Source organism: Hemitrygon akajei, chromosome 1 (genome assembly GCF_048418815.1).
Source record: "Hemitrygon akajei chromosome 1, sHemAka1.3, whole genome shotgun sequence".
In the NCBI taxonomy this organism is placed as follows: Eukaryota; Metazoa; Chordata; class Chondrichthyes; order Myliobatiformes; family Dasyatidae; genus Hemitrygon; species Hemitrygon akajei.
The window spans coordinates 99477694-99766051 of record NC_133124.1 but is presented as its reverse complement, the minus strand read 5'-3'; the positions used below and the strand labels follow the sequence as shown (position 1 = coordinate 99766051).

Genomic DNA, 288358 nt, shown 5'->3' with positions numbered 1-288358 from the left:
ATGCCATAACTAAAAATAAATTATCTGGGTATTATCACATTGCTGTTTGTTGGAAATGCAGAATTTTGATAATTCAATGTTCAGGGAGACAAAATGATTCATTCATCCTTCCATTATTTAATGCCCTTGAACACTATGTATTGTTTGGATTCTTGCAAACATAGAATATCTAATACTGCAGTGGTAGCAAATGTTGAAGAAAATGACAACCATTGATGTAAAGAAACATGATAATGGGAAACATACTCAAATGAAAGGAAATCTTGCATTTATATACAGTAATCAGTTTTGTTTGTAACCATCTTTTCCATGTAGTCATTGCAATGATATAGGAAATACAGATGCTAATTGTACACGGCCAGATTAACTTGATCCAGTGCCCAAGCTCTAAAGCTAGAACTCTAAGAGAAGTTATTAGCTCCCTCTCTGAATGATTTTGCTTCTGTGTCAGTTGTAAATAATGGAGCTGCCCAAATAATTGTGACATTACCTACATGCCTTATAGAAGACGGGCCATCAGACTGATGGCCCTGCAAAAGTTCTCTGTTAATACCATACATGAACATGTGATCATGACCTCAGTGGAACAGACATTTTGCAACCACTGGTAGAAAGTTTCTCACACACAAAGAAGGAATCTTGAAAGAGACTTCCAGTGAAGAAAGCTTGTGAAATAAATGCAAAGTCATGTTTAGACTCATAGAGCGATAGAACAACAAAGCACAGATAAAGGCCCTTTAGCCCAGCAATTCCACGCCAACCATGATGTCCAAGCACTTTGTCCCAATATCTTGCATTCAGCCCATCTCACTCTAGGCCTCACACTTACATGTACCTGTCCTAAATAATACTATTGTACTCTCTCAACCACTCCACTGCATTTTGCTCCATCTACTCATCACTCTCTGCTTGAAAAAACTATCCCTCAAGTCCTTTTTAAATCTATGCCCCTGGTTTTGGATTCTATGTCCCTCATGATTTTACATACACTCCAAGGAATAAATAACTATGTTGGCCAACGTCTCCTTATAACTCATCCTCTTAAATCTTAGAACATAGAACATTACTGCACAGGAACAGGCCATTCAGCCCACAATATTGTGCTGAACCAGCCAAAAAGCAAATCAAAAACACCCAAAACCTAATCCCTCCTGCTGACACCATGTCCATATCCCTCTATCTTCCTCACATTCAAAGGTTTCAGAGGTTTCACAGGTGCATTTAATGTCAGAGAAATGTATACAGTATACATCCTGAAATGCTTTTTCTTCACAACCATCCACGAAAGCAGAGGAGTGCCCCAAAGAATGAACGACAGTTAAATGTTAGAACCTCAAAGTCCCCCACCCAGCTCCCCCCCCCCTCCTGCACGTAAGCTGCAGCAAGCAACAACCCCCCTCCCCACACCGGCAAAAAAAAAGCATCGGCACCCACCACCGAGCACTCAAACGTGAGCAAGGCAACAGCATAGACACAGACTGGCAGTACTCCAGAGACTACATTGTTCACCTGGCATTCAACATACCACAGGTTCTCAATCTCCCTAATAAGGAAGAAAGAGGTGTTTCCGTTTTACAGCAAGAGGGGATCCTGTACCTATCTAAGTATCTCTTAAAAGCCTCAAATGTATTTGCCTCTACCACCATACCAGGCAGTGTATTCCAGGCATCCATGACCCTCTGAGTCAAAAACTTACCTCTCACATCCCTTTTGAACTGACCCCCTCTCAACTTCAATGTACCTTCTCTGGTATAAGACATTTCTACCCTGGGAAACAGATACTCCCTGTCTACTTTATCTATGCATCTCATAATCTTATAAACCTCTATCTAATCTCCCCTCAAAAGAAAACAACCCATTTGTCGAGCCTCTCATGAAAGCACATGCCCTCTAAATCAAGCATGTGCTATGATAAACTTATTCTGCACCATCTCCAAAGCCTCAACATCCTTCCTATAGAGAGGTGACCAGAACTGTACACAGTACTCCAGATATGGTATAACCAGAGTTTTATAAAGTTAGAACATAAGAACATAAGAGATAGGAGCAGGAGTAGGCCAATCAGCCCCTCAAGCCTGCTCCGCCATTCAACAAGATCATGGCTGATCCAATCTTAACTTTAGATTTCACCGAATCCCACAAGGCAACAGTGCCAACCAACAGGGCACCATGCCGCCCATTTTATTTTATTATTCATCCCGCCCAAACCCATGTGATCACCCGGGGAAAAAAAACCGAGTTGCCAATTGAGGAGAAAAAAAACCTCTTGCAGCAAAACCTCTTGACTTTTGAACTAAATACCTCAACTAATAAAAGCAAGCATTTCATAAGCCTTCTTAACCACCCTATTGATCTGTGTAGCCACTTTCAAGCAGCTATGAACTTGGATCCCAAGATCTCTCTGCTCAGCAACACTTTTAATGATCTTGCCCTTAACCGTGTACCGTCTCTTTGCATTTGCCCTACCAAGGTGCAACACCTCACAGTTATCAGGGTTAAACTGCCATTTCTCAGCCCATCTGCAACTAATCTATATCACACTGTATTCATTGCCAGACCTCTACACTACTCACAACTCCACCAATCGTGGTATCATCTGCAGATTTGTAAACTCCCCCCTCCAGTCTACATTTTCATCCAGGCCATTTATATATAACACAAACAGCAGAGATCCCAGCACAGATCCCTGCAGAACACCACTAATTACAGACCTCCACCTCAAACAAGTCCCTTCAATCACTACTCTCTGTCTTCTATGCACAATCCAGTCCTGAATCCAAACAGCCAAATCAACGTGGATCACATGCATCATAATCATCTGGATTCGCCCCCCCATGGGGGACATTTTTAATTGCCTTGCTAAAATCCATGTAGACAACATCCACTGCCCTACCTTCATCCCCTTGTCAAAAAATTAAATCAATTGATAACACACAACATACTGGCTCTCACTAATTCTACAAAGTGTTTCCAAATGCTCATATATCCTATCCTTAAGAATTTTTATGCAACCATTTCCCTACAACTGACATGAGACTCGCCAATTTATTGTTCCCAGGATTTCCCCTTGTCCCCTTCATACATAGTTCCACCAGGAACTTGCCAGTGGCTAGAGAGGACTCAATGATCCTGGTCAAGGCCCCAGCACTTCTGTCTCTTGCCTCCTTCAATAACCTGGGGTAAATCCCATCAGGCCCTGGGGATATCCACCTTACTACTCATTAGGAGGCCCAAGACTTCCTACTCTTTGACTTCTAAATATGCTAACATATTTATACACACAGCACTGATTTTCTGGTCTTCCATATACTTTTCCTTGGTAAATACTGAAGCAAAGTATTCATTAAGTAACTCTCTCATATTCTCTGCACCCAAGTAAATGCTCCCCTCCCCATTTATCCTTGAGTGGTCCCACCCTCTCCCTCGTTATCCTTTTACACTTGATTTATGTATAGAATGCCTTGGATTCACCTTAATCCTACTTGCCAAGAACTTTTCATGGCCCCTCCTGACTTTCCTAATTCCTTTCTTTACTTCTGTTCTGGCTTCTTTTTACTCCTTATGTGACGTTAACTTCTGAAGCTTTGCATACTTTTCCTTGTTCTTCTTGATTAAATTCGCCACCTCTCTGGATATGCAAGGTTCACTTATCTTTCCATCCCCATCCTTCCTTCTAACAAGAGCATATCTTTCTTGTACTATGTGCAATTGATTACTAACCACCGTCCAGATTTTGATGTGGACTTGTCTGAATAAAGGTGTTCCAATTTACTCTTCTTCGTTCCTGCCTAATGCCCTTGTAATTTGACCTACTCCAATTTAAGACTCTCCCACAAGGACCATACCTATCCTTATCTATAGCTGAAAGTTAGCGAGTTGTGGTCACTGTTCCCTAACTGCTCATCCTCTGAAAGGTAGTCATCCGGACAGGCTCATTACCGAACACCAGGTCCAGTCCAGCCCCTTCTCTCATTGGACCATCCAAATATTGATTTAAGAAACCTTCCCGAATACACTTAACAAATTCTGCCCATCCAAACCCCTTGCACATAAAAGTTTCCAATTTATATTAGGGAAGTTGAAATCTCCCAAGCCAACAGCCCTATTATTTTTTCACATTTCGTTAATCAGATTACATGCAGTATCTGTTCCTCAATGTCCCAGATGCTATTGGGGACTTGTACAATCCTACTCGTGTAATTGCAGTCTTCATATTCTTGAGTTCTACCCAAATAGACTCAGTGTATGAACCCTCCATCATGTTTCCCCTGAGTGCATCTGTGATATTGACCCTGATTAGTTGTGCAACTCCCCCCCCCCCTTACCCTCTCCTCTATCTTTTCGAGAACTATAAAAACCTGATACATTAATCGTGCATTTCTGCCCTTCTCTCAACCAAATTTCAGTAATGGCCACATCATAGTCCATGTACTGATCCATGCACTAAGTTCATCACCTTTATCTATAATAATCCATAAGACCATAAGGTATAGAAGCAGAATTGGGCCATTTGGCCCATCAAGTCTGCTCCACAATTTCATCATGGCTGATCCATTTTCCCTCTCGGCTGCAATCTCCTGCCTTTTCCCCGTATCCTTTCATGCCTGACCAATCAAGAGTTATCAACCTCTGCCTTAAATATACATAAAGACTTGGCCTCCACAGCAGCCTGCAGCAAAGAATAGCCTGCAGCATAGACTCACCACTCTCAGGCCTAAGAAATTCCTCCTCATCTCTATTCTAAAAGGATGCCCCTCTATTTTGAGGCTGTGTCCTCTGGTCTTAGACACTCCCACCATAGGAAACATCTTCTCCACATCCACTCTATCAAAGCCTTTCACCTTTCAATACATTTCAGTTAGGTCACCCCTCATTCATCTAAATTCCAGTGAATACAGGCCCAGAGCCATGAAACACACTTCATATGACAAACCATTCAATCCTGGAATCATCTTTGTGAACTTCCTCTGAGCCCTCTCCAATTTCTGCACATCCTTTCTAAGATAGGGACTTTGATTTGGTTTGGAATGTTGCGCTCACTTCTACTGTTTGCATAATCTGTGTGTTCTTTTTATTTTTCTTTGTGCAGTGGGTGTTGATCTTTATCTTTTTTTAAATTGGGTTCTTTCTGGTTTCTTGCTTTGTGGTTGCCTGTAAGCAGAAAAATCTCAAGGTTGTATAATTTATACATTCTTCCATAATAAATTTACTTGAATCTTGATTACTACCTTGGAGGTCCTTCTCTCCAGCCTCTTTCCTAACTCTATATACTCTCTGCATAAGACCTCTTCCCTTTTTCTGTCTATATCAATTGTGCCAATATGCACCATACCCTCTGGCTGTTCATCCTCCCCCTTGAGAAGATCATGCAGCCGCTCCAATATATCCTGAACCCTTGCACCCGGGATGCATCACACCATTTTGGTGTCTCTTTTGTGGCCATAGAATCTCCCCCAAACTATCGAGTCTCCTATAACTACCATGTGGCGCTACCATCCAGGTACCTATCTTAAATGTTGAAGTCGAACTTCATTCCACACTCTCACAACCTTGAGTGAGGAAGTTTCTCGTCATGTTCCCCTTAAACCTTTCACCTTTCACCTTCAACCTATAACCTCTGGTTGTAGTCCCAACCAGCCTCAGTGGAAAAAGGCTGCTTGCATTTACCCTATTGTAATCCTCAGCCTCGTGTTCGTCTAGGGGAAAACAACTCCTGGCCCCGCCAGACTGAGAAATCTCGTTTGTGTGGATGCTGCGTGATGTGTTGCCTGGTTACAAATCCGCACCACAAAATATCAGACAGTACACAATATGCGATTAAACAATTGATCTTTATAATTCTTAATCTGACTATATGGTTATTAAAGAAACAGAAAAAGAAAAGGGCCCATCGTATGAAACAGTCTATTGCATATCGTTGGAGCTCACTGTCGTTCATTTGTTCCTGTCAACCTCCGAGCATAGCCGGCCCTCAGACCCTCGCTCCTCAGTCCCTTCCATCCAGTGATCTACCAACTCTCTCCATTTGTGTCCTCTTTCTCCATCGCTCCCCGAAGAAAGACTGTGTGAAACCCAGCTCCCAGACACACAAGAAAGAACAACATTTCTCCCATTGGATAGCCTCTGCATTCCAAAGCCCCATTATCTCTAGTTATAACCTAAAATTTGCTGCTATAGAGAAACCATTACCTTAGCAGTGGAACCTAACATAGAAGCCATTACATTAGCCTTAGCAATGAAACATTACAGTGTGTTGCACTGTATAAAACCCTCATAATTTTGTATACCTCTATCAAATCTCTTCTCAATATTTTAATATTCAATCTTTCCTTATAACTCAGGTCCTCCAGACCCAGCAACATCCTTGTAAATTTTCTCTGTACTCTTTCAATCTTATTTACTTCTTTCCTGTAAGTAGGTGATCAAAACTGCACACAATACTCCAAATTAGTCCTCACCAATGTCTAATGCAACTTCAACATAACATCCCATCTCCTGTACTCAATACATTGCTTTTTGAAGGCCAATGTACCAAAAGCCTTTTTTACAACCCTACCTACCTGTGGCATGACTTTCAATGAATTATGGATTTGCACTCACTGTGTGAGACCTACCCTGGCTGATCCCACTGATGTGCAACACCTCACACTTGTCTGCATTGAATTCCATCTGCCATTTTCTACCCATTTGTCCAACTGATGCAAATGCCTATGCAAGCTGTGATAGCCTACCTCACTGTCCACTACAACCCCAGTCTTAGTGTCATCTGCAAAGTTGCTGATCCAGTTAACCATATTATCATCAAGGTCGTTGACGTAGATGACAAACAACAATGGATGCAGCACCAATCCCTGCAGCACACCACTAGTCACAGGCCTCCAGTCAGAAAGGCAACCATCTACTACTACTCTCTGGCTTCTCCCCCAAAGCCAATGTCTAATCCAATTTACCACCTTACTTTGGATACCAAGCGAATGTACCTTCTTGGCCAACCTCCCATGTGGGACCTAGTGATATGCCTTGCTAAAACCCATGTCCACTGCCTTGCCTTCATCCACTTTCCTGGTAACTTCCTCAAGATAATCTATAAAATTGGCTAGACATGACCTACCATCCACAAAGCCATGCTGACTATCAATTAATCATTCTCTGTTTATCCAAATGCTTATACATCTGATCCCTTAGTGTATCTTCCAATAACTTTCCCACAATTGATGTTAAACTCACCAGCCTATAATTTCCTGGATTATGCTTACAGAGTTTCTTAAACAATGGAACACCATTGACTATCCTCCAATCCTTTGGTAGCTGTCCTGTCACTAAGAATGACTTAAATATCTCTGCTACAGCACCGGCAATTTCTTTACTTGCCTCCAGTAGGGTCTGAGGGAACACCTTGTCAGGCCCTGGGGATTTATCCACCACGTTTTGCCTCAGGACAGCAAAGACCTCCTCCTCTGTAATCTGTACAGCATCCATGAAGTTGATGCTGGTTTGCCTTACTTCTATCAACTCTGTGTCTGTTTACTGAGTAAATACAGACAAAAAAGATTTATTGAAGATCTCACCCATCTTTTCTGGCTCCACACATGGATTAACATTCTGATCTTCCTGAGAAACAATTTTGCTCTTTCCAATCCTTCTGCACTGAAAATATTTGTAGAAACCCTTAGAATTCTCCTTAATCTTGTCTGCCAGAGCAACTTCATGCCTTCTTTTAGTCTTTCTGATTTCTTTCTTAAGTGGTCTCTTGCATTTCTTATACACCATAAACCCTTCATTTGTTCCTACCTGCCTGTATCTACTATGTACCTCCTTTTTTTCTTTTAACCAGGGCCTCAATATCTCCGAAAACCAAAGTTCCCTATACTTGTTATCTTTATCTTTTATTCTGACAGGCACATACAAGCTTTGTACTCGCAAAATCTTGCTTTTGAAGGCCTCCTATTTACCAAGTACATATTTGCCAGAAAGCAGCACTTGTCAGATCATTTCTGATACCATCAAAATTTGACTTTCTCCAATTAAGACTTACAACTCCTGGACCAGACCTATCTTTTTACATATTTACTTTGGACTAATGGCATTATAATCACTAGATGCAAAGTGTTCCCCTACACAAACTTCTGTCACCTGCCCTGTCTCATTCCCCAATAGCAGATCAAATATCACACACTCTCTCACTGGAACTTCTATGTACTGATTAAGGAAACTTTCCTGAACACATTTGACAAACTCTATCCCATTTAGTCCTTTTACATGGGAGTACCAGTCAATATATGGAAAGTTAAAATCACCTACTATAACAACCTAATGTTCCTTGAAACATTCTGCAGTCTCCCTACAAATTTGTTCCTCTAAATCCCGTGGACTGTTGGGTTGTCTGTAATATAACCCCATTAGTGTGGTCATACCATTCTTATTTCTCAGTTCCATCCATAACACCTTACTAGACAAGTTCTCCAGTCTGTCCTGACTGAGCACTACTGTGACATTTTCCCTAACTAGTAACGCACCCCTCCCAATCTGTCACATCTAAAACACCTGGAATAGTGCCCTGCCTGTCCTGCCTGTCCTGCCACCAAGTCTCACTAATGGCACCAATGTCATAATTTCAGATGCGATCCATGCCCTGAGCTCAACTGCCTTTCCTACAATACTTCTTTCATTGAAATTATGCAGCTGAGCACACTAGCCGCACCATGCCCAACCTTTTGATTCCTGACTTTGTCAACATCTGTCTCCACTAACTGTTCTGGCTCTCTGGTTCCCATCCCCCTGTGCTTTAGCTTCAACTCCCTGTGCAACGTTAGTAAACCTTCCCGCTACGATATTAGGCCCCTTCCAGTTCAGGTGCAAACTGTCACTTCTGTACAGTTCCCATCTTCCCTGGAAAAGAGTCCAATGATCCAAACATCTTATGTCCTCCCTCCGAAACAAACTCCTTAACCACGTGTTAAACTGTATAATCTTCCCATTTCTGGCTTCATTAGCACGTGGCATGAGTAGCAATCGAGATCATAACCCTGGAGGTCCTGCCCTTTAACTTAGCACCTAACTGCCTTTACTCCATTTGCAGAAGCTCATCGGTCATCCTACCCATGTCATTGGTATCCACATGGATCATGACCTCTGGCCATTCACCCTCCCACTTAGGAATGCTGGGGACCCAATCCGTGATGTCCCAGACATTGGCACCTGGGAGGCAACATACCATCTGGATATCTCGTTCTTGACCTCTCTATTTATCCTATATACTTCTCTATGTATCCTCTCTATCGTGCTGTCAGTCTCCTGAACGATCCAGAGTTCATCCAGTTCCAGTTCTAACTCCTTAACACAGTTTGTTAGAAGCTGAAGCTGGATGCACTTCTCTTAGATGTAGTATTTAGGGACACTGGAGGTCTCTCTGCCTTCCCATATCCCACAGGAGGAGCATTCCACTATCCTGCCTTCATCTCTACTGTTCTAACAGAGCAAATGTAAAGAAGGGGGAAAAACTCTAATTAGAGCTTCTTGTTTTGTCTTCTCTGACTGAAACCTCGAAGAGCTAAAGCCTCAAAATATTCACTCAACTCTGTACACTCCGAAAATGACCGCTCATCTTGCCCCTGCCTTACTTGAATTTGTTCTTGCTAATCAATCCCAAACGCCGATTGGCCACTGCTCAAAGCACCAAAAACTGCCTTTAATACTTAATCAGTGAACCTGAATGAATTTCATCTTGTCAAGCTTCTGATCTCTCCAATTGGTTGCTGCTCAAAGATAAAAAAAAACTGTAGTGAGTCATTGCTTTTAATACTTGATTAATGAACCTGTGTGAATTCTGTCCTCTCAAACTTCTGATCTCTCCAACTGGCTGCTGCTCAAAGTTCCTTTATCTTTTGAGCAACCATGATTTTCCCTCAGCAAACATGAAAGTGAAATATTTGAAAAAATCCCATCTTTCTCCTGCAGCTCTACACATAGGTGGCCCTATTGATCTCTAAGGGGTCCGAGTCTCTCCCTAGCCACCTTTTATTCTTAATGTAGCTATATTGGGGATTTTCTTTAACCTTAACTGCCAGATCTATCTCATACCCTCCCTTGGCCCTCCTGGTCTTTCTCTTTATTTTTTATTAATTAATTCTCTTAATTCTCTTAATCTTCTTAATTAATTCTTATTTTTAATATATGTTCATCAAGGGATTCACTCATCCCTGGCCTTCTGAAGCCAACTTATGCTTCCTTTTTTTTTTGAGCAGATCCTCTATATCTCTCGTCAGCCAAGGATTCACAATCTTGCCAAGTTTACTCTTCATCCAAACAGGAACATGCTGTTGCTAGGCTCATGAAATCACACTCTGAAAAACCTCCCACTTGCCATTTATTCTTTTGCCTTCAAGCAAGCAAACTCATCAACTTCTGTTAGATCCTGCCTAATTCCTCCAATATTAACCCTGTTCCAGTTTAGTACCCTAAATCAACAACGTTCCTTTCCATCATTATCTTGAAACTCATGGAATTATGGTCACTAGAGCCAAAGCATTCCTTGACTGCCACCTCAGTACTTGCCTGCCTTGTTTTCTAAGAGAAGATTAGTATTGCACCCTCCTATTCCAAATTCTGATTTGATGGAGACAGACATGAGAGCGTGGAGGAACATCTGGAGAAACTTCTGAAATGCCTGCTTCGCTGCCGCTGCTACTGTGCGGTCCAGAATCTCCGGAGGAGAAGGCCTCCGAGACCTCGGCTTTGCTTTTTTCGGCGGCCGGGACGAGGTCGAAGGCGCTCAGCAGAGGATGGCGCTCGGGAGGCTGTATCGGAGGGGCTGGTCAGAGGCTCGAAGTTTTCGGACTGACTCAGAGTCTGCTATGGTCGGGTGCTTCCAATGCATCAGTTGTCAGTGCCTGGAAGTTTATGGCAGGGAGAGTTTCTCCCTTTCTGCTGCCTGGTATCGGGACTATCGGAGTCGATCGGGACTTGAGACTTTTTTTTAACCGTGCCCATGGACTGTTCTTTATCAAATTATGGTATTTCCTTGCACTGATGTAACTATATGTCATAATTATGTGGTTTTGTCAGTGTTAGTCTTTGGTTTGTCCTTTTTTTTGTGATATCACTCTGGAGGAACATTGTATCATTTCTTAATGCATGCATGAGAAATAAGTGACAATAAACGAGGACTGAGTGTCCTCATAATCTAATCTAAAAAATCTAAGGAGGGCACTCTATGGATTAATTCAGGAAACATTCCTGAACACATTTCATTAATTACACCCCATTCAGTCCCTTAACACTCTGGGGAGTCCAATCAGTACTGGGGCCATTAAAATCCTCCGTTAACGTATCTTTATTATTCTTATGACAATGAGCAATTTTTCTACCTCAAGTTCCCACTGACTACTGGGGATCTGTAACACAGTTCTACTAGAGGGACCTTCCCCTTCTTGTTTCTAAGTTCTAATCATATGGTCCCACTGGATGATCCCGCAAGAAAGTCATCTTTAAGTACTGCTATATCAAAAAGGCAACATCCCCTCCTTGCTTATCTGTCAGATCTGGAATGCTGAGCTGCCAGTCCTGTCCTTTTCTCAGCTATGTTCCTGTTATTGCTATAACATCCCAGTCCTCAGAGCCAATCTACATTCTGAGTCCATCTGCTTGAATCCATTAAACCTCCTGCACTGTTGAACTAAGAGCAGTTTAACTAATGATTCTGTTCCCTGCCTTTACGAGAGCAGAGGACGGGCGGTGTTCAGTGCTGCCTGCCTCCGTTTTAGCTGATGTTGGAGGAAGGTGCAGGAGCCTTGGGTTCTATGCTGCAAGGATGGATTGGTGAGGCTCTGGACTCATTTTGGGGGTCATTGAGGTTGATATTTCTGGATTCTGGTTACTCTATTTTTGCTGATTTTAAGCGGTTTGATCGGGACTATTGAAATGGACTAGGGAGGGATGTGCCCATGATGTGTCCACTACTCTGCATGTTCTTACACTGCAGCAAATTTGAATTCCCATACCAGACCATAATGCAACCAGTGAGCTTCATCCCTCTCTCACTGTCTCTACAATTCAAAACAAAATTATTTCCTTACTTACCCAGTTCTAATGATGGGGGTTTATTATTAAATAGTAACTCTTGTTCTATATCCATATATGCATTTGTCCAGCAGAGTGCTTTCAGCATTCCCACATTTTTATTATAATTGGCATTACATCTCAGAAGTGACATTGGACACAAAACAGACAGTAACTGGTGTGTCATAATTGAGGTTGAAGGAACTACAAGCAAACTAACTGTCTTAAACATAATACTAAAAACAACACGTAAAATTACCTTTTCAATCATCAAATTCACAAGCATTTTAATGGAGTGTACTGTTTACTCCTTCATTAAAAGGTTGCTCCCCCCCACAAAGAAACCAAACTCTACAATGATTTTCTGTAATGCAAACCCATGCAAAAATTGACATAAGTTGTTGATCTGTTCACACTGTCTTTATCTAGTTATTGTTTTCTCTCTCACAAAATCCACAAGAGCAATTTTTTGTTCTGTATATCAAAGCCTTCTCGTGTGATAAGTCGATTTTGTAAGAGTGAATTTCCATTATCTGAACTGCTGCAACAACAGGTACATTGTACCACAAATATGGAGCAAATTCTTACAGTCAATATTATTCAAAGCCAACAGGCTCTTTTTCAACTTACAAAGAAGTTCGGTGTACTGTGCTGAATCTGGGAACTTTACTAAATTGAAAACGGTTCATTTTCAGTCAAAGGTGCAGACTCAAGAGAAGAGAGAGGAATAAACAGACATCTAAAAAATAAGTAAATCTTTGAAGGTGCCTCCCATAGTGAACCAGCAGCCTGTAATTTTAAACAGTCAATGGTATCCGTTTGATTACTGCAGGAAGGTCACATGTAAACATTTCTTTTTAAGGCTGCTCCTTGTTTGAATTATCTAGCTGTTTCCCTACCCCATGGCTCCTGACAATGTTCCAAGTAATATAGATACCGCAACTAATTAAAGCAGTTACATTACAGCAATTGCCCAAGGATGGATGAAAAGAGACATCTAGATCATTTGTTACTGTTCACTATTCACTGCCCCTTTCTAAACTATAGTCATTGCTAGATATTATGGCCTAATCATGCTCTGACATTACTTTCACATGGAAACAATGTCAGAATGAGCTGCTTGAAACAAATTACCGTTGTGCAAATTTAAAAAGCCTTTGAGATGTTGTGAGGAGAGAAAGGGATGCCTTGGTCGGATTGGGGTTGAAGTTAATTGTAAGGGGTCCCCAAAATGACCAAGAACATTAATCAAGAGTTTGAAAAAAATTACACGCTTTATGGTGGGAATTATTTGATTTATGTGAACTGAATATGTTCAGGTACCTGCTGACAATATACTCCTGGGACTGTTATCCTTTCTACCTGGAAACCTAGGGAGAGAAAAACAAAAATAAATATGTGTTCAGCCAGACAGCTCTTAAAGACTAATGGGGATCCTGTGACCTTGAGGTTAAAGTGAAGATGCAAAAGGTCAAATACAGAGGTCAGGGATGGTCTTTGATAAAGGTAATTGTATCAACAAGAAAGGCAGCCCCCAAAAGGAACAGAAAATGTGTTTTGAAAAATTTAATTCCCTCAGTCTTGCTAAGAAGGTAAATATAACTGATTAAAGTAAGTGTGTGTCATGGACGACTAGTGCTCCTGCCTGTAAAATAAAGCAGTACAATGACTCATATTGAAGGTACTTTCCATCTGCTGACTGCAAGATTGTGAAATCATATTTGCAGGCATAAAATGATTTCAAATTATAAAGAAATTCCATTGTTGCACCCTCAGTTCTTTTTTCGGTTGTAATTAGATATAAGAAGTAAGAACAAAAGCCAGAAGGTAAAATCATTCTTACTAACTCAAAGGAATCCGGAGCATAAATAATACAAAATGATGCAATCTCCCAAGATCATAAAGCATCAAATATTGAAGGTCTTACTTTGCATACTTACTTCCATAACCTATTGAAATTTCCTTAAGGTTGTTATAGTAGGATGGTAGTGGGGTTAAGCCCCCAATTCCTTTAAAATGCTCTCAATGGCCTGTGCTTCATATAGCCTCTGACAACCAAGTTCAGCTCCTGTTATTCACATATGGTTTAGCTATTAAGCCCAGCTGTACTGTTTCTACTGACAGGAGAAGGGGCAAAAGCTGGTTACTGACACATTAAAAGCAATAGCTTTGGGCAGACGGGGCTCGTCAGACATAGTTGGCCAGTCATCTAGAAGAAGAAAAGCACTGATCTCAAATCTCTGCTGTCTTGCAGCTGTACCCATTCATGGGAAAAGCTTTGGGAATAAACCCCAAGGAAAATTCCAGAGCTGGAGACCCTAGGCCAGTCCTACGTTGAGTTCAATGCTGACTGGCAACTCTTGCGATGTGACTGGTCCTAAACTGTATTGGTCTCTGCACAGAGAGGAGGAACCTGCTACTTGGGCAATAGTTTGCTCTTCATATCGTACTGCTCTGGTTTGCGTATCACGTAGACAGCTGGAGCACTACATCCATGGTTAACCCTGACCAAAGAAGAGCCTCAACCTATCTAATTTTTAACTTCCTTGCAGTCCTACACTCACTGAATTTAGAATTATCAGATTATATAATCAAACAGCATAGGTAGTCTCAGCATAATTAATGCACAAGAAGACTTCAGTTGGCTAATTGAGTCAACTCTCATTCCCATTCTCTCACTCTGTCCTCATAATCTGTTTATTTTATCAAGTTGCTATCAAAATCTATTTGAGATCGTTCATTGTCTCTACTCCTTTCACCTTCATACATGATGAATTCCAGGTCAAAACCACCCTTGTTTCTCACATTTCTCTGTATCTCAAAAGCAGAAACCGGCATCCCCTACTCCTCGCACCAACAAACAATGGTGAAAGTTCTGTTTGTCTCCTTCTCTAAATACATCATGAACTTGATTGATTTAATCTGCACTTAACTTTCCTTGTTCCAAGGAGAACAATAACCGAGCCTTGTAGCTAAAACTTTTCATTCTTGCCAAATCTCCCCTGTACTCTCTCAAAGATTTTCAAGGCTTCCTAAAATGTGAATAGAAGTGAATGCAATGTGCTAAATGTGGCCTAACTGAGCCTAATCAATGTTCAGCATCATTTCAATACTTTTATGAACAGCATTTCTTCAATAAATCTAATACACTTTGCTAATATTTTTCCCTGCCTTCTTCAAAGATCTATACATACATATCTCTAGCTCTCACTATTTCTGTACATTGTTTAGAAGCAAGCTAATGTCTTTATTTCTGCTTCCCAACCAAACAATTAAAGTGCATTACCTATCACGTCACTGCATTAATTTTCATCTTCCACTTGCAGTTGGTTATTATCATGTCCACTGTTTTGCCACAACCCAAATTCAGCATCAACAACAAACTTTGCAATTTTCAAATGTATTTCAATATCCAAACTTTATTATTCACCTGTATCTTTCTTTGCATTCCTTATAATGTCTCCTTTTCTACCCCTATTCTATATGTTACTATTTCATTCACTATTACTATTCAACATGCTTGCTCATTAATACGCCTTTCAGCTTACTTGACCCATAGCGATTCTTTGAAAGAGCTATAAAATTAGTCTCAATCACCTATAATTTCCTAATTCCCCTTCAAACATTAACTTAACTTGCAAACTATATATACTTTTAAAAGCTACTATTGAATCTTGTGGTTTCTATCATGCAAGTGGCACATTCCATTTCATAATAACTTGCTGAGCAAAAATCTCAGCTGTCCTTTGATTCTGGAGGCAGTAACTTAAAATCTGTGTCCATTCATTACTAACTTTCATACCACTAATTTTAGTTCTAACTCTACCAAAGACCATTATCATTTTGAAAATCTAAACAAAATTAACAATATCGGATAATTAAAAGTAATAAATAAATAGAAGATGCAGGAAGTACAAAGATCCTTTTGTGTTGGTATTAGTGCAGGAATAAATGTTGGTTAAGGTTGCAAGTGTTTTCTGTTATTTCAAATAACTCCACATGATAGGTAACTTCAATTGTAGCTCCATTTTTTGTTCCCTTAAAAAACAGAGACAAGGATTCTCTCAACAATACACTAAAATAACATTTCAGGTTGATCAAACATGAGGAAATCTGCAGATGCTGGAAATTCAAACAACACACACAAAATGCTGGTGGAACACAGCAGGCCAGGCAGCATCTATAGGGAGAAGCACTGTCAACGTTTCGGGCCGAGACCCTTCGTCAGGACTAACTGAAAGGAAAGATACTAAGAGATTTGAAAGTAGTGGGGGGAGGGGAAAATGCAAACTGATAGGAGAAGACCGGAGGGGGTGGGATGAAGCTAAGAGCTGGAAAGGTGATTGGCGAAAGTGATACAGAGCTGGAGAAGGGAAAGGATCATGGGACGGGAGGCCTCGGGAGAAAGAAGGGGGGGGGGGGGGGAAGCACCAGAGGGAGATGGAGAACAGGCAGAGTAATGGGCAGAGAGAGAGAAAAAAAACAACAAAATATGTCAGGGATGGGGTAAGCAGGGGAGGAGGGGTTGATGTTGATCAAGGGATTTTAATGGAAGCCACTCAGTCAGATTCCATTGTTTAAGTCATAACCATATTAAGGATCCACATGGGTGAGGACTATATGCATTGTTTAAAAAAGCATCATTACCATTAATTACTAAAATATCTATGTGAAATGGGCATAGAAAGGCATATGTAAGAACATAAGTAATAGGACATCTGATATGTCTATGTAAATGATCATAGTCCAAAAAAAAACACCAAATGTACATTACCATGTTTCTTCTTTGAATCTTAAAAAGATGTTTTTCTACTTAATTGGAACAGTCAACATGGATTTGTGCATGGAAGGTCATGTTTGACAAATCTTATTGATTTTTTGAAGAGGTTACGAGGAAAGTTACGAGGGTAAAGCAGTGGATGTTGTCTATATGGACTTCAGTAAGGCCTTTGATAAGGTTCCGCACGGAAGGTTAGTTAGGAATCGTTAGGTATTAATATTGAAGTAGTAAAATGGATTCAACAGTGGCTGGATGGGAGATGCCAGAGAGTAGTGGTGGATAACTGTTGGAGGCCGGTGATGTACCTTAGGGATCTGTACTGGGTCCAATATACATTAATGATCTGGATGATGGGGTGGTAAATTGGATTAGTAAGTATGCAGATGATACTAAGGTAGGTGGCGTTGTGGATAATGAAGTAGGTTTTCAAAGCTTGCAGAGAGATTTAGGCCAGTTAGAAGAGTGGGCTGAGCGATGACAGATGGAGTTTAATGCTGATAAGTGCGAGGTGCTACATTTTAGTAGGAATAATCCAAATAGGACATACATGGTAAATGGTAGGACATTGAAGAATGCAGTAGAACAGAGTGATCTAGGAATAATGGTGCCTAGTTCCCTGAAGGTGGAATCTCATGTGGATAGGGTGGTGAAGAAAGCTTTTGGTATGTTGGCCTTTATAAATCAGAGCATTGAGTATAGGAGTTGGGATTTAATGTTAAAATTGTACAAGGCATTGGTAAGGCCAAATTTGGAGTATTGTGTACAGTTCTGGTTACCGAATTATAGGAAAGATGTCAACAAAATAGAGTACAGAGAAGATTTACTAGAATGTTACCTGGGTTTCAGCACCTAAGTTACAGGGAAAGATTGAACAAGTTAGGTCTTTATTCTTTGGAGCATAGAAGGTTGAGGGGGGAATTGATAGAGGTATTTAAAATTATGAGGGGGATAGATAGAGTTGACGTGGATAGGCTTTTTCCATTGAGAGTAGGGGAGATTCAAACAGAGGACATAAGTTGAGACTTAGGGGGCAAAAAGTTTAAGGGTAACATGAGGGGGAATTTCTTTACTCAGAGAGTGGTAGCTGTGTGGAATGAGCTTCCAGTAGAAGTGGTAGAGGCAGGTTCGGTATTGTCATTTAAAGTAAAATTGGATAGGTATATGGACAGGAAAGGAATGGAGGGTTATGGGCTGAGTGTGGGTCAGTGGGATTAGGTGAGAGTAAGCATTCGGCACGGACTAGAAGGGCCGAGATAGCCTGTTTCCGTGCTGTAATGTTTATATGGTTATATGGTTATTTAGTCATGGTTTATGTTTATTTGGTATTTCAGGTATAAGAATCTTTAAAAAGAGAAAGTTTTCAATTTTTAATGTAGTTCATACTTTGTCATTAAAATTAATTCTTAGACATGGTTAGGAATATGCATGGAGAGACTGTAAGTTAAACTGCGTCCTTTCGGAGGCATGGTAGATTTGTGGCTAGCACAATGCTACAACAGCACCAGCAACCAAGGTTCAATTCTGTAACTGCCTGCAAGGAGTCTGTGCATTCTCCCTGTGACCATGTGGGTTTCCTCCCACATTTCAAAGATGTATGGGTTAGTAGGTTATCTGGTCACACAGGTGTAATTAGGCAGCATGGGCTTAGTGGGCAAGAAGGGCCTGTTGCCTTGCTGTAAAAAAACAATCAAATTTTTAAAAAACAGGATTTTCAAGGAATTGTAAGTGAAAATATAGGATAAAATAGTTGTTATCTACTACACACGTGGTTGCAGTCTCAAGTGTTGACGCGTAGCCAAGTGGTTAAGGCATTCATCTGAAGGTTGCTAGTTTGAGCCTTGGCTGAGGCTGCATGTGTGTCCTTGAGCAAGGCACTTAACCACACATTGCTCTGCGATGGCACCGGTGCCAAGCTGTATGGGTTCTAATGCCCTTGGACGACTTCGGTGGCGTGGACAGGGGAGACTTGCAGCTTGGGCAACTGCAGGTCTTCCATTAAAAAAACCTTTCCAAGGCGCAAATCCATGGTCCATCAAGTCTAACGGAGGCCTACACTACGCTACTACTACAGTCTCAAACAAATGCATTTGTAGGAACTTCCACTTTAAAGTCAACAGCATAGCCAGTTTGTACTGGGGAGCAGTTTGCTGGGAGAGTTTGATGTATGAGCACAAAATTTCAATGAATCTTGGGAGAACTTGATTAATACAAAACACCACCATCATTTATGAAACGTAATTAGTTAACACCCAGATTTTAATGTGCATCTAGGCACAAATGAGGTTGTACTTCCATTGTATCATTCAAACTATTATTTTTGAAACTGGGTATACTTCAGCAATGAGAACATGTCAAAATCAGTTTACAAATATTTCAGTTTTATGAAAGTATTTTCCTGTTATTGTTACTTGTCCAACTGTCACAGATAACTTCTTCAGTATTACTCCCAGTACACTGCTTCATCTGGCCAATTTAGTTTATCAGGAAATCTTCCTGCTTCCTCACATCAGACACAGCACACTGTCACAAATGTTTCCTGTCAACAAACCAGCTTTGAAGATGTGAGGCAGATGAAGGAGAAAAAAAAATCAATGCTCATCGAGAAATGTCATTGACAGAGTGTCATGCAAAACCTGCAGCTGTTTCAAGATCACAATGTTTAAGTATCGTGTTGACAATGTAATTGGTATTGCATTGCATCTAAACAGTGTTTCTGTGAGAAAACAAGAGAGATTACTGTTTTGTACATGCTGAATCCTCTCCATGAAGAAACTGATAAATCTGACAATGTTAAAGAATGCTATATTTAACCAAGAACTTGGACTGTCTTGAAGGTAGTGTCTGTGATAATGAGAAAATATTAGCTTATATTTTGGATTAAAGTCACTTCCTTAAGAGCAGGAAATGTTATGAAGCTGAACAAGTGCATCCGTCTTATCACACATAATGATCTTATCATTCTATTGCTTATCTTACCTACTCAGAAATATATCTAATTGCAGTTTGCCTTGCTCACAGAGGCCAACTTCATTCATTTTTGACTATCTGTCTTACCTTTTCACTATGTCCTAAGCTTTGATTTTTGTAGGTGACATTCCTAGTAAGGGGAAGATGTGGGGTCACTTGCAATTTTGTAAAGCATTATTTTATCTTTTGTGTAAATGAAACAAAATCTCATTGAATAAATCTCATTCCATGGAATATCCTAAAACAGGCTCAGACTAGAATGTTTAATTTGGAGTCGTTAGTATGTGGAGTTACTAATAATCATGTAACATATGTCACATTGCTGACTCAACTGTAGAAAAAATCTACTAAATATCCATATAAATAACACTCACATCTACAATCCCATCAAGTCCAAATAAATAACTTTGCTTTTGGAGACAGAAGAAACTGCAAATGCTGGAATTAGGAGCTAAAAGTACAAGCTGCTGGAAAAGCTCAACAGGTGAATTAATATCTTTGCAGGGAAAGGGTGGCCATTGTTTTGGGTCAAGAACCTGGTTCAGGACTGAAAATTCAATGGGAAGAAAGCCAGTATGAAGAAGTGAGAAGGAGGGGTGAGATAATGGCTGGTAGGTGACAGGTGAAACTGTGCAAGGTGGGAAATGATGATCAGCTGGTGTCAGGTGGAGGAGAGAGAGAAGGCATTTTGAGATGGAGCTGTAAGTGACATGTGGAAACAGATTTTTAAAAAAATTTAGACAGATTAGGCTGGAAGCTGACGTAACATCATATGACCATAAGATGCAGGAGCCCAATTAGGCAATTTAGCCCTTCAATGTGAAACCAGATAGAGAAGGGATTATGCATGAATGGAACCAATGGGAGAGTGTATCAAAAAGGTGACATGGGAGGTGGGCATATCAAATCAAGTGGGGACAGTAATAAATCTAGTTAATGGGGATGGGAAAATAGAAAAGATGAACAAAGGGAGAGAGAACCTAGGTGACCCAATATGAATGGGAAAGGAACACGGAAGGAACATAGGGAATGTGAATGACCTGAAACTATAGGCTAGCAATGTAGAATATCACATGCTGTTCTTCTAGTTGGGAGAAGGCTGACGATAGGCAGGTTAGTGTCGGAAATAGAAGGGTTACTAAAATGACAGGCAAACAGAATTCAAGGGAGCCATTGAATAGAATGCAGGTTATCTGCAGAATAGTCGCCCAGTCCATGCTTGCTTGCAGATGTAAAGGAGACTCACAATAAAAGAGGTTGAAGGAGGTGCACATGAACCATTGCTACAACTAAAAATGTTGTTTAGTTCCCTGGATGAGATGAAACAGGAGGTGTAGGGACAAGTGTTGCACCTTCTACAGTGGCAGGGAAAAGTACCAGGAGATGGGATGGAATGAGTGGGAAGAGTTCAGTGGACCAAGGGATGATGCAGAAAATGGTTCCTGTGGAAAGCAGAAACTGGGGCACTGATGGTAGGACTCCTTTGAGGCTGGTGAAACTGATAAACTGATGAAGGTGAACACTGGTGTTTGCTTTGGAGGAAGGTGAGGTGACAGCAGGCATCCAGGGGAAATGAATGAAATGTAAGTGAGACCTCCACCAAATCTGCTGGAGGCAAAGATACTCTTCCTGAAAGAGGAGGACACCTGATGTGTTCTGGAGCGGAAGTCTTGATTTGAGAACAAATGTAGTAGAGACAGGGAATCTAAGAGTAAAGGATTATGTCTTTACAGGTGGCTGGGTGGGAGGAAGTGTAGCTGAGATAGCTAAGTGGGGTGGAGTGTTTAATGAATAGTTAATCTTCTGAGATGGAAACCAAGAGATCTACAAAAGGAAAGGTGTCAGAAATGGTCTATGAATTTGAGGATAAGGTGGAAGTTAGCAGCAAAGGTGACAACATTGACAAGATGTCCACAAGTGTAGGGAGTAGCACTAATTCAATTGTTGATATGCCGGAGAAAGAGTTGGGGAAGGGTACCGGAATAGGTCTGGAACAAGGGCTGTTCCACATTGCCAAAGAAAAGACAGGGTTATTCAGTGGCCTATAAGAGTGCTACTCTTTCAGTTTGTAAGATATGGGGGAAACTGAAAGAGAGAAAGACAATTTGTCTTTCTGTCTTTGTTGGTAAAAATTGTAGAGGATCGATCGGGTTTGATTGTTCTGGTGTAAGAGAGGGATGGGTTTTAGTGAATCTCTGCCCATCAAGGAAATGCGTTCAGAAGAAACTTAAAAAGTAGGTGCCTTTTCACTATTAGAAAGATTTTCAGAACTATGGATAATATTTTCACCGGTGAGCTGACTTCAAAGGAATCAAATGTGTGCAAATAAGCACAACTATTACCTGACATTCTCACAACCATTTTTGTGACAGTATTCCAAGATGTTTCTCCCACAGTGGCTTAAGATTACCTCTAGCAAAATGACAATCAAAATAGAAATTTGAGAAAGAGAAAAGAAATGGGCCTTACATATTTTCAAATTTCTTTAAAAGTCGTAACTAGAAAAACAAGGATGATCTATTTGAGGATTTTGACAGAAACTGATAGATGAAAAGAAAGATTTTCTGCAGACTAAGTGACTTTGGACAAGAAGACATTATTTTAAAACTAACTAGAACATATTAGAGAGAAGCTAAAAATACTTCCTAAGAAAATCAGGGGATGCGCATTTAATTAGCTATTTTAAATCTAAAAATTATCGATTTTTACCCACAATGGGTATGGTTAAGGTTATAAAACCAACACAAGTCATTGAGTTAGATCTTTGGAATACCATACCAGGTTTGAAAGGACTATTTATTTATTTGTCTTACTGCTGGTAATACATTCTTAAGCAAAGTGATGAGAAGAGGCTTTCAACACATTTAATTATCATTCCAGAATACTCAGTGTAATTAAGATCATTTTTATCAAATCCAGTTCCTTGTCTGAACCACCTTAATATTTTCAGTATTCTTCATCCTATTCTTATACTTGTTTATTTTTATTAATTGACATGTTTATGGCATGTCAACATTTATTGTCCATTCCTAACTACATGGAACTGAGGAATTAGTTAAGTGCTAAATACAGTACTGTACTACCAGGAAGTTCTACAATTAAACCCAGCACCCCTGAGTCAGAAACTGAAGTCAACTGAAGTCAATAAAAGTGTATGTATTTCCTATCTACTTTTGTCTACTTGAACAAGTGTGGATGGACAAAAGCCACTTAACAAAAGCACATATGGGAAGAAGAAAGATAATTAATTGCTTTCAGAGCAAAGAAGGATGTTAAAAGGAAAAGAAAATGGATAAATTATTGATGATATGAAAAAGAAACATTCACTCCATTAATTTTGATTACTCTATGGTTCAATTGCCATTGACCTTGTCAACAGTTCTCCCGAAGCACTCAGTTTCCCAAATGAGATTAACTTAAAATCTTCCAAAAAATGCAGAATTTCTCTAGAAACCAAAATGAAATGTATTTTATGTTGTGATTTGTTTAGACCTAACTATTGAGCAGCAGGCTTTCTAGAACATGGGATGTCTTTATGAATTCCATCATCTAATCACTCAATCCAGCAATAAATGGATGGTCTTCAAATGAGAGTGTCCTTCATAGCGTGGGAATTTTTTACAGCATGTCACATTGATCACTGGCAAAATGTGACTGTCCCAAGGAATAGCAAGATAAATGTGGAAAGGATTTGCCAATACAGTGGTAGAGGTCATGGGATGGATCCTCTCTGAAGAAAGTAATTATGTACTTTGGGCTTCTCAAGCTCTATCCCCTTTTAGGTTTTAATAGTTCTTGTTAAACTGGATTTGAAAGACTGACAACATGTCTCATACCATTCTGAAGCTACAGCACCACTGTTAATGCCAAGAGTTACAAATCAATATTGATCTTGCAAGTAACAAGCAATCTGCTAGAAGAACTCAGCAGCATCTGCAGGAGGAATGGAACTGTTGATGTTTGAGGTTCAAACCCTGCATCTGTTAATCTAAAAGTATTGTCCTATACAGAGCACATGAATACCCCAGCTTATTCTCATTTTAATTACCAAACCAATTTCCAGATTTTATTTTAAGTTGACTTTGTAAGTCAGTCAGTCAACAACCAATCCAAACACCACTCTCTTGCCCCTGACCTCTGTGCATACCCTTTGAGTCCCTTGAGTTCAAATGTCTGTTGACTTGTACCATGACTGTTCTCAGAGGACAAAGAAGAGTATTCTAATTTCTATTTGAGAATTAATGTTAGTCCCATGCCATTTCATTCTTTCCTCACAGCCAACCTTAAATGATCTGGTTACATCTGCATAATTCATGCCTTTCATCACTGAAGTCGTTAATATAAGTTGACATTCCAGAGAGCAGATCTCATGGTGCTTTAGAGATAGATAAAATGTTTTTTTCTGTTTCTTAGTATTTCAATGAATTCACATCACAAGGATAGTAATGCAAATGTTGAATGCATTCTGTGGCCACAATTGGTAAAAATCTGCTTCTTGAGTTACATAAAATGACTTTGAATGCATACAAGTGCTCTCAAATGCAAAACCACAAGACTAAATTTAGCTTTATTTGATCATAGGCATACTGAATGAAAAAAGTAGTCATGTTTCCACAAACTATCAGAAAACAGCACATAATGATTTTCATATGACTCTTATCGCCATTGCTGTGTAGGAAAATACAGCAATCATTTATACTCATTTAGGTCTTACAAGATTAAACTTTGGTATTTTTCATATCATTCACCAAGTGAGGAACTTTGGCCAAAGCAGAAGGGAAGTCCATGTTTTTCTATGAATAGCTGCAGTGGAATCTCTAAGCTACCAGAGCTAAAAGGCTTCAGCTTAACATTACTTTTAGTTTATTTTCTCTAAGTGTATTCCACTTAGAACAGCATTTTTTTTATATCTATCCTTAGAAATAGAATGGAATAATATGCCTCTTCAAATCAACCTGCTCAGGCCAATATAAATGTTCAATCTTACAGAATCATTTAGATTCTTGCAACAATCCAACAGTTCTGCTGTTATTTTAGCAATGTTTATTTGCATTTTATTTTCAAATATATCTAAAATTCTCAAATTGCCTTGAGAGGATTGAAGTCACACTTACAGTAAGTTAAGCCCAGAGATGTGGACTACAGGTCCATCTATTGCACTACTGTTTAAGCCAATATTTAAATTACATCGCACACACAAGTGCAACTCACACAGGGAAATTTCTAGTAATTTTTCAGAGGGATAAAAGTTGATCCAGAAATAATCCTTATCATTTTTCACTTGAGGATAACATGAGATGTTAAAACAAACACTACTGCAGAATCAAATTGCTAAACATCTGGCTTTTTGCAATAATTTTAAAAAATGTATTCACGGTAGAAGTCAAGGCGTATGAATGTGTGACATTAATCAACATTGTGATTGTTAAGGAAACAAATTTTCTAAATAACTCCGAAATAAATGTTATCAAAATGATCACAGCTTCTGCTTAATGACACCCCAGGTTATAGAGGAGAGAGTATTAGCTCCTGATTTAGGCAGCCACCTGGCAAACAACCTGGACATTATTACATACTCTTCAGAAGAATGAAAGGAAGATTGGTGGAAGACAGTGATAAATAGTGCATCTGCCTGTTTCTAAAGAGGGTCATTAGTGTCTTATGGGTATATGCAAGTGTGTGCCAAAATGTTCAGCTTTGTTTTGGGCCTCAGTTAGCTGTCCAAAGCTACCTACTGCAAGTTATTCCTCATTTCATGGATTCAGTTTGCATTTGGGATATCAGAGCAAGATATATACCAAAGATCTTGGATCTTTAGGTAACCCCAATCTACCATTTAAAGAACTCGGTACACAATTTTTCAATATAACTAATGACAGGGCAATTCTCAGCAAGCGTATTGCTTTGTATTCACATATTTTGTATCCACCAGAAGCTGGTTTTGGTGAGAAAAAAGAAAACAGACTCCATCTATTTGAATTCTGATTTAGCTTTTGGTTACTGTCTAGAGCAGTGGTTCTTAACCTGGGGTCCATTGCCCACTTGGGGGTCCATGAATATATTCCAAGGGGTCCATGAACATGGATAGGAAAAAAACTACATCTTTATTTTCACTAACCTTGAACTGAAATTGAGCATTTCCTTCAGTTATGAATGTAGGCAACAAACCACAGTCGTATTAGCAGTACCTGGGACTTTACATTACAGTTGTTACAAATATCTCAAAATATCATTCACAGCAGGTTCATCACTACTTCAAAATTATGGTAGTTATTAGACCCATTATTAGATTGAATGTGATCACAGTCTTCCTGTCTGCAGATGCTCATGCGATGCAACAGACCAACTATCAGGCAGCCCTGCATCTCGTTGTCGTTCAGCCACCAAATGGTGAGGTCATGCGTTCTTACATTTGTGACCCAGATATCTAAGTTGCTCTCCATTATTCCCTATCAATAATTGCCTGTTGATCAACGCATGGAAGGAGATGAGTCATTTTTATAATTTGCTAACATCTTGTAAAACTGGCCAGATCAAATAAGAATTCTTAATTCTCCATAAGTCTGTGCGGCCTTTTATAACACAGATAGGTGTGCAAGGTACACGTGTAGACCAGGTAAATTCAAACACATCTGATGGTTGGTTAACTGTTGGATAACTGTTGAAATGTGTTATTTAAAGTAACATCTTATTATTGCCAACAGATTGCGAAGTGAATCAAGTTATGCACAGTGTTGTAAGTGATGTGAGTAGCAGAAGTTCATTCTTTTTTTTTGTTTTACTCTTCGTTCTTCTCTTATCTACAATGTACTGTATGTCTTATGAGGTAAAGAAGTACTCATGCTGTATGTTTTACAAGTGGTGTCCGTGTACTATTATTCTGTGAAAATAATGTACATCTTAAAAACAACAATGCAAAAATACTGTGAACTAAATCAGAAATGAGAACTATTACTTCTAGGAAGTCACAGAAAGCCATGTGACTCCATGCGCATCAATAGCCAAATTCCAGGAAGGACATGATATCGGAGCTACTGCTGTAATCCTTGTGTCTATCTGAGCATCTAAAAGCCATTAAAAGTGTTAAAACTTTGGATAGAATGTAAAACCTGCCTCGGTTTACTTACTTTGCAGACAAAAATATTGAGTTTCAATAGATGTCAATTGGATCAAATATTTAATTTTAGCTTTATTTATTTTATATTGTTTTGCAGACCCAATTTAAGTTGAAATGTTGAAGGAAGTACGATGAAAAAGTTGGGACATTTCCAAGACTTGGATTTGCCATTTCACAAAAACCTTTTCTTGAAGCATCCTACAAAGTTGCTTACTGGATTACCAAACAAAAGAAGCCCCACTCAACTGGAGAGACTTTACTAAAGTCCTGTGCGCTGGAAATGATTGAGCTGTTTTGTGGACTGGAACAGAGGAAAAAACTGAAGCAGTTCCCTTATTAAATAATGTGATAGGTTCTAGAATAGTTGATATTACTTTTAACATTTTGAAGCTGGTCATTGAGGTATTGGCAGCCTCGCAATTCCCAATCAGTATGCAAATAGATGCAACTGCAGACATCTCTCAATATAGTCAGCTCCTTGTTTTCGTTTGTTTTGTGTATCATAATAACATCAAAGAAGAATTTTTATTTTGTGAATCCCTTCTGGAAACTACAAAAGCCATTGATGTTTTGGAAATGGTAAAATGTTTTTTTAGCCAAACAGAACTTTAATTAGAAAGAAAACCTTCATATTCTTTGCACAGATGGAGCTCCAGCAAAGCTTGATATTACATCTACTTTAGTAAAAAAGGAAGAGACTAGTAGTTTACATCTTTGAAAACTTTCAAATGCTGAAGGAAGTGCTTTACCAAGATGGAGTTGAGATACAAAATTCTCTGTCAATTTCTTTGAAGAAAGCCATTTGCGAACACTTGGAAATACTTCATAACTCTTTCAAAAGTTATTTCCATCTTGATGGCATTAAAGTTGAACCATGGATCCACAATCCTTTCTGATATAAACTCTAACAGAGATGTTGATATAGCCAAATCTGAATACATTGATCTTCGGACAATAAACTTACAACAATTGGAGTTTAGCTCAAAAAGCCTTGGAAAATTCTGGTGTTCTTTGAACGAAGCCTAACCTTGTCAAGTAAGGTGAGCTCTGGAAGCTTTAATTCCATTTGCAAAAACATATCTTTGGAATCGGGAATTTCAGCACTTGTAATCATTAAAACAAAAAATCAAAATTGATTGGATGTCCCACATGACAAGTGTGTTGCATTGTCAATAACCACCCCACAGATCTTTTTCAAGCTAAGCAATGATAAACTTTGTGCTGATGTCTTTAAAAGTAAAATTTAATTTTAACTTCCCTATATTTTAAATATATAGTCTTGTTATTTAATGTGTTAATGAAGAAGCACACATATTACTATATCACTAATTTGTTTTTTTAATATTTTGATAACTATATTTCAATATAAGCCCATAAGATATAGAAGCAGAAATAGGTCATTTGGCCCATCGAATCTGTTCTGTCATTTCATCATTGCTGATCCAATTTTCTTCTTGGCCCCAATCTCCTGCCTTCTCCCTGTATCCCTTCATACCCTGACCAATCATGAATCTATCAACCTCTGCCTGAAATATACATAGACTTGGCCTCCACAGTTGCCTGTGGCAACAGATTCCACAGATTCACCACTCTGGCTAAAGAGCTGCCTCCAATTTCCATTGTAAACAGATGCCCCTGTATACTGAGACTGTGTCCTTTGGCCTTAGACTCTCCCACCATAGGAAACATCCTCTCCACATCCACTCTATCAAGGCCTTTCATGCAATAGGCTTCAATGAGGTCACCTCTCATACTTCTAAATTCTATTCAATATAGGCCCCAAGGCACCAAGCACTCTTCATATGACAAGCCATTCAATCCTGGAAGCATTTTTGTGAACCTCCTTTAAACTCTTTCCAGTTTCAGCACTTCCTTTCTAAGATAAGGGGAACAAAACTGCTCACAATACTCCAAGTAAGTCCTCACCAGGGCTTTATAAAATCTCAGCATTACATTCTTGCTTTTATATTCTAGTCCCCTTGAAATGAATGCCAACATTGCATTTGTCTTCCTCACCACAGACTCAACCTACAAATTAACCTTTAGGGAATCCTGCACAAGGACTTCCAAGTCCCTTTGCACCTCAGTTTTTGTATTGTTTCTCCATTTAGAAAATAGTCAGCTCTTTCATTTCTTCTACCAAAGTGTACAGCCATACACTTCCCAACTCTGTAGTCTACCTGCCACTTCTTTGTCCATTCTCCTATCTGTCTAAATCCTTCCGTAGCCTCTCTACTTCCTCAAAACTTCCTGCCCCTCCAACTATCTGTATATCGTTTGCAAACTTTGCAACAAAGCTATCAATTCCATCATCCAAATCATTGGCATATAACATACAAATAAAAATGGCCCCAACACTGACCCCAATTGGAACACAGATGTCACCGGCAGCAAACTATTAAATGCTCTCTTTATTCCAAACCTTTGCCTCCTGCCAATCAACCACTGCTTTATCCATGTAAGAATCTTTCCTGTAATACCATAGATTCATAATTTGTTAAGCAGCCTCATGAGTGACACCTTGTCAAAGGCCTTCTGAAAATCCAAGTACAAAACATCAGCTGATTCTCCTTTGTATATCTTGCTTGTTATTTCTTCAAAGAATTCCAACAGATTTGTCAGGCAAGATTTCCCTTGAGGAAACCAAGCTGACTATGGTCTATTTTATCATGTGCCTCCAAGTACCCTGAGACTCATCCTTAATAATTAATTCCAAGATCTTCCCAACCTCTGAGGTCAGGCTAATTGGCTTATAATTTCCTTTCTTCTGCCTCTCTCCCTTCTTGAAGAGTGGAGTGACATTTGCAATGTTCCGGTCTTCTGGAACCTTTCTAAAATCTATTGATTCTTGAAAGATCATTAATAATGCCTCCTCAGTCTCTTCAGCTACCTCTTTCAAAACCCTGGGGTGTAGTCCATCGGGTCCATGTGACTTACCTAGCTGCAGAACTTTCAGATCCGCAAGAACCTTTGCTCTAGTAATGGTAACTTCACTCACTTCACGCCCCCGACACCTGGAACTTCCACCATACTGCCAGTGTCTGCCACAGCGAAGACTGATACAAAATACTTATTCAGTTTATCCACCATTTTCTTGTCCCCCATTACTACCTCTCCAGCATCATTTTCCAATGGTCCGACATCCACTATCCACAAAATAAATCAATATAATTAGTTTGTTTTGTAATCCTTTTATTTTATTCTATATATTTAAAACAATATTCTTAGAAGGGATCCATAGGCTTCACCAGACTGTCAAGAGGGTCCATGGCATTAAAAGGGTGAAGAGCCCCTTGTCTAGAGACTCACAATAGATATTGCCTTCAATGGTGTTGATGTTTAACTCCCTTTCACTTTTCCACATCCCTGCTTGGAAAGGAATCGGATGACCAAAAATACCATGAAGGTATTCAGGGCAATCACTATCACTTGACTTCTACATTAACATGTATTTCTTGTGAATCAATCTAGAATTCCATCATCTCTTTGTTAACAACTATTGTGATCTGAGACATACTTTAATGTCCTATAATCCTGCATTCAAAATCCATTTGCTCTTTCAAGGATCAACCGGTTCTGTTCATAATGTGTATACCAGCATAAACCTGCTATTTTGCTCGAATGAGTCTTCTGCCCTGGTGGTAAGTCAATGAAGCTCAGAAAAGGTAGGTGGTGGATAAATTGAACTCATCTCTAGCAGAGCAGTGGGTGAACTGATTCATAGAAATTGATTGGACAAGACTAATGAGCTGATGAATGACAAAGCCAAATATAGAAGCTTCAAATCAAAATGTCTGTTTTGTTGGTAAAGGAAATGAAGGAGAAATGAAGTTTGTTGTCATTTCAGAGATGGAATTGATGATTTTTCAAAATTGACTTTTGAGATCTAGTCGTCACTAACAAGGCCGAAGTTTGTTGCTCTTCCCTAAATACCCCTGATTAAGTGTTGGTGGTAAGTTGCCTTCTTCAGCTGTTGCAGATGATCTTTTCAAGATGTACCAGAGATGCCATGGAGTTCCAGGATGATGGAGACGTATCAAGCCAGGATTCATGCATCTTAGTGGGGCTCTTGCCCATCATGATAGTTGAGTTTTACAAGGTGTTGTCAGATTAGCCAGAGTATGGGTGGTTGATGGGTTGCCAAATCAAATGGGCTGCCCTGTGGTGGATAGCTTTGAAGCTCTTTGACAACTAAAGGTGCTGCATTCATCAGGCAAGCAGAGTATTCCATGATACTCCTGACAGACCTTACAGATGGTGAAAAGGACTGAGGTGACAAGAAGCAAGTTATTTATTTGAGAATACTCTGTGCGACATCTGTAGCCACTTTGTGGCTGTTCTAGCAGAGTTTCTGATCAATGGTATTCCCCAGGATGTTGATGGTGGAGAGTCAGCAATGATGAGGCCATTGAATGTGCTAAGGCTCATTATTTGGGAATGGTCATAGCTTGGAATTTTTGTGCTTAAACAATATTTGTCATTACAACCCATGCCTGAATATTGTCTGGGTCTTGTTGCAAGCAGGTATAGACTGCTTCATTTGCTGATGAACTGTGAATTGAATGAAATATCATACAATCATTAGCAACTTTCCCATACATGAGCTACTGATGGAAATAAGGCCATCGATGAAACATTTGAAGGTGTTTGCACCTGATCATAGCCCTAATGAACTTCTGTGGTGATTTCCTGGAGCTACAAACATTAACCTTGAATAATCTCTGGAACAACATTACAGACTTACCCCCCCCCCCCCCCCAAAAGTACTTCAGTTATAAAATTTTCAAACATACAATATTGTACATCAATGCATTACCATCCAGTGTAAAACTCATAAAGCAATTGGATGTATCACTCCAAGAGAGATGTTTGTGGACTTCCTACACAGGTTCCTGCCACTTGTCCTGCTGTTATGGAGGGCTGTAAATTGCTGCATTTCCCTCTATAGTTTTTATACTAGCAACACCAATTTCAGCATGGTTATCAGCACATTGACATAAATGATGGAACGTGCCAGAATGCAACTCGTTGCAATGGAAGACCAACACATCTTGGGCAGGTTGCCTCAGAATATGCCCCCAGGATAGCCAGCAGCGCATAGAGTCCGGTGTCCTGGCATTGCTTATAATGAATTGACTACCTCCTCTACTTTGAAAGATCACTCATGTTATCTTCCCAATGGACTTGACAAAAGGTTTGAAACAGTACACAAACAAGATGTAGGAGAGAGAGTAGATTTACTCAGAAAGCATTTCATTTCTCACTCATTAATTAGATCAGTGCTACTGAAGTCTGTGTAAAGATATAGCCCCTGAGCCTTCATGATTGGAATGATTTGATTCCCTGATGAATGAGCTTGTCTTAATCTTTAATAATGTAACTTAAATAAATGGAGAGTTATTCAACAGAGTAAAATTCACCATAGATCATCCACAGAGTAGTTAATTGAAAAAACAAATTATCTCATTTAGTGGGGCCAGTGTGTCCTGCACTGATCTAGTGATATAATTTTCATTAAATTTTCACTGCTTTCACTCTTTCCCCCTTAATCCCTGACCTTTACTTTTGTATTGAATGCTGGGGTCTGTCAGAGAAGTTTGGCCTTACCCAGTTATTTCTGTGGAATCTCTGTCACTGTTACTATTTTAATCTGTCACAGAGCAGTCTGAATGTGCTTACAAAATCCTTAAGATAGGAAATGTTCTGAAGCAGAGGTGGTTCCATTTATTATTCACCGCTTTTTTATTCCATGTTAGAAAGTGCACTTGCCATTTAATAATCAATTACCGTATACATTAACTGCAAATAATATCACATTACGATTCCAATGATTTTAAGATGGCGTTTTTGATCTGCATTTTATAATCTTGTAAAAATGCATCAAATATAAAGAGGAATGTTTTGTTCCTTTACTCTGATATAAGTTCTTACGGGCGCATAAAACATGAATAGTAACCAATCTCAGGCAACTTGTTAGTGCACACACTCCCTTGAGTTAGAGCGGACCCTTGGTTACTTGTATAGATTTCCCAGGATGGATTATTACACAGTGATCAGTGGAAGCAGGATTTGGTTACTCTTCTCTGCCAAACTTAGGTGGGTCCTCAACTTTAGTAAAGGGCTGATAACGCAATCACAGTTCAACGTTAAAAAAATAGTAACGGCCTAATCCAAATACTACACTGAGTTCCAATAAACTATGAACATACTTTGCAGTTAATACTTCAGCTGAAAGATACTGACCCTTATGGAATTTTATCAATGCATTCTGTTCAGATGCATAATGCTGTGTACGGTAACTGCTCTGCATATGATTTCAAAAACTGTAGAGAGTTGTGGACACAGCTAAACCATATCACAGAAACCAGCCTTCCCTCTATGGACTCTGTCTATACTTCTTACTGCCTTGGTAAAGCAGCCAGCACAGTCAAAGGCCCCTCCACTGCAGATGCTGTTTTTGCCTCTCTCCCATTGAGCAGATGATACAAAAGCCTGAAAGCACGTACCACAAGATTCAAGGACAGCTTCTGTTCCTCTGTTATTTGACTCTTGAATGGGCCTCTTGTATAATAAGGTGGACTCTTGAACTCACAGTCTACCTTGTTATGATCATGCACTTTACCGTTTACATGAGTCAGACTTTTCCTGTAGCTTTTGCATTTTATTCTGCATTGTTATTAGTTTGCCTTATTCTAGCTCAGTGCACGGTGCAATGATTTGATCTGTATAAACAGTATGCAGGACAAGCTTTTCACTGTACTTTGAAACATGTGGCAAAAACAAACCAAAATTAATACCACTACCAATTCTCTGGCAATGTTGGGCTTCTTTGGTACTGCACAGAACTGACCACCCTCTAACTCTGATGCAATAGTTGAACCATACTTCAGATTTGCAATGAACATTTAATGAAAAAAATATGAAAATTCAGTTTAAATTCAGGGGGGTAAAAAAAGCCAAACTTCCTTCACATCATCACTGCTTTAACTGCAGATAAACATGTGGAAAATGTCACTGTGCAAAAGAGTATACTGCTCTGAAATTAGAGTGCTTAGAAAAACTAAAAATGACAACCTATTACTTCTAAGCACAATAACAAACATTAGGTTTTCTCCTGGATCTTCCACCTTAAATTCAGAACCTTATGTAAATACATCTCCAAACATATGATTATAAGCCTCCCATTTCATCGATGATTTACTCAATATCTTTGTATGAATACATAAGACTGGCCCATCCAGCATTTACTTATTGGCAATGTGAGTTGGAAAACTGATACACGTGATGTTAATGCAAGACAAAGGACATTTGTGGGAAGAAATGTTGCAAATGCTTTGAACAGTTCAACATAAGTTCAGCAGATCATGTTTTTAGCCTGAGCTTGGATTCCATGATTGCAGGGCGATAGACGAAAAACTAGATGAAGGCCTTTCATGAGTGAAATGCGGAAAAGCATTCAAACATATTCTGTACACCCTTCTGCAAGTGGCAAGTGAACTTTTATTTCTTCCTCATTCCTGTACTATTCTTCCTTGCATCATCTAATCTTCCATGAGTTCCATGAGTTGCACCAAAAGAGAGAGGAGACATTGTAGTCAAATTAGCAGTATGTAGCTGGTGATAATCTACAATGATCTGTTTTTGAATTTTAACTATTCACTATTTTTATGAGCACACACACAAAGTGTTGGAGGAACGCAGCAGGTCAGGTTCAATGACCTGTTGGAATCAATGGTTCCTGTTACGGTTTGTAATTCCAGAAACTAATTGAAAGGGTAACACAGAAGCCAGGACATTTGTCTACTTAGTTTTTCTTACCCTTTGTTAGTGAGGTGATCATATATTACATGATGGCATAATAATGTGTGCTATTCCCATACTTCTTACGTATAACCCATAAGGAACAAAAAATAATCTTTAATCAGGCAATATATTTACAATATTACTCAAATATCACTGAAATATTCTGCTAGCTCTCTCATCCCTTCTCCTCCCTTCCCTGGTTTCCTGACCTACCCATCTCCTTCCTCTGGTACCCCACCTCTCTCGCTTTATTCCATGGTCCACCATCCTCTCCCTTCAGATTCCTTCTGCTTGAGTCCTTTAACTCTTCCACCTATCATCCTCCAGCTTCTTACATCATCCCTTCCCGAACCCACACACACATTTCCCTCATGCTTCAGCTGCCGGGTGGTACCACTCCCCTCCCCTCACCTTCTTGTTCTGTCTTCTGCCCCTTTCCTTCCCAATCCAGATGAAGGGTCTCTGCTGAGAATGTTGGCTGTTTATTCCCCCATAGATTCTGCTGGGTTTGCTGAGTACTTCCAGTGTGTGTTGCTCAAGATTTCCAGCTTCTGCATATTTCCTATGTCACTATTTTTATGAACTATGTAGTGAATGAGATAGAAAGTCACCTACTTAAGTTATCCATTGTCATTAAAAAAACATAGGTGAACACTGATGGTAGCACTAAATGTAAAATAAATACCCACAGTTTTTGCTAATTGATATCTGTTTGACAATTTTCTGTCCATGCAGGCAAATGTGAAGTCACCCATTTAAAAGAACAGAACACTTTCTGCCTGCTGAAAAGCTAGAAGCTGGAGAAGATCAATGTAATTAAGATTGTTAAAATAGTAGAGAAAGGACTGAAAATAATCAAAAGAGCTAATGGATTTAACAGGAGACACAAGAGACTGCAAATTTTGGAATCCGGAGCAAAACATGGACTGTGAGAGAAATTCAATAGCTCAAGCGGCATTTATGGGGAGAGGGAAACGGTCAGTGTTTTGGGTCAAGGCCCTGGAACAGGACTGAGGGTGAAGAGGGTATAATAGTATAAAGAGGAGAGGGAACGTGTAAGACAAGGACAATGAACTGAGAAGAAGTGAAGTGGAGTGGGCAGATGGAGCCAAGTGGGGAGGAATAGGAGTAAGGAATTGGGAGACAGAGGCATGTGGAAGCAAACAAGAAAAGGAAAAAGACAGATGGAGCCAGCTGATGGAGAAAGGGTTAAATTGGAGACAGCCTGAAGCATGATAAGTTTGGATATGAAGGCTATAGGTGCTGGAAATTGATAAGTGAGAAAGGTAATCATGGGAACCATTAGGAAAAAGAAAGAATAGGTGGAACCAGACGGGGAAGGAGATATGGTGGGTGAAGTGTGTGGATAGTAGGTGGATAGAACCAGGAGAAAGAGAGATGATATGGAAAAAGGAAAAAAAATAGGATCACAGGTTGATTGGAGTGACAGAAAAGAGAAACACAGGGGTTACACATGATTGAGTTGTACACAACTGAAGCAGAATATAAAGTAATACACACAAAATGCTGGAGGAACTCAGCAAGCCAGGCAGCATCTATGGAAAAGAGTACAGTCGACTTTTTGGGCTGAGACCCCTCATCAGGGCTGGAAAAAAGAGAAGAGGTCAGAGAAAGAGGTGGGGAAGAGGTAGAAGTATAAGATAGTAGGTGATAGGTGAAATCAGGAATGGGGGAGAACTAATGTAAGGAGCTGGAAGTCAATTGGTGAAAGAGGTAAAGGGCTGAGAAAGGAGAGGACAGAAGGCCATGGAAGAAAGGGAAGGTGTAGTACAAAAGAGAGGTGATGGGCAAGTAAGGAGATAAGGTGAGAGAGAGAGAAATTGGAATGAAGAATAGTGAAGGGAGGGAGAGGCAGCAATCACCAGAAGTTTGAGAAACCCAGTTGGAATATAAGGTGTTGCTCCTCCCACCTGAATGTGGCCTCATCATGAAAGTGGACTGATGTGTCAGAATGGGAATGGGAAGCAGAATTAAAATGGGTGGACACTGGGAGATCCCGCTTTTTCTGGCAGACGGAGGGCAGATGCTCGGCGAAGTGGTCTGACAATCTATGTCAGGTCTCACCGATATACAAGAGGCCACACTGGGAGCACCGGATACAGTAGGTGACCTCAACAGACTCGCAGGTGAAGTGTCGCCTCACCTGGAAGGACTGTCTGGGGCCCTGAATAGTAGTGAGGGAGGAGGTGTATTGCAGGTGTGTGACTTGTTCTGCTTGCAAGGATAAGTCCCAGGAGGGAGATCAGTGGGGAAGGACAAGTGGACAAGAGATTCACATAGGGAGCAATCACTGCAAAAAGCAGTAAGAGTTGAGTGAGGAAAGTATGTGCTTGCTGGTGGGATCCCTTTGGAAATGGTGGAAGTTACGCGAAATGGAAGAGATGCGGGTGAGAGCAGTGTTGACAGTGGAGAAAGGAGACCGTCTCCTTTGAAAAAGGAGGACATTTCACCAGGTTTCTTTCCTCTATCATCAATGCTGCCTTCAGCCATATTTCTTCCATTTCACACACCTCTGCCCTCACCCCATCCACTCGCCACCTCACCAGAGATAGGGTTCCTCTTGTCCTCACCTACCAATCCGCCGGCCTCCGCATCCAGCACATAACTCTCAGTAACTTCCACCATCTTCAACAGAATCCCACCACTAAGCACATCTTCCGCTCCCAACCCCCCATTTTCCGCTTTCTGCAGTAATTGCTTCCTAAGCGACTCCTTTGTGCACTTGTCCCTCCCCACTGATCTCCCTCCTGGTACTTATCCTTGCCATCAGAACTGGTGCCACACTTGCTTCTACATCTCCTCCTTCACTACCACTCAAGGCCACAAACAGTCTTTCTAGGTGAGATGACACTTCACCTGTGAGTCTATTGGGGTCATCTACTGTATCTGGTGCTCCTGTTGTGGTCTTCTGAATATCGGTGAGACACAATGTTAAGCACCTACGCTCTGTCCACCAGAAAAAACAGGATCTCCCAGTGGCCACCCATTTCATTTCTACTTCCCATTCCCATTCCAACATGTCAGTCCATGGCCTCCTCTACTGTCGGGATGAGGCCACATTCAGGTTGGGGGAGCAACAATTTATATTCCATCTGGGTAGCCTCCAACCTAATGTCATGAACATTGATTTCTCGAACTTCCAGTAATTGTCACCCCCATTCACCATTCCCCATTCCCATTTCCCTCTCTCTCTTTATCTCCTTATTTGCCCATCATCTCCTTCTGGTGCTCTTCCCCTTTCCTTTTCTTCTACGGTCTTCTGTCCTCTCCTATCAGATGACTGAATGCTGATGAGATGTCGGTCTATAGATTCTGGAACACAAGCAAGTAGAGGCTATGCTACAGCAAATCAAATCCAATCTAGACTCCACATTGTGACCAATTCTGGGAACCACATTTTAAGAGTACACTATGGAAGGCATAAATTTACCAAAGTAATACATAGACTCCAGGAGTTGAAATATAAGAAAGGCCTATGTGATGCGGTTAGCATTTCCTGCAATTTAAAGGTTGCAAAGTTATTAAAGGATAATTTTTTTTAAAATGCATATTCTGCAACATATGGATTCCTGGGACAAGGGCTCATGGCATAAAATCTGGAACTAGGCCTTTCAAGAATGAAATGATGAAATTCTTCTGCGGACATGCTCCCTTGTGTAAACTCCTGTTGAAGCACGATCAATTGTTATTATTTAACCTGAAATTGATAGTTTGTTAAGAACCATGAGATGTACAGTAGGTGTAATGTGGACACAGAGCAGCCATAATCTGATTGATCAAAGCTGATATCCCCGTAGTTCAATATCTATCTTGCATTATAGAAAAGACCACATAAGTATTCAACTCTGTGTGGCTGATGCAATATAAAGCATCTTCAGGAGAGAAAGGAAGAAAATATCAAGAAATAGAGTTTTACAACATTAATGAATATTTGTAAATAATACCTTAATGCTTTGTCTAATTAATTCTACAATAATTCTAGCTGCACGAAGATAAAACTATCTTCAAAGTTCAAAGTAAATGTATTTCAAAGTACTTACAGTATACAACCCTGAGATTCATTTTCTTGTGGACAAGCTCAATAAATCCAATAAATAAATAAAAATATTGTAAAGAAGTAAAGGGGCAAGTGAAGTTATCCTTCTGGTTCAAGAGCCTAATAGTTGAAGGGTAATATTTGTTCCTGAACATGGTGGTGTGAGTCCTGAAGGTCCTTTACCACATTCCTAATGGCAACAGCAAGAAGAGAGCATGACCTGGATGGTGGTGGTGGTGAGGGGGGGGGGGGGGTCCCTGATGATGGAAACTGCTCTTCTCTGACAATACTTTATGTAAATGTGCTCAATGGTGGGGAAGGCTTTACCCATGCCGTACTGGGCCATATCCACCAATTTTTGCAGCATTTTCCATTCAAAGGGAATTGGTGTTTCCATGCCAGGCTGTGAAACAGCCAGTCCATATGCTCTGCAACACACATCTACAGAAATTAGTCGAAGTTTTAGATGTCATGCTGAATCTTCACAAACTTCTAAAGAAGAAGGGGCACTGCCATGCTTTCTTCATAATTGCACTTAAGTGCTGGCCCAGGATAGATCCTCTGAAATGATAACTGAGGAATTTAAATTCAATGACCCTCTCCACTTCTGATCCTCCGATGAGGACTGGCTCATGGATCACCAGTTTCCACCTCCTGAAGTCAACAATCAGCTCCTTGACTTTGCTGACATTGAGTAAGAGGTTGTTGCTATGGCATCACTCAGCCGGGTTTTCAATTTCCCTCCTATATGTTGATTCGTCACCACACACATTCGAGTTGTGTTTAGCCACACTGTCATAAGTGTAAAGTGAGTAGAGCAGGGGACTAAGCACACAGCCTTGTGGTACTTTTGTGCTCATGGAGATTGTGGAGGAGATGTTGTTGCCAATCCAAACTAACTGGGTTCTGCAAATGAGGAAATCGAGGATCCAGCCAAGGTCTTGAAGCTTATTTATTAGATTTGAGGGGATAATAATATTGAATGCTGAGCTGTAGACAATAAAGAGCATCCTGATGTACGCACCTTTGCTGTCCAGATGTTCCAGGGTGGAGTGGCGAGCCAATGAAATGACATCTGCTGTGGACCTGTTGTTGCTAGTAGGAAAATTGGAGCGGATCCAAGTCGTTGATCAGGCAAGAGTTGATGTGTTTCATCAACAACCTCTCAAAACACTTCATCACTGTGAATGTACCTGCTACTCATTGAGGCAGGTTATTATGTTCTTCCTAGGCACTGGCAAAATTGAAACCTACTTGAAGCAGGAGGGTACCTCAGACCCCCAAAGTGAGAGGTTAAAGATCTCAGTAAAAGCTCCAGCAAGTTGATCAGCACTGATCTTTAGTATTCGGTAAGATCCCTATCTGGGTCAGATGCTTTCCATGATTTCACTCTCCTGAAGAATGCTCTTAAGTCAGCCTCAGAGGCTGAGATCACAGGCTGCGCTGTCCTTGTAGTATTACTGACACAGTATATAGTATATATAGTATATATGGGACAACTCTTAAAAAGCAAAAACTAATTGAGAAAATAGATGTCTTTCCCTTCAGTTATTTGCAACACTCTGCACTTTAATTGAGACAGGAGACTGCTACTGAGAAGTTTCTAACCAGTGTCAGATGCATGCACTTGTGTGGCCATTGGACACTATATCATTCTGAAAGCAAGCAGTTTTTACATAGCATCAGCTGCATGTGCTTGTGTTCAAAAAACACAGATTTTTGTCAGTGAACATTGTGGAGAAATAGGCAGAAGCATTTAGGCTTGGAGATGCTAGAAATGGCCAGGAGTAAAAATGAAATTATTTCACTATTTCAACAAGTTAGGAACTACGATGAATTTGAAATTATCAACAATCATCTTGAATGTTCTAATAAAAATTAAGATGTGGAGGATGCAGTTGTCAAAAGCATTGCATGAAAGCAGATCATACCTACACTTAGAACCATAGAAACATAGAAAATCCACAGCACATTACAGGCCCACAATGTTGTGCTGTCCATGTAACCTACTCTAGAAGCTGCCTAGAATCTCTCTACTGCATATTTCTCTATTTTTCTAAGCTCCATGTACCTATCCAAGAGTCTCTTAAAAGGCTCTTAAAAGACCCTATTGTATCCACCTCTACCACCTTTACTGGCAGTGCATTCCACCTCTCTGTGTGTGAAAAACTTACCTCTGACATTCCCCGTGTATCATGTGCCTTAAAGCTATGTCCCTTCGTGTTAGCCATTTCAGCACTGAGAAAAAGCCTTTGGCTATCCACATGATCAATGCCTCTTGGTGTCTGCACTGATTTTGTTCATTTACAGTCAATCAAAAGAACACAGCAGCCTAGACTGGACGAACTGTTAGGAGCAAATAGACAGTTTTATAGTACTGTAGTAGTATTTGTAGTGTTCTAATTTGTTCTGTATTTCACTTAAATGCATAATTTGTTCTGCAGTTAAACAGTAGTTTGTCTTTTTTATACCTTTTTTACAATTTCCACGAAACCAACTAATTGGGGCAACTGCTTAATTGATGTATCCAGTTAACTGGAATTCACTGTATTGCCGATAATCATTAATACTTACATATCAATAGGGATGAATGGGGCACCAGGGAGGAGTAGAATATCTGATGGGGTGGGGACATCGAGTTCCCTCAGGAGAAGCTCATCCACCATTGGTCCCCACTTGGCATTCATCTCACACCCGTGGCTCCAATCAGCTGTTTGCCCGTGACAGTGGTCACACTCTGGTAAACTGCTTCGACGAGCGGGCTAAACCAGGAGAGGGAAACCAGTGGCTCTTAAACCCTTGGGGAGTTTGGGATTGGCTAGTCAAGCTAGCAAAGACTGGACCCAGCAGAAGGTACAGAGGTAGCCACTAGTTTGGCTCTATAGACAGGTAGGTAAACCCAGCAAGGCATTGTGGAGCACTTAGAGCATGATGTGGCACCAAAGATGTCAGAGTCCTCCTCTACATCTGTGGGTACGTTGGCAGACCTGCGGTCTGATGGCTCAGGTCATAGGGTTGTTATCCACTGACATGGAGCAGTAGTGGCTTTCAGCTGCCACCTGAGTGACTGGGCAGCGCTTTACAGGAACGCACTGCTCACCTCCATGGTAGAGGAAGGAGCTAGAAAAAGTGCCCTAAACATTGCCTGCTCCATTCATTCCCTGACCAGTTTACTGCACCTGACAGGAACCCTATCTTAGCGGTCAAAATACATTAAAGAGAAAATTAAGGACTACTCCTCTCACCCTTGGGGCGTGGCACACTGTTGGACAGAGTTGATGTTAGCAGACCTCAAAGAGAACTGCTCTAATAGTTAGCCCGATATAGCTTCATTATCACAGCCCTGAGTGAGACCCAGCTTGCAGGAGAGGGCGAACTTTGTGAAGGGGGCACGGGATATACATTCATTTTGAGTGGAAGAACGAATCAAGACCGATATGAGGCTGGGGTTGGATTTGCAGTGAAGACAGTGATCACTGGCAAGCTTGCTGGGCCTGCAAAGGGTGTGAATGATAAGCTGATGACTATGAAACTCCCATGTCGCATTGTGGGAAGCATGTCACCATCGTCAACGCTTATGCCACAACTATAACCAGCCCAGCTGATATCAAGGACAAGTTCTATGAAGAACTGCACTCTAATTCCAAAGGCTTATCGTCCCTGCTCAAACACAGGGTAGACTCTGGCAACCCTCCTGGGATGGGGTCATTGGGAAACATGTCTTTGGCCATTCCAGCAGCAGCGACTTTCTATCATGTGCCGAACATGAATTGTTGAACACCAACAATGTTTTCTGCCTTCCCACCTTTGTGGATGCATCGTCTGGACAATCAAGAGTGTGAAAATTGCTTGGTCAAACCTTTGAAAGCTGATCGACAACACTGCTATAGAGATTCTGGGACCTGTTACCAGAAAACACAAGGACTTGTTCTAAAGAAAACTGTGTCAACATCAAACAACTGCTGGGTGAGAAACATTGTCTCCATAAAGCTTTCCCCAGCGACCCTAAGTCCATCTCATAGAAGGATGCCTTCAATAAGATATGAAGGACCATACAACACAAACTGTGCCAGACACTGGATTTCTGGCTGAGCAATAAAAATCCAGGTGTATGCAGATAGGTATGCACCAAAAGAAGTCCATGGCACCACATCATCGGGATCGTCTCCTCTCCTTAGTACTGATGGGAACACGCTGATCATAGACAAAGAGAAAATTCATCGTTGGTTGGCTGAGCTCTTTAACAGTTATGTATCGTCCTTCGACCATAAATGATGAAGCCAACCCCATATACATGTCAATGAAGTACTGCGTGTTGCACCAACCTTAGCCAAGACCCAGAAAGCGATACATCAACTCTCCAGCAGCAAAGTACCTGGATCAGATTTAAACCAGCTGAGGCCCACAAAGAAGGTGGTGCAGTGCCAATAGAAGAGCTCTATTAGCTCTTCCAACTCATGTGGCAGCAAGAGATGATTCTACAGGAATTTAAACCGACAGTCCTGCGACAGCTGTTGGAAAATAACCTTGCTGTTTATCACAGGCAAGATCTTGGTCAGGTTTCTTCTCAACTGTCTCACATCACACCTCGACTGGGAACACCTACCAGAGGGTCAGTGTGGATTCCAGAAAGAGCGTGTGACCATCGAAATGGTGTTTGCTGTAAGGGAAACGTCAGTAGCAAAATGCTGACCTGTTCTCCTGATGTGTTGATCACACAAAGGTGTTTGGCACTCTTAGCAGAGAGGATCTGTGTAAGATCATGGCAAAGAATGGATGTCCAAGGAAATTCATCAGCATGGTGCAGCTATTCCATATTAGCATGCAAGCTGGAGCTCAGGACAATGGTGAGACATCCAAGCCCTTTCCTGTCTCAAATGGGGACAATCAGGGCTGCATCTTGCCACCAAAACTATTCATCCTGCTGTTTTCTGCCATGTTAACTGATGCCTTCATAGATAGTGAGGTAGGCATCAGCATCAGATTCGGCACTGATTCAACTGTTCAATCTATGGAGGCTCCAAGCAAAAATGAAGGTTATGATAGACATCATCAGAGTCTTCCTTTCTGCTAATGACTGTGCCCTCAATGCTGGATCAAAAGATGATATTGTCAGGGTCCGGTCCGGTCCGGAATCCGAGTTCCGGGTCTCAATCCGGTCCGAGGGCTCCGGACTCCGGGTCCTGCAGTTGTCCCTCCCGTCACCCGTGAACTAGTTAGGGCCCTCCTGGCTCAAGGAGGCACACCTGTGACTCATTGAGCTGCAGGTGTTTATAAGGGGCCTTGGGACAGGGACGAGGCGGGGGGATGTTTTGTTCTGCTTCCTGTTCTCCGCCGGCTCCGAACTCTTCTCTGCATTCTGTTATCCTGCCCGGGCTCAGATCTACTCCTCATCATGCTTCTCTGCCCCGTACCAGTACTGCCAGGTTGGTCCTCTCCCCCACCTTTCTTCCCATGCGCTGGTCCCGCTTCTCCGCTCGTTTGTTTTGTTCGCGCGGTCGCGCTGTCTGCTGGCTTTTCACGATTTTCCTGTTATCATGGTTGTTATGTTGGTCACCCTGGACCTATGCCCGTTCCTACCCCTTGCCTCCTTCGGGCAGGCCCGGATGGTCTGCCGCTGCCCGGCAGGGGTTCTGCCCCGTCCTCCTCTTCCGCCCAAACCCTGGGATAGTGCCCCGCACCCGCCTAGGGGTCCGCGTCGTGCCCAGGCCTCTGGTGTTTCCGCCTGGGAGGCGGCCCTACCCAGGACATATGCAGCCCGCCCAGGGAGGGCTATCCTCTGCCCCGTCCTCCTTTTCCGCCCGAACCCTGGGATTGTGCCTCGCACCCACCTAGGGGTCCACATTGTGCCCAAGCCTCCGGTGTTTCTGCCTGGGAGGCAGCCCTACCTGGGACATATGCAGCCCACCCAGGGAGGGCTCTCCTCCAGCCTATCTAGCCACCTAGACCTGTCTACCTGCCTGCCTGAACCCCGGGAGCCCGCTCCGCTCTGCCTGCCTGCCTGAACCCCGGGAGCCCGCTCCGCTCTGCCTGCCTGCCTGAACCCCGGGAGCCCGCTCCGCTCTGCCTGCCTGCCTGAACCCCGGGAGCCCGCTCCGCTCTGCCTGCCTGCCTGAACCCCGGGAGCCCGCTCCGCTCTGCCTGCCTGCCTGAACCCCGGGAGCCCGCTCCGCTCTGCCTGCCTGAACCCCGGGAGCCCGCTCCGCTCTGCCTGCCTGCCTGGACCCCGGGACCCCGCTCCGCTCTGCCGGCCTGGACCCCGGGACCCCGCTCCGCTCTGCCGGCCTGAACCCCGGGAGCCCGCTCCACTCTGCCTGCCTGAACCCCGGGAGCCCGCTCCGCTCTGCCTGCCTGAACCCCGGGAGCCCGCACTGCCTGCCTGCCTGAACCCCGGGAGCCCGCTCCGCTCTGCCTGCCTGAACCCCGGGAGCCCGCTCCGCTCTGCCTGCCTGAACCCCGGGAGCCCGCTCCGCTCTGCCTGCCTGAACTCCGGGAGCCCGCTCCGCTCTGCCTGCCTGAACCCCGGGAGCCCGCTCCGCTCTGCCTGCCTGAACCCCGGGAGCCCGCTCCGCTCTGCCTGCCTGAACCCCGGGAGCCCGCTCCGCTCTGCCTGCCTGAACCCCGGGAGCCCGCTCCGCTCTGCCTGCCTGAACCCCGGGAGCCCGCTCCGCTCTGCCTGCCTGAACCCCGGGAGCCCGCACTGCCTGCCTGCCTGAACCCCGGGAGCCCGCTCCGCTCTGCCTGCCTGAACCCCGGGAGCCCGCTCCGCTCTGCCTGCCTGAACCCCGGGAGCCCGCTCCGCTCTGCCTGCCTGAACTCCGGGAGCCCGATCCGCTCTGCCTGCTCGAACTCCGGGAGCCCGCTCCGCTCTGCCTGCTCGAACTCAGGGAGCCCGCTCCGCTCTGCCTGCTCGAACCCCGGGAGCCCGCTCCGCTCTGCCTGCTCGAACTCTGGGAGCCCACTCCGCTCTGCCTGCCTGCCTGAACTCCGGGAGCCCGCTCCGCTCTGCCTGCCTGGACACCGGGAGCCCGCTCCGCTCTGCCTGCCTGAACCCCGGGAGCCCGCTCCGCTCTGCCTGCCTGAACCCCGGGAGCCCGCTCCGCTCTGCCTGCCTGAACCCCGGGAGCCCGCTCCGCTCTGCCTGCCTGAACTCCGGGAGCCCGCTCCGCTCTGCCTGCTCGAACTCTGGGAGCCCGCTCCGCTCTGCCTGCCTGCCTGAACTCCGGGAGCCCGCTCCGCTCTGCCTGCTCGAACTCTGGGAGCCCGCTCCGCTCTGCCTGCCTGCCTGAACTCCGGGAGCCCGCTCCGCTCTGCTTGCCTGGACACCGGGAGCCCGCTCCGCTCTGCCTGCCTGCCTGAACCCCGGCAGCCCGCTCCGCTCAGCCTTCCTGAACCCCGGGAGCCCGCTCCGCTCTGCCTGCCTGCCTGAACCCCGGGAGCCCGCTCCGCTCTGCCGGCCTGAACTCCGGGAGCCCGCTCCGCTCTGCCTGCCTGCCTGAACCCTGGGAGCCCGCTCCGCTCTGCCTGCCTGAACTCTGGGAGCCCGCTCCGCTCTGCCTGCCTGAACTCCGGGAGCCCGCTCCGCTCTGCCTGCCAGAACCCCGGGAGCCCGCTCCGCTCTGACTGCCTGAACTCCGGGAGCCCGCTCCGCTCTGCCGGCCCGAACTCCGGGAGCCCGCTCCGCTCTGCCTGCCTGAACTCCGGGAGCCCGCTCCGCTCTGCCTGCCTGAACCCCGGGAGCCCGCTCCGCTCTGCCTGCCTGCCTGAACTCCGGGAGCCCGCTCCGCTCTGCCTGCCTGCCTGAACCCTGGGAGCCCGCTCCGCTCTGCCTGCCTGAACTCTGGGAGCCCGCTCCGCTCCGCCTGCCTGAACCCCGGGAGCCCGCTCCGCTCTGCCTGCCTGAACTCCGGGAGCCCGCTCCGCTCTGCCTGCCAGAACCCCGGGAGCCCGCTCCGCTCTGCCTGCCTGAACCCCGGGAGCCTGCTCCGCTCTGCCTGCCTGCCTGAACCCCGGGAGCCCGCTCCGCTCTGCCTGCCTGAACTCCGGGAGCCCGCTCCGCTCTGCCTGCCTGAACCCCGGGAGCCCTCTCCGCTCTGCCTGCCTGAACCCCGGGAGCCCGCTCCGCTCTGCCTGCCTGAACCCCGGGAGCCCGCTCCGCTCTGCTTGCCTGCCTGAACCCCGGGAGCCCGCTCCGCTCTGCCTGAACTCCGGGAGCCCGCTCCGCTCCGCCTGCATGAACTCCGGGAGCCCGCTCCGCTCCGCCTGCATGAACTCCGGGAGCCCGCTCCGCTCTGCCTGCCTGGACCCCGGGACCCCGCTCCGCTCTGCCGGCCTGGACCCTGGGACCCCGCTCCGCTCTGCCGGCCTGAACCCCGGGAGCCCGCTCCGTTCTGCCTGCCTGAACCCCGGGAGCCCGCTCCGCTCTGCCTGCCTGAACCCCGGGAGCCCGCTCCGCTCTGCCTGCCTGAACTCCGGGAGCCCGCTCCGCTCTGCCTGCTCGAACTCAGGGAGCCCGCTCCGCTCTGCCTGCTCGAACCCCGGGAGCCCGCTCCGCTCTGCCTGCTCGAACTCTGGGAGCCCGCTCCGCTCTGCCTGCTCGAACTCTAGGAGCCCGCTCCGCTCTGCCTGCCTGCCTGAACTCCGGGAGCCCGCTCCGCTCTGCCTGCCTGGACACCGGGAGCCCGCTCCGCTCTGCCTGCTCGAACTCTGGGAGCCCGCTCTGCCTGCCTGCCTGAACTCCGGGAGCCCGCTCTGCCTGCCTGCCTGAACTCCGGGAGCCCGCTCCGCTCTGCCTGCTCGAACTCTGGGAGCCCGCTCCGCTCTGCCTGCCTGCCTGAACTCCGGGAGCCCGCTCCGCTCTGCCTGCCTGGACACCGGGAGCCCGCTCCGCTCTGCCTGCCTGAACTCTATCTACCTGAACCCCAGCTCTATCCTTAAATGCCATGGCATCCCCATCCTGTCCTCCCCCTAGTACTTCAGTGTCTGCGTCCTGCATTTGGGTCCATCCGGCCGTGTTCCTGACAGATATGTAGTGCTGTGCTGACAAATTCTCTGATGCATGTGCAGCTGTGGGCTTACCATCAACACCAAGAAGGCTGAAGTAATGCACCAAACACTTCCAGGGAAATCATGCATTGAGCCAAACATCACAATCAACTGTCAAAGACTCAATCCAGTGAACAGGTTCACGTGTCTTGGCAGCATACTGTCCCAGAACGTCTCATTGATGTTGAAGTAAACGGCAGGATCACCACAGTAAATGTAACCTTCGGCAGGCTTGATACCAATATCTGCAACAGAAGAGGCATAAGTCTACAGACGAAACTGAAGGTGTATAGGGCTATACTTCCCCCACTCTGCTTTACACCTGTGAAACATGGTCAGTGCACCAACAGCACGCCATGAAACTGGACCATTTCCACATAGTCTGCCACAAAAAGCTCCTTAACATTAAGAGGCAAGATAGAATCCCTGACACTGAGGTACCTACTAAGGTTGACCTGCCCAATATCTACACCATCCTGATGCAGTCCCAGTTACACTGGGAAGGCCATGTAGTTCCTAAACCAGAGCACTGGCTGCCTAAGGGACTGCTTTACCATAAACTACAGAAACAAAACTGTTCCTTTGGACGCCAAAGGTAACATTGAAAACTCCACTAGAAGCCTTCGGCATCAACACAGACACATGGGAACTGGTTCTGGTTGAGTGGCGGTCCTCCCTCCATTGTAAGTAACAAATGAGGCAGAAAAGACAATTGCAGCAGAGAGGCATAGAATAGCCCGAGGCAGTGATCCCCAACCCAATATCTTTTGAACACACTGCCAGAGGACTTTTCAAGCGTGGATCGACTTCTCTAGCCATCCGCAACTCACAGGCCCGTCCAGCCCCAATCACGGATGACTGGAGTGGTTCTCATCGTTGCCCGATGGACGGACGATCGAACGAACGTATCAATAAATGCTGTAGTTGATTAGGGAAGCTGTATGTAAGAAATAAACCACAGGGAGGCAGTATTGCCTCTTTCCAGAAAGAAACTTTATTTAAGTGCTGTATGACTTCTTGCAGTCAATCTGCCGCAAATAATGTCCATCCATCCCTAAACCATTACATTAACTACAGCTGGAGTTCATTCTTAGTGAGATTCACTGTCACCTCATATTCTTCTGCCCCTTTTTATCAAAAATAATCAATAAAATTCATTGCAATAGATTCCTGTATATTCCGACTGTAAGCAAACATCATATGTTTTAATAAATTGAATGCATAAAACGAATACAAAGTTACATTGCATAAAATGTTATAAATATTTTGAAACTATGTTCATAATGAAACAAACACGATTTATTTACAGTTATTGAATTATTTTACTCCGCGGAAATATATGGTGCCCCTCCACTGAGTGAGCGGTGCTACAATCTTGATTGACGGGCACAAAGCCCATTCAGGAAAGAAAGCAGGATAGGGGGGCGGGGACTAACCGGTGATGGACCTTTGACGAAGCTCGGAGCTGGGAAGCACTTGCCGCCTCCGAAGCTGGCTCGGCTCTTTCGCAGGGTGCGAAAAATTCGCGCGGCGATAGGTCGAACCACGTTTGCGAAAAGGTGCAGGGGTGTCCAATAGCAGCAGGGGCAGACTTTTGAGTGACACGAACAGGACCAATCAGTAGGCTGGGGGCGGGCTGGCACGGAGGCAGCGGACGGTTATTTTTGATTTCGTTTCCTCTCTTTATAATCTGCGTTGTCGCCTGAAGCGGAGAAAGGGGGGAAGGAAAGGGGGGAGATAGAGAGAAAACGAATGAGTGAGTGAGAAAATAAAGTAATAGAGGGGTTCGGGGCAGCGGTTACCTCACAGCCGTGTCTTCGGGACTGCCTTTCTGTCCTGTATTTTGCGGATTTGTGTTAATTTAAACAGCTGAGCCGCGGCATTTCACCGCCCGAGTTGGACGCTTTGGCTGATTTTTTTTGTATGTGAGGTTGGGGTGGTGGGTGGATTTTAAGTAATTATTCATTACTGTGCTAACAATTTTTAAAAAATGACCCAAGTCGCCCTTTGCTGCAGGATGGAGGATGAGAAGTATTTACCCGAGCTGATGGCCGAGAAGGACAGCCTGGACCCTTCTTTCGTCCACGCCACCAGGCTAGTGACAGCAGGTACCTTCACTGTATTTATAGACCTGGATAAAACTTTGTAATTATTCTCTTTTGGCCCCAGCTAAACTCTCAACTTGTGTTATTTATTGCAGAAAATATTGCTTGACTTAAAATATTTTTTTTCTGAAAACGATTTTTGTTTTATTCGATTCTAATGCAAAAAAGTTGCAAAACGAAATAGATTTTTGATTTTTTTTCCATTCATTTTAATGATGACTGAAGTCATTTTTTTGTTTGCATTTCCCGTCGATTCTATTGTTCTCATTGATTTGTGGACATTACTCATAATCCGTTACACAGGTTGTCTCTCTGAAATACGGGTTAACGTTTCTTTTTTTTTGGAGGTTATTTTGTTTCAGCAGTTCAGGTGATTGCGATTCATAGAATGCAGTTTTAAAATACTGCAAAACATACTTCAATTGGAAAGTCCTTCCCTATCACTTGTGTTTGTAGACTCTGTGCTCCCATCGAATCATTCTTCAGCTCATTTGCAGTGTTTTCATCCAACGATCGGCGTTTCTGTCATCGTCTTAAAGTTTTATTAAACACGTCTGTACGCACCTTTCAAAATTCAAATTGTTTAAGGAGAATAGTTACTCTTCCGAGTTCTATTTATGTCTAATATATAATACATTCCTGGCTAAGTTTCAAATTCGGAAAGAATACAGCATCGATGTTCTAATTAAAAAATCATTTTGGGCATTGCTTCTGTCACAGGTTTGTCTTGAAAGATACCTTTAAAAATGAACTGATTCATTCTTTGGTATTTTCAATGAAGGCATCTGAAGGATGGATAAAACATCTTGTACGCCAATGTCAAAAATTGTGAAGCAAAATAATTTATAATTGATGGGAAACAAATTAATAACAGAGAAATTTATAACTTCAGATATTTTAGATGACATTTTTAATGTCAGCGTTAATATTATATGTACTGACAAATTAACTACCTTCCATGCATTTCTAGACTTCACATATCCAGTGTTTGTGAAGTACACTGTTCAGCTTCAAGTTTTCATTGTCCTAAAGTATGCAGTATGATTATTAGCTTGAGATTCTACAGATGCTCTAGGTCTTGAGCAGCACACAGAAAATGCTCAAGAAACTCAGTAAGTCAAGCAGCATCTGTGGAGGGAATAAACAGTTGACATTTTGTGCCAAGACCTACCTTTTCCAATTGTGGTGAAGTTCTCTTGGAAGCGTTGACTGTTTAGTCCTCTCCTTAGATGCTCCCTGACTTGCTGAGTTCCTCCAGTATTTAGAGTGAATTGCACAATATGATTATGTAGCTTACTGATGTCACAGAACTATAAGTTATTCTTAATCTGCAAATTTAGAACAACTACTTTGCTAGAGTGGATAGATTGGCTACACTGAGTTTTTTGGGTGGGTAGAAGTATAACTTCTCAATATGCATAGTCACATTTTCTGGTAATAGTAATACCCACTTTTTTTTACACTATATCATGCAAAGCCGCTGATCTCCACTTCGCGCCATTGCATTGTGGCAGTTTTCAGAAGCTGTAATACTAGGGAGGTAACTGAGCAGCTGAATTGTTCAAAAGTTCTGCACTTAAACTTCAAAAGCTGTAGGTATTCTGACCATCTATTCTCTAAAACAGATTAATGACCTATTTGCATTCAATTTTAGATGCTTTTTGTAACTAATTATGTAAACAGGAAAGTTTGTGGTTAGCAAAAAATCTGTAATTTTCTGTTAAAAGCAATTTTATAGTATTTTGCACTGCTTTCTCCTAGATTTTTTGAACTATGTTGTGAACATGTATCATGGTTAAAATTACTATTTAACAACTTTATTTGCTGATGTTCTTGTGAAACTTGTACTTGAATTAATTTTTAAATTAATGGGTTTGGTTTGAAAGTTGGATATTTGCATTTGAAGTGATGTTGCATTTTGATATTCTGACTCCGCATACCACAGTGGTGCTTGTCTGTATGTTCGTGGTATTGGGATAAGATTGTTTTTATCTGGGGAAAAATAGACTAACTTCAAGGGAATTGTGATGATCAAATGACACATTTGCCATTAACAGTATTCCATCAAATTTTTGCAGTGTTGGATTGACAGGAGTAATAAAAAGAATTTTTAAAATGCAATTATCATTCACATTTCAATTTATTTTGATAATTTCAGTACCTGTTGACTTTTCTATGTTGAATGCGTGCTTATCTTAACCCAATTTTAGTAGAAGGAAAGGGAATTGTATCCAATCTAAACTAACACACACAAAATGCTGGAGGAACTCAGCAGGCCAGGACAGTATTTGTGGAAAAGAGTAAACAGTCGACATTTCGGGTCGAGACACTTATCCAGTCCTGATGACTCTTTTTCCATTGATGCTGCCTGACCTGCTGAGTTCCTCCAGCATTTTGTGTGTATTGCTTTGGATTTGCAGCATCTGCAGATTTTCAGGTGTTTATATCCAATCTACCAATCTAATTTTGAGCACAAAAATTACTTTTATCTATTATTTATGGAGCTGACTGAAATTGACAAGTGGTCCTTCAAGAACTTGTATGCTTTCCTGAACAGTAGATGGTATTTTGTAAGCATGTGTCAAAATAGTGTATTTAATGCTAAGAGGATCCACAATATTTGTTTTGTTGACTAATTAACAAATGATCTGTAAATCAAAGTTTATAGTGATAAGTTGTATCATGTTTTTGGCAATTGTATATTGTAATTTTGGGAGAGACTAGAAATTCCCATAAAGTGAAAACCCAACGATAAACTTATGAATGTCATTGTGCAGTCAATTGTTGATGAATGTAGAGTGAGAAATCTCTATTGTGCTTCTGATACAAACAGGAATTTTGCACTGGAGTTTAGTGCTTAAATTTGCACTGATTTAGCACTGATTATTTACTAAATTGTGCTGAATTTAGATGATGCAAATATGACTTGATATTCCTGTTGAGTGACTTGTAACGCTCTTTAAAGGCCTGAATAGTTGAAGCAGCAGTTTCAGGGTTATTGGTTTTTTTTAAGGCTTCAAAGATTTTTTGTTGACAAAAAAAGAAAAAAATTCTTCTCCCTCAATTGCTAAAATTTTCAAACATTTCATAAGCTACACAGAAAAGGTTCAGTTCATCCTGATTTTAAGTTAGTTACCCACTATTTGAACCTCTTCTAATTTAATTAAACTGTTTCATGTGGCAAACGTGTTAAGTTAAAATTTATTTCCTAAAATACTGTTTTAATTTTTTGCTTTACTTTTCAACAGATCTTTTGTTCCAAGTTTAATCCTTGTGAACACATTTTTCAGGATGCAAGTGTACTGTAAGCTTTAATATGATAAATTGGAATTGGTGCATTTCGTGCAAGAAATTCAAGTTGAATATTGCTGAAAACTGTAGGTCTAGTAATAAATGACAATGGCAGCAAGAATTGTACTTTCATGAGCAACAAACATTGTTGGAAGAACTCTGTTGTCCTTTCAGGAGCTCCATCCCGAATGCAAATAAACTGAATTATCTCTTAAATGAGAAAATGAATATGCAATGTAGGAATATACAGTGCCTTGTTTAATGGATCATGGAATGCTTGTGATCTCTCTCAAAGATTTGATAAATCCTGGAAAGATTTTGCATTTATTAGCAAGATTCTATAACATTAACTGAATTTAGGGTATTTAATTGCAGACTTTTGTTTTGACTTGAGTGAAGTGTTCCTTTTTTGAATTCCACCGTAAAATTAAATTGGATGTTCCATGTAACTGCAAAGGTATATAAACAAGAGATTCTACAAATGCTGGAAATCCAAAGCAATATAAACAATGCAGTTTTGTACCTCCAATCTGAGAGTGGGCTCATCTTTGAGAAGAAGAGATCGTAGACTGGTATGTTGGAGTGGGGATAGGAATTGAAGTGGTTGGCCACTGGGAAGTCCTGCTTTTTGCGGATGGAGTGAAGGTGCTTGACAAAGTGGTTCCCCAATTTATGTCGGGTGTCGCTAAAGCAGATAAAGCCACATTGGGAGCACCAGATGCAGTGGATTGCCCCAACAGATTTGCAGATGAAGTGATACTGGTCATCTGGAAGAATTGTTTGGACCCAACGGATTCTCAGGTAAAGTACTCATTTCCATAGATGCTGCCTGACCTGCTGGGTTCCACCAGCACTTTTTGCGTATTACTCCAAAATAAAATTGTCATTGATCTAATAGTCAATAGAAAATGAAAAATACAGGCTTAATAATTCTGAAGGCAGTCATAACGTTTATGCTATGAAGAATATAAGCAGGTTAAATGCTACAGATTTGCAACTGATTATGTGAATTGCTTTAGGATCTCAAGTGGTTTAATATTGTCCTTGTTGATCAGCCATTGTAATTCAGTCTGTTACTACAGTGAGCTCCATTTAATTGAGGCAAGTACGCTTTGGCCCAATTAAGTGGCTGCCCCAGTTAGCTGAAGTTTTGAGGAAATGGCTAGAAAGGTATAAAAAAGATAAATTGCCATATAACTGAGTGACAAATGATGTATTTAAATGCAAATTGGAAAGCTATCAAATCACAAAGAAGAGAAAATCTGCAGATGCTGGAAGTCCAAGCAACACACACAAAATGCTAGAGGAACTCAGCAGGCCAGGCAGTATCTATGGGGGAAAAAGTATAGTTCCCCCCCCCCCCCTTCACCATTCCCCATCCCCTTGTCCCTCTCTCATGTTATCTCCTTGCCCGCCCATCACCTCCCTCTGGTGCTCCTCTCCTTCCCACCCCACCCCCCTTTTCTTTCTTCCTTCCATGGCCTTCTGTCTGTCTCTTTCACCAATCAACTTCCTAGCTCTTTGCTTCATTCCTCCCCCTCCAAGTTTCACCTATCGCCTAGTGTTTTTCCCTCCCCTTCCCCCGCCTTTCAAATCTCCTCAGCTTTTTTTCTCCAGTCCTGCCGAAGGGTTTCAGCTTAAAACATTGACTCTACTTTTTTCCATTGATGCTAACTGGCCTGCTGAGTTCCTCCAGCATTGTGTGTTGCTAGAACACTATTGATACTATAGCACTATTAAACTTCATTCCTAAAAGTTGCTGATGGAGGAATTCAACCCGTGTACGCTGCCGTATTCTTTTGATTGATAGTAAATGGAACAAAATTAGCACGGACACCTAGAACAGATAATAGACTGCCTTCATACAATGTTTTTGACAATTGCATCCTTCAGATCTTCATTTCTATTGTAACATTCAAGATAATTGTTGATACTTTCAAATTCTTCATAGTTCCTAACTTGCTGAAATAATGAAATTGTTTCATTTTCACTCCTGGATGTTTCTGGCACCTTCAAGCCTGAATGCTTGAAACCACATTGAGCAAAACAATTCTGAATTGTCTTACTGCTTATTTCTTGTCACCTATCAGTGACAAAAAACAATGCTTTTTGAATACAAATACACAACTGACAGTATTTTAAAAACTTTGCTCTAAGCACTGTGTAGTGTCAAATGGCCACCCGTGTATGCAACTGATACTAGTTGGAAACTGTTCAGTAACGGTTTCCTGACCCAATTAAGAGGCATAGTATCCCAAATAACCAAAGGAAATCCTAGCTATTTTCTTAATTAGTTTTTGTTCTTTGAGTTGTCCCAAATAAGTGGCTGCCGAGGAACCAAATAACTGGAATCCACTATATTTTCTTTAAAGCTTTGACTGTAAGATGACAGTTTTAATACTTACTGGACAAATTTTATGTGAAGTTAGATTAAAAGGTTTTGCATAATTATTATGCCTAAGTTTGTGCTTGCTCAACACCTGCTGCGCAGATAAAAGTATAATGCGGCCAATTGTGGGTGCGGAATGTGGTGTATAATACAATGAGTTTACCATTGCTACAGAAATCATAGCTTTTCAAAGGTTTTGATATAGTTTATCTATTTTCAATATGTTAAGATGTTGATCTGCAAATCAAGAAAAATTATAGCTATACTAAATAAGAATATAGGGAGCATGAATTTTTATAAGCACTTCAGGATCTTGAAAGCTAATTTTAGATCTTTGCTGTGCAATTTGGAAATTGAGAGTTTGCTATGAAAATTAAAAGGTAGTATTGGGTTAAAATATACATGGCTGAAACTGAACAGTAGAATTAAATTGTTTGGCATTTGGCTTGTATATTTACTTTTGAAGTTTGGCTTTTGGTGCCAATAAGTAGAGATATTGCAGCTGTGAAATTCATTAGGAATAAACCCTTTAAATTGCCTTGTGGTTCTGCAGTAAGTTCATTTAAGCGTAAGATTGCCATTTGGTTTCAGTAGGCATATCATGGTTTTTTTTTCCTCCTGCAGCATTTCTCAAATGTACATTTTTTTGTTAGGGCACTGCTTTTAGTTTTGAAGATTGTTTTCTTCGCATATAGTCTAAATGAACTCGAGCTTACCTTTTTAATTAATTGTTACTTTTACATTTTGGTACAGGTTTGAGAAGCACCTGCTCTAAATATAGACTTGTCTATTCAGTGGCTAGAAAGTTAATTCAAATATGTTTCTTAAGAGAATGGAGTTAGTTTTGAGCACAAAAATTAACGATCCCAAATTGATGGGAAATTATGATAGGGTACATTTTTAAGAAAAATAAATCCCTATGCTCTATCGATCATTTCATAATCAATAAAATAGATTTTGACCACCCAGCCATAGCCTGATATATATTGAATATCTGCATTAAGGATGGATATGCTTGCAAATTGCTCAGTTGAAGATTAGGTTTGACAGGGCAATAATTGTTGGGTCTGAATGTGAAAACATCTTGATCTTAATTTAATACTTGACCATACTGCAGTCGTTAATGCTTAACTTAATTTTGCATAGACAGGCTATGTTTAATTGGTATTTTGTGCATGATTGTGTACTTTTGGAGGTTTTACTCTGAGGGCTGAGGTAGAATCATTGCAATGACACTTTGCAGCTTTTCCCCCCTTCTATTTGTATTATACAATGCCATTTCTTAGATTGAGAATATAGACTAACAAGGCATTATGTTAAAGCACAGAATACTGGAAAATCTCAGTATCATAAGGCAGCATCTTTAGAAAGAGAAACTACATGATGGGAAGTTTCGACGAGTACATGAAGAGTAAGAGGATCTATATGTGAAGAAGAAGAGGATAAGATGTGAGAGAATACGACCAATCAAGTGTGACAGTGGAAAAGTGTGCATAGAACTGGAGGAGATAGCAGAGGTATTTGATGACTACTTCAGTATTCACTACGGAAAAGGATCTTGGTGATTGTAGGAATGACTTGCAGTGGACTGAAAAACTTGAGCATGTAGATGTTAAGAAAGAGGATGTACTGGAGCTTTCAGAAAGCATCAAGTTGGATAAGTTACTGGGACGGGATGAGATGTACCCAGGCTACTGTGGGAGGTGAGGGAGGAGATTGCTGAGCCTCTGATGATGATCTTTGCATCATTAATGGGGACAGGAGAGGTTCCAGAAGATTGGAGGGTTGAAGACGTTGTTCTACTATTCAAGAAAGGGAGTAGAGATAGCCAAGGAAATTATAGACCAGTGAGTCTTACTTCAGTGGTTGGTAGGTTGATAGAGAAGATCCTGAGAGGCAAGATTTATGAACATTTGGAGGGGCATAACATGATGAGGCTTTGTCAAAGGCATATTGTGCCTTACGAGCCTGACTGAATTTTTTGAGGATGTGACTAAACACATTGATGAAGGTAGAGCGGTAGATGTAGTATATATGGATTTCAGCAAGGCATTTTACAAGGTACCCCATGCAAGGCTTATTGAGAAGGTAAGGAGGCATGGGATCCAAGGGGACTTTGTTTTTGTGGATTCAGAACTGGTTTGCCCACAGAAGGCAAAATGTGATTGTAGAGGGGGGTCATATTCTGCATGGAGGTCGGTCACCAGTGGTGTTCCTCAGAGATCTGTTCTGGGACCCCTACTCTTTGTGATTTTTATAAATGACTTGGATGAGGAAGTGGAAGGATGGGTTAGTAAATTTGCTGATGACACAAAGGTTGGAGGTGTTGTAGATAGTGTGGAGGGCTGTCAGAGGTTACAACGGGACATTGATAGGATGCAAAACTGGGCTGAGAAGTGGAAGATGGAGTTCAACCCAGATAAGTGTTTCATTTTGGTAGGTCAAATATGATGGCAGAATGTAGTATTAAGGGTAACACTCTTGGCAGTGTGGAGGACCAGAGTGATCGTGGGGTCCAGGTCCATAGGACACTCAAAGCAGCACGCAGGTTGACTCTGTGGTTAAGAAAGCATACAGTGCATTGGCCTTCATCAATCGTGGGATTGAGTTTAGGAGCTGAGAGATGATGTTGCAGCTATGTAGGACCCTGGTCAGCCCCCACTTGGAGTACTGTGCTCAGTTTTGGTCGCCTCACTGTAGGAAGGATGGGGAAACCACAGAAAGGGTGCTCAGTATAAAGCCTTCTGTTGAAACTATTGACAGTCCTACTTTAGGTATTTTTAAATGATCATATGAAGAAAGACACATTTGTCCTCTTGACCATCCAGTGCTAAGATCAAGTATTTATACAACATGTTTATAACTGGCAAACTTATCTTTTCTCAGTAAAACTCTGATAATCTAGTATCTTTGTTCAAGTAGTGGAATTTATCAGTTGTTTATTGGAATCATTAGATGCACTGAGAAATGTTGTAAGGGTACAACTAATATTAAGAACTTCACATTGGCAATACTGACTCAGATATTTCATGCTTTTGAAATTTACTGTTAAGATTTGTAATGGAGATGAACTTCCACCACCCCTCAAACTTTCTGTGAACTCCACTTACCGGTAACTGCCAAATTACAGTTGTCTGTTTGGCAATTTGGACCTGGGTTTAGAATGTAAAACTCCTTTAGGAATTCTTGTGGTCAGTTATGTAGGGTTAATGGAGATTTCAGTTACAGACATAGTGGGAGTGACAATCACCTAATAACCAGATGCAACAGTATTGACACTTATCCAGTTTAAGACTTTGGGAAATATGGTATAGGTTGACCTTCACTAATCCAGTACCATTGGGACCTGTGGAGTGCTGGATTAGTGAAAATGCTGAATTACAGAAGGATCACATTAAGCAATAGCTAACCGCCTCATCGTACCTTTAAAATATCATGTAAATCAGTACAAGTTAGATAATAACAAAACAAGTATTAAATGAGTAGCAAGTGAAATTTTAATAAAGTGATGTATAGGCACAGATAAAATAAAGGGTAGAGGTAAATGTACAGGAATTAACTTATACAGAACAGTTGAGCATTTCTGTTTCTCAAATGAGATGTTTAATATACCTTCAGGCAAAGTTACATGTTTGCAAGTATGGGTTGTCAGGATCATCAGCGTCTTCATCTTGAAAAATGAGTGAAGCATCAGGAACTGGTGCTGAAACTGGCACAACAGTTTCTTCAAAAACTGTTGATGTTGGTGGAGCACATCTGGGTGAGCAGAAGTTGAAGAAAGGAGGTCTTCGATACGCCAGATTTCACGCGACCACCAGGCGGCTGGGGATTCGGCGCTGGGCTCTTCTTCATTGTCAGTTACTGAGGGAATCCTCATTAGTTTCTTTTCCTCCACTTAGTAATATGCTTAAATTCAGCGGATTGCCATGTCTGATCTGAGGCCATAGGCAGAAGAGAACAGAGCGCCGGCCTGGCAACGCTGGAGGGCAGTGCGTGACTGTCGTCAGGCAGGTGAGAAGGTGAATCGACCCAGCCTACGCCAGCTCCCCCACCGCTGGCGGGTGCCAGGCGGCCGCACCTCACATAAATGATATTAATAAATACAGGAAAACAAGCAGGAATCGCCTGTCTGTGCTTACAAGATTGCGCCAACACGTGAACAGATCTAGTGCAACCAAAACAATGCGCAGCAGAATGGTATGGTGGCCCAGGAAATTTGAATTTACAGTTGCGCGGAAAATTTGAAATCAGTGCCGGATTATCGAAGGAACTGGATTACAGGTAGTCGGATTAGTGAAGGTGGACTGTATTTTCATTAGGACTAAAGTACCATGTATAGTCATTTTTTAAAATTATGACTGATATTTATGCCCACCTGTGTGAACTAAAAATAAATCAATTCTTCCATCATTCTTCCTGAATGATTATTGTCATCTGATAAGCTTGACCTCTTTGATTTTTAGCATTGCTCTCAGTTGTGCTGCTGTTATTGAATTTATCCATATTTCTTGTGTGTAGTAATTGTTCAGTACTGACCTAAATCTGATGTGATAGCAGTAGAAGGTGAATTAAATTCTCTTGATTTTCTTACAAATGTTTGGCTGCTTCAGGAGCAAGATGCTGCCATGTGACTAACCCTTTAGTAAGACTGGTTCACAATTACCAGATGTGACAAGTGAGGTGAATTGAAAACATTTACTACTAAGGAAACGGAGACTCCATTGAAACTTCAATTTTAGAAGATAGATGTTTACAACATGATGGAAAGTAACATGCTTGAGGTGAAGGAAGGGAAGTTGTAGTTTGTTGGAAATGCTTTGTGGGTTTTCTTTTAGTACAGTTCAGTTGTAGTAATTCTGTATGTATAGATAAATTTAAAGTAAAGGGGTGACTAGGGAAAGTGTCGGTCTCCTTAGAGTTCAGCAAGGCCACTTGCCACAGGAAAGGGGTGACAAATAGTTTTCCTTTGTTTACTGAGGAGAAAATCATGCCTGCTCAAGAGATAATGAAATAAGTAGAGATGTTTTGGAGGACATCCATATTACCAGGTAGGAAGTGTTTCCTGCATTTAAGTAGATAAATCTGCAGGGCCTTGGATTTTGCAGGAGGCCAGAGAAGAAATTGCAGGGGCTCTTACAAGATGGTTGCTTCATCACTAGGCATTAGTGAAGTTCCCAAAGTAGCTAATGTTCTGTTTAAGAATGGTAGCTAGTTAATTACAGTTTGACATCAGTAGTGGGGAAGCTACTGGAGGAAATTCTGAGGGACAGGATCTGCCAGCATTTGGATAAAGAGTCTAATTTAAGAGCAGTTGGCTTGACTTATTGCGTGGGAATTCATGTTTGACAAAGGTTTTCAAATTATTTTTAAGAGGTAAGCAGAAAGGTTGATGAGGCTGTGAATGTTGTCCATTAGGAACTTAGCAAGGCTTTTGACGAGGTCTTTCGTGGCTGGCTGGTCAGAAAGGTGAGATCCCATGAAATCCAGGGACAGCAATTTGAGTGGATTGAAAATTGGTTTGGTGTTGGGGGGGGAAAAAGAGGGTGCCTGAAGGTTGTTTTTAGGAATGGAAGCCAGTGTTATTGATGTGCTTCAGAAGTTGGTGTTGGAATCAGAATCAGGTTTATTATCACCGGCATGTGTTGTGAAATTTGTTAACTTGGTAGCAGTGCAATGCAAGAGATGATAATATAGAAAAATAAAAAATAAATCACTTACAGTAAGTATATACATGTATATTGAATAGATTAAAATAGTGCAAAAACAAATAATTATTTAGTAAAAAGTGAGGTAGTGTTCATAGTTCAATGTCAATTTACGAATCATTTGACAGGGGAAGAAGCTGTTACTGAATTGCTGAGTGTGTGCCTTCGGGCTTCTATACCTCTTGCCTGACAGTAACAAAGAGAATAGTGTATGCCCTGGGTGATGGGGGTCCTTAATAATGCACACTGCCTTTTTGAGGCACCAGTCCTTGAAGATATCTTGGGTACTGTAGAGGCTAGTACCCAAGATGGAGCTGACTAATTTTACAACTTTCTGTAGCTGCTTTTGGGCTTGTCTGGTAGCACCCCCCCCCCCCCCCCCAAATACCACAGTGATGCAGTGTGTCGGAATGCTCTCCATGGTACATTGACAGAAGTTTTCAAGTGTGTTAGTTGACAAACCAAATCTCATCAAAGTCCTCTCTCTTTGCTCTTAAAATAGCCATCTGCAAATCTTACCTGCGTTTCTTGTACAGACTTGAGTCACGAGACTTAAATGCCACAGATCTAGCCCTTAACAGATGACATAACCTTCTGGTTCATCCACAGCTTTTGTTTTGGGAATGTACAGCCACACATCCACATAGAACCCTTGTTATTCATTATTTATATAAATGATTTGGATGTGAATGCACAAAGTGTGATCAGTAAGTTTGAAGATGACAAAATGATGACATGCTGATGGGGAGGTTGTCGTAGATCAGAGGAAATCTTCATTAGGGGAATGGGCTGAGGAATGGCTAATAGAATTTAATACAGATAAGTGTGAGATGATGCATTTTAAAAAGTCAAACCAGCATACTATGAATGGTAGGGCACTAGGGAGCGTAAAGGAACAGAGGGACCCAGGAGTAAAAACACATAGTTAATTGAAAGTGCAATGAACTATACATTTCATAATCAGTGAAGAAGGTATTTAGCATACTGGCCTTCATCAGTCCGGGCTGTCACTGTATGAGTTGGAACGTTATGTTGCATTGTATAACTCTATGGTGAAGTCGCACTTAGAGAACTGTGCACAGTTTTGGTCACCCTGTTATAGAAAAAAATGTATAATTAGAAAGAGTGCAGAAAAGATTTGTGAAGATGTTGTTGCCAGAGTTCTGAGTTGTAGGGAGAGATTGGAGAGGCTAGGTGTTTATTTGGAAAGTAGGACAGTGAGGGGTAGAAATGTTTGAAAAAAGGTGGATGGTAAGAGTTTTCCTCAAGATAGAGGAGTCCAAAACTAGGGGCATAAGTTTATGTGAGGGGAGAAAAACTTTACAAGGGACTTGGCAAATTTTCATGCAGAGGGTGGTGAGGACCTAGAACAATCTGCCAGAGGAGATGGTTGAGACGGGTACAAAAATATCATTTAGGAAGCGCTTGTATGGATATGGGCTAAAAGCAGGAAGTTGGGACTAGCTGGGTAGGCAGCGTGATTGGCATTGACAAGTTGAGCCAAAGGGTCTGTATTCATGCTTTGTTGCTCTATGATCCTACCACTAATGTAAGAGATGCATTCCTTACAATAGGTTAAGTTTTGGTATTAATATGAATTTTTTTTTATTGGCATTTGCTTTTTGATATAAATATCTGCCATTGTGCTGAATTGTTAGAACGTGAATCATATAACATTTAAAAAGTGGCATTTGTATTTCTGAAAGTTATTTGGTAAATATCATTGGCAGTTATGCTTTAATCTCAGATGTATTTATGTGACCACTATTTGGAGTTTTTCTCTATTTAAAGGTGCAGAACAGATGCATTGTAACTGTCTTGAGGATTTGGCCATACATTACTAAAATCAACATTTTCCCTGAATGAAATGCATAGATTGGTTTTGCCATTGATGAAGTTTGACTGGTACTCCTGCCATGGTTCATGTTTATGATGGAGAGTGCTGTTTGCTGTAGTGGATCTAGGTGTTAATGTCATCTGGAGTGCAAAGCTAATATCAAGTACCGTTTTGAGGAAGGTAATGTTGATGCTCTGATGTAGCCTTGTCATCAGGCACTCTCATCTGGGTTTTATAAAGTGCCAATTGTCCTGTAGTGGTATAATTTAAAGGATGCTTCCAAGGATACCCTGCTTGGGTAAGTCCTGTGTTTCAGTCCTCTATCTCATTTTCAATTACCCCATCTATGAACTTGCATTTGTCCTTAATATTGATTGCTGTCCTATCCACTTTGTTACCACCACCACCCGCGTTACCTCATTTAGGTCTCTGGCTACTACCCCTCTTTCCCCATCAGACTGGTTTGGAGTGGAAATGAAGTTTAATGTCTATGGGATCACTGGTAAGATTTTGTCCAATATATGAGCATTACTATCTCGTTACTATAGAGCATGGAATTCCATTATTTTGAAATGGTTTTGAATAACACCACTATAAAAAATCATGAAACCAAGAATTATAAATGTAAACTCTGTACTTGTTCCTGCATTGTTTTGAAATGCAGTGGCAGAAATTTAATCCTCGGGTGAGTTATTAATCTTAAGATTTCTGTATAGAGGCCTAAATATGTATAGTAAAGACATTTTCTGGTGTTTATTAAATAGGACACTTGGAAGGAATCCTTTTGCTAAAGAGGTGAAGGGATATTTTAAGTTCATAGGTGTTAACAGAAATTTGTATGTTGCAGTTTGTTCCAGATCTGTCGTTTTTGAGGTGATTGTGACCATTGCTAGACCACAACAGGTCAATGGGGAAGAGCTTGAAGATGATGAATTTGGGAGGTAGTGCACTTTGAAAGATGATGCCTCAGAAAGGTGTCATTCATCATTAAAAAATCTCAAGCATACAGGACATCCCCTCTTAACACTACTATCAAGAGCCTGAAAACACATACTCTAGTGTTTTAGGAACAGCTTCTTCCCTTCTGTCATCAGATTTCTCATGGGCCATGAATGATACCTCATTTTTTTTTTGTACTCTTTATGCACTACTTTTTATTGTAAATTGTATATTTTTAATGTATTAGTTTACTGCTGTTGTGAAGCAACAAATCACAGCATTTTACTGATAATGAACCTGATTCTAGTTCAATACTGGTTTTGTTTACCTTCTGTGTATTCTCAGTACAGTCGCAAATGTCTTTTCCCATCACAGGCAGGTTTTGAGAATGTGGCATGAATTTTATTTTGTCGTATTCATCAGATAATGCTGAGCATGCAAAAGATACGGTCTGCCTATTAGAATAAACTAATTATATTTGGATCTCTGCCTTTTGGGTTGAGGATAATATTGTGGTTTGCTTAACCTGCCTGGCTAGTGGTATCTTTCCAGTGCTTTGTGGAGTTTGCTGTTGGTAACCATGTCCCAGGAGTGTATAGGGGAGAGGGATTTGTTCAAACAAATGCAGTCCTGTCTGTAGAAGGCGATGGTGTATTCTGTGATCAAGACTGCTTTCGCTGAGAGGTGGCTCCTGAGAAGTGTATAGTGGTCCTTGTTTTCCAGTATCTCAGCCAGTGCCTTTTGTTGTTGGAGGGTAGTGATATGGAGTGGGTCAGATTGGTTTGCAGATATTAAATAGAAGGCCCATTCACTAAAGTGTTTGGGTGAACAAATCAATAATGACTTGGAGCATGAATGTCTATCTACATAAACATTACCTGTGTACATAATGCAGCTCTGACTAAACTTTGATGACCTTGGTTTGTGACTAGATGCGATGTAAGTAGATCCCCATCTATCTCGTAGATTAGTTCCACTGTTGTGGAAGCCACTATGCAGCATTGATGTGAGAAAGGCTTGAAGTATTGCAGCACTGACACAGTTTGCACTTAGACTGTTATAGATCCAGAATGTTGATTATAGGTTTGTGGTTTGTACGTCAATTTTATTGAGGGACGATAATTAAGTTCCACAAGGATTTTGCTGCTCTGGGAGAAAGAACCCTTTGGAATATTTGCCTCTTCGAAAGATCATTTTACAATTCAATCCCAAAGTATTGCACTAGTTTGGTTCCACATTATGTACCTAAAGCTGTCATGTATCTGGGAAGGACTTGCTTTTAAGATGACTAACTCAGTACACCCTATCCTTGTTTTACGTGGGGATACATTCCTCGTAGTCGATGCATAATGTGAAAACGCATTATGTGAGTAATTTAAAAGGAGAAAATAGGGATGCATTCCAGAGGGCTTCCTAAATATGTTTTATCTGTAATTTATTCACATTTTCATACCAATACGACACAAAAGCAGTACCACAAGGCAACATTCTTATTATATTTCATCAATTTAAGGTAATATTCAATGTAATAAATCATAGAAAGTTAATATACTAGGGTGTATAGTACTCACCAACAATGGCAGGTGTGTTCGCTCCGGGAGATGAGTGGTTGTTGTGGTGTTGGGCAGCTTTGCATGGATAAGGTGGATGGTTGTGGGTCATCAGGATCATCGAGCACAGCAAGGAGTGAAGGAAGACTCACAGAGCTCTTAGAACTGCTGGCAGCAGGAGATGACACCAGTTTGAAGAAAGTGGTGAGGGTTGTTTGCTTGGCAGCATTTTGTTTTTCAGCATAAATTTGCTTGTAGGGAAGAAGGGTTGACGGCAGGGAACGACTGAAATGCTGACTCCGTTCTAAACTTGGGTCCATGTCCATCGCCATTTGTGCCAAGTGTTCTGACTTCCACCATTCCTTCACCGTTGGTAAAATCCCGGGATTTTCAAAATCGTCTGTTGCTTGCAGCATCTAAGAGATAGTTTGCCGTTTTTTAAAAAAGCCTTGAATGTGGATCACACCTTGGTCGAGTGGTTGAATTAGCGATGTTGTGTTAGGCAGCAGGAAACGCACTGTTACATTACGATAAATGCTGTCAAAATGTTGAGGATGGGCTGGTGCATTGTCAAGCAACAAAAGAACTTTAAAGGCAAGATTCTGTTCCCGGCAGTAGCGTCCTAGAGCTGTGTTACCTTAACCTGATGCCACTGTTTATAATTTCCAACTTTTTTTCAAATGTTAAAGCGGTTCTCTGCCACTCAGCTGATGACATCAGACGCTTAGGAGACACAGTTAAATATTTCAAGCACAAAATCACTGCACTGTAGGTAAAACCAACAAAAGTTTAAGAGTGCAAGATCGCACATCCACACCTTGCCAAAATCAATGCAAGTCTGGCAGGAATGAGACTGAGGTGCGTGCACCTGACGTGTTGGCGGGAAAGCGGTGCTTCTCATCTGAACGGTAAGGTATATGTAGGAGACTTGTATTGGCAGGAAAGCAGGGCTCTTCGCGTAACTGTGACATTTGGGCGCACATGAGATGTTGGTAGAAATAGGTTCCTCGCATAATTGAATCCGCATAGTCAGAAGACGCATATAACGAGGATAGGGTGTATAAGGATCATCACTAAGCCAGTAAGCAAGATAGGCTGTGATTGTAAGTGGTCAAATATTAAAGAATGAATTTGTGCTTTATTTGGAATATGGCCTTCATTATATGTTAAATAAAAAATTTTCTCCTCTTCCCTTTCCCACTCCAAGCTTAAATAATTTTTGGACTTAAAGCTTAATTCTAAGTGTTTGGGATTTTGTTTCAATTTTAGAATTGTGATTTTCTTCTAGATTTTCCACAAGTTTGAGCCAAAGGTTGCTTTTATTTCAAGGCTTTTTTTATTTAAGAAGTTGGACAGAAGCATGAGTCTTTTTCTTTTCAAGCTTTGCTCTCAATTGTCTTTTAGTGATTTGCTTGTTTTTTTTGGTTTTAGATTTTCCTCTGCATCCATATTTTAAAGTTCCTTTTAAGCATCAAATTAATTTAGGGAAGAAAGAAGGAAAGAATATTGGAGTGATATTATTGGAAAATATTGCAATACACAATGGCAAAAGGCTAACGAACCTAGTAACTCTATATGCAGATTGCATTGCAGCTATATTTTGAATATTGGATTAAAAGAAATGGTGCTCATCTTTTTAATTATATTTGCATTTTCATGTAAAACACAAAACTTCAAAAAAATGTTTGAGCTTGTTATTGCCGCTAATACCTTTGTAGTCATTTTAGCAATACTTAATACATATTCCTGTGCTGAAGTCAGCAGAATCTTAAGATTTATCCACAATCATTTAAGGAATGAAGTAAATGACTTGCCTGATATAGGAGATACAGAACAAACTCTGCATTCTCTCTTACAACATAATGCAAGAGTATAGTGCTTTGCTCTTTCACTACAGAATGACCTAGTTAATATAATGCATAGATTGAGAATGAGGTGGAGTGAATTTGCAGAATGGATTTGGTTTGAGATTTGCCCAGGTAGTGATGAAATATGTAAAATCAAGAAACTGCTCCCAACAACTTGCATTTGTTCATATGATACTTAGCATTAAAGAATCTCCCTATGCTTTATTGAGGTGGAAGATGGGCAGGGGGAATTAAACAGGAACACAAATAAGGCAAGTCCTCAGATTAGATGAATGGAATTTTGAAAGGTTTATTTCAAAAGGATTGACATTGACATGGGTTCAGATTGTCTAACTCATATATGTCAAACTCAAGGCCCGCGGGCCAAATCCGGCCCGCGGTGGAATTATCTTTGGCCCGCGAGATAATATCTAATTACTATTAAAGCTGGCCCCAGTAATCGAAGCGCCTATGGCGTATGATATGGCTAATGCTGAGTTTATTCAGGTACCAGGTTTTCAGGGTTTTTAGTGTTTATTCGGCAGTCTTGCTCGGCAGTCTTCTTCATAAGAAATGGAATTTGTAAAGTGAAACACTTTGTAGTTATAGCAGAGACTGAGACACATGAGAGCAGGCTGAAAAAACGGAGGCAACGAAAGCTGCGTTCGCACGCGTCCGACTGATCCGGCCCGCATGAAGCTGCATTTTGCTCAATCCGGCCCGTGACCTAAAATGAGTTTGACACCCCTGGGCATCCCTGTGTATGAGAAATATAGACCAATATGATATTACACAAGATCTGTTGAACTGTTTGGAGAGCATTAATTTATAAAAAGGCATGATGTGGCCTCCAATTAATTCACAACAATTTTAATGAAAGTTGTTCAAATTACAAAAAGTTTTTTTAAAAAGTAATCACAAAATGCAAATGTTTTATCTGGTAGAATAGAGAAAAGAGCACATTCTACAATAATCTACTTGTATTTACTGAAAGCTTGGTGCATTGATGAGCCCTAAAATAGTCCATTTTCTAAATGGAATACTCAAAGAATTCACTGCTTTGAAGAGTACAGTTAATACTGTACCTGTGAGAAATTGTTAAGTGACCAGATCTATATAAAGATTCTCATCATGTTAACCATATAGTGGGTCAAATGACTAAAATTCTTCATACTTGATCTGTGAGAGTATGTTTGAAGTCTTGCTTACAGTTTCCACTAATGTTTTATATTGTGGAAGAGTCAAATGAAAACCTATGCAGTCCTTGCAAAACCAGAAGCTCAGGATGGATTTAGCTGGAGTGTGTAGTTCTAGAGCTATATAGATGGGGACTAAGCCTTCCAATCTCTAGCAGGCATGGATCTGAAATAAAATAAAAGCATATGTCTAATTCACTGTTTGCCTCTACTTTGTATAATTTTGATTATACTGGTTTAAAATGTTAACTTGTAACCCTTCAGTAGTATTTTTGTTCTTCAAATGTTTTATGAGCCTGATGCAATATACCTAAGTTATTGAACAAGGCAACAGATGAGATAGTTTGATTTCTTGGCCAAGGTGTTTGTGTCCTCACTAGCAACAGATAAGGTCTCGGAGGACTGGAAAGTAGCTATTATTATACTTTTATTCAAATAAAGAAATGGGATAATCCTGGAAACTATAAGTCAGTGATTCTATGTGAGTGGTAGGGGAGCTATTGGATTGGGTTTTTGGGGATAAGCTTTATGAAAAGTTAGAAAAGCTTGGCCTGATTGGGGAATTTGAGCATGGCTTTGTCTGGTACAGGCATGTCTTACTAACTTGTTCTGAGGAGATGACCAAGGTGATAAGTGAAAGTAGAGCAGTGTATATTGTCTATATGGATGTTAGTAAGCCATTTAAGAAGACCCCTCATGGTGGGCTCATCCAGAAAATTAAGAATCATGGGGTCCATGGTGAGTTGGCTATTTAGATACAGAATTAGCTTCTTCATTGAAGATGGACAGTTGATGGCTCTTTTTCAAGCTGGAGGTCTTACTAGGAGTGCTTTGCAGAAAGCTGAACTGGTTTCACTGATGTGATATGAATTGGATGAAAACATGGATGGATGGGGTTAATGTTTGCAGATGACACAAATATTAGTATAATTGTGGATAGTATAGAAGGTCGCTAAAGGATACAACAGGCCATATCTCATTTACAGATATAGTTAGAGAGATGGCTGATGGGAGATCAATCTGGGCAAGTATGTGGTGTTACATTTTGGGAGGTCAAATGTAAAGGAAGAATACACATTTGATAGAAGCCTTAACAATTTTGAAGTACAGTCGTCCCTCCTTATCCGCGGGTTCCGCATACGTGGATTCAACCAACCGCGGATTGGGAAAACCCGGAAGTTCTCTCTGCAGCACTTGTTATTTGAGCATGTACAGACTTTTTTCTTGTCATTATTCCCTAAACAATACAGTATGACAACGATTTACATACATTTACATTGTATTAGGTACTATAAGTAATCTAGAGATGATTTAAAAGTACAGGCAGTCCATGGATTATGAACGAGTTCCATTCCTGAGTCTGCAAGTCGGATTTGAAGTCGGAACAGGTACATCCGGTATTATTTAGCGTCAGTTAGTCAAACGTTTGTCTTAGTGTATAGTATACATTTTACCTTTCTAGGCATATAAAACACTGAAGAAACGTATGTATTTTAATAATTAAACATTTGCATTGCTTAGTAATAATTGTAGCTTTCATTGGGGCAGGGCCTTTCACATGCTCCATTAAAATTGTTCCCATCGTTGACTGACTGTAGCCTAACACTTTTCCAATGACCGATGGCATTTTGCCTCTTTCCGATCACTTTACTACTTCCACGATATTTTCAATCGTGATCATGATTATTTTCGTGAACAGAAACACTGCGGATTCAGAGCTGCACCTGCTCCTAAAGTCCACCGCACTGGTCAGGCTAAAGAAGGGACTTGAGCATCCACTTTTTTAGGTATCCGCGGGGGATCCCGGAACCAATCCCCCGTGGATAAGGAGGGCCGACTGTATAGAGGGATCTTGAGGTCCAAGTCCAAACCTGCCTGAAAGTGGCTGCACAGGTTGACAAGATAATGAAGAAGGCTTTGTAGTATGCTTCTCTTAGTTGAGGCATTGAATTCAAGAACAGGAAGTTGTATTGCAACTTTATAAAGCTCTGGCCGCATCTGGACTTTTCCATTCTATTTGGCCACCCTGTTATAGGAAGGATTGAGAAGGTTTACAACATTAACCAGCGTACTGCCTGACACTGGCCATGAGCTATATGGAGAGGTTGGGAAAACTAGTGGCTTTCTCTGGCGTGGCAGAGGCAGAGAGGAAATCTGATGAATTACATTTTTTTTAAAAAAATAATTAAGACAGCTGGCGTCTGTTTTTATGTTTGAAATATCTAATACCACAGGGTATAAGTTCAAAGGAAGATGTGCAGGGCAAGCTTTTTGAGTTGTGGGTGTCTGGAATGTTATTCCAGTGGTGGGAATGGTGGTAGAAGAAAATACAATTAAGGAATTTCAGAGGCTCTTAGAAAAGCACATGAATATGCAGATAATGGAAGGATAAGTGCCATGTGAACACGGAAGGGCAGAAAGGATGAGGGCTCATTGGCTTAATTAGCTTGCACAACATCATGGGCCAAAGGGCCTGTTCTTGTACTGTACTGTTCTGTTTGAATAACCAGCTTAATTCAAGGGGTAATGAGACTTGTTTTTTAATAGCTGGTAGAATGGTGATAGGTCTTTCAAGGTAGTTAAGCAATCAGATCTCGTCCAAAGCAACAGGAGATCATTGATCTGTCACCCAGTTGACTCATTAAATTCTGTAGAGGCCTTCAGGTTGGACGTTGTAAATGGTGTTTCACATTCACAGTCCAGCTATAAGTATCCTATTGTGGCGACCCACTTCCACTTCAGACCTGTTGCCTTGACGTCGCACGTGATGAAGACCATGGAGCGGCTGATAATACAGAATCTGAGGCCACAAACCAGGCACGCCCAGGATCCTCTTCAGTTTGCGTATAAGGAGAAGGTGGGAGTGGAGGATGCTATCACGTATTTGCTGCACAAATCACTCTCTCACCTAGATGGGGTCAGTTGTGCTGTGAGGATTACATTCCTTGACTTCTCTAGTGCCTTTAACACCATCCAGCCCAAGATCTTAAGGCACAAACTAACGGAGATGGGAGTAGACTCTCACATGGTGGATTGGATAGTGGACTACTTGACAGATAGACCTCAATATGTGCGGTTGGGAGACTGTAGGTCTGACACGGTGGTCAGCAGCACAGGAGCGCCGCAGGGAACCGTACTCTCTCCGGTCCTGTTCACCCTGTACACATCAGACTTCCAATATAACTCGGAGTCCTGCCATGTGCAGAAGTTCGCTGATGACACGGCCATAGTGGGGTGTGTCAGGAATGGACAGGAGGAGGAGTATAGGAAACTGATACAGGACTTTGTGATATGGTGCAACTCAAACTACCTGCGTCTCAATATCACCAAGACCAAGGAGATGGTGGTGGACTTTAGGAGATCTAGGCCTCATATGGAGCCAGTGATCATTAATGGAGAATGTGTGGAGCAGTTTAAGACCTACAAGTATCTGGGAGTACAATTAGACGAGAAGCTAGACTGGACTGCCAACACAGATGCCTTGTGCAGGAAGGCACAGAGTCGACTGTACTTCCTTAGAAGGTTGGCGTCATTCAATGTCTGTAGTGAGATGCTGAAGATGTTCTATAGGTCAGTTGTGGAGAGCGCCCTCTTCTTTGTGGTGGCGTGTTGGGGAGGAAGCATTAAGAAGAGGGACGCCTCACGTCTTAATAAGCTGGTAAGGAAGGCGGGCTCTGTCGTGGGCAAAGTACTGGAGAGTTTAACATCGGTAGCTGAGCGAAGGGCGCTGAGTAGGCTACGGTCAATTATGGAAAACTCTGAACATCCTCTACATAGCACCATCCAGAGACAGAGAAGCAGTTTCAGCGACAGGTTACTGTCGATGCAATGCTCCTCAGACAGGATGAAGAGGTCAATACTTCCCAATGCCATTAGATAGATAGATAGATACTTTATTCATCCCCATGGGGAAATTCAACTTTTTTCCAATGTCCCATACACTTGTTGTAGCAAAACTAATTACATACAATACTTAACTCAGTAAAAAATATGATATGCATCTAAATCACTATCTCAAAAAGCATTAATAATAGCTTTTAAAAAGTTCTTAAGTCCTGGCAGTAGAATTGTAAAGCCTAATGGCATTGGGGAGTATTGACCTCTTCATCCTGTCTGAGGAGCATTGCATCGATAGTAACCTGTCACTGAAACTGCTTCTCTGTCTCTGGATGGTGCTATGTAGAGGATGTTCAGAGTTATGCAGGTTGTAACAAATAATATCCATGTTACTGTTAGTGGAATTTTGCAAAAAAAGGTTAGCTACAGAACTTTGTAGCAGAGGCACCCTGTGGCTGCCGTGGAATTTGGAGTTCAATTCTGACATCCTCTCTAATCAAGTTTGCACGTTTCTTCCTAAGTGCATGTGGGTTTACTCTGGGTGCGACAGTTTCCTCTCACAGTCTAGAGGTGTTCTGATTAGTAGGTTAATTGGTCATTGTACATTGTCCCTTGATTAAGGTACGGTTAAATCAGTAAGTTGCTGTGGCTTGAAGGACTGGAAGTGGGATGAGGGAGGCTTTAAAGCAAGGCTGTGAAGTTCAAATAAAATCATCTTTAATTGCAGTTTACCGACTCCGTGTCGTTATTTTAGCGCCGCGTGTAGCACACCGCTACAATTGGTGACCCCGACGGTCCAAACGATTTTTGGACCGGAGATGACTGACGCTGCATTTGTTCATGCGGTTTCGTTGAAACTGCCAAACTTCTGGACACTGCGATCTCACCTATGGTTCCAGCAAGCAGAAGCCCAATTCCACGTTCGGCAGATAACCTCCAAGGACACACGTTACTACTACGTGGTGAGCTCCCTCGACCAGGACACAGCGGCCCAGGTTGCGGAGTTCGTACAGTCCCCCCCCCGGCGGACGGCAAGTACACGGAATTCAAAGCCCTGCTCCTAAGGACTTTAGGACTCTCATGGCGCGAGCGGGCTGCCCGTTTACTGCACCTGGATGGCTTGGGAGACAGACCTCCATCGGCTTTAATGAATGAGATGTTGTCTTTGGCCGGCGGACACACACCCTGCCTCACGTTTGAGCAGGCGTTCCTGGAGCAGCTGCCCGAGGACATACGCCTGCTGCTGTCCGACGCGGATTTCAGCGACCCCCGGAAGGTGGCAACCCGGGCGGACTTGCTGTGGAACGCCAAGAAGGTGAGTAGGGCGTCCATCGCACAGATCAACAGGCCATGCTCCCAGCAGCAAACCAATCCAGGCCCGGCCGCAGAGCCCGCTAGCCCCAGAGGCAGGGGTGGGGAGCCCAACGAACACTGGTGTTTCTACCACCAGCGGTGGGGCACAGAAGCCCACCGTTGTCGCCCGCCCTGCCAGTTCCCGGGAAACGCCAGGGCCAGCTGCCGCTGATGGCTGCGGCGGCTGGTCGTCGGGATAGCCTCCTGTATGTCTGGGACATGAGGTCGGGACGCCGTTTTTTGGTCGACACCGGTGCCGAGATCAGCGTCTTACCTCCGACGAGTTACGACACCCGTAACAGGGCACCGGGTCCCCCCTTGAGGGCCGTGAACGGCAGCACGGTAAGGACCTACGGCACCCGTACGGTGCAGCTACAATTCAGCTCCAGCCGGTTCACGTGGGACTTCACACTGGCCGCCGTAGCCCAACCGCTTCTGGGCACGGATATTTTGCGGGCTCACAGCCTGCTGGTCGACCTGCCGAGGCAGAGGCTGGTCCACGCCGAGACCTTTCAGACGTTCTCCCTGGGAGAAGCCCAGTTGCCAGCCCCACACCTCGGCTCCATCACGCTGTCCGACAACGACTTCACCAGAGTCCTGGCGGATTTCCCAACGGTTCTGGCACTGCAGTTCACGGCAGCCATGCCCCGACACGGCGTACAGTACCACATCCCGGCCCAGGGACCACCCCTCCACGCCCGTGCTCGGCAGCTTCCCCTGGACAAGCTCCGACTGGCGATGGAGGAGTTCAAGAGGATGGAGGAATTGGGGATCATCCGGCGGTCCGACAGCCCATGGGCCTCCCCCCTGCACATGGTGCTCAAAGCGACAGGGGGCTGGAGACCGTGCGGCGACTACCGCAGGCTGAACGAGGCTACCACACCGGACCGCTACCCTGTGCCGCACATTCAGGACTTTGCAGCAAACCTGCATGGCGCACGGATCTTCTCCAAGGTAGACCTCGTCCGAGGATACCATCAAATCCCGATGCATCCGGACGACGTCCCCAAAACGGCTCTCATCACCCCGTTCGGCCTTTTCGAGTTCTTCCGCATGCCGTTCGGCCTGAAGAATGCCGCACAGACGTTCCAGTGGTTAATGGACATGGTGGGACGCGACCTGGACTTCGTATTCATCTATTTGGACGACATCCTCATAGCCAGCAGCAGTCGTCAGGAGCATCTGTCCCACTTCCGTCAACTCTACGCCCGACTGAGTGAATACGGTCTAACAATCAACCCGGCCAAATGCCAGTTCGGGCTCGACACCATTGACTTCCTGGGCCACAGGATTACTAAAGACGGGGCAACCCCTCTGCCCGCTAAGGTAGACGCAGTCCGCCATTTCCCACGACCCACCACGATCAAAGGCCTTCAGGAGTTCGTAGGTATGGTCAATTTCTACCACCGCTTCCTCCCTTCAGCTGCCCGAATCATGCGCCCCCTGTTTGCCCTGCTGTCAGGTCCGGGCAAGGACATTGTCTGGGACGAGGAGTCCGCCGCCGCTTTCATTCAAACGAAGGAAGCCTTGGCGAACGCCGCGATGCTAGTGCACCCCAGAATGGACGTCCCTACTGCCCTCACAGTGGACGCATCTAACACGGCAGTCGGTGGGGTGCTGGAACAACTCATCGAGGGGCACTGGCAACCCCTGGCGTTTTTCAGCAAACACCTGCGGCCACCCGAGCTCAAATACAGTGCTTTCGACCGGGAACTGTTGGCGCTATACCTGGCAATCCGGCATTTCAGGTACTTAGAAGGTAGGTCCTTCACCGCGTTCACAGACCACAAGCCGCTTACCTTTATGTTTACGAAGGTGTCCGATCCCTGGTCGTCCCGCCAGCAGCGCCATCTGTCCTACATCTCTGAATATGCGACGGATGTCCGGCACGTCTCGGGTAAGGACAATGTCGTGGCGGACGCGCTCTCTTGCCCTAACATTCATGCCCTTTCCCAAGGGGTAGACTTTGAGGCGCTGGCAGAGGCGCAGCAGGCAGACGAGGAGATCCCGAGTTACAGAACCGCAGTCTCTGGCTTGCAGATCCAGGACCTCCCCGTAGGCCCAGGTGAGAGGACCCTACTCTGACGTCGCCACCGGCCAGCCCAGTCCCGTCGTCCCGGCAAACTGGCGGTGCCTTGTTTTCGACTCCATTCATAACTTAGCGCACCCCTCCATCGGGACAACTGTCCGGCTGGTAGCCAACCGGTTTGTTTGGCACGGACTCCGCAAGCAGGTCAGTGAATGGGCCAGAACATGCATGCACTGCCTAGGTGCCAAGGTGCAGCGGCACACCAAAGCTCTGCCACAGCAGTTCCACCCCACCCACTGGCGTTTCGACCACATTCACGTGGATATCGTGGGCCCCTGCGGTACCTCCTAACTATTGTGGACCGGTTCACCAGATGGCCAGAGGCGATCCTGCTCACGGACACCACCTCCGAATCTTGCGCCCGGGCACTGATCGCCACCTGGGTGTCCCACTTTGGTGTACCGACCCACATTACCTCCGACAGAGGCGTCCAGTTCACCTCCAGCCTGTGGTCAGCTATGGCCAGCCTCTTGGGGACACAGCTGCACCACACCACTGCCTACCACCCATAGTCGAACGGACTGGTGGAGCGTTTCCACCGTCACCTAAAGTCGGCTCTCATGGCCCGCCTGCGTGGAGCTAACTGGGCGGACGAGATTCCCTGGGTCCTACTCGGCATCCGCACGGCGCCCAAAGACGATCTGCATGCCTCGTCGGCCGAGTTGGTGTACAGCACACCCCTGGTCGTCCCCGGGGAGTTCATACCAGCCCCAAGGGGGCAAGAGGAAGAACCCGCAGCAGTCCTGGGCAGACTACGCGAGAGGCTCGGTGCCCTGGTTCCCATACCCACTTTGCAGCATGGGCAGAACCTGACCTGCGTACCCAAGACCTGCAGAACTGTACGTTTGTGTTTGTATGAAAGGGCGGGCATCGGCCACCGCTGCAACGGCCCTACGAGGGGCCGTTCACAGTGCTCAGGAACAACGGGTCCACGTTCGTGCTGGACGTTGGGGGGGGAGAGGAGGTTTTCACGGTGGACCAACTCAAACCGGCCCATGTGGACCTGGCGCAACTGGTCGAGTTTCCGGCACCGCGGCGCAGAGGCCGACCTCCCAAACAGGGTCCGGCCCAGACTGTGGACATTGGGGGGGTGTATCGCCAGTTCTGGGGGGGGGGGGGGGGTTATGTGGCGACCCACTTCCTAGCGCACTCGAACCGGCTCACAAATAGCCAGTGCGCAGGCACAAAGACCAGGTCCGCAACAAAGGGAGACAAGCCTGCGGGGGTTTGTGAGTACGTGTCACACCGCTACACTATTACATTTTATGATCTTCCTTATCCATGCTCTCATCTAGCTCTAGCTGCTCACCATCTCTCTCTTATTTGGTTCTACCTGTCATCTACCAGTCTCCGTTTTGCCCTTCTTTCACAGTATACATATAGGCATTCTCTGGGTTATATAAGGGTTTTGTTTCTGGGAATTATTCATGTGCCAATCCCCCCCCCCCCCCCCCATATAAGTTGGAAACATACATTTCCAATAGCAAGTCAAATCGTAATGCTGTAAAACACTTCGTATAATTCCATTTCATTCAATAATCACTGTACTTATAATTAAACTAATGAAATGCATAGTTTTGACCTACCAGATTGAACCACTTTACACTTACCTGGGTTGAACTCCATCTGCTACTTCTCAGCCCAGTTTTGCATCATATCAGTGTCCCACTGTAACCTCTGACAGCCCTCCACACTATCCACAACACGTCCAACCTTTGTGTCATCAGCAAATTTACTAACCCATCCCTCCACTTCCTCATCCAGGTCATTCATAAAAATCACGAAGAGTGAGGGTCCCAGAACGGATCCCTGAGGCACTCCACTGGTGACTGACCTCCACACAGAATATGACCTGTCTGCAACCACTCTTTGCCTTCTGTGGGCAAGGCAGTTCTGGATCCACAAAGCAATGTCCCTTTGGATCCCATGCCTCCTTACTTTCTCAGTAAGCCTCGCATGGGGTACCTTATCAGATACCTTGCTGAAATCCATATATACTACATCATCTGCTCTACCTTCATCAATGTGTTTCGTCACATACTCAAAAAATTCAATCAGGCTCATAAGGCATGGCCTGTGCTTGACAAAGCCATGCTGACTATTCCTAATCGTATTATGCCTCTCCAAATGTTCATAAATCCTGCCTCTCAGGATCTTCTCCATCAACTTAACAACCAATGAGGTAAGACTCACTGGTCTGTAATTTCCAGGACTATCTACTCACTTTCTTGAATAAAAGAACAACATCTGCAACCCTCCAATTGTCTGAAATCTCTCCCGTCCCCATTGATGATGCAAAGATCATCGCCAGAGGCTCAGCAATCTCCTCCCTCGCCTCCCACAGTAGCCTGGGTACATCTCATCTGGTCCCAGCGACTTATCCAACTGGATGCTTTCCAAAAGCTCCAGCACATCCTCTTTCTAAATATCTACATGCTCAAGCTTTTCAGTCTGCTGCAAGTCATCACTACAATCACTAAGATACTTCTCCATAGTGAATGCTGAAGTAAAGTATTCATTAAGTACCTCTGCTATTTCCTCCGGTTCCATACACACATTCCCACTGTCATACTTGATAGGTCCTATTTTGCGTCTTATCCTCTTGCTCTTCACATACTTGTAGAATGCCTTGGGGTTTTCTTTGATCCTGCCCGCCAAGGCCTTCTCATGGCCCCTTCTGGCTTACCTAATTATCTTCTTAAGCTCCTTCCTGTTGGCCTTATAATCTTCTAGATCTTTAACATTACCTAGCTCTCTGAACCTTTTGTAGGCTTTTCTTCTTGACTAAATTTATAACAGCCTTTGTACACCATGGTTCCTGTACCCTACCATAACTTCCTTGTCTCATTGGAACATACCCATACAGAACTTCACACAAATATTCCCTGAACATTTGCCACATTTTCTCTGTACTTTTCCTTGAACATCTGTTTCCAATTTAAGCTTCCAATTTCCTGCCTGATAGCCTCATAATTCCCCTTACTCCAATTAAACGCTTTTCTAACTTGTCTGTTCCTATCTTTCTCCAATGCTATTGTAAAGGAGATAGACTTATGATAGAAAAATGCTCTCCCAGTGGGAGATCTGACACCTGACCAGGTTCATTTCCCAATACCAGATCAAGTACAGTCTTGTAGGCTTATCTACATACTATTTCGAGAAACCTTCTTGAACACACCTAACAAACTCCACCCCATCTAAACCCCTTGCTCTAGGGAGATGCCAATCGATATTTGGGAAATTAAAATCTCCCATCATGACAACTCTTATTATTACACCTTTCCAGGATCTGTTTCCCTATCTGCTCCTCTATCCCTGCTACCTATAAAATATATGGCGACCTATAAAAAAACACCCAGTAAAATTAGTAGAACCCTAAAAAGTGTTGTAGAATAGAGGGACCTGGAGGTATAGGTAATTTTTCCAAAAAAATGAGCAGCTGGTCAAACAAGTTTGTAATGTTACGTTGTTTGTCTGAATATTGAAAACTATCTGCAAATTTTCTGCTCGGCAACATGGTGAGTTAAAATCTCTATGACTGAACAACTTGATCAGTTCTGAAGGGTTACAAGATTATTTTGCTACCTGGCATGCTATGTTCCTGGTTAAACCAAAACCCCTGATTACTAAAGAATGCATATTCATCAGATTCCTTCCACTTTTCGATCGAGAACTAAGTTGCAATTCACCAAAGAATTGATCAGTACTTTCTGTTGGGTGCAAAACCTCTGTTATATTCCCAGAACTCAACATTTGTGGAGATCTTCAAGCTTTGTTTTTTTTCCTCTCCCCCTCAGTATTTGCCAAAAAGTAAGTAACAATTGGTTGTTATTGTTCCTTTTCCATGTTTCATCAAGTGCAAAGTCCTCTACATAATTAGAAATCGCTTTCCTAAAGATTGCAATTTAATCATCTATTTTGCTTTCAGAGAAAATGTAAAACAGAATTTATACTACTTCAGCTTTTATTCATGGATGTTAAAGCACTAGTATTTTGGTAAGAACAGCTTAGATTATGTAGAATTGAAATAATATGTGGGGTCGGGGTGTATTTTTCTTCAATTCCCGTAACCCTGGAGAAATAAATATCAGCATTTGCATGATTTGTATTACTTGGTATTGTTTTTTCTGTCACATTTTTCCATTTGCTGCTCAATCTGTATATATTCCTTTTGCAGCTTTTTGCATGAGATCACTGCTCACCTACCTGTTTATCATTAATGCGTTACTACTGTCATCAAATTCATATTTTTTCAACATGAATCTTTTGTATGAATTCATCAGTAAAGCTGACATTGATGTTTTGGTTCAGATCTTTTACTTGTGCTTCAACTCATCAGAATAGGGTTTATTGTCTATGCCTTGTATGATGTGAAATTTGTTGTGCAGCAGCAAACATTGCAAGGCCATAAAACTACCATAAATTACAAAATAGTGCAAAAAAGTGGAGCAATCAGCATTCACGGACCATTCAGAAACCTGATAGCAGAGGGGAAGAAGTTGTCTCTGAATTGTGTGTGAGTCTTCCGGCTCCTTAAACTGTTAGTTTGTGTATAGTTTCACTGTACAAGTTGTCAGGAGGGGACGGAGTGAAATAACTAGCTTTTTCAATTCATTATCTGTATTTTTAGGGGAGGATGGAAATGTAATTATCAGTATGAATTTGGGCTCTGTGACATAGCTCATTAGTGGAACTGATCATTGAAATTGAAATCCCAATGATTTGACAATACAATAAACTCAGCGTACTAATATTCCTGTCAGAATGAGGAAAAAATAGTGTATATTTGTAAAAAAAAAAAAAAAAATCTCGTGTACTGCATTGACTCAGAATTCATACAAGGGTGATCCTTAGTATGTGTTTGAGCTAGTTCTGAAAATGTTGCATTTGGCACCAATGCCTTGGTTAAGGAAAGCAAAATTTAATCTAGCAGTCCTTGTTGGACACATATCTGTGGTGTATGAGATGAACGGTTAGTCTTAAATGCTTGCTTCAGTATATTAAGGTTGCTATTAAAAAGGCAGAATAGTAAGCTCAAAACATGAAATCTGCGAGGACAGTGGACTGGAATAAGAACTGGGGAACTAGAGGGAGGTGATGAGGGGAGTAATGGGTGAGAGGAGATGGGGTGAGGGGGTTACCATAATGGGGAAGAACTGATAAGAACAGGGTGGAAAAACAAGGAAGTGGTTACCAGAAGTCAGATAAATCAATATTCATGTCATCTGATTGGAGACTACCTGGACAGAATATGAGGCATTTGGCTTTATGGTAGTAGATAATCCCCAGAGCCTGATCAAGTGTATTGTCGGATGCTAGGTTTCAGAAGGGTGGCCTAGGAGCATCAGGGTAGGGGAGTCCAAAACTAAATTTAAAATGAAAAGGGAAATAATTAAAGGAGGCCTGAGGAGAATTTTTCCCATACAGGGCGGTGAATGAATAGACCAGGCTACCAGAGGAAATGGTAGAGGCAAATACAATTATGGCACTTTAAGAGGCAGATTCAAATTCTTAGTTTAAATTGCATAATCATAAGCGAGAAATCTGAACAACACACACAAAATGCTAGAGGAACTCAGAGTGCCAGGCAGCCTCTTTGAAAAGAGTACAGTTGACTTTTCAGCCCTAAACGTCGACTGTACTCTTTTTCATAGATGCTGTCTGCCCTGCTGAGTACTGTGGCATTTTGTGTGTTGCTTAACTTGTTTCTTAATAAATTTTCCAATGATAGAAATGTTTTTAGGTCAGTTTTCCATAGTCAAAATCATCAATTTAACTATACGGAATTGTAACTTTGCATTTTTCATAAGGACAATTGAAATTTAATTTCAGGGATTGTATTTTAGCCTTGGTCAACGTGGTTACTTAAAATAATATTTTACATATTACTCCAATTTCATGTAAAGAATATTTCATTCTAAATTGAGTACAGTAATAATCATTCCGAGTTCAATTTCCTATCAGTCACCAGGTAGCCCTTATGTTCAGTACTTGTCAAAAGAAGATTTTTGCTTAGCATTTGGCTTGGATTTTTAAGGTACCGTAGATTCCGGATTATAAGCCGCTACTTTTTTCCCACGCTTTGAACAGTTTTGAACACTGCGGCCTTTACTACGGTGCGGTTAATGCATGGTTTTTTTTCATGCCGCCAAAAACATTTTGCCTCGTAACAGTAGACCAATAAAATTGATGAGTAGTTCACAGAGGTCCAATGAAATTGTACGATAAATCAAGCGCACTTTCACAATTAAATTATTGTAAATCAGTCATTTGTACTCACCCTCATCAACATGGAAAACACTCGAAGAAAAGCATATGATGCAGCTTTTAAGTTAAAGGCGATCAATCTGGCGGTTGAAGAAGGAAATCGAGCTGCTGCACGTAATCTTGGCATAAATGAATCGATGTTGAGACGGTGGAGACGCCAGCGTGAAGAACTGAGTCAATGCAAAAAGACGACAAAAGCTTTCAGAGGTAATCATAGCAGATGGCCTGAACTTGAAAACTTTCTTGAAGACTGGGTTAACACACAGAGAGCAGGCGGCCGCGGTGTTTCTACCGTGCAGATCAGACTGAAGGCTAAAGCAATCGCCACCAAAATGAAAATCGAAGATTTTAGAGGTGGGCCATCGTGGTGTTTTAGATTTATGAGACGAAAAGGCCTGTCCGTCAGGGTACGCACGACTCTGTGTCAGCAGCTCCCTCCCGACCACGAGGAAAAACTTGCTAACTTCCGCACATTCACTCAAACAAAGATAGCGGAGAATTCCATCGGGCCAGATGAAATCATAAATATGGATGAAGTACCTTTGACGTTTGACCTGCCTCTCACTCGGACTGTTAATAAAAAAGGTGACTCGTCCATCATATTGAAAACAAGTGGCCATGAGAGAACGCATTTTACTTGTGTTCTGAGCTGCACAGCATCCGGACTAAAGCTTCCACCGATGGTGATTTTTAAGCGGCTGACAATGCCAAAGGAAAAATTCCCAAAAGAAATCATGGTGAAAGTCAATAAGAAAGGTTGGATGATGGAGAGTCTAATTAAGGATTGGCTGAGAGAGTGCTACGCCAAGCGACCGGGGGGATTTTTTCACAGAAAAAAAGCATTGCTCGTTATGGACAGCATGAGGGCCCATATAACATTCAGTGAAAGCTGCCATCAAGAGTACAAACTCAGTTCCAGCTGTGATTCCTGGGGGCACCACGAAGTATTTGCAGCCACTGGACATCAGCGTGAACCGGGCATTTAAAGTGGCGCTGCGCGTTGAGTGGGAGACTTGGATGACAAGCGACGAGAAATCCTTTACCAAAACAGGCCACATGCGAAGAGCATCTTTAACTCAAGTCTGCCAGTGGATCCTAAATGCGTGGAGCCGTGTCACAACATCCACCATCACCAACGGGTTTCGAAAGGCTGGACTGCTGCGTGATGAAGAGGATCGCGTGCGCTCAAGTGAGAGCGACAATGAAGAGACTGAAGTGAGTGACGAGATCCTGAGGTTGTTCAATTCGGACACTGAAGAAGAGGACTTTGATGGTTTTAGTGCGCAGGAGGAAGATGAAGAAGGCGATCAATAACTTTTCCTGGTAGGCTGCAGTATATATATTTTTTTTACCAGTCGTTAGGAGATGTTGGAATGTTGTTTGTGCACTGTTCAGTAAAAAAGTATACGCAACGTAATTTGTGTGTTACCGATACGTATGTATATTTAAAAGTAGCCGTGTTACAGGCACGGTTCAAAAAAAAGCATTTGCAATATGTATTTGTTTATGTTACCATACGGATTTAATTAAAAGTTAAAAAATCCTCACGTGTAATATCTTTCTGTGTAAATATCTCATATTACAACGTGGGACACCTGCGGCTTAAAATCCGGTGCGGCTTGTACAAGTACAAAATTGATTTTCTTTCTAAAATTAGAGCCTGCGGCTTTTAATCAGGTGCGCTCTGAAGTGCGGAATCTACGGTACATTTTTCAGTTGGTGGCTGGCAGGCGAATGAAAGTTAAAAGACTATTGCTTGAGGCAATGTATGTCTCTAAACAGACCTTGCATAATGCACCCTGTTGAGCATCTGTATCGTGAACTGCACAAAGATCATCAGTAAAGATTATTTGCACCCCTACTCCTGGGGATATGGGCCCAAAAGTTGGTATGAGAGGATCGTAATTGTTCAGTGGGTGGAGTGCTACCTGAAGATTAAGCATTTGAACTCCTGGAATAATCGGTGTCGGGTAGATAGCTCTTGGATTGGTTAGTTGAAGAGAGGTTGAGGTTGGAGAGAGAGGTGCTGCTTACTCTCAGATATTGGGTAGATATTATATTTGGGTGGCCAGCCTTAAAGGGTTTATACCTGAGCCAGGTTTCCAGCATTGACCTTTTAAGCCTGGGTCCTGCACAAGCCATCTCTTCAGTTACATTGTTGCAGGCTTCTTGAACATTGTAAAATCCTGCTTTTATCTGAAGGGATAGCAAATCATGCAGGCTACACACAAACTTCTGTTTGAAATTAGAAGTGCACTTGAGCCTCTGCTATTTGTGGATTGGCTTGCTCTGGTTCTCCCTCCCTTCCCTCCACAACACGATTGAAATCCTTCCAAGTAGAGCTCACAAACCTCCCCAACATTTTGAATGCAAATACTTTTTATGTAGATTCCACGTTCCCTGGAAGAGATCCCAGTGATCCAGATATTTGAAGCCCTTCTCCCTACATGAGTTATTTAACTACACATTCAACTATATTGTCTTTCTATTTCAGGCCTCAGTAGGTTGTGGCAGTAGAAGTAATCCTGAGATCAGAGCCCTTGAGGTCCTGCTTTTTAACTTCTAGCATATGTTCTATATCGGAGCACATCTGTTTTCTTGCCTTTTCATGAATACAAATATAGCACAAGATCTTTGGCTACTTGCCTTCCCTTTTTCAAAATGTGCCTAATCTGTTTAGGGACGTATTTGACTCTGGCACTGGGGAGACAGCATACCATTCTAGAATTCTGCTCGTGACCAGAAAACCTTATCTGTTCCTTAAGTATAGAGTATCCTCTCATTGTAACTGGCTTAGACCTGACAGCACACCTGACTGCAGGAAGATCAGTAATGTGGCTGCTGTTGTTGCTTTCTCCCGAGAGGCCACTTATTTTGATGGTTTCCAAGATGTTATACTTGTTAAAGAGAGGAATAGCCGTGAGGCCTTTGTACAACCTTCCTGCCTCTCTTCAGTCATCCATCTCTCTGGCTGAACCTACCGTGTGACCACATCCCTGAAATTTATCTGTGATACTTTCTACCCCCTGTATACATCCCAGTAAGTCCAACTATCACTCCAATTTAATAATGCAATCAGATAGGATCTGCAGCTGGACATACTTCCTGCTTTATCGACAGTATGGAAAATCTGCTCATTTGGTACCACAGGTCCCAAGTATGCAGATTGACTTATGCTGTACTTTGCACTTCGCATTATGATAGGAGAGAAAAAAATAAAGATGAGACATTCAAAAGAAAAATATTTATTTGGGAAGTGCTATCAAATGAATGTACAAAACTGCTCATAAATTCCTGTTAAGAACTAACTTTTATCCCCAAAAGAGAATTAAATGTCGTTTGTATAATTGCAAAGGTGTCTTAATTACAAACTGCCTTCAATATATGGGGTATGTAATTGGACAGAAAAGCTAAACCGGGTTGGGGGACCAATTCTTAATTAATCTGTTTCAAATGATTTTAATGGAAAAAATAGCTGAAATATTTCTGTGAAAATACAGATGAAACGGGTGGTAAAAAATTTCAGTTAAAAACATTGATTAAAGAGCTTAAGGTAAAAGAACCCTTCAGGGAAAATGATCATAATATGACTGAAATCACCTTGAAATTTGACAAGGAGAAGCTTTAGTCAGGTGTGTCAGTATTACAGTGGAGTAAAAGGAATTACTGAGGCATGAGAGAGGAGTTGGCCAGAATTGACTGGAAAAGAACATGGGCAGGGATAATGGCAGAGTGGCAGTGGCTGGAATTTTCAGAACCAATTCAGAAGGCACAGGCATCCCAACGAGGGAGAAGTATTCTAAAGCCAAGATGACACAATCGTAGCTAACAAGGGAAGGCAAAGCCAAAGAGAGAGCATATAATAGAGCAAAGGTTAGTGGGAAGTTAGAGGATTGGGAAGCTTTTAAAAACCAGCAGAAGGCAACTAAAAAAAGTCATTAAGAAGGTAAAGATGGAATATGAAAGTAAGCTAGCCAATAATATTAAAGAGGATATCAAAGGTTTCTTCAGATACATAGTTTTTTTTAAAAAAGTCTCAGTAGAAGAAATGAAATGGTTTACTATTTTCTAAATGGAAAGAAAATATAAAAATCTGAGGCACAAAGGGACTTGGGAGTCCTTGTGCAGGATTCCCTAAAGGTTAATTTACAGTTTGAATCTATGGTGAGGAATGCAATGGCATCAACACAGGTGATATGACTTTCTGTCCCTCTCTCCTCCTGGGAGAAGGTTCAGGAGCTTTAAGATTCATACAGCCAGATTTGGGAACAGCTTCTTTCCAACTGTGATAAGACTGCTGAATGGATCCTGACCCGGATCTGGACCGTACCTTCCAAATATGGTCCTGACTTGCACTACCTTAATTTCCCTTTTCTATTTTGTAATTATGATTTATAGTTAAAATTTTTATTATATTTACTTCGATTTGTACTTCAGGGAGCGTGAAGCACAGAATCAAATATCGCTGTGATGATTGTACGCTCTAGTATCAATTGTTTGGTGACAATAAAGGTAAAGTAATGCGTTGTTGGCATTCATTTCAAGAAGACTAGAATATAAAGGCAAGGATGGAATGTTGAGACTTTATAAAGCACATTTGAGGCCTTGCTTGGAATATTGTGAGTAGGTTTGGACCCCTTGTCTTAGAAAGTATGTGCTGAAACTTGAAGGTTCAAAGGAGGTTCACTAAAATTATTGCTGGATTGAATGGCTTGTCAAATGAAGAACGTTTGATGGCTCTGGGCCTTTATTCACTAGAATTCAGAAGAATGAGGGGTGACCTCATTGACACATTGAATGGTGAAAGGCTTTGATAGAGTGGATGTGATAGAGAGAATATTTCCTATGGTGGGAGAATCTAGGATCAGAGGATACAGCCTCAGAATAGAGGGACATCATTTTAGAATGGAGATGAGGAATTTATTTGGCCAGAGAGTGGCGAATCTGTGGAATTACTTGTCACATGCAGCTGTGGAGGACAAATCTTTACAAATATTTAAGGCAGAGGTTGATAATTCTTGATTGGTCAAGGCATGAAGGGATACAGGGAGAAGGCAGAAGATTGGGGCTGAGAGGGTATGTCATAATGAGATGACGGAGCAGACTCGAGGGGCCGAATGGCCAGGTTCTGCTCCTATGTCTTATGGTCAAATCAAATACAGATCGTTTTGCAATTCATTATATTCTTGTAGTTGCACTGATCACCAAATAGTTGGTAGCTCCAAAATTTTGATAGATACTTTATTGATTCCAAAGGAAATTGCAGTGTCACAGTAGCATTATAAGTGCACAGATATAAATATTAGAAGAGAAGTAGAAAGAATAAAAAATAAGTTACCACAAACAATCTAACAGGAGGGGATCATCACTTCACCTGGTTATAGGTTGACACATTATAAAACTTGAAGGCCGAGGGTGAGAATGACCTCATGTGGTGCTATTTGGAGCAGTGCAGTTGATTCAGTCTTTTGCTAGAAGTGCTTCTCTGTTCAGCCAAGGTAGGTTGCAGAGAGTGAGAAACAATTATCCAGGATTTTCTGTAGGGTCCTTTTGTTCTACCACAGCCTCCAGTATATCCAGTTTGATTCCTATAAGAGATCGAGCCTTTCTCATCAGTTTATTAAGCCTGTTGGTGTCACCTGTGTTGATGCCATTGCCCCTGCACACACCGCATGGAAGATTGTACTGGCAACAGTGGACTAGTAGAACATGTGAAGGAGAGGCCTGCATACTCCAAAGAACCTCAGTTTCCCCAGGAAGCAGAGGCGACTCTGGCCCTTGTGCACATCCTGTGTGGTGTTCCACTAAAGTCTGTTATCCAGGTGCACCCCCAGGTACTTGTAGGTCCTCACCGTATTCACATCCTACCATCAATAGTAGCAGGGAGCAGTGCAGGCTTAGCCTTCCTAACGTTTGTCTTACTAATGTTGAGCTGCAGATGATTCAGTTTGCATAATTTGTCAAAGTCCTCCACCAAGGCCCTGTATTCATCCTCCTGTCCTCCCTTTATATACCCAACTATTGCTGAGCCATCAGAGAATTTCTGCAGATGACATTCTCAGTGTTGTATCTAAAGTCCGAGGTATACAGGGTAAAGAGGAAGTTGGTTCTATAATTGAAGATTTGCTGTGAGCTAGCCTCTCGTATTGCATGTCTAAGATTTAATTAATTCACTATACGATGGATTGTTGTTAATTGAGCCATCAGCTAAATGGGGCAGTTGCTTAATTGGGACAACTCTCAATGAACAAAGACTAATCGAAACTCGCTCCCTTTGTTTATTTGGGATGCAGTTTCTAATTAACGTATGTCTCATGCACTTGTGTGGCTGTTAGATGTCTCTGTTCTTAGGGCAAATGGCATCAGTTGTGAGAGTTTGTGTTCAAAAAGCAGTGATTTTTACCACTGATAGTTGGCGAGAAACAAGTGGTAAGACCATTCAGAACTGTTTTGCTCAATGAGGTTTCAAGCATTTAGGCTTGGAGATGCCAGAAATGGTCAGGAGTGAAAATGAAACTACTTCAAGGAATAATTAAGGTATTGACGATCACCTTGAATGTTACAAAGAAAATGGAAATTTGGAGAATGCAGTTGTCTAAAGCATTGTATTAAGGCATCCATTATCTGCACTAGGTGTCTATGCTGATTTTGTTCATTTGCAGTCAATAAAAAAAGAAAAGCAGATCAACAGATGAATTAATAACTTGGGAATTAATATGCTGTTTTATAGTAATGTAGTGGTATCAGTAGTGTTCTAATTTGTTCTGTATTTCAGTTAAGTACAGAAATTGTTACTTAGTTAAACTTTAGTTTGTCTTTTTTATGTTAACTATTTCCATGAAACTTCGGCTAATTGGGCCAAAATGTTCTGGTCGCGATGTGTCTCAATTACCTGGAATCCAGTATAGTTGAATGACAATTTATTGCACAAATTGAACAATAAAACAAGTTTTAATTAGTATTTATAGTTTATTCAATTGTTTTGTTGCAGTGAAGAGAAATGTTTGGATCACCAAGTCTCAAAGTAATGGATTTTAATTTTTAAAATTTCTGTTTGCAATATCTTGGGTTGTACACTGATTTTTTTTTTGTGGTAATTTATTTATTTTTATTGAAGTTCATCAAACAAACATTTCCATAAGATGTATTTCAGACATTGTACATATATATCATATAATCATATATATCACAAAATCTCCACAAAGTATTTATCTGGGGTATACACTTATAGAAAAAAGTGGAAAGAAAAAACAAGCAAAAGGAAAGAACTATGTACAAGTAGGGAGTGATCTTTTTTTTTACAACAGATTCATTGATTTGTGAGAATGAAATCAGGCCTATGAGGCATTATGTAGTTAAACCATTTTTCCCAGTATGAATCAAATTGTTCCAGCTTGTGATTAACAGATGCTGTTATCTTCTCCATTTTGTAAATGTCCATTGTAATTTCCATCCATGTATTAAAAGTTGGGCTCTCCTGTGATAACCATTTCCTAGTAAGAGTCTTTTTACCAACCACCAACAGTATATTCATTAAATATTTATCTCTTTTCAACCATTCTTGAGGTATATATCCAAAATATATGGTCTTATTCTCCAAGAGTATTTCACATTTAAAGATATCTTGTAGGGCATTGTGTATCCCCCTCCAATAGTTTTTGATAATAGGGCAGTCCCAAAAAATAAGATAATGATTTGCATTTTGATTTCCACAATTCCTCCAGCAAACAGGGAGGTTACCATCATAATGGGATTTCTGACAGGGTGTAATAAAATATCTTATCAAGTTTTTCCATCCAAACTCCCTCCATTTCTGTGAACTGGTACACTTCCATTGATATCTCCATATTGTTGTCCATTCTTCCTCAGATATAATTATCCCTCCTTCTCCCATTTTGTTTTAATTTATGAAGTCGAATGTGTTTTAAGATTTGACAACCCCTTATACATGCTTGAAATTATTCTACTACCATTATCTGAATGATATGCTTTTCTGAAGAGCTCTATCAAGCATGTATTTGCCTTGGTTACATTTTTAAGCGTCTTATTAACATATTGTCGCATCTGTAAATACCGATTTTTTTTTTTTTTTTTTTTTAAATCTTGTTTTTCTAATAAGTGTTTCTCTTTAAGCATTTCAAAACTGAACAGTGTTCCTTCTTTCATTATGTTGCAAAGAACTGTTACTGCTTTAGCTGTCCAGTCCTTAAATCTAGCATCCAATTTATTTGGTGTAAAATCAGAGTCATATGCACACCATTTAAGAATTGCAATATCTCCCTCCAGATTATATTCTTTTATAGTGTTTTCCCATATTTTAAGAGTCCATTTCACCCATGAGTTAGCGATAGTATTTATGTACCTTTGCAGGTTGTTATCAGCCAAAATTGCTTGTCTGGGGATGGGAAGTACTCGCTCCTCAATGTTTTTCCATTGAGCGTCATATGATGGGTTGCACCAACATATCACAGCTCTCAACTGTGCTGCAAAATAATAATCTCTAAGAGAAGGCAAGACCCATACCCCCCTTTTCCTTCGCTAATTGCAAAGTTTTGAGACGAACTCTAGGCCTTTTACCTTGCCAAATATACCTTGATAGCATCTTGTTACATTCATTGAATTGATTTTGATTAATCTCTATTGGTAGGGTCTGAAAGAGATATAACAGTCTGTGCAGTATATTCATTTTAATAGACTCAATCCATGAACTGAGACTGAAAAAAGGAATCAGGTTCCATCTTGCCACATCTTCCTTAACTTTTTTATATAGAAGCTGATAATTACATTCTGATAATTTTGCCAAATCTTTTGGCATAATGATGCCCAAATATTTGAATGACTGTGCCATGCCCAGGGGTATCGACTTTCAATTTCTCTTGGTGGGCTATAGTAATATGAAAGTAATTGGGTTTTATCTATGTTGATCTTGTATCCTGATAATTGACCATATTGTTCAAAGGATTGCATCAATTTAGGTAAAGAGTAGGTTGGTTGCCCTAGATAGATCAAAATGTCATCCGCATAACAAGCCAATTTATGCTCTGTCCCTTTAATAGTAATTCCCCTGATATCTTCATTTTGTCTGATGTATTGAGCTAATGGTTCCAGATATAGCGCTAAGAGTAGTGGTGACCATGCACAACCCTGTCTCGTGCCCCTTTCTAGGGTAAGACTATTTGATAAATATCCATTGATTTTAATCCTAGCAGGAGGATTGTCATATAGTGTCTGTAAAGTTTTAATAATTGTGTCTTGGAAACCAAATCTATGTAAAACTCTGTAAAGAAAATTCCAATTAATCGAATCAAATTCCTTTTCAGCGTATACACTGATTTCAAGTAACTAAAACTTTGAAACCCAGCTCTGTCCTTTCAGGGAACTGCTAATTCAGCGTCAGCTCATTTTCAGTAATAGTAGTAAGTTCTGACTGAATTGTGAGGTTAAGTTCCCTTTTTGAGTATATGATCTACTCTGATACATTGAATTACTCTATTCCAAAAAGTTAAATTAACCTCATCTGTTTTAATGGACATAAATGTTCTTCTCACTGCAATATTTAATGAAGAGAATGTAACCAACATTAACTCTTTGCTTTCTTTTAACAAAATAGTAAATATTTCTGTTGGTATGGGGACTTGTTTCCTGTAATTGGCTTCTGTTTGTTTTGAAGGATTAAGGGTACTGCAAAATTAGGTTTTAATTTATTCTTCAAAGAAATAGGCAAACTTTGAACAAATGAAAGTTTGGAATCGGTATATTGGTCTATTTTTGGAATTTGTAGCAGCTGTAGGGAATGACAAATATTATAAGATACAATACAAAAATAGGGCAAGAGAGGAGCAATGAGGAAGTGTTATTGATTTTATGACAATTCAGAAATCTGATGGCAGAATGGAAGAAGTTCTTGTACCACTAGCCTGTTGGATGATGTGGTACAGGAGCCAGAAGCATAATGAGAAGAGATGTGTCCCATACGGTGAGGGTCTTAACGATGGATGCGGTCTTCTTAAGTCGCTATATTTTACAGATGTCCTGGATGGTGGGGAGGCTTGTACCTGTGAAGAAGCTAACTAACTCTCTGCAGCCTTTAGCAATCCTGTGCATTAGAGCCTCCTTGCCTGGGAGTGATGCAACCAGTCAAAATACTTTCCACTGTATCTAGAGAAATTTTAGTCTTTGACATACCAAATCTCTGCCGTGCTGCTTTGCTAATCATTTCAATATGTTGACCCCAGGATGCATCCTGAGGTTTTGACGCCTAGGAACTTGAAATTGCTCACCCTTTTCACTGCTGTTCCCTCCGCGGGGTCTGGTATGTATTAAGACTTATCCCACCTGAAGTCCATAATTAATTCCTTGGTCTTTCTGATGTTGAGTGCAAAGTTGTTGTGACAGCACTCAACCAGCTGATCTGTCTCACTCCTGTATCCTCCTTGTTGCCATTTGAGATTTTGCCAACAACGGTGATAATTGGTGAAATTATAGATGGTGTTTGAACTTTGCCTAGCCACAGTCATGAGTGTAGGAAGAGTAGAGAATTGGGCTAAGCATGCTAATGCGAGGAGCTGATGTTATAACTGATCCACACTGACTATGGCCTCACAGTGAGAAAGTCAGATAGTGGCGCAAAGGCCCAGAATTTGAAGCTCACTGGATTAGTACTGAAGGGATGCAGCCTGACATAGGTGTTGCTGTTATCCAGGTGGTCAAGGGCCTAGTGGAGAGCGATTGAGATTGCTGTTGTGTTGGTAGCCAAATTGCAATGGGCCCAGGTCCTTGCTTAGGCAGGAATTAATTCTGGTCATGACCAACCTCTCAGTACTTCACAGATGTGAGTTCTACCAGGCGATTAATTGCCAAGACAGCTCACCTTTTTGGGCATTGGTGATTTCATATCCTTTTGAAGCAGGTGAGAACCAGCAGTGAGAGGTTGAAAATGTCCTTAAATGCTCTACCAGTTGGTTGGCATAGGTTTTCATTAATCTGTCAGGTAAGCCTTTAGGGCATAATGCCTTGAAGGATGTTCTGACATCGGCTTAGTGAGACATAGATCACAGGGTCATCTAATGCTGTGTGTGATCTTATTCTTCTTTTCAATGTGTGCATAAAAAGAAATTGAGCTCAGGAGAATGGAATATCGCAACCATTTATGCTGTTTTAGGCTTATAGGAATTAATGACATGCCAACCCTACCACAGCTGTCATGCATCTGAGTGTGTTTTGAACTTCACCAGGAATAGCTTTTCACTTTCCTTGGTCTAATACTGAACATTGGCTATATACAGCCTTTATAAGTTGGTATATTCGTTTATTATTGCCACATTTACCAAAGTACATTGGAAAATCTTGCATGCCACCCATACAGATCATTTCACCTTGGGCAGTATTTTTCAAAACATATAAATATTATTAACCACTGATTATTTATATACCTGTTAGCTTGATAGTTATAGCATCTGATATCTTTGATAACAAAATAAGAGGACCCTGGTTATTCCAAGTTGGCTTGTGAAGTTTAACCTGAATATTAGTGGTATAAATACAACACACTAACCAACCTCCCTGAATAAAGGAAAGGATAATAGACCACTCAGATTACAAAAGAATGATTCCTAATAGGAAGTAATATGTTAGCAATGTGGCTAAGATTCATGTGGGTTCAAGAGATACAGTTGTTAGCCATACAAGTTGTTTAATCTGCCTGTACAGCATATAGTGACTCTGAGACAGAGAAGTTGGAGCCAGACATAGTTCTGAGAAACCAGCCATAAGGATTACTGAGAGAGGCTATAGAAAAAGCAACAATAGTTGCAGAAAAGCAAAACACATAGAACATTTTCAAGATGGGCAGGTAATTACCGCAGGTAATGACACAGCAGTAATGTTAAGTCATCATTTCACTTCAGTATTTACTAGAGGATGCAACAAGTGGATGTGACATTTGATGAATAGATATCCCATTTATCTAAAATGGGAAAAGAGGATATATTAAATAAACAAATCAAACTTGGAAAGTAAAAGCTCCGATTCAGATGAATTGCATCCATGCAGAGACATTACTGCGCGTGCCTAGTAATTTGTTGGGTATAGGTCTCAGAAGACCAGTGAATAGTTTATATTTTTTTAAATATTGAAAATGAAGGTAAAAACATGTCCTCAGAACTACAGACCATTTATAGATTCCAACATTGGTAGTAGAAAACAGTAATAGAATACCAAACACGAGGAAATTTGCAGTTGCTGGAAATTCAAGCAACACACACAAAATGCTGGTGGAATGCAGCAGGCCAGGCAGCATTTTGTATGTGTTGCATAGAATACCAAAGAAAGGAGAGAGTGGAAGAATAGATTATCTAGAGACCAACAGATATAATAATGCATTGTTAGTTTGGGCTTAAAGGGTTATTTGAGTGATGTTTCTGTAACTACTTCCAAAAAATACCAACTTGTGGACAGTGGCAAAGCAATACCTGCAGGAATGTACAACACAGAAACAGGCCCCATTGCTCATCCATGCTGGTGATCAGGTACTAATCCTATACACCAGCATGTGGTCTGTGGTTTATTATGGTTTGGCAATTCAGGTACTGCTCCAGATGCCTCTTAGATGTTGCAAGTGTGCCTACTTGTCTCCACCACATTTTCTAACAGACGTCAAATATCCTCTGAGTGCATAGAAAATCAGAATATCTCTCTAATCCTCCCACTTAAATTGTGCCTCAGAGGACCAGTGAATAGTTGTGAACTCCTCTGCCGTAGAGAAATTGTTGTTAGTATCTACTTTTGTATATTCCTTATAATTTTTGTACCTCATGTAATCCCTCAGCCTTAACTGGTTCTTGTAATCAGAATGTATCCTGTCTCCTCATAACTACAATGCTTAATCCTGTGAATCTCCTCTTCATCCCTTCCAGTGCGATAACACTTTATAGTGTGATGTTCAAAAAGGATGCTAGGGAAACTTACAAGGATGATACCAGAAATATGATTGCATGTATATGAGGAAAGGATGAATATACTGGGATACCTTCTGAGAAAAGGGAACATCATGACTGAGCAGCAGTCTTTAAAATTATAAAGTTTAGATAGCATAGAAATAATGTTTCAGCGTGCAGGGAAGAGCACAACCATTAAAATAAGACAGTTGCCAGGTAATCCCAACAGGAAACCAAACATATCTCCTCCTTTACCCCTCCCCACCTTGAAATTACCTTTCATCTGTTCTTTATCTCTTTGCCTCTTTTTCTGTCCCAATTGACCAATCCAGTTTGTCAATTTCCTAGGTACCTGCAAGAAACGTTGTTCCTGTTGTTTTACCTTTTTTCTTCCATTCAACAATCCAAGCATTTCTCGAAGTGAAGTAACGATTCACTTGGATGTCTTCAGAATCAGGTTTATTATCACCCGCATGTCTCATGAAATTTGTTAAATTAGCAGCTGTTCAGTGCAATATATAGAAGAAAAAAAAATTACAGTATACATATACTGGTGGCCCCCTGTTTTTCGAATGTTCGCTTTACGACAGCTTGCTGTTACGAAAGAACTACATGAGTACCTGTTTTCACTATCCATAGAGGATTTTCGCTTTTATGAAAAAAAGACACCTGCTTTAAACGTGTGTTTACTCTGAGAAAGACTATCGTGACCGTGAAGCCTTGTGCGGGCAGTTGTGTGCGCATGTGTGTACGTGCCGATTTCCCCACCCACCCCAAATGGATTTTGGCTCGCTGGCTTCCCCATTCTGATAAGTGAAACTAACCATACATACAATATTTCTACTTTATATAGGCTGTATATTTATCATATCATTCCTGCATTTACTATATGTTCATGTTATTTTAGGTTTTATGTGTTATTTGGTATGATTTGGTAGGTTTTTTTTGGGTCTGGGAATGCTCAAAAATTTTTCCCATATAAATTAATGATAATTGCTTCTTCGCTTTATGACATTTTGGCTTACAAACAGTTTCATAGGAACGCTCTACCTTCGGATAGCAGGGGAAACCTGTATTGAATAGATTAAAAATTGTGCAAAAACAAAAATAATATATATTTTAAAAAGTGAGTTGGTGTTCAAGGGTTCAATGTCCATTTAGGAATCGGATGGCAGAGGGGAAGAAACTGTTCCTGAATCGCTGAGTGTGTGCCTTCAGGCTTCTGTACCTCCTACCTGATGGTAATGGTGAGAAAAGGGCATGCCCTGGGTGCTTAGTAATGGATGCTGCCTTTCTAGGACACCGCTCCTTGAAGATGTCCTGGGTACTTTGTAGGCTAGTACCCAACATGGAGCCAACTAAATTTACAACCCTTCTGCAGCTTCTTTCGGTCCTGTGTAGTAGCTTTCCATACCAGACAGTGATGCAGCTTGTCAGAATGCTTTCCACGGTACATCTATAGAAGTTTTTGAGTGTATTTTTTGCATTATCTTCAAACTCATAATGAAGTATAGACATTCTCTTGGTGCCTTTATAACTGCATCAGTATGTTGGGGCTAGGTTAGGTCCTCAGAGATCCTGACATCCAGGAACTTTGAATTGCTTCCTCTCTCCACTTCTGATCCCTCTGAGGATTGGTATGTGTTCCTTCATCTTGCTCTTCCTGAAGCAACAATCAGCTCTTTCACCCTACTGCGTTGTGCCAGGTTGTTGCTGTGACACCACTCCACTAGTTGGTATATCTCGCTCCTGTACACCCTCTCGTCACCATCTGAGATGCTACCAACAATGTTTATATCATCAGCAAATTTATAGATGGTATTTGAGCTATGTCTGGCCACATAGTCAATGGGTATAGAGAGAGTAGAGCAATGGGCTGAGCACACACCCCTACCAATTTAGTATACTGTTGTACAGTGTTCGGTGTGATTCAGGAAACTTGAATACCTTGCACTCTGCTCCCTCCTCCAGGTCATTTAACATAAATTGTAAATATCTGAGAGCCAAGAACTTGCTGTGGAATTATGTATGTGTAATGCCCTGGTTAATTTTTTTTACTGCTATGCTGTAGGTATTTCATTTCAGCAGTTCTGTAAGAGCAGTCTTTTCTGCTTTTAGCATGTTTGGGTTTGAGCGAAAGATAAGGGGCTATGCTGTTCAGCTTAGGAATGTCAGGTCAGCCAATCAGGATGGTCGAATTGGGAGAAGGTTCTAGAGAATCGTGGGTGGAGTGGATTTTGTGATGGACACTGGTTTGGGTCGAGGTATTTTTGGTGGGAGCCTGGTGAAGACGAGGGAAGATGGCTCAGGATGTTGTCCCTGTTGCACAAGGTGCTGTGTGAAGATGAATGGTCCTTACTCCTTGAAGCCAATACTCCTGTGGGGAAGCCCATTTGTTTATGATGGATTTTGAGTGACATTCAGAAGGTGGTGTTCAGACCATGGGTCCAGCATGCGAATTAAAGATGAGCTGCAATTTATGTGCACATTTGGACTGAGTTAACTGTAATGGTCCATTTTTCTCTTCTGTTTCCTATTAACCATTTGATAAAGCTAAAACTTGTAACTATACTTTATTAATAATTGTATGCCATGTAGGATCTGTTATTTCTTGCCGATGGCTAATTGCATGGGGGCAATATTTACATAGTATTTTCACAGAATGGGGTTCATATGGTTGAGACATTCCAACTTCCCAGTTTTGGTGGAACCCAAGTCATACTGACCCTAGACGTACGAAGTTTTTCTCACGTGCAGCAGATTTATCACCACTGAGTCCAGTGGCTGTTGGCCAGGGACTAATGAGCTGCATCTCTAAAGACACCTGGTAAAGGGACTTCACATGTTTTGTTCTAGCCACTTGCATCTAATTCATGATCCCAATTCTACAACAGTTGACTTGCTACTGCCAATTAAATGGAGCATAGAGCAGTGCAGTTCAGTAACATGCTGTTTGTCAGTGCAAGCCATGATGCCATTTTAAACTAATCCTAACTATGTCATGCCATTCTTCAAGAATAAAGAGGGCAGAAGAAAGGAAACTATAAGTCAGTTAGTCTGACCTGTGTGGTTGGGAAAATGTTGAAGTTGATTATTAAGGATGAGGTTTCTAGGTTCTTGCAGGCACAAGATAAAATAGGCTGTAGTTAGCATGGTTTCTGCAAGGAAAGATCTTGCCTGACAGATCTGTTGGAATTCTTTGAAGAAATAACAAGCAGGATAGACAAAGGAGAATCTGTTGATGTTGCATACTTGGATTTTCAGAAGACCTTTGACAAGGTGCCACACCAGGCTGCTTAACAAGCTATGAGTCCATGGTATTACAGGAAAGATTCTTGCATGGATAAAGCAGTGGCTGATTGGCAGGAGGCAGTGTGGGAATAAAGGGGGCCTTTTCTGGTTGGCTACCCGTGACTAGTGGGATTCCAAGGGTGTCTGTTGGGACTGATTGTCTTTGCGTTATGATTTGGATAATGGAATTGATGGCTTTGTTGCAAAGTTTGCAGGCAATATGGAGAAAGGTGGAGGGACAGGTAGTTTTAAGACAGTGGATTAGCTGGAGAAGGTCTTAGTCAGATTAGGAGACTGGGAGGGGAATGGCAGGTGGAATACAGTGTTGGGAAATGTATGGCCATGCACTTCGTTAGATGAAATGAAAGGATTGACTACTTTCTAAATGGAAAGAAAATATTAAAAAAAAAAGAGAGACACAGAGGGACTTGGGAGTCCTTGTGCAGGATTCCCTGAAGATTAATTTGCAAGTTAAATCTGTGATAAGGAAAGCAAATGTGATGTTAGCATTCATTTCGAGAGAACTGGAATATAAAAGCAAGGATATTAAGTTGAAACTTTATAAAGCATGGGTGAGGCTTCGTTTTTTGGACCCCTTATCTTAGAAAGGATCTGATGAAACTGGAGAGGGTTCAAAGGAGGGTCACGAAAATGATTCCAGGATTGAATGGCTTATCATATGAAAAGTATTCGATGGCTCTTGGCCTGAATTCACTAGATTTCAGAAGAATGAGCAGTTATCTCATTGAAACTTGTCCAATAGTGAAAGTCCTTGATTGAGTGGATGTGAAGAGGATATTTCTTACGGCGGGAGAGTCTTTGGAATGTGGGAGGAAACCAGAGCACCCAGAGGAAACCTATGGGTTATGGGGAAAACCCTACAAGATCTTTACAGGCAGCTGGAAGAATTGAACCTGGGTCACTAGAACTGTAAAACATTGTGCTAACCACTATGTTATCCTGTTGCCTTGAAGCCCAATTTATTTCATGAGGTTACTAACTTCTTAGTGCAACTAAACTTGCATTTTGTGTATATTCTAGTAAACCTGTTTCTTGAGAGGGTCATATTAAAATGAAGTAATCTTCTGTGCTCCCTTTTATTCTGATGAATTTGACACATTCATTTGCATTGCCGCTTTGGTAGCACAGCAGTTAGCATGATGCTGTTAAGCTGTGGGTGTTCTGTAGATCTGTATGTCCTTCCTGTGGAATGCATGGGTTTTCTCTGGTTTTCTCCCACAGTCCAAAGACTACTGGGTAGTTAATTGGTCTTTGTAAATTGTCCAGTGATTCAGTTAGGGATAATCAGCTTACAATGTTATGTTTTTAACCTACTCCAAGATTAATGCTTCCTTCCCACATAGCTCTCCATTTTTCTTCATCCTAATCAAAGGCCATATAAGGGTCTATTAAATGTCCCTTGTGCTGCCTCTACCATCATCTTTGGCAGTGTGTGTGCCAAACGCCCATCAAACATTCAAGGTACGTTTATTAAAGAAGTATGCATACAGTATACAACCCTGTATTCCTGCAGGCAGGCACAAAACAAAGAAACACCATGGAACCTGTTCAAAGAAAACACTAAACACCAAATGTGCAAATGGCAAAAAGTGAGCGACTAACACAAAATTTTAAACAACAAACTGCAGAGTTCTTGAAGTAGTCTAGGAATGTTCTCTATCCTCAACCACACTGAATTCCTGGAGACAGCAAAAGCACCAGATCACTCTGTTGGTCCAAAAACACATTACCAAAATGTAAATTACAGGTTCTAACTGCACATAAATTAATAGAAGTATATTTAAAAGAAGAAAAAGTAGTTTCGTGAATGCTTGCATGACATCTCTGTGGTTGCTGGAGTGATCAGTTTGTGGGGGGGGGGGGGGGGGAGCAGCTACCTCTGAAATTCCTCTCCTATACGTTCCTCCAAACATATTTAAAATCATGTCTTCTCATATGAGCTATTTTTGCCCTGGGGGAAAAATCAAGTCACCTCTCATCCTTCTTTGCTTCAAAGAGAAAAGCCCTAGCTTGTTTAACCTTTCCTCATAAGACATGCTCTTCAGTCAAAGCAGCATCCTGATAAATCTTGTCTGTACTCTCTCTATAAGATTATACATCCATGCTATAATGAGTGAATAGAACTGAACACAATACTCAAGTGTAGACTATAGAGCTGCAAAACTTCGTAGCTTTTGAACGCAATCCCCCATCTAATGAATGCCAAAACATGTCATATGCCACCTTATCTACCTTTTTAATTTGCATGGCAGTTCCGTAGACATGGATACCAAGATCCCCGTCCTGCACATTGCTACGAATCTTGTCATTAACCCGTATTCTTCCTTCAAGTTTAATCTTCCAAAGTATATCACTTCACATTTTTGGATTGAATTCTGCTCTTAATTTACTAAAAGTCTGCTTTCAATAACTTGAATGGAACAAATGTTGTGAGTTCAAAGGTAATAATAGTTCATTTTCAAAGAGTATTACAATTTTAAGCTACATATTATGGAGGCATAAAATTGAGATCAGTGTTGCCAGAACATAATAAAATGTACATTTGTCTTCAGGCAATGCTTGCCAGGCTTTGCTGTGGAGTTCTGTATTACTTGCTATCAAAATTTTTTGTCAAATGGTTGTATATGTCTCCATGGAAGAACATCTGTTGACAACCCTCACCACCCCCCCCCCCCCCAATTGCTGTTATAAACTTTTATCCGTTTGTTAACTTCAATATTTGGACTACTATTAAAATTTGTTTCAAGATTTCTCCATCATTAAATGATGGGCATGAAAGTATTAAATTTCTGCAAACAGATTTTAGATTAAGGAGCAGATTACTTTATGTTGGTATTGCTGTTTCTTTGAATGCCACATGCAGGTACAATCGATGATGAAAAATGTTTGAAAGATGGATGTGATGGTAGCATAGCAGTTAGTATGGCGCTATTACAGCTTGGGGTGTCTGAGTTCAGAGTTCAATTCTGACATCATCTATAAAGGCTCTGTACATGCTTCCTGTGGAATATGTGGATTTTCTCCTCCAGGTTCTCCGGTTTCCTCCCATTGCCCAAAGATGTAATGGTTAGCATGTTAATTGGTCTTTGCAAATTGTCCTGGAGTTAGGCTAGAGTTAATTCGGGGATTGCTGGACAGTGTACAGATTCCGTGCTGTATCTCAATAGACTAATAAAATGTTTCTGTTTTATAGGGGTTTGGCCACCACTTGGACCATAAGATAGGAGCAGAATTGACCTATTTGACCCATTGAGTCTGCTTCTATCATGGCTGATTAATTAGCCCACTCAACCCCATTTTTCGGTCTTCACCCTGTAACCTTTGATACCCTGACTAATCAAGAACCTACCAATCTCCATTTCAACTATACCCACTGACTTGGCCTCTAAAGCCATCCGTGGCAATGAATTCCACAGATTTGCCACTCTCTGCCTAAAGAAATTTCTTCTCGTCTCTGTTCTAAATAGATGTCCCTCAATATTGAGGTGTGCCCTCAGGTCCTTGACTTACCCCACTATAGGAAACATCCACCCCACTTCTTGCAGCCAAGAATATCTCTATACCAATCAGTGGGCTTTGACCTGGGGAATCTTCCTCATGGAGGAGAAAAAGGATAAGTAAAGCACCACTTGATTAACTTCTGCCTTCTTCCCTTCAGTGGGTCATGTGAATTGTTAGAAATCATTTTGAAAATCAAAAAAGCAAGTCACAAAATAAAACAAAAAAAATTGTTAGAAATCATTTTGAAAATCAAAAAAGCAAGTCACAAAATAAAACAAAAAAAAAAAACTGGAAGCACTTCAGCTTTTATTCAGCATTTTTGGAAAAAGAATGAATGTTTTGGGTTGGAGTTCTGACAATTTGCCCTGAGTGTCTTTGATCTGAAAACAACATTGTTTTTCTTTCCACAGAAACAGCTTGACTTACTGAATTTTTCAAGTATTTTCTGTTATTAGGTTGTTCAGTTCCTAATGTAATTAGGACCTCCTAAATTAAAGTGAGATTAAATGTTTTTGGAGCTGCCTGATTGTTCAAGTCAAAGTATGTATACATCAACATTACATCTTTAGGTTTATTTTCTTGCATTTACAGGAAAAAGAAATACAATAACATATATGAAAACCACATATAAACAAAGACTGATAAGTGGCCACTGTACAAAACATGACATTGTGCAAATAAGTAGATAAGATTGTTATGAGTTGTTGAGTCCTTGATGAGTCTACAGGTTTTGGAATCATTTCAACGTTGAAGTGAGTGAAGTTAACCCAGTTGCTTCGGGAGCATGATGGTTGCAGGGTAATGTTCTTGAACCTGGTGTGGGAGGCAATGCTCCTGTACCCTCCTACCCAGTGATATTTGTGGAGAAGAGTGCATCGTCTAAATGATGGCAGACTTTGATGATGGATGCTCAATGGTGAGTGTTTTACCAATGATCAACTGGGCTGGATCTACCACTTACTGGAAACATTTTTGTTCCTGTGATGCAGCCTGTCAGGATACTCTCCACTTTGTATTGATGGAAGTTTGTCAAAGTTTTAGATATCTTGCTGAATCTTTGCAAACTTATAAGAAAGTAGAGGTGCTGCTGTGCCTTCTTTGTAATGGTACTTGTATACTGTTTTCAGGCCAGATCCTCTGAAATTATGATGACAAGGAATTTAAAGTTACTGACCCTCTCTATGTCTGATTCCCTGATGAAAATTGGCTCACGGACCTTGGGTTTCCTCCTCCTGTAGTTAATTATCAGCTCTTCGATTTTTCTGATGTTGAGCAAGAGGTTGTTATTCTGGCACTGTTCAGCAAGATTTTCAATCTCCCTGCTAAAAGCAGATTTGTCACCACCTATGATTTGACCAACAACAATGGTATCATCAGCAAACTTAAATATGGAATTACAGCTGTATTTAGCCTCAGTCATAAGTATTACGAGTAGAGCAGATGTTTGGACGAGATGTTTTTGTGAATCTGTATTGAATGGGGTCAACAAGTGAGGTCTTGAATGATTATGTTGCACAGAGATGTATTGAGGACTAGGTCTTGGAGCTTAGTGAATTGTTTTGAGGGGATGATAGTGTTGAATGCTGAGCTGGAGTCAATGAAAAGCATTGTAATGTATACACCTTCACCGTCCAGGGATTCCAGAGCTGAATGATGAGCCAATGAAATGGCATTTGCTGTTGACCTTATGTGATGGGAGGAAAATTGGAGTAGATGCAGGTCACTTCTCAGGCAGGGGTAGATATGCTTCTGGCCAACCTCTCAAAGCACTTAAGTGGATGTAAGTGCTAGTGTTGATAGTGACTACATTGGCTTAAAGAATGCTAGTGGTCGTTCCCTGTCACTTCAATCTGGCTTGAGATCGCTGTCCTCACTTCTTATTGCGAACATTTGTTCACAATCAGGTGCTGTATATGTATTCTTGAGTCCTTCAGAAGATTGAATCACTAGTGCATTTAGATGGTTCAAGGTGTTTCATAAAGGGAAATTGTGGGCTGCTGATTGCAGCGATAATAGTTCAGCAGGGCACCATGGTAGTGTAGCGGTTAGAGCAACATTATTATGGCTTGGTGCATCAAAGTTCAATCCAGGTGTCCTCTAAGAGTTTGTCTGTCATCCCCTTGGAATGCATGGGTTTCCTCTGGGTGCTCAGGTTTCCTCCTATAGTCCAAAGACATACCAAATAGTAGGTTAATTGGTCATTGTAAATTATCCCATGATTAGGCTAAGGTTAAATTGGTGGGTTGCTAGCAGCACAGCTTGAAGGTCCAGAAGAGTTTATTCCATGCTGTATTTCTAAATAAAACCTATAGCTGGTAGTTTTTTGAGCTAGTCTGCAAAATGTAGCTGTGTATTGCTAGTGCCATCTTGACAAATGCATAGCCAAGCTTAAATGACCTTTGCAAATTTGAAGGGGGCATGACTCTTCCAGGATATGGTATAGTTTTAGTTTTCTATTTTATGGTTGGCATTTTTCATGAATATTGACTTTTATTCAATGTTTAACCAACAGAAGTAAATGCAACATTAGTTGTTGACCTTTTATATTTGACTTGTGAACATTTTATGCAAAATAGACATTAATTGAAATTTCAAATCTAGGCCAACCTTTATTTTCTACGATTTAATGGCTTGCATCATTATAATCTTGTTGGATACAATGTTCGACCACGTTTGAGGTACCTTGGCCAAATTGTCCTAGAATTCTGCTCTTGATCTTATTGTCTTATTTTGTATGTTCCTGAGTCATAACTGAGTGTGAAGAAACTACGGTAGATCAATCCTGCTTGGCCCATCTGATGTGAAATTCATCCCATACTGGGGCAGGGAATCTTTGAGCAATCAAAATTGGGAAGCAGATAATAAACCCTCAAGAGTTCACATTTCCTACCCTAGTAGAACTGTACAGCATGAGCTATGAATGAGGATGTAATTTAAAAATTATTAATAATGCTTTATGCTATGGAATTGTAGCTTTGGTCACTAATGATATTAGAGTACTGTTTGTTAAATTGTGACTGGAAGGGAATTTTTTTTGAATATTTAAGTATTGTTTTGACAGTTGCTGTCAGCTATACTACTTCAGACATATACTATGGATCTCTTTCAATTAATAATATGCATTTGACAAATGATTCCTTCAAGGCCATGTTAATGTAGCTGTACAAGAGTCCCAGGTGAAAATGATTTCAATAGTGGATCTTGATCTAACATTATCTGACAGGTATTTAACATAGTAATTTCACAAACCTCTCATCTAGAAGTATGACAGTCATTGCAGGTAGTGTTGATGTTCTTTTCCAATAAGTTAATATGATATAGAACATTTCAATCACTATTCAGAGGATTGTTGTGTCTTATGCTGAATATTTAAATTACGCAATCTCATCAGTTCACTTGATGCACTGGAAAATTTGGTCAAGCCATGTTCCTGAGTATTTTTTGCCATGCTTGGTAGATGTTAACAAGTAACATTTAAAACATTTCCAATTACTGGAATAGTAAATAATGTGGAATACAAGTACCATCCTATTGCTATTAATCTACAAGATTAACTAATGTATCCATAAACTTTGCTCAACTGGCTTTTTCCTCACAACAAATAAGAAAGAATATCAAATGAACCAGGGCAAAATAAGTTCTTTCATTGTGAATACACAGAATAATGGAAATTTGTGTTTAAGTATGTGCTGAGTTGGTGGTTCTTTGTTTTTAACAACTGTCTATTCTAATCCTATTTTGTTCCTTCTTCATCATGCTCTGACTTTTTTCAAGTGCTTGTCTAATTCTTTTTTTATGTTAATGTTTTCATTTGCATTGTGCCTTGTTTTAACCTATCAAACAATATTGAACTGTGCTGATGCTATGATAAATTTATCAATCAGAAATCTAGTGCCCAACATTTTTGTGTGTGTGTGTAAAATAGTGTGAAGAATTAATTAGTTGCTACCCACAAGTTCAAGTCTTTAAAACGTCACATTTTACTGAATACTACAAGGTGCTTAACATAAAAGGATGACTTTTAACCACGTGATTAAAATAACAACAATACATTTTGAATAAACAGGTTCTTAATACCTTGGGTCATTTTAAAAACTTAGTTGTTGTCAAGTTATTATATCTTAAATCAAATTGTGCCTTCATTAAGCAGAATTATCAGTACACTTCATTAATGCTGTAATGCAATCACTCAGATGTTGAATAGCTTAATTTTAATTGCTTGAATTTTGAGTGTGGTTTGGCACCTGCACTTGCAATCGCAGATAACCAGTTGTCCTACATTTAATATGTTTCTGTAAAGGAATTGCTGTGGAATGCCTTCTAGAAATGATCTGTGAACCATTCTTTTTTGTGGTCCAGAGCCTTAAAGGTTGGTAATTTGATCACATGGGTAAGCCAGAGCAAATTTTGCTAATGAAACTACTCAATTTTTGCAGGCAACAGAACCCTGCACCTATATCTACTTATCATAGCAGTCACACCTTGTTGTAACCTTAGTTTTCAGTGCCCTAACATTGTGTTCCTTATCTTATAACAGCATAAGATATGGGAGCAGAATTAAGTTATGGGCCTTTTGAGTCTGCTCCATAATTTAGTCATGCTGATATTTTTTCATCAATCCCATTCTCTTGCCTTCTTCACATAACCCATTTAACAATCGTATCTATTAATCTCAACTTTAAATACACCCAATGACTTTGCCTCTTCAGCCCTCTGTGACTAGAATTCCATAGAATCACCTCTCTCTGACAAAAAAAGTTCCTCTTCATCTCGATTCCTTTCATTAGCAGGTTGAGAATCTGCTAATGGAAACACATCCACTTTGTCCAGCCCTTAATGGTATTCTGTAGATTTCAGTGCAATTTCCCACTCCCTTAGACTTCTAACCTGCCTCAAGTACATAATCCAGAGCCATTAAATGCACCTCTGCAGGGTTAAGTTTTTCAATCCCAAGAGCATTCTTGTGAACCACCTCTGACAAGCCATTGATTCTACAAACAACCCAGGAACATCTGGACTGCAAGGATACATTACATCAGAATGCTCTTATCAACCATAGAACCATAGAACACTACAGCACAGTACAGGCCCTTCAGCCCTCCATGTTGTGCCGACCCATATAATCCTTTAAAAAAAGTACTAAACCTACACTACCCCATAACCCTCCATTTTTCTTTCATCCATGTGCCTGTCCAAGAGGCTCTTAAATACCCCTAATGTTTTAGTCTCCACCACCATCCCTGGCAAGTCAATCCAGTCACTCACAACCCTCTGTGTTTTTTAAAAAAAACTTACCCCTGATGTCTCCCCTAAACTTCCCTCCCATAATTTTGTACATATGCCCTCTGGTGTTTGCTATTGGTGTCCTGGGGAACAGGTACTGATTATCCACCCTATCTATGCCTCTCATAATCTTGTAGACCTCTATCAAGTCCCCTCTCATTCTTCTGCGCTCCAAAGACAAAAGTCTCAGCTCTGCTAACTTTGCTTCATATAACTTGTTCTCCAAACCAGGCAACATCCTGGTAAATCTCCTCTGCACCCTCTCCATAGCTTCCACATCCTTCCTATAATGAGGTAACCAGAATTGAACACAATACTCTAAGAGCGGTCTCACCAGAGATTTGTAGAGTTGCAACATTTCAGTATCAGCCGAAGCACACTCTCCAGTATACATCAACTACAGCTTGGCATTCAATACTATTATTCCCTCAAGATTAATCAATAAGCTTCAAGACCTTTGGCTCAATCCCTGCTTGTGCAGTTGGATCTGCAATTTCCTCACTTGCAGAACCCTGTCAGTTTGGATTGCAAACAACATATCCACAATTTCGATCAGAACAGTTGCACCACAAGGCTATGTGCTCAGCCCCCTGCTCCATACACTTTATACAGGTTTCCCCGTAGAGCGTTCCTATGAAACAGTTCGTAAGCCTGAATGTCGTGAAGTGAATAAGCAATTACAATTTATTTATGTGAGAATTATTATTTATATGAGAAGAAGCGTTCCCAGACCCAAAAGATAACCTACAAAATCATGCCAAATAACACACAAAACCTAAAATAACAGTAACATATAGTAAAAGAAGGAATGATCTGATAAATACACAGCCTATATAAAGTAGGAATACTTTTCTGCAATCATTGCAGCACTGTCTAGCGTAGCGAAAATCTCACTATGTAGCGCTACTAGTGTAGCAGATGCTCTCTCAGCGGAAGCACTCTCTCCAGTAATCTTTAAGCTGTGAAGCTGCCAAATCATACCAAATAACACATAGAAATACACAGCCTATATAAACTGGAAATAATGTATGTACTGTGCAGTTTCACTTACTGGAATTGGAAAGATAGCGAACACACTGATGGTGTTTTAGGCTGAGTTGTCGGAGGTTGGGGTGGTGGGAGGTACAGGAGACTAGTGTGTCATCTCATCGTCGTTTGTCCATTAGGGCAAGCAGGTCACTAATGTCTTCTATGTCTGCCTGCCTTGATGTTGAAGATGGAGGTTCGTCGTCTGCTGTGGCTGATGTGGAAGGCTTGAAAAATGACAGTATGCTTGACTGCTTAGCCTCACCCATTTTTCTATCATACAGTTCTTTGTAATCACTCAAACCATCCTGCAAATATGCCCTGAACCTACATATCCTTTCAAAATTAAAGTCGTACTTTTCTGCAATCATTGCAGCGTTGTCAATGGCAGCGAAAATCTCACACAGTTGCTTCACATTCAGTTCCTGGACGACTTTCAGGCTATTCGCTAATGCGTTCAGTTTCGATTGTTATCCTTTCCTCTTGCAATTGCATCAGCTCTTCATCTGTCAGTTTCTTCTATTGAAATAAATGTCTTGCTAGGCAATTTTTTCCATTAAATTGCAGTTTCGTCACAGTTAAACATTTGCTTATACGAATAACCGCCTTCTGTAATTATTTTCTTCAGTTCTGCTGGGAACTTTCTGGCAGCTTCAGTATCAGCCGAAGCACACTCTCCAGTAAACCTCAAGCTATGAAGATACCCTCGCCTCAGAAACCAATCAAACCACCCATGACTACTTTTAAATTCCACTTTCACAACACTTCCATCACCATCATCCAGTACTTTTTGTTTCAGCTTATTAAAAAGACTGATTTCTCCTTAAGTATAAGATAACGGAACACCATGCTTTGTACACCCATCAATCCACTCAAGCAATAGACTTTCCATTTTATCCATTATTGGAAGCCGACTAAAAGAGACCACTTTGCTATGAGCAGAACCAACCATCGGCAGCTTTCAAGATTCTTTCTCTCTGCGTGTCAATAATATGAATGGTGGAGGCAGGCATGTTCAACGTTCAGACAGTGTCCCTACTTCGTTCACCATGATTGAAATGCTTAATTATGTCTAGTTTTACGAGCTCTTTTAGGCTTTTCCAATACCTTAGAACTCATCTTGCTAATGGATGCTCAAAATAAATCGAGATAAAGCACAGATGTTCACAAGCATGTGTTTAAGCTATGGCGGCTAGAAAGCAGTTTGGGGCTCGGGGTGCGCGCTGCCTTTTTTCATAAAAGTGAAACACTTCTGTTAGCAAAACTGGTAATTAATGTAGGTCTTTCGTAACAGCGAGGCATCATAAAGTGAACGTTCGAAAAATGGGGGCCACCTGTACTTATGACTGTGTGGCTAAGCATAACTCCAATGCCATATTTGATTTGGCTTACGACAGTGGTGTTATCAGCAAACTTAAAGGTGATTAGTCATCATATAGGAGGAAGATTGAAAGTCTGGCTGAGTGGTGCCACAGAAACAAACTCTTAATGTCTGCAAGACTAAGGAACTGATTTGTCTTCAGGAGGAGGAACCCAAAGGTGCATGAGCCAGTCCTCATTGGGAAAATCAGAGATGAAGACTATCAGCAACTGTGTAAATTTCTTGATGTTATCATTTCGGGGGATCTATCCTCGGCCAAGTATGGGAGTGCAATTATGAAGAAAGCCTGACAGTGCCTCTACTTCCTTAGAAGTTTGTGAAGGTTTGGCATGATAGCTAAAGCTTTGACAAACTAATGTATATGTGTATTGGAGAGTATATTGATTGATTGGCTTCAACACAGCCTGGTATGGAAACACAATGTTCTTGCATAGAAAATCCTACAAAAAGTCCATCATGGGTAATACCCTCCCTACCATTGAACACATTTGCAGAGTTTTGTCACAGGAAAGCAGCATCCATCATAAGGGACCCCCTTGACCCAGGTCATGCTCTCTTCTCACTGCTACCATCAGGAAGAAGATACAGGAGCCACAGGATTCGCACCACCATGTTGAAGAACAGTTATTACCCTTCAACCATCAGGCATAAATGACCAAAGAGGATAACTTCATTCATCTTCACTTCATCACTGAGCTCCTCCCAAAACCTATGGACTCACTTGCAAGGACTCTTCATCTCTTGTTGTCTATTTATTATTTTTTTTTTGTTTGTTTTTTGCACACTGGTTGTCTGCCCTGTTGGTGTGGTCTTCCATTGATTCTGTTATGGGTGGAGTATGCCTGCAAGAAAATGAATCTCGGGCTTCTATGTAGTGTCATTTATGTACTTTGATAATAAACTTACTTTGAACTTTGGATTCTCTCTAAGGCAGTAAATCTTTCTTTGGATACAAGTCCCAAAATTAGTCATAATATTCCCATATGCGATCTTAACGGCACCTTATAAAGCCTCTGTAGTATATCTTTATTTTTGCATTTTACTCCTCTGAAATTACTGCTAACATTGCATAACTCTTTACTTTAGGTTTCTAGTATCTGCGGTTTTTTAAGTTTACTGTAATGTTTTGACTGATTACATTCTGTCAACTCAACCTGCAAGTTAACCTGAAGAAAATTCTGAACTAGGACTTCCAAATCCTTTTGCACCAATGATTTCCAAGTTTTCTCTCTATTTAGAAAATAGTCCACATCTATATTCCTGCCAAAGTGTATCTCTCACTTTCCTACTCAATCTCCCAATTGCCCAAATCCTTCAGCAGACTACTCCTTCTGCGACATTACCTGTCTCTTCACCCATCTTCGTACTGTTTGCAAACTTGGCCACGTTTCCTTCATCCAGGTCATTAATATATAAAGTAACTAAGTTATGTTTCCAATCCTGACTCCTGCAGTACTCCGCTAGGCACTGGCAGCCATCCTGAAGATGAATCTCCCACTCCCGCCTCTCATCATTATTTTGTTACCTGTACTTCCCAACAGTGTCTTATGCCACTTTTCTGCCCAGTTAGACAGTACATTGATACTTCCATGCAGTCTGATAATAATGTATTCCCTATCAACCATATACTTGTTTTTGTATAATGCTTATCTTGCTTCACTGCAAGCTAATTCATTAATTTGTATCACATAAATCAAGATACATTGAACTGATTTTTGCAATACCTCCCTGGAGTTGGTCTTCTGCTTAAATATCAGCTGCCATTATCATTTGTCACAAATCCAATTAATCTCTTCCTTTTAAAATTTATAGGTTGTTAGTTTTCGAGTATGCCACGTGAAGGCTTGATACAAGTCTTGTATTCTACGTAATCACCTATGATGCCCTCATTTATGCAGTTATACCCAAATCTAGCTCGCCTCATTACATGACCTTCATGCTTCTAATTGACAATTGTCTGTCAGTATGCTTCAGTAAAAGTATTTATCCTCTGAGATTATACTAAAAATCAAAATAAAATGGAGATGCTGGAAATTGGAATCAAAAGCAAAAATGCTGTAAACGCTAGACAGATTGGGTAGCATTTATGGAACGAGGAATGTGGTTCACTAGATTGCTGGTTCTGACAAAAGATTTTGAATCTAGAACATTTTCTTCACTCTGGTGCTCTTGGACCTACTGGCACTTTCTGCTTTTGTGCTAAGATTAGACTTGTAATTTTTTGTACTATTGTTTTTGCTTTCTCTGTTCAATTAATAAACTTACTTTAAACATTAACTAGTGACATAGTACAAATGTCACCATATACTACCCTGAGATTCATTTTTTTGTGGGCATTCAAATTTATTGTCATTCAACTGTGTGCATGTATATCATCAAAGAAAACAATGTTCCTCTGGACCAAGGTGCACAACATAGTACATAACTCACAACATAAAGTAATAGTACCAAAAATAAATTAACAAATAATAAAATGTATTCTTGAAGATTGACATTTGGCACAAGGTAGATTTATGACACAAATTTAAAAACTAAACAGTACCACACTACCGGCATATCCTAAGTGTTAAGATTTGGGTGTAGCAGCAAGTTCAGTAAGACCATAAGAGCAGAATTAGGCCATTCATCCCATCAGATCTGCTCCACCATTCCATCATGGCTGATGCCGGATCCCACATAACCACATATACCTGCCTTCTCATCGTATCTTTTGATGCTCTGACCCATCAACTTCCTCAATATACCCATGGCCTTCGCCTCCACTGCAGTCTGTGGCAGAGCAATCCACAGATTCACTATTCTCTGGCTAAAAAAAATCCTCCTCACCTCTGTTCTAAAAGGTCGCCCCTCAATTTTGAGGCTGTGCCTCTAGTTCTGGATACCCCCACCATAGGAAACATACTCTCTACATCCACCTTGTCTGCCCTTTTCCACATTTAGTGGGTTTCAGTAAGATCCCCCCACATTCATCTAAATTCCAGTGAGTACAGGCTCAAAAGCTGCCAAATGCTCATCAAATGTTAGTCTCCTTTGTTCCCAGAATCAACCTTATGAACCTCCTCTGGACTCGCTCCGATGGCAACATAGTAGTCTCATGACTTGGGGAAAGAAGCTGTTTCCCATTCTAATAATTACCTTGTCCTAATGCTATGGTACATCCTGCATGATGGTAAGCGGTTCAGAGGGATTGTGGGACAGATGGGAGGGATCCTTAACAATACTAAGGGCTCTGCACTCTTGATAAGTATCTGGATGGATGGGGGAGAGAGCCTGATGATCCTCTCAGTAGTCCTCAATTTTTGTAACCTGGTGCTCCTAACTCTCCATGGAGGAGCTGTTTATGTGCAGTAAAAAGTGCACATAAATACACAGTAAATACTAAGAAACAAATTAGAAGAAATGGGAAAAGTTGCACACAAAGACAGACAAGCAACCAATATGCAAAAAAAACTATCTGTGCAAATAATAAAAGAAAAAGGACAAAATAATAAATAAAATAAGTAATAAACTTTAAGAACATAAGTTGAGTCCTTGAAACTGAGTCCATCGGCATGAAATCAGTTTATTGTTGCGGTGAGTGAAGTTAACCTCATTCTGGTTCAGGAGTCTAATGTTTGAGGAATAATAATGGTTCTTTAGTCTGGTGGTCTGAGTCCTTTGGTTCATGTACCTCCTTCCTGATAGCAGCGAGATGCAAGCATAGCCTGGCTGGTGGGGTCCTTCAGGTATGCTCCTTTTCTGCAACAGTGTTCCTTGTAGATGTGCTCAATGGTGGGGGAGGGCTTTGCCTGTGATGGAGTGGGCTGTATCCACTCCTTTCTTTAAACATTTTTGTTACTGGGCATTGGTGTTTCCATATTTAGGCCATGATGTAACCAGTGAAGATACCCTGCACCGTGCACTTATAGAAGTTTGTTGAAAGTTTTCGGTGGTATGCTGAATTTTCGCAAACTTCCACTAAAGAGGTGCTGCTGTACCTTCTTTGTAAAGGCACATATGTATTGGACCCAGGGCAGATTCTCTGAAATTATAATATCGAGGAATTTAATGTTACTGATGCTTTCTACCTCTGACCCACTGATGAGGACTGGCCCTTGGACCTCTGGTTTCCTCCTGCTGTAGTCAATAATCAGCTCCAGTTTTGCTGACGTTGAGTGACAGGTTGGTGTGGCACTATTCAGCTAGATTTTCAGTCTCCCTCTTCTTCAGCATCATTGATTTGGCGAGCAACAGTGGTGTTGTCAGCAAACTTAAGTATTGCATAGGTACTATACTTGGTATAAAGGGAGTAGAGCAAGTGGCTAAGTGCACAGCTTTGTGCATCTGTGCTGGTAGTGATTGTGGAGGTTAATAGTTCAATTATCTAACACGACTGCTTGGAGATAATTAGAAAATAATTTGTAAGCCAAGTGATATTTTTCATAAATATATCCAGCGTCTACTTTTATTAGGTACCACATGTACCTAATAAAGAGGCCACCAACTATATGTTCATTGTCATCTGTTGCTGTAGCCCTTCCACTTCAGTGTTAGATATGTTTAGCATTCAGCTGCTCTTCTGCACACCACTGTAGTAACACATAATTATTTGAGTTATTGTCACCTTCCTGGCATCTTGAACCAGTCTGGCCATTCTCTTCTGACCTCTCACATCATCAAGGCATCTTTGCCCACAGAACTGCTGCTTACTGGATGTTTTTTTGTTTCTCTGTAAGCTCCCTGTCTGGCAACAACTATTATTCTATGGTCAAAGTCACTTAGATCACATTTCTTCCCCATTCTGATGTTTGGTCTAAAAAATTAAACCTTTTGAGCACGTCTGCTTGCTCTTATGTATTGAGTTGCTGCCGCATGATTAGCTCGTTAGATATTTGTATTAATGAGCAGGCATACCTAATAAAGTAGCCACTGAATGTATATGCTACAAATGCAAATGGTTGTAAATTCACATTGTATGGAATTTGATGGCCGATAATATTTGTTAACAGTTTGCCTTGAAAGCAAATAATTTAGCAGCTGGATTACAGTTGGACTCATTCTAGGAAAGTTGAAACCAATCAAGAGGGTTTGAATATCTAGGATAGAAATGCAGGTTCATTTATATAATTGTTTACACAAATGCAGGGATAATGAATGGATTTTCTATTAAAAATTGGGAGATGTCTGTAATCATTGATACTTTTATCTTGCAGAGATAACAAAAATAGAGGCAGGAGAAGGAAGTGATGAGGAGAAGTTTGTGGATGTTGTCAGTAACAAAAACATGAAGCTCGCTCAAAAGGTGTTAATTCCTGTTAAACAATTTCCAAAGGTAAGCAACTAGATTACATTCATTTCTGGGGGGGAAAAAGATTTTGGTTTGAATTCCACTAAATAGTTTAAAGACTATACTGTAGATAATGAAACATAGGGTACAGGTAAACACAAAAGTATAGATGCTGGGGTCAAAGCAACACGTACATCACGCTGGAGCGTGTTGTAAGTGTTGCATAGGAGTAAAGGTGTCCTCCGCTTTAAGAAAGTTTGCTTTACGCTACTTCGCTTTTACGAAAGACCTACATTAGTACCTGTTTTTGCTAATCGAAAGAAATCCAAAGAGGATTTTTGTTTTTATGAAAAAAGGCGACCACTTTAAACTTTTTTACCCAGAAAAAGACTACCATGACCGTGAAGCCTTACGCGGGCAGGTGTGTGCGCATGCGTATACGTGCCGATTTTTTAACAAATTGGTTTTGGCTAAATCTTCCGGATTCTGTTAAGTGAAACTACACCGAACATACATTATTTCAACTATAGGCTGTGTATTTATCATATCATATCATTCCTGCTTTTACTATATATTAGTGTTATTTTAGGTTTTATGTGCTATTTGGTAGGCTATTTTTTGGGTCTGGGAACACTCAAAAGTTTTTCTACCTCCTGCCATCTGGGAAAAGGCATATAAATGGTAATTGCTTCTTTGCTTTATGCTATTTCGGCTTACAAAAGGTTTCATAGGAATGCTCTAAGATAGCAGGGTAAACCTGTAAGCAAATTGATTCTTTTCATTTTTGGTTGTGCAACTTGCATATTGTTGTGATTTATGAAGGTATTTACAGGGCTTTAGTTTTTGATTTGTTTCATATTGTTATAGTGTCATAGAGCACTACATTACCAAAACTAGATCATCTAGTCTGTACCAAACTTTTATTCTGCCCAGGATCATCAACTTGCACCTCTGTACCCCTCCCATCTATGTACTTATCCAAACTTCTCTTAAATGCTGAAATCGAATTTACATCCACCACTTGCTCTGGCAGCTCATTCCACACTCGCCACCCTCTGAGTGAAGATCCTCCTCCTGTTTCTTCACCCTTAGCCCATGACCTCTAGTTCCAGTCTCACCCAACCACAGTGAAAATAGTCTGCTTGTATTTACCCAATCTGCACCCCTCATAATTTGTATACCTCAATCAAATCTCTCTTCATTCTCTTATGCTCTGGGGAATGAAGTCCGAAACGATTCAACCTTTCTCTATATCTCAGGCCCTCAAATCCTGCCAACGTCCTTGTAAATTTTCTCAATGTTCTTTCAATCTTACTGATATCTTTCCTGTAGATAGTTGACCAGAACTGCACATAATATTCTAAATTAAGCCTCACCAGCATATTATACAGCTTCAACATAACATGTCAATACCTGTACTGGTACTTTGATTTATGAAGGCCAGTGTACTAAAAACTCTTGTTACGATCCTAACTACCCATAACGTCACTTTCAGGGAATTGTGGATCTATATTCCCAGATTCCTCTGTGCTATTGCACTCCTCAGTTCACTGTTCAAGTTCTACCCTGGTTGTCCTCCCAATGAGCAACAACTCACACTTCTCTGCATTAAACTCCATCTGCCATTTTTTGGCCTCTTGTTCTAGTGGGCCCAGATCTTACTGCAAGCTTTAGCTGCCTTCACTGTCCATTACCCCCCCCCCCCCCAAAATCTTGGTGTCATCTGCAAATTTACTGATCCAATTTTATCACATTATCATCCAAGTCATTGAAACAGATGGCAAACATTGTTTTTAATACTTCATATTGTTTCTTCCCAGTTTTTTGATTGGACAGTAGACAACATAATTTACAATGGTTTTAAGCTTTTTGTTTAGGAATTTTACTTTCAAAAATCATACCACTTACTGAATACAAGGCCCTGGTTACATTTGTGTCAAGTCTTGATTAGTTCATTGTGCTTCAAACAGGAGTTCTGCCAGTTGGAAATAAAAATCTTCCCTGGTAGACCAGAACTATCTGACCATTAGTTTGATTTACTACTTTTGATTTCTATTATGATTAAGAATCAATACTTTCAGTTGCAAATTCTAATTTGAATGCTAAGATTACAATGTAATCATTTTCTGCAAGTGTATAAAATCTCAAACAGCAGAAATAGCTGTAACTAAATGGTGTGAAACTAAGCAATTTGTTGGAAAGGATGTGCTATGTTAGAACAGTATTGCACTTGAATTTGGGGGGAGCGGTAATGCTTTTGTTGCTTTATTCTAGTTATTAGAAGAACAATTGCCAATAACTTGATTTTGATGGAGAGATTATGTTGATGTTTGATGTGTTTACCTCTTGGCAAAGAGTTAAACACATCTCTGTGACTTTAAGGTGTACTGAAACCTTAGAGTGCATTTAAAATCAGATGTGTTTTTTTCCACAGCTGTATGCAGTTGAAGATTTGTGTTTGTTCCATTTCTTTAACAGATCATGAGACTGTAACTGAGTGCATGTGAGCACAAGGAATAGAGTAGGAGTAGCCCATTTGGTCACTCCTCTAGTATTAAGGTGAAAGTGCTACTTTCCTGAATATTCCATGTCCTCTGGTTTCCTTAAAGTTTAGCTTCTACATTTCTCGTGTAGAGAATTCAAAAGATTTGCCACTTTCTTGAGTGAAGAAATTTCTTTTCCTCTTAAAGTCTATTCCTTATTTTGAGGCTGACTTCAAATTCTGGACTCCTTGCTAAGAGAACATTCCAGCCTGCCAATTCAAGTAAGAATGTTCAATAAAATTTTTCAAGTTCCTTGAATATCATCTAATATGCTTAATATCTCCTCATGTGATAAACCAGACACATTAGAACTGGTCTAATGAATCTTCACTGTGTTCTATCTGTGGTAGCTGTATCCTTACTGCAGCTGTGTTTCACCTGGACTCTTTATATTTCCTTATTGACGTAGTGAAGTTCTCTTGTAATATAAGCGAATGTACAATTTGCTTCCCAAGTTCGTGGTTGTACCCACACTTTGGGTCTCATAACTTAAAGTACCCAAGTGTGCTCTTAAGCAAATCATTAATGTTACTCAGATTCTTACTGTGTTTAAAAAATAAATAGATAAACTTGTTTTGTGCATTAAATGTAGATGAACTTTGGTTACGTTCTCTTCCATGAACTCAAATTGTTCATGTTTCCTGAGGCCTGTTTACATCGTGTTCCATATTATTTAATTTAATATCACCTGTAAAATTGGAAATATGATATTTTATTTCCAAAGACAAATTATTAATCTAGAGGACAAATATCTTTGTGGGTACTAGTCCCTGTTGTATCCCATCAGAGGCTATATGTGTGTAGGATCTATTTATTTCCACCCCACCCCCCACCACTACAACCATTTGATTTAGTACATGAATGAATTCCCTTTTCTGGTAAACACATTGACCCCAATTCCTTTCATGCTAACTTGTTGAAATCAAAAGCCTTCTAGAAATTACAGAAAAAAACCTACAGTACAATACAGGCCCTTCGGCCCACAAGGATGTACCCCATCCATTTGGCCCCCCTTTGTCCATTCTACTAGTACTAGTCATATCCTCAAAGAATAGTTCATTCGACTATTCTCCGACTATTTTCTTTTCAAGGTATTCTTTTGTTACATTGTTCATCATGGATTCCAGTAATTTCCCGACTAATGTTAGGATAACTTGCATTTCCTATCATGAGTCATCTTGTCCCTCTTGTGACCCTGACACACCATCTTTTTTGAATTGCTTGCATCTTACTACTTTTTAATGTTATGGTGGAGCCAGAGTTATGTTATCCTAAAAGTTCCTAATGGTATTCTTCTTACTCATACAACATCTTTGTTTCTTCAAATCAATAATTCCCCTCCTTCCTGTACCATGGGCTCCCATTACGGTGTAGAGCTGCACTCCTGAAACTCCATTCTAAGTATTCCTACATCCCCACTCCAATCTTCCTGTCTGTTGGAAGAACATGTTCATCTCCATCCCAGCCTATGATCCTCCGTTTCTCCTTTGTTTCTTTTCTCAGGATCCCCAATTAAATGTACAAATTATTAATATGGGAATATCCAACCACTCAACCCATTTTAATTCCCCCAGTTTTATGCCCAATTTGGCACTCGTTGATCTTGACTCTTGCCCTTGTAAGTACAATCACCCCTCCTTATCCGCAAGGGATTGGTTCTGGGACCCCTCACGGATACCAAAAAACGCGGATGCTCAAGTCCCTTATTCAACCTGTCTGAATGCGGTGGACCTGAGGACCCAGCGGAACCCCAGACCTTATTTAACCCGTCTCAGTGCGATGGACATTAGGATTTGGCGGTCGGGTTCTGAATCCACAGTGTTTCTGTTCACGAGAATAATCACGATCACAATTGAAAATAAAGTGGAAATAATAAAGCGATCAGAAAGAGGTGAAATGCCATCGGTCATTGGAATAGCGTTAAGCTACAGTCAGTCAACAATTGGAACAATTTTAAAGGATAAAGTGAGAAAGACCCTGGCCCGATGATAGCTACAATTATTACTAAGCAACACAGTGGTTTAATTATTGGGTTTTGGATTTTTGATCCTCCACATCAACCAGGCACGGAAGGAGAGCGTGCTCAGAAGCTGTCTGTCACTGGATCGAAGTCGGGAACTTCCCGAGCCCAGTGCTGAAACATACGTTCTTAAGTGTTTTATATGCATAGAAAGGTAAAATATATACTAAGACAAACGTTTGACGAACTGTTGCTAAATAATACCAGATGTACCTGTTCCGACTTACTTAGTAACAGAACTTCCAATTTTTTTTTTCGATCCCGATCCACGGTAACCTACACACATCCTCCCGTATACTTTAAATCATTTCCAGATTACATAGCATTTACATTGTATTAGGTACTATAAGTAAACTAGTTGTTATACTGCATTGTTTAGGGAATAATGACAAAGGAAAAAAGTCTGTACATGCTCGAACAACAAGTGCTGGAAGAGCACTTCCGGGTTTTCTTGATTCAAGGTTGGTTGAATTTGCGCATGCAGAACTTATGGATAAGGAGGGCCGACTGTAGAATACTTGAGCTTTATTTGCAAGTGAATTTTATTGCTGTGGGGGATGGACCAAATTTGACTGCATTAAATTCTTGATTGACTATATTTCGTTCGAAGACCTTAATGATTTTTTCTGTATTTTGGGGGAAAGTGTTTCAAGTTATTTAGTTTAAATGATGTAACGTAAATTTTCAAACTCTCATACCCATCAAGAGCAGGAAGAGGACAGGGATTCAAATCTTAACATTTCAAAACTTTAAAACCTAGCATTCTTGATCTCCAATATTAACAATGACAATTCTGGAACATGTAAAGACTCCTAAGAAAAATGTTCATTTTTGAGGCTTTTATTATGTGGGAAACACCACAGAAAGCCAAAATAGAAATGTGGTAGCTAGATGTTTTCCTGAATTTGGTTGAAAGATAAATATATCACTTTACACTGGATAGAACTCTGCTGCTATCCATTGAAATGTTTTAAGTTTGTCTGAGAGGGTGTAAAGGATTCCGCTTAATTTTATCTGAAAATTGTATCTCAGGCAGTACAAAATGAAAGCATCAGCCTAGATTTTTCCCCCCCGTATTGCTGAAATACTCAAAATATAAAATTAAAAAAAGATGGGCTTATAAAGTTTTCTACTTTTAAAGATGGCTCTGGGAAAAATATTTTGGGGCAAAACAATAGGCTTTTATTATTTTATGTCCTGCATAAATAAAAATGTCATCAATTAAAGCAAAAGGATCACCAATTCTAATTCCCAGAAAATAATTTTTGCTTTTGTAGCAACTTTGTGCATCTGAATACAACCTAACTAGCTTTAGTTCATTTAAATAAAGAGTCAGTGCATTTATGGATGATGATTTAGTGGTGGTAACCATTAAGTGCTAGTGATAACAGCTTCTTTTTCTTCCCTGATGGTCTGTATGCAATAAAAAAAATAATAATGAGACAGACCTAGAAATGGTATATGAGCCCTTGCAGTCCTCCACATTGACATCAGGCTATGAGCAAGGAAACTATCTACTAGTAATATCTACTAGCCTCCCTCAACTAATGAATTTGTACTTCTCTCATTTTCAATGGCATTTGGAAGAAACGCTGAAAGTAGAAAGGGTTCTGGGTTGGGGTCTTCAGTCTCTATCAGTAAGATGGGCAGCACTAATAAGCAGCAGCCAAAATTCTGTAGGTCATGATTTCCAGACCAGGTCTGCACAGGTAGTGGATGAACTGATATGAGGCATAATTCAACTTGACCTTGTCTATACAATCTTAACCTTTGATACATGCACCTTTCCATTGTGTTAGAAATGATTACAAGTGAAGAGACAGTTACCCTCTTCACGGCCGTCTAGCCTTCATCTTCTTTTGTGGTACCACAATTGTGCTAAATGGGAAAGACTCTGAACAGATGTGGCAACTGAAAACTGGGCATTCATGAGGCATAAAGCAGAACTGCACACCTCCATAATTAGAAACCTTGGCCCAGGTATATCCCTGATCTAGAACATAGAAAACCTACATCACAATACAGGCCATTCAGTCCACTAAGCTGGGCTGAGCATGTCCTTACCTTAGAAATTACCTAGGGTTACCCATAGCCCTCTAATTTTCTAAGCTCCATGTACCTATTCAGGAGTCTGTTAAAAGACCCGATCGTATCTGCCTCCACAGCTGTTGCCAGCAGCCCATTCCACGCACTCACATTTTTTTTAAAAACACATTAAAAAATCTTACCCCTGACATCTCTTTTGTACCTACTTCCAAGCACCTTAGAACTGTGCCCTCTGGTGCTAGCCATTTCAGCCCTGGGAAAAAGCCTCTGACTATCCCAAGTCAAGTCAAGTCACTTTTTCTTGTTATTTCGACCATAACTGCTGGCACAGTACACAGTAAAAATGAGACAATGTTTTTCAGGACCATGGTGCTACATGGTACTGAAAAGCTACACTGAACTATGTAAAAAAAAAAACACAGAGAAAAATTACACTAGACTACAGACCTACCCAGGACTGCATAAAGTGCACAAAACAGTGCAGGCATTACAATAAATAATAAACAAGACAATAGGCACAGTAGAGGGCAGTAAGTTGGTGTCAGTCCAGGCTCTGGGTATTGAGGAGTCTGATGGCTTGGGCGAAGAAACTGTTACATAGTCTGGTCGTGAGAGCCCGAATGTCTTGGTGCCTTTTCCCAGATGGCAGGAGGTAGAAGAGTTTGTATGAGGGGTGCGTGTGGTCCTTCATAATGCAGCGTGTAGTGTAAGTGTCTGTAATGGCGGGAAGAGAGACCCCGATGATCTTAGCTGACCTCACTATCCGTTGCAGGGTCTTCCAATTTGAGATGGTGCAATTTCTGAACCAGGTAGTGATGCAGCTGCTCAGGATGCTCTCAATACAACCTCTGTAGAATGTGGTGAGGATGGGGAGTGGGAGATGGACTTTACTCAGCCTTCGCAGAAAGTAGAGATGCTGCTGGGCTTTCTTTGTTATGGAGCTGGTGTTGAGGGACCAGGTGAGATTCTCAGCTAGGTGAACTCCAAGAAATTTGGTGCTTTTAATGATCTCTACCGAGGAGCCGTCGATGTTCAGTGGAAAGTAGTCGCTCCGTGCCCTCCTGAAGTCAACAACCATCTCTTTGTTAACATTCAGGGAGAGGTTGTTGGCTCTGCACCAGTCCGTTAGCCGCTGCATCTTCTCCCTGTATGCTAACTCCACATAATCAATACCTCTCATCATCATGTACGTACACCTCTATCAGGTCACCTCTCCTCCTCCATCGCTCCAAGAAGAAAAGGCAGAGTTCAATCAACCTATTCACATATGGTATGCCCCCCAATCCAGGGAACATCCTTGTAAATCTCCTCTGCACCCTTTCCATGGTTTCCACGTCCTTCCTGTAGCGAGGCGACCAGAATTGAGCACAGTACTCCAAGTGGGTTCTGTCCAGGGTCTTGTATAGCTGTAACATTACCGCTTGGCTCCTAAACTCAGTCCTACAATTGAAGAAGGCCAGTGCATCGTATGCCTTCTTAACCATAGAGTCAACCTGCGTAGCAGCTTTGAGTGTCCAATGGACTCTGATCCTCCACACTGCTAAGAGTCTTAGCATTAATACTATATTCTGCCATCATATTTGACCTACCAAAATGAACCATCTCACACTTACCTGGGTTGAACTCCATCTGCCACTTCTCAGCCCAGTTTTGCATCCTATCAAGGTCCCGCTGGCAGACCTCCACACTATCTACAACACCCCCTATCCTTTGTCATCAGCAAATTTAATAACTCATCCCTCCACTTCCTCATCCAGATCATTTATAAAAATATAATAATAATCAATTGTTATTAAGGCAGGAGATCCACCCTGGTTCTGTGAGGTCTGCAGATGGTATGCAGGGAGTAGGCTTACATTAAAAAATATTGGTTTAGTGATGTTGTAATATGACCTCATTTAAAATTCAAAATCAGCTTATAGTAAATAGAATATAGTGTTCTTGCAACTAATGGGTTAGATCAAAGATCTACAGTCCTGAATGGTGATGGACAGTTACACAGCCGAAGAGGATACTCCAAGAACATCACCATCTTCAACAGTAGTGAGGCCCAGTTTAATGCAGCCAAGAGAAATTAATGGATAATCTCTGTCTCTGTTTTCTCCTGAGTTTTCTACCATCACAACCCAGTTTTTAGCCAATTCAGTTCATCTTTTGGATTTCGGTCCAGGTAATTATTACCCCATCAGCAAGATGATAAAGACTTTGTCTACAATTCTATTAACTGCTTCTTGTTTACTGATGCAAAATGGGTTTTGTCAGCCTTCATATAACCATGAATCAAAGAGCTGGATTCCAGAAATTAGCTGACTCTGATTGCATTAAAGATCTCTGGTTAAGTCAAAGTTGGTAGCTGTCAAGGAGCAAACACTTGGTTGAAGTGATGCCACACAAAAGATGAAGGGTTTTGGCCCAAAATTTCAAAGTCCTGAAAGGGATCTTGACTGAAACATTAACAGTTTATTTCCCTCTATATATGCTGCCTGACTTGCAGAGTTCCTCCAGTATTTATTTTGTGCATTGTGCTCAAGATTTTCAGCATCTGCAAAATCTTTTGTGTTTACAAAAGAAGATGTTTGTGATCGCTTTCCCTGTTCAATCAGCCCAGCCCAGGAGGTTTTGGGGCCCAGTTCTCTTCAGCTGCTTCATCAAACTTGCTTTCCGTCAAAAATGTCAAAATGCGGCTACTCTCTGAATACGTAATGTTTCATTTTTCTCTAGAGTAATAAGCTAATACAACAGGACCCAAAATGAATTAGTCCATACCAGCATTCAAGACCTAGACAATATTCGTACACAGGTTGATCATTGACATTTATTTATGCAAAAACATGCTAGGCAATGTCCAGCTCCATTAAGCAAAAGTCTTGCCATCAGTCCCTGGCATTTAGTGACATTTCCACCATCAAAATCCTCAGAATCACTGTCGACCAGAAACTCAATTGAATCAGCTGTGTACATACTGAAAGTACTAATCCAAATCAGAGGCTGGGTATTATGTAGCAAGTGATTACCCAAAGCCTTCTGCCTATCTATGAGGAAATTCATTGCTCAAGTTACTTCAACAGCACTTCACAAACTCAACAGTCTACCATGAAGAAGAACACTGGCAATCTGAGTTGGGCCACAACTTCCTCTGCAGTTGCCCTCCAAATGTTAACCCATCCTTGATTGGAAAGAGATCAGTGATGCATCATCATAACTGGTATAACTTCTGGAGAGACCCACATAAACAAAAATTCGTTGTTCCAGCAAACAGCTCTTCACAATCTCTCAAAGACAGTTAGGAATGGGCAGTTAATATTGACTTACCAGTGACATCTAAATCCCCCAAAAATGTATAAAAGAAGTGTAGAACATATAATTTATTTTAATTTGAACAGAAAGTACTGAGAATGGTTGATTAAATATTAAAATAATTCAGAAATTCTAGTTAATCAGGTGGGGAAACCAGAACAAGAAAACAGAAGTATTAGATTAAAACCAGCCTATAAGGCAGTAAAATCAGGACCAACATATACAAATTGCTGGAGGAACTCAGGCAAGTCAGGGAATAAGCATTTGATGTTTTGAGCTGAGACCCTTCGTCAGGACTGGAAAGGAAGAGGGAAGAAGCCAAAATAAGGTGGTGGGTGGAGGTGAAGGAATGCAAGCTAAGAGATTATAGGTGACAGTGGAGTGGGTGGGGGAGAGGATGAAGTAAGAAGAGGGAATCTGTTGGGAGAGGCGAGTAGGTGATGGAGAAAAAGGGAGGGGGCACTACAGATGGATGATAGGCAGGTTACAGAAGAGGAGTAACGGGAGAGACAAAATAGAGAATGTGGAGGGGCAAGAAATTACTGTAAGTTGTAGACATTGATGTTCAGGCACTCAGATTGGATGCTACTCCAATGGAATTTGATATGTTGCTCCTCCAACCTGAGAGTGGCCTCATCCTGGCATTAGAAGAAGCCATGGATTGACATACGGGAATGGAGAGTGGAATTAAAATGGTTGGTCTTCAGGAAATCCCTCCTGTTGTGCATGGAGTGAAGGTGCTTGACAAAGCAGTCCCCCAATCTATATTAGGCCACAATGATGTCGAGGAGGCCACACTGGGAAATTAGGATGACTACTTTTACACACAGGTTTAAAGAAGTCTGGAATTCTCTTGAATATGGGTTTTAAATCGGTTGCAACTTTCAAAACTTTAGGTCAGCATCAGGTAATGATAATAAGGAATATGGTATAAAGCAGGCAAGAGAAACTGAAATATGGATCACTCTTACATGATTTTAATATTGATTGAATATTGTGTTTTGCTACAGACAATCCATTAAGCAAGAATGAAAGAACTGTAGGTATTGTAGCACCTTTGGTTATATTGGCTACGTGTATTAGAGCTATTGATGCTAGTGACAGGACTCGGGGATGCATTGAAGACCATAGCTGTAAGGCTGCAGGATTTTCTTTCGTAGGCCAAGGGAAGTTACAAGGAAGGGACAATTGCAAGAGATAGTGAGTTTGCCTTTTGTTATTTTACACTCAACTTGGATTCTTCAGGCAGGCTGTCTTGCAGGATTGACAAGCACTATGGGTTTGGGGGGAGGGGGAGAAAGTGCAAGGCTAATGACATTAGAGTGAAACATAAACATAAGGTAGATTTTGTATTTTTAATCTATTGACTCTGCTGTAGTTTACCCCCTTAGCAGTTTTTAATTTACATTAACTGAATTGCATGGGTTTCTATTCTTGAAATCAAATGCATTTTGTCAGTATGTCTCTGAAGAGTTAGAACTAAGAGGAACTTGTGAAGAGTTATGTTTTAGACTGGATCCTTGCAGCAACATATTAATTCAATGGTTTCTTAACTACTTGACATTTCTTTCTTTAGGGAATTAATTGCTGCATATTTTTATATTTATCTGTTCTACCAGATGTGCTGAATATTTTCAGCATGCTATTACATCGTTTTGTGTTTGTAGGTTCTAATCTGAAATGTTTAAGATTTAACTAATTGTTTCAGTGCTATATTAAGTAGCATTTATCTAAATTTAAAATGTATGTACTTTTATGTATTTGGATCAGTGAATGGGATACTCTCATCAAGTATTCTTTTGCAAATGCTCGGTGATTAGAACCTGCTGTTTTTCTGCTTGGAAATTTGAGTTAGGATTACCCAAAGAACAAAGGTGTTCTTCAGCCCATGAAATTTTGCCAAGCTAATTAAGCTAATGACGCCTAATCCTTCCTTTTGCACCTGGTCCATATCCTTTCATCCCGACATATTCATTTCAGCATCTGGCTTAATATCACTGACATAACATACAGAATAGTAAGCGCAGGAACAGGCCCTTCAGCCCACCATGTTGAGGCAAACCAAATAAATTAATAATTAAATGACCAGCTAAACAAATCCCTTATGCCTACAGTGTTCATATCCTTCCATTTTGCTCTCATTCATGTTCCTATCTAAATGTCTCTTAAAATGTCCCTAATATCTCTAAATTGGGAGTTCCCAACATTTTTATGACGTGGACCAATACCATTAAGCAAGGGGTCTGTAGACCCCAGGTTGGGAACTTCTGCTCTAAATTAAAATAATAAAATAATATGTTTATCTCTACCACCACCCCAGGTAGCACATTCCAGGTGCCTACAACTTTCTGCGCAAAAAAAAAAGCAACTTCCCCTCACATCCCCTAAGAAATTGTGCCCTCTCACATTAAATGCATGCTCTGTGGTATTAGATATTTTGACCCTGGGCATAAAGATAATGTCTGTCTACTCTATCTATATCTCACCTCTTGTAATCTTAGGAACCTCTCTGTCAGATCTCCCCTCAGTCTCTGATGCTCCAGAGAAAAGAATCTAAGTTTGTACAACTTCTTATCATAGCATTTGCCTTCTAATCCAGGCGGTATCCTAGTAAACCCCTTCTGCTTCCTATAATGGGGTATCCAGAACTACGTGTAGTACTGTACTCCAGATGCTGTTTAATTAGAGTTTTATAAAACTGTCGCATAACTCCTTGAGTTTTGAACTCATTGCTTTGACCAATAAAGGCAAGCATGCTATATGCCTTCTTAAGCACCCTATTAGACTGTGTACCCACTTTCAGAGAGCTATGAACTTGAACCCCAAGATTCTTATGCTGATCAACACTTAAGGTCTTGCCCTTAACAGTATACTGTCTTTATATTTGACCTACCAAGGTGCAACATTTCATATTTGGCTGGATTAAACCCCATTTGCTGTTTCTCTGCCCAAACCTGTAACTGAACCAACCCCTGTGAAACACCACTAGTCACTGGAAGCCAACCAGAAAAGGCTCCCTTTATTCCCACTCTGCCTCCTGCCAATCAGCCAATGTTCAGTCCTTGTTAGTATCTCTCCTGCAATACCATGGGCGCTTGTTAAGCATATGAGGTCTTCTAAAAGTCCAAGTTTATAACATCAACTGATTCTCCTTTGTCTATGTTGCTTATTATTTCTTCAAAGAATTCCAGCAGATTTGTTAGGCAAGATTTTCCCTTAAGGAAATCATGCTTATTTTATTTACCTCTATGTATCCTGAAACCACATCCCTAAAGTTCAAAGTAAAATTGATTATCAGAGTATATACATGTCACCACATACAACCCTGGGAATCTTTTTCCTGTGGCATACTCAGCAAATCAATAGAATAGTAACTGTAAACAGGATCAGCAGCGACTAAAGGGAGTGGCCTGGGTGGTGAGTATCTTTGATGGATGCTGCTTTATTGCAACAATGTTTCATGTTTCAGCTCCAACATCTTAACAACCACTGAGATCAGAATAACTGCCCTATACAGGTTTCCCCCGCTATCTGAAGGTAGAGTGTTCCTATGAAACTGTTCGTAAGCCGAAATGGCGTAAAGCGAAGAAGCAATTACCATTAATTTATATGGGAAAAATTTTTGAGCGTTCCCAGACTCTAAAAATAACCTACCAAATCATACCAAATAGCACATAAAACCTAAAATAACACTACCGTATAGTAAAAGCAGGAATGATACAATAAATACAGCTATATAAAGTAGAAATAATGTATGTGCGGTATAGTTTCACTTACCAGAATCAGGAAGATTGAGCCAAAACTGATTTGTAGTTTTTAAAAAATCGACACGTACACGCATGTGCACACAACTGCCCGCGCAAGGCTTCACGGCCACGGTAGTCTTTCTCAGGGTAAACACAAGTTTAAAGCGGGCGTCTTTTTTCATAAAAGTGAAAATCCTCTTTCGGTTAGTGAAAACGGGTACTAATGTAAGTCTTTGGTAAAAGCGAAGTTGCGTAAAGCGAACGTTCGGAAAGCGGGGGACACCTGTAATTTCCATCTTCTGCTTCTCTGTCTTGAAGAGTGGAGTAACATTTGTAATCTTCCAGTCCACCAGAACCATTCCAGACTCAATTGATTCTTGAAGGATCGTTACTAATATGTCCGCTATCTCTTTATCCACCTCTTTCAGAACCATAGGGTATATGCCATCTACCTTTCAGAGCTTTCTTTCCCAAAAACCTTCTTCCTGGTATTGGCAGCTTCACACACTTCGGCCCTCTGATACTCTTGAACTTCCGACATATTGCTAGTGTCTTCCACAGAACGACCAATACAAAATACTTATGCAGTTCACCAGTCACTTCCACCCCCCCCCCCGATTATTATCTCTCCAGTATCATTTTCCAGTGATCTGATATCTATTCTTGTTTCTTTTACACTTCATATATCTGAAGAAAACTTTTAGTATCCTGTTTAGTAATTATTGGCCAGCTTACCTTCATATTCCATCTTTTCCTTCTTATATGACTTTTTTAATTGCCTTCTGTTGGTTTTTAAAAGCTTGCCAATCTGCTAACTTCCCTCTTTTTTTGCTCTAGTATGTACCCTCTCTTTGGCTTTTATATTGGTTTTGGTGTCTCTTGTTAATCATGGTTGTGCCATCTTGCCTTTAGAATACTGCTACTTTGGGATGTATATATTCTGCGCCTTACAAATTGCTCCCAGAAATTCCAGCCATTGTTGCTGGTGGTCCTTTCCGATCATTTTTGACCAGCTCCTCTCATATCTCTAACTCCCTTTACTCCACTGTAATAGAACCATAGAAAATAGGTGCAGGAGTAGGCCATTTGGCCCTTCGCGCCTGCACCGCCATTCAGTATGATCATGGCTGATCATCCAACTCAGAACCCTGTACCTGCTTTCTCTCCATACCCCCTGATCCCTTTAGCCACAAGGGCCATATCTAACTTCCTCTTAAATATAGCCAATGAACTGGCCTCAACTGTTTCCTGTGGCAGAGAATTCCACAGATTCACCACTCTCTGTGTGAAGAAGTTTTTCCTCATCTTGGTCCTAAAAGGCTTCCCCTTTATCCTTAAACTGTGACCCCTCATTCTGGACTTCCCCAACATCGGAAACGAATCCCTTTATAATTTTATACGTTTCAATAAGATCCCCAGATGTAATACTGATACATCTGACTTTAGTTTCATCTTCTCAAATGGCAGGGTGAATTAATCATATTATGATCACTTGTCCCTAAGGGATCCTTTACCTTTAAGCCCTGTAATCAATTGCAGTTCAATGCACAACACCCAATCCAGAAGAGCTGATGCTCTAGTGGGCTCAGTCATGAGCTGCTGTAGAACACCATCTTGTAGGCATTCTATAATTCCCCTTCTTGGGATCCAACACCAACCTGCCCCCCATAACTATCATAACAGTGCCATATCTTTACTACTGTTTGGGAGGGGGGTATCTCTATTTTTAACCTTCACAGTTCCTTAGCTCTGCCCACAATTTTACACTTTCCAATCCTATCTCTCCTCTTTCTAATGATTTGATTTCATTTTTTACTAACAAAGCCACACCTGCCTGTCCTTTCAATACAAGTTGTAGCCTTTGATGTTAAGCTCCTATTTATAATCTTCTTTTAACCATGATTCACTGATGCCCCACGTCATACATTCCAATCTGTAACTGCTACAAATTCATTCACCTTATTCTGTATACTGCGCACATTTAAATATAACACCTTCAGTCCTGTTGATCCTTTTTGATTTTTGTCCATCTTTGACATAACTCATCCCGTTGACTGGAATTTTGTCCTATCATCAGTTTCTCCTTGCTGGCAGTCTCACTACACATCACCTCTGTTTGTAAACCAACCATCCCATCCTCAGCCCTAACACTCCAGTTCCCATTCCCTTTGCCAAATTAGTTTAAATCCTCCCAAACAGCTCTTGCAAACCTGCCTGCAAGGATATTGGTCCCCCTTGGGTTCAGGTGTATCCTGTCCCTTTTGTGCAGGTTATACCTTCCCCAGAAGAGATCTTAATAATCCATAAATCTGAAACGCTGCCCCCTGCACCAGTTCCTGAGGTACACATACATTTACCAGATCATCCTACTCTTGCCCTCACCAGCACATGACGTGGGCAGCAATCCAGATATTGCTGCCCTGGAGGTCCTGCTTTTTAGCTATCTATCTAGCTCTCTATAATCTCTCTTCAGGACCTCCACCTTTCCAATCAATGTCATTAGTGCCAATATGTACTAAGACTTCTGGCTGCTCACTCTCGCCCATTGTTTACATAAATAATGAATAAGGGTCCCTGCACTGACGCTGGGGCACTACACCATCACAGGTCTCCAGTTCTTCAACTATTATCCACTGTTTCCTTACTAGCTTCCTCTGAATCCCATGCAACTGTAGGGATCAGCATCCATATGGAATCTTGTCAAAGGCTTTCCTGTATCCCACAAGGGGCATTCCGTTAGTCCCAATTGTCATTCCCACTACTCTAACTGAAATAAGAACAAAAAAATTCCAGAAATTTACCTTAACCTCTGCCTCTCCTTGCCAAACTCGCTTGAGCTAAAGCCTCAAACTCCCCAATGTAACTCTATCCCAAAACAGCAATGGCCATTCCCACAATGGATGCTCTGCTTAAATCTGATCTCTTTTGATTGACCCTTGCCAAGTGCTTAATTACCCATCAATCTCAAGCCCACAGAAAGTCCCGACAAGCCCTACGGACTTTTTAAATCTAATGTTTTCTCACCACAAGCAGCGGTTCATATGATCTCAAGCCTACCAAAAGCTGCATTTATGGTCCCCAGTTGTCTCAAGGTTTCTTATGCAAATGATAAGATACTTTTTCAAAGTGTGGAAAGGATTGTAATACAAGAAGATTTTAATACTGGGTAGTTCAAATTTGTCTCTGATCATTTCCACTACCTGCAAGATTTGTGCCTATAATGTAATAGAAGTATCTACTGGGGCTGCAGTCAGTAGAGCTGCAAAAACCATGTCTCAGACGGACCATACAGCTTTATCAGTGCTCTACTATTAAACCAATTACTGGCCTCATCACTGACTTGAACAACGTAGCATTTTCCTAGCTTATTACTACAATATTAGAAAATTGAAGTACTCACCAGGTCTAACTACATCTGTCAAAAGCGAACTGATTCAGGTTGTAATTTCTTTGAACCTGAAGAGAAGGTAATGTGGTGTTGGGGGAGCAGTGAGCTTCCATTTAAAACTAGGGTGGCCATGGGAATAAATGGTAAACAATGCTATTTGGCCATTGAGTGAATGGGAGGAGTTAGAAAGTGAGAAATTGGTTAAGAACAGTAGAACAAACAAAAAAAACACTAGATCAGATCAAAATAAAATACAAGACCAAACAAATGTGGGAATTTAAAAATTGCAGAGCTGGAAGACAGGGCCAACAGATCAGGCTAGGCATGTTCATCACTTCCAGAGAAAAGAAAGGAAAGGGGGGATAAAAGAAAACAAGTTGAGCTAATTTTACTGCTGGATCACTAACGTAGACTGAGAAATCAGGTTTCCTGAAGATGCAGATTTCAGTTACATGCCCTCACTATGCACTGAGGCCTCGCTATGACAGTACATTAGGGCAGAGACAGGTGATTCAGAATGGCATGCGGAAATATTGTGGGCTTTTTGAGTGGAGTGAGGAATTAAAGTTGCTTTGTTCATTTTCACAAGCTTATCCAATGTTGTCTGCCGCTAAGGACAAGGTGAAAGAGATGTCACATGAGGATCTTTCATTGCAATCCAAACAATTAGCTAAAATCCTAGATTTCCTTATTCAGTAACATCTCAACTATAAAGAAATCAATAGTTTGAGAAGCTGAAGAGTAAATAGAACAGTTTATAATAGTGGGACTCGTATCGTGATCAAATTTAAAAAAGCTAACCCTTTTAAGGAGCCGAGTTCACTCACTCTTCCTAATATGTGTATGTGGTTATTCGCTGAACTAGGGATTATATAGCTTGCAGGAAAAATTAACCTAATTCATCTATGCTGACCAAGATGCTAATCCCATGACCTTTTATAACCTTTCATAGGCTTGTACCTAACTGACAATTTTAAAATGTTTATAATTGCATCTTCTGATACTGGCAGCCTATTCCATAATTCCATATTGCAATGACCTGTGTAGGGGGAAATCCTTGCTCCCCGAGTCCTCTTTAATTTCTTCTCTTTTTGCTTTGGACTTTAGCCTTCCAGTTTTACCCCTATCTTTGGGGTGGGATGGGAATGCAACTTATATGGTTATCCCTCGACTTCCTTTGTTACATTGGGCATGGGTGAAGTTGCAAGCTGTCCAATCTCTCCTCATAACTCATGCCTTCAGCCCAGGAAACATTCCTGAATGAAACACCTTTTCTTGATCTTTCTACCTTCATCACATCCTTCCAATAGTATGGCAACCGGAACTGCACATACCAGTCCCAATTGCGGTCAAAACAATGTTTTGTACATCTGTAACTTGATGCCCAACTCTTATGCCTTCAGTCATATACTGACTTCATCACTCTCTTCACTCATGTTGTACTTTCAGAAAACTATATACTTGTACCCCAGATTTATCCGTAAACTAAGACTTCCTAGGGCCTGATTTAACTTCGAAAAATGCATCACTTTGCACTTGTCTGAGTTAAATTCCATTTGCTATTTTTGTTGCCCATTCTTCTGTTGTAACCTTGGATAACCTTCACTGCGCCATTAATTTTGGTCTGATCTGCCACCTACCTTCTCATTAAAGTTCTTAATATATGTGACAAACAACAATGGACCCATCACCAATCCACTGGTCATAGACCTCCAAACTGAAATGTAGCCTTCTGCTGTCACCAAGCCAATTTTGCATCCATTTGACTAGCTTACCTTGAATCTAGTGTTCTAACCTTTTGGATCAGCCTGCCTCAAAAGACTTTGTCAAAGGTTTTGCTGAAATACATGTAGATGACAGTTGCACTGCTCTGATCAATCCTCTTGTTCACCTCTTCAAAAATGTCATTTCCTCTGAACAAAGCCAAGCAGGCTGTCCCTCCCTATTCAGTGCTTCCAAGTGCAATTCTGCTCTGTGATTAAAATCAAGGACAGCAGCATAGTATATTCCCAGCCATCTGGTATTAAATTGGGTGGTGGGGGGGGGGGGGGGCGAGTGTTTGTGGGTTACATGAGAATTGCTTAGACAAAAAAACTTATAGTGTTCTATGTATCAAAAATTTAGATATATTACTGATCTATATGAAGTTATTTCTGGCCTTTACATTGCAATTGTGTTAAGTTCACCCTCTGAAGAAATTTCCTCCTCATGTTCCACTAAACCTTTCACCCTTAACCCATGACCTCTAGTTGTCCCAACTTCAGTCCAAAAGCCCTGCTTGTATTTACCCTATTTATATCCCTCATAATTGTGTACACCTCCTTCAGTCTTCTGAGTTCTAGGGAATAAAGCCTTAACTTATTCAATCTTTCCTTGTGACTCAGGTCCTCCAGACCCAATAATATTTTTATAAATTTTCTTGAAACTGTTTCTATCTTACTTGCATCTTTCCTGTAGGTAGGTGACCAAAACTGCACACAGTACTCCAAATTAGGCCTCCCCAATGGCTTGTACAGCATCAACAAAACGTCCCAGCTCCTGTACTTATGAAGACCAATATGTCAAAAGCTTTCTTTACAACTCTTATCTATCTGTGTCGCCATTTTCAATGAATTATGGATCTGAATTCCCAGATCCCTTTGTTCTTCCACACTTGATGTCCTACCACTCACTGTGTAAGACCTACCTGGTTGGTCCTCCAATCAGTGTAGGCCTTAACACAGGTGTGACATGTGTGAGGTGTGGCAATGTACAACACCTCATACTTGTCTGCATTAAATTCCATCTACCATTCTTCAGCCGATCCAAATTGCACTGCAAGCTTTTGAGAGTATTCCTCACTGTCCACTTCTCCAATCTTGGTGTCATCTACATCTTTGCTCATCCATTTTATCACATTATCACCCAGATTGTTGATATAGATAACAAACAACAATGGACCCAGCACTGATCTATGCAACACTCCACTAGGCAAAGACCTGCAGTCAGAGGGGCAACCATCTCTAGCTTCTGCTGCAAAGCCAATCTGTAATCCAATTTACTACCTCATCTTGAATGCTAAGCAACTCAACCTTCTTGACCAATTTCCCATGTGGAACATTGTCAGATGCCTTGCTGAAGTCCATGCAGACAATGTCCATTGCCTTGCCTTCAACTTTCCAGGTAACTTCCTCGGAAAAATGCTGTAAGATTGGTTAGACGTGACTTGCCATGTACAAAGCCACACTGTCTATCCCCTGTCTATCCAAATGTTCGTATATCTGGTCCCTTAAAAATCCTTACAATAACTTTCCCATGATGTCAGGCTCATTGGGCACAAATTGCCTGGTTTATTCTTGCAGCCTTTCTTAAACAGCGGAGCATTAGCTATTTTCTAATCCTCTGGTACCTCAACTATTGCCCAAGGTGATTTAAATATCTCTGTTAGGATCCCTGCAATTTCTGCACTTGCCTCTGACAGGGTCTGAGGGAACACCTTGACAGGCCGTGTGAATTTTGTATGTCATGGTCTCGTCTGGCAATTCCCCACCTTGCTATTACCTCAGTAATTGGGCTTTAATCCCCTCGTCTAATTTCCAGTCATTCCCAGTTCCACTAATTACACACACCTGCCTTCTATCAGCAAATGTAGGATAAAAACCTTATAATCACAACAAGGAGTTGATAGTTTGTTGGTCGACTCTTGTATGAGTAACTTCGTTTCATGGTTCTTTATGACTGTCAGTTCTAAGTTCTGCATTGTTTTCCTGGATTCTCTACGTGAACCTTGTCTCTGTGTCAACTCTCCTGGATACCTATTCCACGCTTGCTACTGTGCTAACGCTTCTCAATCCTGCCTCAGTGCCTGTGTCCAGCACTTGGGCTCCCCCTGGAGCCAAGTCCTTTCACCATTGTTACCTTAATTTGACTCAGGACAGCAAACACGTTCTCTGCTATAATATGTATAAGGTCCATGAGCTCACTCCTGCTTTCCCTCATTTCTATAGATACGGTGTCCATCTCCAGAGTAAATATAGATGCAAAAGATCCATTTACGATCTTCCCCCGTATCTTGGCTCCACGCATAGATTACCATTTTGGTTTTCTGGAAGACCAATTTCGTCCTTTGCAATCCTTTTACTGTTAACATATTGGTAGAAGCCCTTAAGATTCTCTTTCATCTTTTCTGCTAGGGCAACCTTATGCCTTCTTTTAGTCCTCCTGATTTCCTCTTTGTATTCTCTTGCATTTCTTATACTCCAACCTGAGGACCAGACCTGTCCTTTTCTATAACTACCTTGAAGCTAATGGCATTTTCCCTTGCACAAACTTCTGTCACCTGCCCTGTCTCATTCTTATATCTCTGTCTCATGACTTATATGTACTGATTAAGGAAACATATTTGACAAACTCTGTCCCATCTACTCCTTTTACAGTATGGAAGTCCCAGTGAATATGTGGAAAGTTAAAATCGCCTACTATACTATCACAGTCTTAGGTTTCTTACAACAGTCTGCGATCTCTCTACAAATTTTGTTCCTCTAAATTCCATGGACTATTGGATGGTCTATAATGAAGCCTCATTAGCGTGATCATGCCTTTCTTATTCTTCAGTTCCACCCATAAAATCTCACTAGTCTGACCTGACTGAGCATTTTCCCTGACTAGTTACACTACACTCCCCCTTTAATCCCTTTCGACTTGTTGTGTCTAAAGCAATGGAACCCTGGAATAAAGCTGCCAGTCCTGCCTCTCCTGCAACCAAGTCTCACTAATGGCCACAATATCATAATTCCATGTGTTGATCCATGCCCTGATTTCATCTGCCTTTCCTACAATAGTCCTTGCATTGAAATATACGCAGCTCAGAACATTGGTTGTACTATGTTCAACTTTTTGATTCCTAACTTTGAGGTCTTAACAGTATATCTCCATAACCACTCCACTATATGTTCTGACATTCTGGTTCCCATCCCCCTACAACTTTAGTTGAACCCTTCCCCCATACAATACTAGCAGACTTTCCCACTAGGATATTAGTCCCCCTCCAGTTTATGTGCAAACAGACTATTCTGTGCAGCTCCCACCTTCTCTGGAAGAGTACCCAATAATCCAAACATCAGAAGCCCTCCTCCTACACCATCTGCTTAGCTACATGTTGAACTGTATGATTTGCTTATTGCTGGCCTCACTAGCTCATGATATGGGTAGCAGTCTTGAGATCACAATTCTGGGGTTCCTGCCCTTTAACTTAACACCTGACTCCCTGAACTCACTTTGCAGAACCTCATGCCTCTTCCTACCAGTGTCATTGGACCATGACCTCTGGCTGTTAACTCTCCTACTTAAGAAGGCTGAGGAGTCATTCTGAGATGTTCTTGACACTGGTACCCAGGAGACAGCATACCATTTGGGTATCTTGTTCTCGTCCACAAAACGTCCTTTCTGTTACTCTGAGTAATGAATACTCTTAATATCACAGGTTGCCTCCTCCCTTCTGAGCCACAGAGACAGACTCAGTGCTAGTGTCCTGACCTATGTGACTTTCCTTTGCTAGTCAGATCACCCCCCACCCATAGTATCCAAAGAGTTTGACATGTTGTTGAGGGGGTTGGCCACAGAAGTATTCGGGTGTTCTGCACTGGCTGTTTAACCCCTTTCACTCTCCTGTCACCTAGTTTCCTATGTTCTGCACCTTTGATGGAACTGCCTCTCTATATGCCTATCACCCCTTGGCCTCCTGAATGATCGCAATTCATTCAGTTTTAGCTCCAACTCCTTAACTCAGATTGTTAGAAGCTGCAGTTGGATGCACTTGCCGGTGAACTCAACACTGGCCACCTTGCATCCTGCAAGAGGACCGTTCAAATATCCTGTCTTGCATCCCTACTGCTCTAACTGTACATCCATAACAATAAATAAGGTAAGAAAAAAACTCTATCTTTTTGCCTTCTCTGACTCAAGCCTGTCCACGCTGAAGCCTCAAGGAATTAAAGCCTCAGATTCCTCTAACACTCCACTCCAACAGTGGCCGGTTTACTTGCCCTTGATAAAGAATCCCGATCTGTGATAGGCTTCTGTTCAACTGATGTACGTTGAATGTAGCTTTCTAGGTACTATCCTTTTCCTGCAGAATATTTCAAATTATGTCACCATGTAATATTTATTAAAAATGTGATTGGAGAATTCTGGATATTGAAACAATTTGTTTAGTAATGCATGGAAGAGTCACCTGCATGATGTTACAACGGGCAGCAACTAAATTTGAAATGTAATTTAATTGCATTTGATTATTTTCTTTCTAAGAAATGTGTATAAAATAGTATGCAAATGTTAGTGTAGTTTGTATAAAATAATCATATGGTCTAATAGTAACACCAGTCCTATTAAAGTATAAAATTTGAAGCCAGTATGTAGAAGCTAAAAGATTTCTTAAGAGTGAGGAATGGTTATTCAATCTTTGAAGCTCCTGTACAACTATGCGTAATCCACTATTGAGATTTATTGGTTGCATAATGATAGCAAAAACTGCATTATAGTAAAATATATTAAAGTAGATTTTGCTCTGAGCTGATGTTAAAAAAGATTACATGATTGGAACTTTTTTCCTTGCCCGTGTGATTATTTTACAAAATTCTCACATATAGAAGTGATGCAGTAAAGTGGGTGAAATGTCAAAACAAAGATAACAACAGTAACTTGTAACAAGTAGTTTTGAGGTTTGTTATTTTGTATAGAGAAACTAGAGTTTGTTATAGTTAATAAATGAAGCTTGGACTATTCTTCAGTGATTGTCTTAAAAAAAATTTTTCATTGCTTGTAGTTTAACTTTGTTGGTAAGCTTTTGGGCCCACGTGGTAATTCTTTGAAGAGATTACAGGAAGAAACACTGACAAAAATGTCCATTTTGGGTAAAGGATCCATGCGAGACAAAGCCAAGGTAAGATTCAAAAATATGTAGCACAGAACGACAATGTTAGTTCAGCTTGTTCAGCTTTGTTCCTCTTATCCTCATACCAGTGTCTCTTGGCTCATTATAAATGAGTATGTTTACAGTGGGAAAGAATAATTCATACTATGTTTTTTAAAAAAAAAAAAATCCCTATAGCTGCTTTTCAAGATTATAGCCCATGGTATTTGATTTAAACTTGCATGCACAAAATTTGAAAATTGAGTATCACCATGAGAATCAAATTTAAAAATCAACCCATTGCAAGAAATTAAACATAATAGCCTTAGCGTGTTCTTGTACCACATGGTCACTTATTTCTTTAGTTGTTCAAATGATAATGCTGTTGACATTACAGTATTTTATGAAAGCATTATCACTTGTAGGGAGACCTAACATTATTAGTGATAGTGGAATGCAGCAGACCAGGCAGCATCTATAAGGAGAAGCACTGTTGACGTTTCAGGCCGAGACCCTTCGTCAGGACTAACTGAAAGGAAAGATAGTAAGAGATTTGAAAGTAGGAGGGGGAGGGGAAAATGCGAAATGATAGGAGAAGACCGGAGGGGGTGGAGTGAAGCTGAGAGCTGGAAAGGTGATTGGCAAAAGGGATACAGAGCTAGAGAAGGGAAAGGATCATGGGAACGGGAGGCCTAGGGAGAAAGGAAGGGGGAGGGGAGCACCAGAGGGAGATGGAGAACAGGAAGAGTGATGCACCATCAATAACTCACTCTGAGACATAAGAAGTGAGATATCGGCTTTTATTGACTGGAAGAGTGAACAACACAACATCCTGGAGAATGAGGGCCGGCCTCAGGCCTCATTCGCCTTTATACAGGGGTTTGTGGGAGGAGCCACAGGAGCAGTCAGCAGGGGTCTGTTGGGAGCAAACCACACTGGTATATGTAGTTCACCACAAAGAGTGATGGGCAGAGAGAGAAAGAAAAAAGGGAGGGGGAGAAAAAACAAAAAAAAACAAAATAAGCTAAATATATCAGGGATGGGGTAAGAAGGGGAGGAGTGGCATTAACGGAAGTTAGAGAAGTCAATGTTCATGCCATCAGGTTGGAGGCTACCCAGCCGGTATATAAGGTATTCTTCCTTCAACCTGAGTGTGGCTTCATCTTGACAGTAGAGGAGGCCATGGATAGACATATCAGAATGGGAATGGGAAGTGGAATTAAAATGTGTGGCCAGTGGGAGATCCTGCTTTCTCTGGCGGACAGAGTGTAGGTGTTCAGCGAAACGGTCTCCCAGTCTGCGTCGGGTCTCACCAATATATAAAAGGCCACACCGGGAGGGATGTATGGTTAGGACTGAGTGACTAAGCAATCGCAGAAAGGGTGATCCCTGCAGAAAGCAGAAATTGATGCCAAGGGGGAAGATGTGACGTGTAAGATCTCAGTGCAGCTGGCTGAAGTGGTGAATGATAACTTACTGGATGCAGCAGCTAGTAGAGTGAAACTTGAGGACCGAGTGAACCCTGTCTTTGAATCAGGGCAATTTTTCAGATTGGAATAGATATAGACTATAAATTCCAATAAGGTCAGACATGGTGGTTTTTGGATTACAGCCATTGTAACACTGATCGATCAAGAAAGATTCACAACCCATGACAATTCAAAGGGTTTACTGCCTTCTGATTGAATAGACTGCTAGCAAAGTGACTCACATGCCGTTTGGAGTTTTCTCAAGCTAGGCTGGGAAGCTGAAGGCTTTTAAAACATTTACTCAAGGATATTAGCTTTGCAGGCTGACCCAGCATTTAATTGCCCATCTCTAGTTCCCTTGAGATGAAATTATTTAGTGGTGAATATTTTATCAGTAGAGATAAGATGTCTCCTGTTAGTGAATGTCAGGTTTCTAACTGTCCATTACACCCAATTATCACCCAAAGGGGAAATTATGCAATTTTTTTGCAAATAAGTGTTACAAAGACTTCTGAAGAAGTGTACTTGTATTTTTTTTAAAAAAGGGTACCAATTGCTTCACAAGCTCGGTGAGTCTAGTTCTTTTCAGGAAAACTTCCAGTCAGGTTAAGCCTCTATCAGTTGGATAAAGGAGCAGCTGGGGTTTACTGCTAAATTTTCCAAGGTAAATATCTGGTTAGTATTTGTTATCTAGATTCCAAATTAAAGATGCTGCAGAATTCAATATAGTACTTTGTGAAGTAAGATTATTAGCAGCTTTCACAGGTGTGTAATAAATGTGTGTTGAAATCAAATGTGTGACACTCATTTTTGGGCAGCTTAGTTTTGATAATTTCACTGTCAGAATTGAGCATTTTAGGATCTTGCTTTAACTGGAAGCACCCGGTTAACAAGTAATATATGGTTGGCATGGGCATTGTGGGCTGAAGGGACTGTTCCTCTGCTGTGTGTGACTGTTGCAAGGATGTTGCCATAGTACGTAGGAGTTGAACTACTGATGCCTACCAGAGTCTATATTCTCAAAGTTGAAGTGGATTTTATGCACAGGTGCAATGAAAAAATTACTTGCAGCAGTGTCACAGACATCACGTAGAATCAGATACACAACATTCATAAGAAAAAAAACAATAATTTACACAATTTTTGACAAGAAAGAAGCCAATTAGAACAAAAATGTAATTTCCCTTGGTGTGCAGTGGTCATAGTATTGCTATACTGAGGTGATGTTTAGGGTTGTGCAGGTTGTTTCAACAGCTGGAAAAGTCTTTTGTATCCAAACATTCTGTGAAGAAATATTCAATGCGTTTCTTGGATATCACTAACAAGATTGTACTTTTAGATGCAGTCGCAGTTTTATTGAGAAAATATTGTGATTGACTAGAGGCAGAAAAATGTATCTTTCCCTTTAAATTATTTGGTAAACAGTCCCAATTTGGGTGCAGTACCCAAGTAGTCTCTTTCTATATTGTGCCATTCAATGTTTTCAAATTGCTAAATATTTGTATATTTAAGTTAATTGTTTTTCCACTTTTCTAAAATTCATTTTCATTATAAAAGGGATGCATCTAACAAGTAACTTTCAGGTGCTATTGCTAAAAAATGTAAGTGATGTGGAGAGTGCAGAATGACAGCTGCAATATACATACCAAAATTTAATAAATAAAAGGCTAGTGTGAAAGGAGTGTGGTCAGCAGTTATTCTGAAGAATCTTCACCCGACATTTGAAAATTATTTTTTTCTCTTCTATGTCTCCAACTTATCAGGAAGAGGAATTACGGAAGAGTGGTGAATCTAAATATGCACATCTTAATGAGGATTTGCATGTACTGATTGAAGTATTTGCGCCACCATCAGAGGCCTATGCTAGAATGGGACATGCTCTAGAGGAAGTAAAGAAATTCCTCATACCGGTTGGTATTTAAATTGATATTCTCATTAATTTTATTTTTGTTTTGATTATTGTGATTTGAGCACATAACTCTAAAAGTATTTGAGAGCTATAAAAATTTAATTCGGTTCAACAAACAAGAAGGGTATTCCCTTTAGGAACAGACCTATTCCATCAGGCCTGTTTGATTACAATACGATTAAGTGCAAACTAATAGGTCTGTACAAAAGAAAAGTGGATGGCTAGCTAAATAGGTGCAGAATAAGGACATCTTTGTTGGTTGCTATTTTACATCTGTTTAATAGTTTTTAAATTATTCGTGAGCCAGTTGACATGTGCTTTCAGGATTTTTAAATTTCCTGCTGATGGGAGAAGGAAGAAGAGAATGTCATGTTGGGAGGTTCTGGTTATGTCATGTTCTTTACCTAAGCAACAAGAAACGTAAACAGAGTCCATAGTGGGAGCCTGGTTTCCGTGATTTGCTGAGCTGTGCCTGCAACTTTCGGCAGTTTCTTGTAGTCAGTAACAGAGCAGATACCATACAAACCTGTGATTTATCTGGAATATTGGTAAAAATAGGTGAGGGTGAAAGGAGGCATGACAAGCTTCTTTAGTGAGTTTTCTGGGCATCCATGTGGTTTGATCAGGATAGGTTACATAAAGTGTAGAGCAGGAGGCTGAAGACACAGCCATGTAGGGCACCAGTGTTGAGGATAAATCAACACATACAAACAAGCTGGAGGAACTCAGTAGGTTGGGCAGCAGCCGTTGAAAGGAGCAGTCAATGTTTCGGGCCGAGACCCTTCGTCAGGACTGAAGAAGGAGGGGGAGGGGCCCCATAAAGACCCCTACCCCCTCCTTCAGTCCTGACGAAGGATCTCGGCCCAAAACGTTGACTGCTCGTTTCAACGGCTGCTGCCCAACCTGCTGAGTTCATCCAGCTTGTTTGTATGTGTTGATCTGACCACAGCATCTGCAGTATACTTTGTGTTTCGTGTTGAGGATAAACTTGGCAAGAAGTGTTGCTTCTTGTTCTCAATGATTCCAGTATTATTAATGATTTTTAAAAAAAGGAAGACGATTAGTTTCTCTGATCAACCTTTCCACATTACCTAGCTGTTTTATTCCTTGATTTTGGTTTATCAGTATGAAATAAAGCCATTAGATCTGAAAGGAATTATGAAAAAGCTTGCTTCTGATCATAGCCACTCCATTATATGATGCAAATATGCATATGTCGGCCACCACTGTTCCAGAAAAAATGATTAAATGAAATCGTCTGCAGTTGATGCCAGTGGCAGTGAAGGAGTGTATGGCTGGCTAAGAATTCATCTATGTAGTCAATGGAGAAAAAAGCTCCAAAGCCTTCACACAAAATGTGGTTGCTGAAAATATTAGGTCAAAAAGACTGATGGGTTTCAAGAGGAAAAACCCAGAGTATGAAATTTTGAGTGTATGGGGAAAGGCAGGATGGTGATGGTTGGATGAATATTCAGACTGGTATGCTCTCAGTTTTTAATGTGGAAAAACATCACCAGTCAAGTATCATCAATGGAAAGAGAAATTAACTTTCAAGTCTGAGGTCCTTCTACAAAACTATGAAAGGGAGAAATTTAAGTTTGTCTGAGTAGTAGAGAAAGTGAGGGAAGACGTGGGTGAAACAAAGGGAATTAGGTTATTTAGAGTTTACTTTCTATAAGTTCATTGTCCAATTTCCAGTTTAATTAATTGGCTTGGGTTCCTGTACGACAAGAAGACAGACAAAAGCATTCTTATGTTTTCAGACCACCTGTGTATGGTGCAGAAGGCATTCCTCAAAGCCCATCTTTTCCTCAAAGTTCTTTCTGCAGGTGCCATTTGGAAATTTTTAAACCATTATTAGAAATTAACCGGTATAGTCAGCCATATTACAGTGTTTAAATGGCAATTACACCTCCGTGTGACAAATGTTAAGTGAATATGACCCATCAGATCATATTTCAGTTTCATTTATCATATGTGTATCAAAACATACTGTAAAATGTGTCATTTGCATTAGAACAAACACAAGCTAATGCAGTGCTGAGGGCAGCCAGCAAGTGTTGCCCACACATACCAGCACCAGCATACTGAGGCTGAATGTTAACAGAACAGCACATGCAGCGGCAGCAACAACAACAGAACAACGGTAGCAAAACAAGCCCCATTCTTTCCTCTCCCTCCCACCCAACAACCCACACACAGACAGTCCTCCAACTCCAGGACAGGCAGTCTCCAGCCTCCATTAGATTTGTGTACATTGAGCTTTGAACTTCTGCAGTGGTGCAGATCTCAGGCCTCATCTTCTGGGCTTCCGATCAACCCAAGGGCCTTGATCTTTGGTTTTGACCCCATGACTTGCCAATGACAGATGAGGACCACGAATTCCAATCTTTGAACTCCAGACTCACTGATTTGCATACCTAGGGGGAACCGGCTAGTGTTCCTCTTTCCTACATGGAACCTGATCCTGGGAACCCGTTGACCTGGAGGACTACCAGCCCTTCATTGGTCTACCGGCCTGATATTTGACCATTGATATCCTTTATCCCATGTCCATGTCACTGGATTTTGACCGCAGAATCATGATCTAGACTCAGGCCTGAATTCTAACTTGCCACATCCCAGTCCCTAAACCCTAAGCAGACTCCTAATTCCCATCTCTTCCCAAAGCTATCCCTATAAACCTTTAAAAAACCAACAACTGTCTGAGCCACGACTTCATCAGAGACTGTAGCTTAGTACCATTTTGACTAGAAGTCGCCGGAAATATGAAATAAATGAATCTGATTCTTCCTCCTTTGCACACACCATCCTGAAGGGGCCTTTGTAGTGAGTGCACAGATATCTTAGTTATGGGGCTAGAGGACATTAAAGATGGGAAGAAGTGGTGGGAAGAGAAGGAATTTGAAAAATAAGAATTTTTATGTTTTAGTGCTGCTTAACTGAGAGGCAGTACAGATAACCAAGTATAAGAATACAAGCAAAGGAAAGGGTAGAAAGAGGATTCAAAGATTTTAAAGGTACATTTATTGTCAGAGAAATGTATACAATTTACATCCTGAAATGGTCTTTCTTCACAACCATCCACGAAAAACAGAAGAGTGTCCCAAAGAATGACTAACAATTAAATGTTAGAACCCCAAAATATCCCTCCCTCCCATGAGTAAGCGGCAGCAGGCGATGATGCACCCTCCCCCCACCGGCAAAAAAATAGTATCGGCACCCACCACTGAGCACTCGATCATGAGCAAAGCAATAGCAAAGACACAGACTTGCAGTTACCCCAAAGACTACTTGTAAACCAGGTATTTGACATACCACGGGCTTTCTCTCTCGGAGGTGTCTCCATTTCACAGCTCGAGGGTTGACATAACAAACAGCTTGCTGGTTTATGATGTTAAAAGTCCATTGCGTTGCTTTTTTCAAGCTCTGTGCCCAAAGATCTGGGGTCTCTGGGCACATAGCCTTAGATCTTCCATCTCCCATGACAAACCGATCTCCTGCCCGGACACTGATAGGCCCGTCTCCAGACCCACAAGGTTTCAGCCCTCCAAAGATGAGCTGTGCACTTAGGCTGAGCCCTTGGCGTGCTGAATGACAGACAGGCATGAAACCCTGAGAGCGGTTCCCATTCCCGCAAAGAACTGTAGTCAGTGTGTAACTCCAGGTCAACGTCTTCAAAAGAACCCTGAAAGGGAAAAATAGAGATATTAAAGATGGCCATCTGTCTCCTTGTATCTTATCCTCCATTCAGTAAGATCATGGCTGATCTTTTATCTTAGAATCACTTTCCTCAATCTTTTACCATAGAATCACTAAACTGTTGTTTCTTGGTTTCCTTAATATTCATGATAGATGAGTAGAACTTGGTGCAAGTTAGGAAGTGAACAGCAGTTTTGGATAACCTTAAGTGTATGGAAAATAGAACAAAGGGCGCATAAGCCTAGTGCTGGAATACTGTAGCCTAATATAACAAAGTTACTAGGGAGCACTTGAGGAGGTGAACTGCTGACACCACAAAAGTGGAAATAAGTGGTCTTAAAGAACGAAATTGGATCTGAAACAGGTTTTTAAGAAAAGCTTGCCCATTACTATCTTGAGTTACTTTTCTAAAGTAATAATATTCATAATGTGTGTGTGTCTTTGTTTTCAGGATTACAATGATGAAATTAGACAACAGCAGCTTCAGGAATTGTCATACCTGAATGGTACACCAGAAAGTCCAGAAACTCCATCGGTTCGGGGGAAACCTGTACGGGGCCGAGGAGCAATTGTTCCAGCTTTAACCAGGTGTGAATAAATATATTAGTCTAGTAGTATAGCTTGTGACATGCTGACTTTTAACTTAATTTCAGAATCAGTTATACATTCTCAGATGTTTTAACTGTTCATCAATATTAAATTTTACATAAAACTTGGAACAGCACAGGGAAAGACCCTGGCCCACTGCCTGTACCAAACACAATGCTGAATTAAACTAAACTGCTTCTGCCTGTGCCTGATCATATTTTCCTATTCCCATTGCATATTCATTTAGACAGGTGAATATGTTATAATCACTTTCTTAAATGTCATTATCATATCTGTTTCCATCACTATGCTTGGTAGCCTGTTTGTCGATAAACTTCACTTGCCTTTCTCCTCAAGATGGAGGCAGATAAAGCAATAAAATATAAGGAACATCTTGCAAGGTACTTGAATGAGTAAGGCTTAGCAGATTAGGGAATTGGTGCAAGCAGGCAAGATTAATATAGACAAAGTAGTGGGCCAAGGTGCATGTTTTTGTACTGTACAACCTTGATTCTGTAACTAAAAAAACTACGAAGACTGATGTTGCATGAATGATTTACAGTAAGTTGTGAACATTGTTGGGGAATATACTTTTAAGACTAATTGAAGCTTATAAAAATACTAAATGTTCCGAATATTGGTCTCCTTTAAACCAAACTCTTTTTCTCAGTAAGCTACTGATAGGGAAAGGGAAGCAAAGGGTGGTTGAGCCAGTAATACACAGGAAGGAGAAGTTTAGAATTACCTGTGTTGATGGCAGTGTAGAAGCATGATAATAAAGGAGGAAAGGTTTTATATATATATATAGTAAGAAGCAGAAAGTGTTGAATTTCACTATGTTTTTTATGGGAAGTGGAGCAAATGAGAAGAAAGTGTGCAACACACATAAAATGTTGGCGGAACTCAGCAGACCAGAAGCATCTATAGAAAAGAATAAATGGTTAATATTTCAGCCTGAGACCCTTCATCAGGACTAGAAAAAAAGATAGGAAGTTAGAGCAAGACGGTGGGTGGAGGGGAGGAGTAAGTTCAAGGTAGTAGGTGATAGGTGAAACCTGGAGAGGGGAGGGGTCAGGTAAAGTTGGCAAAGGAAATGGCTGGAGAAGGTGGAATCTGAGAGGAGAGGGTAGAAGATCATAGAAGAAAGGGAAGGGGAATGGTGCACCAGATGGAGGTGATGGGCAGATACGGAGATAAGGTGAGAGATGGGAATGGTGAAGGGGGGACAGTTACCAGGAGTTTGAGAAATTGATAAGTTGTTTGTGTTTGCTTTCTTTTAATGGCTCTTCCTTTTTGTGCCATTATCAGAGGTCGTGGTGGAGTTCCTCCCCCCACATCTGCAGTTCCACGATCAGGGCCTGTTCCCAGAGGAGCACCTCCTGGTCGAGGTCCTGGATCTAGAGGACGAGGAGTTCCTGCACCAAGAGCAAGAGGAGCAGCAGGTTATAGACCACCACCACCCCCTGTACAAGATTCTGCATATGGGGAATATGTAAGTAAATCACTTTGTGTGATAATGGAATGAAGATTGTAAATAAGCTGTAAACATCTAACAGGGAGTCAGTAATCTTATAAAAGATTAATTGCTTAGCAATAATAACAAAATGCATCATGAGCCTCTCCCCAGTTTGACAACATTTTAGAATAATAAAGTGGACGAATCAGTTTAAACAGGAAAAATATAAACTGTATTGCCATAACCTTAATAGGGACGAGAAGAAAGCGCTGTATGATTGCTGAATGTGCCTCAGATTCTTCTCATCTAGAATGCCTGATTTGCATGGAAGAACATCTCCATTGTGACCAATTTCATCTGCTAACAGGCACTAAGTTTTTAAGAACTGCTTTCTCATTTTATACTTTGGGAAGATTGCTGGTGAATTGAGCTCACTTTTCTTTTAAAAAAAACATTAATGAGCAGCTAATCATTTGCAACTTTTAAAAAATGTTATAAGTCAATTAATTCAGAAAGTACTCGACCCTTTGAGTTTCCATGTTTAAATTTAAATGTTTAGATATTCCCACAGTAATTAAATATCCTATATCCTAAGATACTGGTAAAAATCGTACAATACAGGCATTGAAGTTTGGCTAGTCCTTGGCCCAGCATGTAAGTGCAATTGCGAAGAAAGCATGGCAGTGCCTCTACTTCCTTAGAGGTTTGGAAAAATTCAGCAAGACATCTAAAACTTTGACAAACTTTTATAGATGTGTGCTGGAGAGTATAGTGACTGGTTGCATCACGGCCTGGTATGAAAACAACAATGCCCTTGAATGGAAAATCCGACAAACAGTAGAAAAAGCAGTCCTTCACAGGTAAAATCCTCCCCACCATTGAGCACATTTACATGGAGCACTGTCACAGGAAAGCAGCATCCATCATCAAGGACCCCTATCTTGCTCTGTTCTCCGTGCTGCCATCAGGAAGAAAGTACAGGAGCCTCAGGATTCAAACTACCAGGTTCAGGAACAATTATTACCCTTCCATTATCAGATTCCTGAATCAGTGAGGATATCTTCACTGACCCCATCATTGAATTGTTCCTACAACCTATTGATTCCCTGTCAAGGTCTCTTAATCTTACTTTCTCAATATTTATTATTATTTCTTTTGTATTTGCACAGTTTTTCCTTGTCTTTTGCACAATGGTTGTTTGCCTGTCCTGTTTGGTGTGGTCTTCCATTGATTCTATTATGTTTCTTCAATTTACTGAATATGCCTGCAAGAAAATGAATCTCGGGGTTGTATATGATGACATATATGTACTTCGATAATTTAGTTTGCACTTTGATACACTTCTACCACTGAGAGTTGTTTGTGGTAAATAATCTTCAAGGATGCACCATATGGGCTATAGAACAGCACAACACAAGAGCAGGCTCAGCGACCCACAATCGCCTGCCTTCTGCCTACAGAATGTCATTTCCTTTCCGTTTCCTACACATGTGCCTATTTAAGAACTTCTTGAACACCACTATCATATTTGCTTCCATCATTACCTCAGGCAGCACATTCCGGGCACCCACCACTATGTATTGCCCCACACATTTCCCCTGAATTTAACTCCTGTCACCTTAAATCCATGCCTTCTGGTATAGTTTAAGATTTAAAAAAAAAACTGGGGACTTGGGCTGCATTGTAATTTAGTTCTGAAAAGAGAAATAACTAAATATAAGACTGATTTTTTTGTATTACCCCATTTCAATGTTAGAAATTTCATTAGATGCATGAAGTGAGCCAAGATGATCATAATATTACAATAGCAATGTAATATTGATAAGCTAATACACTGCACTGGTAGAGATTAATGGATAAATATTAGTCAAGATAATGAAAAATATTATGGGCATTCCAAAAGCTCCTGTGATTAGATTAGTGTTAATTGGGTTTTTGGTGCGGGTTGCTGGGGCAACATGGCTTGAAGGGTTGGAAGTGCCTATTCTTGTATCGATAAATAAATAAACACTTTTTAGCAATAACTTCACTTCATAACTACTTGAGTGTAAAGTCTTTTGCATTGCCCTGGGGTATGTAAATTGCTATATCATTGGATGTCTTTCTAACTTCAAATTTCAAGTTCAAAGTTAATATATTAGCAAAATACATAAATGCCACCATATACCACCCTAAGATTCTTTTCCATTTTCTTGCGGGCATGCTCAATAAATCTAATAACCACAATAGAGTCAATGAAAGATCACACCAACAGAGCGAACAACCAGTATGCAAAGCACAACGAACTGCAAATACAAAAACAGAGAGAAGAAATAATAAAAATAATAAATAAGCAATAAATCTCAACAGCATGCGATGAAGAGTCTTTGTAAGTGAGTCCATAGATTATGGGAATATTTCAGTGATGGGGCAAGTGAAATTGAGTGAAGTTATCCCTTAAGGGGTAATAACTGTTCCTGAATCAGGTGTTGCAAGTCCTGAGTCTCCTGTTCCACCTTCCTGATGGCTGCAGTGAGAAGAGAACATGTCCTAAATGCTTGTGGGGGGGGGGGGGGGGGGTGCACGGGGAGGGGTTCCTTGATGATGGATTCAGTGGGTAAGGTAGCATCCATGTCAATATTTAATAATTTCTGATGAGCAATCACTAACTGCAAAATTGACTGTTTCCATCTCTCTAATGGATGCTGCCTGTTCAATTGAGTTCTTCCATTATTTTCTGGTTATGTTTTAGATTACTGGCATCTGCATCCTCCAGTTTTTATAGATTGGGATCTCAAATTTGTTTCCTGATTTGTTAGTAAGAATGCTACTACCAAAAGTAGAATTTGAATTTAACAGGTTATGACTGCATGGAAAAATTCCCAGGCCCATATATTATTCCTGGCAATGGACACCCTTAACTAATGAACTCCTCTCTCCTCACTCCCCTCTCCTGAGGGCTCTTGATTTCCTGATTTGCTGAATAGCAAGAGGTAGACATCAACACCATTATCTGCAGCTACTTGATGTTAGCAGAGTAAACATAGTATTTACTGCTGCAGTTTGATATTAATATGGGTTGTTCAGACCATAGTACTTTGAAACAGAATTAGGCTTTTGAGCTTGTAAAATCTGCTCCACCATTCAATATGCCTGATTTATTTTCCCCCCTCAACTCCATTCCTCTACCCTCCCCCAATAGCCATCCTCTCCAGTCCAGCCACCTCAAAAGGTTGAGTCATATGTGTTGGAAAGAAATGTTCTTTGACTATTTGTTGGTGAGAAGGACGTGGGGTAAATATGGCTTTGATTACAATCCCTTCATCTGATGTCACAACCCTCTTTTTGAGAAAGACAGTGAAAATCTTTTTGAAGGGTTGAAGAAAATGCTGCACTAGCTAATTTTTGGTTTTTTTTCAGCGTATACACTATTAGGGCAAATAAGCTATATCTCTAGATTCAAAGTCAAAGTTGAGCTTCTTGTCACATGCATAAGTACTGTTCTGTTGTTTGTTACTGACAGATGGACAAAACATAGTTTGTATGTATCTAATTATAATAAGAGCATAAGGAGCAGGAGGAGATGGCTATTCAAAGATAGTGCTGGGCTTTCCTATTCTCTCCTCAGTTCCTTTTAGTTGCCTTTGTTTAAATATGTCACTTACATCCTTGAATACAATCAATAACTCTCATAGTAAACAAATTCCTCCTTTTTTCCATCTGAAATGGATGTCTTATTCTTAAACTATGCATCCTAGTTCAAACTATGTACTCCATTAAAGAAAAAATGTCCAACATCTACACTGTCAATCCCTATCAAATTTGTATGTTTCAGTCAGTTCATCTCTTATTCTTCAGAACTCCAGTGAGTTTTAGCTTGGCCTGTCCATTTACAATTTCATCCCAGATAAGAGCCAAGTGAACCTTAAAGTACATTCAGCACAAGTACATTATTCTTTAAATGTAGAGACCAAAACAGTATGCACTACTTCAGGTGCACTTTTGTCAGTGTCCTCAAAGCAACATCAGTACTTCCCTGTTTAATACTCCTTACCCCTTATAAAAAGGACAGCCTTTCCAATTATTCAGTGTACCTGCATACTTGCGTTGTGATTCATGTGATTGGAGCCCAACATTTCACAAATGTTTAAATTTGAATTCTAATTTGCTTTTCGTTCATTCTTCCAAAGTGGATGACCTCATTTTTGTCTACACTATATTGCATTTGATAACTTGACCATTTTCTTAACATTCCTTCCTTTGCAAGCTCTGTATCCTCAATGTGCTAACCCATTTTTTTAAAATCATCAGCAAATTTGGTTACACCGCACTTGTCAACTTCATCCAAGTCACCTACATAGATAGTAAATAGTGGAGACCTTAATATTGATCCCTGTGGTACCCCACTAGTTACTGATTTTCATGGTTTCAGTAAAAATGTGGCAAAGATGTAGTATATTTTCATATTTAAGATCAGTAGAATTTAAAAGTGACTACACAAGTTTTAAGAACTATTTGAACGTTGATTTTTTTTTACATCTAGATGCTTGGGATAAAGTGTTTTAAGTTCCATTAGTAAGGAAGTACCTCTATACCCAAGTAAGATTTTTAATGCCACATAATTTTTGGAAAGAGAAGCACATATAATTGGATTGTAACTGTATAAATAATTCCTACATTTTTGGTAACATCAGTCAGTTAGTTTTGTTCATCTTGTGATTGTATTCAGTCTCGTCAATGTAATTTGCTTCTATTGTGATGCTGTGTATGTTTTAATATATTTGAAAATCTATGCCAATTACATAACCAAGGAACGTCAAAGGGTGCAGCTCCAAGTGTGTGAAGGTGCCAATCTATTTTTGATAATTTACTTTAAAAGAATAAAGATTTAATGAAAGCAACAAATGTGGATTTTCCCCCTCTAGTCGTGGTCAAAATCCAAGACTAGTGTGTTTTAACTCTCCTGAACTGAAGTGCCTGACCAAGTTTGTTATTATCTGACATTCACTCTATCATAGGAACCAGTCTGCAGCCAATTGGATTTGCTCCATATGATATCAGGCTGCAGCTGACTGCCCTGACTAAACTGGAGTTTATAAACTCCAGAATCAGTTTTGTTTTACAGCTTGGTCTTGCTTCCCACGATTTTTGATGTTCCTAGCCAAGTTGTACACTCACAAGACAAACTAGAAATTTGGAAATGTGTTTCAGGGAAGATTCTTCGAAGTGCAAAAACAAGTTGGGGTCGCAGAATGGAGAAGGGATGGAAATAACAATGGAAATTTATCACTGATGGTGTTGAGGCCAGATTTATCCAGATTATACTGTTTACAGAGCCATCTGGTTTATAGATCAATGAAGGCAGCTAAAGGGAGGGAGAAAACAAAAGAGCCTGGTCAATTGGGACACATAGGGACCAGTACATTTTAGATCAATTAAGCAGCTGCCCCAGTTAGCTAAAGTTTCATGGATATGTTCAAAAAGGTATAAAACAAAAGGCAAACAACTATCTGAGTAACAAATTACCTATTTAATTGAAATACAGAACAAATTGGAGCACTACTGATACTACTATAGTACTATAAAACTTGCATTAGTTCCTGATAGTTATCACCAAGGAATTCATCCAGTGTACATTACTGTGTTCTTTTAGAGTCACAGTCATAGAACACTACAGCACAGAAACAGGCTCTTGGCCCCATCTAGTCTGTGCTGAACCAATAATCTGCATAGTCACATTGACCTGTGCTTGGACCATAACCCTCCATGCAATCTATATACCTATCCAAATTTCTCTTAAATGTTAAAATCAACCCTACATTCACTATTTATACTAGCAGCTCATTCTACCTTCACCACCCTCTTGAGTGAAGAAGTTTCCTCATGTTCCCCTTAAACATTTCATCTTTCACCCTTGACCTCTAATTGTAGTTTCTACCTAAACTTAAATGATGAGATTGAGCTCACATGGACTACTTGTGCTGGCAGCTCATTCCATACTCCCATGACCCTCTGAGTGAATAAGTTTCCCTTCATGTTCCCCTTAAGCTTTTGTATAAAGTTTTATATAATTTCAGCATAACAATCCAACTGCTGTACTCAATACGTTGATTTAACAAAGACCAGTGTACCAAAAGCTTTCTTTATTACCCTATCTACCTGTGGAACCACATTCAAGGAATTGTGGACCTGTATTCCCAGATCTCTTTGTTCAACTGCATTCGGTGTCCTACTGTTCACTGTATAAAACCTACCCTGGTTGGTTCTCCCAAAGTGCAACACCTCACACTTGTTGCATTAAATTCCATCTGCCATTTTTGAGCCCATTTCACCAGCTTGTTCAAATCCGGTGACAAGCTTTGATAGTCTTCCTCTATGTTAGTGGTTGCCAACCGGTCGATCGCGATTGACCGGTTGATCTTTGAGACTTTCCCAGTAGATCCCGATGTTCAGTGGTGAGTCACAGCAAAATGCTGCAACGATTTGTTGACTTGCTGCCTGAGATAAAGACTCTTCTGTTGACAAGAAACGAGGAACTGTCATTTGATGCGTGACTACTGGATTTAGGGTTTCTGACAGACCTAACGCCTAAATTAAATGCACTTAACAATGAGCTCATGGGAAAAGACAGACGCCTGCCCCACATGATAACCGCAGTAAATGCATTTAAGGCCAAGCTCGGTATTTGGATTTCAAATTGAAAGAACGGGAGGCTGACACACTTTCCCAGCACTTTCCCAAAATGTTACAGGCCATCAAGGAAAAAAAATGCTTTTCGCCCAGAGCAGTACTGTGCTTATCTAGACAAACTGGCAATAGATTTCGGCGGTGTTTTGGGGAGTTAAATGTCATGAAAGATATTGTTATAACACGATTGTTTGGGTCCATAAAATGTCATCGTGAAAAAAGCGGGTTTGCGCTAAATCCGGGTTCAAGAAAATCAGCGTTCAAACTGACCCATTGTTGACCTAACATCCTAAAACACCGCTATTTTCACCCTATATGACCTGTTTTTTGCACATTTACCTTCTGGCAAGTAAATTACCTTTGAATTAAAGAATTCTACAAATAAATCGTTGTTGTCACTGTAGAAATTAAAACACAAATTTATTTTTAGTAAAGCTTTTTGATACACAGAACAACAAAAACATTCAAGAATATTAGCGATCATCATTAACAGTTTATTTCTTCAAAAAAGTGATCGAGTGTTCCTTGCTTGAAAGTAGCATGTCGCTGGCTGCGAGCGAAATCTAGAATGCTTCTGAGTTGGAGGTTTTTTTTGTGGTCCACCTCCTAAGTCTCCAGCCAACAGAGGGTAGCCTCAACGTGTTCAATGGCTTCAGACACTTTTGGGGGTGGAGTTGGAGGCTCTTCATTATCATCTTGTTGTGGCTCGAGAACCGGTACACTTGCCTTCGCCGGTGCTCTAGTTATGGAGTCCAATGACTCATCGCATTATATCCAAATTTGCGTAAAATTGGGGATTCACTGTATTTCAAACCCATTTCTGGCAATCGATATAGAACAGATAGCAGACAAATTCCAGCAAGTATTTGATATTGAAATGGAAATAATTGATTTGCAAAATGACATCGAGCTTAAAGCAAGATCAGGGGACAGTGACTTTTGGGGGCTTGTCAACAGGGAGAAGTTTCCTCATCTCACCTTTAGTAGGTCGATCTTGCCTTTCACTAAGGCCAAGGTAGGGGATCTTGGGCTTAAAAAGGTTGGTGACCACTACTCTGTCAACTACACCCTCATTCTTGATGTCATCTGCAATTTTACTCATCCAATTTACCACATTATCATCCAGATCATTGATACAGATCACAAACAACAACCCAGCACCAATCCTTGCAGCATACCATTAGTCATAGGCCTCCAGTCTGAGAAGCAATCATCTACAAGCACTTTGGCTTCTTCTGTGAAGCCAGTATCTAATTTATTATCTCATCTTGAATGCCAAGCAACTGAACCTTCTTAACCTACCTCCCATGCTAGACCTTGTTAAAAGCCTTGCTAAAATTCATGTAGAGTTATGGAAAACTCTGAACATCCTCTACATAGCACCATCCAGAGACAGAGAAGCAGTTTCAGCGACAGGTTACTATCGATGCAATGCTCCTCAGACAGGATGAAGAGGTCAATACTCCCCAATGCCATTAGGCTTTACAATTCTACCGCCAGGACTTAAGAACTTTTTAAAAGCTATTATTAATGCTTTTTGAGATAGTGATTTAGATGCATATCATATTTTTTACTGAGTTAAGTATTGTATGTAATTAGTTTTGCTACAACAAGTGTATGGGACATTGGAAAAAAAAGTTGAATTTCCCCATGGGGATGAATAAAGTATCTATCTATCTATCTATCTATCTATCTAGACAACATCCACTGCCTTGCCTTCAACATCTTTTCTGGTAACTTCCTTGAAAAAACTCTGGTTAGACATAATTTACCTTGCACAAAGCCATCTTGACTATGCTTGATTAACTGTAAATGAACAAGATCAGCACAGGCACCTAGTGCAAATAATGGACAGCCTTCATAGAATTTTTTTGTTTCGACTATTGCATCTCCAAATATTCATTTCCATTGCAACATTTAAGGTGATTGTTGATACCTTCTAATTTTTTGTAGTTTCTAACTTGAATGCTTGAAACAACAATGTGTAAAACATTTCTTAATTGTTTTGCTGCTTATTTTTCACCAGCTATCAGTGACAAAAATCTTTTTGAATATAAACACACAGCTAATGCTGTTTAAAATTACACTAAGCACAGTGTTGGTGTCTTGACGGCTACACAAGTGCACATGACTGATGCTAGTTAGAAATTGTTTTACAGCAGTCTCCTGTTCCAACTAGGTAGCATGGTGGCCCAAATAAACAAAATGCCACCTATTTTCTCAATTAGTTTTTGTTCTTTAAATGTTGTCCAAAATAAGCGGCTGACTTGATTTAACCAATTGCCCAAGTAAACAAATTTGGCTCTGGCCTTTCCAGATCACCTTTACTATCTACTCCACAAGATTCTGTCTAATCAATACTTCAAGTCTACTTCTTTCATTGCCGTATTCTCTTTATTTCATGAATATATTCAGGAAGTGCGTTCTGTCTGAGCAAGGACCTGGATCCATTGAATTTGCCTATCACCATAATGGGTCTATGGTGGATGCCATCTCATTGACTCACTTCAGTCATGGATCACCTGGACAAATCAAGTACCACTGTCTGGCTGCTTATTGATTACAGCTCAGCGTTTAACACAATTGTTCTTACAATGTGCTCCTATCAATGTAGTAAGGTAATGTTCATGGGTTCAATGTCCATTCAGAATTTGAATGGTAGATGGGAAGAAGCTGATCGAAAAGTTCCAGAACCTGGGCCTTTGTACCTTCCTCTGCAGCTGGATCTTCAACTTCCTAACCGATCTGCGCTGATTGGAAATATATCTGCACCTCTCTGACGATCAACTCTAGGGCACCTCAGGGATGTGTACTTAGTCCAGTGTTTTATTCTCTCTCTGCACCCATGACTGTGTGGCTACGCACAGTTTAAATGCCATCTACAAACTTGCTGGGTTGCAGCCATTATTGGCTGAATTTCAGATGATGATGAAAGGGTATACAGGAGCAAAATATATCAGCTAGTTGAGTGGTTTCACAGTAACAGTGAAGTTGAAGCATTCAAATTAAGTAAGACCAAATAACTGATTGTGGGCTTCAGAAGGGTAAGATGAGGGAACACTCACCAGTTCTCATTGAGGAATCAGAAGTGGGAATAGTGAGTAATTTCAAATTCCTGGGTGTCAACATCTTTGAGGATCCATCCTGGACCCAACATATTGATGCAGCAAAAAAAGGGCACTACAGCAGATTCAATATGTCACAAAAGATGCTCGCAAATTTCTACAGATGCTCTGTGGAGAGCTTTCTAACTGGCTGCATCACCGTCTGCTGTGGGGTGGTAGTGGGAAAGCTGCTGCACAGGATCGAAATAAACTGCAGAGACTTGTAAATTTATGAGCTCCATCATAGTCACTAGCCTCTGTAGTACCCGGGACATCTTCAAGGAGCAATGCCTCAAAGGCAACATCCATCATTAAGAATCCCCATCACCTTGGCCATTCCTTATTCTCATTGCTACCATCAGTACGGAGGTACAGACACCTGAATGCGCGCACTCAGTGATTCAGAAACAGCTTCTTCCCATCTACTATCCGAATTCTGAATGGACTTTGAACCAATGAACATTACCTTACTACTTTTTTATTTATATTTTTGCACTGCTTATTTAATTTAACTACACCCTATCCTTGTTATATGCGTCTTCAGACAATGCGGATTCGCAGTTATGCGCCAAACCTATTTATACCAACTTCTTATATGCATCCAAAACTCACAGTTATGCGAGGCTTTTGGGATGAGAAGCACCACTTTCCTGCCAATACAAGTCACATGCTCGTGCCTCACAGTCTCACTCCCACCACAGTCTCGCATTGGTTTTGACAGCCTGTGGATGTGCGATCTTGCGCTCTTAAAGCGTCCTATGTCAAGTCCTGGGCCATCAGCCAAGTGACAGAGAACCGCTTAACACTTGGGGGAAAAAAAGTTGGAAATTATAAACAGGGCCGCGTCAGGTGAAGGTAACACAGCTCTGGGATGCTACTTTGGCCCGGGTGAGCCCAGGATCAGAAACATAAAGAAAAATGCTGAGAAAATTAAAAGTGCAGTGATTGATTCATGACAAGTGTCCTCAAAGATTGTTAACAAAGTGCATAACCCAATTATGACAAAAATGTTGAGTTTGTACATTGAGCATGAAACAAAGGAAAAAACAACACTCAGTTCCGATCATCTTCGTGTTAAAGCTTTGGAAATTTATGGTCACCTTTGTTCAGAGTCTAGTGAGGATATTGTTAGCTTTAATACAAGTAGGGGATGGTTTTCTAAGTTTGTTAATCATCACAGGCTTTACAACTTATCTGTGCGTGGTGAGCAAGCTAGTGCTGACCACGAAGCTGCTGAATGCTACGCTTTGCATTTGCGGGCTGAGTTAGGCATCACACCAAAGCAGGTGTTTAATGCAGAAAAGACCAGGCTTTTTTGGAAGCATATGCCGAAACGCACTTACATAAGTAAGGATGAAAAGACTGCATCAGGTTAACTTTCTATAATTTATTACGTTGAATATTACCTTAAATTGATGAAATATAATACGAATGTTGCCTTGCGGTACTGCTTTTGTGTCGTATTGTTATGAAATTGTGAATAAATTAACAGATAAAACATTTAGGAAGCCCTCCAGAATGCATCCTAATTTTCTCCATTTAAATAATTATTCACATTATGGGTTTTCCATATTATGCGTCAACTGCAAGGAGCATATCCCTCGCATATAACAAGGATAGGGTGTATTTTATATAGAAACTTAGTGTAATTCACGGTTTTATATATTGCTGCTGCAAAGACACCAATTTTCACGACGTATTCCGGTGATATTAAACCTGATACTGATGCTGAATTTTCCCACTCATCCTTTGCAGTTTGAACTATCATAGTCCCATGCAGCTTTCTTCTCCTGAAGAGTTTTTTTTTAAGTTGAGCTTTAAAACTTTTCCAGCACCTCATTTACTGTCATTTTTTTACTGTAACTCTGACTATTACTCCCAATGTTTTGGATACACTACTGCTTCTTTCTAGTTATCGATCTCCTGATTTGATATAAACCTACACCTATAACTCCAAAAACCATCCCTGCAGGGATATTGGTCTGGACCTGTAGAAGCTTTGACGTGCCATCTGTGCTATTGGTTGACAAATCATACAGTACAGGAGAGGGTCCTTTTCAGTCCATATTGTCCATTCCAACTGTGGTGCTTATCTAGGCACTATTGCTCTGCAGAATAAATTCAGCCTATCTATAATCTCTCTTTATAATGAAGCCTCTCTGCTCCTATGTCTTATGGTTTTGTCAACTTTCATTACTGCAGATATCTTGGTGAATCTGTTGCTACCACAGTCTTTCTCTAGTATGGCTAACAATATGATACCTAGGTAGGCAAAGTGATGAAGAAAGCATAAGGCATGCTGACTTCATAGGCTGAGGTATAGAGTATATTCTTAAAAAATTGGAATATCATGTTGCAAGCTACACAAGTAAGTTATTAGATTATACTTGGAATATTACCATTTTTTGTGGAACTGCAACTTGATGTTCCACCTCTTGCACTCAATCCTTTGGCCTTCGAATATTTTCAGCACCTTAGCCTCATGTCACAGTTTTCATGGAGCTATGGCCTTCCATCCCAGGTGTTCCTGTACATCAACACTCCTAAGGTCCCTGACATTTACTTTATGCCCTATCAAAATTTGACTTCATGAGTTCTGAGTTTGATGTCTTGCAGGGCATTTAGTGATGAGCATTGAATGCTGGCTTTGCCAACAACGCCCTCGTTCAATTTGTAATTTTTTTGAAAAGTAAATTTTTAAAGTAGTGACAAAACATTTCTGTAAGTTAATTTAATTGTCTAAATCTTTGGGCAGTTTAAATTCTAGGTGGGCGAAGAGATTTTCTGACCTTGAAGAAAAGAAGTCACCATGAGTCTGTATGACTTTTTAAGGTGTAACCCTTAGATTTTCTCATACGCAAAGGCATTCTGTTTCCTTCAACCTGTTCAAGAATTCTCAGTGTTTTGTTTCAGTCAAGTGTCTTTCACTCTTATGAATTCCAGCAGAAATAACCCTGTTATATCCTACCTTTTCTCATATCTAAATATTGGACAATGTTTTAATAAGGACCTTTCTCATCTCGACTAGAACTCTGATTGCAAGTTGAAGATGTGATGAGCAATAAATTTTGGAGACTATTTGAACAATGCATTCCCATCCTTTATGGGTTAAAATCATATAAAGGGTCAACACCTACGTCCTTACCATTGAAGCTGATAGGCCCACTGATTATACTATTTTTAATTTTTCTGTGGACTTTGGGTCCTGAAACTCCAGTCATTTTGGAAGTAGAGTTTTAAGATTCTTAAGATAGTGATCTTCACTCTTTCCCCATAGAATTTTAAATAAATTGCCACAGACTTTTAAATATTCTGTTTTTAATGGGAGATATAACCTAGAATTTATAAACCTAGTTGAATTTTGAACAATTTTGAAATTGCTTTGTAGGTTCAGTATATAAGTAAATCCAGATTATAGAATATCTTAAGTAACTATTTTAATTCATGGAACACTTGCTGATAATCAGAAAAGGATAGGAATTGAACAGATTCCAGAAAACAGATTTTCCCATTTCAAATTGCATGTTTCATTAATATTAAGTTATTATTAAGATATAATTGCATCATATATCCTTCATAGCTTCAGCATATGACAATTCTACTTTTCATTTAAACTTTAATAAATTTTTATCATATTTGGAATTAAATTGAGCATCACCAGTAGCCTGAAGCACTAGTTTGAAATTTGCAGTCACCGGTACATATTTTAAAAGATGAATATTCTAATAATGGTGCTAAACTTGGAAAGAAAGATTTATGCCCTCAGGATATCCCTAAGCACTCTGAAACTAGAGGGTTATTTTCAAAGTCTAATATGTAAAGTGCAGGTGAAGGCATTTTTTTTTACACATTCAAATCTTCGTGGGAAATCAAATTAATAGTTTGTATATAATTTTTGACATTGCCTAAAAAATGTTAGACTTTGTTTTGGGGTGGCGGTCAGCTCTCTGCTTCAGTTTAATCTTCTCCTCAAAATATCAGTAGCCAGAGCTGCTTAATACCATATTAAAATGCCTTCCAGGACGGCATCTACCTCAGAGTGTGAAGTGCATCTACCTCAGATGCGGCCGATGGGTGTTGGCTGTTTTGTGGGAAATGTGTCAAGTTGTGAAAGTTGCAGAACTAATCAGAGCAAATCTGATGCAATTTCAGCTTCCTCTGAAACTGAGCAATAATTATTATGTTCAATAATGATTGACCTTGGGTTTGATTGTTTCCAGTGATGCTGTTTTACTGGGATGTATTTATTTAGATGTATATTATCCTTTATTGGGTGTCTTCTGAAATGTTACTTTTCAGAGACAATGGACCTAAATTGAAAAAGTTTGTTCTAACTTGTGTTAATAATAATGATGTGTACTAATGTTCATTTCTACCTGTGGAATCAAAAATTACAATCAAAGAACAGCATACTTTTTGTTTTGTTTACTGGATTTAAGAACTCATTGCTAGAATATTTTGTTTTTTGTTTGATTTAAGAAAGGGAAGTTTGCAAAGCTACAGTATGCAATGAGATTTATTGGAATACAAGCTGACATAAAATCGAAACACTTGAAGGTTTGATAGAACTTAATAGACCCCAGTCTGGATGGAATGTATCCTTGACTGCTGTAAGGAAGGGGAAAAAGAGTAGAAATTATGGAGATAATGTTTACAGTCTTCTAATCCTACATTGCTACAGCAGCTGTACCATAATACTGAAGGATTGCATGTATTACATATTTGCCCAAAACGAGCAAAAATAAAATTAGTAATTTCTGCTTAGTCAAATTAATGTCATTGCTTTTGGAAATATAATCTGGGAGAAAGTTAGCTTACATTTGGACAAGAATGGATTCATTAAAAAAATACAGGTAAGTTTCTTAACTCAAATCAAATAATTAATGTTCTTTTGTTACTTTTCTGCCTATCACTAAAAATAATGTTTGAGATCTTAATTTGACATCTTGGAATTAGAGAATAAAGTTTGGCTGGGTTCCACCATTGTTATCTTAAATTGGACCTTGGATGATGATTGTCAATAACAACAGTTGTTGAGTGGAGAGAAAAGTTGAAGCAACAAAGATGCTTGTTGCATTGTTCAGGAAGCTGTATGCACAGAAGCTGACCTACATTATTTACTTGGGAAAAGTAAGGGTTCCATGAGTATGTTTAGAACTCAATGGATAAGAATGATCAGATTTGTATTACTCCAGCCTTTATAGTGCAGTGCCTTCCAACATTAGGATGCTAGTTCCTCAATTCTGCAATGTACAACATGCAAATACAGATTACAGCAGATCAGTTCCTGTCTCTTACTGATCACCTTCATTTGGTCACACCTCCAAACCCATCCTAATGTTTTGCTTCATGCTCTGCTCCATTTAGGTACTAGACCATTTCTCTCAACACTCCTCTCCCACTCTAACATTAACCAGCTCAATGAATAACCATGCCTTTGCGCCCTTTGAAGTAAACTGAACTTTGGTGCAATGGGACAACAAACAAAATAGTTGATATCATTGTGGCAACACTTCCTGCAACATTTCTTGCCACTGGAGTTACCAGAAAATTTGAAGTAAAATAAAGCCCAGTATTTTTCAGTATTTCAATCATTTTGTTTCATATTATTTTTGGAACTCTTTAATTGTCCTATAATCCTGAAACTTCATATCTCTCAGCTCTTTTGCACACCTGATTTTCCTCTATTCAGAAAGCACAATGTTTTTGTCTGTTCACCTTTTCTGACATTTAATTCTGCCAGCTTGCATATTTTGTTTAATTCTCCAAATTATCTGGTGTGGCTCACATCTTAATGACATCCGTATATAATGATTTAGTTAGCAGAAATTGTCCAAAGCACAATAGTATGATTAAAAGTCCTGTGAAGTTGCACATTTTATTGCTTTCTAAATTGTTTTAACAAATTTTTACTCTACAATTATGCATATTACCAATGGTTATCTGAAAGCTCATGTACAATATCTACCTCCCAAATAGCTTATCAGATTTATCAAAAAGGCTTGTATTTTTCTGACTTAAGAAACATGGTACCCTGTAAGCAGGTTTTTGATGGCAGACCTTAAAGTAACTCTTTATTTATAGATGCTGTCTCATATACTGAGTACTTCCAAAATGGTTTTATTTTTATTGTTGGGTTTATAGAAGCAATATTTTTGCAAATAGTTAAATACGCTATGGGTTATATTTGTTGTTGTGTGAATGAAATCGCCAGAGAAAATTGCTGGTAGATACAAAGCAACTTCTTTATTCAATAAATCAAGGAACAGTAGGCATCATATGAAGCCATTTTTGGTGGAAAGGTCTGCTGGCCCAACATGAGGCTCGATATTTAAGTGCTAAGCACAAAGGACAATTCCATATTTACAAAGTATAGACAATGCTTTCTTTTGACACTGCTGATGACACAAAGGTTGGAGGTGTTGTGGATAGCATGGAGGGCTGTCAGAGGTTACAGCAGGACATTGATGGATGCAAAACTGGGCTGAGAAGTGTAGTTGGAGTTCAACCCAGATAAGTGTGAAGTAGTTCATTTTGGTAGGTCAAATATCATGGCAGAATATAGTATTAATGGTAAGACGCTAGGCAGTGTGAAGGATCAGAGGGATCTTGGGCTCTGAGTCCATAGGACACTCAAAGCTGCTGTGCAGGTTGACTGTATGGTTAAGAAGGCATACGGTTCATTGGCTTTCATCAATCGTGGAATTGAATTTAGAATTGAATCGAGGGGACCCTATATAGGACCCAGGTCAGACCCCACTTGGAGTACTGTGCTCAGTTCTGGTTGCTTCACTACAGGAAGGATGTGAAAGCCATAGAAAGGGTGCAGAGGAGGTTTACAAGGATGTTGCCTGGATTGGGGAGCACTCCTTATGAGAATAGGTTGAGTGAACTTGGCCTGAAATGGCTGCCACAAGAGGACACAGGTTTACGGGGCTGGGGAGTAGGTACAGAGGAGATGTCAGGGGCATGTTTTTTACCCAGAGTGGTGAGTGTGTGGAATAGGCTGCCGGCAGTGGTGGTGGAGGCAGAGAGAAGTCTTTTAAGAGACTTTTTGATAGGTTGAGGAGCTTAGTAGAATAGAGAGCTATAGGTAAGCCTAGTAATTTCTGAGGTCGGGACATGTTTGGCACAACTTTGTGGGCCAAAGGGCCTGTATTATGCTGTAGGTTTTCTATGTTTCTACAAACTTTACCCCTTCTGATTCACATCCATCCCACAGACGCCAGCATTGTCCGGACTGAGATTCAAAGCTTTTCAGGAATGCATTGTTACAAATTAAATTCACAATACATTTTCAAGGAACAGAAAACTGGTAGCCAAAGCCATTTGCTAAGTGTAAATGACCTAATGGCTGATTTATACTTCTGCATACGGGTTACGCCACAGCCTACGCTGTAACCCTGATTTTCACTTCTGTGTCATTCTGCGCCATAGCGAGCATGCGTGGGTGTGCGCCAAAACGCTAGTTGGCAGTGGGGTTTCTGTGCCACTGTGTTGAGTTTCTTTGTGAGAGACATGGACGAGGAAATGCATTTCAAACATTTTCACATGTCGGCAGGCAGATTTGACAATTTGGTTCATCTATTTCGCATCAGTGTACGCACAGCCTACAGACATGGTGGAGAAGAAGCAACTGGAAATGCGTAGGAGGAAATGTGATGCTACCAAGTGGATCAATCACAGTTGTTGCAGTCTGCGTCGCCGCGACATGAGTAACTTATCTAGAGAGGTGCACGTCACCCTACAGTGTAGATAACAGTGTAGGTATGGCATAGGGTGCGCGTTACCTACAGCATCGATGCAACACACAAGTATAAATCAGCCTTAAACCCAAAATCATTCTTAACATATTTACATAAGCAAGCTTGGGAGTAAGAGCATGACATGAACTAGCTTTCAGCATGACACCAAGTGTTGCCTCATATGGAAGGACTGTTTGGGACATGAATGGAGGTGAGGGAGGGGGTGAATGGACTGGTGTAGCACTTCTGCCACTGCAGGTATAAGTGCCAGGAGGGAGATTTGAGGAGAGATGATGGACAAGGCGGAGGGAGCCATCCCTGCAGAAAGCAGATAGAAAGCAGGATGTAAAGATGTGTTGGATGCTAGGATCCCATTGAAAATGGTGGAAGTTGCAGAGAATGTTGTGTTGGATGTGGATGCTCACGGGGTCATCGGTGAGGGTAAAAAGAATGCTATCCCTGTTAATGAGGCAGGAAGATGTAGTGGGCCTGGAAGACTGGAAAATGGAAGAGATGTGGATGAAGGCAGCATCAGTGGTGGAGTAAGTGAAACCCTGTTGTTGGAAGAAGGAGGTCTTCTCTGTCCTGAAAAGGAAACCCTCATGCTGGGAACAGATGCAGCAGAAACGAAGGAACAGAGTAAAGGGAGAGGCATTTTTACTGGAGACATGTTGGGAAGAGGTATAATCAAGATTGCCACGGGAGTCAGTAAAATAAATAAAAAAAAGTATTGGTGGGCATTTTATTTCCAGAGCTAGAAAGAGAGAGATTCAAATACGGGAGAGAGGTTTCAGAATTGGACAAAGTAATTTTAAGGGTACGGTGGAAGTTGGAGTCAAAGTTGATGTTTGGATGCATGATGCACCAACAATGCAGTTCTCATTGTAGTCCAGAAAGAGTTGGGGAGCATAACTGGGGCCCAAGTAACTTGTGTCTGTGCTATTTCTTATCATCTCATCAGATTAAGACCATTTTGTGTCCAAAAGTCAAATGTACCGTAGCTATTGCTAATAGTCCTGCTGAAGGGACTTGGCCCAAAACATCAACTGTACTCTTTTCCATAGATGCTGCCTGTCTTGCTAAGTTCCTCCAGCATTTTATGTGTGTTGTTCTGTTGATAATTGCTCAGTGTTCATTTTCATCAGTGGTTGTTCACATAAAGAAATAATCTGTCTGTATGTATGAAGACCTGAAGGACATCCAGACCTGGACATTTCTTTCTATCTACAGGTTTCAGACAGTGACTATTTCAATCAACGGGGAATATAACCACTCCCCCTTTACTGCTGGGGAAAGCTCAGTGTGTCAAAAACAAAAGCTGAATTGCATCAGAATTGGTCAGGAAGAGCAAATAACCTGTAGATGCCAGAAATCTGAATTTTAAAAAAACTGAAAATTATGTTAACACTCAGCAGGCCAAGATAAAGCCCCAGTGAACCACTGTGGGTTATTTCAAAGTTTTAGTTCTTTGAGTTCCACTTCCAGGCAGGTGAGATGCCTTTCAGGAGCAGCCATCACCTTGTTCAATTGACTCCAATCTCTATCATCCATTTTCTCATAAGCTCCACCATATCACAATTTGTTGTTTCTTTCCTTCTCTACGTTTCCTTGTGCCCCACATTTGGCCCCACAAGCCGATACAGCTCTCAGAGTACGGTAATTCTATTCTCCCTTTTATTCCTGCGCAACATATTCTCTTTCATGTGCTCCTGATTCTCCCATCAGCTGTATAGGAGGTAGCTTATGGTTGCAAATTAATCTTAGCAATGAGCGTGTCAGTGAATGTGATTTGAAATTAGAGCACCTGGGATGTTGTCACAGGGAAAGCATACAACCACACACAAGAAATTTGACTCAAATCTGGGTCAGCGGAGCTGCAAGGCAGTGTCACTCCACTGTCCCATCTCTTTGAAATTTAAAAAAAAACTCGTTTTCTGACTTCTCCCTATTCTGATAAAAGGTCATCAATCACACTATATTGGATTCAGTTAATTGGACTTATCGGGGCAGTGCATTTTGGCCCAATTAAGCTGCCTCCCCAATTATCACTCAAGTATTTCATGAAATTTGTTTCATGGCAGCAGTACCATGCAATAACCAAATTGCTATAAATTACAATAAGAATAACTTAAAAATAAATAAACAAACAATGCAAAAAGCGGGCACAATAGTCATGAATCGTGGATCCATGGATCATTCAGGAATTGGATGGTGAAGTGAAAGAAGCTGTTCCTAAAATATTGGGTGTTTGTTTTCAGGCTCCTGTACCTCATTGATTGTAGTAATGAGAAGAGGGCATTTCTTGAATGGTTCAGGTCTTTCATGATGGATGCCATCTTTTACAGGCATTACCTTTTGAAGATGTTCTGGATGGTGAGGAGACTAGTGTCATTAATAGAGGTAGCTGAGTTTACAACCCTTCACATCTTTCACCAATCATGTGCATTGGAAACTCCATAGCAGATGATGTAAACAGAATGCTCTCCAAGGTACATCTGTAGAAGTATAAGGGCCTTGAGTGACGTACAAAATCTTCAATCCTAATGAAATATAGTTGCTGGTGTGACTTACTCGTAATTGAAACAATATATAGGGCCCAGGGTACGTCTTGACCATAAGATATAGGAGCAGAAGTTAGGCCATTCAGCCATATCTTCAGAGATGTTGACATCTAGGAACTTGAAGCTGCTCACCCTTTCCACTGCTGACCCCCGATGAGAAATGCTGAGTTTTCTTCCAGTTTTTCCCTTCCTGAAGTCCATAGTCAATTTCTTGGTCTTACTGATGACTGTAAGGTTGTGTTGTGACACCACATGACCATTTGATCTAGTTCACTTCTATGCGCCTCTCATCACCATCTGAGATTCTGCCAACAACTGTTGTGTAATCAGCGAATTTATAGATGCTATTTTAGCTGTGCGTACCTACACAGTCATGAATGTAGAGCAGAACAGTAGGCTAAGCAAGCATCCCTGAGGATGCCTGTGTTGATTATCAGTGAGGAGAAAATGTTACCGGTATTTCTGATCCAGTGGTCTCCTGATGAGGAAATCAAGAATCCAGTTGCAGAGGAAGATCAGAGGCCCAGGTTTTGAATCTTGTTGATACTGCTAAGGGGATGATGGTGTTGACCGCTGCGCTGTAATCGTTAAACAGCAGCCAGATATAAGTAATACTGCTGTTCACATGGTCCAGTGCCAATGACATTGTTTGGCTGTAGATCTATTGTGATGCAAGAGAAATTGCTATAGTCTTGCTCAAGCAGGCTTTAGTTTAGCCATGACCAATCTCCTATAGCACTTCATTACAGTAAATGTGAGTGCTTCTTAGTAATGATCATTGAGGTAACTCACCCTGCTCTTCTTAGGCACCAGTATGATTGCTGCCCTTTTGAAGCAGGTGGGAACCTCTGATTGCAGCAGTGAGTGAATGAAGATGCCCTTGAACACTGCGGCTAATAGTTTACAGAGGTTTCAGTGCCTTGCTGGGTACACACACCAACAGGGCATGATACTTTGTAAGGGTTCTCTCTCAAAAGATGTTCTGATGTTTGCCTCTGAGATAGATATCACAAGATCACTAGATGCTGCAGGAATTCGCACTGATATAGTTTTATTTTCCCTTTCAAAGTGCATAAAAGAGAGTTCAGCTCATTGGGAGTGAAGCATCATCGCCATTTATGATGTTAGGTTTTGCCTTGCAGAAGTAATGGCCTGCAAACCCTGCATCTGACTTCCTCTCTGGTTCACTCAGAGTTGCTTTTTTTGCTTTTAAGATAGCCTTGCATAGATCATACATATATAAGATCATACCTCCCTGAGTTCAGGGAGTTAGGTGCTAAGTTAAAGGACAGGACCTCCAGGGATGTGATCTCAGGATTCCTATCCATGCCATGTGCTTGTGAGGCCAGAAATAGGAAGATCATGTAGTTTAACATGTAACTAAGGAGTTGGTGTAGGAATGAGTGTCAGATTTTCGGATCATTCGGCTGTCTTCCAGGGAAGGTGGGACCTGTACCAAAGAGACAGTGTCTAATATCCTTGCAGGAAGGTTTGCTAGTGCTGCATGAGGATGGGGGTGGGGGGGGGGGGGGGGGCTATTAAGCTAGAGTTGCAAGGGGATTCAAACCTGGGTGCCAGAATAGATAGTGGAGATGTTAAGATCTCAGACAAAATCAGGAATCAAAAGCCTGAGCATGGTTGTTACTAATATTCTGAGCTGTGTATATTTCAGTGCAAGTATTGTAGGAAAGGCAGATAAGCTCAGGGCATGGATGAACAGATGTTGTAGCTATTAGTGAGGCTTGGTTGCAGGAGAACGTTAGTGTAGCGATTAACAAAATACTATTACGGTGCTAGTGACATGGGTCCAGTTCCTCTGGTGTCTGTAAGGAGTTTGTACATTCTATCTGTGACTGTGTGGGTTTCCTCCAGGTGCTCCAGTTTCCTTCCACATTCCAAAGATGTACTGGTTAGTAAGTTCACTCACAAAATGCTAGAGGAACTTGGCAGGCCAGACAGCATCTATGGAAAAGAATAAACAGTCGTCATTTTGGGCCAAGACCCTTTATCATGAAGGGCTTTAGCCTGAAACATCAACTGTTTACGTTTTTTCCATACATGCTGCCTGGTCTGCTGAGCTCCTCCAGCATTTTCTGAGTGTTGCTTGGATTTCCAATATTTGTAGATTTTCTCTTTCTTTTCTGGTTACATTACTTGGTCACATTCAGTGTCATTAGGCACTGCAGGCTTGTTGTGAGGGAAGAGCCTGTTACCATGCAGTATCTCTAAATTCATACGTAGTTATTGTTTCTAACAGTCACCTTGGAGCAAGCTTTGCAAATTCCTTGATGAGTGCTGCTATCCATTCATAACTGAACAATTGATGTGTAAAAAAAAATGCATCAGTTACTTAGTTTGCATCTTGTATGCTTTTTTATGCATTCTTATCTTCCTTCAAACTGCTTCAGTTTGCCTTAGCTCTGCACCCCCCCCCCACAAAAATGTCTCTTGTCTACTTTTCATTACTGTGAAAGTTTTGATTTGTCAAACTTGTCCTTGTTCCAGTGAAACCCAATCAAGGTTGACAGTTCAAATCTCAATCCAATCTCTAAGCTAGGTTGATTGCAAAGTAACATTTAAAAAAAGTGTTGTTCTATTGAAAGGGTCAACTTTTGTAAGGAATAATACACTGAAATCCCATCTCTCTCTTCTGGTGTGCATAAAATATTCCACTTCACCACCTAAGGAAGAGCAGGGGAAATACCCAAGTCTTCTGACTAGTATCTATCCCTGAAGTATTATTAAGTTATGTTAACTAATCATTTATCTTATTTATGTCTTTGGATTTTTAAACCAGGTGTTAGATTTAAATAAAAAAGAGATTGTACATCACAGAATACTTGGCTTACATTGCAGAGTGAAAGGTACTAGCAATTTAAAGTTTCTAATGTGTTCAGATCACTGACTCCAGGTCCAAGTTAACTGCAGTTTCATTGTGCAGCTGCAGAATGAATTTTACATTTGCCATGAATAATTTTAACAAGGGTTTAGCAAACAAAAACTGGATGAACCTTTTCTCATTTTATGCCTACTCTTTAGAGGAATTGTCAGAATTGTTCTACAAACAAATTTCTCTCGATTGAATTCTCTCAATGGTTCTATTGCAGAAATGTATCAGTGTGTCACTGCTGGGAAGTCTAATGTTTATAAGAGAGGAAATTGCTAATTGGATCAGTATCATGGGTCGTATTAAATTCGGTATCTTTTGGAAGTAGCATTCTTCAGTGACGCGTCTTCTATTCTGTTACTTTGCAATTCATATAGTATAGATGGACAAATATGTACAATATTACAGATGCAAGAATTTAAAGGCCTGGGTATCTTCAAATACATCATCAACTTAGTTATGCCCAACAAACTCACTTATCCAATAATGGGAATTCAAATTTAATTAGATTTCTCTCACCTCAGATTGCCATGCCAAAGCATTTCTCTTTTGTAGGTAATTTGAAGGAAACAACTGAATAAGTAATTCTAAACAGGATTTTTCCCCAACTCCAGACCAGGCGGATGTAAGCATTACCAAGACCTGGTTTTAAAGAAAATCATACTAGTTTTGTTGTCCATGTTGCGCTCGTAACTGGAAATCAATCATTGCCCAGTATGTTCGAGTATTGTGAAGAGGTTTCTTGACAAACCATGAACTTTGAAAGGGTGTAAATTTCTTAAAATAAGGTATTTATTAAATCTATTTATTAAGATAGGCAATTTAGATTTGCATATAGAATTCAACTTTACAGCAGTAATTGAGTTTTTTAAAAAAAGTGAAAAAAAATTCACTGGTCATAATTACCTACTTCATTTGGCTAATTTTGGAGATCATCATTGATGCATATTGGTTGTAAATTTTGAGTAAATCTATGTTTAATGCTTGAACGGTTTTGGACAGAGAAAATGATAGCATTGAAAGTGAGAGGTAATAACTTTATAGAAAACTACTGGTGATCAAGTAGTACAATGGGCCACTGATATAGTCAGTATAAAATTTACCAGATGATTTCCATTTGGCTTTCAAGAAGCATTTGTTATCTGGCTGAAGTATTTCCAGAGATGTTTGGAAAATTATGCGGCCATGGATCTTTAATCCATGTGTGGCCGTCTCTTAAGAAAAGCTCTAGGCAACCAACTTTCAGAACCTGACACAAATAACACAAACCTTCCCCCTCACTGGGTCTTTCATCACCTACCTGCTTGTCCTCCTTCCCCTCTCCCTGTCTTATTCTGGCTTCTGCCCTCATCATTCCCAGTCCTGTTGAAGGGTCTCAACCCAAAATGTCAACTGTTTATTACCTTCCATAGATGCTGCTTGACTTGCTGAGGCATTTTGTGTGTGCTGCTGTTTAATAATAAGTAGAGTTGACATTTCCCTTTCTGAATTAATTATATGGAAGACAACAGCAAATTGGAAACCATATCAATTATCATTGATCCTAATATCTTCTGAAAACCAATACTATTGTGACTTGTATGCAGAAATGTAAGTACATAATTATAAGAAACTGTTTTCAATATCTATTAATTTTGAAGTTAAAAAAAGTGGAAAGCCTGAAAGAAGTGAAACCTGATGATTTTATTGGTGTGATTTCTGCTTTTCATTTTCCCTTTTTCCCAACAAAAAAAAAGTGGCTTTTCTATTATCATTACAAAGTTATATCTTCCCAACTTGTCCAGGCCTACCTCAGCTACTCTTTTTTGCCTGTGTTTTGGTCCTTATTCCACTAACTCTTTCCTATCTATGTAACTGTTTCATTGAAAACCTCGACCATTTCCTCTGACAGGTCATTCCATATACCTGCCACCTTTAGTATGGAGAAAAGCCTGCTCTTCAGATCCCCTTTAAATCTTTCTCAAGTTAAACAATGCACCCTAAATTTCAACTCCTCTACTTCGAGGAAAAGAATTGCTAACATGCACTTTAACTGTGCCTTCATAATTTTATATACCTCTGAAAAGTTACTCCTCAGCCTCCCACAGTCCAGGGAAAACAGCTACGGCCTGTCCATTCTCTCTTTATAACTCAAGTTATCCAATTGCAGCATCATCCTTGTGTTTCCTTACTGCATTCCCGACAGCCTAATAACAACCTGCCTATGGCTAGATGACTAGATCTGCACACAGTAATCCAAATATCATGTACAGCTGTAACATGACATTCCAACTCTTGCACTCAATGTCCTAATCAAAGAAAGCAAGCGTGCCAGTTGTCCTCATCACTATCCTTACAATCCATGCCATCTGCATTCTCACCCAAATTATTAGTATAGGTGACAATTAAGAGGGAAGATACTACAGATCCCGATGGCACGCTGCTGGTAACGGCTTCAATCTGAGAAACTATCTTCTACAACCATCCTCTGACTCCGACCACCAAGCCAATTTTGTATCTAATTGACTAGCTCACTCTGAATCCCATGTGATCAACCTTTTGGACCAGCCTACCATTAGAGACCTTGTCAAAGTCCACATAGACAACATGCCCTGCCTTTGATAATCCTGTTATTCACCTCTTCAAAAACACATTCAAATGCATGAGACTTGAGTTTAGGTATTTTAAGCCTTATTTGTATTAGAATCAAAATCAGGTTTAATATCATCAGCATATGTCTTGAAAATGGTTAACTTTGTGGCAGCAGTACAATGTAATATTTGATTATATAGGAGAAAAACTGTATTACAGTAAGCATATGTTTATTAAATAATTAGTGCAAAAACAATTTTTTTAAAAAATGAGCTTCCTGAGCAATTCTGACTGGACAGGATGCCATTTTGAATGTTTGCAGTTGGTGCCTGTAAATGTTGCTGTGATAAATTAAAACTACCACATGACTTTAATTTGATGTTCAGATGCTACTTAAGTTGATATGTTCAGTAGTAACTAATTTGATTGTTTTTGAATGTTTGTGAATTTCAGAAGCATTTATACACTTGAAGTCATTAACAGCTGGCAGAGCTTAAGTAATGGTCTTGCTAGCTGTCAGGTTTCTTCATCTGCTCCTGGATGGAATATGTTCTGTTGACAGCAATACATTGTGCAAGATCCAATAGCAATATAGGGCCTTGCCATTAAGCAATCAGAAAGCATGCCCATTTATCATTTAACCACTATGACAATCATGTTAGGCAATAGATCTTTTTGGAAATACCCTGGACATGAGATCCTTTCTGAATGTTGATGACAATGAGCATCAGCAAGAAGTCTCTGCGTTTTCTACACTGCAGCAGCAAGTGTGGTTGCCTCGCTGCTGGCAGCACGTTCTGGTCATACTATCACTATGACACACCAGAATATACTGTTTAATTGTCTGCCTATGCTTAGTTAGCTAATAAAGTTACAACAAGAATTGTAAGAATTGCATTCGGCATCAGAATTCTCCAGGAATAGGAATGAGAGGGGGTGATTTAGTACTCCCATTTCTGATCACTGGAGTGAACATTGCCAAAGTATATATGTGTTAATACAAAGAAAGTAATTGTCCTTTGTTCCACATTTGAATGAACTCAAACCTAACTCTTTACAACAATTTATGAGGAATGTTTACTAACTGACTACCAGTACGCATGGAACAATTTCTTATAATGGGAGGAAGGCCAAAAGTTGGACTCTCTTTCTGTTCAGATATTCCAATTTGGGCTGAATTCCACTGGTTTGTTTGGACTTTCAATGCACAACCAGTTCAGTATTTGAAGATGTGTTTGAGAATAACTTGTACATAATATAGTCACTGCTCCTTCTTGAAACTTTAGGCATATGGTGATGGCTATGGAGCAACATATGAAGACCAAGGTTACGACTCTTATGATAACAACTACAGCAATCAAGGCCAAAGGTAATATTGACTCTTCATGACCTCATTCATTGATTTTTGATGTGTGGCTTTATGAAATAAACTGTAAAGGCAAATTATGGGAGGCTTCATTGATTATGCTGGTGATACATGACTTGAGCTTAAGACCCTGTCTGACCTGCTGTGGATATAAAGGATACTATGTTATTTTTGTTTTGGAAGAAAAGTTGGAGAATTTATCCAGATGTTTCAATCAGTATTACACTCTGTCATTACACTCAGTAGCCACTTTATTAGGTATACCTGTACACTTGTTCATTAATACAAATTATCTAATTGGCCAATGACGTGGCAGCAACTCAGTGCATAAAAGCATGCAGACATGGTCAAAAAGTTTAGTTGTTTTTCAGACCAAGCATCAAAATAGGGCAGAAATACGATCTTAGGGGCTTTGACCATGAAATGATTGTTAGTGCCAGACAGGGTGGTTTGAGTATCTCAGACACTGCTGATCTCCCGGGATTTTCTAGAGTTTACAGAGAATGGTGCAGTTTACAAAAGACATCCAATGAGCGGTAGTTCTGTGAATGAAAACACCTTGTTAATGTGAGAAGTCAGGAGAATAGTTCAAGGTGACAGGAAGGTAAAAGTAATTTTTGTGTTACAACAGTAGTGTTCAGAAGAACATCTTTGATCACAGCACTTTGAACCTTGAGTTGGATGGGCTACAGCAGCTGAAGACTCCACTGGCTTCTACTCCTGTACCTAATAAAGTGGCCACTGAGTGTACTTGCATGTTTGAAGGAGGTTGCTTCTTGCAAATTAGTTGTTGCGTCTATAGTAGTGACTGCTTCAAGATGTGCTTCATTGGTCCTGAAGTCCTATAAGCTGCCCCAGGATTACAAAAGAAACTGGTTTTCTTGTTCCAGTGTTCTGATTTTGAATAATCATCTTGAGGGAGAGAATGAATGAGAGGTTAAAATTGGTATTAATTTGCAGTATTTTAAATTTGAAAGGTGAAGATTTTTTTTAAAGAAACATTCATTTATTGGCTATGTCTTTTGCATTTACTCCCATATGATGACTAGGTAGAGAATTCAAAGATGTAGACCCAGAGAAGATCATTGAACAAGGAATCATTTCCAAGTTAGGGTGGAGATATATATGTATGCAGAAATTGGTAGAGTCTCTCTGGCGGTATTCTTGTTATTCTTGAGTCCTGAAGAAGGATCTCGGCTGAAACATTTGCTGTTTATTCAATTCCACAGATGCTGCCTGACCTGCTGAGTTCCTCCAGCATTTTGTGTGCATTGCTTTGGATTTCTAGCATCTGCAGACTTTCTTGTGTATATGGTATTCTTGTTTACTTGCTGTTCTTGACCGCCTTTGTGTTGACATAGCTTTGGTAAATAACTTCAGTGCATTTGGAAGTTAGTGCACATTGTACTAATGTATTGGTGATGGAGAGTGAATACTTAGACTGTGAATTGAATGTAGGCTAATCATCAACTTCTGTCTTAAATGATTTTGAGTCTGTGTATTAAAGAGGTTGAATTTTTTCCAGGCAAGTAGAAATTATTTCACCACATTTGTGACTTGTGCCTCAAGTTTTGTGTCATACTGTGTCATTCAGTACAGGCTACCTAGCTTCTGATGCTGTGGTAGCCAAGTTGTTTTTGTGGCAGTTAAGATTCGAGTCTGTGCTGATTGCAGGATGGGTTTAGTAAATGATAAGTTGTAATACTTGAATTTTCTCCTGTTTCAGACAGTGACATTTTTTGGTAATTGTGTGGGATGTATGTTACTTTCCCTTAACTAACCATACCTAAATGATAGTAAGATCTTGCTGCTCATAGGCATTGGTATTTTTTTGAAGAATTATGAAAGGGATTGAACATACTTTTATTGAGCAACCCCGCTCTATATCTTAAGATGGACATATGAATATAGGAAACATGGCCTGCTTTGCCAATTCAGTAAGGTCATCTACTGAGACTTGCCCTCAGGTTTGTGGAGTTGCTTATTTGTAAGTGTAATTGAATAGCACTGACAGCACGATTCGGCACTTTGGTATTTAGCCAGATAAGTTGGACTAATCATAATTTGGTTAATTTTGGGAAATTCGGGGAAAAGTTCAGAGATATATCAGGAATGGAAAAAATAGAAATGAGGCAAAGGCAATTTTTACCAGGCTGAGATCGAATTTAGCAAAGATAAAATAGGAATATCAACCCAAAGGTAATTTAGTGTCAGAGAAATGTGACCAAATCAAGGAATTAATAGACATTCAGAGCAAACATTTCCATATGAGGATGATGGTAAGATTCTAGAAATCTGGACCCTTCCTGGATGACGAGATGGAAATTGGTATGCTAATGTAAGTAAGTTTGTTTGATGAGTATAAAAAGTTCAAAGGTGAAAGTTTAAGTGACTGGCCAAGAGAATAAATGGGAAAAGAAACATTACTAAGTAAGATCAAGGTAAACTGATAGTTATTTCGTAACTGGATTCAGGAAAGGGGATAGCAAAACAAAAGAATAGGGACTGTTGGAGACCAAAGGTACCCAGTCAAGAAATGTCATTCCACCAAACCTCGTTAGTCTTTGTTTGTGACATCACCTCAAGAGAGAATTCCTAATTAGTTGTGCTACCTGCATATTAATTCATTGTACTTTGTATACAAGTTCTTCCACCGACATTTCCCAGTTTCTCACCATCTTAAAATAATTTCTACTGATCAGATATTCAGCCCAAATGGATTGTCTCATATTTTTTCATACAATATTTCATCTGTCTTATCATCACTTATTAACTTGGCCTATCTGAAGTTTACTGATTCTATATGTATCCTCCTTGCTACTGTCACTCTCATCTAGTATCTAGTACATTGCCCAGTACAGGTGTCAGGCAGACTGGTCAATTTCTCCTTTCTCATCCTTCTTAAATTGTGGGGTATTATTTCATACCTTCTGTTGTGTATGTGCTCAAGCTCCAGTTCATTGATAACAGCAGTAATCACTCACTCATAGTCCCAAATCAAGTTAGCATGGTCCTCTCAATCACTTATTTTACAATGTGTTTGTATGTAACGTACAATATCTGCCTGTGTTTTCATCATTGAAAGTAGTAGCCAAGAATAAAGATTTTAAAAATCTAGAGAACAAGCTGATGGATATTATTGTGGAGTATGTTATTGTCCAGCTATAGCTTGATCTGTCTATGCAGAACTTTGATTAGACTAGTCCTTGGATCAGAATGAGTAGGAATTTTCATGTGTATCTTGAATGAATGTTTCTGGCTGTGTTCAAATTCAATCTCTTGGTGTGCTGCTGAAGATTTCATCTGATCTTATTTATTTTTTTGCGGCCCTTTAAAATAACTGAGGCTTGCCAAGATATTGAAAAAGCAGTGGAAAAAAGTAACAGCGTTGGTGTGCATTCAATATGCACACTAGCCTAGCTGGACATCCATCATCCTTAAATAAAATAGTGGATATTTAGGGTTTTAATGAGAATTTTAAGAGATTTGTAGCCACTTACTGATACAAACTTTTAAAAAGAAAAACTTTAATTCATTTTGTCTTAAACAGAATACATGGTCATAAATTCTCAATAGAAATGAGCATTCTCTGCCTTTTTAAAAAAAAAACACCTGAAAATTGTGTTTTTAAACAGTTTTTAGTCACTCTGTTTTTTCATGACTGAACGTGTTCGTCTTCACTAAATTTTTGTCAATTCAGGAGAAGACTAAAGATGCTTTAAATACTGTACTGCTTTTTAAAATGTTAAACTACTATATAAACATTGTAATGACCAACTATTGTTTGTCCACTTTTAATTGAAAATTAAACAGCAAGAAAATCCCTTGGAACTTGAATTTGAAAACCCAAGATTAACTGAAAAACAGTCTATGCATGTTTAACAAACACATTAGATTATAGGAGAAGCAGTTATAATTATTAAGAAGTAGAGATTTTCAGAATGGCTGTAAGGAACCACGAGAATGGAGTAACAAAGATTTAAAGAGAAAAATGAAAAATAAAGGACTGCCAGATGTGAAGGCAATGTGAACTTAGAAAGTGAACACAAGGTCAAATAAGATCATAAGATATAGGAGCAGAAGACATAGGCCCAATGAATGTGCTCTGCCATTCCATCATTGCTGATTTATTAGCCCTCTTAACCCCATTCTCCTGCCTTCTGCCCGTAAGTGGGCAATATCATCCCCTCGAGCTGTGAGAATTTCTAAGAGGGCAATACAAGTAAAAGGGAGGGGGGCTGGGGGATAAGTCTTAATTTAATAATTGAATTATGTATTACAAGCATTTGATCCTCAGTGCCTCATAATTGATTACTATGATCATGTAATCTCCTCTTGCTAACTTGCTGTTAGACTTTGCTTAAAGCATGCTATAGTTATTGAAAAGCAATGTGACACTTCTTTATTTTGGTGCCAAGAGAAATCTGGACTGAAGAAATTGTGTTATTTCCAGGCCAGACCTGTGCATTATTGCTGTTCGCTGTAGTACAGTGTTACCTACTACGATTCCCATACTCTAATCCTGTAGTGATGCAATTCCTGTTGTGTGAAAAGGTTTTTTAAAACGAGGCAATGAAACCATACAGGGTCCTTGAACATTTGAAGAGAATGCTCTCTGATAAAGCAAATGAAAACTTATATTTCAAGTCACTTTGTGAAAGTTGTCAGAAATGGAAAACACTTCAAAACATCTTCGCCATGTCTTGAAATACATTTCACAACAAAACAATCATGGTTTGTGTGCTTCATACTCATTGCTACGTCTGGAAAGCCCCATATAATTGGAGAGGAACTGAATCTGACAGCAATAAGGGAGGTTCCAAGTACACTTTTGCATAAGTCACCAGACCAAATAATTAAAGTGATTCCGCTCAACAACACCTCTGTTCAAAGATGAATCGATGAGAATGCGGAAGACATATTGCGCAAAACACTTAGGATAACAGAATTTGCTCTGCAGATGGATGAGTCAGTTTTGCCAGACAGCAACTCTTTTGCTTCAAGGTTATGTTTTCTTCATAAAAGATGAAAGCATGGTTCAAAAGTTGTTCCTTGCAAGGGACTAGAAACAGATACAAAGGGATTGTTGAGTATTTTTTCCAAAGAGAAGGACATTGCTCTCACCAACAGTCTTGCTTGTGCAATAGACAGGGTGCCATCAATGGCCAGACACAACTATGGGATTAGTAATTTATTGATAAAAGCTGTATCTAACATATTTACCGTGCAACTCACAGACATTGCAGAAAACCCAAGTGATCGGCTGCACATATCATTAAAGTTTCAAAGTTTATTTATTAAATACTGTTATCATAGCAGTTAATAACATCAACTCCATGATCTCAATTCCCAACTATTTCCAGAGTTTTCTATTGAGAATGATGAACAGTTTGAATGCTTGCTGTTGCAGACAGAAGTCAGGTGGCTCTCAAAAGGAAACTGCCTGAGACACTTCTATGAGCCTTTTGAAACTGATAAAATTCTTTGAAGACTTAACTGCTTCATTTAGTAATCAACTCAAGAATATTAGGCATGACATTAGTTATTTGTCAATATTTAAAGTTCAATGAAATCAGTCTTCAATTTGAAGGAAATTATGTGAATCTTATCAAAGTCAAATCCGTCATCTCCCCATTTCATTAGTTAACCCTATTGAAGTACAACATTGGCCTTCGCAACCTTTCCGCCTCTTTGAGTCAGAAGAGAAAGGATACTAGATAATGATCTTTGAATATACTGAACTTACCTGGGTGAGCTGCATAAAGACATGTCAGAGAAATTTTAGCATCATCCCTCAATTCAGATTCCAGATTGGATAATATATCCGCTCCTGAACATTAGTAATAAGGAATTAACAGGAAGGATTGAGGAAGAACTGATCTCATTACAAAATGACCTAGAGTTGAAGCTGAGATTCAAAAATCATATCAAGACCTTTGATGCAAAAAGAAATTTCTGAATGCTATCCTGCACTTTGGAGAAAGATCAAGATGTTCTTTTACTATCCCAGCATCATATTTAGTGGTGTGCATTTTCAGTGCAGTTGTCCAACTTCTTTCAATGCAGCGAAGCAGTCTGCAAATTACTGAATGCGAGGATCTGAACGTGACATTCGACCTGATGTTGAGAATCTGATACTGTTCCACCAAGCCCATCCATCTCATTGAAAGGTGAAAATCAATGAAGTAGTGATTAGTTAGACTAGTAATATTTACTCTAAAATTGCTGATGAAAATTGTTTCTATTGAAATTAAATTTTTTTTAAATTTCTAACTTTAAATGATTTGAATAATTTCTGCAATTATTTGTCATTGCTTTGCATTTGTAGTTCTTATTTTCTTTGATTGTGCTTCTGAAATTAAAATTCTTTATAGGTTTTATGTAATGGCCAGAAAGGGAGAGGGGAGCGCTGGAGTTGTGGTCTGGGAGCCAAGAGACGGTAATCCAAAAAGGAAGTTTGAGAACCACTGCTCCAGCTCATAATGGAAGTTGGAGGTGTAGCCCTTAATAATAGGTGTGTGTTTCTGCTCAAGAGGAAATTGACAGAATTGTATTGGTAATTTCTTATAATTTACATATCGTAATATGTAACTGATATGATTGGTTCCTGCAGATTAATAAGGTACAATAACGTATAGGGAGCATTTGTTGGTCTCTTAAGTATCAAACAGATATTCTTGGATTTTTGTGATGAGCATTTGATTTTTGTAACTTTAAACATAGCATTACAGCTCAGATATTGAATGGAATTAGATAATTGCATTGTTCAATGTTGAGAAGTACTATTGTTTGAAATATTTAGAAGCAAAAAAACAGCATTGATATCAGGAGATGTAGTAATGTGGAGAGCATTAGGGATATATGTGCTCCACATTACAAGACTCAAGATTGTTTAACGTCATTTCCAGTACACAAGTAAAGAAGAACAAAATAATTGTCACTTTGGATCTGGTGCAGTAGAAAATAATAACACAGTAAGATTAAGAACATAATAACAAAAACATAAAAATATATAAATACATGAGATTCTTGTATATACATTGATTGCATGTCCATAAAGTGATGCTAGGCATAGGAGTGTCTGTACCTAAGCTGAGCCTGACAGAAAATAATAAAGTGGTGATTCTAGGTTGTTGTAGGCAGTGTGAAGTGGTAGGATAGTGGGTGGAGGTGTTGATCAGCCTTACTGCTTGGGTAAAGGAATTTTTTGAGTCTGATGACCTGATCTGACTTACAGAAATTACACCATGAAAATTCTGTTGTACTTACTGTAATTCTACAGACAACTTAAAGCATTTTTCATGTTGGAAATAACAATGTTAATAGTATTCCTTCATAATTAGATACAGTAGACCATTAGTTATAATACAGGAAGAGTTAGGGTGATTCTTCAATGAAGTGAAAAATTTAACTAAGGATATGTAGAGTGGTACAATGTGAGTAGCTACAGGTAGTCCCCGAGTTACGAACGTCTGACGAACAACTCGTACTTACGAACTGAGGAAGGAGAATGCCATCTGCCATTTTAAGTTGGATCGCAGCGTCGTCCGCCATTTTAAGTCGGATCTCAATGCCTTCCACCAGTTTAAGTCATTGCCATTGACACTGTGTTGAGGGTGTAACTTTGTATTTGGCTTAAATTTTTCTTACCAAGATTCACCCTGACCACCACCACCCCCCGTTCTGGTCGGCTGGTGGCACAGAGAGATCAGCGCTGGGCTCGAGAACGGAGGTTCCTGAGTTCAATCCAGTGACAGACCGTTCCTGAGCGTGCACTCCATCCATGCCGGGTTGATGTCGAGCTCACAACTCGACCTCGTTTAAAAAAAACAGTCACCTCTAGTTCAAATTCCCACGCGGAATATTGAGGAGGATTAAATACTCAAACCCAGCACAGCCCCCACTTGTCGCATTTAACCTGTCTCAGTGCGGTGGACTTTAGGACCCGGGGAATTCAGTGCAGTGGTCCTTAGGACCCTGCGGAGCTTGGGAGCCAGTGGAGCTGTCCAAAGTTCAAGTTATCTACACATTTTCACCAGTGTCATATAAAGACATCAACAGAATGGTAGAGACTTTGTTTTCATCTGTTTATGCAAAAAAAACAGTATTGAAAAAATATCAAACATGAGGAAATCTGCAGATGCTGGAAATTCAAGCAACACACACAAAATGCTGGTGGAAAGCAGCAGGCCAGGCAGCATCAATAGGGAGAAGCGCTGTTGACGTTTTGGACCGAGACCCTTCGTCAGGACTAACTGAAAGGAAAGATAGTAAGAGATTTGAAAGTACGAGGAGGAGGAGAAAATGCGAAATGATAGAAGACCGGAGGGGGTAGGGTGAAGCTGAGAGCTGGAAAGGTGATTGGCAAAAGGGATACAGAGCTAGAGAAGGGAAAGGATCATGGGACGGGAGGCCTAGGGAGAAAGAAAGGGGGAGGAGAGCACTAGAGGGAGATGGAGAACAGGCAGAGTGATGGGCAGAGAGAGGAAAAAAAACTAAATATATCAGGGATAGGGTAAGAAGGGGAGGAGGTTAGAGAAGTCAATGTTCATGCCATCAGGTTGGAGGCTACCCAGCCAGTATATAAGGTGTTGTTCCTCCAACCTGAGTGTGGATTCATCTTGACAGTAGAGGAGGCCATGGATAGACATATCAGAATGGGAATGGGACGTGGAATTAAAATGTGTGGCCACTGGGAGATCCTGCTTTCTCTGGCAGACCGAGTGTAGGTGTTCAGCAAAATGGTCTCCCAGTCTGCGCCGGGTCTCACCAATATATAAAAGGCCACACCGGGAGCACCAGACACAGTATACCACACCAGTTGACTCACAGGTGAAATGTCGCCTCGCCTGGAAGGACTGTCTGGGGCCCTGAATGGTGGTGAGGGAGGAAGTGTAAGGGCAGGTGTAGCACTTGTTCCGCTTGCAAGGATAAGTGCCGGGAGGGAGATCAGTGGGAAGGGATGGGGAGGGGGTGAATGGGCAAGGGAGTTGCATAGGGAGCAATCCCTGTGGAAAGCAGAAAGGGTGGGGGGAGATGTGCTTGGTAGTGGGATCCCGTTGGAGGTGGCAGAAGTTACGGAGAATTATACATTGGATCTGGACGCTGGTGGGGTGGTAAGTGAGGACAAGGGGAACCCTATCCCGAGTGGGGTGAGGGCAGATGTGCGGGAAATGGGAGAGATGCGTTTGAGAGCAGAGTTGATGGTGGAAGAAGGGAAGCCCCTTTGTTTAAAAAAGGAAGACATCTCCTTCGTCCTGGAATGAAAGGCCTCATCCTGAGAGCAGATGCGGTGGAGACGGAGGAATTGTGAGAAGGGGATAGGATTTTTGCAAGAGACAGGTTGGGAAGAGGAATAGTCCAGGTAGCTGTGAGAGTCTTTAGGCTTATAGTAGATATCAGTAGATAGGATGTCTCCAGAGATGGAGACAGATAGATCAAGAAAGGGGAGGGAGGTGTCAGAAATAGACCAGGTAAATTTGAGGGCAGGGTGGAAGTTGGAGGCAAAGTTAATGAAGTTAACGAGCTCAGCATACGTGCAGGAGGCAGCGCCAATGCTGTCGATGTAGCGAAGAAAAAGAGGGGGACGGATACCTGTATAGGCTTGGAACATGGACTGTTCCACAAAGCCAACAAAAAGGCAGGCATAACTGGGACCCATGTGGGTGCCCATGGCTACACCTTTGGTTTGGAGGAAGTGGGAGGAGCCAAAGGAGAAATTATTGAGAACTAATTCTGCTAGATGGAGGAGAGTGGTGGTAGAGGGGAATTGCTTGGGTCTGGAATCCAAAAACAAGCGGAGAGCTTTGAGACCTTCCTGGTGGGGGATGGAGGTATATAGGGACTGGACGTCCATGGTGAAAATAAGGCGGTGGGGGCCAGGGACCTTAAAATCATTGAAAAAATTCAAAGCGTGAGAAGTGTTGCGAACATAGGTGGGAAGGGATTAAACAAGGGGGGATAAAACAGTGTCAAGGTATGCAGAAATGAGTTTGGTGGGGCAGGAGCAAGCTGAGACAATAGGTCTACCTGGACAGGCAGGTTTGTGGATCTTGGGTAGGAGGTAGAAACGGGAAGTGCGGGGTGTGGGAACTATGAGGTTGGTGGCAGTGGATGGGAGATCCCCAGAGCTGATAAGGTTGGTGATGGCATAGGAGACAATGGCCTGGTGCTCCTTAGTGGGGTCATGGTCAAGGGGTAAATAAGAGGACGTATCAAGAGAGTTGTCGCTGTGCCTCGGCCTGGTAGAGGCCAGTACGCCAGACTACAACAGCTCCCCCCTTATCAGTGGGTTTTATAGTGAGGTTGGGATTGGTGCGGAGGGAGCGGAGAGCAGAGCGTTCGGAAGGAGTGAGGTTGGAACTGAAGAAATATCCATTAGTAGTGCAAAACAGGCAATTTTTATAAATGTTCTGCAGGGCAAAAGTAAAATTAGGTGGTGTATTTACTGTATGAAGATGCGACGCATTTGGGAAATTTACTGCATAATTTGAATCTAGCAGTGCCATCTGTTTAATAGCATAGTGCTGAATTTGCGGATATTTATAATCATCCAATCATGGTATTAACAGGTGCTGCAAAAAAGCTGTCTAAGGACACAATGCTTATTTTGTATTTTAAGAAGGATGACAGGTATAAGAAATCTTATTATCATTGGTTGTGTGGCCAGCAATTTTACAATGTAATTCAATCAATTCAAGTCTTAAATGCTTGATAGAATGTTTCATTCTTAATGGACAGTAAGTTCCGTTCAAACTGTTTCAGTTTGTTCCACAAAGCGCTAACAGATTGCTGTAGGCAGTTGCCCATTCCAAACAACACCTAGTTTATTCTTAGGAAATCTGCATTATGAATTTGATCTGACTGCTCATTTAGAAAAGAAGATTGATTATACTGCTTTGTGATACATGAGGAATCATGCAGAGAAAGCAGTTGACCATGTATTTTGTATTTTTCATCAAGCTGTGAGATGAAGTTTAAAGCATATACAGTTCATTTTCCTGTTGTGATTCCAAAAAAACACAAATATCTGGTAGATACAGTCAGAAAAACCTGTATGTTTTTCTGTGTAAAAACCTGTATATCAATAACTTGTCTAAATTGGATTGTATGTAGAAGTCGCAATGAGAGAGTGTGCGATACTTGACATGGTATTAGGAAATGAGACGGCAGGTGACAGAAGTTTCTGCAGAACACTTTGCATCTAGTGATCACAGTACCGTACATATGCAAAAAGGTAGATCTGGTTTGCAGGTTATGATTCTAAATTGGAGAAAAGCCAATTTTGATGATAGCAGAAAATGTCTGACAAGTGTGAATTGGAACAGATTGTTTCCTGGCAAAAGTGTACTTGATAGATGGGAGACTTTCAAAAGTGAAATTTTGTAAGTACAGTACAAAGCTTTTATGTGCCTGTCAGAATAAAAGGTAAAGATAACAGATTTAGGGAAACTTTGTTTTTCAAGAGATATTGAGGCTCTGGTTAGAAAAAAAAAATGCATGTATAGGCAGGTAGGAACAAATAAGGTACTTATGGAGTATAAGAAATGCAAGAAAACACTTCAGAAATAAATCAGGTGGGCTAAAAGAAGGTTTGAGCTTGCTATCGCAGACAGTGTAGGGAAGAATGCTAAGGGATTTAACAGATATATTAAGAGCAAAAGGATTGCAAGGGACAAAATTTGTCCTGTGGGATATCAGAATGGTAATTCACATGTGAAGCCAAAAGAAATGGGGGGAGATTTTAAATTTTTTTTGCATCTGTATTTACTTGGTTAACAGACAAAATCTATAGAAGTGAGGCAAAGCAGCATCAACTTCATGGACCCTGTACAGATTACAGAGGAGGAAGTGTTTGCTATCCTGAGGCAAATGAGAGTGGATAAATCACCACGGCCTGACAAGGTCTTCCCTCGGACTCTATGGGAGGCAAGTGCAGAAATTGCCGGGGTCCTAGCAGAGATATTTAAATCTTCATGACAGGTGAGTTGCCAGATGATTGGAGGATAGCCAATGTTGTTCTGATGTTTAAGATAGGCTCTTAAGAGTAAACCAGGAAATTATAGGCAGGTGATCCTGACATCAGTAGCTGGAAAGTTATTGGAAGGTATTCTGAGTGACCAGATATACAAGTATTTGTATAAACATGAACTGATTAAGGATAGTAAACATGGCTTTATGCGTGGTAGATCATGCCTAACCAAATTTAGTGGTTTTCAAGGAAGTTACCAAGAAAGTTGATGGAAGCAAGGCAGTGAATGTTATCTACATGGACTTGAACATGACATTTGACAAGATCCCACATGGGAGGTTGGGCAAGAAGTCATTTGGCATTCAAGTTGAGGTAGTAGGTTGGATTAGACACTGACTTTGTAGGAGAAACCAGGGAGTGGTAGGCCTGTAACTAGTGGAGTGCCGCAGGGATTGGTGCTGGGTTTATTGTTTTTTTTGTCATCTATATCAATGATCTGGATGATAATGTGGTTAACTGGTTCAGCAAATTTGCGGGTGACCACAAGATTGGGGGTATAGTGGGCAGCGAGAAAGGCTATCATGGCTTACAGCTGTATCTTGACCAGACGGAAAAATAGGCTGAAATTTGGCAGATGGAATTTAATGCAGACAAGTGCAAGATGTTGCACTTGCGTAGGGCCAACCAGGGTAGGTCTTACACAGTGAACAGTAAGGTACTGCGGAGAGTAGTAGCGCAAATGGACACAAGTTCATAATTTGTTGAAAATGGCATTAAGATAGAAAGGGTCATAAAGAAAGCTTTTGTAACATTGACCTTCACAATTCAACGTACTGAGTACAATAGATGTTACGTTGATGTTGTATAAGACATTGGTGAGGCCTCATTTGGAGTACTGTGCAGGTTTTGGTCACCTGCCTACAGAAAAGATGTAAATAAGATTAAAAGAGTAAAGAAAATATGCAAGGATGTTGTTGGGTCTGGAAGACCTGAGTAATAAGGAAAGATTGAATAGGTTAACACTCTATTCTTTAGAATATAGAAGATTAAGAGGAGATTTAATAGAATTCAAAATTATGATGGGTATTGATAGAGTAAATGCAAGCAGGGGTTTCCACTGATGTTGGATGGGACTACCGCTAGAAGCCATGGGTTATGGGTGAAAGGTGGCAAGTTTAAGGGGAACATGAAAGGAAACTTCTTCATTCAGAGGGTCATGAGAGTGTGGAAGAAGCTGCCTGCACAAGTGGTACATGCAAGCTTGATGCCAGTTCAAGAGAAGTTTGGGGTAGATAGATAGATGGGAAGGCTATGGTCCCTGTGCAGGTCTCTGGGAGTAGGAAATTTATATGGTTTCGGCGTGGACTAGATGGGCTGAGGGCCTGTTTCTGTGCTGTACTTTTTTCTATGTCTATGATTTTTCTAAGGATTGTAAATTAAGTGAGAAATCTCTTAAGACGTTGTGTAAAATGTAGCTTTTAATTTTTGTATCAAATAATACTGAAAAGCCACTGCAATCAAATATAGTGAATATTTATCTATAAACAGGCTAAGATGTTTTAACCAAAGTATAAAATTGGGAGTTTTTTTTAAAGCAGTGAATGATTTCAATAAAAAAGATGGTTCAAATAAAAAGCGTGCTGACAGTTCTGATCCGAGCTTTATGGATTGGGAAGTCTCACGTTTAGTTGGGTTTAGAAACAAAATAGGGATAGTGGATGAAATTATTTGAAAGCAGGCTTAATTAATTTTGATTTTTCATATTCACTGTTTTCTTTAGTATCGGATGGTCATTCCTTTGTTACTATTAGAACCACTGGAATCAGCATCAGCATTTTTGAATGGGAGGGATCTAAAAAGCAGCAAGTGAGACAAATTGTGTAAACTGAATGTTGATCAACATAAATGTACATCTGACCTATAGAATCGCCATGGCAAAAATTGTATATTATACAATGACTGTTTCTTCTAATTGTGATTCTATAAACACATAAAGCATTACCTACATAGGATAATAAGAATCCATTCTTTCTTTTTAAAGTACTGTACGTGTCCTGCCTGATTCTGGAAACAAAGACTGTTTGCCCTCCCATATGTTCAAATTGTTGCAAAATATTTTACAGCCAGTAGATATTTTTAAAACTTAATTATTAACATTTTATGTAAATAAATACAGCTCTATATGAATAAATATAACTGTAGTGTGTCGAACACAAGTCCCATTCAAGCAAATTAGACCAAAAGACCATAAGACATGGGAGCGGAATTAGGCCATTTGACTCCTTAGGAATGCTTCGCATTTGATCATCGCTGATTTATTTTCCCCTCAACTCCATTTTCCTGTCTTCTCGTAACCTTTGGCGCTCTTATTAATCAAGATCCTGTTAACCTCTGCTTTAAATGTATCTAGTGACTTGATATCCATTCCTTCTATGGCAATAAATTCCACAGTTTCACCACCCACTGACTAAAGAAATTCCTCCCCATCTGTTTGAAAGGATGAACTGCTATTCAAAGGCTGTTCATAGAATATAGACATAGAACAATATAGCACAGTACAGGCCCACAATCTTGTGCCGTCTCTTAAACCCTGCCTCCCATATAACCCTCCACCTTAAATTCCTCCATATACCTGTCTAGTAGTCTCTTAAATTTCACTAATGTATCTGCCTCCACCACTGACTCAGGCAGTGCACTCCACCCACCAACCACTCTTTAAGTAAAAATACCTTCCTCTAATAGCCCTCTTGAACTTCCCACCCCTTACCTTAAAGCCATGTCCTCTTGTATTGAGCAGTGGTGCCCTGGGGAAGAGGTGCCAGCTGTCCACTCTATCTATTCCTCTTAATATCTTGTACACCTCTATCATGTCTCCTCTTATCCTCCTCCTCTCCAGAGGGTAAAGCCCTAGCTCCCTTAATCTCTGATCATAATGCATACTCTCTAAACCAGGCAGCATCCTAGTAAATCTCTGTACCCTTTCCAATGTTTCCACATCCTTCCTATAGTGAGGTGACCAGAACTGGACACAGTACTCCAAGTGTGGCCTAACCAGAGTTTTATAGAGCTGCATCATTACCCCGTGACTCTTAAACTCTATCCCTCGACTTATGAAAGCTAACAACCCATAAGCTTTCTTAACTACCCTATCTAGCTGTGAGGCAACTTTCAAGGATCTGTGGACATATACCCCCAGATCCCTCTGCTCCTCCACACTCCCAAGTATCCTGCCATTTACTTTGTAGTCTGCCTTGGAGTTTGTCTTTCCAAAGTAAACCACCTCACACTTCTCCGGGTTTAACTCCATCTGCCACTTCTCAGCCCACTTCTGCATCCTATCAATGTCTCTCTGCAATCTTTGACAATCCTCAACACTATCCACAATGTCACCAACCTTTGTGTCATCTGTCATCTATCCATACTACCTTTTTTGAATAGGGGGACAACCTCCAATCCTCTGGTACCATTCCCGTGGACAACGAGGACATAAAGATCCTAACCAGAGGCTCAGCAATCTCTTCCCTCACCTCGTGGAGCAGCCTGGGGAATATTCCGTCAGGCTCCAGGGGCTTATCTGTCCTAATGTATTTTAACAACTCCAACACCTCTTTTCCCTTAATATCAACATGCTCCAGAACATCAACCTCACTCATATTGTCCTCACCGTCATCAAGTTCCCTCTCATCGGTGAATACCATAGAGAAGTATTAATTGAGGACCTCGTTCACTTCCACAGCCTCCAGGCACATCTTCCCACCTTTATCTCTAATTGGTCCTATCTTCACTCCTGTCAACCTTTTGTTCTTCACATAATTGACGAATGCCTTGGGGTTTTCCTTTACCCTACTCACCAAAGCCTTCTCATGCCCCCTTCTTGCTCTTCTCAGCCCCTTCTTAAGCTTCTTTCTTGCTACCCTATATTCATCAATAGATTCATCTGATCCTTGCTTCCTAAACCTCACTTATGCTGCCTTCTTCCATCTGACTAGATTTTCCTGTCCTCTCTGATTCTATCCTTTTCCATGATAATGTTAAAGGCCAGGGAGTGGTGGTCACTGTCCCCCAGATGCTCACCCACTGAGAGATCTGTGACCTGACCTGGTTTGTTACCTAATACTAGATCTAGTATGGCATTCCCCCCTAGTCGGCCTGTCAACCTACTGTGACAGAAATTGGTCCTGGACACTCTTAACAAACTCTGCCCCATCTAAACCATTGGAACTAATCAGGTGCCAGTCAATATTAGGGAAGTTAAAGTCACCCATGATAACAACCCTGTTATCACCTTTCCAAAATCTGCCTCCCAATCTGCTCCTCGGTATCTCTGCTGCTACCAGGGGGCCTATAGAATACTCCCAATAGGGTAACTGCTCCCTTCATATTCACTGTATTCTTTAGTATCGGATGGTCATTCCTTCTTGCGCCTCTTCCCCAGGGCACCACTGCTCAATACAAGAGGACATGGCTTCACCACTGAGAGGGAACTTGATGACGGTGAGGACAATATGAGTGAGGTTGATGTTCTGGAGCATGTTCATATTAAGGGAGAGGAGGTGTTGGAGTTGTTAAAATACATTAGGACGGATAAGTCCCTGGGACCTGACGGAATATTGCCCAGGCTGTTCCACGAGGCAAGGGAAGAGATTGTTGAACCTCTGGCTAGGATCTTTATGTCCTCATTGTCCACGGGAATGGTACCGGAGGATTGGAGGGAGGCAAATGTTGTCCCCTTGTTCAAAAAAGTTAGTAGGGATAGTCCAGGTAATTATAGACCAGTGAGCCTTACGTCTGTGTTGGGAAAGCTGTTGGAAAAGATTCTTAGAGATAGGATCTATGGGCATTTAGTGAATCATGGTCTGATCAGGGACAGTCAGCATGGCTTTGTGAAGGGCAGATTGTGCCTAACAAGCCTGATAGAGTTCTTTAAGGAGGTGACCAGGCATATAGATGAGGGTAGTGCAGTGGATGTGATCTACATGGATTTTAGTAAGTCATTTGACAAGGTTCCACACGGTAGACTTATTCAGAAAGTCAGAAGGCATGGGATCCAGGAAAGTTTGGCCAGGTGGATTCAGAATTGGCTTGCCTGCAGAAGGCAGAGGGTTGTGGTGGAGGGAGTACATTCAGATTGGAGGGTTGTGACTAGTGGTGTCCCACAAGGATCTGTACTGGGACCTCTATTTTTTGTGATTTTTATTAACGACCTGGATGTGGGAGTAGAAGGGTGAGTTGGCAAGTTTGCAGACGACACAAAGGTTGGTGGTGTTGTAGATAGTGTAGAGGATTGTCGAAGATTGCCGAGAGACATTGATAGGATGCAGAAGTGGTCTGAGAAGTGGCAGATGGAGTTCAACCCGGAGAAATGTGAGGTGGTACACTTTGGAAGGACAAACTCCAAGGCAGAGTACAAAGTAAATGGCAGGATACTTGGTAGTGAGGAGGAGCAGAGGGATCTGGGGGTACATGCCTACAAATCCCTGAAAGTTGCCTCACAGGTAGATAGTGTATTTAAGAAAGCTTATGGGGTGTTAGCTTTCATAAGTCGAGGGATAGAGTTTAAGAGATGCGATGTAATGATGCAGCTCTATAAAACTCTAGTTAGGCAACACTTGGAGTACTGTGTCCAGTTCTGGTCGCCTCAGTATAGGAAGGATGTGGAAGCATTGGAAAGGGTACAGAGGAGTTTACCAGGATGCTGCCTGGTTTAGAGAGTATGGATTATGATCAGAGATTAAGGGAGCTAGGGCTTTTCTCTTTAGAGAGAAGGAGGATGAGAGTAGACATGATAGAGGTGTACAAGATATTAAGAGGAATAGACAGAGTTGACAGCCAGCGCCTCTTCCCCAGGGCACTACTGCTCAATACAAGAGGACAGGGCTTTAAGGTAAGGGGAGGGAAGTTCAAGGGGGGATATTAGAGGAAGGTTTTTCACTCAAAGAGTGGTTGGTGCATGGAATGCACTGCCTGAGTCAGTGGTGGAGGCAGATACACTAGAGAAGTTTAAGAGACTACTAGACAGGTATATGGAGGAATTTAAGGTCTGGGGTTATATGGGAGGCAGGGTTTGAGGGTCGACACAACATTGTGGGCCGAAGGGCCTGTAATGTGCTGTACTATTCTATGTTCTATGTTCCTGTTCCTGACTTCTACCCATACTGACTCAAAAGAGGGGCTACATTACCCACCCTTTCTGTAGCTATAATAGTATCCCTGACCAGTAATGCCACCTCCCCCCCCCCCCCCCATCCCTTTTAGAGGACTGAAATCCAGGAATATTGCGAATCCATTCCTGCCCTGGTGCTAGCCAAGTCTCTGTAATGGCCACTGCATCATAATTCCATTTATGTATCCAAGCTCTCAGTTAATCACCTTTGTTCCTGATGCTTCTTGAATTGGAAGTACACGCACGTGTGGAGCAGGTTAAGACCTACAAGTATCTAGGAGTACAGTTAGACGAGAAGCTAGACTGGACTGCCAACACAGATGCCTTGTGCAGGAAGGCACAGAGGCGACTGTACTTCCTAAGAAGGTTGGCGTCATTCAATGTCTGTAGTGAGATGCTGAAGATGTTCTATAGGTCAGTTGTGGAGAGCGCCCTCTTCTTTGTAGTGGCGTGTTGGGGAGGAAGCATTAAGAAGAGGGACGCCTCACGTCTTAATAAGCTGGGAAGGAAGGCGGGCTCTGTCGTGGGCAAAGTACTGGAGAGTTTAACATCGGTAGCTGAGCGAAGGGCGCTGAGTAGGCTACGGTCAATTATGGAAAACTCTGAACATCCTCTACATAGCACCATCCAGAGACAGAGAAGCAGTTTCAGCGACAGGTTACTATCGATGCAATGCTCCTCAGACAGGATGAAGAGGTCAATACTCCCCAATGCCATTAGGCTTTACAATTCAACCGCCAGGACTTAAGAACTTTTTAAAAGCTATTATTAATGCTTTTTGAGATAGTGATTTAGATGCATATCATATTTTTTTACTGAGTTAAGTATTGTATGTAATTAGTTTTGCTACAACAAGTGTATGGGACATTGGAAAAAAAAGTTGAATTTCCCCATGGGGATGAATAAAGTATCTATCTATCTATCTATCTATCTACCTTACTACCTTTACACCCTTTATTCTGTTTCTCTTTCTTCAAAACCTCTTTACCTGGTTCAAAACTCTCCCGCCATTAGAAACATCTTCTCCTTGTCCACTCTATCTGGGCCTTTCAGTATTTGGAAGACTTCAGTGAAATTTTGCTCTCACCACCCCCCCCCCCCCCACCCATGCTTCTTAACTCCAGCAAGTACAGACCCAGAGCCATCGAACACTCCTCATACATTACCCTTTCACTCCTGGGATCATTTTCATAAACTTCCTCTGGACCCTCTCCAATGCCAGTACATCCATTGGGGACCAAAACTGCTTACAATACTCCAAATGTGGTCTGACCGATGCCTTATAAAACATTACATCCCTACTTGTATATTCTGGTCGTCTTGAAATGAATGTTAACATTGCATTTACCTTCCTTACTACTAATTCAAGCTGCAAGCTAATCATTAGGGAAATCCTGCACCAGGATTCCCAAGTCCATTGCACCTCCAATTTCTGAATTCACTCACCATTAAGAAAACAGTCTACACCTTTATTCTTTATACAGGTGGCCCCCATTTTTCGAACGTTCGCTTTACGACAGCTCGCTGTTACGAAAGACCTACATTAGTACCTGTTTTCGCTAACCAGTGGATTTTCGCTTTTATGGAAAAAAGATGCCTGCTTTATATGTGTGCTTACCCGAGAAAGACTACAATGACCGTGAAGCCCTGTGCGGGCAGTTGTTTGCGTGTGCGTGTACGTGTGTATGTGCGTACGCGTGTACATGCCGATTTTTTTTTTCTCCAACTCGATTTTGGCTCGCTGCCTTCCCAATTTTAAGTGAAACTACACCGTACATACAATATTTCTACTTTATATAGGCTGTATATTTATCATATCATTCCTGCACTTACTATATGTTAGTGTTATTTTAGGTTTTATGTGTTATTTGGCTTGATCTGGTAGGTTATTTTTTGGGTCTGGGAACGCTCAACAATTTTTCCCATATAAATAATGATAATTGTCTCTTCGCTTTATGACATTTCGGCTTACGAAAGGTTTCACAAAACGCTCTACTTTCAGATAGTGGGGGAAACCTGTATATCTGCAATTGATTTACCTCTTGTTCTGTATCATCTGCAAACTTACTAATGCACCTATCTACATTTTCATCCAGATCACTTATGTACTTCACAAACAACAGAAGTCGCAGTATAGATTCCTGGAGAGCACCACTAATCACAGATCTCCAACTAAAATAAGTCCCTACGAACACAACTTTCTGTTTTTCTTAGGCAAACCAGTTCTGAGTCTAAATGATTTTTGAACATCATGGATCCCATCATCATAATATTCTAGATGAAACTCCCATGAGGAACTTTGTAAAACGCCTTACTGAAATCCACGTGAACAACATCCACAGCTCTACTTCCATCAATCACCCTTGTCACCTCATCAAAAAGCTTAATCAAGTGTGTAAGACAAGCCTTACCCCACACAAAGCCATGCTGGTTCTCCCTACTTTGACCAGGACTCTTTGAATGTTCATAAATCTAATTCCTAAGAATTGTCTCAAGTAACTTGTCTACCACTGTTGTGAGACCTATTGGTCTATAGATTCCAGGATCATCCTTGATTCCCTTCTTGAATAATGGAACAACATTGAGCTAAGCAGTTCCAATTGTAAAGTTTTGCTAAAAGGGAAACAAAAGTTGAAGGTGAAGTGACATTGAAGTTTAGCTTCTGGGCTAATGACTATTTGATTTTGGAAACGACAGCATTGAAAGTGAGTAAACTGATGCATAGCCACAGGAAAAAGAAGTTCAAAGTGTGTCTTGAGACACGTCCAGTCTCACAGAAATCAATGTCTTTGGTCTAATGGAAAGTACAATGGCCAGGATTTTGCAATTGTAATGATAGTAAAATGGTCAGAATTTAACATAATAACATTGTAAAACAGCAACTTTTACAGTAAGCACATGCACAGTTAAATGGAGAAGTATGGAAGTTATTCTGTTTTACTGTAAACAACAGAATCAATAAACTGAGAACAAGAGATATAAGCTAAAGTTCAGAATATATCAAATTAAATACAGAATGAAAAATGATTACAAAAGCAAAAGGTGTGTTTAAAAATATCCAATGCCTCCAACAGCAATTTGTAACCCAAAAGAGACCTTATTATTTCAGCACATTCTGTAAAACTGGTGAATTGTTGATCATTAAGGTGAATGGTATTTACAGTGTACTATATTTAACTTTTTGTGTTAAGTGCAACAGACAGTAATTATCCAGTGAAGCACTACTTAAAAGCGCAGTGAAAACGAACACAAAATGCTGTTTGAACAAACCTTGAGACTTAGCATTGGACACTAGACAGCAACTTGTGACATTTCAGAATTACTTTAATTTAGGAATTCAATTCTGTCTTATGTATTGCAATATTAAAAGAAATTATATTAAGTGTGATGAGATGTATCGGTAACATGCACATTGGAGTTACTCTATTGCAAACAAATTGGGTCAGATCTAGAAAATGTTTGAACTATGTGCATGACTTGAAATACAGACATTCTATACCAATGATTCTGGAGGCTGCTAATCAGATTGTGATTATGTTTAATCATGATTGGATCACAGATATCCAATGACATGCAGCCACAATTTTCTGGTTATTTTCAGAATCTGATTTTTCAAAGATTGTTGTTATGTAGATGTATAAAAGAGAAGTGGCAGATGTTACCACAATATGAGAAATTAAAAGGAGAATCAGGAAATAACAGAGAAATAGTTGGACTTCGTAGTCTGTTTCTGTACAGATAACTGATTTTGTAAGTTCTGGTCTCCTTATGTTTAGGACTGACATAACAAATAAATCTGCATTGCTAGCAAGGTTAATTCCTAAGATGGTTATCTTTTGAGAAATCATTGAGGAGTTTATTGGATTTTAGAAAAAGGAGACAGTGTTGAGTGTGTTTGATAGAGTACCGGTAAATAGTCACAGAGCAATGCAGCATAGAAACATGCCCTACAACCCAATTAGTCCAGGCCAAACAAAAAGGTGTCTACATAAGCTTGTCCCATCTGTATGCATATGCCTAGTATCCCTCTCAACCTTTCTTATCCATATACTTACCCAAATACCATGCAAATGTTGCATTTACCTCAGCGACTTCTCTTGTCAACTCGTTCCATATATATACTACACTCTGTCTGAAGTTGCTCCTTGTGTCCCTTTTCAACCTTTGCAAGCTCACTTAGAACCTATGCCTTCTAATTTTTGTTCCCTTTCCCTGGGGAAAAAAAGACTGTACACTCAGTGGTCCCTTTTTTAGGTGTATCTGTCAACCTGCTTGGTAATGCAGGTATCTAATCAGCTAATTATGTGGCAGCAACTCAATGTATAAAAGCATGCAGACATGGTCAAAAGCTTCATTTTGTTGTTCAGACCAAGCATCAGAATGAGGAACAAATGTGATCCAAGTGACTTTGACCACTGAGTGATTGTTGGACCAGATAAGCTGGTTTGAGTATCTCAGAAGCTGCTGATCTCCAAGGATTTTCATGCCTTCCAGAGTCTAGAGTTTACAGAGTTCGTGGAAAAAAACAAAATAAAAGCATTCAGTGAGCGGCAGCCAGCACAGTTGTTAATGAGGGAGTTCAATGGAGAATGGCCAGATTGGTTCAAGCTGGCAGCAAGACAACAGTAACTCAAATAACCATGTGTTACAACAGTCGTTTGCAGAAGAGCATCTCTGAATGCACAGCACGTCGAACCTTGAAGTAGATAGGCTACAGAAACAAAAGACCCCATCAGATTCCACTCCTATACTTAATATTAAGTGGCCACTGAGTGTATATTCATCCTGTCTATGCTCCTCATGATTTTACAGACTTCTATAAGGTTGCCCCTCAGTCTCCTCTGTACCAGGAAATGTTCCTTGCTATGAAACATTTTTGATTTAAATTCCATATCAAATAGTTTAAGAAGTCTTAGTAAATAATGACTAAAAAGCTACTGGGTTACAAAATAAGGCCTCTCTGGTTACTGATGTCTGCAATACCTATCTATTTGTGACTCCAGACTTGCAGCAATGTGGTTGATTTAGCTGTTTGCTGTAATTGTCAGGCGAACCACTTTTTGGGTTTTAGAAGAAAAAGTCAAATAAGTCATCCATCATTAATTTAGGCACTAAATTTGTACATCTCATATTTGCTGTTGGCTCAGTCAACCTTGCCTAATCCTGACAAGCATCCAGAAACTGAGGACTAATGTGGAAAGGCTATCCCACAGACTAATCAAATGGCATCCTGTCATAATTGTACTTACAAAATCATACTTGCAAGCAGTGAACTAAACTTCTCCATTACAATACAAGTAGAATCTGTCTCACTAACTTGACAGGTTTGGAAAAGAGGGAGTTTACAGGCAGGACAAAATAACCCTGTGAATTTTTAGCACATGAACTTATAATATTAAGTGAAATGTGAATAAGAAAACTTACCAATGATTTCACCTACTGTTCTCTTAGAGCTGAAAGTCCAGTGTTTCTCCATGATGGACAGCACTTGGAACAATTCCAAGTACCCCCGCTATTCGAAGGTAGAGCGTTCCTATGAAATGGTTCGTAAGCCGGAATGTTGTAAAGTGAAGAAGCAAATACCGTTTGTTTATATGGGAAAAATTTGTGAGCGTTCGCAGACCCAAAAAATAACCTACCAAATCATGCCAAATAACACATAAAACCTAAAATAACAGTAACAATTAGTAAAAGCAGAAATGATCTGATAAATACACAGCCTATATAAAGTAGGAATACTTTTCTACAATTATTGCAGCACTGTCCACCATAGCGAAAATCTCACGCAAGAACTCGCGGCAGCACTCGTGGCAAAAACACTCGGCGCAAGCGCTCTTGGCAGAAGCACTCTTTCCAGCAACCTTTAAGCTATGAAGCTGCCAAATCGTACCAAAGAACACATAAAAATACACAGCCTATATAAAATTGAAATAATGTATTTACAGTGTAGTTTCACTTAGCGGAATCGGGAAGACAGAGAACACACTGATGATGGTGTGTTAGGCTGAGTCGTCGGAGGTTGGGGTGGTGGGAGGTAGAGGAGACTGGGGTGTCATCTCATCATTGTCTGTTTCCATCAGGGCAGGCAGGTCACCTTCTTCTATGTCTGCCTGCCTCAATGCCGAAGGTCGAGTTTCATCATCTACTGTCGCTGATGTGGAAGGCTTGAAAAACGACGGTATGCTTGACTGCTTAGCCTCGCGCATTTTTCTATCATACAGTTCTTTGTAAGCACTCAAACCATCCTGGAAATATGCCGTAAACCTAAGTACCCTTTCAAAATTAAAGTCATACTTTTCTGCAATCATTGCTGCATTGTCAATCACAGCAAAAATTTCACGCAATTGCTTCACGTTCAGTTCCTGGATGACGTCACTTTCACTTCGCTACTGCGTTCGGTTTCAATTGTTATCCTTTCCTCTTCATCTGTCAGTTCTTGGTCATGGGGTGCCAAAACCTCTTCAATATCATCTTAGTCAACTTCCACAAACCCTTAGCCAGACTCATTATATTCTTACTTCGTTCACCACGATCGAAGTGCTTTATTATGTCTGGTTTTATGCTAAGTGTAACACCCTTACGTGCTCATTTAGGCTTTTCCGATACCTTAGAACTCATCTTGCTAATGGATGCACAAAATAAATCGCCATAAAGTACAGATGCTCACAGGCACATGTTGAAGCAGTGCCAGCTAGAATTCAGTTCCGGGGAGGAGCTTGGCTGCTTGGGACGTGCACTGCCTTTTTCGTACGCTGCTTTTTTTGTAACAGTGAAAACACCTTCTGTTAGCAAAAACAGATAACTAATGTAGGTCTTTCGTAACAGCGAAATTTTGTAAAGCGAACGTTCGAAAAACTGGAGACATCTGTTATGATAGGACAGAATACAGTGGGTGGGGGCACCTCAATGTTTGTTACCAAGAGTGCACTGAGCTGGCTGAGTCCTGAAGAATATAAGCTATCAGGTTGGATTTGTGGCAAATAGGAAGAGGACCAACTTGAAAAATTAACTTGTGTGACCCTGCTCCTCCTGATTCTACCTGAGGCAGATGTATCAGTCCATTAGAATAGAAGTAGAAATGACCACTAAACATTTTTGGCAATCAAGTCCCATTTTCACCCTTCATTGTGCATGCTAAATGGACAGATCTGATAACTCAAAACTGGGCATTGCAGAGGCATTGGATCATCAGCAGTAGCAGAAATCAGTAATACTATAATCAGTAATCTAATGGCCATGTCTCTCCTTGACTCTCATCAAGCGAAGGATCTTAATGAGGGGTGCAAAAGATCCGTGACCTGGATTTAGGCAGACTTAAGAGTGAAACAAGAGCAACATATTCAATATACTCAGCAGATCTTGCAGGATTAAGAGAGAGGGAGAAACACACTTTCAAGTCTATGACTTGTCATCGGTTCAGGGGGAGAAAGGTTAGAAATCAAACATTTTAAGTTGCAGAGAAATAGGTTAGGAGAGAATTGAGGAATGTCTAGCATTGAATGGAGACTGAGTAACCTATAGTGTACGGTCTGAAAGTGGATGTTGAAGGCTTGTTAATTACAGCTGATTTGTCTGAAAGACCTGTAAAAAAGAAATGAAGAGCAACAGTAACACAGAGGTGCAAAACACTGATTACTCGGAATGCGAAATAAAGAAGGATGCTAGAAGTATGCCATAGATAAGACAGGATCTGAAGTGAGTTAAAAACATATTTAATATTACAGGTTGATGACTTTTCATCAGAGCTTGCTAGTTTGCAGGTGACTTGGCTAAATTATACCATTGATGTTGTTCCTCAAGCTTTGTTCAAACAATTTAAGAGGTCAAAATCAGGACAGGTTGAAGATTTTAGTGATGATCAGCTCAAAGGTCAGTATCATCATTGTCTAATGGAGGTGTTTCTGTAAAGTGGTTACCCAATCCGGGTTTCATTTCTCAAGTATAGAGAATATCACATCATGATTAACTTTCTTCCCTTGACTAACCATTTCTCACCCTCGTCTGTCATACCTCTAACTGATGGATTATTAAGACTGTCTTTTTTCTGGCTGTAAGGACTTGATGGACTAAGAGGCCACCTTCTACACTTCAGATTTCTTTGACTTATTGAGAAAGGGTGTTGGTGCCAGAAATATTTTGAATTCTGTGCTGCAAGTCAAAATTGGATATGTGTACGTACTTTGAATTATGCAACTGAAGTTCTAAAATTAAACTTTAAATTGCTTCCCAACAATATCTGATTAGTTAATTAAAATGGGGTAGGGGGTTAACTTTGAAAATGATCCATTACAATCTGTTTTTCAATGTAAATAAAAATTCAGTAAAGCTTTACTTACATCTCCCACTGGTTTTGATTAAAATATTCAGTTATATATTTGTTGACAGTGGTGATAAGAGTGGAGGTTTTTTCCCCTTTGTTTCTTTTTATGGAATCTGACGTAAATGAAATACTTGTAAACATTATTGACAAGATTTTCAGAGGCTGGGATGGGCTGAGCTGCAACAGGGCTCCCCTCTAGGTCTGATGATACTTTCGATGTTGTATAGATGCTGGTTGATGCCAGCCAAATTTCTAAATTTATCTGCACTGCTGCATTCGTATAAAGCCCAAAGATAACTTTGGATGCAAATTTTGTACAGAGCTGCTTTTCTGTGCCCCAGAAACTTGAGAGTATAATTATAGGGGTCTTCACCTGAGTTTCCTATTCACTAATTGTATAATTGACAACCATATGGTAATTTCAGCATGAAATCAACTTGGGAGGAAGAAGAAGAAATACAGATTTATATGTTGTGATAAAGGGAAAGACTATAGGATGAGGAGGCTGGTACAAGATTCATATTATGATTTTTGAGATGGTAAGGAGAAACCAGATGATTGTGGTAGATTCTGATAGATTGAGAGGAATGATGGATTCATTCCAGTTACTGTTGGTATACAAGTTGATGCAGTGTGCAGTGAAACTGAGGAAGGACAGGCAGATAGGGTAAAATTGCTGTCAGTTGGATGTGTTGGTGTAACATGGGGGCAAGATCGAAAAGGGTGATGAATACAGAACAGAAGGTATTGTACTTAAATGTATGCAGTATACAGAATTAAGTAGATGATCTTGTAACACAGATAGACATTGGCAGGTAAGACATGGGCATCACTGAGTCATGGCTGAAAGAAGATCACAGTTGGGAGCTTAACATCAAAGAATACATTGAAGAATTAAAAGGACAGGCAGGTAGGCAGAGGGGGTGGGGTGGCTCTGTTGGTTATAAAATAAAATCTTTTAGAAGAGGTGACTTAGGAAGATGTAAAATTCTTGTGGGTAGAGTTAAGGAACTGCAAGGGTAAAAGACCCTACTGAATTATATACGGGCCTCCAAACAGTAGCCAGCATATGGGATATAACTTACAATGAGAGATGTAAAAGCATGTGAAAAGGGGCAATGTTGCAATAGTCTTGGGGGATTTCAATGTGCAGGTAGATTGGGAAAATCAGGTTGGTGCTGGATCCCGAGATAGGGAATTTGTAGAATGCCTACGAGATGCCTTTTTAGAGCAGCTTGTGGTTGAGCCCATGAGGGGAAAGGCAGTTCTGGATTGGGTGTTACATAATGAAGAAGATTTGATTAGGGAGCTTAAGGTAAAGGAACCCTTAGGAAATCATAATATAAAATTCACCCGGCAGTTTGAGTGGGAGAAGATAAAATTACATGGATCAGTATTACGATGGAAAAAGGAAATTACAAAGGTAATGAGAGAAAAGCCGACCAAAATTGATTGGAGGGAGGCTCTAGCAGGAATGATAGCAGAACAGCAATGGTTGAGGTCTCTGGCAGCAATTCTGAAGGTGCAGGATAGATGCATTTAAAAGATGAAGAAAAATTTTGAAAAGAGGATGAGGCAACAGTGGCTGATGAGGAGTCAGACAGCTTACAAGGAAAAGAGCGGACATACAATATAGCAAAAAACTACTGGGAAGTTAAAGGATTAAGAAGCTTTTAAACACCAACAGAAGGCAACTGAAAAAGCAAAGAAAAGATGAAATATGAAGATAAGCTAGTCAATAATAAAAAAAAGCTTTTTTTAAAGACATATAAAGAGTAAAAGAGAGATGAGAGTGGATTTTGGACTCGGGAAAAATTACGCTTTTTATAAGTAGTTATAGGGGACAAAGAAATGGAAAATGAACTTATGTAGCGATGTACTACATACAGAGCTAGAAACAATGACACACTGTCGGTAAGTCGTTTCGAGACTAGTTTATTCAAACTTCGCGGCGCTGGCTTTTGATCCCTAGCTCCCGCCCTCTCCGGGTGGAAATGACGTCAGAGGTGCATTACCAAAGTCTCTCCCCGCGCGCGGGCTATTTGTGAGCCGGTTCGCCTGCGCAGAAAGTGGGTCGCCACACTTAAGTATTTGGCATGAATCTTCACTGTGATATGCCAGAAATTTGAGAAGGTCAGGGCAGAAGTGAGTGTGGTTGCCATTACTATAGAGAGAGTCCTTGGAAAGCTGAAAGGTCTGACAGTAGATAAGACCTCGAGACGTAGCCCAGATGGACTACACCCCAGTGTTCTGAAAGAGATAGCTGAAGAGATTGTGAAGGCATTGGTAACTTATGTTTCGAGATTCTGGAATGGTTCTGGAGGAATGGAAAATTGCAAATGTCACTCTCCTTTTTAAGGGAGGGAGACAGAATAAAGGGTAATTATCTACAATTTCCTGACTTCAGTGGTTGGGAAGCTTTAAGAGTCCATTATTAAGGATGAAGTTTCAGGGTGCTTGAAGGCACATGATAAAGTAGGTGTAATCCCCTCACTAGGTTTGTGTGCAAACTTGGTTCGTTAGCTGGCTTTGCTAACAGCCACGAAACTCAACAGCAAGAAGGTCACCTTTCATAAACAATATATGTATAGCATTGGTATGGTTTGGGGTTCAACCATACCGGAGCTCTGTGATGTTCCAATTAAAGAAACCTCGATTTTTGCTAATGCTGTGTAAATACTGCCCGTACACAATTACTGGTTGGCAAGAAGTAACAGATCGTACACAGCATAATTTTTTTTTAATGTATATTTATGAATTTCAACTTTATGGAACAGCTAGTAGAAAAATAAATAAAGGGGCTTATTTTGACTGGGTTAATGGAAATGTGCACATAAGGTTAAAACTCATCTTGGAGTTGTCTTTTTACTCAGCGCTGGACCCACAGTCTGCATGAAAGCACACACCACATTATGAACTTCGCTCCAAATCCATCTTGAACAAACGGTGCTCTCTTGGGAGCATTGGCCATTCCTCCTTGGGGTCATTCATCTGTACAAAGCACTTCTTGCATCAGGGACACTCCTTCCCACAGACTTCTCAGCCATGTTCCCTCCTTTCCTCTCCACAGCTCCCATCAAAGAAAACTCACAAGCCACACTGTCACAAATCTCACTCTGCCCAACTCTCTCTAGAACCTTCTCCCAAATCCACTATCCTGATTGACTGACACAATTCCAAAGTTGAACATCATAGCCCCTTATCTTGAGCCAAAACCAAACATCCTACCAGCAGGACATGCTTTTGCAGAAGCTGCTAAAATGAAATATCTACAGCATAACAGTAGAAATCTTAACCAGGGCATTACTGTTTCTGCCCCACCAAAAATAATCATGTCCTCATGACTTTGGAACTTATTAAACTATTATTTAAATGAATATCATGATTTCAGGACCCCAAGTCCATTTGTACATGGAAGTAGCATATCTCACCATGGAAATGGACATAACAGTCTGCTTCACAGGTGCATCCTCTGCCAGCCTAGCTAGGGATTTCTTGACTCTCTGAGACCTTCTTTACTCACCTTAGGCTTCTCTAGCTTCAACCACTCCTGTGGCCCTTCCTGTCCAGCAGAGGATGCCTCCCCTGTCTATCACTCATGCTTTCTGGCAGCTCAGGTCCCCATGCTCCATGACTGAACTTGGCTGCCTCCAGTTTAAATGGGGCAGCTGGACATGTTCAACTTCTGCTGGAGCTAACCAGCAAGATCTCTCTCAGAAAAGGGTGTCCTCGGTTACTCTAATAGCGTGGAAATACTTTTGGAGCAACCAACATCAGACTTGTCAGTAGAAAATCACCATCATGTTCCAAATTCTTCTCAGTTTATCTCCTTTTCCATTCCTCTGGTATGAGTCACCCATGACCTCGATGTTGACTTCCTCGATTCATGAGACTTGTTTCTCTTCCATTTCCTACGGAAAACTAGACACTAGTGTCACAAGAAGAAGAGGGGCAATTGGCACCCCACATCTGAGGGTAACATCTCTTCCTGAGGAGTTCCTGCTAATCACTGTCATCCTGTTTGTGTGCACAGGCAAAGGTTTCTGCATTTCAGGTCTCACCAGCATTCTTGCAGGTAAGTGTAGCTCTTCTTCCTGATCATCAAGAGAATCCACCTGCCTGGCCAGGGTGTTGAGCAATTCCAGCAAATTTGGAGGTTCCCAAAACTCTAGCTACTCATCCAGGACGTAACATGACAGGTTTAGAATGGGTGTACCATACAGTTCCTCGTTTCTACTTATCATCCTGCTTTGGAGAAACTTGCACCTTCTCAAAGCAGCTCTGAACACCGGATGAATGGACAAGGTTTTCATGAAGTTCTCTCCATTTCTCTCCTTGTATGTTCCCACGAGCCTTCTCACAAGTATTCATTCCAACAAGAATGGAAGCTGCACTCTTCTACCGGATCTGGGCAGACCAACATTAATGTGTCAGTAGTCTTAGTTACTCCAACATCTGCTTCCAAAACTCCAGTTTCAACGACAAGTAACCATCGTACAGGTGCTCATCGGTACTAAGGCCCCGAATCTCAAGGGCACTGAGTGGCGTCAATGGTAAATACATTAAATTCCGGTTGTAAAAGGATCTGTAGAGTAAATTAACTTGAGAACCAGTGTCAATTAGCACTCTAGCATAAATACCTTCAATTCATATGGATACATCAGAGGTTGGTGCCACTAAACCTCTGAAATAGTGTTCTGCACTTTAGCATTTCCCTTAATACACTGATTTGAATGTATCCTCTCAGAGACGCCAGCCTGTCCTTTGCTGGGTCCCTCCGCAGTTGTGACTCTTTTCTCAACACACACAAAATGCTGGTGGAACGCAGCAGGCCTGACGAAGGGTCTCAGCCCAAAACGTTGACTGTACTACTTCCTATAGATGCTGCCTGGCCTGCTGCGTTCCACCAGCATTTTGTGTGTGTTGCTTGAATTTCCAGCATCTGCAGATTTTCTCGTGTTTGTGCCACTTCTCTGTTTGATTAACCGCTGACTTACTCTTCGAAGACTTTCCTGCCCCTCACAGTCTCACGTGTCCATTTTTTCTATAGTTTTAACAGAAAATACAGGTCACCTCTCTGGTCAAAAGACCCTTTTAAGCAGCAGTCTTCTGCATTGTAAGTCCTACAGGTGGGCCGTGTTTCCCAATGGATGTATCATGTTTAGCTGACTATCAGCAGACATCCATCGAATCAACTCAGCTCAAAGGTTTTCTACCTCATTCCTCAAAAGCTTTATTTCTATGGCATCATGGGCCACTTTAGCAACAGAGGCTACCACTAAAGACACTACTTGGCTTTCAGAAATGTCCTATTTCTCAATAATGTTTTCCTCCTCTCTAACTTTTCTGAATAACTCGGTAAAAGATGGAGGAGAGCGCATGTTGCAGTTTATTTGAATACATAGAGCAATCGTTTCATGTGACAGTGCGCCCTTCACAACTTACTCCATCCTCAAGCAATTTCTCTCACAGTTGAATACCCTCTTTGTAGCAGAAACAATGCAGTAGTTTCTCCAACCTGAAAATGTAGGCAGACAGCTTCTCTTCTTGCTCCTGGAATGTGTGCCTAAACTTCCATCATCAGATCAGCTGAACTTTCAGCAGTGCCAAAGCACCTTCCAGAGCTCACTGGTAATTAGTTTACATAGCTAATAGATTTTCTGCCTTTAGGAACCTCAGTACATCAGCCACCAAACCCTTTAAGCTCTACTAGTCTCTGTTTTTTCATATTATCTGAGCACTGCCATTCATCCAGAAACTGCGATGTCTGATCAGTCCAAGTATCATATTCTTCCCCATCGGGTGTGGGCTTGACCCCAGAGAACACTCCCAACCTACAATAACTTTGGCTCTCTGCAGATGCACTTCTACATTTATTAACCAGTGATGTAAACGCCAAAAGCAGTTCAAAATTTAAATCAACTGCTGATGGTCCCATTAGACTTTTCACATCAGACAACACTTTTCCCTCACTTTGCAGAAACGAGAACAACTTGTCTTTAAAGTCTTCACCCTCGGCTACATGACCCCTTCTCTAAAAATATGGACTGCCCATGGCCCCACCTCTCCAGGGTCTCCCAACCTATCAGGCAATGTGACTTCAGTCACGTCACTGCTAGTCTGGGCTAACACAACATCCTTACCAACCGATTGGTCAAAACCCGTTCAGTCAGCGTAACTTTCCCCAAATCTTTTACAGAAAGCATTCTGAATAAAAGTTCATGGGGAATTCAGACATCCAGTCAGAGTCCTGTAAGCAGTTTTGGGTCCTGTATTTAAGAAAAAGTCTGCTGGGATTGGAGACTGTCCAGAGCAGGTTCACGAGAGATTATTAGAATGAGAGGGTTAATGTATAAGGCTATTAGATGTCTCTAGGCCTATACTTTCTCGAGTTTAGAAGAATGAGGAAGGATCTCATTGAAACCTATCAAATATTGAGAAGTCCAAACGAAGTGGATGTATAGAGCATGTTACCTGTAGTGGGGGAGTCTAGGACCAATGGCACAGCCTCAGAATAGAGGGACATGCCCTTAGAACAGAGATGAGAAGGAATTTCTTCAACCAGAGGGTTGTGAATGCGGTATTCATTGTCACTCATGGATGTGAAGGCAAAGTCATTGAGTACATTTAAAGCAGAGCTTAATGGATCTTAGAAAGGAGGCTAAAGGTTACAGGACAAGGAAGGAGAATAAGATTGAAGGAGATAATAAATCAGCCATGGTAGAATGGAGCAGTCTTGATCGGCTGAATGGCCTAATTCTGCTCCTATGTCTTATGGTCTTACTCTGCCCAGACAGCAGAAAAGTCTAGATCAAATCTAAATCTTTGGAACAGTGCAGCATCACTAACTTGCAACATCATTCCAGCTGAAGACATGCTCATCAAAAACATTTAAGTTTAAGAATAAGGGGTAGACCATTTAGAACAGATATGCGGAAAAACTTTTTCACCCAGAGAGTGGTGGATATGTGGAATGCTCTGCCCCAGAAGGCACTGGAGGCCAAGTCTCTGGATGCATTCAAGAGAGAGTTAGATAGAGGTCTTATAGATAGCGGGGTCAAGGGATATGGGGAGAGGGCAGGAACGGGGTACTGATTGTGTATGATCAGCCATGATCACAGTGAATGGCGGTGCTGGCTAGAAGGACCGAATGGCCTACTCCTGCATCTACTGTCTATTGTCTATAACATTGTAAATCTTCACAAAATGTTTTTTTAAAAATTGAATGAATTTTAAAATGAACATAACCTGATCATAAATGACCAATCTGCTTCCATGAGCAAATTGGCATATCACAGCTTGTTTTGGCCTTCCCTGAATGTTGACTTCCATCAGTTTTACATTGAGCATTATTCTTATTTCAGTTGTAAATTATCTATCCCGAGTGACACTGTTGCCTTTATGATTTACCAAAGTTGCTACCCCAACCCATATTCGTCCAAGGTTTTACGATTTGCAGAGAGAAGTTGCACTTGCCCACTTAATGCAAAATAAAAATCTTCCTGCTGGTTCGCCAAAGTCCTCCTAATTGGAGCCTTCTGAGAATCACTAGAATCCCCAAAAGATGAGGCGTAAGCCCTATTAACCACAATTTTAAAAAGCTCTTCCAAAGCAATTTTTGTAGCTGAAAGCAAGTTAGTTTAGAACATGGCTCAGCTGCCTACCAAAGCCAAATGTCTAACCGCTCACTACTGCAGACTGGGAAATAAGAGGAGTGCTGTAATATATCAGATGCTCATATTAAATTAAGGAGTTGGGAGTGACAGGAAATTGGCAAGGTGTACAGCTATTTTTCATTGTAATATTCCTGACTCAGGTCCCTGTCCTTTGACAGTCAACTACCTGGTCTGGGACATCATTTACCACCCAACAAACTCAAGAGCCCAAGATTTTACAATCAGCAACTCATTCTGATTTTCTAGTTAATAAAATTTTGCTTTAAATGTCATGTAGAGAAGAGTTGCAGGGCTACACTAAATCCTGGCAAAGACCTGCTCCTTAATTTTAAATTGCAGTGTTGAATGCATTCTCTGATACAATGAGGTCGTCTGTGTTGGGAATTAAGGTTCATTATATTATTATTGTGCGTAGAAAATTTCAAATAATCATGACACATGGGATTTTGGTGGTATTAGCAAACCTATTTTAATGTTATTCCTATTAATATCCCAATGTTTTAAATCTGCTGTTTTTAAGATGTTAGCACAGTATTGTATAGCACTGTAGAAGTGCAGGAAAATGTAGAAGGTGAATACACAAACGAGCACAGTAGATGGGCAAGTTCATGGGACAGTGGCAGGCTCAACTATAATTACTTTTAATGGAAGTCAAATAAGCTTACAGCATGGATCAACACTTGGAATAATGGTATTATTTCAATTATATATTCCAGCGTATAGATTTGGAACTGACAAAAGGGAATCCAAGAGAGGATATGGGATTGACCACTTTATTGATTATGGATAATGCAAACATAGTACTTTGAGGAGGTTTCTTGGAGGGCCTGTTTCTGTGCTGTAATGTTCTATGAATTATCCAATGAGATGATACAGGTGAAACTTAGTAAGAGATGGGCAGTCAATTTGATGGGAATTTACTACAGCCCTCCCAGTAATCAATGGGAATTTGATGACCAAATGTCTAAGTAAAACACAGAAAGGTGCAAGAGCATATACTACGGCCACTTTATTAGCTACACCTGTTCATTAATGCAATTACCTAATCAGCCAATTGTGTGGCAGCAACTGAATGTATAAAAGCAACTCAGTTATTGTTCAGACCAAACATCTGAACAGGGAAGAAATGTGATATGTGACTTTGACTGTAGAATCAGAAACTTGAGAAAAACTGCAGATGCTGGAGATCCAAAGCAACACAAACAAAATGCTGGAGGGACTCAGCAAGCCAGGCAGCATCTATGGAAAAGAAAAAAAACATTTGACATTTTGGATTGAGACCCTTCAATTGTTAGTGCCAGACATGGTGGTTTGGGTATCTCAGAAGCCACTGATCTCAGGATTTTCATGCACAATTGTGCCTAGAGTTTACAGAGATAAGTGAGAAAAACAAAAGAAACATTCAGTTTTGTGGGCAAAAATGCCTTGTTAATGAGACAAATCAGAAAAGAATGTCCAGACTAGTTCAAGCTGGCAGGAAGGCAGCAGTAACTCAAAAAGCCATGTGGTGTACAGAAGACCAGCTCTAAATGCACACCAATTAGAACCTTAAAGTGCATGGGCAATAGCAGCAGATGACCACACAGGGTAAAAACTCCATTACGGGAATCATATATAAGCCTCCAAATAGTGGCCAAGATGTGGGGTTGAGATTGGAAAGGGCATGTAATAACGGTAATGACATAATTGTAATGGGGGACTTCAATATGCAAAGGGATTGAGAAAATCAGGTTGGTGTCAGATTGCAAGAGAGGAAACGCTGGGAGAGGCTGTCTTAGATTATTAGGGAGTTTGATGTAAAGGAATCCTTAGAAGGCAGTGATCATAATATGATTGAACTCACATTGCAATTTGAGAGAGCGAAGCATAACTCACATGTATCAGTATTGCAATAGAGTAAAGGGAACTACAGAGGCAAGAGAGAGAGGAGCTTGCCTAGGTGGATTGGAGGAGGATACAGGCGAAGTGATGGCAGAGCAGAGATGGCTGAAGTTTCTGCGAATACTCCACAAGGTGCAGGATAGATATGTCCCACAGAAGAAGTAGTTTTCAGATGGCAGGGCTAGGCAACTGTGGCTGACAAAGGAAGGTAAAGACTGTATAAAAGCCAAGGAAAGTGCACATAAGGTAGCAAAAGTGATTGGGATGTTGGGAAGTTTTTAAAATCCAACAAAAGGCAACTAAAACAGCTATAAGAAAGAAAAAGATGAAATATGAGGACAGAGTAGCCAATAATATAAAGCAGGATACCAAAAGTTTTTCAGTTATATAAAGAGTAAAAGGGAGGTGAGAGTTGATACTGGATCACTGGAAAATGATGCTGGTAAGGTAGTAATGGGGGGACAAAGAAATGGCATATTAGTTTAATGGGTACTTGCATCAGTCTTCACTGTAGAAGACACTAGCAGTGTGCCAGAGGTCTGTGACTGTCAGGGAGCAGGAGTGAGTGCCATTGCTATTACAAAGGGAAAAAGTACTAGGCAAACTGAAATGTCTTATGGTGGATAAGTCACTTGGGCCAGATGGACGACATCCCAGAGTCCTGAGAGAGGTTGCAGAAGAGATAACGGATGCATTAGTCATGATCTTTCAAGAATGACTTGATTCTGACATGGTCCCGGAGAACTGGAAAATTGCAAATGTCACTACACTCTTTAAGAAGGGAGAAAGGTAAAAGAAAGGAAATTATAGGCTAGTTAGCCTAACCTCTGTTGTTGGGAAAGTGTTGGAGTCTATTATTAAGGATGAGGTTTCGATGTACTTTGAAACTAGTGATAAAATATGTCAAAGTCAGCATGGCTTCTGTGAAGGGAAATCTTGCCTGACACATCTGTTGAGTTCTTCAAGGAAGTAACAAGCAGAGTGGACAAAGGAGAAGCAGTGGTGTCATTTACTTGAATTTTCAGAAGGCATTTGATAAGGTGCCACACATGAGGCTGCTTAGCAAGATGTACCCTATGGCGTTACAGGAAAGATGCCAGCATGGATAACTGAATGGCTGACAGACAGGAGGCAGCGAGTGAGAATTAAGGCCTTTTCTCTTTGCCTGCCGATAACTAATGGTGTTCCTCAGTGATCAGTATTAGGACCTCTGCTTTTCACTTGTCAGTGATTTAGATAATGGAATTCATGGCCTTGTGGCAAAGTTTCCAGATGATACAAAGATAGATGGAGGGGGAGGTAGTGCTGGGGAAGCAATGCGATTGCAGCAGGACTTAGACAAATTGGAAGAATGGGCAAAAAAAGTGGCAGATGGAATATAGTGTTGGGAAATGGATGATAATGCATTTTGATAAAAGGAACATTAGTGCAGACTATTATCTAAATGGAAGAAGGTTCAAACAGCAGAGGTGCAGAGGGACTTGGGAGTAGTCTTGCAAGACTCCCAGAAGTTTAATTTACAGGTTGAGTCTGTGGTAAAAAAGGCATATGCAAAATTGGCATTTATTTCAAGGGGAATAGAATATAAAAGCAAGGAGGTAATGCTGAGCCTTTATAAGACTCTAGTCAGGCCACACTTGGGAGTATTGTCAACAGTTTTGGGCCCTTTATCTCAGAAAAGATATTTTGTCCTTGGAGAGAGTTCAGAGGAAGATCATGAGGATGATTCCGGGAATGAAGAGGTTAACATATGAGGAGCGTCTGGCAGCTTTGGGCTTGTACTCTCTGGAATTTAAAAGAATACAGGGGATCTCATTGATACCTACCAAATGTTCAAAGGACTAATGGAATGGGAGTTGAGGGGGTGCTTCCTGTGGTGGGGGTATCCAGAACTAGAAAGCACAGCCTCAAAATTCAGGGGGAACCCTTTAGAACAAAGGTAAGGAGAAATTTATTTTAGCCAGAGTAGTAAATCTGTGGAATGCTCTACCACAGACTGCAGTGGAGGCCAAGTCCATGCGTGTATATAAGGTGGAAGTTGATCAGTCTGAGTATCAAAGGATAACGTGAGGAGGCAGGTGTATGGGGTTGAGTGGGATCTGAGATCAGCCATGATGGAATGGCAGAGCAGGCTCGGTAGGCTGAATGGCCTAATTCTGCTCTTGTATCTTATTGTCTTATGGGGTTCCACTCCTGCACTCCTGTATCTGGGAAGGTAAGGTGAGTAAGGGGACATAACTGGCAGCAGTGACCGTAATTTTGAAAGTTTGAAGATAGCTACAGATAGGAATAAGGTTGGCTTGTGGGTTAATGTCTTAGATTGGTAGCAGGCTGATTTGAATGGCATAAGAAAGAACCTGGCAAGTATATGTTGGGAGCTGATGGCAACTGATAAGCGGCAGTCTTTTAAAAGAGAGCTACTGTGAGTTCAAAACCTACATATTCCGCTAAGTCTGAAAGGCAAAAATGACAAGATTGATGAACCTTGGATGACAAAGGAAATTCAAGGTTTAATCAGTTTAAAAAAAGAAACCTAACAGGTATAGGCAACAGAGGTAGATGGATTCCATGGAGAAAGAACTTAAAATAAATTCAGAAGGTTAAAGGACCTCTGAACTTTGTTAGACAAGTATGATTAAGGAGAATCGCAAAACATTCTGTAGAGCAGAGCCAAGTTGGTCTCTTCAGGGACCAACAGTGTTGTCTTTGGAGGTTGTATATGGTGACATATATGTACTTTGATAATAAATTTACTTTGAATGTTGAGACCTACAATATCCCACATTTCTATAGGATTCAAAGGAAGAGTTAGCCATAGGTGAGATGCCAGAAGAACGGAAGATAACTAACATTATTCCTTTATTTATCAAGGGCCGCATGGATTAATCAGGTCTTATGTGAGTAGTTGGGAAAATACTGGAGAAAATTCTACATTTGGAAAATTAGGGACTAATTATGGATAGTCAGTATGGGTTTGAGTGAGGGAAATGCTGCCTTAATAATTTGATTAAGATTTTCAAGAAGGTATCTAAGGTTGTTGAAAGCAAAGTGTTGGCATTATCTAAAGACACTTTAGTAAGGTATTTGACCAGGTCCCATATGGTAGGCAGGTCCACAATATTGAGGCACATGGGTCAAAGACAATTTGGCTAAATGGCTTCAGAACTAGCTTGGTGATGAAAGACAGAGTGTAGTGATGCTTTTCTGATGAGAAGTCTGTGACCAGTGGTGTACTACAGGGATCTTCACTGGGACCCTCATTGACCCAGTGTTAGTGAATTGGATGACAAGGTAAAAGCTATAGAAAGTTGTACAGCACAGAAAGGAGGCCCTTTGATTACATTCTTGTCCATGCTAAATGTGCCTTTCAACACCAATACCATTTTCCAACATTAGCCCCTTATCCTGCTGCACTTTTCTTGTGTATCTCTCCAAACTTTTTTATTGTAATTGAAACTACCACTTTTCTTGGCAGCTTGTTCTAAATAAACCACCACCCTCTGTGTGAGGAAAAACGTACCTCTCAGATCTCCTTTAAATTTCTCCTCTTATGATCTGTATCCTCTTTCTAGACTCTCCTGCCCTGGGAAAAATGTACTCCACCTATCTATCTGTGCCTCTCATTATTTCATAAACTCAATATGATCATCCCTCCGCCTATGAATTTACATGTGAGAATAAATCCAAGTGGTTATCTTGCATCAGGAAGGTCTCTCCCAAGCAGAAATTTTGCAGCAGACAAGAGTTTCAAGATGTGCTGCCCAAGCTCTTCTGAGGAAGCACAAACAAATGGGCAAAGTTGAGGAATGGAAATGCAGTGGTCGGCCATGGAAACTAAGTGCAGCAGTTGAGAGATACATCAAATTGATGTCCCTTCTAAATTGGAAGCTCTGAACGCGCAGAAACCACTAGAACACAAGTACACCCCTTTACAGTCCAAAGTCTTGTCAGAAGTGGGCTTCATGGAAGAGTTGCTACCAAACAACCATTCCTCTGAAGTAAAAACAAAGCTGAGAGACTCAGCTATGCACAAAAATATCTAAATTCAGCACTGTATTTAGATGCAAGTAGCATTCAGAATAAGGTAGCCAAACTTGTGGCGCAGTTAGATTAGTCAGTATGACATTGTGGGCATCACTGAGTTGTGGCTGAAAGAAGGACAAGGTTGAGAGTTTAACATCAAAGGATATACTTTGTTTAAAAAGGACAGGCTGAAAGGCAGAGGCAGTGATATGGCTCTGTTGGTAAGAGATGGAATTACATCTTTAGAAAAGGGTGACAAGGTCAGAGAATGTAGTAGAATCTTTGTGGGTGGAGTTTACAAACTGCAAGGATGAAAACCCATTATGGGAATCATATATAGACCTTCAAATAGTAGCCAAGATTTGGGGCTGAGATTGCAAAGGGAGCTGGCATGTAATCGGGTAATGTCACAATTATAATGGAGGACTTTAATATGCAAGGAGATTGGGATAATCAGGCTGGTGTTGGATCGCAAGAGAGGGACAGCTTGTGCTTGAAACTAGTCGGGGAAAGGCCATCTTAGATTGGGTATTGTGTAGTAGCCCGGATTTTCTTAGTCATCTTAACATAAAAGAACCTTTAGGAGGCAGTGATCATAACATGATTGAATTCACACTGCAATTTGAGAGAGAAGCATAACACCATAATTCTCTCCAGACTTGACGAGAAGCTCAGAGACCTCAGCCTGTACCCCACCTTATGCTGCTAGATCCTAGACTTCCTATCAGACCACCGTTAGTTGGTAAGGATGTGCTCCCTCACCTCAGCCCCTCTGACCCTCAAGACTGAGTCCCCTCCTCTAACATTGATCAGCCTTCTTTCTAGCGGTGATGTGACAGCCTACAGAGGAGAGGTTAACACTCTGGCAAAGTGGTGCCAAGATAACAACCTCTTCCTCAGTGTCCAAAAAACAAAAGAGCTCATCGTGGATTACTGGAAGAGTGGAGACAGGCTCACCCAGATTAACAGCAATGGTACTGCAGTTCAGAGGGTGAGTTGTTTCTTGTTCCTCGGTATGCACATCACCGAAGTTCACACCGACTATGCGGCAATAAAAAAGCAGAACAGCATCTCTTCCATCGTGGGTGACTGAAGAAGTTCAGCAGGAGCCCCCAAATCCTCAAGATCTTCTACAGGGACACCATTGAGAGCATCTTGACTGGCTGTATCACTGCCTGGTATGAGAAATGCACCAACCTTGATCACTGGGCACTGCAGAGGGTAGTACAGACAGCCCAGCACACCTGTGGATGTGAACTTCCTTCTGTTGAGGACATTTACAGCAGCAGGTGCATAAAGAAGGCCTGGACGATCGTCGAGGATACCAGTCCCCCGACAATGAACTGTTTCAGCAGCTTCTGTTTGGCAAATGCTACCTTAGCATTAAAGCTAGGACCGACAGGCTATGGGACAGCTTCTTACTACAAGCCGTTAGACTTGTAAATTCACATATCTGTATATTGTGAGAGTCATAATGCAAAGATTTTTACTCTGCCACGTTGTGGGATGGATGTAAGATTTAAATAAATTCAATTCAATTCTTCCTGCACTGCAACAACAGATTTGCACAGAATACTCCAAATGCAGCCTAACCTTTTCTTTGTACAACTGTAATATGATATCCTAATTCCCAATGCCTTGGCCAATGAAGGCAAGCATACCATAGCCTTCACCACCTTATCTCCTCTTGTGTTGACACTTCCCAGGAACTATGTACTTGTATCCCTAGTCTCTGTGTTCAGTGGCAAACCAGCCCCCTCCGCTAATTCCCTAGACCCCTCCAACTTACTCAGTATGTTCTACCCTGGTTTAACTTTCCAAAGTTCATTACTTCTCATTTTCACAAGTTTAAATTCTATAAATTTTGTAGTATGCAATTTGCCTCAGGTCATGTTAAATAAAATAGTAATGATAGAAAATAGAAATAGCTTTAAATCACAGCTATTTGTTTAAGGAGGAAAATGAACAGACTGTTAAAGACCTACAATCACCCATCAGATGTAATTCCAGATACAGGATGTCACCCACTAGCACTATTTATGAAACATAAAATTGCTAGTCTGAAAAGAAGTCACATAAATGTTGGTGCAAATTATTTAATATTCTGACAAATTAATCCTTAAAATGCTCATTCAAAGCTCAATTGTGTAATATCTGCAGCTTTAGTTAGAAAGAATAGTACTTTACCTACCAACCTTGGTTAGAATATCTGTCTCTCTCTCTCTCACTCACTCACACACACACACACACACACACACCACCCCACCCCACCCCCGAGTACACCATTTAAACAATCACAGTCTAGGTTCAAAAGAGTATATGAACCTCTGGGGTAATGCCTTCTACAAAAGTTATTTGGAATCAAGTGTTCCAGTCAATGAGATGAGATTGGAGATTTAGGTTGTAGAGGTGCCCTGCCCTATATTTAAAAAAAGACGCACTAAGTCAGGTTACTGACAGAGCCGACTCTTCAAGAAAGATCTGTTTATGTGCACCATACCTCGAGCAAAACAATTTTCAGAGAACCTTGTAGAGATGCATGAAGCTGGAAAAGGCTACAAAAGCATTTCTAAAGACCTGTGTGTCATCATTCCACAGTAAGAAGTCGTCTGTAAATGCAGGAAGTTCAGTACTGTTGCTGTTCTTTCTAGGAGTGGGCATCCTGCAAAGATCACACTGAGAGCATTGCTGAAGAAGGTAAAAAAGAACCTGAGGGTAACAGCAAGTGACCTGCAGAAATCTCTAGAACTTGCTAAAATCTCCGTTCATGTGTCTACTATAAGAAAAACAGTAAACAATAATACTGTTCGTGGAAGGACAGCACGGAGGAAACCACTGCTTTCCAAAAAAAAACGTTACTGCACATCTCAAGTTTGTGAAAGACCACCTGGACGTTCTACAATGCTTCTGAGACAGTGTTCTGTGGATTGATGAAACAAAAGTTGAACTTCTCGGCAGAGATGCACACTGCTATGTTTGGAGGGAAAAGGGCACTGAACACCAACACCAAATCCTCATTCCAACTGTGAAGCATGGTGGAAGGAGCTTCAAGGTGTGGGGCTGCTTTGCTACCTCAGGGCCTGGATAGCTTACAATCATTGAGGGAACAGTGAATTCAAAATTGTATCAAGATATTTTACAGGAGAATGTCAGGGCAGCGGTCCTTCTTTACTCTGTATACCTATAACTGTGTCACCATCCACAGCTCCAATCTGCTAATTAAATTTGCTGACAACACTACACTGATTGGCATAATCTCAAATAATAATGAGGCAGCCTACAGAGAAGAAGTCATCACCCTGACACAGAGGTGTCAAGAAAACAACCTCTCCCTCAAAGTCACAAAAACAAAGGAGGTTGTTGTGGACTACAGGAGGAACAGAGACAGGCTAACCCCTATTGACATCAGTGGATCTGGGGTTGAGAGGGTGAATAGCTGTAAGTTCCTCGGCATAAACATCATCGAGGATCTCACATAGTCTCCATTTATTGGCTGTGTGCTGAAAAAGGCACACCAGTGCCTTTCAGACGGTTGAAGTTTGGTGTGTGCCCCAAATCCTAAGAACTTTCTATTGGAGCACATTTGAGAGCATCCTGACTGGCTGCATCACTGCCTGATATGGGAACTCTACTTCCCTCAATCGCAGGACTCTGTAGAGACTGGTGCAGACAGCCCAGTGCATCTCTAGATGTGAACTTTCCACTACTCAGGACATTTACGAAGATAGGTGTGTAAAAAGGGCCGGAAGGATCATCAGAAACCCAAGTCACCCCAACCACAAACTGGTCCAGCTGCTGCCATCTGGGAAATAGTACCGCAGTATAAAAGCCAGGACCAACGGGCTCTGGGACAGCAGGTCATCAGACTGCTTAACTCATGCTGACACAACTGTAATTTTTATGTTACATTGACTGTCCTTTTGTACATACTATTTATTATAAATTGCACATTTGGATAGAGACGTGATGTAAAGATTTTTTTACTCGTGTATATGAAGGATGTAATAAGGTCAATTCAATTCAATCTCACTTCAAGCTTAATAGAAGTTGGATGATGCAATAAGATAATGATCGGAAACAGAAGAGTAAATCACAGACAGAATGGTTTAAAAAGAAAACGACTCGTGTTTTGGAATGGCCAAGTCAGAGTCCAGACCTTAACCCAATTGAGATGCTATGGCATGACTTGAGGAAGGTTGTTCATGCAATGTATCGCAGAAATATTGAACTGAAACTATTTTGTATGGAGGAATGGTCTGATATTCCTCCTTGGCTTTGTGAATGTCTGATCAGCAGCGACAGGAAACTTTTGGTGGAGGTTATTGCTACTAAAGGAGCTTCTATCAGTTATTAAGTGCAAGGGTTCACATACTTATTCCAGTCTGGACTGTGAATGATTAAACAATGTATTCAGTAAGGTCATGATAAGACAATTATTTGTGATTTATTGCTTTAGGCAGATTGTCGATACTTCATTAAGAGTTTGAAGAGATTTGGTATGTCAACAAATACACTCAGAAACTTCTATAGATGTACCGTGGAGAGCATTCTAACAGGCTACATCACTGTCTGGTATGGGGGCACTACTGCACAGGACCGAAAAAAGTTGTGGAGAGTTGTAAATTTAGTTGGCTCCATCTTGGGTTCTAGCCTACAAAGTACACAGGACATCGTAAAGGAGCAGTGTCTCAGAAAGGTAACATCCATTATTAAGGACCTCCAGCACCCCAGGTATGCCCTTGTCTCACTGTTACCATCAGGTAGGAGGTACAGAAACCGGAAGGTGCACATTCATCGATTCAGGAACAGCTTCTTCCCCTCTGCCATCCGATTCCTAAATGGATAATGAACCCTTGGGCACTACCTCACTTTTTTAATATATAATATTTCTGTATTTTGCATGATTTTTAATCTATTCAATATATGTATACTGTAACTGTATTATTATTATTATTTTGTTTTTTCTTCTATATTATGTGTTGCATTGAACTGCTGCTGCTAAATTAACAAATTTCATGTCACATGCTGGTGATAATAAACTTGTTTCTGATTCTATTATTGGTGACTTAGAGAGGATCAGATCATATTTTATGAGTAATTAATGCAGAAAGCACGATAATTGTGAAGTGTTCACAAACTTTTTCTTGCAACTGTATATGATATACATGTATCTAAAATCTGATCTAGTGGATAAATACCTGGTCGAAGTTAATGTGTTCTACATTGTTGAGGGAAGCAAAAGAAAATGTTTGGGCCATAATCATTTCAGCATTGAAGGTTCCTGCCTGGGAACTGAACAATTGCAAATAACTGATCAAAAAAATGTTTGTGGATATAAATCCAGTAACCTCAGTGCATGCAGCTTAATCTTCATGGGAGGAATGTCGAGGAACAGTAATCATCGACTGAATTAACTAGTCACTTGGATAAGTGTAGATTGATAGGCCATCATGGATTTGTTAAAGCCAAATCATGTCTAGCTTGGTAAGAGTTTTGATAAGGTAATGAGATTAGTGAGAAAAATGTATGTATTTGTTTTCAAAAGGAATTATTGAAGTGCCATGTAATAGTCTTATTTAAGTGGAAACCCATGGAATGAAAAATAGCATAGATACAAAATAGAAAGAACAATAGTAGTGAATATTCCTCCCACCTCCCCTCAAGCTTGAGTGGAAGGAAGTGTTCATTGAAGATCCCCAATGGACAATGGCAGGATTCTCAAGCTACATTACATTAATGACTTGGAGCTCTGTGCACAGAGCAGAGTTTCCATATTTGCTGGCATTGTGAATTATAAGAACATGAATAATGGATTTTAAAGAGAGATGAGCAGGGTTGGGGAATCAGTGCGCTAGGTAGCAGATAAAATTTAATGCTTAGGAATGAGAATTATTAAGTTTTGAAATGGAAAAATGAGAAGCTAAATAAACTAGAAAGCATAATTCTAAAAGGAACACAAGAGTAAAGATCTGATGTTACATGTGCATAATTCATTAAAAGTGGCAAGGCAGGTTGATAAAATGGTTTCTAAACAAAAATCATGTGCGATTCCGGACTATATAACAAAGGCATAGGACTCAAGGACAAGGAAGGCGTAATGAACCTACATAACAGTGGCTTAGCCACTAGTGGAGTATTGGGCACTACACTTTGAAAGATGAAAAGCTTTAGAAAGCACATAGCAAAGATCACTAAAGACATTCCTGGAATAAGACAAGCAAACACGAGGAAATCTGCAGATACTGGAAATTCAAACAACAACACATACAAAATGCTGGTGGAACACAGCAGGCCAGGCAGCATCTATAGGGAGAAGCGCTGTCGAAGTTTCGGGCCGAGACCCTTCGTCAGGAACAAGTGCTACACCTGCCCTTACACTTCGTCCCTCACCACCATTCAGGGCCCCAGACACTTCCAGGTGAGGCGACACTTCACCTGTGAGTCAGCTGGTGTGGTGTACTGCGTCCGGTGCTCCCGGTGTGGCCTTTTATATATTGGTGAGACCCGACGCAGACTGGGAGACCGTTTCGCTGAACACCTACGCTCAGTCCGCCAGAAAAAGCAGGATCTCCCAGTGGCCACACATTTTAATTCCACGTCCCATTCCCATTCTGACATGTCAATCCATGGCCTCCTCTATTGTCAAAATGAATCCAAACTCAGGTTGGAGGAACAACACCTTATATACCGGCTGGGTAGCCTCCAACCTGATGGCATGAACATTGACTTCTCTAACTTCCGTTAATGCCCCTCCTCCCCTTCTTACCCCAACCCTGACATATTTAGTTGTTTGCCTGTTCTCCATCTCCCTCTGGTGCTCCCCCCCCCCCCCTTTCTTTCTCCTGAGGCCTCCCGTCCCATGATCCTTTCCCTTCTCCAGCTCTGTATCACTTTCGCCTATCACCTTTCCAGCTCTTAGCTTCATCCCACCCCCTCCGGTCTTCTCCTATCATTTCGCATTTCCCCCTCCCCCCACTACTTTCAAATCTCTTACTATCTTTCCTTTTGGTTAGTCCTGACGAAGGGTCCCAGCCCGAAACGTCGACAGCGCTTCTCCCTATAGATGCTGCCTGGCCTGCTGTGGTCCACCAACATTTTGTGTGTGTTGTTCCTGGAATAGTCTTCTGCTATAAGACAGTTCAGATGCATAGACATATATGAGAAGCTGCGATTGTTTATAGAGGAACAGAAAGAATCTGAAGGGTGAAGAGAGAAGTTCACAGATTAGAAATATAGAATGAAGAGCCATCATTACTTTTTACACTATCTTTGAAATTTGTAGTAATTTTATGTCTTTGTGTTGTTGTGCTGCAGCAAAATGACAAATTTCACATCATCTAAGTCAATATTAATAAATCTGATTCTGAATGTATTTGGCAAGAATCAAAATTGACAAGACAGATTTGTTTATATGGCACATATGTCGGATCTGGAATGTTCTGTTATGATAGTAGTGGATATTTAAAATGATGAGATGGGTGTCTGAAAGGAAAAATCTTGCAGAGGTATTAAGAGGACAGTATGTAGTGGGTCAAGCTTGACTGTTCTAAACATAGAACTGGCATGAACATGACAGACCAAAAGTCCTTTTTATGCTGTAACCATTCTGTATTACCTTGAGCACTACTGGCTTTAAGAAATTGGATCCCGTTCTTGCTAAGGATATTGCATACAAGCACACAAACCTTTAGGCCTGCATAGCAACACCAACTAGCAGTGTTCCGTTTCAAAACATGCAATATTATACAGTAAGTTAGGTCTTAGAATGGCGAGGGCTTCACACACTGAAGCAGGAAATAACCAAAGGTTTGAAGTCAGTCTCATCATTATTTTAGATTCCAAGTTTGTGGTGTCCATCATTTTCCCAAGTAGATGACGGTTTAAGCTTCCATGGCTACTGACATTCTTCTCCCAGAACCAACACCCTTCAGTCATCTCCATAATCTTCCCTATCATCTCCATAGCCATAGACTATGATCCTTTAATTGCACTGGCTTTGAGCTGAATCTAGCTGAACAAAATAACACCTTATTGGAGTATTCGTTCTGTGCATTTGATAGGTGCAAGGTTTATTTTGACACATTTCAGGCAGTCTCATGAACAACAAAATACCTGTTTAGAGGTAATGCAGAGGTAATTTGCATAAAGACACACTTTTTCTCCAGAATCCCTCCACCAACTGAGCACAGTCTCTTGAACATGTATTTCAATTTCTTGGTTGAAATTTCTAATCAAGAATAAATAACTAATAGTTCTATTGGCTTCATTTCACCTTGACTACTTAAGTCCAGCTGTTGTGAGTAGTTGATTTCCAATCTCTCAGGAATCCAACTGTTCCATCATTCTAGACAGCTGGGAATTCATACAAGCACCGATTAAGTTCTTGAAGCAGTGGTAACTACATGCTTTTGCCAAAGAGCTAAGGTTTTTTTTAAACTATAAACACGCTGCCTTTGCAACCTTTCTGATTAGTGTGTGGAGCTTATTTTGGAATTTAATGGGTTATTTTGTAGCCTCTTCTACTATTAAGAGGGGAAAAGGTGAGCAGTATAAATAACACTTAGATAGGCACAGTGAGGGTCAGGGTTTGGGGTGCTGAGGGCTAAAACACTGGAAATTGGGACTGGCTAGGTGGGCAGGTGGTTAGTACAGACTTGTTGGGCTGTATTAATCTGTGGTTCTATGATTGAAGACCACATCCTGAAGTTGTATCCATTATTAGAGCCTATAACTGAAATTCTTTTGAAACAAAACAAGGCTGAACTGAGAAGGTGGTGGAGATGACAATTTGTTTAATTACTAGATATGTTTATCACTTTTCACTTGAGGATTGATTTGAAAATACGATGCCAAGTCTCTAATTGCCAATTTGCTTCTAGAGTTTACATGTAAACAGATTAAGTAATTTACTTGAAATAGTCTGATTCATAAATGTCTCTATTTACAGTGCATCGGATTATTATGATTATGGTCATGGAACTGGTCAAGAATCATATGAATCATTTGGTAAGTAATTGCATATTATACAAAATTTCTAGGGGCTATTCATATTTCAGGTGCTGTTGGATAAAATGAAAAATTTGTGTTATCACATATTTAGGCTACCCCATGAGAATTACAGCAAAGGAACTGTTCATTGCACCTACCTAGTTTATATTTCATATTTCCCTATGATGTAGCAGGAGGCTGTTTTGGCCCATTGAGTCTATGTTGTATTGTAGAGTAATCCAATTTGCTGACTGATTTTCCTTATAATGTATTGACCCTCTTTCTATTCTCCCACATTCGAACCACCCCACCCCAAATTCTACAACTCAAGTATATACTTGAGGTGAATTACAGTGGGCTTATAACCTACCAATCTAGCCATCTTTGGGTTGTAGGAAGAAAACGAGGAAAATCAACACTGTTACAAGAGTGTGCAAATATCTCACCAACAGCACTGGATGTCAGGAGTGAACCTGGTCACTGGACCTTTGAGGCAGCAGTTATCTCAACTGTGATATTCTGCACAATCCTTTTCTTGCCCTTTATCTTAAGTACTTGTACTGCTTTGGGAGCTGGTATTCGATTAGAATTTTAAAAAATGTTGGTGGAAATCTCAAAAAAAAACAGAAAATTCTGGAAACACCCACCAAGGTAGCCTGGAATGGAATGTATTATTTATCTGGAGAGGCTGGGTTTCTTTTCCTTGGAGAGGAGGAGCCTGAGGGAGGACCAGGTAAACAATGGTATGAGGGATATGGACAGGTTAACAGTAAAGCTTAACAGAAGTGGCTAAATTCAAAGGGTATAGGTTTAATGTGGTGGCAAGCAGTTAGGAGGTGATCTGAGGAATAATTACTTCACCCAGAATGGTTGGGTGAAGTAATTTTTACTTTCTCAGTGGTTAAGAAGTATTTGGATGTGGATGTGAACTACCATGGTACAGAAGGCTATGGACCAAGTGCTTGAAAATAGGATTACTGTAGATAAGTAGTTTATGATTGGCATAGTAATGGTGCAGTGAGAAGGTGGAGGGGTGGCTGGGTTGAAATTACACTTTTATGTTGTGACTCTACTACAGAAATGTAGTCTGTTTCCACCAGATACATTAACTAATTTGTTTTTTCTCTATCATAGATATTCCCTTTGTTTACTTATCCCTCTTCCATCTTTTCTACTACAGAAAATTGAATTGTTGCAATGATTTGGACCTGTAGTGTTAACTTTTTCTCTTACACATATTCTGTTTGACATGCTGATTGTTTAGAGTTCTTCAACTTTGCACTTCCTAGAAAGAGAGACAAGAAGTGGAGAAGAGGCTCAAAAGTTGAGAACAGAATAGGATAATCAGGAATGCAGCCTTCAGAATTTTCAAACCAAGATGAACAATGGTTTTGAAAAAGCTGTTTTGAATTCTGAAATTGGTGGAGAAATGCAGGTGTTAATTATATTTCACTTGAATTGGAAATGTTAGTGATTAATAGTGCTTGAGCACCACAGAGGCAGGGAAAGAACAAAAAGGAAAGATTTGTGCCTGAATGGAGGATGGATGTTAATTGAATGATAAATAATAGTCCAAGACAACAATGCACTGAAAACCGATTGGGTGGTGGGTTAGAAATACAATTTACCTCTACCAAAGGAGGTGTAAGGGGCTCCTTCCCTCCGATAGTTAGCAGTTCACCCTTGGGCAAGCTGTATCTGCTTAGCCCCCTGATCAGGGTCACCTGAAGCAACTGGAGCAGGTGGCGGATGGTGCGCATCACAAGTCCTAATTGTGCGACTATTGATGCTAGGCAGACAATCTCTGAAGAATATTGATAGTAGCTGGGGTTACCCAGCTTGTAATGACACTGCCCAGAAGAAGGCAATAGCAAACCACTTCCGTAGAAAAATTTGCCAAGAACAGTCATAGCCATGGAAAGACCATGATCACCTACATCATATGACATGATGCATTACAAACAAAGACCAATCAACTTACATTTTTGTTGACACTTTGAAAGAAATCATAATCATTTCTACATCTGTTTTTTTGTGTACAAGTTCTTCATCCTCTCTTGCCCTGTCTCAAAGCAAAACATCAACTGTCCACAGAAGCTGCCTGACCTGAGTTCCTCAAGCATTTAGTTTGATTCTCTAAGTGTCAACATTTGCAAGCTCTTGTGTGCATCTGCTTGCTAAGTCCTTAAAAAAATTAAATGCACCAATGCTCCACTTGACAGGGAATGAATCCTTTTGACACCACCTTGACAAACAGTTGTTCAGGTATTTACGTACTACTTTAAGTAAAAGACAAATAAATAGAAGATAAGTTCAGTGAAAGTGTAAGTAGTTACAACAGAGGAAGAGGAAAACATGGAAAAACAGTTGTCTGAACTTGGGAAAGTGGTGGAGGTAAAGGGCGTAGGATCCATGTTAATGCCAAAGAACAGCAATACTTCCATTCCCTGCTGACTGTTCAGCCATTCTGGTGGACCCAGTCTCCATTCTGATGGCAAATAAACCACCATGCAATCAATCCAACCCTTCTGTCCTACACAGCCTGTAATCCATCACTTCCCTTACAACTACCTATCTTAAGAATCTCTTTAATGTTCCTATTGTATAAGGCATCACCACCACTCCTGGCAGTATGTTCCAGGCACCTATCACTCTACGTAAAGAACCAACTTTAAACATGTCCGCTCATCTTAAAATGAATGTCCTCTAATACCGGCCATTGCCATCCTGAGAAAAAAGGTACTGGCTCTCCACTGTGTCTGTGCCTCTCATAACTTTATACACTTCTATCAAATTGCTCTCATCCTCCTTCACAGGAAAGAGAAAGGGCCTGGTTTGGTCGGCTTTTTCTCATCAGATGTTCTCAAATCCAGGTAGCATCCTGATAAACCTTCTCTGCACTATCTCTAAAGCTTCCACATCCTTCCTATAATGAGGCAACCAGAACTGAACACAATACTCCAAAGGTATTATAACCAGGGTTATATAAAGCTGTAACATTGCTTCATAGCCCTTGAACTCAGTTGCCTAACCAATGAAGGCCAGCTCAGTATACAGCTTCATAACCATCCTATCAACTTAGGCGAACAACTTTAAGTGATCTTTGGATACCAAGATCCCTTTGTTCCTCCTCACTGCTAAGAATCCTGCCATTAATCTTGTACTCTGCCTTCAAGTTCAAACTTCCACAGTATATCAGATCACACTTTTCTAGATTGCACTCTGTCTACCACTACTCTGCTCAGCTCCACATCCAATTTATATCCCTTTGACCTGTGACAACCTTCTATACTATACCCAACCACCAACCTTTGTATCATCTGCCAACTTACTAAACCACCTTTCACTTCCTCATGCAAGTCATTGATCAAAATCACAAAGATCAGAGTTCCCACAACAATGCCTGAAAAATACCATTTGTCATAGACCTTCAGGTAGAGTATTCTCCATCTATTACCACTCTCTGCCTTTGTGGACTAGCCAATTCAGAATCTTCACAGACATGTTTGCCTGGATCCCATGCTTTGAGTTATAGAACATTATAGCACTGAAACAGGCCCTTTGGCTCATCTAGTCCATGTCAGACCATTACTCTGCCTAGTCCCATCGATCTGCACTTAGTCCATGCCCCCATGCCCCTCCCATCCATTTACCTATCCAAATTCCTCTTAAATGTTGAAATCGACCCTGCATCCACCACATGCACTGGCAGCTCATTCCACGCTTTGAATGAAGAAATTCTCCTATTGTTCTCCTTAAACATTTTATCTTTCACCTATAACCCATGACGTCTAATTGTAGTCTCACCCAACCTCAGTGGAAAAAGCCTGTTTGTATTTACCCTATCTATGCCCCCTATAATTTTATATACCTGATATATTTTATAAATCATCCCTCCATTTCTACATGCTAATGAATAAAGTCCTAACCTATTCAACTTTTGCTGAAGTCACGCACCATTCTTGTAATTTTTCACTGTACTCTTTCTGTCCTACTTAGGTGTTTCCTGTGGGTATGTAACCAAAACCAGACACAATCCCCTGTTAGGCCTCACCAACGTCTTATACAATTTTGACAAGGCCAATGTGCCAAAGCTTTCTTTACGATCCTGTTTACCTATTGACGCCTCTTTCAAGGGATTATGGATTGGTATTCCCAGGTCATCTACTCTACCACACTCCTCGCCATATAAGACCTACCTTGGTTGTTCTCCCAAAGTGGAACACCTCACACTTGTCTGCATTAACTTCCATCTGCCATTTTTCAGTCCATTTCATCAGTTGCAATCTTTAATCGTCTTCCTTGCTCTCCACTATAGCCCCAGTCTTGGTGTCATCCACAAATTTGCTGATCCACTTTACCACATTATCATCCAGAACATTGATATAGATGACAAACAACTACAAACCCAGCACCGGTCCTCACAGCACACCACTAGTCACAGGCCTCTAGTCAGAGATGCAGCCACTCACTGGCTTCTCCGCAAAACCAATGTCTAATGGAATTTACTACCTCAACTTGAATGCTAAACAACTGTATCTTCTTGAGTAACCTCCCATGAGGGACCTTCTCAAAGTCCTTGCTAAAGTCCATGTAGATAACATCTACTGCCTTTCAACTTTCCTGGTAATTTGTTTGAAAAAACTCTTAAGATTGGTTAGACATATATCCCTCTCAGTGTCGGCTCGTAATGAGTTAATTGTTACTGTGAATACAAGCGAACAGCAACATAACTCAACAACGCATGGGGAATACTGAGAAGGCATTAGCCAATAAATAAATGTGTCTAGAGCAAATATTCAGGTAAGCACACGCACAAAAGTTTGATAGTTCGTTCTAAGGCAATTACTCTAGGAGCACTGACACACCCATGCAAATTTACTGTTCGACAGGAAACAATAATATAACTCTCGCCAGTATAATCTTAAATTGAAATTGTATTGACTATAACAATTTGAACTATAATTTAAACTATAACAAACACAAAATACTATACAACACAAAATAAAGAAAATGTCCACCCATATATATAAGTATTAATCTATATCATGCACATAATCATTAGAGCTCATTGTTGCATAATCATGCCAGCTTGCTTCACTTAGTTTACTCACAATACCAAAATGGGTTTGCATTGAAGAGCCTGCCTCAGGAAACAAATATTCATGCAACTTTCAAGGAAAAAGGCATAGAACTTCCTTCAATGCCGTGTGCTAACTAGCTGACGAAAGTTAGCTGTACAGTCCCATGAGACTGGTGTCTGCATGAGGATTTCCCAACATCAGTATCTGTCCTTCCATATGGGGTCTGTGAGCATTTCATTCTGTTCCTCTCTGATGTTCATTGTATGTTCCTTTCTCCTTAAGCAATCCTTCGCTCTCTCTAGAAAATGGCCCCCCCCATTCTTTTCCTGTGCTCTCAGAAAAAATGTTAACAAGACAAATCCATTTGGCTAATGCAACAAACTTAACTTAATCAAACTCTATTTTAAACAAAAATGAAATAGTTGATTATATAATGTTATTAAAGGAATACTTACTGCACTTTGAGAAAATCTGCAGAAAATAAAATACCCAACTGCATAACTGTATTAATAAAATAATAGATTATCTTAAACCAGGGTATTAGAGACACAAGTTATCACCAATGTTCTCTCTAATTTGTAATGACCAGTGTGTGCACTGAATAATTTCTTCAATAAGCCAGTTCCAAAATCCACAGACAAATCATTGCAAACTCCACATTGACAACACTATATACATTGGAAACTGGAAAATAATTTGTGATTATGTATGATCATGAAATATACTTAACGTGCCATTGAGTTAGATAGTGACAACCTTATGTTCGCAGTTTAAATTCATTTGTGCAAAAGATGTATGCACACACACTCACAGTAGAGGGAACTTTGCTTACTACGCAGAAAGGCATGTTAACTAGCCCTAATCAGTACCTGTCCATCCAAATACTTGCATATCTGGTCCCTTAGAATACCTTCTAATAGCTTTCCCACTAATGATGTTAGACTCAGAGCCTTTCTTAAACATCGGAACAACATTAGCTATCCTCTGGCACCTCGCCCGTGGCTAAGGATGTTTTAAATAGTTTTGGTAGGGCCCCTGCAATTTCTGCACTAACCTCCCTCACAGTCCAAGTGAACACCTTGTCAGGCCCTGGGGATTTATTCACCCTAATTTGCTTCAAGACAGCCAACTCCTCCTCCTCATCCTCTGTAGTCATACACACATACAAACTCTGCTCTCTCAAAATTTCACTTTTGAAAGCCTCCCATTTACCAAGTACACCTTTGCTAGAAAATAACCTGTCCTAATCCACATTTGCCAGATCCTTTCTGAAACTATCAAAATTGGCCTTTCTCCAAAACTTCTGTCACCTGCCCTGTCTCATTCTCTAATAGGAGATCTAGTATTGCACTCTGTCTAGTTTGGACTTGTACGTACTGATTAACGGAACTTAACTGAACACATTTAATAAACTTTTTCCCATCCAGCCCTTTTACAGTTTGGGAGACCCAGTCAATATGTGGAAAGTTAAAACCACCTACTATCACATGGTTTCTTACAGTAGTCTGCGATCTTTCTACGTATATTCTCCTCTAAATCCTGCGGACTGTTGGGTGCACTACAATATAGTCCCATTAATGTGGTCATACTTTTCTTATTTCTAAAGTCTGACAAGATGAGCTGTCCAGTCTATCCTGAGTTAGCCCTGTTGTGGCTTTTTCCTTTATCTAATAATGCCACTCCTTCCCCCTTTAATTTCTGCTGCTCTGTCATGTCTAAAGCAACAGAACACCCCCCAAACATTGAGGTATTTGTTCTGCCCTTTCTGCAACAAAGAGCCATTAACAGCTACAATGTCATAATTCCATGTTCTGATCTATGCCCTTAGCTCATTTGCCTTTCTTAGAATACTCTTTGCAATGAAATATACACAGCTCAGAATATATGTCCCACCATGCTCAACCTTTCAATTCCTGACTTTGTATGCAGGCTTAACAACATCTTTCTCCACAACCACTTCATTATCTTTTCTGGAGCTCTGCTTCCCATTCTCTCCAGTTTTAACACCCCGTCAGCATTAGTACACCTTCCTGCTAGGATATTACCCCCCTCCAGTTCAGGTGCAAACTGTCCCTTTTGTATAGCTCCCACCTTCCCTAGAAGAGAACCCAATGATCCAAAAATCTGAAGCCCTCCCTCCTACACCTACTCCTTAAGAAGAAGAAGAATCGTCCTTAACTCAGCAGTGGAGTTATCAGGGCACCGTCATGACGGTGCTTCCGTAGCAAGCTATTCTTGTTTTTACAAGGCCGAGTTGCTAGCTTGACACTCAACCCGACTTGGATTCGAACTCTGGAACCTTCGCTCCGGAGTCCAGTGCTGATATTATTGTGCTACCAAGCGGGACCACCAACTCCTTAACCATGTGTTAAACTATTACCTTCCTATTTCTGGCCTCATCAGCACATGACACACGTAGTAGTCCTGAAATCACAACCCTGGAGATGCTGTTGTTTAACTTAGCACCAGCTCCCTGAATTCACTTTGCAGAACTTTGTCACCCCTCCTACCCATGCCGTTGGTACCGATGTGGGCTATGACCTTGCCTCCCCCCCCCCCCCCCCCCAACTTAAGAATAGTGTGGACTCGATCCAAGGTTTTCCTCATCCTGCCATCTGGAAGGCAACAAACGACCTGGGGATCTCATTCTCATCCACAGGTTCCCCTTTCTGTTTCCCTAACCAATGAATCCCCTAACACTACAGCTTGCCTCTTCTATTCCCTTCCCTTCTGAACCACAGAGCCAGGGTCAGTGCCAGAGACCCTGTCAACTCCCCACCTCCCCTCTACCAGTATCCAAGGTGTTACACCTGTTGTTGAGGGGAATAGCCATAGGGATACTCTGCACTGGCTGCATATCCCCTTTCTCCCTCCTAATGGTCACCCAGTTAACCTGTGTCCTGCACTTTTGGTGTAACTACCTCCCAGTATGTTCTATCAACCAACCCTTCAGCATCCCAAATGATCCAGAGTTCATCCAGTTCTGGCACCAACTCATTAACGCAATCTGTCAGAAGCTGCAGTTGGATACACTTCTTGCAGGCGTAGTCATCAGAGACACTGGAGGTCTCCCTACCTTCCCACATTCCGCAAGAGGTACATTCCAGTATCCTGTCTGTATTTTCTGTGGCACGCTTTGTGACTTTTCAGATGTGCCTAACATGAGGAACGTTGTCAAACACCTTACTAAAATTTATATATACTACATCCACTGCTCTACCTTAATTTGTTTTGTCACCACTTTAAAAAAAACTCTTATCAGACTCGTCAGGCACAGCCTGCCCCTTACAAAGCCATGCTCACTATTCCTAATAAGTTTATGCTTCTCCAAATGCTCATAAATCCTGACCCTAAGAACCCTCTTCATTAATTTGTCCACCACTGCCATAAGACTTACTGGTCTATAATATCCAGGATTTCCCTGTTACTTTTCACAACAACAGAACATTTGCCATCCTCCAATCCTCTAATAATACTAGTCAGCACCCCAAAGAATCTCTTCATTTGCTTTACATAGTAACCTGGGAATATGGTCAATAAAGTCTGGCTGAAGAACGTGAGGCCTGATCGAAAGTTGAATTTAGTTACAATAATATAAATGGCTAAACTTCGAGAAATCAATATGAGAGTAAAATGAAAACTTAAAATGACAAATACAGAATGCTCGAGGAACTCAGCAAGTCAGGCAGCATCTATGAAGAGGAGTAAACAGTCAATATTTTGGGCCGAGAACACACATCAACACTGGAAAGGACGGGGGAAAGAAGCCAGAATAAGAAGATGGGGGGAAGGGAAGGAGTACAAGCTAGAAGGTGATGGGTCAAACCAGGTGATCCATTAGCAACAAGCAGGATTTCTCCATGACCATTCATTTTAATTACAGTCCCTATTCCCATTACAACATGTCAATCCATGGCCTCCTCTATTGCCACCATGAGACTATTTCAGGTAGGAGGAACACTGATTTTTTTCTAATTTCTGATTTTTTTTCCCCTTCTCCCCTCTTTCATTACCCACACTACACCGGCTCTCCTCTTACCTCTTCTCACCTGCCTATCACCTCGCAGCTTTTAACTGTTCCCGTTCCCTACCCACCAGGCTTCACCTATCACCTTCTTGCTTGTACTTATTCCCTTCCTTCCCCCACCAGCATCTTTGTATTCTGGTTTCTTCCACTCTCCTTGTTAGTCCTGATGTAGGATCTCAACCAGAAACAGTGGCTGTTTATTCCTTTCCATAGATGCTGCCTGACCTGTTGACTTCCTCTAGCATTTTGCTACTCTGGATTTCCAGCATCTGCAGAATTTCTTGTGTTTATGATTAAAAATGACAGGTAGCTGATTATTTAAGTCATGCTTATATATTGAATTATATGTAGGACATCATATTCTGAATGGAGAATACAATCAGCAATTTTGAAGAGTTGGCAAGTGGGCACATGGGCAATCTGGACTTGTTAGGCAGGAGGGGCTTGTATCCATGTTGCATTGATTTATAACTAAACCAACATTTGGTGTCCTTGAAGGTGGGATGGAAGGATTTTGAAGGGGCTGCTGTTACACCTTTTGTGCTTCTAAGGAAGTGGCCTGAGCATTGTTGTTAGAGTTGACAGAAAAGAAAAAAAATTTGTAACGCTGAGAAATAAAATAAATATTTAGTATAGTCAAAGTTTAAGTAACTGCATTTCCAAGAAGTGATCTGCTGAATACAGAGGCTTGAGGAATGATAACTGAGAATAAGGGCTGACCATTATAGTTCAGAGGGAACAGATTGAGGAAAATAAAGTGTGCATAATATAGTGTGGATTTTCCTAATTTTGTTTATATTTGGATGACAGTAAAGCATACATAAAGGATTGATTTCCTTCAATTAATACTTTAATGTTGTCATTATTTGTTTCTATATTTAAAGCCAGCTTTGCAATGGAAGAAAATCAAAGAACTTTAGATACAGGGCATTTAGAACAAAAACAGAAAATGGTGGAAACACTCAACAAGTCAGCCAAAATCTTTGGAAAGAGAAAAGTTAACAATTTGGGTCAGTGATTCTGTATTAAAGCCTTTATCTGGATCATCAACCTGAAATTTTACTTTAAGATCCTCATGAAAAGCTGTGATAAAGGATCTTTAACCAAAAATATTAATTACTTATCTGCATAATTGCAGTCTGATCTATAATGTAATAAAGATATATTAATGTTTAACCTCAGTTAAAGAGTAAAAAGAACATAATGTCGTTTTTCAAATTTTAATTAATTAGAATTTGAATTTAATCTATTTCTAGTGCACTAAATTAGTACTCTGTTTACCAAAATGCCAAATTTAAGGGCCAGCAAAAAATACCTGCAGAACTGGCCCAGCTTTGATCTGAGAAATCACTATTGTGATTTTATTCTACTTACAAATATAAATAGAATGTGGTTTTCCTGTGCTCATTACATTTGAGTTGTACCAGCAATGAAAAGATCAGGAAACATCAATGTGAGTTCATCTGTGTATATACAGCAAATGTTTCACCAGGACCTCTCCTGTATGGTTCCTGAAACTATTCGGTTTAGTCCTTGTTTTGCTGTGAATAAGGTTGTAGGTCATGATCTCTTAGTGCATTTTCTATAAGTGTGTCAGAAATGTGTAGCATGCATATTAATGATATCACATGTGAATGATAGATAAATCACATCCATGGAAAGATGAGTTGTGAGGGAAATGCCCAGTACAGTTTCCTCATTGAGCAGGACTTCAAGCAAGTAATAGATGCAAATACTTTAAAGCATGCACAACTGCTTTTTATGCACACTTTGTGCATTTACAAAACCATATGTTTTATTACTAATCCAATTTCTTGGCCTAGATTGTTAACCTGATATTTTACATGTTCACTTTTGCTAAATACATTGGGACAGATGGGCTGGTATTACATGATGAGGCATGGATGTATCTGTAGCCTGTACTTCATTCTCACAAAATTAACAGGCTTCCTTTCTGTACATGTGAGAGTCTAGAGGATGACTGAAGTTGGATAGTGTCTGGCAGACCTTTGAATGCTTAGTGGAATGCCCCATTAAAGCAAAATTGCAAACCTTGCTTCAATTTTTGCATGAATACTACACTGAACTACACTGAATATTTTTGGCAACACAAATGAGTTCCAGGAATTCCCCATTTTTGTGTTCCATCTTGGAGTTCTGGTAGAAATAGTCAAGACAAGGAAAGGATGAGGTCCTGGTCTCCAGCAGCCACAAGAGGATCCCAAGGCCGTCATTAGTGGGTCTGGACAACTGGAATACTAGGCCATGGAGGTTAATTGACTTCACAAGAGCAATGAGGGTGAGTACTTATTGCAGTTGTCCCAACACCATCCGAGCGCATTGTTGTCATACTCTCACAGAGTGCGCAATAATTCCTTCCCTCTATTACATTCAACATATAAACTTATTTTCCTCCACTAGAAATGGTGGCTGATCAGCTGTTAATTTTGACCCATATTTAAAGAGGAATTGGTTTGTGCAAAGTACAGCCTATTCTCTATTTAAATCATGAAATAAAAGGCTGAGGGGTCATATAGATTACCATTGAGAACCGGACAGCTTAATCAAAGACAGTGAGCGTAGATTCAGAAATTTGTGTCTGTTAGGGTTGGAATTTTTCTCAACGTAAGAAGGTAGCTAATGGTAGTACATTTGAAGAAATTTGGAATGATTTTTTAAAATGGAGAAGCATGATAGTCTGATCAAAAGAGAAAAGGGAAAGTGGCATGTTGGATTCAAACTTGCTCTGTGATAGGAAGCAAAGAGCAAAGATTGGGTGTTATTTAACTAGACAGTTGTTTGAAGGTGCCTTTCCTTTTGTGTAATATATTAGATATCTAGACATATGTAGAAAGTTTGATTTGAAAAGGTTGTGGATGATCTATCATATGTGATGAGAAAAAATCCCTGCACAGTAAATCATATGGACTGTAGGCAAATATTGAGCTGGTCAGTTAGGTAGTAAAGTGGGAAATAATACTCAGTTTGGGAAATATGTTAATGTGCTTTGGTGATTGGGTTTGTGAGCAGGTCAAATATGCAAGGGAATAGACAGAAAAGGAATGCTATGCTGCACGTTCAGATTCTTCATGATACTCAAATGCTGGGTAAAGGTGATGCAGAGTTCAGACAAAGTGTTTTTCTTTATTACTGAAAAACAGAGTAAGAGTGGAACTGTGTGAAATAGCAAATAACAGAATGTTGGAAGTGGGGAGAGGAGCAAAATTACCTTAATAAAAACTAGAAAACAGGGAAAGCATGTATTAAGTTACAGAGAGGGAGGTTGGATTGGGATATTTGGATATAGATGGATTGGGAGAATTAAGATATATCATAAAATTAACCATATAACCATAACCATAAATTAACCATATAACAATTACAGCACGGAAACAGGCCATCTCGGCCCTTCTAGTCAGTGCCGAACGCTTACTCTCACCCAGTCCCACTGACCCGCACTCAGCCGATAACCCTCCATTCCTTTCCTGTCCATATACCTACCCAATTTTACTTTAAATGACAATACCGAACCTGCCTCTACGACTTCTACTGGAAGCTCGTTCCACACAGCTACCACTCTCTGAGTAAAGAAATTCCCCTTCATGTTACCCTTAAACTTTTGCCCCCTAACTCTCAACTCATGTCCTCTTGTTTGAATCTCCCCTACACTCAATGGAAAAAGCCTATCCATGTCAACTCTATCTATCCCCCTCATAATTTTAAATACCTCTATCAAGTCCCCCCTCAACCTTCTATGCTCCAATTGACAAAGATCATGTTATTTTAAGAACTGGCAACTGGAGTAAAATTATACCAAAATAATGTTCAACGTAAATTGAATTGCCAGTTTCAGTCATATCTGTGTGAATGTATGTGTAACAAGAATGGGTTTCGCCAGAAAATACTGAGCTTAATAAGTTTCAAGGGCTGTAACATGCCAATTCAGAGGATGAGATGCTGATCCACAAGTTATGTTGAACATCCATGGAGTAATGCAGAAGACAGAAAGGAGAAGCCAGAACAGATGGGGCATGCACTAGAAGCTCAGAATTTCCTTTGCAGGCTGAATGAATGATGAATGGCAAAGGAGTGTTATAATCTGTATTTAGTTTCTCCTATGTAGAGGTGACCTCATTATGAACACTGAATACACTTCACTACAAAGTTGCTGTGAAGCTGTCATCTCAGCTGCATTTGTTTTTCCAAGCACTAGTCCACTCGATCTATGCCTCTTATCATTTTGTGCATATCTATCAAGTGGCCTCTCATCCTTTGCTCGAAAGACAATAGCCCTAGCTCAGTCAAACTATTTTAATAAGCAATAGTTAGACCATTGGTTAGACAACTGTGCTCAATTACATTTATCATGTTAGGAAAATTGTTAGGGCTTAGAGGTAATTTACAAGGATTCAATTGGGGATAGTGAATATTAGATATAAGGAAATATTCAGAACAAATGAAAATAAAATAGGAATTTAATTGAGCTATATGAAATTGTCGGGACCTGGACAGCCATTCTTGTAGAGTTAGTAATCAGTGGTAATTAGTAATTCATTTTGCCTTTTTTTTTTAAATACCTGTTGATTATATTACATGCTTACATGTTTCTTGTAACCTTTACAAAAATTTTCTTTTCTTCTTCCACAATCCCTCCCTCCTTTCCCCCACCCCAACCTTCTGTAGGGGAGCACAAAGTATATGTTGGTCAGAGCACAAATAGAATTACAGAGGAACAGGGATGGGAGAAATGAATACTCAACATTATAGCACTCACCAGGGCATAGCAGGATGGGATGGGAAACAGTGAGCCTTTGGAATCAAAGGATGATAAGCCCGAGCAGGATATTTACATTTACTTAAGTAAAAATGCAGCAGACTACATTCTGAATTTTTATTATCTTTAGCCATTTTTTTAACCTTTCTAACTAATGAGTTTTCTTTTTCTAATAGGTCATTTTCAATAACTGGACTATTGATGAAGCAGTCTTGGAAGAGCACTATATCCTGGAGATGTATTTTATTATCACTGCAAACTTTCCAGGCTCCGAGTTGATTTGGATTGTCACTCTGATTAAGTTAGTTAATAAGGCAGCAGGATCTACACATGGTGAATTGAGAATGAGTACCATCAGTATGGGCCTGGGGACAATCCAGGAGAGATCTCACTGGAGGGTGAGATTCTCTTTAAGCTCTTCTGATTACAGCAGATAAAACTTCCAACTACTGGGGGGGAAATAAAAGGATCTCAAAAAGGTATTAGAAGATAAATAATAACTTTCAGCAAGTGACTGACATTTTGAAGAGCTCTGTTGGTGTCATCTTGTTTGGCATCACTGCAGTCTACCTTAGGAAATATGAATACTGAAGTCATCTTCTCACGAGAGGACCAGTGCCATAGTTATGCAGTTTTAGTGGAAGTTCCTAGGGGCAGTAATGGAAGCTCATATGAAAGACAGTTGGAACAGAATATGGGTTTAGCTCTTTTGGAATAATAACTAACTCAATGAAAAATGTGGTTCTTGCCTTTTTTTGATGTCAACATTTCCTTTGTGCTCCTTCTTCACAACTGATAATCCACATTCTGGCAGCAGATTAGTAGGACCAGGAGAAAAGTTTGCAATAGTTCATATCTGAGGACCAACAGAACAAACACCTAACAACTTTATTAAGGCCTAAAGAGGAGCTCCCTGTGGGAATGGTAATATAAATCTGCTTCAAAAGAAATGCTCTAGATTGTTAACTCGATAGAAGGGAGAATGGAAGGAAGCTGCTGTTTCCCAATAAATTAGACCTATTTCATCAAATTTGACATCAGTCTGCAAACTTCAGTGCAAAGTTTGAATTGGTAATTTTGCTATTAGTATAGAAATTATATAGGTGTTCTTAATACAGAACAAGTGGAGTGGTAAAGGATGTAAAATGAACCAATAAGTTGAGCAATGAATTCATCAACAGAGTTATCAACCCAACCTATCTTCAGCTAAGCTTTTTTTTCTATTCCATGTCCTGATTTTACTTTGAATACTGTCTTGTCCATATTGATAAAGATGTGCAGAGTGCGGCATCCCACATATGAGAACATTTGTTTAACAGCATTTTAAAAGTAATTTGCTTAATAGGGCAAGTAACTGAATCAAATTGACGTGATGAAAATTAAAATGGTGTTGCACTATTTCCTCCAGACATGTCATATGTTTTGGTTAAAACTGCCTGGGTTCTTGAGACCTTGGTACCCAAACATTGGATATATCTTATGGGGAATTAGTGGGAAGGATGGAATTTGATCTCCATTTTAAGCAGGAGAAATTCAGCTGGTGAGGCTAATGTTAAATCATGGATGTGAGACCCAATCTTACTCCATTGTGTAAATGTTAACATTTTAATAGAGTTGGTACAAGTCCTGCATTAGAGAGACAGATCCATAAATAATACTTAAGTTAGATTCATGGAATTTTAACAGTAGCTTGTAATTAATGTCTGGAAGAGTCTCTGGAATTGAATCAAGATCGTGCAGCTCTTCGTATTATTGGAAACTAGGAATCAGATGTAAATGAAGTTGTACTGGTCACTGCTGTTTTCCTTAGTTTCTGCTATATTATTTACTGAGGAAACTTGTAAGAGTTATACAGTTGAGAACAATTTCATGGACAAAAACATCAAGAGAAGAATCATAGAATTTTATTACACCATAATAAATATTGTAATACCCTGTGCAGTCCCACTTCTACAACTTCGTCAGGAAACACGAATCATATTATTCTCAAGAACAGTTAACATTAGACATTCACAACAAACTAGACTTCCTAGCATAGCGCTGGATTGAAATCCTTATCGGACTGTCCCTACTAACCTACTTGCCTTTCATCTTTTAGACTCTCGCTGGCACTGTACTGATCCCAGCATCTTAATTCTGAGGCCCCCAAAACACCTTAGCACATCTTCAGAACAATCCTTTCCCTCACCTGAATGGCAAACCTTTACCACTAGCAGTAGCAGTGTGGTAATAGGAAAGTTTTGAAGCTATTGAAGAATTAAAGCATTCTGTACTGCACTGCTTGTACCCCAGTATTTACCATACTGCTTTAATAAATTGAAATCTACTCAATAAACACTCTACCAAAAGAGTGGTAATAGTTTGTACAATACAAATGGTGAAAGGAACTGACCTAGTAATCACAAGCTAATCAGTGTGGCAGTCATATTGGGCAAGTTATTAGATACATTGTGAAGCATATATAATCATTTAGAGGGGAGTGGATTAATCAAGGTAGTACAAGTTTATTAAGAATCTGTCTAACTTAAATGTATGTTTAAATTGACTTTGAGGTGATAAAAAGGGGAGTTGTAGAGGCCAGCCTGTTAAAGCAAATGGATTTTTTGCATGGCTTATGACAAAGACACTCAAAGTAAATTGATTAGGGTAGTAAAAACTCTTGGGATTGTTACACAAAAAAAGTCTGTAATTCATTTGGAGTGATGCAAAGGATGATTGCTAGATTGTTTCTTGGGATGAAGGAATTGTTTTATGAGGAATGGTGTGAGTTAATTTGGCCTATTAGTCTTTGGGGTTTGGAAGAAAATAATGTGCACTTATATTTTACACACACTCTAAAAGGCATAAGAGAACAAGGGCAATTATGTTTAGTATCCTACTAGCTCTAGGTTCCCACTGAAGTCTCAGTTGTAAAAACAGCATTAGTTGTTTCCAAATGTGCCTAATGGAATTCTACTCCTAAGACTAGCTTCAGGAGATCAGTTGCAACCTGGTTGAAGGTGTGCCTAGAGTTTCTGAAAGGGGGGATTGGAAGGATTGGCAGTAGAAACAGTGAATAGGCACTGGAAACTTATCACCGTCATCATAGTGTTGGTGGAGGCGGAACTGGATTAGGGTTGCACTGGAAAGAAATAACATGAATGTGAACATCACACTGTAGATGGGGATAAGTTGGGTCATGGTGACTCATTGGTGGGAAGCTGGTGGTGGCTGAAGGATTTTAGCAAGTTAACTACTTGTCTGCTGTTCTAGATCAATGTAATATGCTTAAGATTGTTATTTTGGGGAAATTCTACAACTAGTGCTGTAAACTACTACAATCCAAATTCCATTATAAGCCAAGTTCCATTATAATACTCCAAAAGGTGTGTTGCACATAAAACTTGATCATTCTATGCCCCGACACAGAAATATTTTTAGAGGCATGAAGATAACTCAAAATGTAAAGTGCCCTGTTGAATTTGCAGATTGACATAATTTAACTGAAAATTATTCCAGTTTTGAGAGCACTTGACAGACCATTTGTTGTTGGAATGTTTTCCTTGATGGGAGCATCTAAAACTATAGTACAAAGGTTCACCAATTTAAAGTTGAGGAATATTTTCTTAAGAGATTATGAATCTTTGGAATTATTTACCTCATAGAGAGCCGTGAATGCAGATTTTTTTTTACTTTTAAAGAGTTTTGCATTATAGGTGAATTCAGGATAATGGAGGTCAATCAGCAAAATGATATTGAGGCCTGCCATGTCAGAATGAAATTATTAAATGGTAAAATTGTTTCCAGTGACCTCCCTCTATTTCTGTTTCTCATACTTCCCCAAGACGGTGAGAAGTTATTAATATTTGACTTCGGAAAAAGCAAAGGCATGTTCAGTTTTGTACAATGAGTACAGTCATTAGCGTGCTTACGTGCATTCCAATGCTTATCTTGTATATTTTCTGTAATGGGTAAAGTTTGTGGAAATGTAGTTTTTGAGTGTGTAGCCATGTCTGGTCTTTCACTCTTGGAGTTGGTTGGTGAGAATATAGCCAGAAAAATAATGTTGGATTATTTAAAGAGGTCTATAACTTGCTGTTCTGGCAAGTTTAATTCTGGTGAGGTTTTCCTTATATGTTCCTTTTTAATTATAAATATACCTGTCCAAAGTTTCAGTCCTAGGAATTTGACTTTATATTTGTAATATGATTTTTCAGAGCCTTGCTCTCAGATATAACAAAGTGATAATTGTCGCCAGATCCTTGAAATTCTTTAGAAGTTGGAAGTCTCATTCTGCAGTGAGTAGGGAAGCATTCAATATTTTCAGCCTTTCATTGCCTAGCTGCCAATTTTACTGAGCTGAACTCTGTTCTTAAATACCACTTTTTATAGTATAAGCAGATTCCCATCATGGTCAAAATATAGAACTTGAAGCTGAAGATACTGAATTTAGTAATTGCATTTTTTCCCTCATGCTACATAACCATTTAGAGAAGAACTTAATTATGGAGTGAATGTAAATACTAAGTTTTGATGGCTTGTGGAGAAATTAATTGTTTGGTGCTATGTTCAGTGTAACTGTGTATCTGTAAAACTTTTCCAGAACTTCTACCTAATGTAGAAAATGTTTTTCAGTCTCATCAATCTAACTTACAGATGTTTTCACAGTTCCTGAAAAAATAGAGGTTTTGGGTTCTGCCAAAAAATAGTGGTTTTAATCTAATATTAAGTTTTAACTTAACCTAGGGGAAAACAAATTTGTACAATATTTTACAAAGTAATTTGTTCGTGTGACTCTATATTTTACATTACAAAGATATTGTTTAAAAGTTATTGACATGAAATTCTCTGCGCTTTGCAATTTATTCTAAACTGTAATTCTTCAATATCACTGTAGTTTCTTGAAACTATGGCTAACATTTTACTATTAGGTGGTGTGCTAAGAGAATATTGTTCCATTGTCTTTTGCTTAAAGTGATAGGTCTAGGTTGTTCTCATCTTAAGATCTGGCAAAAGGATTTATTATTGGTTAGCAAATAAGCAACATTCCAGTATTATCAACTACTTAAATGAAATATAAAATAAATTATATATTTAAAGGAATGTGGATTCTAAAACCTTTTTATTTTGGTTTATGATCTTCAAATTAATAGCACATCAAATTGAAGGTGATCACCTGTTTTAAGCCATAAACAAATGCTTAAGCCAGAAAGTCTAACTTGCTGAATTTGAATTTCACTCTTTAAGGCTATCAATTTCTTCAGAATAGCCAGTCTTTATGATGCATCGTTAACTATTAACCGGTTCTTGTGCTAATCATGCTATCTACACATGAATTGTAAAACTGTGGTTGAGAAGTTTGCTTATTACCATCTGCTGGGGGAGCTCAGCAGGTCAGGCAGCAGTTTTTTGGGGGGCGGCGGGGGAATCATCAACAATTCCTTTACCATATTAACATAGCACATGCTACTTATGGGGGGTAAGTTTTTAGACTGCACTGAAGTAACTTTGATAATTGGGCATAAGAATGATAAATGGAATTTAATGCAGAGAACTGTGAGGTAATGCTTGATGAAAGGATGATCAATGGCAGGAGTATAGGGAAGCAGAAGGAACTAGGAGTGCATGTTCACAGATCCTTGAAGGCAGCAAGATACTGAGATAAGAATATTAAAAAGGTTTGCCTAAATTAGCCCAGGGATAGAACATAGGAGCAGAGAAATAGTACTGGAATTGTTTAAAACACTTAATAGGCCTTTTAAAAAAATCATTGGCTACTGTCTGATCACCTATGAGAAATATGTGTTAGCACTAGAAAAGATGCTGAGGAAAATTTAGTATTTTGCTAGATAGAGCTTTATAATTAAAGAGAGTGAAGTTTTCTTTCTTGGAATAGAAGGAACTGCAGGAAGATTTATTAAGGTTTAGGCTACGTAAACAGGGCCTACTCTCTTCACAGAAGGACTAGTGATAAAAAATGTCTTATTTAATTGGTAAAGGGATGGAAATGGAATTGAAAGATACCTTTTCAGCTTAAGTGTACTAACGATCTGAAACTTGCTTCCTGAAAGGGTAGTGGAGGCAGAATCAATCATTATATTTAACTATGTACCTGAAAGCATTTGAAGAGTACAAAGCAATGAACTGAGCTAAGGATTGGGAGCAACCTAAATAGCTTCATTTGCTTCACATGGACTTGATGGGCCAAATGATCTTCGTCTTTGATGAAAATCTTGATGATTATGAAACATTTAACCACATCCATGATAGCTCACAAACTTCCATCAGTCTAAGATATTGTTTCAGCAGGTTTAATAAAGAGTGTATGTAACTTTAACCTAGCAGTTGTTTACCATTCCACTTTTCATAATAAATGACAATTCTCAATAATTTAACTCATGGTGAAAGAATTCATTTAAAATCTAGAAATTATGCTTGATTTTGTAGAATCATTAAATAGATAATTTAAAAATATAATTTTGGTTATGAAAGCCAATTAAGCCTTAAAATATCTGATATACAATACAGTCTCTGATAGAAGAGTATGGTTTTAAATTTTATAATGTGGACTCTTATTATTCTGGGTTTGGTTGCTCTAATGTAGATTTTTATTTTGTATGTGTGCAACATTTATAATAGGTCAGGAAGAGTGGACGAATTCCAACTCTCGGATGAAAGCTCCTCCGACAAGAGCACCTAAAGGAGCATACAGAGAGCATCCCTATGCACCAAGATACTGATTTCACCATCTACTCTGTGAAATACAATCATCAGTTAGCTGTTTCTGCAGTGATGTACGCTGTTAAAAGTAATTGGTTATTTTATATAAAAGTTCTTTTTTTCCTAAATATAACAGATCTGTTTAATCAGTTCTGAATTCTTGTATGAAGTCCTTTGGATGGAGGAATTATTTGACTTTGGGAAGGAGGTGGGTGGGAAATCTTTGATCTTGTTACGTGCTCTGTTGGAAACAAGTAAACAGGACTAACACGTTTTTAAGTTTAACTAGTCTTTAAAAATCTATTACCAAACTAGGTTTGATAATGTAGATCACTTAAAATGTAAAGCAAGATTCAGTTGATAGCAATGTTTTTTCCATTTTGCTTTTAGTTATTGTTAAAACTTAGTTTAAGTTTGGTTTGAATTTAAGTTTAAGCTTGTGTTAGAGCGCTATCCCTTGTAAACTTTTACTTAAACAACAGTAAACTCCAAATGCCAAGTAAAGTTGTATTCTTTTGTATCTGAAGTCTCCAGATATTCTGTAGTGTTAAGATCAAAGACATTGACTATTCTTGCTTGATACAAATAAAGTTTTGAGAGAAAAACAACAAACTTTGCTGTGTGTGACATATCAGTAACATTGATATATTTTCTTATAACACCAAATAATAAATCCACAAAAATCTTTTAAACAGGGAAAGCATACTTATGTATTTATAAAATCTTCTTTAAAAAAAAGTTTGTCTTGAGAGGTCTATACAGAAATTTACCTGAATGATGTCTTAAAACACAAAAAAGTCCATATTGTTGCCCTTTGAAAATACACTACTGAATAATGAATTTATATGAAGAATGTGATCAGCATTTCATCTTGTCTAAGCATTTTTTCACTAGTGCACTTTGGAATTTTTATGAGAATTACCTAAATGAATCCTCCGCTGGAAGCAATTAAAGCTTTTTAGAGGCAAACAGACTTGACTAATGTGCCATTCGTCAGAGGCAGTGGATGTGTAACCCTTAAAAGGTCTTCAGTTCCAAAGGTAAATGAATCAAGTAGATTTTAATATCACTTAATTTACCTTTAACATTTAAAACCAGTAAACGCTAAAAGAAAGCAAGGTTGTAAAGTTATTAGAGTAAAAAAAACTATAGAAAAGGTTCAAGTACTTCTAAACTCCTAACAATTATAAATCGATCTTGTAATTGTGTAGAGACTAAACTTTATAACTGCAAACTAAGCAGTAGCTGATCTCTTAAATTCTATCCTGTTAAACAAAGTGTAAAAACCACATAACCTTTGTCTATAATTGTCATAGTTAGCCTCAACTGCTTAATGTTTGATTTTGTTTTGAATCAGAATAAATTCACTCTAAACAATGTTTTTTTTTGTAGCAGTGCATGTTCTTATTTTTATAAGGCTTGACTTTTTTGAAATAATTCTGGTTTTAATTGATGATGTAATATATTTTGTGTTTCACATTTTTTCCCTCCACTTACAGGATCTTTTTCTCACATTCCTGACCAAATGGGAATTAAAATGGTCCTCGAATTGGACATTATGGTAGGTGTTTATAATAGTTTTATTTTTTGAATTCTTGCATAGTTAGCAGTTCCTTCTTCAGTACTACTCATGACCTTGTCCAGTATTCCATAATAAGATTTTTCCCATTGTTTTTGAAAACTCATACATTTGTACAATATTGCAGTAGCATAAATACAAGATAACTTGCATCTCCATGGAAAGCGCCTTTCATTTTAAAATCTAGACAGTAAATGCAACCGCCACAACTAAAATTCATCCTTCAATTCCATAGAATTTCAACACATTTTATTGGGAAGGGGATAATTGAGATGATTTCAATCACGTACTACCAAATGACAAACAGGAATACATCTTCCAACAGAAATCAATTGAATATTGAGGATAATTGTAATGTCATTCTTAGTTGCAATTAACCTAGCACAAAATATTCATTATTTTAACATATTGTTCATAATATGAAGGAATGGTTGCTGAATATTAGAGATATATTAATACCTCCACCAGGAGCTTTAGTTACAGATCTCACTCTTCAGGAGAACTATGGTAATGCACCAATAAATGGGAAAATAGTCAAGCTACTCCCTTGCACTGATCAGTTTTCAAAGACTTGCTCCCACAATTTTTAAATGTCATATTAGCTGATATTTGTTGTAAGGCTATTCCCTGCAAAAGTTAGAAAGAGGGTAAAGCTAACAGTATTTCATGTCTATGCGTACCATACTTTCCTGAGTAAGGACTTCATCCTACTGTATCTTTTATGATTGGTATTATTCAGATTATTTCCATTATCATCTTAAAAAAAAAACTACATAGCAATGTTATGCATGATGCACCTGAAATCAGTGAAAGTTTGTAGCTGGGTTTTAACAGTGCCATGTCGGAAGGTTTCAGGACTTGCGTATTAACTGGATTAATATTCCACTTCAGTACTGAAGTAGTCTTGATTTTTCAAACTCTTAAGTTTAAAATCTCATTTGTTTGCTTGTTCATGTGAATATAAAGAAATTAGGCAACTCAACTGGTGCCCCAGGGTGACCAGTCCACTTTTTTGCAAATACTTTAGTATGTGATGATGAAAAATTTTTCCCCTTTTGCACTTTCATGTGCTGGTTGTACTTTCTAATTTAGTGTTAACCATTTTATAACTGAGCTTGTTAAGAGTTGTCCATTTTATTATTACAGTCCATTTTTTGAATCCTTATTCCCTTCTCTTTCAGTATTTACTTTGGAAGAGCATTAATATATCCAAATCCTATTTTGAATTGTATTGCCTCTGGGATTCATGTACATCAACCTCATTGAAAACATGAGGTTGTATGACTTCCTTCAGCATTTTCTATTAAATAAAAACCCTATTATCTTTTTGAGCACCTCAGTCTGAGGACCCCTTCATTTCTTTCTGGAGTCAGGGAATATAACTTAAGTGTGCTAGTAGTTAGCAGTACACTGTGGTTAATTTTTATCTGGCAATTATCCAGAGAAGTTTTTGCTAACATTTCAGCAATCCTTTATTTCCTGCCACGTTTTCTTTAATAATGCCTTGACTGTAGTTGTGGGCAATCATCATTATTTAGTATCATTTCCTTCTTTCTTGGTTATTTTTTTATTACTATTCTACCATTACAAGCTCCTTTGTTGGCTCTGAGTCTTTACTCGCTGGAGTTTAGAAGAATGGCAGGGAATCTCATTGAAGCTCACTGAATGCAGTGGACGTGCAGAGGATGTTTTCAATGGTGGAAGAGTGAAGGACCAGAGAGCACAATCAAAGGACATCCCTTTAGTACAGAGGTGATGAGGAATTTTTTAGAGGGTGGTGAATCTATGAAGTTCATTGCCAGAGGTGACTATGGTGGCCAAGTAATTGGGCATATTTAAAGTGGAGGGTGATAGGTTCTTGATTAGTAAGTGCATCTAAGGTTACAAGGGAGAAGGCAGGAGAATTGGGTTGAGAGAGAAAATTTATCATCTATGAATGGATGGTGAAGCAGACTCGGTGGGTTGAATAACCCAATTCTGCTCCTATTTCTTAGGGTCTTTTCCATAGATGAATGAAATAATAAATTTCTTAGTTGGGGCAACAAATACTGATCATAGTCTGGCAGGCAAGAGTGGGTGGAATGTGGTGGAAAAAGGAATTCAGGGAAGCTAGTTTCAGTTTGATAAGCTTTGTTCCTCAGCTTTAATTTATTACCATTTCAAAAATGTCTTCTCATTTTTAATTTTAATGGGCCAGGGATTCCTGTGAATTAGTAGAGCTGTTGTACTTTTTTCAAAAATGCTTTCAAAATATCCATAAGATATTTCCTTTGATCATCTGGAGCTTGAAATTGAGCATCCTTTTCAGGAGTCAAGTGTTAGACATGCACCCTGCCCTTCAGAGCTACCAAATGTAACCACAGCCTCGATTCTAAAGGTGTTGGCTAGAGAGAGAATATTGCCAATCACTTGCCTATCCTGTCAAAGGATATGAATGGTTTTGCAGACCCAAGTCTTGAAATTATATCAAATGGGTGTCATTTCTCCAATACTTTGAGATTACATCTCACAGAAGCACATAGTCAGTTATCACTACTCTCTGATGGATGAGGTTTGAAATTTTGATCTTTTCCTCAGGTGACTAAAAGCTATGCTGCCACACTGAAAGAAATGGTAAACTTTATCATTGATGTTTATCTTCCTGGGGGAAGAATTTAACAAACCTCTTTGTTATACTAAAACAATGTTTTATTTGGTCCATTGTATTGTATATAATTTGATTTATATATTGCTGTACAATAGAATTGCTCACAATAGAGGCATTATTTCCTCCATACCATTCACTCATCATAAAGCAGAAAATTGCAGTGCATTTAAAGTGTAAATTCAGCATGTACAAACCTCGTCCATCTTAACGGGTTCTAAAAGAGGTAGCATTAGAGATTGTGGTAGCATTAGAAATGATCTTTCATAAGACCACTGGACTCTGGCATGGTGCCAGAGGACTGGAAAATTGCAAATGTCACTCCACTCTTTAAGAAAGGAGGAAGACAGAAGAAAGGAAATTATAGACCAGTTAGCCTGACATCAGTGGTTGGGAAGATGTTGGAGTCAGATGTTAACGATGAGGTGATGGGGTACTTGGTGACACAGGACAAGATAGTATAAAGTCAGTATGGTTTCCTTCAGGGAAAATTCTGTCTGACAAACCTGTTCAAATTCTTTGAGGAGCTTAGAGTAGGATAGATAAAGGGGATGCAGTGGATGTTGTGTAGTTGGACTTTCAGAAGTCCTTTGTCAAGGTGCCACACATGAGGTTGCTTACCAAATTAAGAGCCCATGCATGATATTACAGGAAAGTTACTAACATGAGTAGAACATTAGCTGATTGGTGGGAGGCAGCAAATGAGAACAAAAGGATCCTTTTCTGGTTGGCTGCCAGTGACTAGTGGTGTTCCGCAGGGGTCAGTGTTGGGACCACTTCTTTTTATGCTCTATATCAATGATTTAGATGATGGAATAGATGGCTTTGTCGCCAAGTTTGCAGATGAAACGAAGATTGGTAGAGGGGCAGGTAGTGTTGAAACAGGTAGGATGCAGAAGGACTTAGGCAGATTAGGAGAATGGGCAAGAAAGTGACAAATGAAATACAATGTTGGAAAATGTATGGTCATGCACTTTGGTAGTAGAATAAATGTGCAAACTATTTTCTAAATGAGGAGAAAATCCAAAAATCTCAGATGCAAAGGGACTTGGAAGTCCTTGTGTAGAACACCCTAAAGTTTAACTTGAAGGTTGAGTTGGTGGTGAGAAAGGCAAATGCCATGTTGGCATTCATTTCAAGAGGTCTAGAATATAAGAGCAAGGATGTGATGCTGAGGCTTTTTAAGGCACTGGTGAGGTCTTACCTTGAGTATTGTAAACAGTTTTGGAGCTCTCATCTTAGAAAAGATGAGCTGGCGTTGGAGAGGAGTTTCACAAGGATGTTTCCAGGAATGAAAGGGTTATCTCATTGAAACTTTCGAATGTTGAAAGACCTAGACAGAGTAGATGTGGAAAGGACGTTTCCCATGGTGGGAGAGTCTAGGACAAAAGAGCACAGCCTCAGGATAGAGGGCGCCCTTTCAAAACAGAAATATGGAGAATTTTTTTTAGCCAAAGGGTGGTGAATTTGTTGCCATGTGCAGCTGTGGAGGCCAGGTTCTTGGATGTATTTAAGGCAGGAATTGATAGATTCTTGATTGGATATGGCGTCAAAGGTTACGTGGAGAAGGCCGGGAACTGGGTTTGAGGAGGAGGAAAAAAGGATCAGCCATGATTGAGTGGTGGAGCAGACTCAATAGGCCAAATGGCCTCCTCCTGTTCCTGTTTCTTATGTTCTTATAAATGTTAATGGAATTAAGAAATATGTTTTTTCAATTGGACTTACTTTGTGTTTTGGAGAAAGAAGGTGGCTGAATACCAGGCAGGTCAGAATGCATCAGAAACACCCATCTGCTTGTATCCTCTCTGTACTTCACTGCCTTGGGACTTCCCTTTCTGCCTGTGACTGTACTACATTAACTGTGTGACTAGAAAACAAGATGCAGAGCAATGCCATTGATTGTAACAACCAGTTGCCTCTTCGATTATTCTCCTGATGCTTTCTTACCAGACTAGGTTAAGATTCTGATTTAGACTTCATTGCATTATTACTTTCATTCTTGGGCCCTCTTTCTCAGATTATACTGATGTCAGTGCATCTTGAATTACCATGCTGATACCAAAATTGAAAGATTTGAAGTATTACAAAAGCAGATTGCATGGATTATGTTTGTACTCTCTTGACAATGGAGGATTACAAAATGATCTCTGTTAAACAATTAAAAGATTTGAATACACAGGTAGAAACTGTCTTTTCTGCTACTGAGTCCGGGACAAAAGGTTTATTAATATTAAAATTAGATTAAGGCTGATCGTCAATGCTATAAAAAGGATTTTTTCACATAAAAGGTAGTGAATTTTGAAGTTTCTTCTCAAAATGCAGCTGAAATTTTCACAATCTCAGGATTATTGCCTGGGTCAGACAACAGTGAGCATAAGAATAGAGTGAGGTGGATGGTAAATGCGTAGCTGAGGGATTTGAGCAGAGGGCAGGAATTCAGATTTCTGGATAATTGGGACCTCATTTGGGGCAACAGTGACCTGTACAAAAAGGATGAGTTGCACTTCACTCCAAGGGGGACCAATATCCTGGCAGGGAGGCTTGCTAAGGCTATTGGGGTGAGTTTAAACTAGAATCACTGGGGGGTGGGATCCAAACTAGACACAGAGGGAAGGGGCAGTTGGCTCACAAATCAAGAAACAAAGCAGATGAACTTAGAGCACGGATCAGTACTTGGAACTATGATGTTGTGGCTATTACAGAAACTTGGATGGCTCAGGGGCAGGAATGGCTACTTAACGTGCCAGGCTTTAGATGTTTCAGAAAGGACAAGGAAGGACGCAAAAAAGGTGGAGGCATTGAAATGCAGATTAGAGATAGTGTCACAGCTGCGGAAAAGGAGGTAGTCATGGAGGGATTGTCTACTGAGTTTCTGTGGGTGGAAGTTTGGAACAGGAAGGAATCAATAACTCTACTTGGTGTTTTTAATAGACCACCCAATAGTAACAGGGACATCAACGAGCAGATGGGGAGACAGATTCTGGAAAGATGCAATAATAACAGGGTTGTCATGGTGGGAGATTGTAATTTCACCAATATTGATTGGCATCTCCCTAGAGCAAGGGGTTTAGATGAGGTAGAGTTTGTTAGCTGTGTTCAGGAAGGTTTCCTGACACAATATGTAGATAAGCCTACAAGAGGAGAGGCTGTACTTGATCTGGTATTAGGAAATGAACCTGGTCGGGTGTCAGATCTCTCAGTGGGAGTGCATTTTGGAGATAGTGATCATAATTCTACCTCCTTTACCATAGCATTGGAGAGGGATAGGAACAGACAAGTTAGGAAAGCATTTAATTGGAGTAAGAGGAAATATTAAGCTATCAGTCAGGAACTTGGAAGCATAAATTGGGAACAGATGTTCTCAGGGAAATGTACAGCAGAAATGTGGCAAGTGTTCAGGGGGAATTTGCATGGTGTTCTGCATAGGTATGTTCCAATAAAGCAGGAAAAAGATGGTACAGTACAGGAACCGTGGTGTATAAAGGCTGTTGTAAATCTAGTAAAGAAGAAAAGCTTACGAAAGGTTAAAAAAAATTAGGTAATGATAGAGAACTAGAAAATTATAAAGCTAGCAGGAAGGAGCTTAAGAATGAAATTAGGAGAGCCAGAAGGGGCCATGAGAAGACCTTGGCGAGCAGGATTAAGGAAACCCCCAAGGCATTCTATAAGTATGTGAAGAGCAAGAGATTAGGACGTGAGAGAATAGGACCAATCAAGTGTGACAGTGGAAAAGTGTGTATGAAACCGGAGGAGACAGTGGAGGTACTTAATAAATACTTTGCTTCAGTATTCACTATGGAAAAGGACCTTGGCGATTGTTGGGATGACTTACAGTGGACTGAAAAGTTTGAGCATATAGACATTAAGAAAGAGGATGTGATGGAGCTCTTGGAAAACATCAAGTTGCCTAAGTCCCCAAGACAAAATGAGATATACCCCAGGCTACTATGGGAGGTGAGAGAGGAGATTACTGAGCATCTGGCGATGATCTTTGCATTATCAGTGGGCACGGGAGAGGTTCTGGAGGAGTGGAGTGTTACAGATGTTGTTCCCTTATTTAAGAAAGGGAGTAGAGATAGCCCAGGAAATTATAGACCAATGAGTCTTACTTCAGTGGTTAGTAAACTGATGGAGAAGATCCTGAGACGCAGAATTTATGAACATTTGGAGAGGCATAATATGATTAGTAATAGTCAACATGGCTTTGTTAAAGGCAGGCTGTGCCTTACTAACCTGATTGAATTTTTTAAGGCTGTGACTAAACACATTAATGGAAGTAGAGCAGTAGATGTAGTGTATATGGATTTCAGCAAGGCATTTGATAAGGTACCCCATACAAGGCTTATTGAGAAAGTAAGGAGGCATGGGATCCAAGGGGACATTGCTTTGTGGATCCAGAACTGGCTTTCCCACAGAAGGCAATGAGTGGTTGTAGATGGGTCGTATTCTGCATGGAGGTTGGTGACTGGTGGTATGCCTCAGGGATCTGTTCTGGGAACTTTTAATGATTTTTATAAATGACCTGGATGAGGAAATGGAGGGAAGGGTTAGTAAATTTGCTGATGACAAAATCATTGGGAGCGTTGTGGATAATGTGGAGGGCTGTCAGAGGTTACAGTGGGACATCGATAGGATGCAAAACTGGGCTGAGAAGTGGCAGATGGAGTTCAACCCAGATAAGTGTGAGGTGGCTCATTTTGGTAGGTCAAATATGATGGCAGAATATAGTATTAATGGCAAGACTCTTGGCAGTGTGCAGGATCAGAGGGATCCTGGGGTTGCTATCCATAGGACACTCAAAGCTGCTGCACAGGTTGACTGTGTGGTTAAGTAGACCTACAGTGCATTTACCTTATCAACTGTGGGATTGAGTTCAAGAGTGGAGAGGTAATGTTACAGCTGTGTAAAACCCTGGTCAGACCCCACTTGGAGTACTGTGCTCAGTTCTGGTCATCTCACTACAGGATGGATGTGGAAACTATAGAAAGGGTGCAGAGAAGATTTACAAGGATGTTGCCTGGATTAGGGAGCATGCCTTACGTGAATAGGTTGAGTGAACTTGGCTTTTTCTCCTTGGAGCGACGCAGGATGGGAGGTGACGTGATAGAGGTGTATAAGATGATGAGAGGCATTGATCGCGTGGATAGTCAGAGTTTTTTTCCCAGGGCTGAAATGGCTAACAGGAAAGGACACAGTTTTAAGCTGCTTGAAAGTAGGTACAGAGGAGATGTCAGGGGTAAGCTTTTTACACGGTGAGTGCGTGGAATGAGCTGCCAGTGACTGTGGTGGAGGTGGAAACGCTAGAGTATTTTAAGAGGCTCTTGGATAGGTACATGGAGCTTAGAAAAACAGAGGGCTATGGGTAACCCAAGGTAATTTCTAAAGTACATGTTTGGCACAGCATTGTGGGCCAAAGGGCCCATATTGTGCTGTAGGTTTTCTATGTATTGAGGATGTGGTCAGAAATAAAGAAGGTAGGGGATTGGGTGCAGGCATCTGGAATCATGCAAATCCCTGGAACGGTATATGGGCCGCAGGGGTGTACCGAAGGAATTCAGTAAGGCATAAGATACCTTTGGATGAGAAGATCAAGGAGAATCCAAAGAGATTTTAAGTATATTAAGGGAAAAAGAGTTAACTGGAGAGAGAATAGGACCTAAAGACTAAAGTAGATATCTTTGTTCAGAGCATCAAAACATGGGCAAAGTCATAGAGTTATAGAAAAGTACAACACAGAATCAGGCCCCATGTTCCACCTAGTCCATGCTGAAACCATTTAAGCTGTCTGCTCCCATCAACCTGCAATGGGACAGTAGCCCTCCATACCCCTACTATTGCATTGAATTGACTTTGTTATTTATATCCTTCAATCTTTACATTACAACTCCATCTAAATGTGCAATGCATAGTAATTTGTAATGAATAGTATGTACAACAGAATAGCCAATATAACATAGAAATACAGTTGTGTCAGCCTGAAGTAAGCAGTCTGATGGCCTAGTAGAAGAAGCTGTTCCAGAACCTGTTGGTCCTGGCTTATATGCTGCAGTATCGTTTCCCAGATGGTAGCAGCTGGAACAGATTATGGTTGGGGTTGTTCAGGTCCCCAATGATCCTTCAGGCCTTTTTTACCCACCTGACTTTGTAAATACCCTGAATAGTGGGAAATTCACATCTATGGATGTGCTGGGCTATCCGCACCACTCTCTGCAGAGCTCTGTGATTGAGGGAAGTACAGTTCCCCTTACCAGGCAGTGATGCAGCCAGTCAGGATGCTCTCAATTGTGCCCCTATATTAAGTTCTAAGGATTTGGGGGCCCATATCAAACTACTTCAACCATCTGAGGTGAAAGAGGCGCTGTTGTGCCTTTTTCACCACACAGCCAGTATGTGCAGACCACATGAGATCCTTGGTGATGTTTATGTCGAGGAACTTAAAGCTGTTCACCCTCTCAACCCCAGATCCACTGATGTCAATAGGGATCAATAGCCTGTCTCCATTCCTCCTATAGTCCACAACGAACACCTTTGTTTTTGCAACATTAAAGGAGAGGCTGTTTTCTTGACACCACCATGCCAGGGTGATGACTTCCTCTCTGTAGGCTGGCTCATTATTATTTGAGATTTGGCCAATCAGTTTAGTGTCATAAGCAAATCCAAACTTTACTTAAGTGTTGAAATTGAGCTTGCAGCTTGTGCTGGTAGCTCAGTTCCACACTCTGATGATGCTCTGAATGAAGTTTTGCTTCATGGTCCCCTTATCTTTTCACCTTTAACCCATGACCTGTGGTTGAGGTCCCACCCAACCTCAGTGGAAAAAGCCTGCTTGCATTTACCCTACCTATACCCCACATAATTTTACATATCTCTATGTTATGAATGTACCTCTAGGTCATGCTTCCCCTCTTTTCACTTTGGTAAAAGACCACATGAAGTGTTAGGAAATTGAGGTTGTTAATAGTCTTGAGATTAGTCTGTGTTATAGAGGAAGGGCTGGATGTAATAAAATGTATAAAAGTAGGTAAGTCTCCAGCGCCTGATCTAGTCTATCAAAGAACATTATAGAAGGTAGAAAATGCAGGAGTTCAAACTGCAGTCTTAGTTTCCTCAGTGACAGGTGACAGCTGGAAGGTGGCTCATGATGTGCCTTTTGTTAAAAAGGATTGCAAAGAAAAATGTGGGAACTAATGGCCAATAATCCAAATATCTAGGATAGGTAAGTTATGAGAAGAAATTCAGAGGGATAAGATATACAAGAATTTGGAAAGATAGGGGTTGATAAGGATGATCAGCACAGCTTTGTGTGCAGGAGATTAAGGCTTTAGAACTTCATTGACTTCTTTCGAAGTAACCAAGCAGGTCAATGAGGGCAGGACTGCAGACAGTTTATATGGATTTCAGTAAAGCCTCTGATAAAGGTTGTTTGGCATGGTAGGATGCTAGTGAACATTGTAGAACACGGGGACCTACATGTATATGAATATGATTCCCTGAAAGTGGCATCACAGGTAGATACAACACCTTTGCCATGCTGGCCTTCAGTATAGAATTTGGCAAGTTATGTTGCATTTGGAATATCGTGTTCATTTTTTGGTTACCCTGCTTTAAGAAAATTACATTAAGTTGGAAAGAGTGCTGGACAGATTTACAAGGATGTTGCAGGAACTCATGGGACTGAGTATGGAGGGACATTGAGCAGGTTGTGACTTTATTCAATGGAGCCTAGAAATATAAGGGGTATATTACAGAGAGATATAACATCATGCGGAGCAGAATTAGGGTGAATATGCACATAATGTGTTCCAAGTTTGGAGAACCAACAACTAAAGGACATAGATTTAAAGTGAGAGGAGAGATTTAATAGGAATCTGAGGAGCAACTTTTTCACTCAGGGAGTGGTCATCTGCCAGAGGAATTGGTTGAGGTGGATACATTAGCAACATTTAAAAGGACTCGGGCAGGTGAAAACGGTTTAGAGGGATGTGTATCAAATTGATGCAGATAGGACTAATTAGGAATCTTGGTCAGCATGGATGAAATAGGCCAAAAAAGGCTGTTACCTTTTTCTATATCTTGATGACTATATGTAGAGGGGTAAAATAAACTGTTTATATTACACAAATGCTACCTAAATTGCCAAGTGTATACAGTGTCTTCTGTCTTTATATGAAAATATGAACAATGTTAGCCTTTAGAAAGATTTCTAACATCCTTTAATGTATATTTCAGTCCATGAAAAAGTTGCGTAATTGAAAAGCATGGCAAATCCAGTATTTGGTACAATTAATATGGAGGCATAATCTCATATTCACATAGAAATTCAAATACATCTAAAAGTCTGGTATTGACCCATCAATATGAATAATTGTTCAAGTGAGGCGTTAAGGTATTTTGATAAAGCTAAAAATCAATTGGTAATAAAAAAAACATTCTGGTTGGTGAAATCGTAAAGGCATTTATCATTATTGGATATCAGTCATTACAGCCCTGATTATCATATTCGAGGTCCAGAGATCAACCATGTTCACCAACTTCAACAATGATTTTTCTTCATAAGGTCAGAGGTGGGGTTGCTGAATGTACATTTTTCAAATTCAAAATATCCACAATACCTTAGTAACTAAAGCAGAGCACTCTTGCAATAGAGTAAAATCTAGACAATCAGATGTTGATGGGCCTGTGGAAAACAATGCTGTATTGCAAGACTTTCAGTATTGATCATCTCCAACAAGAGAATGTCCTGGCACCTACCGCTTACATTGAATAGTATTAGCATTGCAAATTTCTCACCATCAAAATCCTGTAGGGTCATATTGACCAGAATCGTATGCCAGCTAGCTGAATATATGCTAAAGCCAAATGAGCAGGTCAGGAACTGAGTATTCTGATGTAAGATGTTTAATTCTTGACACCCTAAAGCAGGGGTTCCCAACTTATTTATGCCATGGACCTCTATCAGTAATCAAGAGATCTGTGGACCCCAGGTTGGGAACCCCTGACCTAAAGACCTTCCACCATCTTCAAAACATCAATAATGCAAGAAAATCATAGAGAGATACCGGCCATTCAGCCCACCACACGTGCACCATCTATCAACAACCCATTTGCACTGAAACCTGTTCTCCCTACTTTCCATCAACTCTTCAGGTTCTTTCACCTGCACTGCACTTTGCAATGACTAATTAAACTACCAACTCTCAAATCTTAGGCACATTGGAGCACTTAGAGGAAATCCATGTGGTCGGAGGGAAAATGTGCAATCTCCACCTTGATAATGCCCAAGATCAGGATTGGACCCAGTCTCTGATGTTGTTATTGGAATACTTTACAATGAATGCAGCTGAACAAATGTCAAAAATCTTAAAATCAGGACAAGGATCCCATTTTTCATCCTAAACGTTCATTCCTTCCACCCCCGTTGCTCAGAGGCTGCAGTCTCTGCAATCAGAAAACACACTAGAGCTGTTCATCAAGCTAGTTCAGCAGCACCACAAAAATCTACAACCATAAAGCAAAGGTTCTTTCCAAATTATGAGTCATCCTAATATGGCTTTGCAGGAGTTTTTTCCCCATCTAAATCTTAAAACTTGTCAACAGCGACTTGAAGTTATATTCACCAACAGAAATGAGGTGCTTCAAGAAGATGGCCCACCGTTTCCTCCTTAAGGACAATTAGAATAAAAAAGAAATGTTTGAAGCACCTGCATCCTAAAATTGACAAAGTTGTGTATTTATTAGGTAGTATTAATGATATCTGAACACCTTAGAAAATGTCAATGTTCCATGTTCCACAAAAAAACAGAAAGTACTTCGTGTTTTCATTTCTAAGCCAGTTGTTAGTAAATGCACAACTACTGGGCATAATTATGCCATGCATTCATTGGTTGTGTTACTATAATACTATAATGTGTCAATAATATCCATGGAAGCCTCTTGACTAAAGAGAACATGGTTGGACTTAAATGGAAAATAGTGAACTTGTGTCTCATTTTATATTTCTCCCCTTTTACTTCCAGTGAAGACAAAATTTAAGGCTGAGTTCACATTCAGTTATCTGAAAAAAAATTAAGATCTGTCAGCAACCTTGAAGTTTATTGTCAAATCAACTGAACTTGTTTTCTAATGACTTTTGTCTTCCCTGTTTGATCTAGTCTGTATGTGTCTACAAATTACACTAATGTACTGAATTGGCTCTTAACTTCCTGAAGTGGCAAAGCATGCCTCTACTTGAAAGCCCTTCACTGGTAAATGCCAGCAGCTATAATTTACTTTTTTTAAAATTCCTTAATCCAGGAATAAATACATGAATAAATATTTTAATTTGGGTCATAATGACAAACAAATAAAATTCAAGAATTGAATAGGGTCTAAAAGTGCTGGCAAATAGATGTCTTGCATTTATCTCAAAGGTCAAAGTAAATTTATTATCAAAGTATGTAATGTAGATGTTACCATATATGACCCTGGGATTCATTTTCTTGCCACTATTCACGGTAGAACAACGAAACAATATACTTGTAATAAAATTCTTTATTTGTCCTTTTAACAGGAGACTGCTTTTGACTTGTCACCGATTAAATGAAGCTGACCAAAAAGAGCAATCAACAAAATGACAGTCATATAGAATAAAAATTGAAAATAATTGTTGATTCCATGTATAAACTGATTGTAAAATTGTAAATATCTGTAAATTTAGTTTTTTATCAAAGTAGTTGTGTTTTGCATTGTTTATTTGAATAATACCTGTCCCTACATTCTTGCTCTTCTATTTTTAACATAATAAAATATTTTGGCTTCCTTTGAAACACATCCAGAAATTAATCATGTTTAATTGTGTTCTTGTGTTTAACTTTGATAATTAAAACAAGAAGAAAAGTTATGTTGTGTCTGTAATAAAATGTTGAAAATGTGAATTTGTTAACTCAGAACTAAGACAATTGGAATTATGTACACACCATTTATTTCCGTGCCAGTGCAAAATCACTCAACTATTTTCTCCTGTAACAATCTTACCATCATACAAAGCTGGAGATGCTGGAAATGTGAGGTAAAATGATAGAAGTACTCAGTAGATATGGCATCTACGAAGAAAACAAAGCCGTGAACGATTCAGGTCATTGGCCTTTCATCATAGTCTGAAAAAGTTTCATATGCAGGATATTTCTCCCTCTGATACGAATTCCAAAATACATTCGGAAAAACTAGGCCATGATACAAGGCATAAATTCAGATGGTATAATAGGAAAAGATTATATTAATTGTAGAATATGTCTTGAATGGCAGCAAGATTGTGACTCTAGAAAATTAGATTGTAATTCCTCAGACTATGGATAGTGGTCAACCACTGGAGCCCAACCTTAGTTTTTCTTTTTTTTGTCCAGTGATTACTACTTTCTTTCTGCAAGTGTATGAAATCCATTAATTTAAAATTACTATGTTCTCATTTCAGTTTGCCATTTTTATTTAATTTTGATGTTGTTAGTTTACTTTCCACTATGGTATTTATGTAAGCAGTAATCCTATACCTGCAATGTTTTGTTCAGGCCTCTGCCATGCATTCTTCTCAGTGTTACTTTGCTTCTTGGCATTATCGTGCAATGTTCAAAATAAAATTTATTATCAGAGTACGTGCATATCATCACACACAACCATGAGATTCTTTTTCTGCGGGCATACTTAGCAAATCTACAGAATAGTAAACAAATTGCAAATACTGATTTAAAAATTAGTATAAAATAATGAGATAAAGTCTTTAAATGAATATAGTTACTCCTTCTGTTCATGAGCCTGATGGTTGAGGAATAGTAACTGTTCTTGAACCTGGTGGTATAAGTCCTGAGGCACTTGTACCTTCTACCTAATGACAGCAGTGAGAAAAGAGCATGGTCTGGGTGGTGAGGATCTTTGATGATAGATGCTGCTTTTCTGCAGCAATATTTCAATTAGATTGTGCTAAATGGTTGAAAGGTTTTACCCATAATATACTGGGCCAAATCCACAACCTGTTGTCTGATTTTCTACTCAAAGACATCAGTGTTCCCATACCAGGATGTAATGCGGTCAGTCAGCACACTTTCCACCACACATCTATAGAAGTTTTCCAAGGTTGTTGATGACATACTGAATCTCCTACAAACTCCTGAGAAAGCGGAGGCGCTGTCTTTGCTATTTATATGATGGGTTCAGGACAGGTCTTCTGAGATAGTGATACTCTCCACCTTTGATCCTCCAATGATTACTGGATTATGTACCTTTGGTTTCCCTCTCCTGAAGTCTACTATCAGTTTCTTCGTCATATTGACATTGAGTGAAAGGTTATCGTTATTACACCACTCAACCAAATTTTCAATCTTCTTCCCCCCCCATGCTGATTCATCACACCCTTTGATACAGCCCAGAACAGTAGTGTCATCAGCAAACTTGTACATCATTGTGTTGGAGCTGTACTTAGCCACACAGTCATGGGTGTAAAGTGAGTAGAGCAGGGGACTAAGTACCCATCCCTGCAGTGCTGATGGAGATTTTGGGGGAGATGTTTTTGTCAATCAGAACTGACTGTGGTCTACAAGTGAGGAAACCTAGGATCCAATTGCACAAGGTGGTTTGGAGTTTACTGATTAGTTTTGAGAGGATGATAGCGTTAAATGCCGAGCTGTAATTGATAAAGAGCATCCTGGTGTATATCTTTGCTGTTCCAGGGTTTTGTGATGAGCCAATGAGATGTCATCTACTATAGACCTGTTGCTTCAGTAAGGCGAGTAAAAATACACCTTACACACCTTACTCCCTTCATGATTTTTCTCTCTATTTTCATCAGTATCCTGATCCATCGATGTACTAAGCCAGTGCATAATTATAAAAGCCCACTGAATAGGTTTTAGATTCAGATGCACAGAAGGAAATAAATTTGATGGTGTATTTGCGTTCCAGGCCAAAAGTGATTAGATTTGGTTATACCATTTAGGATTCTTTTACTATCTTGCATTATGCTGGAAAAAAAATGACAGAGATTGCAGGATTATGTCTTGCTCTTTCCAGTTTTGGAATATGAATGACTTTCTGTTTCCACGTTTGGTTATGTCTTTTTTTGTTTCAACCACTGACTGATGGTGGGGTATGTTCTTTAATGATGCATATGCAGTTTGAAATTGCTTTGTCTTATCATTAACCAGTATCACAATAATACTTTGATTAAGAATGTTAATCGTGTCAATGACGGCTCATAGATGGTGGACATAATGTATTAATTATTTACTAAAATTAGTTTGTTATATATATTTTACCTTAACTCAGCTTCACAATCAAGCCACTTCCATACTACAGCTGAAGAAAATTTGTCCTTTGTGTTTGAACTTGCCGAAGCCATTTCTGATATATCCTCTCTACCTAAAAAAAAATAACATCTTGTACCATATCTGAATGCATCACTGCATAGATAAGAATATTCTCTTCATTTTCAAGCAGTGACATGAGCATTTCTTCTTCCAAAATTACAAGAGCCTAAATCATGAAGAGGATTTTTAAACTCCATGTAAACTTCTAACAATTTGGTGGTTAAACATGGCCAGGATTTTCCTTCTAAATACTGCTTCTTTTGATATAGTCCCAGAAAGCTCATGAGGTTTCCACTGAGTGTATGATAAAAACTATCAGCAGACTCCTAGTCTCTTTAATGTAGACTTCTATTGCATAACTTGTTTGAACGTAAAAGTGGAGTGTCAAGAACTTGAATCTCCAATGTGTTAGAGGAGAAATTCAATGAATATTACAAATAATAAGATTTCTAAAAGTAATTTTTCTCCACATTAATCTACTAGCCCTCCTTGTTTTAATGTTTTTACAGCCCAATGGGAGATACTTCGCTCTGCTTAATAATTGCTTTTCTTTTCATTGTAGCTCCATCAAATGAAAATTCTGATTTCCCTTGGGAATCAATGTCAAAATTAGACTTGTGCATAAAAAACAAATAAATTGAAAACTCTTTGCATGTAACTGTAATATCAAAGTTCATTTATCCTGCTAGATACTATAAGCTAAAATAATTTCAAGTAAATTATTCCAAAAGCTGGTAGCAGCTCATTTCAGATGCTGCTGGACCTGCTGAGTGTTCCAATAAATTTCTGTTTCATCTGAAATAATTGTTTTATCAATGTCGGTGGCACTAATAACTGGGCAAACTTGAGAAATTATTTGAATATATTTTTAGGTACAAACTGCCCCATATGTCAAGTTGATATACTGTGCTACATAGAAATAAAATAGCTGTTTGCTTCTGTTATGGGCAACTATTCTTTTAAAATAGTAATTATATTGGTATGTGGTGATTAAGTACAAGATTTAGTGAAAACTGCAATAAAGTAATTTAACAGTTGCTGAGATCTTTTTAAATGAGGTTGGATTGCAGCTTTTGCTCAGAGATAATCATGTATATAACCAAAAAAATAGCCAAAAATGAGAAATCTTTAACATAATCTGCCAAAAAGTCAATAATTGAAAATATCAATATTAGAGTTTCACTTCATTCCTTTGACATCTTGAACTCAAATCAAAGCCATTGAATAATCATTTTGAGGTTGAAGTATATATGTATATTCCAGATGAAAAACTGCAAGCATGTCCCACTTTTAACTAACTTGTAGCAGTCAATGTTTGAGTGACTTTGAATGTTACTTTGAATTAACATTCAGAGTGTCACTTTGAACTAAAAGGTTCAAAGTAAAATTTATTATCAAAGTACTTATGTGCTAGAATGTAGGCCTATTCAGGAAGATGAAATACAATAGAAATTTACATAAAATTACATAAGCAAAGACTAATAGACAGCAAAGGTGCAAAAGAAGATAAAATGCTGAAGACATGAGTTGTAAAGAGACTTTGAAAGATAAAATCAGTTTAGAGGAGTAGCAATTAAAGTTATCCACACCACTTACGGCTTCTGTATCTATATCCATCCAGAGCATGGCAAGTACCTGGAAAAGGTATTTGAAGCAGAGTCGCTAGTAGAATTTAAGAGTATTTGATGAGCACTTGAATCACAAATCCCAGAAGACAGGATTATTGAGGATGGATATCCTCTAGTTAGCTTGGACATAATGAGTCGATGCCCTGTATCTTTGCTCTATAACTCATCTGTAGTTGATGTACTCAGGGATGCATCATAGAAGCTTTGATTAAAGCTCTATAACTCATCTGTAGTTGATGTACTCAGGGATGCATCATAGAAGCTTTGATTAAAGCAAAGTTGATCACTAACCTTATGTAACCTTAAGTGGAATTTTCATACCATTGCTAACCCTGACCAAAAGAATCTTATTTAATCTCAAATATGCATGACTCAACTCCAAATGATATTTTAACCCTGTAAACTTTTAATATATATTTTGGTTCAAAAAAAAGTCTGTCATTTTAGTTTTAAAATAAGCATTAGATCCTAGTGACCGAACTCCAGGGCCAACAGGACTCAGGACACATTCAGTTTGGACAGGCTGGGATCAGGTTTTAGCTTTATCCAACTTACACAGTATCTATGCAAGAGTTCTCCAAACTTTTTCCAATCTTATGCAGAAATATTTACTAATTCAATGCTAAATCATAAAAATCAAAAAGAAAACTTAGAAATCTGAAATAGGAACAGAAAACATTGGAGGTCAACAGATCAGGCAGAATCTGTGGAAATGGGGGAAAAAGGATATTTCAGGTCAAAACATCTGAAGTAAACAATCTTGCAGTGAAAAGGGAGGAGGGGATGGATAGGATGAAGCAAGTATCATTATAAATATCACTAGTTATAAAGGGTGGTCAGGCTCTCCGTGTTGAGTTGGTGTACATCATTGGTTCATAGGGGAGAGAATATAAACAGAAGTATAAAATGGTGTGGAATACAGGGCTGTATAATGTAATCAGCAGGTCAGAATGTGCTAATGGAGAAAAACTGAGCCAATATCAAGGTGGATAAACAATAGCAGAAAGGATTAAGCAACAGATAAAGAGATGGGGCTGGGAATGGGATGGAGAAATGCATGGAAGACAACAAGATACTAAGTTTTGCCTATGTGCATTGCATTTTGTTTCTCTAATCTAGCAGACACCGCACTGTGAGTACCAAATACAGCTCACCAGATTGGAGGCATTGTGTTTCCTGGAAGGACTGTTTAGACTCCTGGATGGTGGGAACGGAAGAAGTGATTGAACATGTATTGGTCTCCTGTAGTTGCATGGAAAAGAGCTATAAGAATAAAACATGAGGATGGAAGAATGGACCAGTGAGTTGCAAATGGAATGGTCCCTTCAAAATGCTAAGGGGGAAGATGTGCCTGGTGGTGGAATTCCATGGAAGGCAGGCACTGTGATATCCTTGTTTTATTGAGAATGAGATGAGGTAAGAGGAGGGGTGCAAGGATTCTGCCAATGTGCAAAAAGGACAGCAATGGAGACAGAGGAAGTGCACAATGAAATTAACTCTCCAAGATGCGGGTAGGAAGAGGCATAATTGAGTTAACTTAAGAGTATCTGTAGATACGTTGTGATTAATACTTGTCAATTGAGATAGTGATTAAGTATAACAAGGTTTTAGTTTTGTAATTCAGTTAGCTCATTAAAAATATACTTTATATTGAATTGTATGTAAACATATTATTGAGCAGGCCAGAAATTAGCATCTGTCCTGTGTTTTTGAGGCTATAAGTTTAAGATGACAGGTAAAAAGATTTCAAAGGAACCTGAGGAGTAATATCTTCACTCAGAGGGTGACGTGTATATGGAATGAGATGCCAGAAAAAGTAGTTGAAACAAGTACAATAGAAACATTCAAGATATTTGTATAAGCACATAGTCAGTGGGGGTTTATGGGAACTAGGCCAAACATGGACAAGTGGGACTAGCTTGGTGGGCACCATGGTCATCAAGGAAGAGCTGGATCAAAGGGGCTGTCTCCATGTCTTACTCTGTCTGTTATCCAAAACCTGTTATTAAGTTTAGTCACTAAAGATGTAAAAGGAGGCAGCTGAAACCGAATATGAATTTTCAGAGTGGTACATATGAACAGACAAGGCAGGCATAAAACAAATGACCACAAATATCATGCATATATGAGGCAAGGATATTTGGAATGATCTTAAGACTGAAGGTGATCAAGGAACTTCAGTATTAGTAAAAACCTAAAGTTAGAGAGAGATGTAATTACAAATTAGAAGACATTGTAAGAAGGGTGGTTAGTAAGAACAGGGTGAGAAGCTCATGATTTAGCTTTTTAAAGTGATGCTCAAGAAATATGCAAAAGATGATGGTTATTAATAACTGAGTGACACTACATGTGTGAGCGCTGAGCCTCCAGTCATGATTGAGGAAGGAATTAAAAAGGATATATAAATAAGAGCCCAACTGGTTTGGTCAATTGATCTTTGAACCAACAAGTGAGAGAGATGGCCCTGAATTCTGAATTCCATACAGGTCTTGATTAGTACAAGTCATATTGGGACAGATAGGTAGTGACAATCTGCTGTTCTTTGAATAAATATATGCATCACTTTTCCCTTCTCTGATGTTCTGTTTTCCAGTTCCAACATTGTAAGTACTGGAGAGAACGAGAAAGGGAAGGGAAGAATCAAAGATAGGTCATACCAGGGTAAAAACTGACAGCAGAAGTTAATTCTTGAGCAGGAAATAGCGCCAATACTTACCTTAATGTTCCCTCTAAGGTAGGGGTGTGTGTGTGTACATACACACATTTTTTGCTACTGCCGCACAAAGGAATTTAATCCGCACACAAAAGATTGTCACCTCTACCTTGTCGTGTTAAGTACAGCACAAGATTTTTGCACACACTGGTCATTGCAAATTAGAGGGAACATTACTGCCCTTGATGTACTTGTAGAGGAATTGGACAAGGGCACCAGAGCAGGACTGGAACAAATGCCTTCATGTATCCCACGAAAAGACAACCGTAGTCAGGGCCTTTGTGGGATGTCATTGCCACATCTTTGATCTGGAAAAATAAGGCAGACACATGCGAATGCTTATGGAGGGGTACTGGTTAGGCCTATGTTCAGCGAAGAAGCACAGGGCCCTCAGACAATCTTGATGTAGAATGGAGGTGCAAAAACATTGTATGTCCTTGGTAAAGATGGGAATTGGAAATTATGACATAGCATTGGAGTGCTGTGAATATAAGTGGGAAAGGAAGGAACAAGATAAAAAGTGGGATCAAAACAGAAAGCAGTAAGTTCTGTTAAATAGGCTGAAGCAACGGATCTGCCCAGACTGCCCTGATTGTAGACGTTGAGCATTTTAGACTGTGTGGGACTGGGTGACTTCTCATCTCCTATTAAAAATACTTAACTGATTATAAGTAAAATGATTTTATAGGATATCTTAATATATTGGAAAATCTATTTAATCTCATTATGAAACTTGATGTAGCAACATCATTAGGGGTGTTGAGATGAGAATAAATCTGAAGTTAACAACATAAATATTTGTTAAATTTGCAATTATTAGAATCAGAATCAGGTTTATTATCACCGGCATGTGACGTGAAATTTGTTAACAGCAGCAGCAGTTCAATGCAATACATAATACAGAAGAGAAAAAATAATAATAATAAGTAAATAGGTAAATCAATTACAGTATATTGAATAGATTAAAAAATGTGCAAAAATCAGAAATACTGTATGTTAAAAAAAAGTGAGGTAGTGTCCAAGGGTTCAATGTCCATTTAGGAATCGGATGGCAGAGGGGAAGAAGCTATTCCTGCATCACTGAGTGTGTGCCTTCAGGCTTCTGTACCTCCTACCTGATGGTAACAGTGAGACAAGGGCATGCCCTGGGTGCTGGAGGTCCTTAATAATGGACACTGCCTTTCTGAGACACCATTCCCTGAAGATGTCCTGGGTACTTTGTACGTTAGTACCCAAGATGGAGCTGACTAGATTTACAACCTTCTGCAGCTTCTTTCAGTCCTGTGCAGTAGCCCCTCCCCCCATACCAGACAGTGATGCAGCCTGTCAGAATGCTCTCCACAGTACATCTATAGAAGTTTTTAAGTGTATTTGTTGACATGCTAAATCTCTTCAAACTCTTAATGAAGTATAGCCACTGTCTTGCCTTCTTTATGACTACATCGATATGTTGGGACCAGGTTAGATCCTCAGAGATCTTGACACCCAGGAACTTGAAACTGCTCACTCTCTCTACTTCTGGTTCCTCTATGAGGATTGGTATGTGTTCCTTTGTCTTACCCTTCCTGAAGTCCACAATCAGCTCTTTCTTCTTACTGACATTGAGTGCCAGGTTATGGTGGCAGAAGTCCACCAGCACATCAGTACAGTCAATCATTAGATTGGTATACTTCTATTTATTTTGACTGAAAGAGCTGAAAATTCATAGTAGTTCAGTCAGCTGGAAGGGAACAACTCTTTAAAGTTACTGAAGAAAGTTTCAACAAGTGATAACTTTAAAGAGTTGATCAACCCTAATTAAAATAGTGACTGGGAACACAGTGGAACTAGGTATCCAGTGAGGTGCCTCAGACCTCTAATTCCAAAAATATTTGGTTGCAAATTAATGGAAGTTCAAGCTTTAGATCAATCTCAAGAATACTAGAACATAAGGAAAGACAAGCATGAGTAGGCGACTCAGCCCCTCAACCCTGACTCACCTTTCAATATAATCCTGCCTGAGCTGCCTTAGGCCTCACCGCACCTCCAGTTTCCATAGCCCTTTTCTAGATCACTTGTAAGCTGTCCCCAGCACATCCTTGGTTGTTAATGCAAATGAAACATTTCACTAACGAGAAGATCTGCAAATGCTGGAAATTCGAGCAACACACACACAAAATGTTGGAGGAACTCAGCAGGTCAAGCAGCATCTATGCAAAAAAGTACAGTCAACGTTTCGGGCTGAAACCTTTCAGCAAGACTGGAGAGAAAAAGGTTGAGGAATAGATTTGAAAGATGGGTGGAGCGGAGAGAGAAACGCCAGGCAAAAGGTGACCGTCCCGCACTTTTCTTATGCTACATCGATGACTACGTTGGTGCTGCTTCCCGTACCCGTGCTGAACTGGCCGATTTCATCCACTTTGCCTCCAACTGCCACCCTGGTCTCAAATTTCCCTGGTCCATCCGACACTTCTTTTCCCTTTCTCAATCTTACTGTCTCTATCTCTGGAGACAGCTTATCCACTGATGTCTATTATAAACCAACAGACTCTCACAGCTACCTGGTCTATACCTCATCCCACCCTGCAACTTGTAAAAATGTCATACCGTTCTCTCAATTCCTCCGTCTCTGCCGCATCTGCTCTCAGGATGAGGCTTTTCATTCTAGAATGAAAGAGATGCCCTCCTTTTTTCAAAGAAAGGGGCTCCCCTTCCTTCACCATCAATGCTGCCCTCAACCACATCTCTTCCATATTACGCACATTTGCTCTTACCCCATCCTCCCACCACGCTACCAGGGATAAGGTTCCTCGTCTTTACCTACCACTTCACCAGCCTCCACATCCAGCACATAATTCTCTGAAACTTCCACCAAACACATCTTTCCCAACCCCCCCCCCCCCCACTTTCTGCTTTCCGCAGGGATTGCTCCCTATGTGATTCCATTGTCCATTCGTCGCTTTCCACTGATCTCCCTCCTGGCACTTATCCTTGCAAGTGGAACAAGTGCTATACCTGCCCCTGTACCTCCTCCCTCACTACCAATAAGGGCCTGAAACAGTCCTTCCAGGTGAAGCGACACTTCACCTTTGAGTCTCTTGGGGTCATATACCGTGTTTGGTGCTCTCAGTGTGGCGTCCTGTATATTGGTGAGACTCGCCGTAGATTGGGAGACTGCTACACTGAGCGTCTATGCTCCATCCACCAGAGTAAGTGAGACCTCCCAGTGGCCACCCATTTTAATTCCACTTCCCATTCCCATTCTGATATGTCCATCCATAGCCTCCTCCACTGTCAGGATAAGACCACACTTAGGTTGGAGGAAGAACACCTTATATTCCGTTTGGGTAGCCTCCAACCTGATGGTATGAACATCAATTTCTCAAACTTTCAGTAATGCCTCCCCCCTCCTTCACCATTTCCCATCCCCTTGGCCTCTCTCATGTCATCTCCTTGCCCGCCCATTGCCTCCTCTTCATCCCCCCCCCCACTTTTTCTTTCTTCTATGGCCTTCTGTCTCTTTCACCAATCCCTAGCTATTTGCTTCATCCCTCCCCCTCGAAGTTCCACCTATTCCCTGGCGTTTCTCTCTCCCCTCCCCCCAACTTTCAAATCTACTCCTCAGCTTTTTTTCTCCAGTCCTGCCGAAGGGGTTTCAGCCCGAAACATTGACTGTACTTTTTTCCATAAATGCTGCCTAGGCTGCTGAGTTCCTCCAGCATTTTGTGTGTGTTGACACATTTCACTCTATGTTTCAATGTACATGTGATAAGTAAATCCAAATCTGATTCTGACTCTTATTTCCTTTCTAAATACGCTCAATAATCCAGTTACTCTAAACCTCTGGGGTTGAGAATTCCAAAAACTGAACACGTAAGCACTTATAATCAATAAAAGATTGAAGTAAGAGAGAGAACATGTAGAAATAAACTACACTTAAGAATGATCTCAAGAACAAATTGACTGCAGGAAATGAACCTTTGTAGTTTACGTTGTTTCTTTTCGGGACGTCTGAAAAGGAGTCGCAGCATGGAAGTAAATCAAGCCACTACAGCTAACCCAGTGGTGAACATAATTGATAATTAATATGCAAACCCAAAAATTTCTTAAAATTCATTAGCAATTGACAGTAAGCAGTTGTTTTCACAAGCCTAGTGATGAAGTGTCAGAATCTAGAGTTATAAATCTGTGGTAATTTACAACTGAAATCTTCAGCACAAACAGCTGGATGATTTACACCTTAGTAATGATATGCATATTGCCACTTGCTATTTTGTCAGCAAACTCTGGCCAATTTCCATTTATCAATTTCTTTTAAACCTTAATTGGCTTGATGTACAGCATGTATCCAGATTTTTGTTAATTATATTAATTTTAATTATGATTATTTTTATCCTCCTGAGCTGTAGAACTAACATTGTTCAAAATAAAACTTCTTTTGTCCATAAAAAAGTTCCATAATGGTTATATTTGGCTATAATCTTACATTAGTCTATACAGTTTTACAGCAATGTCTACCGTAAAAAGAAGTCTCAGAACTAATATGGAGAAAAAAAGGCAATAATAATAAAATAAAGAAATATCAGCATTTTAAGCATTCATTCATAATAGTCTCTGATGGCAAGAAATAGATTATGTTGTAATATACAAATCTGGAAATTTTCATTATCTAATACTAATTCATGAAAAGTTACATGTTTCTCAGTTTTTGTTAAAAGAGTGAAGGAATGTATGAGTTGTGGTTAGGACATTGCATGAATTTATAAATTTAAACTTGCCTTTAAAGGAAGGACGAGTATCAAATGAAGCATTTATTTTACATGAAAACTCAACTGTTTAGTAGCAACCTTTGGGAAGGCAATCTACCAGCCTACCATTTGCTACATTATCTATTATTTGCTACAGTTGACTAGCAAATAAGAACTGAGAGAGGAATATTCTTCCTCTTTTTAAATAAACTCACAAAAACCTATCCTCTACAATACTCTGAGATAAACTCCAGTGACTCACTAACTTTGTAAGAAGTTCCTATAGATTCTAGTTACAAATGACAACCCCTTTTCTTTAAATAAGCTCCTCATTTGGGTTTTGTCCACCAGTGAAATGCTTTGCTATCTACCCTATCATACCCCCTTTGTGTTTGAATAAGATCATCCCATATCACTCTACATGCCAAAGAATATGGATTTAATTTCTTCAGTTGTTTTATGATAAGACAAATCTCTCGTCGCTGGAATTACCCTGCTGAATCTCTTGCCAGTATCTTCAGTGCTAGTATATCTTTTCTTAAGTAATGAGACAAAATTTGTGCATAGAACTCCAGATACTTTCCAGTTGCTAAACTCTAGCCCTCTAGTCACTTGCTGCACTTCTCTGCAGTTTGTGCACAAGAAGATCTCGATAGTTTTTCACTTTGGTCATCTGCAATCTTTCTCCATTTAGATAATAGTCTGCCTTTTATATTCCTTTTGTCAGATATACATTCTCATATTAATTCAACTATTAAATAATTAAAATGTATAAAGTTATTAAATTGCAGTTGGTCAATAAAACTCATCAATTGAAGTAGATGTAATACAGAAAAAAAATCACATGTAAGCAATTTAATGACAGACTGATAAAGGCTTGGCTCTACTTCAACCAAAGGCAAAGTCAATTACACCAAAAAAACTCAGTTTTGGCACTAATTAATTATGCAATCTTCAGATTTGAGAATGAGAATGTGACACTTCATTAAGGTGTAAATGGCAGTCTGGTGTGAGGGTAGTGATGTACTGTACATTCTTAAATAACTGTGAATTTGTTCAGGACAAAGAGAACTGTGTTGTGCCAAAGTAAAGAGAGAACATATTGGAATAATTTAAATTCTCAGTGGCTATGAAACTAAGTTACTGATGAAATTGAGCAAAGATTAAAAGTCATAAACAGAATGTAACACATTGTTTCAAGTCTTTGATCTTTTATCAGAATAAGTACCATTTTTTCAATATTTTTGTATAAAAAAACTAAAATAAAAGTGTATAAAAACCCAGAGAAGAAGTCTTGGAATGAGAAAGGTAAGTACACCCTTCTTTATGTTCATTCAAGGCACAAGTGTTCTGCAGGCTGAACCAGCATTTAATTGCACATCCCTAATTTCTCTTGAAAATATGGTGGTCAGCTGCATTCTTGAATGGCTGTAGTCCTTGAGGTCTGGGTATTCCCACAATGCTGTGAGGGAGAGAGACCCAGTGACTGTGAACAAGTGACAATATATTCCTAAATTAGGATGGCATGTGACTTGGTGGGCAGCTTCGGGGTGCTGGTGTTTCCGTGCTTTTACTGTTCTTGTCCTTCAAGCAGGTAGAGGTCGTATTTTGGAAGGTGTTGTCCAGAATTAGCAAATTATTGGTAGAGTTCCATCAGACTCTTTGATCCTTGTGAATGTAACAGTGTTTGAACCCTGTATTAGGGTTTGGGATCTCAGTCCTCTGTTCATCAAACTAGAATATGTTGTTTTAGAAGGTGAGCCTGTCCTCTGAAGATCCAAAGTCATGTCACATAACATAGAACATAGTAGAGCATTGGACAAGCCAACTGGCCCACAATGTTCTAAGGAGAACACCCCAAGTTTGTCCAACCTGTTCTTGTAGCTCCTATCCTCTAATCCATTCAAGAAATCAGCTTTCCTTTCCCAGTTCCCAATTCAAGTAGCACCAGAACTATTTTGTTAGGGCCTATTTTTCTACTAGTGATGCACATTGTGTAGCAGCAGTGACACTCGAAGTGCATTGTATGATTATCTTCTGCACAGCTGCAAGCCCAATATCATCGTGTTCTTCAATGAATTTTACACCCCAGTTCAGTCCTGTGGCATTTAGAAAATCAACTTCCAAGCAGCCTATTAGTCCACTTAGCCTTTCCTTTCAAGGTATGTTCAGCATTTGTGCTCTAACAACCTATTGCTTTATCATTTGTGGAATTGCTTATGAGGAGTGAAGTAAAACTTAAGAAATTGTTGAAAAATATCAACAATTTTTGTCCACTGGCCAGTCACCATAGATCCAAAGAAGCTGATACACACTGAAGGATAACTCATATTAAATTGGATTGGGAGACAGTTTCCACATTTGCTGCACCCTCCCACATTGCAGCCAAAATAAGAAGTATTGTGTTGCTGTCTAGCTCCCTTTTGTGTGAAATCAATACTTGCTGCAGAAAATTTACTCATCAAATCTTGGAAAGGAAATGTATCATTGAACAGCTATTATGCGATAACTACCTTTCCTGGAAAAGAGACAATTCCTGATGCCTGTGCACATTTTTTGAAGTGTGGCCATGCTGTGGCTCACTCATCTTCGTCTCACACTGTTCCTATATGGACAAAACCCGATGCAAATTTATTTAAACTCTTGACCCTGAGAAAAATGCAATGGGATGAATCATATATTTAATCAGTGTGGAATGGTGGTATATGGACCATGCCAATCCCGAAGGAAAGCAATGATAAACATGTGTGATTCTGCAGGTGCTGGAAATCCAGAGTAAACAGTTAATATTTCTTACCAAGACCCTTCATCGGGATTATTGAAGGGTCTCGTCTTGAAACGTTGAAAGTTTATTCCTTTTCATAGATGCTGTCTGACCTGCAGAGTTCCTTCAGCATTTGTATGTGTCAATCAGGAAATCAATGATGATGGCACTGACTCATATCTGGACTGCAACCCTGCAGATGTCAATATGGAACTCATGAGGGATGGTGCTTCACCTGCATGTAAATATGCCGAGTAGAATAAAATAGACACGCACTCCATGTTTCAGGAACTGTTTCTTCCCCCCCGCTATCAGATTTCTATTATTACGTATTGCAACATACAGCTGCGACAAAACAACAAATTTCATGACAAGTGCCAATGATGTTATACCTGATTCTGATTCTATACACACCTTCATTTTCAGCTTCTTTATATCCCCCATCACTGCCTTCCATTCCACAATCAATGTTGTGTAATGACCTCAAAGCTGCACTCTCACTTCTGCACCATCACTTCTCTACGGAGTTTCCAAGATTTCTCTCGCTCCTCTACCTCAACAAATTCACTTTAGGATTTGAATCCTCAGTTTCAGATCCCTTTGTGACCTCTTCCCCAGTCACACCCAACAAGCAAACTGCAATGCTCCCAACCTTCCACCTGCCCCACCCTCATCAATATCGTGATCTCCTGCCCGGTGCTCATGGAGTATGGTTATCTCTTGTTTCCTGCTTCTCTTTCTACAGCTCATTCAGAGGATTCAATGTTATTCATTAGGCTCCACCTGCTGCCGACCCTTCTGATGAGTCTGCATTCAAAATCTCCCAAAAAGGCCTGACTCCAAATAATACTGTCATACCTTTCATTTTGCTTTCCCTTTCAGCCATCCTCAGAGCTCACCGTTTCACTAGACCTCTTAAGTGAGGTCTTCCTGTGTAGAAGGGATGTACAATATGGAATTGATTTAATTTGCAACTTGGCTTCCTTTAATTAATGTGACATCCCCTACTAATGTGACAATTAGTAGGACTTAGAAATCTAACACATGAGTGGGAAACATTATCTATTGTGAGCAGCCAACCTGCCTGGGCATGGCAGTGAGAACCATTGTACCAATCAGCCTCATTGAAGTACCTCTGAGAACCTGCTGACAGATAGAGACCAGGTTAACTGCCACAAAGCCATTGGCAGGCAGTGGTCTGTGAAGAGTGGGGGTGGTGGGGCACTGGTTAGGTTAACGTTTCCTTGTGGGTGCTGAAAGAACACGTCATCACATAGAGAAATAAGTAAACGGCTTTCTCAGTGATCTGACCGGCATCTTGCAAACTATGTTGGCCAGCAAGATCTACTCAATTAATCAGGTTAAACTTGCCCTGATATCTAGTTCAGAGGTCACTCTGTTACAGTCGGAAGATAACACAAGTGTGTAATTAAGAACTGGATATCAAAAGAAAACTAGAATAAGAAGGCATAGAAAGTACAAGTGATTATGTGTCTGACAAACATGCGACAGCAGTATAATAAAGAAAGTATGTATTATATCAGGATTGTAGAAGTCCTGATGAAAGATCTTGGCCTGAAATATCAACTGTTTATTATTCTCCATAGATGCTGCCTACGTTCCTGCATGTTGTATGTGTTAGTCTGGATTTTAGCTGCTGCAAAATCTCTTGTGTTTATTTTCTTGACTTGAAATGTCGACTGTACTCTTTTTCTAGACGCTGTCTGGTCTGCTGAGTTCCTCCAGCATTTTGTGTGTGTTATTATATCAGGGTTGAGTTTTATACACATCAACCAACTGCAACGAAAGACATCTAGTTTCTGCTGTAGGTATAAAATGTATAATCTTATCTGTGAAGTATCTTGTAATGTTTTGCAATATATTGCTATTTGAATCAGGCAGGAGCTACCATAGCGTTAGGACAAAAACTGTTGGGATGAAGAAACAGCTTCTTTCCTGAGGCCACAACACTACCAAAATCCCTGCCATCACCCAGGTCTCATCACGCATGAAGTACAAGTAGAGTTGTTCTATTTACTTTTAAACTTGTGGCTCAAAGGCTCCTTATATTTTGTTAATTTACTAGTGGTAATATTACTTTCTGTGTTACGTGTGTGAGTTGTATGTACTGTGTCCAGAGGAACATTGTTGCATTCATGTACATGTGCACAGCTGAATGACAATAACCTTGATCTTGAACTGGAATATCGCTGTCACTTGCAGTGAGACAGAGTGAAAGGCTCTGTGTGCCATTTGTACAGATCGTTCCATATATACTGAAAGTCCTAAGCATCAAGGTAACTAAGAAAAAAAACAGAACACACAGAATAGTGTGACAGTTATGGAGAAGGTGAAGTGTAGGTAGACAAGTAAAGTGCAAGCACCATGGCAAGTAGGTTTCAAGATCAAGAGAGCATCTTTTAGTGCATCTGGGGTCTGTTCAAGATTCTGAAAACAGCGATATTGAACGTCTGAAACAGAATCAGGTTCATTATCACTGACATGAAATTTGTTGTTTTACAGCAGCAGTGTGGTGCAATACATAAAAAACCTGTTACAATAAGAAATCTATAAAAATAACTAAATTGTGCAAAGAGAGAGCAAAATAGTGAGGCAGTTGTCCTTGATCTTGGTGGCATGTGCTTTCAAGCTTTTGAATCTTATGCCCGACAGGAGAGGGGAGAAGAGAATGATTGGGGTAGGAGGGGTCCTTGTTTAAGTTGGCTGCTTTGCCAATGCTGTGGGAAGTGTGGACTTAGTCAATGCAGGGAAGACTGTGATAGACTGAGCTCAGTCCACAACTCTGCAGTTTCTTGCAGTCTTGGGCAGAATAGTTGCCATACCAAGCTGTGATTGTTTGAGTAATCAGGGGCAAGGTGAATTTCTATAGGTTTCTAAAGAAGTAGAGGTGCTGATGTGCTTTCTTAACCTTGGCATACATACATCTGGAGCAAAACAAATTGTTGGTGATATTTACAACTAGGTACTCTAAGCCACTTCCACTGCAGAATCTCTGATATAGACGGGCATGTATACCAAACCGCTTCCAGAAGTCAGTGACCAGCTTTTCTCATTTTGTTTACATTCAGCAAGAGATTGGTGTTTTGACTCCATGCTACCAGGTTTTTTACCTCTGTCCTGCACTGCATCTCACAGTTTGAGATCTGGCCCACCAGCTGGTGTCATCTACGGACTTGTAAATGGAGTTAGAGCAGATTTTGGCCACATGGTCATAAGTGTATAGGAAGTAAAGTAAGGGGTGAGGATACAGTCGTATAGGGCACTAGTGTTGGGGATAATCATGGTGAAAGTGTTGTTGCCTCTCCTTATTGATTGTGAACTGTTGATCAAGAAGTCATGGATTCATTTGCAGAAGAGGGGTACAGAGATGTGGACCAAGGAGTTTGGAGATAAGTTTGTTATCCATATGTTCCAAAGATGAATGTAGGACCAAGAAGCGGCATCCACCATGGGTCTGCCACAGCAATAGGGAGACAGCAGTGGGTTGTGTTTGTCTAGAAGGTTGGAATCACCTCAAAGCATTTCATGATAGATGTCAGAACCACTGGATGGTAGTTGTATAGGCACATTATTTTTTTTTTAGCATTAGGATAATAGTGGTTTTTTTAAAGCAGGTGCGATCCTTGGGCTGAAGTAGGGAGAAGTTAAAGATATCTGTGAATACACCCACCAGCTACTTTGCGCAGGATCTGAGAACATAATCAAGAAATACATCTAGGTCTGTTTCTTTCCATGGGTTGACCCTCAGGAAAGCTGCTCTGTGACAGTGACCATCGCTATGAGCATATCAAAGGCTGTTGGGGTGGGTGGCATCATTTCACCCATATTCAGTTTTTAAAATGCATAGAATACATTGAGCTCATTGGCAAGGGGTGTGTTAGGGGTGTGTTGTTACCAACTAGATATATTGCCTGACTTTGCATTCTAGTCCTTTAAAGCATGACAGCAAAATTGGTGGCTTGTGTGTCACTCCAGCTGAGCCTGGTATGTTCTCTTGACATCCCTGATGGCTTTGCAAAATTTATACATAGATTTTCTATATAGGTCAGGACCGCACTTCTTGACAGGAAGTCTAAGTACAAAATGTTAAAACCACCATATTGTTGTTGCCATTCCAGAAGTCGGGGGTGCCAAGTAATGAAGCCTCAGCACGTGGTCAATCCAGAGTCTCTAGAAAATAGCCACTACCCTGACCCAAAAGCACGGAGTGATATACTGGTGCTTCTCTTACCCTTTTTGTATCGACATGGTTTAGGCACAGTTTGGAATGGAAAATACAGATGCTGAAAATCTGGGAAAATGCTGAAGATACTCAGTAGTTGGGCAGCATCTGTGGAAAGGGAAAGAGAGTTAATATTTGATGACCCTTAATTAGAACTAGGAAAGTTAGAAGTCCAATGTGTTTTAAGAGGTGGAGAAGAGGGATGTGTGGAAAGAACAGAAGCAATGCTTGGGAAAGGTGGACACCAAGGGAGATTGAATGATACAACAGTATGTTTGCCTTCATTGGTCAGAGCATATAACAGTCAGGAATTCATGTTGTAGCTGCATAAAAGTGCATTTAGGCCATATTTTAAGTACTTTGTTTAATCCTGTACATCTAATTACAGGAAGGATGTGGAGGTTTTGGAGAGGGTGCAGAAGAGCTTCAACAGGACACTGCCTGGATTAGAGAGCTTGAGATATAACAAACTGATGAAAATACTCAGATTGTCAGGAACTATCTGTGACAGGAAAAAGGCCAAGTTAAATTTATAGATTGGTGATCTGCCATCAGAATTAGCTAATTTTAGTACAAACTGAAGAGGTAGCTTATCTGAAATAATTGAATCCTGAGAGCTGTACCACACTGAATTGGAAGATAAAATATTCTTTTTTAAGTTCATATTGGGCTTTTCTGGAACAGTATAAGCAACCAAGGAGAGCATGTTTAGAGTGAGTTTTAGATTTAAAATGACAAGCAAGTGGAAACTCTTGCAGACAGAACAAAATGTACACTAAATTGGTCACTCAATCATTCTATGGTGTTTCAATTATGGAGGATCTCATTACTATTATAAAAGGCTAAATAATTTTTATGACATGCAAGACCGCTTCTCCTAGAAGGACTGTTTGTATTTCTGGATAATGTGTTGCAATGCGTGACTGAAGCAAGCCGAAGTACAGGACACAGACACAAAGACTGAGTCAGGATGCTTACACGGGCATAAACACCAAACCAGAGGGACCTTGACACAGATCCTTGACGCAGGGGGACAGAGTCTCATAGGTAAACCTTGAAACTGGAACTAAACTTAGAACCAACAGTTTTAAGCAGTCAGGAAACACATAGTTTACTCACAGGAAAAAAGACCAACAAACTGGCCACTAGTGGTTGTGAGATTGGGGTTCTGATACTGAGTCCTTGATGGAAACCAGGTGTGCCATCATCAATGCGAATAGGAAGCAATTGGGAAATTAATGATCGGGACCATGGCATAATCAAAGAAAATTAGGAGCAATATAGCGAATAAATGATCGGGACCATGACATAATGAGAAAGGGAGGAATAGAAGGGTAAATATTATATAACCTCCAGTGTTGGTAAGCTGCTGTAAAAAGGAAAACAATGACCATAGGCCAGTGACTTCAAAGTTCAAAGTAAATTTATTATCAAACTACATATTTGTCACCATATGTATACTAAAATTCATTTTCTTGTGAGCATGCTCAGTAAATCCAAAAAGCACAATAGGATCAATGAAAGAGTGCACCCAACAAGATGGACCAACAAACAATGTGCAAAAGATTACAAACGGTGCAAATACAAAATAAATAAATAAATAAATAAATAAATAAGCAGTGAATATCGAGAACAGGAGATGAAGAGTCCCTGGAAATGAGTCCATAGGTTGTGGGAACAGTTCAGTGATGGGATGAGTGAAGCTGAGTTAAGTTATTCACATTGGATCAAGAGCCTGATTGTTCCTGAACCTTGTGGTTTGTGTCCTAAGGCTCTTGTACCTTCTTCCAGATGTTAGCTGTGAGAGGAGAACATGGCTGGGATGCTGGAGGTCCTTGATGATAGATGCTGCTTTCCTGTGACAGCACTCTGTGTAGGTGTGCTGAGTGGTGGACTGCACCGTATCCAATACTTTTTGTAGGATTTTCCATTCAGCAGCATTGGTGCTTCTGTATCGGGCCATGATATAACCAATCAATATACTCTCCTCCACACATCTATTGCAGTTTATTCAAGTTTTGATATGCCATGCTGAATATTCGCAGATTTCAGAGAAGGTAGTGGATTAATAAAGTGCTGTGTTTTTGTTGTTGCTTGGCTCTTAAACTGATCAAACCTTGGATCTTTCCTTGCACTTTCTCGGCTCCAGCTCAAATTGCCTCCGTCCTCTCCGACAACTCCCGCATGGGTAAACATCCTGCCCCAGCAAGACTCCAGATACACTGCAAAAATGCTAGATCATACAGGCAGTTCAACTCAACTCCAACAGGGAAGCCACAGGCCACTATTTGCAGTAATTGTTTCCCAGAAACGGTGTGAATAATTAAGCATTTAGTTGCTTTCTTTGTTTTGTTGACCACTAGCAAGTTGTCGCTTAAACCAGTAAATAGCACCTTCTTAAATCAGAAGCCTTCATGAGTAAGGGAAAATTTATACATTTTTGGTCTAGAGCTGGAACTGGTAGCTACCATCATGGTATTTTAACTTATATAGACTTCTGTCCTGAAACTGAGTTGACATTGGTAGAGATGTAAATTTTATCAGCTGTAACGTTTACTCAGTTTCCACCTCCGCAGCTGCTGCTTGACCTGTTGTATATTTCCAACATTCTCTTTTATTCCATGTCCAGCAACTGCAGTTACATATTTATCTCACAGTTCCACAATCCTTTATGACCGCTTTCTTTTTTGTAACCATCGAATTCTTTCTATTTGCACCTCCACCAGACAGCTCAGCTGCATTTAACAAGCCTTCACCACAGTAACGTTGACAGATTTTATCAGTGAATAGTTTCAGTGATATACACTGCAGTATCATCTGGCAAAAATCTCCTTTTCTCTTTGGGAGTTATTTTTCACTCTGCCAGGACTATGGTAATCTACATGTGGATCCATGGTCAAGGTCTTAAATTAAAGCTTCTCATCTATATTTACTCTGAAGAGGACACAGACGCTAGGAAGTTTAAGAGAGGGAAGAGTTGATGTCATGTAGCATATCTACATAACAAAAGAGGAAGTGTTGGAGGTCCTGAAAAGCATTATGGATAATAAGTCCCTAGGGTCTGATGAGATGTATCTTTGGATGTTGTGGGAGGCAAGGGACAAGAGTGCTAGCAGACATTACTGTATTTTTATTAGTTAAATGTGTAGAACTGGAAGACTGGAAATCAGCTGATGTTGTGCTTTTACTTAAGAAGAGTAAGCTTTACATTATTAGTGGGAACATAATTGGTAGGGATTCTGGAGACAGCATTACTGTATTTGGAAGTGCAAGGATAATTGTAACGCGCTGTAAGGTTTCACTGCTAATGTAATGGCTTCTTTGTAATGTTCACTGCTGAGGTAATAGTTTCTCTGTAGCAGCAATGTTTGGGTTATGGCTGGAGATAACAGGACTGTGGGATGTATGTTAGCCAATCAGGATTTAGTTGGCCTGTCCCGTGAATCTGGAAGCAGTTGAGTTCGTGAGCTTTTGCCAAAGAGAGAGAGCTGAAGAGAGAAGACACGAATGGAGAGATTTGGTAGATCACCAGACAGGGTGGACTCAGGGGGAGGATCTGAAGGGCAGCAACAGTCGGAGGAGGTCGATGGGGACCGATCAGCCTATGAGTGATCTCCAACTTTGTACACAGACTGTTTAATAAGATTGGGCCCCTTTTTTAAATTTTGTTTCTCTACTAACCATATAGGCAAAAAGTAAGAGTTATAAAGCTTAATCGTTTAATTGCATACTGTGTACTGTTTGTTATTTCGTGGTACTGATTTGTAACAGGGGACACATCGCGCATCATCCACCTAAATGAGATTTCTTAAGTTTGGCCGGGTAGGGGATTATCACCCCTATATTAAGCCACTAGGCAAAGCAAGAGTTACATAATTAATAATAGTCAGCATGGATTTGGGCATGGGAAATCACCTCTCATGAATATGATTGAGTTTTTTAAAGAGGTGACCAAGAACACTGATAAAGGCAGTGTGGTATTTATTGGCTACATGGACGTAGCAAGGCCTTTGACATGGTTGTGCATAGTAGGCTGGTCTGGAAGAATAGACACATGGGATCAAGGACAAACAGGCTAATTGGATACAAAATTGCCTTGGAGGTCGCAAGCAGAGAGTGCAGTAGAGGACTGTTATTTAGATTGGAAGCCTATGACTATGACCAGTGTGGTGTTGCAACTATTAAAGTTGTGTCCTCTATCGTTTGTCATTTATATTCATGATTCAGGTGAGAATGCAGCTGATGCCAGAATTGGTGCAGTGGACAATGAAGCAGGTTGTCCAAAATTATAAAAGGACATAAATCTACTGGGGAAGTGAGCAAGGGAATAATGGATGGAATTTAACTCTGACAAGTGTGAAGTGGAGAATTTTGGAAAGGACATGATATAGACAGTTAATGGCAGGTCCCTGGAGAGCGTTGCAAGTGCAGAGTTTCCCAGAAATGGCAATACTGTTGGGATGTCATGTTATACGAAGCATTGGCTAGGTTGTACTTAGTGTACTGAATGTAGTTGCTGGTCGCATTATGGGAAGGATTTGATTCAACTCAAGAGGGTGCAAAAAAGATTTGCAAGGAAGACTGGTGAGCTTGAGTTATAAAGAGAGACTGGATTGGCTGGGGCTGTTTTACCTTAAGCAAGGGAGGCTGAGGGGGTGATTGAGATAAAATTATGAGTGGGGTAGATAGCCAGAGTGTGTTTCACATGGTAGGAATGTCCAAAACTAGAAGACAAAGGCTTAAGTGAGAGGGAGGAGATTGAAAGGGACTCTGAAGGGTACTTCTTTATGATAAATAGTATCTGTAATGATCTGTGAGAGAAGGAGATAGTGGCTGGAAAAGCACCAGCATTAAAGAGGTATGTGGGCAGGTACTTGAATGGCAAGGCACAGAGGGATATGGAATTATTGCTGGTGTGGGATTGGTATGAATAGGCTTGATGGTCAGCTTAGAAGCGATGGGAAGAAGGGTTCATTTCTAAGCTGTACAATCCGTTGAATCTATAATTCTATAACATGACACTGCAGTGGGTATTATTGCAATCCCTAGCTGATATGCCTTCTTCTCCCTTTTACTGTCTGCCTCCATATTCACTTTTCCAAAGACACATAAAGAATAGAGATGGTATACTGTTTGAAAAGAATGCTGCAAGAAGATCAGCAGCTCCCACCCTCAGTCAGCAGCACCACCACTTGTGTCAATCAGTCTGTCTTGGTCAAGTCAGGTCGAGGTTATTGTCATGTGCAGCCTATCACCCTATCAGACCATTCTGTGCACATTTCCCTCCCCCCCCCTCCACCCCAACCCCTTCGCTGTAACAAATAATGCTTACTTTTTAACATTTCCCAGTTCTGATGAAAGTTAAACCTGTGAAATGCTAACTCAGTGTTTCCCTCTCCACAGATGCTGCCTAGCCTTCTGAATATTTCCAGCATTTTATAGAGCAAACACGAGGAAATCTGCAGATGCTGGAAATTCAAACAACATACACAAAATGCTGGTGGAACACAGCAGGCCAGGCAGCATCTATAAGGAGAAGCACTGTCGACGTTTCGGGCTGAGATCCTTCGTTGGGACTAACTGAAAAAGGCCTTTCAGTTAGTCCTGACGAAGGGTCTCGGCCCAAAACGTTGACAGTGCTTCTCCCTATAGATGCTGCCTGGCCTGCTGAGTTCCACCAGCATTTTGTGTGTCCAGCATTTTATGTTTATAATTAGAATGCCGGCTCAGAGAGCTGAGAATGCTGCTGACCATTTTGCAGCACTCATCCCAAACAGGGAAATAAGTCCTTTTTCTTCGTGGTGTTAGGAAGGTAAACATGGAGCCAGAGAGAAAATATGGGCTGGGGACAAATTCGAAAGCAAGGTCAGAAGGGCATTTTATTTTACAATGCTTTGAAAAGTCTAGGGACTGGTGCTAAGGTGGACAATTTGGCAGGAAGCTGCAGAAAGTGCAGTATAAGGGTTAAGGTAACAGCTGCTGGCAGAGTGAAAAATAAATCCCAAAGAGCAAAGGAGATTTTGACTAGATGATACTGTAGTGTATATTACTGAAACTACACACTGGTAAAATCAATCAACATTAATGTGGTCATCTCCCTTGGGAGTTTCAATTATCCTCTAGCAACTACTTTAAAATCATGAAAATACTAAGAATTATGAATGGCTTATATCCTCAGGCTTCTTACCCACTGAAACAGCAGCTCCAGCATTATCCATTTAATATGATTCCCTTTGCTGCAACTTTTTCATTTACTTTTACAGCCAATAATTTTTCATTGTTTCTTTTTCTCCCACTGAAGAAACAAAGCATTTTAGTATCTCCACCCTGAGGCGATTCTATATATTTGACAGGTTATTTGATGTCACCAAAGACCACAGATGAAGCTGCTCCTCATTTAATGCACACACATGCATGCCTGCAGAAGTCATCAGGCAACAGTGAAGACTGGCCAGAATGGCTGATATTCTATCCTTGTAAAATATTAGCACCAATGCAAAGGTGAAGCTAGTTACTCGCTTTCTGTGAACTTGGCCAATCCAGCACACAATGACGAACAAACTAAAAAGTTTTCTGGCCTGGGTAGCTCAGTTCCGTGCCAAAGTATGCAGTTACCAAATGGATCATCAATGGAGCTGTCAGAGTGTTTAATGTAAGATGCTCCAAACTTTGACACTGCCTCTCATCCAGTATAGAGCTTGCATTTTGTGTTGCTAAATAGAAAAATGACAAATGTAAGTGTGTCCGACTGCCTTAAAACAATGTTATTTGTTTTTGAAAGGTGCTGTGGATGATGATGTATGTGAAGAACGGCAAAGTACTAATTCAACACATTCGTTCTGCCACCGAGACTTCTGAGCAGTTGTCATCCAGATTTTCAGTCTGAAAACAGGCGCCTGGGATTCATAGTTTTTCAATAGCTGCAAGCTATTAGTGGGTCAGATGGTGGAATTGAAAGCCTGATTTAGGGCAGGCTTTGTTCCACGCATGATCCCCAATTAATCATTGCTGGCCAGTTGCCTACGAGGTTGATGTAGCTGCAGCAGTAGGAAAACTGAAAAGTTTGAATGATAATGAAAAATGTGCTTTATGCTGAGAGGACAAAAAGGGACTTGTGGACTTCAGTCAATTTTAAAAGTTGCTTTTTCTCTTTGCTATTGAATTGTTCTTTAAAGAGGCATTGACACTTCATCAGAAAACACTGCTACAAAATCCATTGGAAAATTTGCATTCCATGAGATGCAACAGGAAGAATAAGGATGGAAGATTGAGGTGCATTAGGAATAGGAAAATATCCGTTAGATCTTTTCTCTCTTACTCAATCTCTCCATCCCATTTTATTTCCAGAAAATGCAACGTTAACAAATTAATTTGTAGAGATACTGTAATCTCATATCCACGAGATTAGATGGATTGGAAGGTGTTAGTTCTACACCATAATAAGAGATATTTCTGCTGTATTGGCAAAAGTCCAATCAGGTTGACTGCTGGTGAACCTATTAGAATCTCTGCCTACTGTGATCAAATGTTTTCACTTTTTAAACCCGAGAAATGAAAATTCATGCTTAGTTACATATCCTAAGAATGTAATATGGTAGCAATTGTGCAATGAACTTTGCTTCTGAAATCAGGCCTCAGTCACTTTTAACCTTGATCTTTTTAATTCCCCATTTTCCTGCTCTTTAAAACTTGTTTATTTCTAACCCTTCAAAGTTCTGATGGAGAGGCACAGACTTGACACTTTTAATTAGTTTCTCTCTCCATCGGTCTTCCTCCTATTTTACTTTTTGTTTTATTTTGCATTTCCAATAATTGTGACATTTTAAATTTTGAGTTTGGCAACCACATTTTAGTGCTTTATATGCTTGGACTGCTATGACCCTTTGAATCTTTATTGTTCTTAGATTTCAGTACTCAAATTAAAATATAGCATTTATGTTAAAGCAACAGAAAAAGGTTAAGTAAAGACTCAGTAGTATTCAGACAGATCTGACAGATCATACCAGTGTGAAATTGAATTGTCTTGTGCTCTCTTCTCCATGAAAGTAAAAACTTGAGGAGTGATCTGATCAAGGTCTTTATGATTGTGCGTGATGAGCTGTGCAGTGGAGGCTCATGAATCCACAAATAGATTCAGTTGGTTTATTCGAGTTCTTCTCAAGACTATGGTTCAATCTAAGTGGATGGAGGTCCTTCTTACTTCATCCCTTTACCTCACCCAGTGATTTTCCCTCTCATCTGGTCTCACCTCTCACCTGTCAGCTTGTATTCCTTCTCCCCCCTTCTTATTCTGATTTCTGCCCCTTCCTTTCCAGTCCTGATGAAGAACCTCAGCATGAAATGTTGACTGTTTATTTTGCTCCATAAATGCTGTCTGACTTGCTCGGTTCCGCCAGCATTTTGTGTGTGGGTTTCCAGCACCTGCAGAATCTCGTGTTTATGACTGCATCATCTATTTGTTTCTGAATTTGTTGAAATTCATTTGGCTCTGTTTCAACCACTCAATGAATATATCATTTTCTCATTGTAATTTTCCGTACACATCTAAAATATGTGATCTGCTACTAACATTTAGGTCACCAATGTATCTGGCTATGTGATCCTTTATAAAACCATAATACATATGAGCAGAATTAGGCCATTTGGCCCATCGAATCTGTTTGGCCATTCAATCATGCCTGACCCTTTTTGCCCCTGCTCAGTCCCACTCCCTGGCCTTCACCTTTGATGACGTGACCAATCAGGAACATATCAATCTCCACCTTAAATACATCCAATGACCTGGCCTCCACAGCTGCCTGTGGTAACAAATTCCACAAGTTCACCACCCTCTGGCTACAGAAATTTCTCCGCATCTCTGTTTTAAATGGATGCCCCTCTATGCTGAGGCTGTGCCCTCTTGTCTAGACTCCCCCATCATGGGAAACATCCTTTCCACATCTGCTCTGTCTAGGCCTTTAAACATTTGAAAGGTTTCAATGACAGCCCCTCTTATCCTTTTAAATTCCAACAAGTACAGGCCCAGAGCCACCAAACATTTCTCATATGATAACTTTTTCATTCCCAGAATCAGCATTCTTGAGAACCTCCTTTGAATCCTCACCAATGCCAATATCTCTTTTCTTAGATGACGGGTCCAAAACTGTTCACATTGCTCAAGGTGAGACCTCTGCCTTACAAAGCCTCAGCATCACGTCCCTCCTTTTATATTCTGGACCTTCTGAAATGAATGCTGACATTAATTTGCCTTCCTCACAACTGACTCAACCTGCAAGTTAACCTTTAGGGTGTTCTGCACACGGACTCCCAAGTTCCTTTACATCTCAGATTTTTGGATTTTCTCCCCATTTAGAAAATAGTCTGCACAATTATTTCTTCTGCCAAAGTGCATGACCATGCATTTTCCAACATTGTACTGTATTTCATTTACCACTTTCTTGCCCATTCTCCTAATCTGTCTAAGTCCTTCTGTAGCCTTCCTGTTCCCTCAGCGCTACCTGCTCCTCCACCAATCTTCCTGTCATCTGCAAACTTGGCAACAAAGCCATCTATTCCATCATCCAAATCATTGATATAGAGCATAAAATGAAGCAGTCCCAACACTGACCCCTGCGGAATACCACTAGTCACTGTCAGCCAACCAGAAGAGGTATCCTTTATTCCAAGCCACTGCCTCTTACCAATCAGCCAATGCTCTAACCATGTTAGTAACTTTCCTGTAATACCATGGGCTCTTAACATAGTAAGCAGCCTCATATGTGGCAATTTGTCAAAGGCCTTCTGAAAATCCAAATATACAACATCCACTACATCCCCTTTATCTATCCTACTTGTAAACTCAAAAAAAATTCCAACAGGTTCGTCAGGCAAGATATTCCCTTAATGAAACCATGCTGACTTTGCACTATCTTGTCCTGTATCACCAAGTACTCCATAACTTCATCTTTAATGTTTGACTCCAACATCTTCTCAACCACCAAAATCAGGCTAACTGGTCTATAATTTCCTTTCTGCTGCCTTCCTCTTTTCTTAAAGAATGGAGTGACATTTGCATATTTCTAGTCCTCTGGATCCGGGCCAGAGTCTAATGATTCTTGAAAGATCACTACTAATGCCTCGACAATCTCTAACATCACCTCTTTCAGAACCCTACGATGCCGTTCATCTGGTCCGGGTGACTTATGCACCTTTAGGTCTTTCAGCTTTTTGAGCATCTTATCCCTTGTAATAGC

General features: G+C 40.3%; 1 protein-coding gene across 3 annotated transcripts; it reads left to right on the top strand.

The window, feature by feature from the left end:
- The first annotated feature begins 49466 nt into the window (after nt 1-49466).
- Nucleotides 49467-259596, top strand: LOC140729044 (KH domain-containing, RNA-binding, signal transduction-associated protein 3-like). 3 transcript variants are annotated; one of them, XR_012099244.1, is made up of 12 exons: nt 49467-49582; nt 49843-49934; nt 114862-114980; nt 138778-138894; nt 142097-142243; nt 146396-146532; nt 147841-148024; nt 174809-174891; nt 223870-223928; nt 244414-244568; nt 245994-246055; nt 259267-259596. XR_012099244.1 is itself a non-coding variant. In XM_073048328.1 (10 exons), exons 2-10 carry the CDS (start codon nt 49844-49846, stop codon nt 244512-244514), a joined length of 1038 nt encoding a protein of 345 aa, XP_072904429.1. In that variant the 5' UTR covers nt 49467-49582; nt 49843; the 3' UTR covers nt 244515-245106. The 3 variants fall into 3 exon arrangements, 1 of the variants encoding a protein (XP_072904429.1); XR_012099240.1 differs by having other exon boundaries at nt 244414-244582; XM_073048328.1 differs by lacking the exons at nt 245994-246055; nt 259267-259596 and having other exon boundaries at nt 244414-245106.
- The last annotated feature ends 28762 nt before the right edge of the window (nt 259597-288358 follow it).

What these genes read in the sequence shown, in the direction of transcription:
- LOC140729044 (XM_073048328.1), top strand. Translation starts at nt 49,844, where the DNA reads ATGGAGGATGAGAAGTATTTACCCGAGCTGATGGCCGAGAAGGACAGC. An exon ending in CCATGCGAGACAAAGCCAAG is followed by an intron (nt 138,895 to 142,096) that starts GTAAGATTCAAA and finishes CCAACTTATCAG; the next exon opens with GAAGAGGAATTACGGAAGAG. An exon ending in ATTCTGCATATGGGGAATAT is followed by an intron (nt 148,025 to 174,808) that starts GTAAGTAAATCA and finishes TTGAAACTTTAG; the next exon opens with GCATATGGTGATGGCTATGG.